Source organism: Aythya fuligula, chromosome Z (genome assembly GCF_009819795.1).
Source record: "Aythya fuligula isolate bAytFul2 chromosome Z, bAytFul2.pri, whole genome shotgun sequence".
Lineage (NCBI taxonomy): Eukaryota > Metazoa > Chordata > Aves > Anseriformes > Anatidae > Aythya > Aythya fuligula.
Window position 1 is genome coordinate 69,673,091 of NC_045593.1, and position 288,358 is coordinate 69,961,448.

Consider the following 288,358-nt stretch of genomic DNA (forward strand, 5'->3'; position numbering starts at 1 on the left):
TGTCTACCATTGGTGTAGAGGAACTGTAAGTAGAGATGAGCAGAGCTGATGCCCCCTCGTTCACTGTTAGAAATGAAGTCTCAACTCTGAATTTAGTAACATAAAAGAATATTTATAAAACGCAAGTAAACAGTGCTGGGCGCACGGGGAGTCTCTGCTCTACCAACACGCACACACAAACATCAAACATTCTAAATACACAGAACATTGCTTTACATACTAAACGCAAGTATGCCTATACATACGTACAATCAGGAAAGGTAACAAACAATCCTTTAAATTCCATGACTTACTAAACTCGAGTACACCTACACATATGTACAATCAGAAAAGGTAACAAACAATCCTCCAAGTTCCACAACTCAACAGTCTCCATTTTCCACTCCTTTTCTTGATTACATACAACTCTCCATTTTCCATTCCCTTTGAACAATATGTCTCACTTTAAGTTGTTCAGCAACTCAGTCTTCAGGCCTTATGTATCCCGTTCTTCCTGGATCGAAGAAAAGCATATCTATCTCCTTTTAAAGGCCAATGAGGCCTGGGTCAAAAGGCACGTTCAGATCAACAGGGGGTGAAACAGCAAAAGCCTTCAATGGCTGTAGCAGCAGAGGGGCCGATGACGTAGCAGTCAGATCAGTAAAGGAGCCCGCAGCTCCCTCACTGTCTGGCAAACTGCACGTTTCTGACTGTGGTCCCACATGGCTCGTTAAGGCCTCAGAGGCTGCTCGCCAGGTGCCGAGCAATCCCACTGCAACCTTGTCATTTTTAGTTGCAGAGTCTCTCACCTCGACCTCAATTTAGTCCCATATTTCAGGCTCATAAACTGTCAGATTGGTAAGAAGGAGAATAAGCTGTAAGGTTGCCAGGACAGTCTTTGTTCCTAAGGACGTCCGATTCCCCCTAACGCGCAACTGCTGACCAGCGAGGGGCAGTTGTGTGTGCGGCTGCGCTTCTCTCAGCTTGAGCTTCTTCCCAGCTCCGGTGCGCCCATTTGCAGCGACTTTCTGGACGAGCTTCTCGGAGCTGTTTGCTGAGTTTGGCCGAAGCAATTTCATGAGGCGATCAATGTGCCTGTTCCCATCCTGGTCTGTGTCCTGCTAGCCTGTTCCTTTTCATTCCTTCTTGCTACTTCTCTGTTGATGCCATAACTTCATCATGTTGCCTTTTTCATCTTGAGGACAAGCTCCCCTCTTATACCCTTCTCCCCACAGCAGTTCTTTTCAAAACAACTTTTCATTGGTCAAACAGCTTTGAATGTAACAGCAACAGCAAACACCCAGCAACATCCATGCCTTAATGGCTGGAGAACAAGAAACCCAAGACTGCATGGAGTCTCCTGAATCACCCTTCTTTGTTCCCGCTAAACTCTTTTACATTCCTGATGGCCTCATCATTAAGAGTCTAATGTTATCTCAACCATGGGGCTTTCCAACCCCCATGGCCACACTCCCAAATCTCCCCCTTCTTTATTAATATCAACCATTTTCTCGACATGAATTACCACTCCATATATAACATTCACCATGCAGGGAGAAGAAGAGGTCACACTTCTTGATGCTAGGCTGGCCCTGCGTTGGTCCCTTAGAGCAGGGGATGCGGGAACTGCAGGGAGGCACTGGAGCAAAGCCCCAGTACCTAGCATTGCCTCTTGGGTGTGCTGCAACAGCAGCCTGTCAGAGCTGGCCCTCCAAGCATGTGCTGCACTGACTTCAATGTGTCTACAGTTTGCTTGTACTGGAGAACCCAGAACAACACACAAGACCCCACCAGAGTAATGATCTCGTTGCAACCATGGACACGTGGTGGGATAGCTCACATGACTGGCATGCTGTCTTGGGAGGCTACGTGCTTTTTAGAAAAGACTGGCCAGGAAGACGAGGTGGTGGAGTTACTCTTTATGTGAGTGAGCAACTAAAATGCATGGAGCTCTGCCTAGGAGTGGATGAAGAGTGATTTGAGAGCTTATGGGTAATGATTAAAGGACAGGCTACCGTGGCTGATACTGTTGTGGGTGTTTGCTACAGGCCACCTGATCAGGAAGAGGAAGTAGATGAAGCCTTCTTCAGACAGCTGGAAGTAACCCCTCAATCATAAGCCCTGGTTCCCATGGGGGACTTCAAACACCCTGTGGTCTCTGCTGCAAAGACCACACAGCCTGGCACAATCAGTCCAGGAGGTTCCAGGTGTGAAGGTCAGGGGCAGCCTTGGCTGCAGTGACCATGATATTGTGGAGCTCAGGTTCTTGCGAGGGGGAAGCAGGGCAGAAAGTATGATTGTGACTCTGGACTTCATGGGAGCAAACTCTGGCTTCTTCAGGGATCTGCTTGGAAGAATCCCATGGGTTAGGGCCCTAGAAGAAGAAGGGATGGGGGGGGCTAGGAGGGGTATGGGTCCAAACAGGTGGTCAATGTTCAACTGGGCAGCTGAGATCTCCCAAATTGATCTCTCACTCCTCCTCCTCAAAGAGAAAGGGGACAAAATGTGATGTAAAGGACTCAAAGGTAGAGATAAGGTCAGGTAGATCACTCAATGATTATCTCAATGGGCAAAACGGGCTCAGTGAGATTAGAGAAATTTATTGCCTATTATTAACAAGTAAGAACAGTGAGAAACAAAGAAAAGAAACTACAAACTTCTTCCCCCCAGCCACCCTCCTCTACCTCCTCCTCCTGAACAGTGCAGGGGAACAAGGAATGGGGGCTGTAGTCAGTCACTAATGCTTCGGCTCCGCAGCTCCTTCTTGGTCCCTCTCTGCCCCTGTTCCACGTGGGGTCTCTCCCAGGGATGCCGTCCTTCCCCAACTGAGCCTGCGAGGGCTGCCCACAGGCAGCAGCTCTTCAAGCACTGCTCCCACACGGCTCCGTCCCACGGGGTCCATCCATCCCCCAGGAGCAAACTGCTCCAGCACGGGTCCCCCACGGGTGGGCGGCAGCTCCCCCCAGACCCCCTGCTCCTGCGTGGGCTCCTCTCCACGGGCTGGGGCCTGCTCCTGCGGGGGCTCTCCATGGGCCGCAGCCTCCTCCAGGCCACATCCACCTGCTCCACCGGGGGCTCCTCCACCCATGGGGGGGCTGCAGTGTGGAGATCTGCTCCATGTGGGACCCATGGGCTGCCCCTGATGGACCCCATGGTACGGAGCCATGTGGGAGTAGTGCCTGAAGAGCTGCTGTCTGTGGGCAGCCCCCGCAGGCTCAGTTCGGGAAGGACGGCATCCTGTGGGCAGAGAGTGACCATGAAAGAGCGGTGGAGACAAAGTGCTATAGACTGACCACAACCCCCATGCCCCCATGCCCTTGTGCTGCCTGGGGGGAGGAGGTGGAAGAGGGTGGATGGGGCAAAGGTGTTTTTGGTTTCTTTCCTTTGTTTCTCATTTCTCTAGCTTGTTAGTAATAGGCAGTAAATCTTATTGTCTCCCTACTCTGAGTCTGTTTTGCCCATCATGATAATTGTTGAGCAATCTCCCTGTCCTTATCTCAAACCTTGAACTCTTTGTGTAGTATTTTCTCCCCCTTTTCTCTTTGAGAAGGGGGAGTGAGAGAGTGGCCTTGGTGGAACTCGGCTGCCTACCCAAGTAAAACCACCACAGATGTCAAGGACAACAAGAAGGGTTTCTTCAAATACATCAGTAGAAAAAGGAAGACTGGGGAAAATGTCAGCCAGCTGCTGAATGGGGTGGGTGCCCTGGCAACAAAGGATATGGAATAGGCAGAGTTGCTGAATGCCTTTTTTGCTTCAGTCTTTACTGACAAGACCGGCCCTCAGGAAACAGCTTTGCATTTTCCCTTCAGAAATCCAGACTAACTACTCCTGAGCACTTTCTGGCCCTCACTTTGTTTGGAAATGCTCTGCAGGAGGATTTTCTCCAGTACCTTTCCAGGGACTAAGGGAGGCTGACCTGCCTATAGTTCTCCACATCCTCCTTCTTGCCCTTTTTGAAGACAGGATTGGTATCTGCTTGTCAGGACCCCTTCCTAAGTCACCACCACCTCCTTTCCCAGCCCCTCCTTCCCCACTACTTTTCTAGCTGCAAGCACTCCCTGCCAGCTTGGACAGCCTTTTAGCAAAGTTACTTTGGCCTCCTCTACTCAAATGGATCCTCTCTCTTCTAAACACCTGTAGACTTTCAGCCAGGCTCCCATTATTTGTGGAAAGTAAATAATAATAATAATAATAATAAAAATATGTATTTAACAAAGACTCTGCTTTGTCATAACTTGTGAGCACATCAGGGCAGGTCGGGAGGTGGGAAAATGGCCTGGGAGGGTTTCAAAACTGGTGTTTCCAGAGGAGCCAGGGAAACTTGGTGTTGCAAGAGCTTGGTCATTTCAAATCCTTTCCTTGGGGTGGATGGCCAGCTTGAAAACAGTGCACGGCGCGCCTGAGAATGTGTCAAGGCCTGCGGCTTAAGTAACTGTATCCTCCTGGCTGCCTGTAGCCGGAGAGCATCTGACCATACCTCTGGCACCCCCAGCACCAGCTGGAAGGAGCTGGGCAGCAACTGGGGACGTGCCTTGGGCATTGGGGTAGTTCTCCTGGCTTGGGGCAGGCCTGGGCAGGGAGGAAGATGGGTGGCAGGGCTGGCACAGTCTGTGGGCCAGGCCCAGGCACAGATGAGGGAGGGGTGGGCATGCTTTGCCCAGCCTGGGTGCCAGATCCCTAGTGCTGGACCAAGGCAGGGTGGTCGTGGTCAAGGACTGCATGACCTGTGGGTCAGACTGGGTGTTGCTTCAGCAGGGAGGAGTGTTGGGGAAGAACTGGGCTTTGCACAACATGTGAAGACTGATTAGGCCTGGTGCAAGAGGGACCAGTCTGCATTGTGTGACAGCCATGTCATCTGGTGGTGGGGGAACAGGGAAGAAGGCAGGATCATTCAAGGAAAGGCCAGACCCTGGCTCCTCAGCTAGGCTGGGCTCATCAGGCTCAGGAGTGTGGCAGGAAGCACAGGAAGAGGAGGTGGGCTCCAAGGTGGCCTTGGCTACAGGAGCCACCTGCACTGGGGCAGCACAAGGGAGTGCAGGAGGGACTGTCAGCAGAGGAGCTTCTTCTCACATCTACATCCCCTGGCAGCACCTCCTGGCTGTGATCAAACTGAGGATGGCCGTAGCCTCAACAGGGACTGCTGCAGCTGTGCCAAGGGAGCTCTGCCATCGCTGCCAGCCTGAAGCAACTTGCACACACCAGCAGGATGCCACATGCCCAGAGGTCTTGCTGTGGGCAGTGAAGGGAGGCCTTTGCCACCCCCAGGCAGGAGAGGCATGTGCCACACATGGTGCTTGGTGTGTAGGCGCCTGACTAGACACATTGGAGCTGCTCAGTCAGAACAGGAAGAAGGCAGGCTTCCAGGACACATGAGGGAGCCATAGTCCTCTGGCACACTACAGGTGGCCACACCATAACTGTGTGGATCCCAAAGCTTTGCCAGGCTGCAATGGGAAGTGAGATTATTTGGGAGCAGAGCCCCTTCACATCATGGCCCGTCTGGAGAGCCTGCCCTGCTGTGGCTGTCAGCCTGACCCTGCCCTGGAGGCTGAGGACTGCCAAGCTGAGGACTTTGGGATCCTGGCTGACATTTCGCCTAGGGTCTGGATGCTTGACCTCTGCACTTTGGTATGAAATGGAAGAAGAGGGTATCTGTCTTCCTGCCTAGGTAGAAAGACATACTGGACTCTGCCTAGCCTGTGGGCAGGTTTTCTAATGCATTGTGGTTGAACAAGGACCTGTGGAAATAGAGGGGAAGCTGCTTTGAGTGCAGAAGCCATCCATACTGTGCCAACACAGATACCTGCAGAGAAGCAGTGTTTTATGGCCTCCCCTTCTCCTTCCTGGGACTGATGGTGGGACCGTTCAGGGAGCCAGAGTCCCCAGGAGTCCTGAAACAGGCCAGCCTGCAAGCACGTGTATCCCAAAGACCCTTTATACAACCTTTATACCTCCTGGCTGGCCTGTATCTGTGGGTGTGAAGGACAGATTCAGCCAGTGTGCCCTCTCCTGCATGGCCTCTCGGAGCTCGCTCAGCTGCAGGAGAGCAGGCAGAGGCAAGGCAGCACTATGGGCATGGTGTCAGCTCTCAGGCTTTCTCTCCCCTGCTTTTTGCAGGACCTGAGGAGAGGTCCGCAAAGGCCATCATGTTTGCCAGGCACTCCTGAGAGCATGTTCTGCAGCCACTGCTCAAGGGAACAGTATTTGCTTTGCAAATCTCCTGTATGTGTCATGTCAGAGGGGACATTGGATACCATCTGTTTGCAAATTTGCCACTATCTCTGCCATTGCTTTTCATCTGCAGGTGCCTTCAGATGTTTGTACTGTTAATTGCGGTCTGCTTGTCTCCTCTGGGCTGGATTTCCCAAACAGAAGTCTGGCACTTCTAAAGGACCAAAATGCAGCCTCGTATAGAGGTTCTCCTTTGCAGCCAGTTGCCTTACGCTTTGCTGCAGGTGGCTAACAGGACTGGAGTCCCTGAAGCACCAGTTTGTTTTGCGAAATATGGGCCCTGGAGATTTTTCTGACTGTCTTCCTTTGCCAAGAGCGTTTGTGTGTGGTGGGTGGTTGTTTCTAATCTAGTTTGTAGCAGCTTTAGTTTTCGGGAACTTTGGAGGTCAGTCAAAACTCTCTTAGGTGACTGAAGCAATAGATAGAAGTTAATTGTCTGCCTAACGTTTTGCAGATATCACACAAATCTGTGAGTGCACTTCTACTCTTAAGTAGAAACTTGTTGTTTCTACAACTTCTACTTGTGGTTGCTTATTGGAAACCTTTCTGTACGTACATCCGCTGTTAGATGTGGTCATTTGTCATAGAATCCATGCTCAGGTCCAAAAGCATGAGAACTTTAATTAAACACTTGTTTGAAAATACACATTGCAGCCTTTTCAGTTTGGTTAATCGAACATTTTTAAAGAAATGCTGAGAGTTTGGGAGTCAATGAGGACCAGATCATTCCTATTTGACTATTGAGACGGTGACAGATCCTTACTTGTCGTTGTAGTAGCTATGAGTGCCCTCAGCTGACATTGAATGCAAAACCCCGCCGTCCAATACTTTATTGATTTCTCCAGCCCTCTTTCTTTACTTGCTTGTCTTCTTTGTGTATAGGCCTTAAGGCTCTTCTTGTTCCGGTCAGGTAGTTTAATTACGGAAAAGTCGCAGTAAACATTAATAGGAGTTTGTTCCGTTCTTCTGCAGTGGTTTCTCCACAAATAAGTGCAGCTTTGCCGTAGCCCAGAAGGGGGGGGCGTTGTTTCATGTATAGTGAGTGCTAGCAGGTAGCTGAGAGAACATCGTCAGATTTGTGTGGAAGATGAAAAAGGGCTTATCTAATGATACTAAAAAGATGAGCTGCGAAGACAGATTTATTTATAGAGATTTTAACAAACGACTGAAGACTGGATCACAAGAAATCGAATGTGTCTTTGTGTTTAGTGTAGTTTTACATTGATGATTTGTATAAAAATACGTAGTTGAAATTGAGTTGTGTTTATCATAAAGCAGGGCCACCTGAGATCCTTCTTGGTTTCTGGAATGTCAACTGAATTGTGTTAATTAGGTTACTTTGGTACCATAGCTGATTTTCTATTAATTTCTTGTGCAATTATGGTCACACAGCATAGGTGTAGGGTGGCTATACAGGACATGTGAGAGCTGCCACAGACAGATCGAAGGAGAATGGGGGCTTGCCACTGGGGCACCTGCAGCATGCTATGGTTCTCTCTCATCTCCCCCAGCACAGCACCTTCTGCATTACTCAGTTTGAGTGCTGTGCCACTTTTTTTTTGCAGTTAAGGTGGTCATTGCAGAAGACCATCCCTGCCATATCTTGAGGATCAACACGACAACATTTTGGGCAGGAAGAAACTTTGGGCAGGAAGAAACCAAACCAACTAACGTTTAACGAGAGCAAGCGTGGAGTCATGCACCTGGGAAGGAACAACTGCATGTATCAGTACAGGCTGGGGGACGACCTGCTGGAGAGGAGCTCTGAGGAGAAGGACCTGGGGGTCCTGGTGGACGACAGGTTGGCCATGAGCCAGCAGTGTGCTCTGGTGGCCAAGAGGGCCAATGGGATCCTGGTGTGCATTAAAAGGAGCGTGGCCAGCAGGTCAAGGGAGGTGATCCTCCCCCCCTACTCTGCCCTGGTCAGGCCTCACCTGGAGTACTGTGTCCAGTTCTGGGCTCCCCGGTACAAAAAAGACAGGGATCTTCTGGACAGAGTACCTGGGGGAGTACCTGTTTTCCTGATGCGATGCACACAGTTGGAACAGGTAGGAACCGCTGCCTTGGGTAATCATGGGCTTTGTGTGTGGAAGAGGACTGTGGTCAGGGCCCAGGAGGGCAAGGAGAGGGGGTGGGCTTGCATGGTTTCCCCATGCAAGCGGGTATTCTGCTTTGGGTGCGGGAGCCGTACTGTGGGTCACCATGGATGTCAGAAGAGGAGTGGTGTCTGACAGCCTGCCCTTCTCCTTTGCAGGACTGCTGGTGGGACTGGTCAGGAAGCCAGAGTCCCCAGCAGCCCTCTGGGAGGCCAGGCTGTTTGGGGAGCAGAGCCTCTTCAGCCCCTGGCCCATCTTTAGAGCCTTCCCCACTGTGGCTGGACAGTCCAACCTTGCCTTTGGGGCCACTGCAAGGTTGATGCTATTGTGTCCCTGTTCTGCTTCTCTCCTGGGGTCTGGGTGCTTGGCCTCTCTACTTTGGTAGCCTCTGCCAGAGCAATGTCTCCAGAGTGGCCTCTCACAGCTTGCTGAGCCGGAGCTTAGACTGCGTCAAGGCTGCACAATGGGCATGGCAGCATTTCCCATGCCTCCTTTTTCTTGGCTTTTCCCAGGGCCTAAGGAAACTTCCATGCAAGCTCTTTTATTTCCCAAGCTCTTCAGAGAACGCTGCAAAGGTTGCAGTGAAGGAACCATGCCAAACCAAGCAGATGCCCCAACATATGTGGATACATATTTCAGTCAGGGAACTGGAGATGCTTTTCATGGGGTGTTGACAAGCCTGTTCAACCAGGCCAGATCTCACCTGCAAATAAACCCAAGTTATACCCATGCAATACTCGTCACTGTCCTTTTGTTGGTGGAAGGAAGGGGAGCCTGGTGGAGGAAGGGTCATTTGGGGAACAGAGCCCCTTCACCACAGGACCCAGCTGGAGATCCTGCCCCACTGTGGCTGGACTACCTGCCTATGCCTTGGGGGCCACTTAAAGCTCTTTGAGCTCCTGGCTGTTCTTTCTCATGGGTCCAGATGCTTGACCTCTGCACTGGGGCAGGCTCCACTAGATCACCTTCTCCTGCATAGCGAGGCTCAACGATGGGCAAAGATTACCCTCATGCCCTCTGTATATCACCTTTTCTTATGGCCAGAGAAGAGATCCATGAAGGCCATCAGGTTTCTCAGGCTCTCCAGAGAGCATGTTCTGCTCTCTGTTCCAAAGGAAGTTCCATGGAGATTTGTGAAGCAAGGCTTGCAGTGAAGCAACCAACCCAAAACCAAGCGGACACCCCAACATATATGGATATATTCTTCTGCCAGGTAACTGGATATGCCTGTCACGAGAGTGTTGAGAAGACTTCCCCAACCAGGCCAGCTCCCAACTGCAAATAAAGGTGAGTTGTGCCTACACAATATTCCTTACCATTTTGTTCACCACCTCGTTCGTCTGTACCATTGGTGTGCTCAAGGAGTTCTGAGAATGGCTAAATATAATGTCCTCTCGTTAGCCCTGCAGGGCAAAGAGGAGGTCACTCTTCTTTTTTGCCCTGGGCTGGCACCCTGTTGCTACCTGGGAGCTGGGTATCTGTGAGTTAGTGTTTTCCTCAGGAGCATTTCAGAGTAGGCTTTCTCAGCCTGTGCTGGACTCACTGCAGTACGTCCAGAATTTGTTGAATGTGGGATGCCTGGAAGTGGACCCTGCACTCTGCATGCAGCCTCACCAGTGCTGAGGAGAGAGGAAGGATGACCTCCCTTGACAGGCTGGCAGTGCTCAGAAAGATCTGTTGACCTACTTTATTCAAATGGATTTTTTTATTCTTCCAAGAGCCTGTAGATCTTCAAAGAGACCTCCATGGCCACAGAAATCACAGGTGTGCTATCAACACTGGTTGCACAAAAAGCTGTTAACTCGGAGAATTTACTGAGCCCTCCTCAGGCCCTTTCCCCCTACCATTAGGATGGGGAAGACCACAATGTAGGCACCCATAACCTTGACTGCTGCCTGTAGAATCCTGCAGTCACCTCTGATACTTCCCAGATTAGTCCTGATAGCATTGTCGGTGCCTCCATGGAAAAGCACCTGCAAGTAGTAGCTGGAGGGTCGGATAAGCATTGGTAGCCTCAACATCCTGAATGTAAGCCCCATGCAAGCAGAGACCTCCCTATGTGACAAATGAGATTTTGATGGTAAGTGTCTTCCATTCCTTGTACTAGGCGGCAGTCTGCTACCAATATCACCTCTTCCTTCAAGTGGTCTTGAATGGCTCCCATGACCCCACAAATTCTCCTTCATTGGCTCTGGTGAGCCGGGGACCTAGCTCACGTGGCCAGAGCCACCACACTTAAAATCACACTCCTCTTAATGTCATGGAAGTGACTTTGGATGTTCCTGTCAGCAAGAAAAGCGCTCCCAAATAAGCTTGTAGCATAGAAGTTGAGGAGCAATGTTTCTGAATTACTTTTTTTTTCAGAATCCACATGCATCTAATGACAGTACACCCAGGCCCCCTGCTCCTGCGTGGGCTCCTCTCCATGGGCTGCAGCTCTGACCCGGGGCCTGCTCCTGCGGGGGCTCTCCATGGGCCGCAGCCTCCTCCAGGCCACATCCACCTGCTCCACCAGGGGCTCCTCCACCCATGGGGGGGGCTGCAGCATGGAGATCTGCTCCATGTGGGACCCATGGGCTGCAGGGGGACAGCCTGCTCCACCAGGGGCCTCTCCCTGCACAGGCCGCAGGGGAACTGCTGCTGCCTGCCTGGAGCACCTCCTGCCCTCCTGCTGCACTGCCCGTGGGGGCTGCAGGGCTGGCTTTCATTCCACACTCTCCCAGCTGCTGTGGTGTAGCAGTTCTTTTCCCTTTCTTAAATATGCTCTCAGACAGGCGCAAACAACATCACTTGTTGGCTTGGCTCTGGCCAGCAGCAGGTCCCTTTTGGAGCAGCTGGAGCTGGCTCTGCTCTGACACGGGGCAGCTGCTGGGCTCTGCTCACATAGGCCAGCCTTGCAGCCCGCTACTGGTGGGCCTTGCCACACAAGCCTGATACATGTTTGAGAGGATTAGAGCCCTAGCTAGAATTAGTATAACTTTTCTTGACTTTAATAGGAGAGAGCTTGGGCCTTCATTGTCTGTATTTTAGTCTGCCTGCTACATGCTTGTAGCAGGATTCAGTGGATTCACTTCATGCCTTACTCTTTCATTGAGTTCTGTCTTAAGGAAAAGAAGCATTTCCTTGCTGGCAGTAAGATGTGGTCCTTCTTTGTGAAGCTTTGCAAGTCTCCAGAAAATAGGAGGATTGGCTGGAGAAATTGAGAAAAGCCACTATGAAAATCACTGGATGCAGTCAATGGAAGTGCCAGGAATACAGGATGGAGAAAATCTGAATTTTGATTTCATGACTAATTGGAAAGGAGCAAAAATAGAAATAGGCTGTGACTCATCTGCCACTGTACCCCCAGGATCCATTTTTGACCTAGGATTCCTGCATAGGTCAAAAGACATGTTGGAGCCTGTCCAGTCTGTGGGCAGGTTTTCTACTACACCGTGATCAAGTTTCACAGAATAACAAATGAAAATTTCCAGTACTGAAGAAAGACTGTGCTTTGCTGGATCATAGTTTTTAGTGTTGGACTTGGATTTACAGCTTTCACTCTCCTCAGGTCTAGGTGAGACTCCTCAGATTCTCACTATTTCCTGTTAATGTGGCACTTTTATTTCACAGAGGGGTTTCTTCTTCATGGCCTTTCACCAGTCTCTCTTGAGGGACTTTTTGGTCAGGTGTAACACTTGCTGCAGTCCTTACCACAGCCCACGCTGGCATTCAGTGCCCTTCGTGTTCTGCAGAGCAAGAGGAGCATGCTGCCATGTCGTGGCAGCATCAACCCTTCAGGCCCTCTTGCTGGCTTGGGGCTGAGTAGGCAAGGTGGCCAAGGGGGCTTGGTTGCAGGCAGTTCCAGCTGGCTCCTGACCACACCGTGGGGCTGCACTCCAGATGTCAGGGGAGCCACTGCTGCCAGGCCAGCTCCAAGTAAAGGGGAGCAGCTCCTCCTGCCAACAGGGCCAGCCAGCGGGGATGGGTGGAGGTGCAGCCATGAGGCATGGTTGGGTATTTGTCCTGGCAGCAGGCACCTGCAGCACACAATGGCTTCTCCCACTTGGAAAGAGAGATGCGCAATGTCCTCAGGGGTGCCTGTACTTCTGGTACAGACAAAAGGGACCCAGTTGGAGGTGGGTAGGAAGTACTGACTTGAGTAAGAGACAGGTGTGGAGAGGAAGAGTGTGGTCAGGGCTGGGATGGGAACCAGATCCAGGCTACTACGCAAATAGAGGGGGTGCTGCTTTGGGTGCAGAAGCAGTCCATACTGTGCCAGCACAGATGCCTACAGAAGAGTGGTATTTGATGGCCTCATCTTCTTGTTTGTAGGACTGATGGTGGGCCTGGTAGGGAGCCGGTATCCCCAGAAGCCTCGAGGGAGGCCAGCCCGTAAGCATGTGTATCCCAAAGCCCTGATATACAATCAGGGGGGAGGAAGGGCTATTTTGGGAAGCTGAACCCTCGGCTCCTTGGCCCATCTGGAGAACTTGCCCTGCTGTGGCTGGACAACCTGCCAGGGCCTTGTGGGCCTCTGCAGCACTGAGCCTTGGACCCCTGGCTGGCCTGTATCTGTGAGTGTGAAGGATAGACTCAGCCAGTGTGCCCTCTCCTGCATGGCCTCTCGGAGCTCGCTCAGCTGCAGGAGAGCAGGCAGAGGCAAGGCAGCACTATGGGCATGGTGTCAGCTCTCAGGCTTTCTCTCCCCTGCTTTTTGCAGGACCTGAGGAGAGGTCCACGAAGGCCACCGTGTTTGCCGGGCACTCCTGAGAGCATGTTCTGCAGCCACTGCTCAAGGGAACAGGTATTTGCTTTGCAAATCTCCTGTATGTGTCATGTCAGAGGGGACATTGGATACCATCTGTTTGCAAATTTGCCACTATCTCTGCCATTGCTTTTCGTCTGCAGGTGCCTTCAGATGTTTGTACTGTTAATTGCGGTCTGCTTGTCTCCTCTGGGCTGGATTTCCCAAACAGAAGTCTGGCACTTCTAAAAGACCAAAATGCAGCCTCATATAGAGGTTCTCCTTTGCAGCCAGTTGCCTTACGCTTTGCTGCAGGTGGCTAACAGGACTGGAGTCCCTGAAGCACCAGTTTGTTTTGCGAAATATGGGCCCTGGAGATTTTTCTGACTGTCTTCCTTTGCCAAGAGCGTTTGTGTGTGGTGGGTGGTTGTTTCTAATCTAGTTTGTAGCAGCTTTAGTTTTCGGGAACTTTGGAGGTCAGTCAAAACTCTCTTAGGTGACTGAAGCAATAGATAGAAGTTAATTGTCTGCCTAACGTTTTGCAGATATCACACAAATCTGTGAGTGCACTTCTACTCTTAAGTAGAAACTTGTTGTTTCTACAACTTCTACTTGTGGTTGCTTATTGGAAACCTTTCTGTACGTACATCCGCTGTTAGACGTGGTCATTTGTCATAGAATCCATGCTCAGGTCCAAAAGCATGAGAACTTTAATTAAACACTTGTTTGAAAATACACATTGCAGCCTTTTCAGTTTGGTTAATCGAACATTTTTAAAGAAATGCTGAGAGTTTGGGAGTCAATGAGGACCAGATCATTCCTATTTGACTATTGAGACGGTGACAGATCCTTACTTGTCGTTGTAGTAGCTATGAGTGCCCTCAGCTGACATTGAATGCAAAACCCCGCCGTCCAATACTTTATTGATTTCTCCAGCCCTCTTTCTTTACTTGCTTGTCTTCTTTGTGTATAGGCCTTAAGGCTCTTCTTGTTCCGGTCAGGTAGTTTAATTACGGAAAAGTCGCAGTAAACTTTAATAGGAGTTTGTTCCGTTCTTCTGCAGTGGTTTCTCCAGAAATAAGTGCAGCTTTGCCGTAGCCCAGAAGGGGGGGGCGTTGTTTCATGTATAGTGAGTGCTAGCAGGTAGCTGAGAGAACATCGTCAGATTTGTGTGGAAGATGAAAAAGGGCTTATCTAATGATACTAAAAGATGAGCTGTGAAGACAGATTTATTTATAGAGATTTTAACAAACGACTGAAGACTGGATCACAAGAAATCGAATGTGTCTTTGTGTTTAGTGTAGTTTTACATTGATGATTTGTATAAAAATACGTAGTTGAAATTGAGTTGTGTTTATCATAAAGCAGGGCCACCTGAGATCCTTCTTGGTTTCTGGAATGTCAACTGAATTGTGTTAATTAGGTTACTTTGGTACCATAGCTGATTTTCTATTAATTTCTTGTGCAATTATGGTCACACAGCATAGGTGTAGGGTGGCTATACAGGACATGTGAGAGCTGCCACAGACAGATCGAAGGAGAATGGGGGCTTGCCACTGGGGCACCTGCAGCATGCTATGGTTCTCTCTCATCTCCCCCAGCACAGCACCTTCTGCATTACTCAGTTTGAGTGCTGTGCCACTTTTTTTTTGCAGTTAAGGTGGTCATTGCAGAAGACCATCCCTGCCATATCTTGAGGATCAACACGACAACATTTTGGGCAGGAAGAAACTTTGGGCAGGAAGAAACCAAACCAACTAACGTTTAACGAGAGCAAGCGTGGAGTCATGCACCTGGGAAGGAACAACTGCATGTATCAGTACAGGCTGGGGGACGACCTGCTGGAGAGGAGCTCTGAGGAGAAGGACCTGGGGGTCCTGGTGGACGACAGGTTGGCCATGAGCCAGCAGTGTGCTCTGGTGGCCAAGAGGGCCAATGGGATCCTGGTGTGCATTAAAAGGAGCGTGGCCAGCAGGTCAAGGGAGGTGATCCTCCCCCCCTACTCTGCCCTGGTCAGGCCTCACCTGGAGTACTGTGTCCAGTTCTGGGCTCCCCGGTACAAAAAAGACAGGGATCTTCTGGACAGAGTACCTGGGGGAGTACCTGTTTTCCTGATGCGATGCACACAGTTGGAACAGGTAGGAACCGCTGCCTTGGGTAATCATGGGCTTTGTGTGTGGAAGAGGACTGTGGTCAGGGCCCAGGAGGGCAAGGAGAGGGGGTGGGCTTGCATGGTTTCCCCATGCAAGCGGGTATTCTGCTTTGGGTGCGGGAGCCGTACTGTGGGTCACCATGGATGTCAGAAGAGGAGTGGTGTCTGACAGCCTGCCCTTCTCCTTTGCAGGACTGCTGGTGGGACTGGTCAGGAAGCCAGAGTCCCCAGCAGCCCTCTGGGAGGCCAGGCTGTTTGGGGAGCAGAGCCTCTTCAGCCCCTGGCCCATCTTTAGAGCCTTCCCCACTGTGGCTGGACAGTCCAACCTTGCCTTTGGGGCCACTGCAAGGTTGATGCTATTGTGTCCCTGTTCTGCTTCTCTCCTGGGGTCTGGGTGCTTGGCCTCTCTACTTTGGTAGCCTCTGCCAGAGCAATGTCTCCAGAGTGGCCTCTCACAGCTTGCTGAGCCGGAGCTTAGACTGCGTCAAGGCTGCACAATGGGCATGGCAGCATTTCCCATGCCTCCTTTTTCTTGGCTTTTCCCAGGGCCTAAGGAAACTTCCATGCAAGCTCTTTTATTTCCCAAGCTCTTCAGAGAACGCTGCAAAGGTTGCAGTGAAGGAACCATGCCAAACCAAGCAGATGCCCCAACATATGTGGATACATATTTCAGTCAGGGAACTGGAGATGCTTTTCATGGGGTGTTGACAAGCCTGTTCAACCAGGCCAGATCTCACCTGCAAATAAACCCAAGTTATACCCATGCAATACTCGTCACTGTCCTTTTGTTGGTGGAAGGAAGGGGAGCCTGGTGGAGGAAGGGTCATTTGGGGAACAGAGCCCCTTCACCACAGGACCCAGCTGGAGATCCTGCCCCACTGTGGCTGGACTACCTGCCTATGCCTTGGGGGCCACTTAAAGCTCTTTGAGCTCCTGGCTGTTCTTTCTCATGGGTCCAGATGCTTGACCTCTGCACTGGGGCAGGCTCCACTAGATCACCTTCTCCTGCATAGCGAGGCTCAACGATGGGCAAAGATTACCCTCATGCCCTCTGTATATCACCTTTTCTTATGGCCAGAGAAGAGATCCATGAAGGCCATCAGGTTTCTCAGGCTCTCCAGAGAGCATGTTCTGCTCTCTGTTCCAAAGGAAGTTCCATGGAGATTTGTGAAGCAAGGCTTGCAGTGAAGCAACCAACCCAAAACCAAGCGGACACCCCAACATATATGGATATATTCTTCTGCCAGGTAACTGGATATGCCTGTCACGAGAGTGTTGAGAAGACTTCCCCAACCAGGCCAGCTCCCAACTGCAAATAAAGGTGAGTTGTGCCTACACAATATTCCTTACCATTTTGTTCACCACCTCGTTCGTCTGTACCATTGGTGTGCTCAAGGAGTTCTGAGAATGGCTAAATATAATGTCCTCTCGTTAGCCCTGCAGGGCAAAGAGGAGGTCACTCTTCTTTTTTGCCCTGGGCTGGCACCCTGTTGCTACCTGGGAGCTGGGTATCTGTGAGTTAGTGTTTTCCTCAGGAGCATTTCAGAGTAGGCTTTCTCAGCCTGTGCTGGACTCACTGCAGTACGTCCAGAATTTGTTGAATGTGGGATGCCTGGAAGTGGACCCTGCACTCTGCATGCAGCCTCACCAGTGCTGAGGAGAGAGGAAGGATGACCTCCCTTGACAGGCTGGCAGTGCTCAGAAAGATCTGTTGACCTACTTTATTCAAATGGATTTTTTTATTCTTCCAAGAGCCTGTAGATCTTCAAAGAGACCTCCATGGCCACAGAAATCACAGGTGTGCTATCAACACTGGTTGCACAAAAAGCTGTTAACTCGGAGAATTTACTGAGCCCTCCTCAGGCCCTTTCCCCCTACCATTAGGATGGGGAAGACCACAATGTAGGCACCCATAACCTTGACTGCTGCCTGTAGAATCCTGCAGTCACCTCTGATACTTCCCAGATTAGTCCTGATAGCATTGTCGGTGCCTCCATGGAAAAGCACCTGCAAGTAGTAGCTGGAGGGTCGGATAAGCATTGGTAGCCTCAACATCCTGAATGTAAGCCCCATGCAAGCAGAGACCTCCCTATGTGACAAATGAGATTTTGATGGTAAGTGTCTTCCATTCCTTGTACTAGGCGGCAGTCTGCTACCAATATCACCTCTTCCTTCAAGTGGTCTTGAATGGCTCCCATGACCCCACAAATTCTCCTTCATTGGCTCTGGTGAGCCGGGGACCTAGCTCACGTGGCCAGAGCCACCACACTTAAAATCACACTCCTCTTAATGTCATGGAAGTGACTTTGGATGTTCCTGTCAGCAAGAAAAGCGCTCCCAAATAAGCTTGTAGCATAGAAGTTGAGGAGCAATGTTTCTGAATTACTTTTTTTTTCAGAATCCACATGCATCTAATGACAGTACACCCAGGCCCCCTGCTCCTGCGTGGGCTCCTCTCCATGGGCTGCAGCTCTGACCCGGGGCCTGCTCCTGCGGGGGCTCTCCATGGGCCGCAGCCTCCTCCAGGCCACATCCACCTGCTCCACCAGGGGCTCCTCCACCCATGGGGGGGGCTGCAGCATGGAGATCTGCTCCATGTGGGACCCATGGGCTGCAGGGGGACAGCCTGCTCCACCAGGGGCCTCTCCCTGCACAGGCCGCAGGGGAACTGCTGCTGTGTGCCTGGAGCACCTCCTGCCCTCCTGCTGCACTGCCCGTGGGGGCTGCAGGGCTGGCTCTCATTCCACACTCTCCCAGCTGCTGTGGTGTAGCAGTTCTTTTCCCTTTCTTAAATATGCTCTCAGACAGGTGCAAACAACATCACTTGTTGGCTTGGCTCTGGCCAGCAGCAGGTCCCTTTTGGAGCAGCTGGAGCTGGCTCTGCTCTGACACGGGGCAGCTGCTGGGCTCTGCTCACATAGGCCAGCCTTGCAGCCCGCTACTGGTGGGCCTTGCCACACAAGCCTGTTACATGTTTGAGAGGATCAGAGCCCTAGCTAGAATTAGTATAACTTTTCTTGACTTTAATAGGAGAGAGCTTGGGCCTTCATTGTCTGTATTTTAGTCTGCCTGCTACATGCTTGTAGCAGGATTCAGTGGATTCACTTCATGCCTTACTCTTTCATTGAGTTCTGTCTTAAGGAAAAGAAGCATTTCCTTGCTGGCAGTAAGATGTGGTCCTTCTTTGTGAAGCTTTGCAAGTCTCCAGAAAATAGGAGGATTGGCTGGAGAAATTGAGAAAAGCCACTATGAAAATCACTGGATGCAGTCAATGGAAGTGCCAGGAATACAGGATGGAGAAAATCTGAATTTTGATTTCATGACTAATTGGAAAGGAGCAAAAATAGAAATAGGCTGTGACTCATCTGCCACTGTACCCCCAGGATCCATTTTTGACCTAGGATTCCTGCGTAGGTCAAAAGACATGTTGGAGCCTGTCCAGTCTGTGGGCAGGTTTTCTACTACACCGTGATCAAATTTCACAGAATAACAAATGAAAATTTCCAGTACTGAAGAAAGACTGTGCTTTGCTGGATCATAGTTTTTAGTGTTGGACTTGGATTTACAGCTTTCACTCTCCTCAGGTCTAGGTGAGACTCCTCAGATTCTCACTATTTCCTGTTAATGTGGCACTTTTATTTCACAGAGGGGTTTCTTCTTCATGGCCTTTCACCAGTCTCTCTTGAGGGACTTTTTGGTCAGGTGTAACACTTGCTGCAGTCCTTACCACAGCCCACGCTGGCATTCAGTGCCCTTCGTGTTCTGCAGAGCAAGAGGAGCATGCTGCCATGTCGTGGCAGCATCAACCCTTCAGGCCCTCTTGCTGGCTTGGGGCTGAGTAGGCAAGGTGGCCAAGGGGGCTTGGTTGCAGGCAGTTCCAGCTGGCTCCTGACCACACCGTGGGGCTGCACTCCAGATGTCAGGGGAGCCACTGCTGCCAGGCCAGCTCCAAGTAAAGGGGAGCAGCTCCTCCTGCCAACAGGGCCAGCCAGCGGGGATGGGTGGAGGTGCAGCCATGAGGCATGGTTGGGTATTTGTCCTGGCAGCAGGCACCTGCAGCACACAATGGCTTCTCCCACTTGGAAAGAGAGATGCGCAATGTCCTCAGGGGTGCCTGTACTTCTGGTACAGACAAAAGGGACCCAGTTGGAGGTGGGTAGGAAGTACTGACTTGAGTAAGAGACAGGTGTGGAGAGGAAGAGTGTGGTCAGGGCTGGGATGGGAACCAGATCCAGGCTACTACGCAAATAGAGGGGGTGCTGCTTTGGGTGCAGAAGCAGTCCATACTGTGCCAGCACAGATGCCTACAGAAGAGTGGTATTTGATGGCCTCATCTTCTTGTTTGTAGGACTGATGGTGGGCCTGGTAGGGAGCCGGTATCCCCAGAAGCCTCGAGGGAGGCCAGCCCGTAAGCATGTGTATCCCAAAGCCCTGATATACAATCAGGGGGGAGGAAGGGCTATTTTGGGAAGCTGAACCCTCGGCTCCTTGGCCCATCTGGAGAACTTGCCCTGCTGTGGCTGGACAACCTGCCAGGGCCTTGTGGGCCTCTGCAGCACTGAGCCTTGGACCCCTGGCTGGCCTGTATCTGTGAGTGTGAAGGATAGACTCAGCCAGTGTGCCCTCTCCTGCATGGCCTCTCGGAGCTCGCTCAGCTGCAGGAGAGCAGGCAGAGGCAAGGCAGCACTATGGGCATGGCTTTCTCTCCCCTGCTTTTTGCAGGACCTGAGGAGAGGTCCGCAAAGGCCATCATGTTTGCCAGGCACTCCTGAGAGCATGTTCTGCAGCCACTGCTCAAGGGAACAGGTATTTGCTTTGCAAATCTCCTGTATGTGTCATGTCAGAGGGGACATTGGATACCATCTGTTTGCAAATTTGCCACTATCTCTGCCATTGCTTTTCATCTGCAGGTGCCTTCAGATGTTTGTACTGTTAATTGCGGTCTGCTTGTCTCCTCTGGGCTGGATTTCCCAAACAGAAGTCTGGCACTTCTAAAAGACCAAAATGCAGCCTCGTATAGAGGTTCTCCTTTGCAGCCAGTTGCCTTACGCTTTGCTGCAGGTGGCTAACAGGACTGGAGTCCCTGCAGCACCAGTTTGTTTTGCGAAATATGGGCCCTGGAGATTTTTCTGACTGTCTTCCTTTGCCAAGAGCGTTTGTGTGTGGTGGGTGGTTGTTTCTAATCTAGTTTGTAGCAGCTTTAGTTTTCGGGAACTTTGGAGGTCAGTCAAAACTCTCTTAGGTGACTGAAGCAATAGATAGAAGTTAATTGTCTGCCTAACGTTTTGCAGATATCACACAAATCTGTGAGTGCACTTCTACTCTTAAGTAGAAACTTGTTGTTTCTACAACTTCTACTTGTGGTTGCTTATTGGAAACCTTTCTGTACGTACATCCACTGTTAGATGTGGTCATTTGTCATAGAATCCATGCTCAGGTCCAAAAGCATGAGAACTTTAATTAAACACTTGTTTGAAAATACACATTGCAGCCTTTTCAGTTTGGTTAATCGAACATTTTTAAAGAAATGCTGAGAGTTTGGGAGTCAATGAGGACCAGATCATTCCATTTGACTATTGAGACGGTGACAGATCCTTACTTGTCGTTGTAGTAGCTATGAGTGCCCTCAGCTGACATTGAATGCAAAACCCCGCCGTCCAATACTTTATTGATTTCTCCAGCCCTCTTTCTTTACTTGCTTGTCTTCTTTGTGTATAGGCCTTAAGGCTCTTCTTGTTCCGGTCAGGTAGTTTAGTTACGGAAAAGTCGCAGTAAACATTAATAGGAGTTTGTTCCGTTCTTCTGCAGTGGTTTCTCCACAAATCAGTGCAGCTTTGCCGTAGCCCAGAAGGGGGGGGCGTTGTTTCATGTATAGTGAGTGCTAGCAGGTAGCTGAGAGAACATCGTCAGATTTGTGTGGAAGATGAAAAAGGGCTTATCTAATGATACTAAAAAAATGAGCTGTGAAGACAGATTTATTTATAGAGATTTTAACAAACGACTGAAGACTGGATCACAAGAAATCGAATGTGTCTTTGTGTTTAGTGTAGTTTTACATTGATGATTTGTATAAAAATACGTAGTTGAAATTGAGTTGTGTTTATCATAAAGCAGGGCCACCTGAGATCCTTCTTGGTTTCTGGAATGTCAACTGAATTGTGTTAATTAGGTTACTTTGGTACCATAGCTGGTATTAATGTGATTTTCTATTCAGTGCATTTGAATTTCTGTGAAACAATAAGTGCATGTATAACTAATGAATTTTTGTTTTTGCAGCTTTTTGCTGTAAGCCATTGCCAGGAATAAAAAAGGAGGTGTGTTCTCACAGGGATTCTTTCAAGTGAACACTGTGGTTCTCTGGATTTTGGCTTTATAAATGTCTGAATTTCTTTAAGAATAGCTCACTGTGAGTGAATTTCTTTACTATTATTATTCAGTCATGAGTATGTGCTGAGAAAATTTAGCGTTTTTTTCTTTTGTTGCTTTTATTTGTCTTTGGAGAAAGGGCTTCTTTCTCATACCTGTTTGGTGATCATTGTTTGTTTCCATCTCTCACTCTGCTGTTTTTATCCTCTATACTGAACATGAAATGACGTATATGCATTGTGACATTCTCTGTGCTTTCCTGTCATTGTGCATAAAAACATGCAAATGACTGCCAAGTTGCAAGTGAAGGCTTAGCATGAAACAATCTAACTACTATCAGTTTGTGTGAAGTTTGGGAGTGGGCATATAGACTGAGGTTGAGAAACGGAATGAAAAGTATTTTACCTGTTTTCAAGACAAAGTGTGGGCAGTATGTCCTAAGTATGGTGTTCCTACTACTACCACATACAAGAAAGCAATTTTGCTGAACTGCTAACACTGATGCTAGAATGTGAGATTAGATTTGAAAAGAGAACCAAGGGCTACCATGAACCTGCAATTAATGGCTTGTCAGTTAAATCACTCCATTATCCTCATTGCTGCTGCTAACCAGTAAGGCAGTATATTCAGACCAATAAAACCAGCCTTGTGGCTCTGTCTTAAGTCCAAATGATTTTATTGTCAGACGTTAGCAGCTGTTTTGTGTGGTCTTCTCTACTTTCTCCCTTATTCATCACCAGTTCACCTTACTGACAAAAGCTAAAACTGATGAAACATTAACAAGTGCGGTTATCTGGGAGATGTTCCTGTACAATCACTTCTGGTTAACACCAATGGGCTGACTAGTTTCTTGGGCGACTCCAGATAAAAACAGTGGGAGAAGTTTCCAGCCACCTTAAACCAGCACTGCAGTTTGCAGTGGAGCTGTACCAGTTCTTACAGTCTGTGGCTGGGAAGAAATATGTTTGGTCACTTGAAATGAGTTTGTTGTCTTTCTGTGTTCTCTTAGTAGCTTTTTTTTATCATTTTAATCTCTCTTTTTCTTTTTTTTCTTCCTCTTATTCAGCAATTCTTGTGTCTTCCCATTCATTTTGTGAAACTTATTTTCCTTAAAGACAGTGGTACAATGGCAACCCACCATAATGGGTTGCTTGATACAATGGCTAGCCAACTGTAGTGGTTTGCCATGTGAACCATCAAAAAATGATGTTAAAATTTGAAATCCTGACTGTTAATGATTGACAGTGATATTCCAAATAGAAACAATGCAGCTTAGTTTGCAGGTAACAACTTAGTTTGCAAGTAAGATGGTTAGAATTTGGCAGTTTAAAGTCGCTCATCTTTTGTGATAAACTAAGCAGATAGTACTCCAGATGATACCTTGAGGCTATATTATAATCTTTCTCCAAACATTACTTGTATTAGCATTTACAGCGGTAATTTGCCATAATGTGAAATGCTTTATAAAAGAAGTATTAAAGATTTTAGCTATGCAAGCAAACAAATGTATTTCAATCTTTAAAACCAAAACAACAAGAACAAAACCAAAGAAGTAGGTCTGATCTGAAACTCACTAGGGGAGAATAAGTACGGTTGAGTCAGGTGTCACTTCCTTATTAGCTTTTTCTGAGCTGCAGAAAATGTACAGAGCAGAACTGAAAAGGACTAGTGGGGTCACCAGTCATCCCTCTGCCTGAGGCAGGATTAACTGCATCCGTGCCATTCCTTGCAGATGTTTTCTAGCCTACTAAGAACTTCTGGTGACGGAAATGTGTCTTCTCCTCAGGCGATCTGTGCTGATCTGTTTGTGTCTTTATCTTCAGTAGGCTTTGCACTAATGTGTTACCTGGCTCTTCCTTTTTGTAGTTTGAAGCTGTTACTTTTTGTTGGATTGTTGCAGGTGAATTATTGAAAAAAGTTGTTGTCCTGAGGTTAACCACAGGAGCTTATTATTGAATGGCTGACAGATGTCAAATACTCTGCTATTTACTACAAGACTAATAATTAGGCTAGCTTGATGTGTACAAAATAGTGCTTTAGCTTGACATACATAAATGTATGCATGCACATACAAGTGTTGCTTACATTGCTGTGAGCATGAGATGCTAGGTAAGGTATCTCTCAACCTTGAGGTGTCCCTTTTCAAGGGGAGATTGCTGCTGTGTAGCCTGCTGCCTTGCAGGGGAGCTCAGTGGGCTTCAGTGAATGCAAGTAGTTACAGCATAAAGTTATAAAGTTGTTGTCTTGTAGTCAAACTTTTTTTTTTTTTTTTTTTGTGAGTAGTTTTTCAGCTATACCAACTCTACATAGGAATTCAGGTCCTTGACTCTGTACAATTTTACAATATTAGCATCCAGTTAGGCCTGCTTATCAGCAAAACCTGAGCCAGAGTGCTGCCAGCATGAGAGAGTGCATCTGCCACACCTATTTTATCCTGTTTTGTGAAACTGAACAAGGCTTTATGCCTTCTTGAAGACCACTAAGTTCTTTGTACGTGAAACTAGCCTTAGTTCTTTCACCTCTTCCTCACTGCAGTAATCTACTCAATGATCCCCAAATGGTCCATTGCGACACAAATCCCAAAGGACAAGGATGAATTCACTTCACCTTGGCTATTGTACTGTTTCTGTATCCCTCTATGATGCTTGCTTTCCTACAGAAAAGAATTAAATCTTCAATATATTTATTCTCATTCTGACCTTCCTTCTTGTAGAAATGATAAATGCTTTCCTATTTGTCTTTTTCTACTATAGAACTACAAACATACAAAAATATTGGGGAAATAACAGAGAGAAAGTGCTTGCAGAAAGTGAAGGTAGGAAAGAAAAAAACGAGATTAAGCCTTCCTTTTCAGTTCTAAAATACTGAGACCCAAAGGACACTAACACAAAAAGTCTGTGATGAACTTTTTGTCCTGTGATGTCCTCTCATTACACTGAGGTGCCTATTGGATCATGTTTTAGCTAACTATGAGTCACTGGGCTCATTGTGAAAGAACCTGGGTAGGTTTTTTGGACTGGGTCATGTAGGAGATCAGTTTAGATGATTTAACAGTCCATTCAGACTTAAAAACATTGAATTAGGAAATGATCAGTGAGAATGAAGATTGTTAACAATACCAAGGGCAAGTAATGTGAAATGGAGGCTAAAAAGGAACATAGAAGATGAAGCATACTCTGTATGAACAGGGAACACAGCTTCTAAAAAGGAAAAAAGGAACAATGTTTTAAAGATGTGCTGGATCTGGATGAAATACTGCCACATAATTAAAAACTCTATGGGCTGGGCTCTTAAGCTATCCATAACTCATATATTACTGTGTGTATATATGTATTGGTACATGTATACACATGTGCATATAAAGTAGTTGGGGTGAATTTGTTTTGATTTAAATTATTTAAAAGAGATACCTGGCGGACCATGAAAATTGGGTTGTCTACAGCCCATGACAGAAAGACGACACGGTGCATTCCACACTACCGAGTGTGGTGATAATGGTGAGCTATTTTCTACCCAGTTGTAGTTTTCATAAAGCATATATATATATATATATATATATATATATATATATATATATATTTAATTTAAACAAAACAAAACAAAAAATCCTCATCCCACTGTGTCATCTTCGTATTTCAAAGAAAAGCCAGATTTTAGGTTTGGGAACAGAGAAAGCAGAAGTTGTGCAACTCATTGCAAAGAGAATCTATAAACTTTCTTGGTTAGGGTGTAAGAGTCACTTCACTTGTGCTCTGCTCGTTAATGTGCAGGACCATTCTTTCTATTGGCATAGGACAGAATATTTCAACTGAGCTGTCAGATGAAAGCACAAAGATCTTTTCCAAAAATGAGAATACCAGACAGCTTTGATAGAGCTTGATTTTACTTCTGACCTTTGAATTGGGGATGTGGAGGAAAGGCATGAGGGAACGATTTTGGTGGCAATACGTCTCTATTAAACATGTTCAATGTTCTGGGTCAAAAAGAGTGTCCATCAATATTGCAAGATTGCTCAGTGGAGCAGCTGCGGTGGTCCAGCATATGCAGGTTACAAACCATTGCCACATATTAGCCACCTGGGGATGATTGGAAATGCCTGCTATTATCTGCCTAAGGCAGCAATTTGTAGGAGCCATGGTGCATTATGATGGATTAGCTCTGCAGCTGAAGATGTCATGACCCATTTCTCTGCATCTTCTTTGGAATAACATTGCAAAGCTGCGGCTTTTATTGTTGCAGTTTTGGGGGCAGGAATCTAATTTGTAATGATGCTGTAGGACAGAAGGGATGAAATGCTTAAATAGCCACTATGCCTGAAAACTTGCACTTCTGTGCTTGACTGCTATCACACTTACCTGCTTCAGGGCACTCCTTATTCAGGAATTGCTTGCATACTTCTGTGAACTCAGGAGCTGAGCCATTAACACCAACACTGGACTTGTTTTCTAGGATACTTTTCCAAGTACCCTAGAAAATATCCTAGAAAAATATCCTAGAAAAAGTATCCTTGCGCATCTGCCCTCTCACTTCCATGTGTCCATCTCCGACTTTCCATGCTCTTGCTCACCTTGTCAATTGCCATCAGACTTAAGCTACTCTAGTAGTCCAGAAGAGATCAGCAAATCTGGGCTCTGTGCCTGACAAGATGATTGAGCAGATCCTCCCAGAAACTATGCGGAGGCCCATGGAAAACAAGGAGGTGATTGGTGACAACCAGCATAGCTTCACTGAGGACAGATTGTTCCTGACAAATCCAGTGGCCTTCTATGATGGGGTTCCAGCATTGGTGGACAGGGGAAGGGCATCTGACATCATCTGCCTGGACCTATCACTGTCCTACCTGATATCCTTGTCTCTAGTTTGGAGAAACATGGATTTGATGGCTGGACCCATCACTGGGTAAGGAATTGTCTGGATGGTCTTACTCAGAAACAGAAACCTGTTTGTTGGGTTGACTTCCCAGACTATTGATGCCTGTTTGTTGATCTGTCACTCGCCCAGATGCTCAAGGAAATGACTACAGCAGACCTTTTCAGTAAAAATCTTTTGAGTTGGCTTAATTGCGTGTAAGAGATGAGGAAAAAAGCAATCTAAAACATCAAATAGGGGGTTGCTAAACTTGCTTTATTTGGGTCAGGTGGCTGAGCTTTTTCTACAGCAGTGTAGAACAAAGGTGGATGCTCTCTCAGTCTCACAAACTCCAGCTTCTGATCATCTGGCAGGTTTCGTCCTAGTCCCAGCACACACAGAAATGATGATTTCTGCTTTCTGGATTAGATGCCCCTTTAACTCCTGTCACTGGTATTTGAATCCAAGTTTGAACACCAGTTAGTGTGCATTGCTTTCCAGTACAGGAAGGCAACTTCTTGGCTGTGCTATCTCGTAGCACCTCTACTCACTCACTCGTGCTGACACTGGCACGAGTGAATGCATGTCTTCAGCCCTTACTGATCTCTGTAGCCATGGATACCTGGTCGCATGCAAAACCATCAGCATTAGCAACAGGACAGGTTATTTCAGCGGAGACGGCTGGCATGGGTACAGGGAACTTGCTGTCTGGATGATTCTGTAAGAGTCTGCATGACATTGTTTCCCCCATAAGACACAGAAAACTCTTTTAAAAACTGCATATTCCCCGCGACAGGAAGATAGATCTTTTGTGGAAATGCTCTTTGAAACGAGAAGCATAAGCTACAATTAAAACTATTTATGCAACCCCATTCAGTTACCACCTTACAGTACTCTTTCACAAACCATTTTAGAGGCTAATGGTTGAAAGACATACAAAGTGCAATATGGATACCAGCCAAAGACGTCCATTAGTTGCTCCTGAGTGCTCCACAATTAATTGGAGTTGTGGGGCTGGGATGGGAGGTTCACCGGAGTCTGATCCATGCATTAGGCAGGCATATTATGCAGGGGCTGGGAGATGAATGTTGTGCTTGGGAAGCAGAGGGATGGCTCCTACAGCACGTACAAGCAGACAGGGTACAGGAGAAAACATTTTGTCACTGAAAAGAGGCAGATCTAGCAGCAGCCTTCCTTAGTGGAGGCTAAACTGGAAACATGCTGTTTATGAAAGTCAGAGGCAGGTAGCCCCAGAGAGACGGAATCAGCACAGTTGGATGGAAAAGCAGCCCTTCTTTAGCTTTTTCTTCTTGTTTGAACAGTTAGTGCCTGGAACAAGTCTGTTTAACAATCTCCTGGTGAATAGTGCTCTTTACCAGACTCACAGCTGCACAAACGGAAGAAGGGAATGGTTAAAAGAAGCAAGGCAACTAAAAATTCAGCGAACCTGCATCTGCTGAGCACTGAAGAGAGTGTCAGCTCCTTGATTTATGGAGTGGCTGAGAAACTCATCCCCTTTGCTGAGAAAGGGGAAAGGAAGATACGTTATTGTGTTATATAGGTTTATCATTACTTTTTTGTCTGATAACTTGACATCCAATGTGCCGCTGAGGGCTGGAAAGTCTCAGAGAACAACAATTGAACATTTTACAGAGATCTTGTAGTGGACCAGCAGAGCAATGGGAATTTCCACTAGAAAAAAAATGGAAAAGAGGTTACCTGCCAGGGTTTTAATTCAGAGCCTGTCACCCAGGATGATGGTGGTTTGCATACTAACTATGGAAGAGGTACCACGTAAGGGACAGCAATCAGTGCAGGCTTGTGAAATGCAAGTGGAAGGCAGGCAAACTCATGGGAGAAAAGAGTAGGAGTAATCCTAAGAGTGAAAAACAAGAAAGTTTGTTAAAAATGTTCTTTAAAAAGCACAGAATTCTCAAAAGATCTTTGAATAAAGTGCCAAGGCACTTTGACAGGGAGAAGAGGGGATGCTGGTAGCCCCTGTCATTGCTCTGAAGGAACACCAGAGCAGGGGACTTGTGTGAAAGCTAGGGCTGAAGGGAAAGGACTCAAGAAAGGGCTGCAAATGTCTTCTCCTTGGGATCTATAAAAGAGACAGCACCCGAACAAGCTGGGACTTACATCCAGGAGCTCTAGTTGTGCTGGTGATTTTCAGACTGCGTTGAGGGGATAGACGTGAAGTGGGAAAAGCAAAATGTCTGCAAGAGCAGGCCCGTAGTGCTTGCCACGGTGTACAGATGGGTGAGGTACGTAAGGTGATTGTCAGGCTCAGAGGATTAAGAAAAATACTGTGTATTTAGTACATTGTTATCTGGAAAATTATGTAAGTATTCTGCAGATAAATCAGTCTCCTGCCTGTGGGAAGAGACCTTACATGACTCTCCTGAGGGTTTATTCTGGAGCACTGGCAGGCTGTTTGCTGGGGTGGAATCAAGTGAATGAAACGGTAGGATCGTGCCATACTACTGCTCTTTGCTCCGTTAACCCAATGGATATATGACACTGGGACATCTTCCTGCAGAGACTGCCAGCTACGGAATTAACAGGGGAACCGTGCGCTTCCAAAAGACGAGGCTTTTGCCTTGGGTAGGAAAAAGCTAGTTTCTGGCAATGGTGAAGTCTGTGCGCATGGTGCAGGGATCCCTGATACTGCTTCCTAAGGTTCTTAAGAAATTCGTGAAGGGTGCCATTTAGATGGATCAATTTCAGCCCCGATCTGAGTTTCACAAGTCGAGAAGCTTCTTTTCCTTACCTCAAAGGAAGTTAGTGACGACAAAGACACTGTTGGTGTTCAGCAATCACAGTACAGCACAGATCTGCAAAAACCCATGAAAAGATCCAGGCAGCACTAATTGGCTTTTGTTATTTCTTTAGAACACCTTCTGTGGCATTATTCCTGTGGCCTCATTTCAGCTGCATGGCAGGCATTCATCATTAGCGCATCTTTGCCTGCTAAATCAGTTTTTTCTTAATATTTTGAAAAGACCTAATTTATTGTCCTAGGGATGCCTCTGGAGAAGTTTTGGCAATTCAAGAGCTGCTTCAGATTTTGTGACCCTCAGCTGGCAGCAGCAGTTGAAGAGGTGGGAGAAGAGGCAGCATTATCTTCCACCTGTTTGCTGGGGCCATGGATGGATGTATTATGGGAAATTGAAACAAAAATGACAATGGTACAAACCTGAACAGAGACAATTTCATATACAAGAAAACAGTCTTCTTTTTTTTTCTTTTTTCTTTTTTTTAAAACTATATCTGCTCATAGGCCTTTCTCATATCCTCCCAAAGATGAAAAAAAAAAAAAAGGGGCAAAAAGGCTGATCCCTTTTTCTTCTTTGTCCATGCAGGATAGCTCCATACCTTTTCCTGCTTCCATGTGAATGGTTCAGTTCATCTTGGGCCAAGATATGGATGCAGCCTGAAGTATGACGGGAAGATATTCTGTAAAGATAAGCTTGAACAAAGACGAATTAAGGAACAGTCACCCTCTTCTCTCCTTTCCAGACTCATAAAAAAATTTTGAACAAGGTACCCAGTGCTGTCATTCAGGGGTGCACAGGATTTAGGGATATCCCTTTGAAAAACAAATGTGAGCAGTAGTGAAGGTTGGCTACTGCTATTTTTATCTTCTGTTCAACCATTTCCTGTTTTCCTCTCTCTTTTTTAACCACCACAAAGACAGAATCACTTAACATTTTGTACTTGCTGATTAATGGCTGCATTCAAAGGCAAGTGTGGAAGGTCATTACAAGGGAGTTGGGGGATCTGGGATCTGGCATTGTGCTCCTAGGAATATGCAGTGTAATATTATCCTGTAGATGGAATTACATTATTATATGGTTTCAGCTTTGTATCTCAAGCTGTCTACTTATAAATTGGAGCAATAAATATGTGCTTGCTGTGCTTACCTGAACAAAATATCTTACAACAAAAATTCAGGGACCAACATGTACAGAAATTTATTTTATAAGGCTTTTACTGAAAAAAAAAAATCCTTTCAGGCAAACCTGAAACTATTCATCATCTCAGCCTTGCTGATTAGTTTATCAGCCCATCAGAGTGTGACTAGATAATGACATAAAACCTTGTTTTGAACAGTTTGCTGTTCCAGCTTACTACGCTCCTTACAAGGAGACACAGAAGAGAACACTGGGTGATAACCTAGTGGGAGTGCTTTAAGAGTGTCCTGCTGTGAAGGCAATGCTCTATTAAATCACACAACCTGATACTATAGCTGCGAGTCACTTCAGAAAGCTTGGCCTTTTATGATTAACATGTTTTACAGAGAAAAGTGTGATTACAGGCAAAAGCAGTTAAAATACTTGTTGCAGTAGGTAATATGGCTGAGTATCTGGGCTCCTGAGTGCTTTTGTATAGAAGTGAAGACTGCTCCACATGCTTATGCCTATGTTCCTACCTATGAGCCACTCCCTGTATCTCTGATCATAAAGTGTTTACTCCAAGTGTTCCCCCAGCGATTTCAAACAAACAAAGGCAACTGGTAAAGTGGTGGCTGCCCAGGACTGTCTTGGGGGAAGGCTCTCATAAAGGCTGACAATAGATGGGGTCAATACATTGTTTGAGAAAGTTGTAGCTAGTGGCTTCATTCATCATCGTGACAGCAGTACTGACAGCTCTCTGCAGTGGTTCATCTGCGAAATGAAGGATCAGCAGTGAGGGCTAGCTGGCAGGAGATCCAGAACTTTTGAAGCCTGCCTTCTCTGTCGTGCTTTACTCATGCTGTGTAATGGCAGGGTTTGGACCTTGGCATCCTGACCAGTGATAATTTGCCTAAATCTACACTTTTTTTTTTTTCTTTTTTCCTTTTCCCATGCATGCAGTAGCAAAGACAGTGGCAGAAGGGGAGAAGAGACCTGTTCGGGTAGGCCTGGCTTCTCAGAGCTGTTCAAAGTTACTGCATTTACAGGCACGCAGAGGAGTTATCTAGGACAGAAGGAAAGGTCAGAGTTCTTTGTGAGTTGCTTCTGGGATAAAATTGACCCAAATGCTTATGACCCGAAATTATTTTAAAGCTTTAAGTCAGCCTATGAGCTATATGCACAGAGGCAAATTAATGATGACATAAATCTAATGGCTTGTGTAGCTCAAGAGCAAGTGAAGTTATAAGGCTATGACAACAGCAGATGTGTTCAGAGAGGAGGTGAAGCAGACTTTAAAATTTGGCAAAGATAGGTTGAATAAAAATAATATGTGGTGAACATGAGTGAAATGTTCCTTGACAGCACCCTGAGACTTGGCTTTTTCTTCTTTATTGCTGTGAAGCTGATAGGAGACTTGTTAAGGCAGAGCAGTAGCAGCATCTAAAGCTGCGTTTTAGTTAAGGGTCAGTGTCAGTGCTTTCATTATAAAACTTGTTCCTCCAGAGAATATAGTACTGCAATAAAAACACTCACTCTGGCCTGAAAGGTGCTGCATGACAGTTTGGTCCGGGAACACAAACAGAGCAGTGAAACAGCCCAGCTGAATGTCTCCTGAAGTCAAGGGCAAGGCTTTGGTCTGCTTTTTGATCAGGCCCCATGTACGCTGCTTGGCTGTGAGATGAATTAACAATGCTGAATTTCCGTCGTCAGCAGAGCATGAACAGTGAAAGTGCGTGTTTCTCTGCAGCAGCTACTGATGGAGCACTCTAGTTTTATAAGATGCATATTAAATGAGGACACTGCTGACATGACACGGATCTTGGTCAGTTAATAATTTCACCCTCCTCTTTCCTCAAAATACACACCTATGGTGTGGTCAGGGACCTGTCAGCACAGCTGCAGTTCTCGGGCATGGATCACACCTTGCTTGTGTCCTTCGCTGCTAAAATGAGGAAATCTAAGGTCTGACTTAGGGTGTAAGTCTGTGTACTACTTCTGATGTCTGTGCAAAGAGAAAGTGTCAAAGGTGATGTGAAGGTATATGGCCCCATATTTGGCACCTCAGTCCAGTGGCTGACGAGATGGGGAGCAGGGACTTTCATATGGTCACACAGGAGTTTTTGGTAAGGCTGTGAACAGCCATCATTCTGCTGAGGTCCTTGCCACATCAGGTCCATCATGGTTTCTTACAGGGGAGTGCAGCTGGGACAGGTCTGGGTACCCTGTGGAGGAAGTTTTCTTCCGTAATTTGAGGCTTGGGCATCACACATATTCAGTGTATGGACGTCAGAGAGGGTATTCACAGCTTCCTGTGAATAAAGGTACTCTAACAACGTGTGAAAGGTACTTCAACTCAAGGAAAGATTCTTGTAAGGCAAGGACATGTGGGGGTGCTTCAGTCAATCAAAGCTTCCTTACAAAGTGCAGTCAGGGACTCTAAAGCAATGGCTTTGAACTGTTTTTCAGTTTGTAGATGCTTGAAGTGTGTGGAGATAGGAGATGCAGACAACCGTATACTGAATTCGAGCCAACAGATAACAGCTTGCTTCTCTTAATTACCTTTTTCAGATGCATTAGGTATAGTCTGTGGGCCTCAAAGGGTGTGCAGATCACAGACAGAAAATCAGCTCCTTGAAATGCGTATTTTAAAAGGAGTGAATTATTCTTGTGTGTCATAATACCCAATTTATGCTAAAGCTTAATCAGGGTGAAGCAAATGTCAGCATTAGCTCTCTTCCTAATAAATGAAGCATACAAAGAATTACCTGGTTGCAAAGATCTGCATTGTCTTAGAATCGGAGTCTAGTTTTTCTGTTTTATAAGAGCAAGAATTCATGTGTGAGTGGTCCTCGACAGGGTGACAAGTACCCTGTCCTGGTGCGGGTGCAGAAGAGCTGCTCGACGCCACTGAGCTGGCAACCTCGGCCAGGAGAGGCGCTGGAGGAAAGGCTCCTCTCCTCACATTTTGTTGTTTCATTTGAAACTAACGCTGTGTAACAGGGCTTTGGAAACAACAACAGAGGCTGGGTTACCCTGTGAAACTCCCTGAGCTGAACTGACATGGAGTTCAACCTGCCATCTCCTGTGTCAGAAGCGGCTGCTCGCGCTCGATCGAGAGTGAGGTACGGTGTGTCACGCTGCCGTGTGAAGCTTCTTCATGCTTTGGCATGTGGGAAGATTAGTTCTGCTGGCCGTTTCATCCTTTTCCTGGATCTAACAACGCTTGTTTCTATGACAACCAATTTGGCAGCAGGGGTGTATTTTCATTCATTTGGATTGCATGGTGTGTTTTTTCAAACTGAGTTCTGGGACTTCAGGGGAAAAAAAAGTTCAGTCTGAAGCATTTTAAGTTAGGACATTCAAGTTTATAACCTAAAATGAGAAAATATCTCCATGAAATTAAGCATTTTAGTTGTAAGCTCATTTTCAACCATTATGTCTTGGTACTTTTAGAGCTACTGACGATTTGGGTATTTTAAAGTGACAGATGCATTTTGTGGCATTAGATTCATATAGTTCTGTTACATCTTTGCATAAAAACAATGCTACTTTGTGTCTTGCATTTTTATTTCCAGAAGATACACATTTCCAGAAGACACTCTCTGAGTAAATCTGGTAGTTGGAGGTTTGCTTATTGCTTCCTCATGGTACTGTTAGAATGGGAAAGAGCAATTACCAAATTAATACTGTTTATACACTCATTTGTCTAAACTGGTCACCTAAACCTGACCTGATAAAGTCCTCTGACATTTTCTAAAATATGCTCTTTGTCCTTTAGTATGTTCAGGATTCCTCCAATGTCCAGAAAAGCTGGGAGTAGGACACTATGCACTATTGGGAAACCTTAAGACCACACTTACCTTCTAAATACACTGCTATGACTGTTATGTGTTGGCATTATGCGTACCTTCTTGCTGGGATCAGAGTTCTGTCATCGGCACAACTGGAAACTCAACAGAAATACAGAATCTCTGAAGAGAAGAATCTGACCCAGTACTGTGAATTTGAGCACCTTCCACAGAGAACTGAGAGTCATGGAGCTGAAATTTGTGTTTTTCTTCTCTAAATGAAGTCATTGAGCCAGATGAGAGCCCAAAGTATACTACCTTAGAAGCACTCTTAGAAGTAAACCATCTGGTCAGTGCCTAAAAACTAGTGCATTTTGACATTTGGTGCAATCAAACTCAAAGTCTATTCATTATTTCAAAACAAAACATTTACTTCTTCACACAAAGGTTATATACTCAATGCCATGTAAAGACTTGCAATGCAATTAATAGAGATTTGGCCAATGTAGAGTTACTTGTGACTGGACATATGGACTTCATGACTTTTCTGGTATGTCCTCATGACACAAAAAGCAACACAGTATACATCAAAAGCATGCTTATCAGTGGCATCAGCTTCTTGCATCTTACCTTCTAGTCATTGTGCACTAAGTTCTATAAGCTGTAAAATGTGGCAGCGATATATAAAACAGGCTAAAATTGTATCTTGAAAATGTTAAGATTTCAGGAATAGGGAACTGAGAAATCGTGAAGAAACCAGAAGCCTAGCTGCACATAGAACCCAAATCCATTATTTGTAAGCATGCTTTGATCTTGAATCAGAAACCCACTACTAAACACACTGTTCTCTCAGCAGCACCACTATAAACAATGTGTATTCATTAACTTGTCCTCATATGAAAACTTTTGGGAACTGTTTTTAACAGTTCAGTACATGGAGAAAGACTCTTTGCCAGAAGCCTTGAAAGAAAATCCCGTGTAGAGATGCACTATGCCCATCTATACCGTATCCCCACCAACTTGAAGCCACAGAGTTGGACCCACCCGACACATCATGGGGTTTTTTTGATGTCTGCCAGCACCACTGGGAAAGCAGGTGTGTCCCAGCTTTGCAAAGCTTGTAGGTCCTCACCCATGCTCCATATCAACTCTGCATAGGGCTGAGGGGGTCAGCAGGACTCACAATGCTGCACTGGGGAGCCACAATTTTCAAATTCCTTGGAAAACAGTGAGTGCTGGGGTTTAATGCAGGGGCTAAAGCCACTGACCCCTTTTGGGGAATCCTTATGTGCTCTTGGGAGTGCCAGTGCAGGGACACTTCCCTAAGCTATCCTGAGGAGAATCCTGTTGTGCTTACCAGAGAGGTGAGAGAGAAGTGTCAATATTCACATTCACATTTTTGAGAATGCCTGAAATAACCTCTGCATTATAGTAACTTGCATAAAAATGTAGGGAGACAGCTCTTTTGATACGATGGTATTTGTGAGAAGTGCTTTAGCTTATATGCCTTTGCATTTGCTGCTACAGCATTGGTACAATCCACATACGCAAAAAGTTATTTTGGTTCCTGCGCATATTACAATACACAGTTAGTGTGTTTATGACCAAATGATATTTCACTGGAAAATGCTATTTCATGGTAAGGCAAGGAAGGAAAAAAGACTGGGAAATACTGCCTCTTAACGACATTGCAGTAAGAATGCAAATATTAAACACATGAAATAGGAAACTCATGTATGTCCCTCATCTATCTCATTTAGAGCTATCTAGCATGAAAAATTCAGACAGAGCACATTGCTCTGCCTAGTATTTTTCCAAGTTTGGCCCATCAATGACATGTGTACTTGAACTGGAAAGCCTAAGAATCTGTTTATAAAATACTATATTTTGACACATTTCTGTGTTTGTGAAAGATTCTGAGTGATCTTTTTCCATCTGGTAAAGAAACTCTCGTTCCAAAATTGCTGTTGCCACAGGATAGAATTGTTATGCAGGGGTCAATCCTATTGCATGCCTTTATTTACTTTCGGGATGATTTTCAGTTGCTGTAGGCTTAAGCCTTTGGGACATGAAAAGTAATACAGTGGGTGTTTATGAGGACTACTGGACAATAAATTATACATCCCCAAAGGTCTGTCCAAGGAGACAGTATCTGAACATGACTACTCAAATGCATTGGGTTTATGTGGCAAGGTTTTGGTAGCAGGGAGCTGCAGGGGTGGCCTCTGTGAGCAGAGCCCAGCAGCTGCCCCATGTCAGAGCAGCGCCAGCTCCAGCTGCTCCCAAAGGGACCCACCTCTGGCCATCACTGAGCTAATAAGCAATGTATGCATATCTGTGAGAGCAGATTTAAGAAAGGGGGGAAAAATGCTGGGAAACAGCAGCTGGGAGAGGGGGGTGCAGCTCCCAGCCCTGCAGCCCCCATGGGCAGTGCAGCAGGAGGGCAGGAGGTGCTGCAGGCAGGCAGCAGCAGTTCCCTTGCAGCCTGTGCAGGGAGAGGCCCGTGGTGGAGCAGGCTGTCCCCCTGCAGCCCATGGGTCCCACATGGAGCAGATCTCCACGCTGCAGCCCCCCCATGGGTGGAGGAGCCCCCGGTGGAGCAGGTGGATGTGGCCTGGAGGAGGCTGCGGCCCATGGAGAGCCCCCGCAGGAGCAGGCCCCGGGCCAGAGCTGCAGCCCGTGGAGAGGAGCCCACGCAGGAGCAGGGGGTCTGGGGGGAGCTGCCCCCACCCGTGGGGGACCCGTGCTGGAGCAGTTTGCTCCTGGGGGATGGATGGATGGACCCCGTGGGACGGAGCCGTGTGGGAGCAGTGCTTGAAGAGCTGCTGCCTGTGGGCAGCCCCCCAGGCTCAGTTCAGGAAGGACGGCATGCCTGGGAGGGACCCCATGGGGAGCAGGGGCAGAGAGGGACCAAGAAGGAGTGGTGGAGACAAAGCATCTGCGGCTGACCACAGCCCCCATTTCCCTGAACTGTTTGGGAGGAGGAGGTAGAGGAGGGTGAATGGTGGGGAAGGTATTTTTCATTTTCTTTTAGTTTTTCTCACTGCTCTAGTCTGATAGTGATAGGCAATAAATTACAATAATCTCCCTATGCTGAGTCTGTTTTGCCCATGATGGTAACAGGTTAGTGTCCTCCCTGTCTCTATCACAACCCTTGAGCCTTTTTCTGTTTATTTTCTCCCTCTGTTCCTTTGTGGAGAGGGAGTGAGAGAGCAGTTGTGGTGGAGTTTAGCAAACCATCAGCATGAAATCACCGCGTCAAAAAGTGAATAAATTTTTCTTTTCATGGAATAGTCCAAACCATGGACTGGAACTCTGAAGTGCTGGATAAAGGTTTGAGAGATTTGGAGTCAGTTTGCCATGTGTCTATGCCAGTTCCATCTCCATGAGTGTACACTACAGACGTATTTGACAGGATTGTATGGCTTTAGCCTGCTGTCACCTGAATAAGGGGAAGACACCTCTGTACTACCATAATGGCAGCAATAAGAAATTGAATGCTGCTGTGTCCTCTGTCAGAGCATTTTCTGTATGCATACACCTCCATTTCCTCTTGGAGCTATTCATCTTGACACAGGGTCTTGCCATGTAGATACCTTGGTGACTGCAAAGAGCAGAGTACCATTTATAACCTTCCCTAAAACAGATGCTGTACTTTCCACTGCTTTATATTAGAAGCTTCTGCAGCTGCACATTTCAGGGATGCAGAAAGCTGGTTGTGTTCACAGTATTTCTTTTGATGTTAGGCAACTCAGGATAAGATAAAATTGTGAACGCTCCTTGGGTTATAACTTGAATTTACAATCTTGACAGCTCTGTTCAGGCACAGTGCCAAAAAGCTCTCTGTACATTTAAACAACGATAGGACGAAGTGATATTGTCTCCTAAGGGACAATAGGAAACAACTTGGCCTTTCAAAAATGTTACATTGATGTGCGTTCCTAGGAACATCAAGTCTAAGTATGGCAATCTCCTGGTAAAGTATCTCCAGGGATCTCAATTGAAAGAAAGCTATGATATGATAAAACTGCTGGATAGAATGAAAATAAGGAAAAAGAATGGAAATGGGAAAGCTGATTCTGTATAAATAAACCTTAAATCTACAGAAGTAATTTCTCCATAGGAAAGGGGATTCTTTGTTCATTAAATAATAGTTTGTAGGGGCACTTCTGTGGTAATTGTTGCATGATAAAATTGCATGATGGACTCTCAGTATAATCTAAAACTCTGCATTGTCAGATAATACCAATGAGTTTGTCATTCTCTATTTTTATAGTAATCAATTCTCTTCCATCTTGGGTGAAATGATTATCAAAATCCAATCTTGTAAGTCATACTTCTGCCTCAACAGTGAAACACTAACAGAGAAAAATGTGGGCTGAACAGGGTGAACGATTTAAATGAAGAGAGGCCCAGATAACCCTGAGGTGCTATCCTGTTATCCGTGGTGCTCAGTGCTGTCTTTACCTTAGTCTTCCCTGATGGTCCCCCTAGAGAAAGGGTTCAAGGAGAAGGAGAACAACCAGAAAGAGGGTGGGGGTTGAGTCAGGGGTTACCTGTACAAACGTGATGCATTCAAAGCCATGGGACTCCAGGGGCTGCACCCAAAGCTGCCGAGAGAGTTGGCCAGTGGCTGTGTAATGCCACCCTCAAGCATCTTTGAAAGGCCGTGGAAACTGGGGGAGGTCCCCAGCAACTGGAGAAAGGACCATATCACATCTGTCCTCAGAAAGGAGAAGAATGATGATTAGGAGGACTTCAGGTCAGCCAGTCTCACATTCATCCCTGTGACTATCATGGAGCATAGCCCTGGGCACATGAGGGAGAAGAAGGTGATCAAGACAATCAGCAAGGCAGACAAAGGACAAATTGAGTCCAAACCATATAATTACCTTGTATGATCAATCAGGTTTATGGACAAGTGGTGAGCAGGGGATGCCATTTACATTGATTTCAGCAAGGCTTCCAACACACCCCGCAGTGTCTTTGATTCTGAGCCAGATGTTAGGGTCTGGGTTGGTAACCCATCCTGTGGGTGAATTACCTGGCTGGGTGGTTGGGCTCAGGGCTGGTGGCTACTGGTTTGGATCTGCCTGGAGGCCAGTTCCCCATGGGATGCCACAGGTGCTGCCCTGGGGCCTGTTTAACATCTCCAGAGGTCACAAAGGGAGCTCTGTCAGACTTGCAGGTGAATCCAAGGTTGTGGGGCCGGGGTTGGTTCAGCTTGGAGTGGAGGGAGCTTCAGGGTATTATGAGAGGCACAGGGACAATACAGAGCCTGACTGCGCTTAAGAAACTGCTTTTGTTTTTCAAAGACAATAAACAAACCCTAGAGGAGCTGCCCAGAGGGGTGTGGGGTTTCAACCTTGGGGGTTTCAAGCCTGGAGCTGAGATCATGTTCTGTGCAGCTGGTGGGAAAGGGGTTTCATGGGGCCCCTGCCTCCCACAGTATCTCTGGGAAGCAACTCAGTGTAAATTTGTGAAGCAGAGAACAATAGACCATTGTTTTTTAAAGTGTAATTGAAGGTTTCACATAAGCACCGTCCCGATTAAGCAGTAGATAGAATTTTCACAGTCTTTGCTTTACTATAACATTTTATCATTTTAGACAATAAATGGGATGAATCAAATCTGCTATCAAAACGCTGTGACTTTGCAGTAGCGAAGACAAGGGCAGCCTGCTCCCATATCCTCACAGCTAGCTGTGGTCAGGTGGTGAGGTCTCTGCCTAGACTCATTTACACCTCTGCAAAGCCACTGTAAAAGTGTTATCATCCTGATTGCTTAGTGTTTTGAATCTACTCTGAGTGGAAATTACTACTTAAAACTGGAGTCCCACTCTGTTCGCTGGCAACTGTGAAATTTTAGCAATTTCCAGACAAAAGAAAAAAACTTGACAATTTTATTTACTTGCTTGACTATAAAGCTGGAGGAAGTATGGGTGTATAACCCTTTATGTTTCTATCTGAAACTAGTCCCTCCACCCCTTTCAGACTTTGCTGAAGGTGCCATAACCATTACTCTGATTTCTGAGTCATTTCCATGGTTTTATTTTCATGTTGATTTTGTGTATGAGCTATCAGTCTTGTCATAACATACATGACAGGGCTGTATATGGCTGTGTTTAGACAGAGACTTGTCTATACCGTGAGGTGTATCAGTTTGGGTATACCTGGGAGCAGTACCTATTGTGCTAAGGAGCAAACAGAGGCCAGATTGATTTGCTATGGCAATAGCAAGGAATCTGATACCTGCAGGCCTAGCTGAAGGCTCATGTTTCACCCAGCAGGCTTTGGAAGACTGCATTGTTTTTTCATTTTTTGCCTTAGAATAATGTGATAAATGACCTCTTGTCGTGCTTTGTAGTCTCTCTTTGCTCCATTTATTTGTTGCCATCATGCTCCCATGAATATTTCATCATTATTTCTACGAAACATCACCCAGCAGGTTACATGCACGTTAGTGTTTGAGAAAGCAGAATCTGTCAGTACCCAGCTTTTGAAGAGGTTTTCCATTTATTCATAGCAGAGGGGTGGGAAGGGTCACAGGAAGCTTACTGACTTAATGAAGGGATAGAGGAGAAGGTAGTGAAAGAAAATGGAGAGAACTGATCGTTCTGCAAGCTGTTGTAGGCGAAGTAACACAGACATGCACGCATCCTTTTTTCCTGATTACTGTAATTGTGACACTGTGCTGTGTCTTTACAAACACTCAGGAAAGACACTGCGGATTCATTGACTTCACTGCCCGTGCCCAAAAGGAATAAGGATTATGGAAAGAATCAGCAGCAGGCCTTGTGCATACAGCTCATTCAAGCTGGCCAGAAGCATTGTGCATGGTGGGGCAGAGCAGATCTTCTGGAGAGAGAGAGAAATGTGGCTTGGATAAGGATCTTGATGAGATCTGTGCTGTATCATTCTGGGAGAGGTCACTTGCATGTACTTCTTATACCTCAGGGACTGACTGCAGAGTTTGGCCCTGAACAATTCCTAGGTCTGCTATTTCCCAGCTCTCATGCTCCCTAGGTGGTCTGGGGGATGAATATTAAAGTGCATTACTGAAAAACAAAATTTTTTTTAGTTCAGCCCTATATGTTTTTCAAAATACTTCGTATGCTGTAGAGGTTATGCATATTTCTATATTCTGTGGCTATAAACTCTTTAGCTCATGCTAAAACAACTCAGATATAAAGTGGAAAGAAAGGGTAGAACATATTATAAGGGATTGCAAAAGGAAGATTTTAGCTTTGGACAGAATAGTCAATAGCTTTTTTAAATTTTTTTTTCCCAAGAAGTTGCTGGTTGGTCACATTAGCCCAAAGTGACATGCTAGGAACTCTAGTTCTTCTTAAGTGCAGGAGGTTTTTTTTGCAAGCTTATTTGGGATGAGACCTGGTTCTTCCCAGTCCTGGTGCTTATATCCCATTTCCTATTCCTAACTCACCAGGTGGCATGTTCTCACACATTTCTCCTGGATTAGAGCCAGCCTCAGTGACTGCACCTCAGCTTGCCAGTCCCTCTGTCAGGCCTATGGAGTATGCATCTTCTCAATTTGCAAAGTAACCACAGGAAAACCTCCAATTGCATGAACATAAACAGGTACACAACCTCACAACCCCCCTGTGTATAAAAGTCAAACCATGTGCACTGTTCTGTCTACAGCACAACCCTCTCCTGCAGTCAGGGAAAGTAAAGACTGCACACAGTTTCTCAGCGCAATTCAAATAGAAGTTGATCTAGGGAAGCAAATGCCACTTTTAGAAATGGTTCATGTCTCCTGTGACAAAGGCTCTCCTTCCCAGGTTAGCATTGACAAAAAACATTTGTCCCTACTTCGCTCTGGTGCAGCTGACACCACCTCGGGTGAGAATGCTGCTGGCTTGTTGCCAGTACAGGCTTTCATTACATGCATGCTCTTATGAAATAAATTGCTAAGGTTCACAAAATACCGCTATTCAGCAGTACCCTTCATGATTAATGAGTAATTCCTCACAGTGGGGCCCATGATAACGGAAGAGAGCTGCTTTCTCACCCAGTTTTCACGGAGCTTTGTCTTACATCAACCAGTGAATAGCAAAGAACCCTCCAGATGCACTTATTACACTCTCCAATTTTCCCTGGTTTTGAGAAGTTGTCTCAGATGTCAGTGTTTTGCCCTTCAGCCGTGATGAACAGCATTTTATTAATACTATAGAACCCCACTGTTTATATTGCCATATTATGTCCAGCACCTTATTTGCTGCATCTTGGAAATACAAGAAGAAAATGATTATAATAATTTAGTTGAGTTCCCTCTTTATTTCTGGTGCTTTCCATCTACAGTGCATTAATTTACTTGCTGCCTATCAGCAGGAAGCAAATTCTGAACCTTCACAGAAATGCATCAAAACACCTGGGATCTATAACCTCTGCTGAGGAAAGATCTGAAATTTGTTGCCAACTCCCTAACAGGCCTATTTGTGGGTTAGGTAGAGATAATGAAAAGAGCAGATTCATATATCCATTCTTCAAGATCAAACCTAGGACCAGGGAGCGATTTATGGTTTATTGCACAACAGTGGAAACCAGTACCTGCATCCAGGAAAACAGATCCTTGAATGAACTAAATCCGAGTGTCCCCTATGGCATGTAAGTGCGTATTTTAGACAGTTTCTAACACAGGATTCATAACCGGTAGTGTTAAATGGAGCATCAGAGAGCACGGAAAAATTTAATCTGTACCTCAACTTCATCACTTTTCGTAGAATCAGAGAATCTTTTGTGTTGGAAGGGACCTTAAAGACCATCCAGTTGCAACCCCCCTGCCATGGACAGGGACACCTCCCACCAGACCATACTGCTCAGAGCCTCATCCAGCCTGGCCTTAAGGATGGTCCACAGGGATGGCACATCCACTTCCAGGGATGGGGCACCCACAGTTTCTCTGGGCAACCTGGTCCAGTGCCTCACCACCCTCACCGTAAAGAGTTTCTTCCTTAGATCTAATCTAAATCTTCCCTCTTTTAGTTTAAAGCCATTGCTCCTTGCCCTATCACTGCACTCCCTGACACAGAGTCCCCCCCACACCTTTCCTGTAGGCCCCTTTAGGTACTGGAATGATGCTGTAAGGTTTCCCTGGAGCCTTCATTTCTCCAGGCTGAACAACCCTAACTCTCTCGAGCTGTCTTCACAGGAGACGTGCTCCAGCCCGTAACCTCTCAAGCCTGTCAGGGTCCCTCTGGATTGCATCCCTTCCCTCTACAGCATCAGCTACACAACACCCCTAGAACTGAAAAACCATTGACTTGCATGTTGTCCATTTAGTCAGGTGGACGACTCTTATTTTAACCTTTCAAATTCCTGGGGACAATTTGATACCAATCTACTCACCTGCACCTCCAGGAGCAGCTTGGCTTGAATTGCTGTGGCAATCCTCCTCATCCCTGGCTTTTGGAGACTGGCTGCTTTAGGGACACTGCAGCATGTTTAAAATGGGGTGGTCTCCTCATCGTCTGATCTCCAGTTTTTTTTATAGGGAAGCAGGGAATAAGATTTGGAATGGTTCCTGGAATGCTTAGGAAGGAGATGGTGTAAGGGACTGCAGCTGTGCAGCTGAGAGAGGAGATAAATAAGACGAAGTAGAAATAACACAGGAAAAGGTGCAAGCATATTTCCCTATTTTCCTCCAAAGGGAATCTAGATATATGGGATGCTCCGTGGAGGCGGACACAACATATTTGAAATGAGCAGAAAGATACAGTTTATTTTTGAATGATAACTCTAAATTATAGCTCATGAATTCAAGGAGCTCTCAAAAGGTTAGTGGTTTTTGTTTACGCTTCATGGACAGAGCATTGGCAGCTGCTCTGTCGAAATACTTGAAGTGTAGAAAGTGAGTTAAAGGTTAACCAGACGGAGTTTAAAAACCTTCTTTTAATGGCAAATTATTTTATCACAGTGTATGTTAGATGTTTGTTCATTAACATTCATCTGAAATCTACAGTGGTGAGCAGGATACACGTCTAAACAGGCCCGAGGTCACAGCCAGGATAACAACTTCTATAAAATTGTCCTTTTGATAAGTTTGCTGGTCCTGAGACTGCAAGATGAGCATTTTCTCTTTTTAACTGTCCGTTTTTAATTTCTGGATAAAAGAAGCACTTTAGAAACTCACTTGCACAGCAAAATGAAATGCATTTATCTTGTGCCTGTTCTCTCCACTGCTCCTACCGAGGAAGAGGACTGAGTAATTCTGCGGCGGAGCAATACCACTGGAAATACATTTCTCAGACAGAAGCCCTGCATTTCTCAAGTCATCATAGAAATACATGACAATAACACGATGTCAACAACACCTTCATGTTTGACATTTGGTAAGGCCATTGTCCCTGCTGTTTCTACATTGCTATTATCTGCCTTTATTAGCAAAAAAAGAAAAAGTCAGACACACAGGTTACAGGTGCTATAGCACAAAGATTCAAAAGAAAAATGCTATAGAGCCATGTCAAGGCTAACAAGGCTTCTCTTGTTCCCAGATTCCCAGCAGAATTAGACATCCCAGATGGCAGATGCTGGTTTGAACATTGGCTATAAATTAGCCTCTATTCAAACAGCATCTGAAGACCATACTGCATCTCTGAACTAAAACACATTTTGGAGTTGTAAGATCCTTTTTTTGCTCTGCTTTCTGTTTACCTTTTTGTTTTGGGATCTGCCTTGGGTAAATACAATCTCTTGAGCTTTCTGAACTGATGGCAGGGAAAGAGAATACTGTATAAAGTATCCAACCCAGAGGAAGGATGATTGTGGTTGGGTCCCTTTTATGGCCACTTTGGACTTCTTTGGGACAGCCTTGCTTCCCCTAAACACAGGCCTGACTGAAGGGGTTAAGCCTCTACCTGGCAAGTCCTGTCTCCCTCCTGCCCAGCCCCTGGTTTGAACCCCAGCCCAACAAATCCTCCTCACAGCCTTGTTCCTGGAATCATGTATAGGAAAAAAAATAAATGAACACAAAGTCCAAAGCCCCGAAATATAGAGACCAAGTTGTTCTCTCTGAAAAAGCATATAAGCCCAGTAGGAGGGAAAGAAGAGACTTTATGCAGCTTGATTGATTTCTCCTCTGAATTGTAACATTACTGAATGTCTTTCATTACAGAAGTATTTTGCAGAATACAGGTTCGTGTCATACTTCAAAAGGGCTTCTCTGCATGCGTCTCTGTACCGTTTGTCTATTTATATTTTGGTGGAGATAATTACCCTGGCACTAATGTGAGCAGTTGGAGAGGAATTGGAAGGATAAGGAGAGTGAAAGGGGTGAACTCATAAGTATTACTGTAAATCTTGAGGAAAGACTGCTGAAATGGAGGTAGGCATGAAAGAAGAACTCACATTGTACAGGCAGTTCATGTCAACATGTTCAGCAAAGTGCTGGATCCCTGTGGATTTCAGCTGATTCTCTTCCCTTTGTGAAACTTGTTCCTGAGCCACCTCCTCGGGAAGAATCCATGGGATGCTCTGGGAAATGCTTGTGGCATCGCTGTTCCCCTCTCACTCAGTCCCAATGGCACATGTTCACTAATCATTTCTGCGTTGAGGCAAAACCCACTCATGAAAGAGGACAGACACTTGTCCACTTCAAAAGATGGACTTTTTACCAAGCCTTCACTTCAGAAGTCATTGATTATACCATAGGGGTTTACAAAAGCACCCTGTGTATTTTCTGTGCACATTTTTTTTCCTTTTTGTGTTTTTTTTTTTTTTTTTTTTTTTTTAATGAAATATGTTTATAATGAAATTTTAGATGGTGAAGTGAAAGAGTAAAGAGGAAGGAAGTGAATAGGAGCAAAATCAGAATTCCTGACAGGTAATAAGGGATGGGACACTTCCCAAGATCTCTGAGTTACCTGAAAAGACTGCTGTCTCCAGCGCTCTTGAAGAAACAGAATGATGCAGGATCCAGCAAATAAAATTGTTGTAACTCCATAACTGCATCTTTCACAACTTTGGTTTCACACTGAGCCCTGCTGGACTTGGCAGGAAGCCCAGCAACAAATGTCTTGCACCACATTGACATATAGTGTGGTGAAAACCAGGACAGAAGTGTAATTTTGCAGCAGGCATACAAAATAATTTTTTGTGAACTCATTTTCTGCAATCCAGAGGACTATATTTTGGAAGCAGGAATAGAGCTGCTCTGACACCTGTGAGCACAAATGACTTTGGATGAAGGTCGGTGCTGGGCTGCAGCATTCTGTGTCCAAGCCCCGTACAGAGAATCCTGTATGCAGGGACTGCTGATAAGCAGCCCTAGCAGGCAAAGGGATTTCTGCAAATAACTCCTCCCTACCTTGTTCTTTTCTTGGATTGCAGATCGCCTCCTGGTGATTTTAAGGACAGTGTCCTCGTAGGAAGACATACTGATTATGGACAACTGGTACTTCTTACTGGTGAGTGCTTTGGTGACACCTGGCAGTAACAGAGCACTTGTGCAGAGACACTGCGGCCACTGTACAGTGGGAATGACCACCTGCGTTCATTCTGGTAGTAGGCACTCCATTTTCAAGATTATCAGGAGCCTGCATAATCATGTGGGCAGTTGCACTGAACTGTGTGTTTTTGCATCTGTTAGTACTTCATCTGCACAGATCCAAGGTGGCTTAAGTTTGCCTTGTCACGCTGCAGTCACACCAGGAGGACAAGGCAGAATTTATGCTCCTTTGCATTAGAAAGTTTGTCTCTTGGCTCAGGAAGCAGACCGGACAATTCAAAGCAGATTGGCCATGGCCACAGACCAGCATAAGCTAGTGCTGCCTCTAGAAAACACAATTTTGCCTGTGGTGTCTTGTTCCCTCTCTTCCCTTATGACAGTGGAAGCAATTGAATGGTTGCTTGGTGAGTCTCCCCAGTGCGGCATCCCAGACTACACATCTTTTTGACTTTTGGGGAGTTTTACTCCAGACTTCCCTGAATCTGTGGTGCAAAAAATGCTTGTGTTGTCATGTGGAAGTGAGGGGTTGAAGTGCTATCAATCCATACAGCCATTGTTAGGGGAAGGGTAGGCATAAGACTGTTTGTGGCAGTGGTAAAGGACATTGCCCACTTGAAACAAGGGCAGGATTCTGGCTCGGGTTCATTCTTCAGTTCTGCCATGAGCTGCATTACCTGGGAACAGTGGCTTCTGTGATACAGGGATGGGGATGCTTTCTCTTTTTCTTGTAAGTATGCAGTTCAGGTTTTGAGATTCAGAGGGCAGAAGCTGCCTCCTGTGAGGTATTTGTACACAAAGCAATCTGATCTAGGCTGGGCTTTTGCAGGCTCCCATAAAGCAAAGAGCAGCAGCTAATAAAAAAGAGGGGAGGGGAAGAGGAGAGCTGCGTTAGTATAGCTGTCTGCACTGCAGTCATGCTGGGTCTGTGGAAAGATCATTTGTGTAGGCACATGCACTTTTGCTTTAGGAACTGGTGGTTTTCCCACTACCAGTCAGGAAACAAAGGTGTGCCATATGACCAATGACTGTGTGTGCAAAGAAGACAGCAAGAAGTTTGCCTAAGAAGCATCCAGAGAGAAGTGGTTTGATAAAACACACACTGGGTGCACCCAGGAACCTAGCCACTGGTTCACAGACAGCTCACAAGCAGATGTGTATTGCATTAATGGGCCACCAATAATTGCTCATTTCTTTCCAGTACAGGAAAGTGATTCCGAAAAGCTTTGTGTACCATGCACAGGATCTAGACTGCCCAATCTGTAAGGACTGGGTCACCATCTTCACCACACAGGCTGCCAGCAAACTTCTCCCATTCCTGAGCAGTTTTCCACTGTGGAAATAATTCTAACATCACATCAGGTCTCATAAGCTCATGAAATCTGTTGTTTAAAAAAGTCTGAATTCATGAAGTAATGAAAACACGAAGGATTGGGAAAAGAGGAGCCCTTGGTAATTGCTTATTTATTCAGTTTTAATGTGATAGTTCAGGCCACAAATAGGAGAAAGCAAAACTAAACTTATCTGTACTACTGTTGGTGCATAAATAATGACATTATACTTGAGAATAATTGAGACCTGAAGGGAAAGGGTGAGAGAGGGAGAGAAAGAGATGTGATAGGAAAAGTGACACTGAAAAAAAATCTTGAATAAGATTGACAAGCAATAACGTTTAATTATTTTAAGGGAAAAGTGAGAAATGACTTTAATACCATTTTAAAAGAAAAAAAGAAACGAAGCTGGTTTACACAGATCAATCTCTTCAGGCAGGAATTTTACCTGCTAAAAGCTGGGAATTTGAACTGGCGATTGTTGTGGCTTCCAGCAAAAGCCTGATTTTGAAAAAGCTGAATTAATGTTCTTTCTCAGTTGTTAATTTGATTTTACTGCTGGTGAGCTGGCAAAATGTACGAGTTGCTCTGCTGTGGTGTTCTGCAAAACAGCTATGTGTCTGCCAGGGACTCATAGAGCCCACAAGCACAGAATGGATGTAGAGAGGTCTGCCTGTGCTTGGGCGTCAGGTCCTATGCAAGCCCTGTTCTTTGCATCCACGAGAAGGGGTAAATTAATTAATCTGCAGCCTCCACATCTCACGAGCTGCTCAGGTGGAGCAGAAGCCTGGGTGAGGGACAAGCAGTCAAGTGAGTGATCCGTGTAAGCATGGTCTGTATAAGTGTGGTCTCTGTAAGTATTCCCACTGCATTTCTTGTGAGTGGGGCATGCAGAACCCACCCTGAACTTCAGAGGTGGGGGGAAACTGGATGCAGGTTTGATCAGTCTCAGGCTAATGTTGGATTACCAGCACCAGCTTCCTGCAGTGTCCCTTCTGCAGGTGTGCCCAGCCTCGAGAAGCATTGCCTCTCATGGAGCAGGTCAACATCCAGGCTGGAGATGTGCTGCAGACCGCGGGCTGTCATGTACCACTGCCTGCCTACGGCGCTGTGAAGGCCAATCCACCACATCCCGCAGGTTTATTGGTTCCTGAGACATCTGTTTTCCACCAGGGTGAATGAGATAAAGCTGCCAGTGCATCTCCAAGCAAGGCTGTCCTGGTGTTAAACAGGGAGGAGGGCAGTGCAGTCGGGTAGTGCTGCCTGTGCCCTGCCCCCCGGCTGGAGGAGATGCTCCCACTTACTGCTGCTCACCTCCAGGCTCAGCTGGCAGGGATCAGAAGCAAGCACAGTGTTTTGGCTTGATGCTTGTTTGCTTTGCGCTGTCATAAACATATTTTGACCTTTAACATGACAGCAGTGTGCCTGCTTACAGGGGGCCAGTGACACAGAAGTGCTGTTATTTATGTCAGCCATAAATCGAAATGAATACTGTATAAAGGCAGCCTTTTGGTCATTACTGCTCTCATCTTCAAATCCTCTCTTCACATAACTCACATCCACCCCTTAGGCACCCTGGCAGGCAAATCTTATGTTGTGTGTGGCAGTCCTCAGCAGGGTACCGGGATGAGCAGGCATTTCAGCATCTTTTCTTCCATGATGACCCGTGAGCTGGTGACACCAACACAAACAGAGGCATACTCGTTGCAGCAGGAGTGACAAAAAAAGGAAAAATATCCAGAAAGGTGTGTGGCTCAGCAGGCGCCCATCCCTTCTTGCTCCGTTGCTTGATGCATTTTGTGGCGATAGATGCCAATAAGACTGCTAGGAGTTGCTGCAGAGGGGAAGAACTGACAGGGTGGTAAATAAGATGGGAGAAAGCATATGAGGTTTGTGTAAGTCCTGCAATGACTTCATCACAGCAAGTCTGTGAAGACAGCATCAGAGGGTCTAACAAACCAGAAACCAGGGTTTCTGCAGCCTGGACTGAAGAAGCAAACCCTGCAAATGGCATTGAGTTGAGTCTTGCATGGACTGGAAGGAAGAGACTATGTGACAGGAAAGTTAAATAAACCAGTGCTGCCAATGCCAATGGGGTATTGCTGTCATGTCGGGCTGATGCTTGAACCCCTTGCTGTCTAAGAGAAGCTGGCTTCAGCAGGCTGTCTTCTTGCACAAGTGTACAGCACATAGAAACATGAGCTTGGAAATATATTTTAGCTTCTGCTGCGAAGGGCTGAGAGATGCAACCCCTACTAACAGGCTACATGCTGCCAGAGAACTTCTCAAGAAAAGGAATTACAAACCAGGTAACCAAAATCCTGCCCACTTAATCTCAGAAAGTGGTAATTTCTTCCCAGCTAGTACCGTTAGGAAAGGACCACATGCTCTTAGCCAGCCTTTGGGCTAGGGATGAGCAGCATGGTCAGAGGCCCACGGCCCCAGCTACATTCACGAGGGCTGGCCTGCAGCTCCAGACATGCAGGGACTGATGGAGGAGCTGCTGGTGGTGCGTGGCCTAAATTGTGGTCTATGCTTGTGAAATGAAAGCTCATGGTGCTGCTCTCTTGCCTATCAGCATCAGTCAGTGAATGCTGAGAACAGCACCGTGGGGACCAAACGAAAGGAGAAGCCCTTCACCATTTAAGGGCCTGATGATAACAGATCTCAAGCTGTGCAGGAATTTTACATGACCTAAAAGTCCAGGCAATGACCTCCCTCAGAGCAGAGCAATTTCCTTGTTTGTTTTCACTCCTGCAGTTTTGTTATATCAGGTAAGTCCTCATGAAATCTGCAGACTCTCTTGACCTTCAGGTCTTTTGTTAGGGCAGAGGTGGTGAGGAACAGGTGAAGACTGTCTTTTGACTGGCACAGGACAGGTGTAGAAGTGGACTTCAGTAAAACAACTGGAAATCAGGAAGGATCGATTACTGCACAAAACCATCTTGTTTGCTTGTTTGTTTTCCAGCTGTTAGAAGGCAGTTAAGGACACAGTACAACTATCCCCATATATCTTTTTTCTTTTTTTTTTTTTTTCTTTTTTTCTTTTTTCGCCCCCAATCTATTTGTGCTTTGATTTCCTGTGAAGCCTTCCTAAGAAAGTAGTCTCTTCTGGTCTGGTTATTGCCTTTGTTCACCGCTTGCGTTTCTCCTACATACCCTGAGGCCACTTCTGATCATTGCTTTTCACTTTCAAGTGATAGCTGTGGTGCAGAGGGCAGAGCTGATAAGTCACAATCTCTAGCATCACTCTCCAAACATGACCACGGTAATCCACTGCAGACAGCACCACTTGGCATCTAAACAAGCACTAGCATCTCAGGCAGCACGGGCAGGGTCCGTAGATGACGTTTCAGTTGCTGAAACCAAGGACTCAGTGTCCATCATATGCATGTCTGGATCTGATGTTTTTGTGCACAAAGCTGCTAAATATAGTCTGTTCCAGCTTTTCCTCCATGACATATATGGCAAGGGAAACAGCAGAGGCTTGCTTTTAGTGAGAGGTTACTGACTTTGAGTAAGATTATTTCCTCAGGTTACATGGATGTTCGCAGAGGCATTTGAGTTGCACCTGGACTGAACACACAGAATCAAGAAGTAGATTTCCCTGTTTCATTTTGCTGTATCTACAGTAGCCCTCTGTGGTGAGTATAAAAGTACTCCTGGTAAATACCTAGGAGTAGAAATAATCTTCTTGATTGACAGATGCTGTTGTTTAACTAGGCGCGATGATATATACAGAATAATTTTAGCCCATGCACTAGAACAAACGTACACATTCCTGATTCATTTCAGAACTAGACTTAATGAGACAGTCCTTTGCAGTCTTCATTCTCAGAATCAATTTAGTTGTCTCTGTACTCCAATTAATCTCAAAATCATTACTCTCACTCACAAAACTCCCTCCAGGCTAGCAGTGCCAAAGTCTTCCAGTTCCAGGGGATTTTCTGCTGAGATTGTTGCTAGGTGGTAAGAAGAAGCAAGCACAGGCCTCAACACAGTGTGTTTCCCCTCTGTAAGGAAGAAAAGTTTGCCACAAGAGAATTTAGACCAAGTTATTTTGGTTTCAGATTTTTTTTTTTCTGTAGTTGCAGGATACGTTAAGGGACCAAGGATGTCTTTCTGAAAATTAAGAGATGGGAAACTTGGAAATAGCCAGCCTCTGGACCATTATTCAAATAGTACTTCTTTTTGATCTTTTGAATACCAAGGCAAATCTGGGGAAATGGCTAAATATTCAAATGGCTCAGTGAGGTTATAAGCAACTTGTTCTATAGATTGAACTCCTATTTAGACCCCAGGGATCCTGACCCATGTGAAAAGTCTCCTTTTCTCTGTTTGACCTTTTCTAAATAAAAGATTTTGCCACTTGTGCTCAGCTCAGTTCTACAGTTTACAAAAGTTTAAAGTATCTCCTCACTTCCAGTGTCTTCACTGTTTTCTCCCCTGAGTCTGATAAGCTGGTCCAAGATGCCTGATATCTCTGATTTCCAGAGACCCAGGCCTCCTGAGGAGCAGGGCTGTGAGGAACAGAGGAATCCCCTCTGGAGATGTTGTGCATCAGGACACACTGAGTGAGTAACAGTCTCTGCAACCCCCCCCTGCTCTGATTTCTGATGGATTTGGCTGCCTGCCATGGCTCAGGGCCATCTCTGAGGTTGGATTTTTCTCCTGATCTTCTGAAAAGAGCTATGTGGAAAAAAGCAGGGAGAAGCTGTGCTGGGGGTTTCCCTCCTCTTTGCCTGGGACATGCATTTAAGCTCAGGCCCTTGCCTGCAGTGCCTGCCTCTGCTGTGCTGCATACAGCCTTGCCTGTGCCTGGCCCTACTGATCTGGACCCTGACTTTCCCTTGGGCTTTCCCTTGGCCTGGTTCATCATTATGGACATGCGTGGTGATCTGTCCTACTGTCTGGTCCTCATTTATCATTCTTGGGCTTGCTCTTTTCTTTTTCCTCAGCTCCCGTAGGGCTGCACAGGGATGGAGAGAAGGCAATACCATACTTCGTACTTAAGGAACAGACTCCATGTTGCTGTAAAGCCATTTCCTGCTATGCATGGGGAGCTGACAGGGAGCTTTTGGGTCAGGATTAATGGAAGGACAGGGACAAGTGACATTATAGTGGCACCCTACTACAGACCACCTGATCAGGGAGACCAAGTAGATGAGACCCTCTACAGACAGATAGAAGCAGCCTCAAGTTCACAAGCCCTGTTCTTCATGGGGGACTTCAACCACCCTGATATCTGTATCAGCACAGCAGGGAACAGTCAATCCAGGAGGTTCCTGGAATGCACTGATGATAACTTCCTTCTCCAAGTAATAGAGGAGCCAACAAGGAGAGGTGCTATGCTGGACCTTGTTCTCACCAGCAAGGAGGGGCTGGTGGGGAAGCTCAAGGTCAGCCTTGGCTGGAGTGACCATAAGATGGTATAATTTAGGATCCAGAGGGCAGAGAAGAGGCAGAACAGCAAGCTCTGTAACCTGGACTTGAGGAGAGGAGACTTTGGCCTCTTCAGGGACCTGCTAGGTAGAGTACCATGGGACAAAGGCCTGGAGGGGAGAGGGGCTGAAGAAAGATGGGTAATATTCAATGATCACCTGTGCCAGGCTCAGGAGTGATGCATCCCAACAAAGAGGAAGTCAGGCAAAAACACCAGGAGGCATGCATAGAGGAACAAGGAGCCCCTGGACAAACTCAGACAGGAAAAGGAGGCCTACAGAGGGTGGAAGCAAGGACAAATAGCCTGGGAGGAATACAGAGACTTTGTATGAGCAGCCAGGGATCGGGTGAGGAAAGCCAAAGCCCTGTTAAAATTAAATCTGGTCAGAGATATCAAGGACAAAAAGAAAGACTTTTATAGATGCATTGGTGATAAAAGGAAGACTTAGGGAAAGTGTGGGCCTTCTCTGGAAAGAAATGTGAGACCAGTTCACCTGGGATGTGGAGAAGGCTGAGGTACCCAATGACTTTTTTGGCTCAGTCTTCACTGGCAAGAGCTCTAGCCACATAGCCCAGGCCCCAGAAGCAAAAGGCAGGGTCTGGGTGACTGAAAAGCTGCCTACTGTAGGACAAGATCAACTTTGAGGAACCTGAAGGTGCAGATGAGATGCATCTGCAGGTCCTGAGGGAACTGGTGGGTGTAAATGCTAAGCTACTTTCCATCATACTCGAGCAGCTGTGGCAGTCGGGTGAAGTTCCCGCTGACTGGAAGAGGGGAAACATAACCCCTCTTTTAAAAAGGGGAAAGAGGAAGACCTGGGGAACTACAGGCCAGTCAGTCTCATCTGTGTGTCTGGCAAGATGATGGAGCAGCTCCTCCCAGAAACTATGCTAAGGCCCATGGAAAATAAGGAGGTGATCGGTGACAGGCAACATGGCTTCACTAAGGGCAGATCGTGCCTGACAAATCTGGTGGCCTTCTATGATGGGGTTCCAGCATTGGTGGATAGGGGAAGAGCAACTGACATCATCTGCCTGGAGCTATGCAAAGCATTTGACACTGTCCTGCATGATATCCTTGTCTCTACATTGGAGAGACATGTATTTGACAGATGGACCTCCTGGTGGGTAAGGAATTGTCTGGATGGTCTTAGTCAAAGAGTTGTGGTCAATGTCTCAATGTCCAGGCGGAGTAACAAGCATTCCTTTTATGTCCTTTAGGAGCCATCAGTTATTAGGAAGCAATCCTTTGCCTTGGCTTCATACTTACTTCATCTTCCATAAATACTATGTCACTTTGCTGTTCATTGATGGTTTTCACTTGGGTAAAATACGTTGGAGATGCCTGTTACTGCTGGCCTAACACAAAAAGAGAGGGATCTATTAGGCAACACAGCCTTCTAACCATCCTGCTCGTGTGTGTATTGCAATCTTTTGCCCCTGGGTCATCTGGGCTGTGGGGTTATCAGGAGCAACATCCTGGTGGTTGTGACAAAAACAGTAAAAAAATTCCTTCAATTTTGTTGCTGGGAGTGGTGTCTGGGGAGCTGTGTTTCTTCTGGTAGGCACACATACATTGCTACCCATTTTTCTTTCACACCTTCCTCAATATTTTTGGCACAAGTATCTTACAAGCTTATATTCTGTATAACCAAGTGGTTATCTGCAGTGCTCAGGGATATTTTAGTGATGGATACAGATTTCAAATGTATTTTTTAGTGGCCCCCAAGGGAAAGGGCCTAAGAAAAACACCATTTAAGGTCTTCCCTAAATCTTGCTGAAATTGGCTCCGCCAAAACTTTTATTGACTTCCAATGATACTCTAATTCCTTTCCAGAATCTACAAGAGCTGCTTCCCTAAGAAGTAAATAAGGACAGGTGAATGCTGCTATTCACAGGACAGGATGGGTAACGTTGAATATCCTTATAACTCTATCCACATGCAAGGTAAAGAAAAAATGATCAGAAAAATGCCCCATGTTTTCAGAGACAGAAAGTGGCTAAAGTTCTCTCCTCAAATGACCTCAGCCAAAGTTAAATTATTTTTAGGCACACAGTTGTTTGAACAGAACAAAACAGGGAAACAAAAATCAATGATGAGCTTGTTCTGCATCATGTTCTTTAGGAAAATACATCATACCAGTCTAAGTATCTTTAAGAGGGATCTAAGAAATCTCCAAAAAAATGGTCTTTTCAAAAAGATGAAATAGGTAAATATTATTGGTGAGTATAATTATACACTCATAGCCTGCAAGTAGGTCAGAGTCTTTACAAGATTAATATTGACGTTCTTGTTCCTTCTCCTCCACTGCTGAACAACCTTAGTATTGCAGCTTTTAACCCATCTTTCCACTCCATTGGTTACCAGCAATCTGGCTGAAAAGCATGGGTGGAGAAGGAAAGGGCAAGTGTGAGTAAAAAGGCTCGTGGAGCTTTGTTCACATCTATGCTGTTTTTCAGCAATTACAGCCTTAGCTGATGCAGTTAGTATGCATGTGGTTGTTTGCTTAAGAAAAAAAAAAAAAAAAAAGCAACACACCACAGATTTCTAATGAGAGCTAAAATCTTTCTACTTGTCTGTAGTATAAACAGATCAAGCCTTCTCAGAATTCTAACACTTACAGCACTTCTGTTCACAAAATCATTATGAGGAAGACTCAATAAAATACACTTGAGTGATAAGGTGTTATTCTGTTCTTTCACAGTTGCACAGCAAATATTTCCAAGGTTAAGACTGTAGTCTGTAGTCTGGGCTGAATTCTTGGCAATATGACTGAAGACCTGTGTGGCCTGCAGGAAATCTGGGTTCAGTCCTGATGTCTGGGATCCTCTATGAAGGGTTGTCAAGCATTATCAAGAATATTTGTGTTGTGTCTAGACCTGTCTTTGGTGCTGATGTTGGTGCACCCAGTTGTTAAGCAGGCTTTCTGGTAGGTTGTAGCAGTGTTGATCTACAACCGTAAGAGAAGTTTGCAGGGAGAAATGTTGTCATTTGTTAGACTGACTCATGTAATTGGAAAAATCATGTAAACCTACAGATGAAGTACCCTTTATTCAATGCTGAGATGAGCATGGAACATTTCGAACCAGAGACTGGAAAAAGTCATTTTAGATTTAACAATGTTAGTTGGATGAGTGGAAGGCAGTTACAGCCACTAAAAGAAAATTTGTAGTTATGGAAGGAAGAGGTTACCAGCTCCTAGAGGGAGGAGAGGAAGAGAAAGTAAACATTTGGCAGAGGATCATACCTTTCCTTCTGCTAATTCACCTGCTGGTTAATTCTGGGGTGACATTTACTTTTACATTTCTTATTTTTTTCCATCCGTAAAATAAAAATAGTAAGAATGTGGTAAAGTACTGCAAATTAAAAAAGATACAGAAGAGCATTTTTTTTTTCTTCAGAAATTTATTCATTATTGAAATTACAGATTCCGTTATGCAAATCTAGAAATGATGAGTAATGTCCTCCTCTAACATGGAGAACTCAATCATTTTTGTCGTGAAAAAACATGCCCTAGTGTTGAGTTGCAAACAAGTTTTTATACTGTTTTGTTAAATTTGAAGAAAATAGGGTTTACATGCTCATGTTGCTGAATGAACTTGTATGAACCTGTGTGGCTGAGCACTATCTTAAGAGTTTTTGGTTAACTTGTAGGTGTAATGATTTTAAAAATATCCATCTTTAATAATAAATAAAACAGATCAAAACTCTTCTGTTCCTCTTCAGTTTACTTATATGTTTGTAACCGAAGACACTGAATTCCTACAAGTTTTATGGAAGTAGATTAGTTTGGTAGATGAAAAGATGCCATCAATCCCCTCGTGGAAGGAAAAAAAGGGATAAAATTTGAACTCAGCCTCTATTACCCATCAGAGTACATGCACTGGAAACACACATGGGGCAATTACGCAAGCTATTGGGGACCTCATTCCTCAGTGACGGTTTCTCCATGCTAGAGAGACTCTGCTGCTTAATGAAGGGTAAACTTCATTCAGAGCATTTCCTTGGTATATTTCAGATAAAAGTCAGCCATCCAGAACAATCAGATTCACTGGAAATCAGTCCCTGGGTTGTTCACAGAACTGATGTTACTTTTGCATATGTCCAGATGATTTTCAGAATAGCTGGTGCTCAGTGGGAGGTGCTCCCTGTCATTAAGGGGTTTGCAGAGGGTGGTGTGGAGGTGCTGGAAGTCAAAGGCAAGGCTTGTGTGGGCGTCTCATCACTCACCTTTCCCCTGTTTATGCTATGTCTTTTTCAGACAGGGCTGTGCTGGATGCCTGCCAGCTCTGCTTAGCCATGAAAAGTCCTGGCATCAGCACACAGCATTATGCATCCCAAACGACTCAGCCCTCCTACTCTCACTGATAATTCCCAATCACTGCTCTGGGTATGAGTTCTGGAGGACCGATCCCAACCTTTGCTCCCATTGCTTCAGACCGCATCTCCACAGCTTGGAGAGAGCATTTCGCCCCACATTCACTATCGTGCATATAATGCAGATGATTGCTGACTCCTTACGATGTGAACAAGATTATTCCAGGGTAATTAGATCTGGAGAGAGCAAAACCAGTTTTCTACAGCAACCTGGCAATTTCTCAGTGTTCCTACATGGATTTTGGATTGTACACTATTATGCTGTTATTTACCTGGCCAAAAACCGGGAGGGCAGTATAATTACATTGATTCAAGACTACATTATAGGAAATGGGGATAACTCCAGTGTGACAAATCATCTCCAGAGCCAGACAAGCACATAAGAGCTATTGCATCCTGTAACAATTTCAATAAGAAAAAAATTCACTATTTCATTCTAGGTAGCTTGATAATGTATAGTTGCTGCTCAGGACAACCTCTAAACTGTGCTTACATAGACGAGATCCTATTAAAAGCCATGATGGTCATGAAGATATGCTGAGATGTCTAACATAAAATGCTGTTTAATAAAGATAAGTATACAAAACATGCCTATTCTGAAAGAAAAGTTGCTTTATCTGTGAGAATTAAGACCAGAGATTTATCATCCTTGTATTACTTGGAGGAGAGTTTATGTTACTTGCACTTCATCTTTCTGCTTGGAGAAACAGCTAGAGCAAATTCTGTTAATCCTGACACTCGAGATAACTCTCTGGATTGTAACAGAGTGGCTGAAGGGGAAAAAGATGGATTTACATTATCATACCAAATCCTCATGTCATGTGATGACTCCCTGCTTCTTCGAGTGATGGGGGATAGAAGCACTTTCCTGAGAGGTGAAACATTTGTCATATGCAGGTTTGATCACAAAACTCTGTAAAAGCCATATAAACCTTGAAAGGATGGGAGGCATTTATTTTTCATATATGAAGAGCCACAGCAGCCATGTAACCCGGCTGAAGTGGTGCTACCTGACCTTACACTCAGGAACACTTTAAAGTAAAATGTTATGTGCTACTGGAGACAAGTAAATTCTAGGAGATTCAGTGGCTCTCTTACAGTTAAACCTTACAGTTTTAGGCAGGATTTCAAAATAATGGTTATCGGAAGTGAGTGTGTTTGTTGACATGGGAGCTGTTGGGTGTCTGAGCAATTCAGAAATGTGAGCTGAGGTAGGAGCCTAATGTGGGTATAAATATCTAACTGCAAGTGTATCAGGTAAAATGTGAACCATGCTTAGCTGCATCAAGGAGGAAGAAAAGGGGGGGAAGAAAAAATACCACCTTCACTTTTGATTTTTGGCTTTAGACTATTTCATGTTAGATTATTCAGTCCTCTGAGGGAGCCTCAGAGACTATATCTAGCCCATTACATTTTATGCCTTTTTTTTTTTTTTTTTTCTCTTCTCCTGTCTAACAAGACTTGCAATGCTATGTCATCCAGGGATTTCTCTCTATTATGATGTGACAGATTAGGCTATATATTGTGAAGCATACGCTAAAATTTCTTCCACATTGACAGTCGCCATGACACGTTTTGAACCTGAGCTGTAATTAAATTTTAACTTGGTTTCATTGTTAAACAGTTGTGGAAGCCGCTAAATAAGACTGATTGGGAGAGTGTAAATACCTGAGCTAAGCAACAGAGTTATAAGGTTAACCATATAAAATATTGCAGAAAACATAATCTGTTAGGGCAAGAAGAACACATAGAAATTGCTGCATTTCCACCAATCCTAAATGTTAAAGAATAACTGAAAGTTAAAAAATGTATATTGGAAGATTGGGCAGTGTTAGAGATAATGCGTATACAAAGCGTTGAAAGAAGGTAATAGTTTGATTCTCTTCTAAGGGGAATGCATCTTCGGGTGCTGCCTGTACCACAGCACTTGCTGCAGATGGGTTTAGGCAGACTAATATGTGGGTGGTGGCCCTGGTGCAGTGCGCTGAATCTCTTGTTACTCTTGGTGTAGCAGACATCAGATTTACTTATGTGTGGGTAGCCTGTTGGGTGAATTCAGGAACACATTTAAGAGGAAAACACATATGGGCATGGGTCATTAGGGTATATATGACTTTGACTCTAGAGAGAATCTTGCAGTTCTGTTAGAGAAAGAAAGGGAGAGAGAAAGAGAGAAAAAGAGAAAAAGAGAAGGAGAGAAGGAGAGAAGGAGAGAAGGAGAGAAGGAGAGAAGGAGAGAAGGAGAGGAAGAGAACTGCTTTATTTTAAGGTTAATTCTTTCTTTTTCTTGGAAATTATTGGTAGGTATACAGTTTGAACCATTGCTTTGTTATTGGGGATAGCTGTCCTGGACCATGCTGAATTACTGAATATGATTCACTTGCTGCTTTTAAGGCACCTTTTCCCTAAAGGAACTTTCTTAAGATAAGTCCTGTAATACTTGCTCCCATTTTCTCTCACTTCTGCTGATGGAATTCTCTGTCTTCATTTGTTCTTTCTAAAAGGATTCATTTAATCCTGATAATCTCCTTTTAATTTTTAAGCTGCATTGCATTTTTATTTTCTGGACGTGGCAAAGCTATCATCACCTGCAATTAATTTATTCCTCCAGGTGGCTTTGCATATTATCTGCCAAAGATCATGTCAAAAGGCTCCAGAAACTTTTACAATTAACAGTTGTAGCTGTTTAGCAAGTGGCTATCATTAGTAGCCTCTGTGTTCAGCTTACTTAATTGGTTACAACCAATTACCAGTAGGTTGTTCTCTTCTGTGCAATTTGTCATGGAGTCAAACAGCTTTTCCCTCACCCATTTAAAAGTCTAATGTGGATTGTTGTGCTTGATTGATTAATAGCTGCCTGGTATTAAGGTATTAATCTGCAGCAGGCACTTGGTCTTGGATTCATGAGCAGGGTTTCTGCAAGGCTGGGTATCCCAGGGTTGGTGTGACTCACTTCACATGCAGATCAGAGGGTGAGGCTCAATGTGATGTACAGAGGCACCGATGGTAGAGGCATCTTTTCCCCTTGAACCACATAGATTTATGATAAAGCTGAGACCTTTGTTGTCCTCTGCTTTTGCCATAAAAATGACTTTAAAACTGCTCATTAAAATGTGCTATGACAGGAGCCCCACTTTTTTCCTGGGCAGATTGGAAAGATCAGACTCAACAGATCTGGGCAGGGGATGTAAAGAGAGCAGACTGATGCCTACATGCTGTGCTCCTCCATGCTTCAGACAGCCCGTCAGACAGAGGAGCAAAAGGGGACGTCATTTTCCTCTCTAATATCTTCTGAGCCTCATCAGAAATTTCTCTGCTGGCTTGAGAAGGCTGTTATGACCACATAAGCCTCTTCCCAACAATGACTATTGGACCTCCCAGATTTATTTCTTGTAGGAAGCCTGAAATTGAAGTTGAAATTGCTTTAAGAGGATGACATGCTTGCCTGAAGATGCCTAGTTCCTATCTGCCCATTTGGATTACTGAACAAGCCTTCTACCATCCTGTGAAACACTCATTTCTTCACAAAGCTGAATTTTTACTGGTTTGAGTTTAACCAAGTATTTACCATGTAAACCTAGAAAATCATTTCCTTGTGACAGAAAATTGCTGTGCAGCTATTTGGTGGGACTCTGTGATCTGGAAGTCTCTTTTTTTCCAGGGAATGCTGCACAGTAATGAATACCAAATAGAATTTATTGAGTGCAGGTAAATTTTTAATGGGTAGCATTTGTGTGCTGAACATATGTTGAAATGAATGCATAATTAAAAAAAATTTGTTTATGAAGGTTCACCTGAGATTTCAACAGTAGCAATTTAAACTGAACATTGCTGTTCTTGATGTGTGCCAATTTGTCAAGTTTTCTGAACACAGAGTAAGAACAGCAAGGGAAACTTGCTATTCCTGCAGAATACTAGTTGTATTAACCTGCACTAGAGCCAATCAATCTTTAAAGCAAAATGAAGATAATTATTCTCTCTCTGGATACTGAAATAAAATTTTTAGCAAATTCTACTTGGTTTAAAAAAAAAAAAAAAGGAAGCTGCCATTGTTTTCTGCCCATTTTTCTGTCATTCACACTAATGCTATGAGAAGACTGGAATCAAATAATGGCAATAGTCTTTTCATGTGTCATGCTCATAGAAATACTAGATGACACTGAAGTATGTGCATTTCCTAGTGAAAGAGGCTCAGTACTTGACTAAAAAGACAGAGAGACATTGCTACTTTACATGAGATGGCTTTCCAAATCCCAGATTGTTAACATATATGTGGCCTCATAAATCGTGTCTTTGTGTTTCCCAGCACCTTATTTACATGGTATCTGCCTTGGCTCAACTATTCATTACAAAAGTAATTTTTACATCATACCCTGGATGCAGTGCATGTGCAAACTATCCATGAAGCAAGTGGTGATATTTTAAACTAATTATTGAGCCAAGCAACCAAGTAAAACATGAACATATCTTTCTGGAGACTGAAATCATGGTATGGATTGTGGTTAAATTATCCTTTTTCACCCATTTAGTTTTAAAACAAAAATAGTTCACTGAAAGCATTCATTAAGTCTATTTTAGTCTCACTTTGGAGCAGTTTTGAATGCTGAATCTGAACTGAGATCAGCACTTTCTATGCTCTGGAAGTGCAGTAACAGCAGCAATTACTCCATGCCGTATATGATTTAAGCTTCTGGGTTTCTGGAGTTATTCTTTATCAGGATAGCTGCCTCTACATGTAATGATGCTTGCCTATATTTTCCCAAGTGGTATTTTTCAGACACATTTACTGATAACTCTAAATCTGTCCTATATGAATTAATTAAGATGGTGTTTGTGTTTCCATCTCCCTCAGGGAATAACATAAATGAACTGTATTATGCTTAAAGCATTATCATTGAGTTGTCTTGAAAATCTCAGTTTGAGAATGTGAATATAGTAAATTCTAGTCAAGAAATGGAATAAATTTTTAATCCTTTTACTACTAAATATATGCTGCATTTTTAAAAGAACTGCTTGAAAATCTCTCAATGTAACAGGAAAGAGTAAAACATTAGAGAGAAAGTGTATCATATTCTCTATAGACATGTGTGTCTTTAAATTTTAGGCTACATAGGTAAGCACACCAAAAATCATGGAATCTGAAAACTGCTGTTGGGTATATGGATTAACTTTTCACTTTGTACTATGGTGCAAAGCCAGATTCTCCCATGGGGTCCTGGTTACCTGCAAAAATGTGTGCTAATGGCATGTAAAGGCTCCACCTGAAATAGAAAGCATGAAGCAGCACAGAAGCTGAAAATTCCTGTAATGTTAGCCAGATGTAGTTATGAGATCCTTCATACTTTAGTTTTTTCATTTTCTGTCCAGAGTGTAGGCTTCTGAGATCTTCATTTCTGTGCATCTTTCAGCCGCTTAGCACTCAGTTAAAACAAAATGGATAATGATTTATTGAAAGAGGCTGAAGCACTGCCATTCTTAGTCCAGCATTATACAAAGTGTTGTTTTCTTACTACATTCAGTATAGTGATTTTAAAAGCCCAGTAGCCTTGATATTGTGACTGAATCAACCGTTTATGGATTTGCAAATATGCTGTCAATCATTATCAAGTGATCAGTAATATAAGCCTCTTCAATTGCACTCTTTTTCATCCCAGCACGCTCAAATGCTTCATCTGTGGCTGGGTATACTGTTGATTCTAAAGAGAAAAAAAAATGAGACAGCGAGTGACTGGAAACTGTTTCCTAGGTAAACTGGGATTACTCAGGTTGCCATTCAGCCATCCTGAGGGTGCAGGCATTAGAAGGTCCTGCTCGTGTACTGCATCTGTCAGCCTCTTCTGACGTTCTAGGATTGGTAAGGTTTGCAAATCAAAAGGCACTTTAAACATCTGGGTTAGGGTGGCCTGCCTAGATGCATCAGCAATTTACCAGCAAAACCTAGTTTTCTTGTCTCAGGCTCTGATTATTTAGCTGTGTTCCAAAAAAAGGGCATGTAATTATCTGTTTATTTGTAAGACCTAGGTTGTCCCCCCCTTTTCCCTTCCCTCCCACCCCATATATATATTGATGCAGAAATGCACTCATATTTCTCCTTTTGATTTTGTTTCTAAAATAAATCAGTTGCTTTTAAAAATCTGAATACCTGTATGACAGGCAACATCTTAGTCTGACCCAAATTCACTGTTGTTTTGGAGCTGCTTTGCTGGAACAAGACGAACAAATGTCAATTCTCATTTTCTGTTTTTATGGGAATAGACCAGAGTGAACATATTTCTACCAATAAGATACGGAGGGCGATGTGAAATGTTACATGCAAATTAGGTTGAGATGATGTTTCTATCGGGGGAAATAAAAGCTCTTCCCTGAAATTCCCTCATCATTCCTTTCATTTTCTGCATATAAGCTGTATGTAAAGCTGTCAGGCTGATAATTAGGCAGATTATAGGGACCTTCTCATAAGAAAACTAACGCAATTTCCAGAGAGAATTTCAAATGAAGATGCCCACAAGGAAGGCAGAAGTCTGAGCTCGTTTTCTTTTATTGAGACTGATTCATAAATACCCAGGTTTTCCCTTGTCTCCCCTTGACTGCAGCAAGAGGATTTAGAGGAGGACTTTGTTGCAATCAATAGGTCTCTGAAAAATACTTGGCTTCCAGATAGTAGCATATTTTAATGCAATTTCATTTCTTTGAAAATATTGCTGCTAGCTCTGGCAAAATTGTGCAAGCTGTCTGCATATTGCATGATTTTCATGCGAAGTCATGAACTGGTGAAAGCTTATGCCAAAATCAGCATGGATTTGTGAAGCTTTTCAGAAATCTTTCCCAAGAGGGAATTTGTGGGGGAAGCCAATTATAAACTAGGTTTCATAATTTGTCACAGAATCTCCATGCAGAGTTCTACAGAGAAATAAAAGAATTCATCGCTTTTCAGGACATGGCAAGGCACTACAAAAGTGTGTGATCACCAGCCTTTGTTGTTTTGAAAGAAACAAATAGCATTCATTAAACAGTGAAGAGTGTGCTCAGGAAAGGTAAATATAATAATCTAAATAGATTGCAGGCACGTCTCAAAGTGATCAGGGGAAAAGTTTTGTGAAGGTGTAGTCAACAAGGAATAAACAGATGGCAATATGTACGCGCTCAACTAATTCTTGTGGTGAGAATTATGTAGCTGTAACCCATAAACATTTGACATTTTGCCTGTGTACATGTGTGTGTACGTGCATGTGAGCTCCTACGGGGAGTACCAGGCAGCCCTGCTCCAGCCTGGGCCCAGGGCCTGCCAGGGAACGCCTGGGATCTGGTGGCCGGCCTGGCCTGGCCTGGCTGGGCCCAGGTGGGCTGGGATGCACATTGCAGCCCTGGCTACTCTTAGCAGCTATTAAATCATGTCTGCCAAAGTTTGTATCTCACATGGATGACACGTTTTGAGCCAGCGAAGTGCTTCACAGTGTGACTGTGAGGCACTTCAGGAAGTCTGAGGGTACATGCTGCTGTCCGTGTACACACAGTCTAAGGTTACTCTCTTATCATAAATGAGGGGACAGGCGTTTGGGGTCTAGGTCTCCACTGATGCTGGGTGGCTGCTCAGAGACACTGGCAAACCCTAGAGGAATAAAAAACAGCTGAGGCTGAAGTCCTGAGGAGGAACATCCATCCCTCAGTTATGCTGTATTCATGGAAATCGAATTGATTGAGCAACCTGTCCACTGGAGGTTGGAGCAAGATGATCTTTAAGGTCCCTTCCAACCCCAACCATTCTGTGATTCTATGACAGATGATTAATTGAGGAATACAAATAATTTCATTCACCTCATCTGCTTCTCTTGCCCATCTGATCCCTGAATTCTCATTTTACTTCTGCAAGTACTTCTGCTGATTCTTTTCACCCTGTTTATCTCTGACTGCATGTCTGATAACTGCATTTAGTCCACCACCTCCTCTCCTGGAGGGGAACCTGAAAATGAAAAGATTATGTTTCCAAACACTGGTTCCTCTGAGCAGGCTGGAAACATCTCTGGTGCTGAGTGGCAGATTGCCATTTGTGTTTAGAATGTTGCAATTAAATCTTTTAAGGGTGATTATGGAAAATGAGAAATCATTTCCTAATAACACTGCTTGGAGCCATTGCTGGAGGTACAGTATATTCTCCTATGTGTATTCATGATATCAAGCATGCCATGAATCATGCTGTTTTTAAAGTTTAGTTAAGCTTCAAACAAAATATCTAGTGACACGATGGATTCTCCATTTCTGTGTTGCTTGAAGGGTTAATCTCAGACCTGTCTGCAAAGCGTGTGGTGGTCCACATGAAAGCTTTGGATTAGTGGTAGGGATCAGTGCAAGAAACAGTGTAATCCAGAGGGTAGAAAGATATATATATATTTTTTCTTCTTTAACGTGATGTAAATCCATGCATTTCACAGGTGATTTCTATTCGTATTGATCATTTGCATTTTGAAGATTGGTTCAATTACCTCCACTATTAATGACCATGTTTCAGTTTCTGACAACTGAGCCAACAGAGATAGGATGTATAAAGTAATGCAGTCATAATTTTATGTAGCATTTTCATTATTAAGGTATTTGGTTTGGTGGTTCTTGTATATAATAAAGTAGAATTTAATATCCACCCACAGCAGGGAAAAACTTCATATTTTTATATCTGCACTGCTGCAAGTATATGACACCTCCACCCCACCCCACTCTTTAATTCTGTTATCTTAATAGCCAAATAGGAAAGCACTCTAGGAATAGTAATCCTATAAGCTTATGGTGGTAAAGTGCTATTTTTTATATTACAGCTATACTACCCTTTCTAGATATTTTTATCCATTCAGCTGCTGAGGAATCTTGCTGCTTTACCACACGTTTTCAAAGAACCGCCCCCGATTTCCTGGAAATCTGTATCAGTAATAATCTGCTGGTGTTACTGATATGCATGACCCACCATGGGACACTTAACAGTGCAGTGGGTGGAGTAGGTGTGCTGCCAACAGGTCACAGGTCTGCATGTGCACTGACTGAGGCAATGGAGAAGTTAGCATTGACATCGTTGAGAGAATATGCTGAAGTCATGGTTATGCTGTTTTGTTTGAGACCATTGCTACAAGAGATAGGACATAATTAGGGAACCTTGTGGTAAGCTGCACAAGACCTCTCCAAGGTTCTGGTGCTGCAAAAATTGCAAAAAGATAAAAAATGTGCGTGGGTCTTTCCTTTGCAGTGTTGGGTGCCCATGGGGTACGGGTACAAAGCATACAGGGTGGTGTCTGTAGCTCCTGGCTAGTGTGCTGTGCACAGTGGTCACTAGAGACACGTGCCTGCCCCTCCATCGGCTGATGGACTGAACCTGCTTCTCTCCCTTTTTCTATTCTGTCTTCAAATCTGACTTAGCAGGGTCAGACTGGGACTCCTGCTGTAAATGCTGTCTTCCACACAGCTTCTCCAGCCCGCTCCACTCTGCCCATCAAGGTCTGTCTCCTTTGTGGTAAACAACCTTCAAGATAATCATCAGTCAGACCTCATTAATGAAAGGGGATAAGGGGGCTCTGAGGATAACTAATCTATCAGCACGCTGCTTGCTGGTGAATTCCCAGCTGCTGGCTGCGTGCAAGTTTTCCCCCAACAACTAAGCCGACCAAACTCAGCATCCACAGCTGTGTCTAAGTAATTTGTTTTGTATGTAGCAGCACTGTGTGCCAGGTGGGGAAGGAGAAAAAAAATAATTTTTTTCCCCTGCCAGATAGTTTGGGAGGAACAAGAGAAGAGTTCTTACCTGCAAAATCTCTTGCTGTTTTAAATAATTAAAACTGTTCTTTTCCCACGCAGGTTTACCTCCTCGCCTTTCATGTGTGCCTGGGACTGGGAACCCCCCTGCGCTCTGCAGCGGGTAATTATCCTGCCGTGCTCAGCAAAAGTTCTGATGAGTGGCAATCAGATGGAAACAAGGAATGATTACAAATGACAGTGTAGGCTAAATGCGGTAGAGATGAGAAGTCTTTAGAAATCTGAAACAATAAAAGTGATCACTCAGTAAACACAAGTGACACAATTAATTAGTAATCATTATGTTTATTTTACTTGTCTGGGATGGTCTTCAAGATCTAAATAATTTGTTTCATTTTAAATATTTCATTTACTTGTATGACTTCACACAATTTTTCCCTTCTGATGTGCTTTCTTATCATATCATTGCAGAGAACTGCCTTCACTCTCCCCCATCCTCTTCCTGCTTGCTTTTGCATAATTTTAAAGACATACTTGCTATTGCTACTTAGAGCAGTTCTTCAATGTATTCAGACCATGTTTGACTCCATAAAGAGTTTCTTTTGCCTCTGTGATTTAAGAGAGCCTGAACTTGTAACAGAATATCATATACATATATATAAAATTAAGATGGGAAACTGTAGGGAGAAAGCTCTTTGAACTGTCATGCTAATGTAATTTTATTTTTAAAGCACATTTGGATACCCAGTGCTCATCACTTTAATGCATTAGCTTTGCATTTGTCACTCCAGACTCGGAAACGGAGGTGTGGGTGGAAGCTGTTGCACGCTTGGTGTCACAGCGGTCTCGCTCTGGAGTCGGCAGATGTAGAAGCCAGATCTAGAGCTGACTCCAGCACCGCACGCTCAGATGAGAAGGGAGTTGCTGCTTCCAGCTCCCACTCTCAGCTGCTTAATTCAAAAGAGCTGTCAGGTTCAAAGGTGCATGCAAACCTGTAATGGGTGTAAATGGAGGTAGCCTTTAACTGGCAACATCTGCCACATGATCAGTAAGAGCAGTGGGGAAGGGGGTAAGCACAGGTCAAACAGAATCATCATGATGCACTCTGAGCATATTCTCAGCTACAAGAAGGGCATGCAGGTGCATGTCTGCATTTCCTCTCTGTGCATCTCAAAGATGGATCATATTGCCAGTCATTGTAGCAATACTCTTCCGAGCTCTAAAGAGGGAGGAGACTCTCAGACTTATTTTTCAAAGCATGTCTGGCTGTTGCCAGGATGGAGACAGCCTTGGAAGAGCAAGAGGCTTAAAAGCAGTGGAGTTCTGCCTGTTTCTGGCTTCCCTGTGTTCTAACACTGCCCCTGAAGCTAGGCTGGTGAAGCCTGCTGGCAACATGAGGATAAGAACAGAACAGATTTGCCTGGGGGAGCAGGGGTTGCCCTGTGGGTTGCTTGGGAGTCCTGTGACATGTTCCCAGAGGTGTTGCAGAAGTAATTATAGTAACATCATTGGTGCTGAAGACTACATGGGGTTTTTCTTTTGTTATCTTTACATCGTTTGCATACCTTAATTCAAGCACTGATTTTAGGTTTCTGCATTTTAACATATGCTTGGCACCACTTCTTTGCTCAATTTTCTATAACAAAATACTTGATGTACCAGGTACAAAGTTTGAAAAGGAGTAGAGGCTAAAAAAGTACACAGACAGCAGTGGGATTTCTCTCATTTGAGAAAAGTCATGTGCCAGAACCCTACTGCAAATTCCCCTAGGTGTCTCATTTACTCCAAAACACTTATGCTTTGTGAGATCTAATCTTCAAGAATGAAAGTTAGGTGTCCTTGACAAGTTCACTTAAAATTTTAAATCTGGATACCATGATGCTGTTATCACATTTCCACTTCACTTGTGTAAGAATTTTCCTAGTATAATTATCCAGCTTATCATTCTGGAGAGCTGTAAGATTGCTTTTAGCAATTATTCGTAAATCTATACCTAATTCTGTTATCTATTTCAGTTTAAAAACATTCATATTTCAGTGCATTTCCATTAATTTCAAAGAGTTTTGGCTCTCTGTCTCCAATAATTCCTGATTCACACAGCCTGAAAAATCAGCCTAGGCTCTGCAACAATGCAATGGAAAATCAAAAGTCAGTAGCACTCTCATTGTCTCCATCAAGAGTATATAGCAAAACTTTAAAACATGTTGCTGTCATAGAAGATGAGGGACAAATTTGGCTTGCAGTTTTAAGATTAAATCTCCATTCTGTCAGCACTGTTATGTAAGTCACACTTCCTGTTCCCATTTCTTCCCAGTGATATGAAGAGGCAAAAGGCTATTAAACATCATCATTTCTTCTTTAATAAAGGAGAAGGAAAAAAGCCTCATGAATTCAAAGCTACTTTTTGTGTTAGGTTTGAAATCAGACCTTGGCATATTGACCATGCTTTGATAATTGTAAATAGTCTGAAGGAAACTGAGGAAAAGACAATCTGTAGAGGATACCTGCGTAGTACATTTTATGTGCTCTTTTTGCAGGATGAAGAACAGCACTTAAAAGATGGCCATATTCCCTCAGCAGTTCCATAACCTGCTTTTTTGAAGCAGCTGCCTCAAGGAACTAGGTCCATGACCAGTGCAGTCAAAATCCATATGAAGGATCTGCTCTTTCCTTTTTTCCTTTTCCTTCTCTCATTCCCTTCTTCCCCCCCTTCCTTTTTCCCTCCCTTTCTCCCTAACTCCCTCCTTCCTTTCTCTTTTTCTCTTTCTCTTTCTCTTTCTCCCTCTCATGCTTTTTTTTTTTTTTTTTTTTTTCTCCCCACTTTTACAGTGAATAATCTAGTTGGCTGGTAGGAAGCCTTATGAAGGGCTAATTCAAGGATAAAGCAAGAGTGTTTATATTTATCCTGTGTTTGGTCACAAGAGATTCTCTTTCATTTCATTTGAAATCATAAAACATAGTTAGCTTATACACCATAAATAATGTTAGCTTTCAAAAAATCTATGAAAGAATGGCAGTGTGTCTTTGCTGAGGGCAATTTAAAACCCCTTGTGTGAGCTGATCAAATTAAATAAAGCTTCTGTGCTGTCAAGGTTCAAAATCTACTGATGTGCCAACATTCATTCTTCAGCTCTGTATTTAGCTTTCCAGGCAGACAAGGTCAGCCGTGCCTGATTGATCTGGCTTCTGTCTTGTAGGAAGACCAGGCGGTTGTTTCTGTAAGAAAGAGGGTGTTTCCCCCCATTTTCCTCCTAGAATGGAGCAGCAGATCTGGTCTCACTCCACCAGGTGGCATTCTTTAACCAGGGAAAAAAATCACTTTTTTTTTTTTTTTTTTTTAAACTATCTGTTCACCTTGGTGGAGAGGGGGAAGCAGGCTTGGCTCATAGGTTATTATTATTATTATTATTATTATTTCTTTCTGGTTTAAAGAAATGTTTTTACTTTAACAGGCTCCCATCCATCTTCTGGCATGATTTGTGATGTTTAAAAAATAAATCAATAAGATAGCATTTGCTGTCAGCTATTGAGTAACTGACAGGTGCCACAAAGGGAAGGAAAAATGGGCTGGAATATACAATCCATCCCTGCATCTCACTGAATAAAGGCAGAGTCAGTGCCCCTAAACAAACAAATAAGTGTGCTGGCTCCACTCAAAAGAGAGAAGATGTTTCCAAGCTGCTAGTGCTGCATAACGGAGCCTCTGTTCTGGCTGTCCCAAAGCCACATGAATCCTCGCCTCTGACTCTCGGGGATGAGCTGCTGTGACGTATATTTCTGCCACCACAACCTGTCAGCAGTGTCTGGATGATGCATGGAGCAGAGGACAACTGCACTGGCTCTGTCCAAGCTAAATTATATCTTCAGTCCAGAGGGTTTCGGAGATCCTGGGAGTTGAGTTGAAGTCTGCTCCTCCTACCTTCTACCCCCCCCAAAAAAAAATCCAAACCAAGTAGTTGGCTACTTTGATTCAGATATGAAGATTTCCCCACCACAATGTGTACCCCAGTCCCATTCCCAGTCCAGTATTTTGGGGCACTAAGCATCAACCACCTCCTCCACGGAAACATATCCTGGCAGGGAAGGGTCAGGTGCACCCACACCACTGCTGACCCTTTGAAAAACCATGCTGGAAGGATCAAGTGTCTGATGGATTGATGCCTCTGCCCTTGGCAAGGCCCTGGAAACACAGACTCTTTCTCTCTGGGGCAGGGAAGGCTCCTGTGGCAGGAGAGAAATGCTGTGGGCAGTCTGCAGTCACAGGGCTAGAAAGCCTGGTGTGTAAAAGCCAAGCTCCTAGTTCCTTTCGTTTTTGATGTTTTTCCCAGCATTTCCCTCCTCCTGGCCACGGGGCCATCCCCACTTTTTACCTGGGATCTGGGTGAGGGTTGTGAAGGGTCTGCTGTGCCCATTCCTGCCAAGCTGAAAACATCACATAAGACTATGAAAAGTGGGGACAATCAAACACTCATTATCTCATTTTCAGACCTAATGATTGGAGAAAAGCAGTTCCCATTTTATTTTATTTATTTATTTATTTTTCTGGAGGTTGCTTCTAAGTAATCTATTAGCCTTCCATTATGAACACCTATATGAATTTGAAAATAGCTTTACCTCTGCTTTTATTCCTATTTCTTAGCTCTTCTTAAAAATAAACTTCTGAGAGCTAAATGAGTGCCATAGACTTTCATAGAATTATGGCAGATTAGCCTGAGGGAAATCTGTGCAACAAACGCAATTATATGGCAAATTGAATGTAGTCAAAACTCAGGAGCCTCAGTTCTGAGACTGAAAAATAAATATATACATTTCAGCTATTTTTGCTGGTTTGTGTTTTCATTTCTTTTTATTTTATTTTTCTCAGCATCAAGGGAGGTTGGAAACCTTTGTTCTCCCCAAACCAGAAAGTTATTCTGCTGTTATCACACGACTCCAAGAACTGGGGGTTTACAAAAGGCTCCCGAGTGATAACACTGTAAAGCCCGAAGAGCTGCCTCAGCGCAGGCTGCGGTGAAGTGGTGCGGCTGGGTAATACAGGTGACAGGCTGTGGGTGTCTGTCAGCAGAGCCGTGCCCTGAGGACTTACCTCATGCTTCATTTCTCTCAGGGAGAGGATTATGGGCTTTGGAGTTCTGCACTGTGCTTTGAGGGTGTTTATATATAGGTGTGTGTGTGTGTGTGTGTATATATATATATATATTTTATATATATATATATATATTTTTTTCTCCTTTGGGATAAACGCTGCAAAATCCTGCAGTGCCTCTGCCAGAGCCTCAGGCATGCCCAGGGAAGTGGTGAGTGCCCTCTGTGACTCCAGCATCCCTGCCTCACAGCCTCCTCGCTCTGGAAATGCACAATGTTTCCCCAGATTCCTGGCCATCAGCATGGTTCACCTCACCTTGTGCAGGCTTCTGCGTTAGGTGAGCTGCTGAAAGCATCCCCCCTGGGAGCAGCAGCTCCTGCTGGTGAAGCCAGGCAGTGACTGCCTGGTGTCTCCTGAGGGACACGGGCACCTGGTGCCCTACCCAGGCTGTTCACAACGGAGAAGGAGTGTGCCAGGCTGGCACGCATAGCAGTGTAAGGATGGCGAGGTGATTTCACCCTGAGCTTCACTCTTCGGCTGCTACTGGGAAGTGTGACTGTGGTGGTGGTGCAGTCGTGAGAAGATTTCCTTTCTTCCTACTTTGGCTGGGGGCTTCAGCTCTCAATTTTGCTTTGGTTTCCCAAGTCAAAGTTAAATGAGAGTTGACTTGGTTTTGTGATAGAATGCAAGGGAGCAGACCGATCTGCTGGTTTTGGCACAAGACTAATAAAACCAGGCCAGTTTCCCCAGCCAGACAAGAATTTTTCATTTGTTTTGTTTCATCCAGTAAATTTTCATAATAAAAAGTGGATGCTCAGGAAAATCTTGAATTTATTCATGTCTTTTAACTCATCTCACTTAGCTTTAATTTTCGTATTGGTCTAACATGTGAAACTGTTCCCTCTGAATTTCTCCTCTTGGTTTATGGTTCAATTGTTGGATGCACAAGCCAAAATAAAATCTGATCCCTTTTCCATATTCAAGGTAGCTCTGCTGTGACAAAACTTTTTTTTTAGTGACAAAACTAAACCATAATAAACCAAAGCAAACAAAACTTTTTGCTGCTAAGAAAATTCTGTAATAAAACTTCAACTAAAGGTAAAGTATTTCACATCTGCATAACAACTTTTCAAGGGCAGGAATGGATTTTAAAGTCATGCATCTCAGAAAGAAAAATGCTTTCAGTTCCTCTCTGAACAATGCTTTCCTCAATGGTGTTCTGCAGTCTGTAGGATTTGTTTAAGCACTAATCCGTCAAACACAGAGAGAGCTGAGATCACTGATCTGAGTCATTTGCGGAGAGGAGACAACCTTTATACCCTAAGCCAATCTGAGCCTGCATTGAGGGAACTGTTTGCATCAGAGGCATAGGGGCTGGTGGGAGGCTGAAGCAAGATGCGGGTTCATATCTATAAACCATGAGAAAAATCTTACTGAGCATGATGCAGATGCACCAAGTGCGTACCCACAGGTGTATCAGCATATAGATCAGGAATATTCCTGAACTGCAAATACTTGGATGTGGCAGATTTTCTGAGGTACTGCTGGGGGGACTTGCCTTGTCCACATTCTGTTTTGGGCTTCAGCCGTGCTAGAGGCAGGATCCTGAACTGAATGGACATTCAATCTGCATTGTATGGCTGCTCTGGTGTTACTTAGGTTCATATTTTTTCTTTGCTGTTATGTATTGATGATATTAAGCTCTCTTGTTATACCTAATAAGATAAAAAAACCTTTTTCCTCTATGCAAGCTTCTGTTGAATCCTCCTCAAATAAATGTTGTGTTTTATTGTTACTGTCTCTCTCTGCAACAGCTAAAATAAATCAGAAACCCCATCTTAATGCCTGAAGAGACAGGAACATTTAATTTATAGCAATTTCCTTTTCTTTTCATGGTTTCTACTAAACAGAACATGCTGGGTCTCAACCTGCATTTGCATTTATGCTAAATTACAAGCAGAACAATCAATACAAGTCTCAGCTCATGCTGCCCACAGCTGAACAGCAGCAAGGAAAGCAAACTGCCAGGGAAATCTTTCCCACCCAGCCAGCTTGTTAGTACACAGCGGCGTTCAGCCATCCATTTATTTATCGCAGTAGCCTTGGAGTGCCTTCCAAGTGTTGTGGAGAGGAAAAGAGAGGCTCATCCTCTCAGCTGTCACAAGACACCCCCAGACAGCTCTGGTGGGACAGGCAGAGAGGGGGAATGGGCAGGATTTCTTCCCTGAAAACCCAAAGGGGAGCAGGCAGGGCCTCATTTCAGCCTGCAGTGCTCCTGAAGTGGGACCTCCATGGGGGTGGCCATCATGCGCACCCGGTCCCTAAGGCCAACCTCTTTCTTCCCCTAGGACTTTGTGTACACCCTCTTTCCTGTCTCTTCCATGCAATTCCCTGTCCCATCCGTTCTCCTCCCTATTTGTTTCCCTCTCTTCTGCATTACTTGGCAGCCTGAGATCAGCCTGAGGTGCTAGAGACTTCTGGTGGAGACTGCAGCCTCCACGGGCAGCCTTAACCCAGGTGCTAACTGCTCCTTCATGCTGTAAAGTGCTTTAAAGCCTGATGGAAACTTCCTTGGGGGAAAACCTACAGGCTTTTTTGTATCCTTTTGCTTTAGCACAGTGCAATTCCAGGCCTAGACTGACAGGCGAGATCTCCCTGAGCACGGGCATGCCTTGTGCTGTCCCAGCACCTCCCCATCCAAGCGGGTCAAGCTGTGGGAGCAGGCTGGCATGCTGTTGAGCCTGCAGGTGACCTACCAGGTCCCACCAGCACAGCACAGGCAGGGAGGGGTTTGCTTCCTCCACCCCCAGACTTGCATGGAGCTCGAAACAAGGAGAGCATCTCTGTGATCCTGCAGTCAGCAGCTGCACCCTGCAGGGATGCAGCAACCGCCTGAATTAACAGGATTAATGTGGCTCCAGGGGTCTCCCTCAGCTAATCAGGAGATGCTGGTCCTAATGAATGAAGAACTGAGGAGAGAGTTGGTAACGTTAAAGGCAGCAAGTGTCCCCTTTATTGTAGTTAAAATGTTAATGATTAAAATGTAACTCTGTGGGATGCAGCTAGCTCTCAAGCTGATTCTTCAATAGGAAACACTGGCCCGTGAAGTGTCAACTTCAAATGTTATGGAAATCGCCATCCAGGACTTTCATATTTTTTTGTCAAGGGTTGTACTATTATTAACTCAGGTGTGGAGGGCTGGGGCTCCAGCTCTTGTCTCCATGCAGCTTCAACTAAGGAGACTGTTCCACAGCTCAGAAACAAGAAGGTTCGACAGAAATGCAATAAACTAATAATTTCCCCTCCATAAACTGATGCTTATAATCCTGGCTGTGATTCTCTGTTATGCCTTCTCTGGTGCAGAGGACTTGATTCCCTACTGCGATGAAATAAAATGAACCAAACAATTGTCAAAACAATTCAAAGCGCTCTGTGCCTTCAGGCAGAGGAATCAGCTCTACAGCCTGCTTTGCCTTTTAGCTCCTCAAACTGCTGAAGAAACAGGTGCAGGAAAAATGATAGACTGGCTAATATTATTTTGTTAAATTCAAGTGCTGTGTTTGTTTTATCAGGAACACAACATAGCATGCAATACCACCTTCTGTCCTGGCAGGTCCCCCACATTAAAAGAATAAATCAAAATCTGTGGCTACCTGTAAGCTATTGGTTAGCATGCAGATGAGCATTGCATTATGAATATGCATGAAACATCATATGAAAGACACACAAAAATTAGCAGCTGTGAAGAATGGGCCCTTGGTCCCTGTTCTGTCATGTTGTTAGGCTGGAGAAGCTGTTGGCGAAATCAATGCTCATTGCACTAAGGATGCAGCGCAGCTTCCACATGGCATGAGCTTGGGGCACTTCTGTGCTCTGATGGTGCAAAGAACTATTTTTTCTTTGATGTCTCATTAATTGGTCTTACTGTCTGCTTGGGAGGCAAAACCAACAGTCCCTCGTAGCGTACCTTGACACACCATGTAGCTAACCAGGCAGGGCCCTTGGTCAAAGTTAGAACCGTAACAACTTCATGGCTGCCAAGTTTGGTGCTGCTTGCTCCTCTGCTGTGAAATCAATCTACAATGGGAAGGAGGGAAAACAAATTGGGGTGATATTCTGACTGTTACTTTTTTTACCAGCTCAAATATAAGCATTTGACCTCACTGCTGAACCTTTCTTTCTCTGAGCTTTTGTTGCAACTCACTGCAGTTTTGGCTTTTCTGCTGCCTAGAAAAGTAGGAGCCTCCGCAGGAACTGGGGCATCTGTGCTCTGTGAAAGAGAGATCCATCTGTCTGATAGCGGCTGAAGTATACACGATGACAAGCAGCAGTCACAGGATCAATGAGACTTCTTTCTTTCGCGTAGAAAGTCTTTCTTATTGTAGGTGCTCACAGAACTCTGACAACAGCTAATCCCCATGCACCTTCCCCCACAAATCCTGAAAATCTACATGTGAAAAAAAAATGTTCACATTTCCACTTTAATTTTGAAAAATGGAAAGAATACGATGGCCAAGAATATGCTTTGTGTTTGAGCAGAGAAGAAAATATTAACCATACTGTCCTTGGCAAGGCCTACTGTCTCCACCTCCTGTCCTGTATTTCTAGGGTTTCTTTTACCCATTATCTTTGTTATGGTAATTAAGTTCTAACTTCTACTTTCTCTCTTTCCCTCTCTCCTATTTAATTAACTTGGTGGATGTTGTCTTTTGTCTCATGGTTACAATGAACAAGGCTCCTGTGAAAACTAACATTTTTGAAAACACTTTTAATTGAAATGGCATGAATTCAAAGATTGTCAGCCAGTTCTAGTCATTTTGTCACATGAAAGTTGCTCTGGAGACTCTTCCCCCAACACACAATGTTAAAAAAAAAAAAAAAAAAAAAAAGAAAGCTAGCTTTTAGGTTAGACAGTAACTGCTATGAACTGAAAAATAAAAATAACATATGGGAGATTTAAAAATAATTAAATATTTTCTAAATGTAGACAGTTGCACTTAAGTAGCTGCACTCAAGCCTGGACTCACTCTAATTTCTGGTAATTGTCCTCTGTCTAAGGTAGAGAATAAGCCACAGATGCAGATGCTGCCTTTAAAGATTGACTCTGGACACCTGTGCGTGGTGTGGTAAAGACATCTCCATTCTTCATCTCACTGTGTGATGAAGTCCTTCTCCCAGGTAGCATGATCACAGGGGGTGAAATGCTCAGTGTGCTTCCTTCGGTGTGCACTGCTAAAGCAGGTGGGATCGACCATGAGAGAGGTCCTGGGTGAACCTCCTCAAATGGAGCCTTCCGTTTGTGCTTGGCTGGTGCTAACACACTTGCTTTCACAGTGTTTGCTAAAGGCAGGTACAGCTTCCCCAGTCTGCATCATTTCCCCTTTCCAGATCATGAACCGGCAATATGAGCAGCTCTAGGCAGATCTCTCGGGGTGCAAGGGGTCTGATTCATGAGGGGTCTGATCTTTGCACCTCGAGCAGTCATTTTTTTCCAAGTGCAAAACTGAGCGTGAAACCCTCTCATTATAACTGACTAGCATTTATAAACCTCCTGGGTCCTGGCGCCGATACCTATGTAATAGAATAATAACAGAGATCATGGCCTTAGTCCATACTTCATTATCACAGTCACTCCCATTCTTAAAAAGCGTAGCATCATGAATATACATAGTGATTTTTATCATACAAAAATCCACGGTATTTTTCCGCTGCGGGGACCCTTTGTAGTTAGTCTAAGATCTGCTCCAGCCTTGTTTTTACTGCAGACATGTGGATATGACTTGATTTGATTCACTAATAGTCATGCCGATTATAAAGAAAAAGGCATTTAATTACAGTGCCTGCAGCTTGTAAGACCTGATTCAAAGCCCACCAAAGTTAAAGGATGCTTTAAAGCAGAATGAAAAGAGTTTGAAGGACACTGAGGAATCCAGAGTAAGATGTGACTAGTGAATGTCATGTACGTCTTCGAAAACAGGAAAAAATATCTATAAAACAGTGCTTGAGGTTTAAAACTGCTTTCTATTCTGTTTTATTTTATGGGTTTCCCTTTCCTCAGCACTGTTTTTCTATTACAATACTTGGTCTTTAGATCTGAAATGCTAGCACTTTGAACTTATTCAAAAGCTGGAATGGGCACAAATGTTCTGCAGTGGGTATCGGTAGATATCATGAACTTCTGAATTAAAAGAAGTTGATTTTAGTGACTGAAAATATAATTTCACGTATATTCTAACTGAGTTACGTTGGCTCAGTAGTGGAACACAGTGCATATTTAAGCTCTGCCCTACTGCAAATTCTGTTCATGTTTTAAGCTTTATCCAGGTTAAGATTTACATTTATCATATTTCAATAATACAGTACAACAATACAGCAGATTAAAATGTCTCATAAGCCATTGCACTTTGCTCTTTTCAGCAAATCACCAAGATGTTAGCGAGCATGTACCAACATAGCCCCTGTGAAATCAGTGGCAGAAGAGCATTTTATAGAAACTGAACACTACTAGCTCACACCTGTGAGATGTAACAAGGCTGGACATGCTTCTCAGCTGCCCCTTGCCTTCTGTAACCATTTAAACTAAGGAAAAATGAACACAGCATTTCTGCAAGCTGCTGCTCTTCTGGCTTGGTAGCACATTTATTTCTTCCTGCCAAATTTTAACTCCTTTTCTTTTTTTAACTCCTGTTAGGAGACTTAAAGGGTGAAAGGGGGCTTTAAGTAGATTAGCTTTGGCAACAAAGCACTGTCATCTCAGTCAGTTTTCCAAATCTTTCTTCTGACCTATAGGTAAACAGGATAATAATGTCTAAAATGTCACTTTACAGGTGTGGGAATTCTTACTTTTGATGAATACTCTTGGGCCAGTCACCTGTAATTAGGATAAGTAAGTGTGCGAAGAGCTGGGCAGTATAACTGTGGAAATATTGGTTTCAGTCAAGAGATTGGCTTGGTTCCCTGAAATGCTACATCTACTGTTGAAGCAGTTTTAGGGAAAGCATGTCTGATTGATATTGTGTTTGCCCAGCAAGGGAGCCACAAGAGGAAGAGTCTTCATGTTTTCCATGTTAGAAGTCTGCCCAGTTTTTTCCTGAGAGGAAGATGTAGCTTGGCTTTGTAGGCAAGAGGTCTCTGGTGACCCTTCAACTAATTAATGTGAGCGTTGTTAATGCAACATTATCAATGATCGTGACATTTATTGAATCATGCACTGTATTAGTTTATTGCTAATTTGAAGTATAGAATTCATGAAATAACCCGTTTCTTTTAAACCACGTGCCACTTCTTAATGCAACAAGAGTAGGCAACCAAGAACATTGCACCTTGGAGCACGGACATCAGGGTCTATGGTTTAAGGTCCACAAGGGTAGAAAGCACCTGATTTAATGACAATTTTAAACAACTAAAATTAGTTTTATTTTATTTTTTACCTCCATGTTACTAATATCAGACAAGTTCCTATTACTTAAGAAGACTGAACCCTAGCAAAGATTCATTAAACAAGCTTGTGCTCCAGCTCAGACAATGTAAGCTTACATTTTGCTTTGTGCAATGCACTTTTGCACACCATTGCAAAAAGCCTGAAAGACTTCCATATTTAATACCTGTTTTTCCCATGAGCTTCCTTTGCTCCGAGTGGGGAAGGTGAGCTTCTAAAAACAGGTGACAACATCTACCATCCTTCATCATATCCATATCTAGTGTACTCTCCTGGGAGTGTTAGGACACACTTCCTGAAGCTAAAGATGCTACATTTCTGTTCAGAGAGCTTCCCATGTTCTTGTACAAGTTATCTGCATTTCCAAGTGTTCCTGAAGTAGTTCTGCTACTTTCACATATAAAGCTTGAGTGATTGTACTGTGTTCAGTTCCTGCAACTTAGACCACGGCAGAGAGATTATGAATTATCACTTGCTAAAGAAAAACTGAAGTTAGCTATTTTATATAGAAAACTAAGGTAAAATTTAGTTTATATTTGGTTGCCACTATCTTTTAGACAATCTGTCTCATGGGTATTTGAACACTTTGCATTTGGCTGTCATTGTGGTCCTGTTCCTCAAAGTGTTAAAGTATGTACTTAGTATGTGTGAGATAATAGTGCCTTAAGCTTTCACTTCAAACCACTAACTTATGGTAATTTTTTCCTATGCTGCCAAGGATAGGACAGACTTCAGTGAGCTGCGGTGAGTTGAGTATCAATGGAGCTGTGTTTCTCAGAGCTGTGCATGTTCCTGGAGGAGCTCTTTTTTTGGATGTGGGAGCACAGGGATGTTGTGCCTAGCCTGCTTTCAGCAAAAGAGCATCTGATCATGGTCTGGACCTCTAGCCATTTTGACAGGTGTGACTGCAGCTCAGACAATCTGGCCATGGAGGTATCAGGGCTGTGAAATTAGATTCCACCTATTGATTGAGATCATTCTGAACGCCATCAGCAGTGTTAGGATAAATGACTTTTCTAATACTGTGAAGAAAGGGGAGAAACATTGCTCTCAAATATTTAATAGCTATTGATGTTTTCCAATGTTCATATCATTGACTCACAGAACAGATTGTCAAGAAAGAAGAAACATTTAAAAAGAGACATTAGCCTCAATGCAATGAACAGCTATCTGAGAAGTGCAGAAGTGTTACACTATAACACCCCACCTATTATCCGCTACAAGAGACATATGAAAGGTATGAAAATACTGCAGTGCAGTTTGCCTCAGATGTTGAGGTGGTTCTCTTCGTATAGAATTTGAGTGAAATTACAAGGATTATTGTACCTTTAGCTGTAGTTAATCAAAGCTCTGAAGCTCGTTTATAATAGTTCTGGGACTACCTTCTTTGGGAGCAGCTTGTGTCTGGTAAGTAGTTTTGACTGAATTTAACTAGTGTTCAGGTTTGTAATAAAAATAAGAAAATTTTCTCTCTTGGCTGCACATCAAAATGCTTTTTAAACGTACGAATGTTGCACCATGTCCTAGTATGTGAGCTTTAAGAGGTAGACCAGGCTGGAATGTTTAAGAGAGAAATGGAGTAGGATAAACAACAAAATTGGATAATTGCAATCCAGGGAAATAAGTTCCCTGTAAAACGAGACCTGCATTCAGTCAGGCAAAGCAAACAACATCTTCATACAAAGCCCTGGTGTCAGGTATGAGCTGGTGATAGAAAGCCGAAAATCTGTGTCCTGTTTCCTGAGCTGGACTGCTGCAGTGCAGCAGCTATGCAGAAGTATGTCCTTGGTGCAAGCGCATGCACACCTTTGTCCTTGTGCAGACAAGTCCTGTGACATTTTATTTTTTTTTTCCTGCCAGTTTTTTCACTTGCTTAAAATGTTAGGATGAGCATGTAGGAGTGTGGAGGGTAAGGAAAAGCTGTGTTATTCACACTTGCCTTTCCACAGATCTAGGTTTGCAGTAATCAACAGGAATTTTTTAAACACGCTTTTCAACATTGTCTGTTCATGGAAGAAATGACAGACAGGCTTAATCACTGAAAGGGAAAATGGAGAGGTGTGAGGAACTGTGTGGTGTGTATGTAGACAAGTCGGTTCGCTGATGATACTGTATGGCTGAGATGCTGGGATGCAGGGTTTGCATCTCTGGAGAGGAAATCTGAAGGTCTGAAGTGTGAGGGGAAAAAGGCCACCGTGAACGGCCACTAACTGACCCCAGCACCATCAGAAGCAGGATGATAACGATAATGATGAGGCTTACCTCCCCCTCCCTGTATAACATCAAAGTGCCCTCAAGCCCTCATGTTCTGATGGTCACTGCTACCACTGCTAGTAGCAAGATATGGCCTTTAATGACAGCAGGAGTGAGAAAGAAACAGACATTGCTGCCTGATAGCTGTACCTGAGGATGAAGGGAATTTTTGCTGTTTTTTTTTTTTTTTTTTTTTTTTTTTTTTTTTTTTTTTTTTCCCAACCCTTTCCTACACACAGCCCACTGCACGCTAGGCTCGTTTGGAAACATGCTCTGATGCTGAATATAGAGGGTGCGAAAATCTGGCCCTGTGCTCTCTGTCATCTGTGCAGAAAGAAGATTTTTTTCAAGTGCTTGGTTACTACACAGGCCATTCAGCAGTGCTGGGCTGATTCAGGTACTCTGGGTTAGGCAACATGGGAAAAAGTTCTTGACCGGGCTCTTCTTCTGCTTCCTCTGAAGAGGAGCAGCTGCAATGGTGATGCCCCTTACTTCTTACCTGCTGGCATATGCTGGGATGTTAAACTGGTCTAAATGCAGATCAAGCCCCACAGAGTGAAGACAGCTTCAGAATGTTCTGGGTGAATGTGTAGGGACACGAGCTGTTTGCTCAGGCAAAGCACTCACGGCTCTCAGCCTATGGACTCTCCTTCAGACAGACTGGAATGGGAATTTGCATGAGTAGAAACAGCTGGATCAAGCTCTCTGTAAGTAATTAACACACAGGAGAGACAGTTGTGCTTGCACTTTATCAAGCCTCTTGGTAAGATTATGTACTCCAGATAATTAATCATTACATTTCCCTATACGCATAATTACATCCACTTTCTTGCTCTCCCACCTCCACACATATAAACAATTCATATGCATGTATTTACAGAGTAATTACAGAGTGCGTATGCTGTGATTAAAGGCAATATAAACTGTGTTACCCTAATTAGAAGAGAAAAAACAACAAAAAAACAAATACCCCAAACAAATGAAAGCACAAGCAGGAAATAGCAAAACTTCTTTAACTGAATCCAAAAACCTTTCTTTCCGGAACATTAAAAAGAAGAAAAGGAACTCAAACAATCTATGCTACGTGCCTGGCACAAAAACTAAGAATGCCAGCCAGCCCAGCAGGTCTCCTGTTTGTAAATTATTTAATATATGGGACATAAATCAGAAAGCAATGTTTCTTGAGACAAGATGAAAGAAATTCCGCATCTCAAAGTTAGAGCACATTCTGCACCATTTGGGCTCTCCCACTGGGTAAGAGAAGCTCCCATAGACCGAGCTTCAGTGGAAAATACCTGCATCCCACATGGGGTGAGTGAGGGCATGTTTGCCTTTGAAATGCCTTGCTGGCTTTGTTTACACAAGGTGGTCTGGAGAGGCTTTTGCACAAGCAGCAGCACTGCTCCCTCCTTCTTAAGCTTCGCATCACCCTGCAATGTTTTGACATATGAGCCATGTGTTTTGTATGGCAGGCTGCTCTGATAATTTCCTTCAGAGATTTTTGGCTCAGTGCTCTCCAGACTACTGGCAAATTAAGTAATTCTGTGGGATGGGAGAGTAGGATCAAACAGAGTAATTCTGTGTTTCCTTCTGTTTTCTTCTTGTGATTCATCTTTTTGTTTGGGCTTCATGAGACAGCATAGTAAGAGTAGTCAACAAAGAGAAGAAAGGTGACATTGAAAGGGCACATTTCCTAGATTTGTTTCATCTGGCACCAAATTGCTTAGCAAGTTGCTGTTTCATTTTTGCCAGCTAAGGTGAGACCAGCCTTGCAGCTTTAGACTGGCAAACACTGCTAAGAGACAATATCCTTCTTTACATATGAGTGGCCATACACTGATGATTGTCTGCAGTTTTTAATTGTTACTGGGGCAACCAAGAGAGCCTGTACCTGCTTATGTACCCCAACATGGCCCATGGGGTTCCAGCAGAAAGGGCTATTGCTTTCATAGCTCTGCAATATCTTAATCCTGTAAGGTCTGCTAGAAGAGGTCCTGAGCATCAGCTTTAGGAGTGGGTCTGAGCTGCCTTCTGCTACAAGTGGGTCTCTCGGGTCCATCGCCTGCATGGATGTCAATGGTTTTTTCCTCTGCAGTTCATTCAGGGAGACCCTGCTTCTTGTATTGGGCAGGCTCTGGATATGTCTTGTATTGTCTTGTGCTTTGAGATGCTTCATGATTTAATATCTGCAAAAAATTTGGTGTGCTTCATGAGAATCTTAATACTGAGAAAAGAAATCAGGAAAAGTGGGAAATGACAGTGGAGGGACAGATATACAAAACTCTAGGGACACTGAGGATGTGTATGTCCTGGCAAAAGACTGATGGAGAATAGAGGGAAGATACTAAACAGAGAAAGTACAGGAATTAAGATAAAAAGAAAGATGCTGGTGACAGAGGAGAAGGAGTGGTCCTGAGCTTCTGTAATGCACTTACTGGTAGAAATTAGACAGAAACTCAGAGTCCAGGCATCCCTGTAGTGCAGAACAAATTGGAGACCAACAGTCTGGCATCTTGCAGTTGGCTGACAGAGACGGTGGAGCCCGCTATGGGGAGATGCCCGTGTTGTTATCAGTGTGCCTGTGTACTAGTCCTCCAGACTTCCATCCTGCTTGTGACACTGCTGGGGTCCTGTGCAGGGCTCCAGTATATGACCATGAGATTAAATCCCATTTTGTCCTGCTTGCCAGAATAGTGTGGGGCTGTTGGCAGAAAGTTAGCGGTGAGTAAATGGCCTTATTCTGGCATTTACTTTTGCCTCTGCAGCCTTCCAAGATATGTTAATATAGGCATTGCAACACAATTTCCTGGTTGATTAAGAACACAAAATTGTCTTTTTTCCTGGTCACCTGAAATTTGGAGCCTGGCTTGAGCTTCCCACAGACCACACAGCTTTAGATCATCTCAGTGCCAAATCTAACCCTTCTGTATCTGGGCTGAGTAACCAGTAGAAGGTGTCTTAATTAATAAAGAAGACATGAAATGGGAACAGCATGAGGTGGCTTTAAATTTAGCTGCCTTTGAGGCGAAATGCTGTGTTATTTAAAGCTGAACATGCTGATGCCATTTGGCCCAGCGGTACAGAAAGAAAAGGTGGACAATTGAAACTATGTCTGGAATGGAAACTCTGTCCTGTTCGAGCTGGAGAGGCAGTACAATGCCATTACCTTGAGTGTAGTTTCGCCAGGACACAAACCTGCACTTACAAAAAGCACTTGAAGATCTTTAATTATCACAGCAGGTTGGGACCTCAGTTTTAAATCTCATCGGGAAAGCATTTGCCCTCTGACATCAGGCTGAGTCACTGGCTCTGGTAAGAGCTTGGAGGAAAGAGCAAGTGTGCCGTTTGTCAGACCATGGGGCCTCTTCTTGCAGAGATGGTTCGTCCGGAGGGAGGCAGGTGTGACTCGTGATTAGTGCTCTGCATTACCTGAAAGCAAATATGCCAGTCAGATAGGTTTGTAATGCTTCCAAAGTGTTTGATAATTATTTGTTCTTCAAGATTATACACATCAGGCATTGCACGTGTTGTTCTCTCTGTCTTTTCTCTGCCAAGTATGGATTTATTTACAGTGCAGATTTCTACTTGACAAATGAGGTAATTCCTCAAGTGAGATAATTTGCTTTCTTTGGTGCACAGGGGCAGTTGTCCATGCTTGCATACCAATGCCCTGTGTAACAAGTTCGTTACGAGTGAATTAGAAAGGAAGCAAGACCTTTCACAATATCAGGAATGAATGTCACGCACAGCTGATGTTGCGTGAGTTTTGTGCAGGGAGCATGATATTTTACCAAGAGGGCAATGGAGTGGCAAAGGCCCAGGCTTCTTTCAGTGCATTCAGCATGAGCTTTGCTGGGGGAATAGTGCAGGCTTGTGCCCAGCAGACTCGATATGCCAGGAGAGCAAAGGCCCCAGGCGTAAGCCTGGGCCAATGATAGATGGCTTGTGCTCAGTTGTCCTCGTGGCCTAAATTACACATGCATTTCTCACAAGTGTGCGTACTAACCAGGAATTATTTCAGCTGTAGACAAAGCAATTAAGCTAATTTTCTCGCTGTGTACAGTGTGCCAGCAGCTGGCAAATGGTTTGCAGGAGGGCTCCTAAAAGTGCTAGCATTAGCCAAATTATTGTCACGGATAATCAGAGATAAGTTTCCTCACATTGCCAGTGAAATGCACAGTTCAGTTAGGCTTTGGGAGGGAGGAACTCATTGCAGCAAGAAATGCTTTTCTTCTTATAAGGCTCCTACAATGAAACAGTTTTCCTTTGATTGGTGAGTGACTTCCTTATCAGTGTTGTATCTGGCATCTGGAAATAATAGCTAAAATTTATTTTATTGTTAGCAGTGGGCTAATCCCTTCTGCAGCTGGAAAATACAATTTGTTCACTACTTTGTCACATAAGCTGCACAGCTAATGTTGAATTAAAAAGGCTGCTCTGTTGCTCTAGCAGCCAAAAAGTCCATCATGTTTATAAGTCTAATGCTAGAAGACTGCAGGTGAAAACATCCCTTTTAAACACACCTTTTACCCTGCTTCCCACCAGGATTTCCAGTCCACAAGGATCAGATCCCATATGACAAACAGCACTTGGCTGATCCCAAGTGAAACAAAGCAGAGGGGAAGGACCAAGGTGAGAAACTCCTGTGCAAGGCACAGCTGCTTGGTAAGTTCTGTGTGTGCTGTGCTGTTAGGTCTGAAAGGCACTACTGTGGAAAAGAAAGAGTTTGGTGGGTTTAGCAGCATAAAGTCTTGGTCAATTAACTCTGAATGTGCCTGGGGTGAGTGGACACCTTAATGGTGGCAATCGTGGTGCTGATATTAGGCTCTGTGAGAAAACAGCTGGAGCCTTTTGCAAGCTCTGAAAAAGACGGCAAAAGCTCCTGAAGCCTCTCCGGTGAGCAGAATACCCTGCTTGAGGACATGTGGGGCAGCAGAAATGCAATTGTCATCATTTCCTTGTTAGGCACTCACTTACAGGGCGTAGTGCCGCATCCAGGCCTCAGCCCGAGCAGCAAAGGGTTTGTGCCTGGTGCTGGGTGGTGGTAGCGAGGTTTGCAGGCCTGGGCACTACGATGGCAGAGCAGAGAGCTCCTTGTTGGGCTTTTGGTGGTGTGGCACGTTGTGTGTTTCAGGGGTAGCTCGCCCATTGCATTGCCTCCTCCTCTCCCATGGCATTGGGCATTTGGACAGTGAGAGCCCACGGAAGAAGGCTGCATACATTACTACTTTAAAGTCAGGCAGGGAGAGATCATAAAACACAAGCTCAAAAACTTAAGGTTTAAGGCTGTGCCTGCGAGGGCAAGATAACATTGATAGAATAGGATTTTCACATTGTTTCAAAGGACTTATCCAGGAATTTACGCACAGGGGCAGGCTCATCTCTGTTGCAGTGCCATTGATCTCAGTGGCGCTGCTATATGGTAATGGTTGCCTGGACTCCTTGAAATGGATTTGGGGAGGAAAATAAAAATGCCACCAGGTCCAACAAGTGTACCTTCAGTTGCAACACTGCATTTGAAAAGGTCTGTTTGTCATACCAGCCCTTTAGTTTTCTTATGGCTTTTTTGATCTTCAAAGGACTTTACGGGTATTGATTAATCTCAGAGCAGACCTGTAAGGTAGATGCAGTGAGTAAATATCACCTCTGCCTCAGAGGCTGGGAAATTGAAACAGAGGAGTTTTGGCCACACAAGAAGCTGAATTAGCCCACGTGAGCACCTGGCTATTCACCCCAGCCTCAGACCTCTCGATCATTCCTCTGTCAAATAAATGAAGTATTGTCCTACATTCTGCTCTTCACTACCCTAGCAAGCACTTCTTTTGAATTAATGTCTGATCCTGTGGGACACTGAACTCAATATCAATCCATTTTTTTTATAGAAAAAAAACCTCGCTGGAGTTATCCCAGAGAAACTGGCTAGAGTTGTATGAGCAAGCTTGCATTGCTCCTTCCTTTTATACTCACAAGGAGAAGGGGCATGGGAGAGCACATCTGCAATCAAATAGAAGCTGGTAGGGCTTAGATGGGTTGCCATTTAAAAACCTCACTGGCCAGCACTGTCTTTACCAGATATAAAATCAAACTGACTGTACTAAAGTGTGAAATATGCACTGGATGACCTATGTCTACACATTTCACCCTGAACTGTGCAAGTACTAATGTAATAGATAATGAGAAACGCACTGCAGTTCATGTGGGATTGTGGTAAAGAACCAGAGAAAAATTTGCAGACAGCTGGTTTTAGCTGAGAAGCAGTTTTGCAGTGAGCTAAACTAGTTATGAAGTGTCATGGAATTAAACAAAATTATTTTATGTGTATGAAGGTGGGGGGATTGAGGAGGTAGGAGAGCAGGAGAAGGAAAAGGAGTAGAAAAGTCAGCATTCAGTTTTCCTATTCCAGAAGAGTTGTTTGCTTTAAAACATAGCTGGATTTTATCTGAAAGAGGAAAAATCAGTCAAAATGCTTGATCTGTGGCATTTTGGTTGTCTCCTGGAGAACTACTTCATAGCTGTTAGCCTTTCTGGTAAAGACAGAAGGGCAGACATTAGGTCACTTTGCTTTGAAAGTCATAAGATGTTACAGAATGGACAACTCGATGATGCCAGGGGTTATCTTCCAAGCAGCATTTTTTGCTGGTAGCTCACCAACAAAGTATTGCAAAGTTTCTGCTTGTGCTCCAGGGAACAACAGTTCAAAGGTAGCTGGCATTTAAAAATGATGTTTCTTAACCTGAGGCACCTTGCAAATATTTTCAATTTCATCCTGCACCTAAATTAATGCTTAGAGACAGCCAGTGCAAATATTCCCTTTGACTTCTCGGTTCAAGACTTAGATGAGCAGTTTTCATTTGTTGAGACTGAGTGCTCTTCTGCAGCCTATATACCACGTTATGTGCTTTTCAGGGATCTGGGGATAATTATGAAGCTAAAGTATTATTTGAAACTAATTTCAAACAAACAAAAAATAATTATTGTAAATACAGAATGCTCTGATGGTGGTGTAGAGATCTCTATTTTTAAGGGGTATTAAGGACAACCCTTCTCTATATTCCATGCAAGACTTTGAAGTCAGATCCACTGAAAACATAGGTTTAAGCTACAAGTAATTCTATAACAGTGTTTTCTGGTTTTATAATCCACAATAGTCTGTGGGGTTTTGACCATATTTACAGTAACTGAATACATTTGTTGGCATATTGTACATCCAACTGTATTTAAAGTTGGCAATGTAATCCATTCCTTCATTCACATATGGTGATAAGATCTGTGAATTTTATAATCATATTGCCAGTAATCACAATTATGAAAGTTATTCTCAGAAATAACCATGTAAGGCAGAAATAATTTCCTGTTGTTAACTGAATTGCAACAGGATCTGTTTCACTAAAGTTGAAAAACAATAATTAAATACCTTTTCCTAACATTAGTTTCTCTGAATCTCCCTGCTTTCTCTCTCCCCCCTCCCCTTCTCTTTTTGGGAAGTGATAAATGAAAATGTATTAATACATTTAATACAAATAAATGCACTGGAACAGGCTGCCCAGGGAAGTGGTGGAGTCACCATCCCTGGAAGTCTTCAAAAGACTTTTAGATGTAGAGCTTAGGGATATGGTTTAGTGGGGACTGCTAGCGTTAGGTCAGAGGTTGGACTCGATGATCTTGAGGTCTCTTCCAACCTAGAAATTCTGTGTGATTCTGTGTAATATATGCAGAAACAGGTGTTTTATTAAAGGTATTAGGTATGGAGAGTAGAGTTGAATGCTAGACCAGAGGAATGCCCATGACAAAGTATAACCTCAGTATAAAGAAGTCCATTCATTCTGGAATGAATGCTGTGAGGAAGAAGAAGAAAAAAAAAAGAATGAAAAAAAAAAAGAATTTTCCTTCAGGGAAAAAAATCTTAATAATGTTAAAGAGGCCATGAATTAAAATGACCTTTCAGATTATGAAAGGGAAGAAATTACTCAGAGAACTGCTTAAAGAAGATGGTGAGGATATCTTAGTAAAACTGAATTAAAGGTGGGTTTTTTAGTGGCCATCTTCCTGTTTCATAACACAGAGTAAGAGATATGTGTATCTTCAAAAACAGTGTTGAATATTTGAATCAGAGCACACTATTTGGCTCTCTTCCAAGGGCTTGTTGAATTAGAGGGTGGCTATGAAGTAAATACCATCTTTTATTTTTGGCAGGGCTGATATTTGATTCATCTAGGGTCTCTGAAAGAGACAGTGCCAAAGTGAAACAAACAAACAACAAAAAACAAAAATACCTTGCTGTAACCATTTGAAGGCAATCTGGAAAGTGTAAATATGCAGCGTTTTTAAATAACCTTTCAGCATGATTGAACAACCTCTGATGTTCCGGCCCTCTTCAGGGCAGTGTCACTCACATCCTTTACCTGATATTGTATGAATTGCCCATGCAGGAAATTTAAGTGGGGAGAGACATTAGCAAACCACTAGACCAGGGCTGCAGAGAGGAACGGAGGGGTGAAGAAGCCCTGTATCTCCAGAAGCTTACAGGAGATCCTCCAGCGAACCTCTTGCTTTTTCAATGTGACCCCTCCTGGCAATCTGGCAATACTTCCTTTTTTTTTTTTTTTTTTTTTTTTTCTTTCGTTCCCCAGGCAGTGGCTGTACTTGTGAGCCTGAACTGTCAAGGTTAAGAATACCCTGCTGGAACTCTCAGAAAGAACATAACCCCAACTCCCCAGCGATCAAACCAACAGAAATCCCGTGTTAGCACAGAACACTCTTTCTCTCAGATGTGCATTTTCTTCTTCCTGCTGGGACTCATTTCAGAGTCTAACACTAGTTTAAAGAAAAGACGAAATAGGAAAAATACCCTTTTCCCTCTTTCATCTCAGGAACACATTGTAACAATTGTAATCCAAGCTGCACCAATTTTGAAAGGATCTTTCTCTCCATGTTCCGTCTACAACTCCTGATCTTTGGTCCCAGATGAAAACTGATGCTGTGCTCAGTACTTTGTTGCTAAGTGACCCACACAAAATGTCTGTGCTGGTTTTCCTTCTCTTCAGTGTTTGACCATGATCAAGAAAACCAGGCAGTTAGAAGATGTATTTCATTCACATGCAAAATTTTTCTAAAAGCATAAGATGATTTTTTTTTTTTTTTCACTTTTAGGTCCAGGAATGAAATAATTTCCACTATTATAATCTCCAGCTTCTGGACAGAGAATTCAGGAGAGTGGGAGCCTAGCTGCAAAGTGGGAGTAATATGTGGCAAAGGGAAGCAGAACCTAAATACTGACTCAGCGAGCTTTTTGTTATCCTTACCCCCAGAGGTCTAGCTCAATTTTAGTAGAAAGACAAGATCATAAAACTGGGAGGATAGTCAAAGCCCTAATTTCCTTTTCTCGAGGGACTGCTGCTTGATGGATGGCTGCTGAATTTGCCTGTGAATGCCCTCATTTTTTAAAAAAAAGCCTTGCACCAGGAATAGCTACTGAGGCAAGGGAGCTAAGTCAGCTTAACTAATGATTTAATGAATTGGTCCAAGGCAGAAAGACTGGGTGATGAAATCAACCCATAGCATATAATCACGTATTTTTCTTTAAAGTGGCCTTGACCTTCTTCCTTAAGAATTTCACCTGAGGGGGAATATCGGCTGACATGCCATGGATGAGGTTTAATTCTGTATTGCGGTATGCTGATCAGGAGCACTGCTGTGTGACCATCACAGGCTTCCTGCCGACCCCAGCGGGAGACAAGTCTGCGGTTCAGCAGGGGAGAGTTACTGAGTGCAGGCTGCAGGTCTTTGCTCATGTTGTTTGAAGGAGGGAGCACTCTGACAGTGCCTCAGGTGCCAAAGAGGCAGCGAAATGGAGCTGGCGTGGCAGAGGGGCAGCAGCCCGCAGGCACGCTTGTAGCCAGGAGATGATGTGTGCTCACAGCCTTAAATTATGCTGAACAGCCGTGCCTCTGCCAAGCCAGCTGTAAGCAGTGCTATGCTCCAGGAGGACCTGAGGATTAAAGGATCATCTGCAATGCAGATCAGATTGTCTTTCACGGAACCAGAGAAGTCACAGGTGAAGTAGGAGCAAATGCAAGGTCCAGTGGTCAATGGGACTTTTCTGTGGTCTATATAAGAGAAACAGAACTGATACCTGGGTTAATTCCCTAAGCAAATTTATCATTACTATTCCCACACCCCCCCTCCCCATTTTATTAAAAAAGGCAGTGAAGCAAAGCACTGCCAAAATGCATTGTATTACCAGAACATTGTCACAGCATTGCCTTATAATGGGAATTGACATCTGAGCCAAAGCACTGTGATTTTCTTCAATAATACATTGCCATAAGTACTTCTCCCTGAGGAGGAGCTGCATCCCCATGATCCCATGACAAAGGAGAGAGTCTGGCACATAGACAGTGTCATCCTGTCTCTGAATCACATGGACCCCTTTAACTAGCAGTAAAGAAAATACTATATTTATATATATATATATATATATAAAATCTGGATTTATTTGTTTTCCTTCTTTTTAGGTGTGGGGTACAGCTGTGCAGACTGTAGGCAACAACCACTTGCTCTGATGTGGCATCCCAAGCAGCAGGGAAATGGAGCATGGCCACAAGCACACAACTTCTCTCCTTCACGCAGAGCTTTGTCTTGTGCATGGGGAGCACCAGTGTGTGTCTGTCCTGTCGTGAATCACTGGCTCACGACGCCGGTCAGGCACAAGCACTGCAGAACAGCTTGGGTGAGTGATTGATTCACGGCTGATGCATTTCACTGCTGATTCCCTGCCCTGTCAGATTCAGTTGTGTTGCCCAAGGACTCCCAAACACCAGAGTGAAGGAGAGGTAACTTTTCAGATGTAAAGTTTTATTTCCACACCACCTTTAATGATGCTGTCTGGCAGCACGTAAGCACCCCAACTGCACGGTGATGACTGTAGATTATGATGAGCCAGTTAATATCCAACAGGAGCAGGTGTCTTAGTGCTGACATCCCTGTGAGGACTGGAGATAGAGGCAGCACTTTGGGGTGGGAGGTCTGGTATCCATTCATGTCCCAGAAAAAGCTTGCAGGTGATTTTGGCAGTCAACAGTCTAAAAAGAAAACTCTTTCCTGTCGAAAAGCCATTTCTGGGAAGTATAGAAAGAGTTTTTTTTTTTTTTTTTTTTTTTAATTTTTATTTTTTCCCTAGTTTTATGCCCACAAGTTCACCAGAGGGGTTTGAAGTTGTACATAACCCAGTGAAAATGGAGCCGTGACCCTTACCAGAAACAGAGACAAGATAACAGCCCTGTGCTCAGAGGGAAACATTTTTTTTACATGCTTCTCCCAACAAGAGTTAGCAACAGTTTCTAGAAAAATGGGAAGGCAGTGTTTTTTATATCAGCACAGTGTGCTTCCTTACATATCAGTTCTGTTTTATATTTAAATTGAAATATATATATATATATTTATTATGATATCAGACATTTCCTCATAAACATTAACAAATCTTATTTATAACTTTCTCATTATATTTTTTTGAAACGTACCCTTATATGTCTGAACCAACTCGTATGATTTTTCTGCTCTACCAGCTAGATCCAACAAAAACCATGATAAAGGTATGGAAATACTGTGAAGTGAATATGGGTGTTCTTGTAGTGACTAAGGCCTTAATGGAAAGCCTACAGGAGATCCTGCACAAATGATATTTTTAAATTCTCTTTGGCAGGTCTGAGAAATTTGGACAAACTTTGCAAGTCCCTTGCATTCATCCAGCCTGTATTTGAGATGTGTTCATAGTTCTTTAGCTTATAGTAAAAAAATAGAAGGAAAAGTCTGTTCTGAACTACTAGAAAATTAGACTAGAATCAAGTTTGTATGGTGAGAACCAGCCTGCCAGAGTATTAATGACCTATTTTCCAAAGAAATCAATGAAAGTGAAGTAACTACATATCACCAACGTTCTGGGTATTAGATTTTGTCTTATAGTGCCTTGTACTAATTCTAACACAGGTGTGGAACATCTAATTCTTTTCAGAGAGAAACAGGCTGATCTTGGGCTAATTTTCATTGCAGCGTAAGCGACAGCAATAAACAAGGGAAAAAAACAACACAACAATTCATTACTGATCGATTTATTTACAGACATACCAAGTCCAGGGTTGGTAAACAGTGGCAAAAGTATACGATATGTCAAATACAAAGTTCAGCTCCTGGCAAAGTGCAAGAGAGATTTCAGCTTTCAGTTGATGTTTCAAACACATAGATACATAAATAAAGATAAAAAAAAAAAAGGCAAAAAAAAAAAACACAACACCTGCTGATTCCCATATTTCAGATTCAGGCTATTTAACAAAGCAGTTGTTGTAATTAAAAGAATATTACACACACATGTATATACATGTATAAATCATTGTGTTTTCTCTCTCAGATTGTTTGCATAATCTCCTCTGCAAGCAGAACTGTGGCACTCATGGGAGGGGGCTGGGAGGGGGCTGGGTCAAATGCCCAGCATGAGTAGGTGTTTGTTTGGTCTAGGTCGCTGAAGGACAGCTATGTGGTGATGCTCCACTGTGGTGCTGCTGAGTATGAATTGAGGGCACCACACATGGCAGCAGGGACTGGGAGGTGGGAAGGGGACCGGGCAGTTGTAACACTGCTTTCTTCTGTTTCAGCAGCAGGAGAAAGGCCGTGGGATGGGAACAGTTGTTTGCATCCCCTCTAGAGGTCCTCCATTCCCAGTGCAGGCTCCAGAGGTACCTTACCTGAAGAGTAGAGGAGCTCCTCCACTATGCAGGAGAGGAGGGTGACTGGATGATAAGCTGCCACAGCAATGCTCCATAGCATGGGGACTGTTATCCTGGAAAGCTCCGACAGAAGTCCTTTACTGCTGCTGGGTGTTTACTTGGCAGGAGGCTGTGGAGCAATCTGTTAAGCAATCACTGCTGTGCATATATGCAATACAAATACTGAGCATTCATAGTGCTGCCTGTGATGCCAGATGTTCACAGCTCTTCTCTTAACTTTTCAGTAAGGGTTTCCCACGCTGTGCAACTGTTTATGGACTTTGCTCACTTGGTGGTTGGTGACTCCTGCTGTGCAGAACTTCTGCTAGGGTCTGTATAGGCATCAGGAAAACAGCAGTGTCTTGAGGCTAGCAAATATCCTCCTGGTGCTTACACTGAGAGAGAAAAAGTTAAATAAATAAATAAAAACAAACCAGACCCTTTCAAAAAAAAAAAAAAATTAATCAGTAAAAAATCTGAGATTCTGTGGAATTAAAAGGAATTATTTTATAAGGGAGCAAAAAAAAAAAAAAAAAAAAACAAACAAACAAACAAAAAAAAAAAAAAAAAAAAAAAAAACACAACACTGTGGCACTGCCTGTGACTGAGAACAGGGATTCTGACTCTCCTGGCACAGGGTTTGCTTTGTGCAGAGCAGCATGGATGCTGCTTCAGTGTTGTTTCTGCAGCTTCCCACCCACCAAGTTGCTTCTGCTGGGTCGTGGACCTCTTTTGCCTTGTCAGACCTCGAGAAATCCCAAAGGGGGGTGAGCTGGGGAGGCTGACGTTGTTTTTGTAGGAACTGCAGCCAACATGAAGCCTTACTGCTTACTGCATTCTGCTGGATGTCAGATTTGTGTCAGCTTCAAAGGCAGCTTTAGCTGGAATGGAGTGTCCAGCTGGTGGGAAAGACTGTGGGAGGGTGTGGGTGTGAGCCATTTGTGCTGCATTCGTAATTAGCTGAACAAATTTTCCGGTGTTAATTAAGCCTGTGAATCTGTTTGTGTGGCAGGAAGTGACAGCCATTCCCACTCCATGCTGGGGTTAGAAAAGTGGGGAGGGAAGGGGACCAGGTCATGGGCCTGCTGAAGGGAGGGCCTTGATTTAACCCAGACTGTTCTTCCATGGTTTTCTGCACTTATTATGCTATTCATTTGCATATATATGTATCTATCTATCTAGCTATATATACACACACTTTTTTTCTGGCAGTTTTGAAAACCCAGCCTGGGATATGAAATTCAAGCCTGGTAGAATGTGTCCTGCGTTACATGTGCCTTCTCATGGGACATCATATCAGGAATGGATAGATTACAAATACGATGCCAAACCAAAGCTGGGCTGATCCTTTTTTAACAGCTAGAATCATCACAAAATCATAGAACATCTGAGTTGGAAGGCACCCACAAGGATCATAGAGTCCAACTCCTGGGTCCCCAAAGAACCACCCAAAAAATTAGACCATTATGTCTGAGAGTGTTGTCCACATGATTCTTGAACTCCAACAGACTTGATGCTGTGACCACTGCCCTGGGCAGCCTGTCCCAGTGCCCGACCACCCTCTGGGTGCAGACCCTTTCCCTAACCCCCAGCCTGGCCCTCCCCTGTCCCAGCTCCATGCTGTCCCCTCGGGTCTTGTCTCTGTCCCCAGAGAGCAGAGCTCAGCGCCTGCCCCTCTGCTCCCCTCCTGAGGGAGCTGCAGGCCGCCATGAGACCTCCCCTCAGCCTCTCTGCTCTGGGCTGAACAAACCAAGGGATCCCCGCTGCTCCTCATACGTCTTCCCCTCCAGACCTTTTACCACCTTTGTTGTCTTTCTTTGGATACTCTAATGGTTTTTTATCTTATACCGTGGTGCCCAGAACTGCACAAAGTAATCAAGGTGAGGCCGCACCAGCACAGAGCAGAGCGGGACAATCACTTACTTCCCTTGCCCGACTAGCAATGCTGTTCTTGATGCACCCCAGGTTACATTTGGCTCTCTTGGCTGCCAAGGCACGCACTGGTGGATCATGTTGAGCTTGCTATCAACCAAAACCCTCAGATATCTCTCTCCGGGCTGCTCTCCAGCACCTTGTCCCTCAGTCTGTATGTATAGCCAGGGTTGCCCCTTCCCACGTGCTGAATCCAGCACTTGCTCTTGTTAACTCCACATGGCTGGTGACTGCCCAGCTCTCTAATTTGTTCAGATCCCTCTCTACCCTAAACTGAGTCAACAGCTCCACCCAATTTGGTATTGTCTGTGAACAAAAAACTTTCAAGTCCTTCATCCAAATAAAGGACAATTCAACAATTTTCATTGGTTTTAAATCATTGAAGAGGACAGGTCCTATAGTGGAGCCCTGGGGAACCCCACTAGTGACAGGTTGCCAGCCTGATGTAACCCCATTTACACGAACCCTCTGGGCCTGACCTGTCAGCCAATTGTTCACCCATCTTTTTATTCTTTTATCTAACTGTATTCTGGTCATTTTGTCTAGAAGGGTACTGTGAGAGACAGTATTGAAAGATTTATGAAATCCAGAAAGTTTACATTGACTGGCTTCCTATGGCCAATTAGCTGGGTGATCTTTTAGTAGAGGGAGATTCAGTTTGTTAGACATGACTTTCCCCTAGTGAACTCATGTTGGCTCTGATCAGGTGTTTTTCAATAACTCCCAAAATAATCTTCCCCATAATTTTATCAGGCATAAATTTATCAGTTCTCTGGCTTCCACAGATTATATTTATTTAATATCTAGAACATTTTGTCAATATTGTGAATTTGATTTTAAATAGCTTTGTACAATCTGATGGCAAAGTTTTAATATGAGAATATTCTTCTATCTCTACATCTTGAGTGTTTAACAAATAAATTCTGTTCTTAGTAAATAAATATGTATCTCAGCAATTCAGGGCAGTTTGGGCTTGTCAAAGGTATCCTGAGTCAAATAAAAGGCCTAGAATGTAATGGAGCTGGGAATGTCCCAGTTGTGTGCTACAAAACTGTGCAGAATTCAAATCATCAGCTTTTATGAAAACTCTGGGGATCATTAGCACTTATGACATTGTAAGACAGGATTAACTCTGTTGCAGCCAGTCAGATCTCATCGAGATAAAATGGATGTATTGGGCCATATACACAGACAGACAACAGAACTTGGCTTGAGATGACATTGTTATTGCTTGCTTAGTTTCATCTCCGGTCAGTAAAGACTGCTCATTCTTATTAAGGCAAGAACTCATATTTCTCATGGCCTGTAAACAAATAAGTCTGCTTGCTGTGTACACTGTTATATGAGAGATGTTATGGCAGCTACCTATCATATTTCTGCAGTCCTGCTATTCCTGGTCAAGAATAGTGTTTATTACAGCTGTACCTGCAACAAACCTCAACCCTCTCATGTGTTGTAATGAGTGAAGCAGATCTGGAGCCAGTGGAAAAAGGTGAAAACAGTGTCCTTGTGTTCCCATAGCACCTCATCTCCTGCTTGTTGCAGGTGTTAATGGCACAGGGAAGGAGGTAGAATGGAAGCACACCTCGAAAGGCAGCTGAGAGACCTAAACACATCTGGAAACACTTATCCATTCTCCTTCTTCCTTTTCTTACTTCTCCCCCCATATGCTCCAATAAAACATTTATTTTCTGCCTGCAGTGAGTACTGTCAGCCAGAGAACTGCAGGAAAATCGGTAATTGCCTGGTTAAATTGTCTGAAGCCAGAGTCATGGTGCAGTGCTGTCCCAGAGATTGTCTGGAGGCATTAAATAAAAGGGAAATATAAGAATAATATACTTCCTTCTGCTTACAAGATATAAAATAGCTGAAGACTCCGGCTTTCAGGAGCAGAAGTCAAACAAGCCTAGCTTAGCGTAGAAAGCTCGTTATTTAGGGTAAAGGGATTTAGTTTAAAGTTCCAGAGGTTGTGATGGTTTTGCTCTCTGATCCCTTAATCTTCTTCCAAAGGATGTTGGAATGAGCTACCTTTCAGGAGGAACTCTTGCAGAATGCTGGAAATGAGATTTCCTTTCAGAGATGCAGTACCCCAATTTAGCAGAACAACAAATATCTTTGTAGTAATGGGCGTTGTGCTGAACTTTAATGTCAGATTCAGAGTTCATTCCTGATGTTTCTGTTATTCAGCTTGAGCTGTGGCTGGCTGCTCTGTTCTTTTGCCCCTTCCCTCCCCCCCCCCCCCCCCTTTTTTTTCTTGTATATTAATTTTTAATTAAGGAAAATCTCAAGGAGTAAATCAGTCCAAATTCATAATTGGAACTGATATCATGCTTTTCAATGGCGAAGGGACTAAAACAGACTTTTATGTTAGCTTATGTAACTGCAATAGAGGAAACTTCAAGAGTTGATACTTGGACATCATTTAGTATAAAGGACTGCATCCAGCTTCAAGGATAGAGGTTTGTCAATGCTGTCTTTGTAAACATTGGGACTTTGCTTTGGTATTGAAAAGGGCAGATCGTTTTGATATTTGACAATTAGATGTCAAGCTGAGAAAAAGTACTGATTGCTAAATGAACATTTCTTTACTTATTTATTTAAGAGGAAGCCTATGATTGAGAGAAAGAGAATTAAGTTCACTTTTGCTTTTGCTGAGATCCTTCCATTGTTCCTATAGATACTGAAGGCACTTAATTTAGGGACAGCCAAGGACATAGCTATCAGTACCCAGTGGAACATTTTGTCATTGGAGAAACAAGGTAAAATTCCACCATGGACAGCCCTGTAGAGCAAGGAAACCTAAGAAGTTCCCCTATAAAGTACTAACTGTAATTTTCAATGATACTTAGAGGCTGAGATAATATTCCCATTTTCTCCTGTACAACTGAACCTCATTCCTTCCTGTTATATAGTTTATACAAAAAATAGTAAAAAAAAAAAAGTCCTCCCTGGAACTGACACTTCAATTAAGAAAAAAAAAAACACAACACAGAACAAAATAGGAAGAGCCATAAATCTGAAATTCAAATACCTCAGCCTGCCAGGAAATGTGATCGGCTGCATACAAGGGTTGCATCTGCTCTGCTTTATTCCCACCGACAGCAGGCTGCCCACAGAGACTGCACCACCTCCCACTCCTCCTCTTGTTAAGTTGCTGAAATGCTGCCCAAATCCAGCAACACAAAATTGTCACTAACACACTTTTTCAGTGGGGCCCTGTTACCCACTTCAGAATGGATATTTGTTGCTTCCTGGTTCGGTGTTGCAAGGCATTTGAGGCAGTGGCTTTGGCTGTTTTAACTAGTTTGTTGACTGGCCAGTGCATTCTCAAGGCAGTTGGCAGCACCATCACAGACCTCTGCTGTGGTTTGATCCATCCCATCCCTGTGATGAATGAAGATGAGAAAGGAATTAAAGAACTCCTGTCTGGGAAAGAAAATAGCTCCTGTTTCTAGGGGGCTTGTTTTCATTGGTTCTGAAAAATCTATTACTTCTCTCTTTTAAGTAATTCCTCTGTAGAGATGCTATTTTAATAAAGCTCTGCAAAATGGCTGCAGCTAGAGGGAAAAGCATGTATGTGATGGTGGCTTCAAAGGGATATGCTTTTATTATGAGCCTTCCCTGCTCTCCCTCTGATTTCATTTTCTTTTGTGCTCTGTCTCACCCTTGGTTTGTTTCTAAATTTATTGTCTCCCCCTTCTCCCCAATGGAAAAGAGATGTAATGCAGCATCCAATTTATTTGGAAACCCATTGTCTCGAGGGAAATCTGAGCACAAATATCTTGATACTTTATACCAGAGCTTGTTCTGTGGAGGAAGGTGAACGTACTGTGCATGTGGGATGTAACTCTTCCCATGTGGAGTGTATCCGACAGGCTGCAAGGTTTGTTCTCCTCTTGTAACTGCCTTCTTTAATAAAGTTAATACCTGTCTGTGGTGAGGATTGGGTGTATCTTTCAAAGGAGGCCCCACTGTGCAGCTGTGAGTCAGACAACGAACAACTGTGAAAGACATCATCCTTGGCAGCTGGCTGGAGTGGGAGTGAGCCATAAACCCAATGTGAGGCTGATCCTCTATGTGTTGCGCACGGTGGGACTGCAGGATCTTGGGTTACTGTGGTCCTATGGCTTGCCTTGCTGGCTTGGTTTGTTGCTGTTGGCTCATGAGCTTTTCATGTGTAACCAACTGTTCAAAGCAACTGGGGTGAGAGTGGAGGGAGAAGCAATGGCAAAATCCCATCTGCTGCTCTGTGTCTCCTTATGGTTCTCTCCTGGTGCCCACTTCTGAATGTGGAGGGCCTGGAGAGCAGTGGGTGCAGCAGGACTTAGCGTCCCTGCTGGAGTTTCTGGTCCTCTGACACCCTGCACAGATCCCCACCAGATCTTATGGGGTCCCTGCCTCATTCCCCTGGTATCCATGAAGCTGAGACCAATCTCTCCCTTGGCCAGAAACCCATCCCCACTGGGGAGGATGTTGGAAGCCTTTAATCTATGGTGGGGAGTGATGGGAGGGATTAGCTGCAGGGAAATTCTGTTTTGCTGAGCATTTTGAGTTGAGCATCCAGGAGAAATCAAAATGACAGCATTTGCTCTGCCCACGTGGAGGGCTCTTAGCCATTTCTTTTGCTGCCTGCAGGGAGAAAGAGGCTGTGGAAAGAGAGCCAAAAAATCTGGTCTGGTTCTCCTGCTGATCTTCCATTCTCCCTTAAGGGAGAGAGGATTTCACAGATATTAGAAAAAAACAAAATCCCTTCCCAAATTGTGAGAGAAGTGGGAATGACAACGTTTATCCTTGTGAAACAACTGCCAGGCTTAACTGCTGTCTGCAGTCAGCATGCCACACCTGCTGAGCCCTGTGCTGCCCATTTCCAGGAGGTCCCAGGGCAGGCTGAGGGGCAGGACACAGCCGAGGGAAGCAAATGCACCTTGCACACAGCTGGAGCTGTTTAGTGAGCTGATTATTGTGGTATGCTGATGTGCTGCAAAGGCCTGATGTGCCTAGGCACACAAGCGTTAAGGCAGAATGGCGTGGAATTGACAGTTCTATATATTTACTTGCATCTTGATCAGCCCCCTATTTTTTCTCCCCTTTGCTTTCTATTTTTATATGCATAGTTCATTCTTGAGAAGTAGCCTCTTCAATGCAAATAAAAATCTAAATCAGAGACAACAGGCTGCTTTGTGTGAATCTGTAATTCAAATTGCTGCTAGGGCATGGAAATGTCACGGGTTCTTTTTGACAGACTGCATCTGCTTTGTGTTAGTCCTATCAAGATCCATCTATCCATAAAACAGGTCTCCCTCCACTGCTGGAGGAATGCAACAAAGGCTGACAAAAATAAGGGAAGGGTCATCTGCAGAAGTGTTCTTTAAGGGATTTGGGATTTCTGCTTGCTTTCTAACCAACTAACATGAGATGTTTCGGAGAAGTGGTGGTTGGTAGGAGTTTTCAGTGCACATTGTTGGGACCAGCACTTAATAACCATGCATCAGGTTCCCTATAAATAGGATTGGGATAAACATCCTCCACAGTGCCTCCCAGAAGTTGCAAAAAAAAAAAAAAAAGGCTTAGTTTCTGAGATTTTAATATATATATTATATGAAAGCTTCATATTTTTCTTTTCCAACCAGGAATATCAGCCTGTTCACACATGCAGTAGGTCAGAAATAACTCAGGATGTAACACTGTGCCATCCCCACATGTCTATGCAATATACAGGCTGGGCAGGAAAATTTTAGGGATAGGCAATCCAGTGAGAGGTAGAGGTTCACCGAGAAGGTGGCTTTTGGATGATGATGGCAGGAGCCTGAGGAAGAGACTCCGGGAGGTAAAGTGAATGGTGTACAGGTCAGAGGTTTAATGGTGAAGGTAGTTAATAAGAGATCAGTCATGGAGCTGCTCTGGTAGAAAAGATGTTGTGGATTTGTCCCATATAACAACATGTCATTTGAGTCTGGTGTTATAAAGCTTGGAAATGTAAGCATGTTTTCATTCTCCAGAAAAATCTGGGCCTTCTCATCTTCCCCTGTTATCTGTTTCTTTTCTCCAGAAGAAAACCACCTCACAGCATCCTCAGGCATCCCTTTCTTGTGACAGAAAGTGTTTGTGTCAGTGTACATGTGTATGGGACAGTAATCTGTAGATAACTGACTTTGGAAAGTCATACGAAACAAGCTGAATTCTTTGTCCATTCGTAGTTGCTATTATTCAGTATGTTCTCCAAGAAATCCATAAAGAGGCCTTTTCCTAGTTTCCAATTTAGTAATCTGTGTCCTACAAAAGAAATAAAGCAGAACTAGACATTCTTTACAGCAATTTATGCCCTGAGAAATATTCATGACAAAATATATTGAGCAGACATACAAACATCTGTCTTCTTTCTTACATTTGTCTATTGTGTAAAAATACATAATTATCACTGTTTCTTTCCCCTCCCCTTCTTTCTAATTTTCAGCATGTATTCATACATAAATGAATGTATATGCTTTTAAATAATATATATATATGCATATATATATATATATATATATATATATATATTTCCTAGGCATCCTTCTATTCTCCTTCTGTAAGCATCCTTCCATGTTTTCCTCTCAGGTAATTAGGAATTTTCCCTAAGCTTTCACCACTTTTTCACAGAACGATATCTCTGTTCCAGAGCTGCTTCTTTCGGTCAAGATAAGCCAAGTCCTTTGCAGGGCTCCAGGTCTCTGCTGGCCTGGCTCACCTGAGCTGGTCTGGGAGGCATTCATGTTATCCTATCAGGAGGCACACTTTGGTTTGCAAAGCTGTATCCACAGGGACACGTCTTCATGGATTTTGAACCCTGAGCCTTCACACTTTTCTCTCTTTCACAAGTCTGTTTTCTTATTAGCATTCTGCGTTATGCTCAGCATTATTCTTTGCTAAACCCATCAAGGTGCCCCACTGGGAAGAGAAGAAAACTACATGGGCATCAGCTACTCCTGTAACAGGACCTCAGTGCCAATTTAAAGATAATTACCTTCATACAGATGCATACAAATAAATTCGGAAGCAGTTTGTTGAAATTTCTATGTCCAACTTCTCAGAATCACTTCAATGCATTAGAGCCAGTGTAATCAATTTTCCTGTGCAGATTGTCTGCATGTTTTTTAGCACCAGGTTGTTATCTTATTATTTTGCATTTGTAACTGCTATTCAACATAAAACTCATTCAGAGTGATCTCAACTGCCTTTAGGAAATCAGCTATATGCCCCTTTTTATTTATATATTTTGGTGAAAGCGCATAGAAGGTCAGCATTCTTTTTCCTTAGCTGCCTGAGAGCACAGACGTTTTCCTCTTTAGCTATGAACGTGGCGTCTCTTAAAAATATACATAGACCTAATTAAATTATGCTTCCCTTAGGCTATTCAGACAATGCAAAATGAATATTAATCCCCTTTCTCCATCTTCAGCCCGCCTACCCAGTCTAATCAAACAGTTATTTTGCTCTAACACCAGGTTTGTATTCTCTCAACAAGATACATGTACGTCCTAACACCCTGGGAGTCATTAAAGCTTCTTGCAAAATGCAAAAATGTGAAGCCCTCCTTCTAATGTTTTTTAATTATCTCCTGTGCCATCTGATCTTGCCCAACATTTAGCTCTATCAAAGCTCCAAACCCAGATTAAACTGGATGATCCTGCTTCCCTTCACAGTCGTAGTCACATGGCGATTGTTGTCTCCCATTGACTTTGTATTTTAATTGGTATCTTGTTATTAACAACTGAGAGTGCAACACACTGAAAGCAATATAACTGGATGACTAATATTTATTCATGCAAGAGGGGGAAGGAAAACAACTTAATCCCCAGACTTCCTGGCATTCCTTTTATCTCACAGTTTCTAATGTTTTTTTACCAAAAGGATATAGAAATTAGCCTCTAAAAGGAGAATAGTTTTGGATATCTGAATCTGTAAACTTCACTTTCTTTCTTTGGTTTTATTTAGAAGCCCCTTTTAAAAATAAGACTAGGAAAATGAGGTTAAAAAAATATGCCAGAGTCTTGGGTTTTTGCAGATTGTATTTTCATTAAGTTAAATACTTCTTAGTAGTCCTGGAGAAAAGGAAACCAATTTCTTTGTCTTAGCAAGTGCCAAAGGCTTCTATGTGCAGACAACCACCACTTGGTTTCACTTTTAAGAACCATACACATTGAAAAAATCATTAGCATACTTGCAATACATTTCTACAGAAATGGTGGTGTCTGCAGAAAGATCGTTATTAATAATCATGAACATCATTAATCAAGAAATTTATCAAACAATGTATATGTAAGTTAGTGGTCCTATCTGACCCTAATGATTTCATGCTGAACCTAGAAGACCTCCTTATTGTACTGAATTTCTACTTGACTAGGTATAAACTATGCTGTGGGTGAGGGCACCCTCCTCTGTAACACTTCAAGAAAATAGTAGCATCAGTAATACACTAGGGAAAATTCATTCATTTTGAATAGCCATAGTTTTTCATCTCATGTAAACAATTATAATGAGTTCTTTGTCTTTATATTTGTACATTCTTCCATCTGTCATCCCCCAGTAAATTTGCAGAATTTTTAATCTAAGTTCATAGACACCGACTGGTATCAAAGAAAACAAATTCCTGCCAAATGAAGGGGAATAGGCCAACAGCACATGCTCCACTGAGAAAGGGCACAGGTAAACTCTATCCTTATGGGGGAAACTGTATGAAAGAAGTATGTAAATGCACAAAAAGCCTGAAGCAGAGATTTCATCTGAAGGCCCAACAGCCAGATGGAAATCCACAGGTTTAGTCAGGACCTCTACTCAACAAACCATTCATAGGTCTGCTGAGGACTGGTACAAGCCCTGAGGGAGCCTTGCTTTGGCCCTGTGTGTGGAAGGCACCCAGCAATAAAGGATGCACCTGCCTATCTGTGTCTCTTTGCTTTAAGCACTCAGCTTCCCCATTCTGCTCTGCTTTGTGTGATGAATCTGGAATACAAATAGAAATCTTGGACTCTGTGGCTGCCTTTGAGAGGTGGTGCATTAAATGGCACACCAGAGGCAGCCATGAAGCTACACCATGCCAGAGGGAGACAACAGCAGTGGGGCAGCAGGGAAAGTCAGGAGCTGTTTCCAGAAGCTGCCCATTATTAACAGAAGTGCTACTGCAGAATTGTATTTGAGAATGAGAGCATCTGAGGTGGGAACCAGAAGGATTCTGCCCACATGGCTGCGAGGCCAGAGGTTACAGGTTACTGTCAGAAGATATGAGCCAATAAAAAGTTTAGTGTTAGCTGAGATTGTTTTTGCCTTCTTGCAAGCTTTTTGTTTCCTAGAGGTCTGTCTAGGAATATGAGGTGAGCTTTCTCCCGGTATTCATTGTGTATATCTCTCCTTGCACTTTTTTTTCTTCAGAGCTTATTTATTTATTTATTTATTTTTATTTTAACTCTCTCCTCTCTTTCTTCCTTCCTCTTCCTTGGATGTGTTCTTCCTTGGAAAGCTGACCCTGCTTTGAGAGGGGGATAAACCAGACACCTTCCAGAGTTCCTTTCCCACCCACCTTGTTGGATGGCTCTGTTATTTTGTGTTGAAAGACTTTTTGCTGTTCTGAGGTCAGAAATTGGCTGGAAACATTGGAAAGAAAGCTAGGAGAAGTGGAAATGGCCACTGAGCACCAGACAGCTGCTCATGCTAGTGCAGCGTGCTGAGAGTTTTTCATGTAGACATAAAGTAGAGGACAGTTTTCTGGCAGTGATAGGAAAGGTATGTCCTACCTGAAATAATAACTTTTTCCAGGTGGGGGAGAGCTCTTGGGAAGAGTATGTAGTGAGAGCCCCAAAACACGAGCCACATCATGGTTAATCTCATGTGCATCTTGGGACTTCTCAACAGATGATGGAGGCCAGGCTGCAACCAAGTAACATGGGAGATGGCCACCACACTTGAGATCAATATCGGTAAATTCTCGGCTTTTCCCACAGCATCCAGACTAGAAATGTCACAGAGCTGTTTGTGACCAAAGGAGGCTTCTTTTTACTCTGCAGATAGTGGGACAACTGCTGTTTCCATAAGAGAAAATTGGGGTTAAAGCAATTGAGAACAGGAGAAAAGTGTTATGAGTGAGCAGCAGGAGGGATTGTGTCTGCAGTGTCACATAAATGGTGGTAATGCCAGTTATAAAGAATTTACCAACTCCTTATAAGCTATTGGAAATTTGTCGTAGGGATCCCAGGGGGACTGTAAAGCAAAGGGACTCTTACCCTTGCTTATATTAAAACATGCACTAAAATCCATATTGGATGGAGTCCCTCGGGAAGGCCTTAATAATGGGTTGCAAAGCACATATTAAAAAAAAATAAAATAAATAAAAACCAGTCATTACTTTTGGAACATAAAAGGATAGAAGTAGAAAAAGGAGACCTAGACATCTGGACTTATGCACACATGCTAACAGACATCACAATGCAGATTTCTGAGGTTTTATTATTTTCTTCATGAATTTTATTAAAACTCATTGGCACATTTCAGCATTGCCACTGACAGGGACTGATAGTTACATTTCTGTGTTGAACACTACCTTTCAAACAGCAACTTCATTGGTTTAAAAACATAGAAACTTCTTTCTTTCTTTTCCATGCTAGTGTAATTAGCAGTGTATGAATCAGGTTGCTGACTGTATTCTCTTAAGAGAAGCTATGGAATATTTCACTGGGAACAGAACCAGACCTGGCATCTGTGAAATTTTCCCTGCATCCCACTGCAATGATTTTCCTCCCAGCAACTAATTCAGGGAAAAATTGTTCCTGCACAGAAAGCTAATGCTTTCTTACTGATGTCATTGATACATACAGGAAGGTTCTCTGAGGCACCAACAAGAGTTTTATTTTGAAAACAATAAGAAAAAAACCCATCCCTTGATCTTAAGAAAATGCTGCAATCTGAAATTTCACAGTTATGGTGCAGAACATTGCAGCCAAAATCTCCCCATTCATTCTAGCTGTACAAAAGACTGGAAAACAGGACATAATCTCCCTGACTCACAAGTAACCCAATTGAGCCCTTGCAGCCCCATCAGGGTGTGAGGACATCTAGAAGGCAAACAGATAGTTCTCTGCTGTACTCTGGCATATGAACAGGCACTGAAGAAATGATCAGAAGGAGTGATGAAATGGAGGAGCAGTTGGGTGGCGCACAGTGGATTAGCTGCCAGCCTAGGTGGCACATCCCTGCAGCTGGAGCTGTCACCCAGAGCTGCTGCCTCTCCTCGGCTGTGCTCAGTGACACCAGTCCTAGCTGGGGCTGGGCTGTGGAGGTTGGGCTCCCCAGTTCCATGTGAAGACATAATGCCCTCCTGTGCATTAAGCCCATACAGACGGCAGGTGGTACTCTATAGACGCCATCCGTTGTGCCTTCCCTTCCCATCTCCCCATAAATCTGCTGACAATTCATACTAATATACTATCGAGGTAAACGGAAAAGAGAAAAATACATCAGATTACTTTATAATAATAATAAAAAAGTATTTTCAGGCTGCAGCAAACAAACTCATGGATGGCACTGCAGTTGCAAGCACTTTTGCCTGCTCACTTGTAAGGGCACCCTGGAGACTGCAGAGTGCTTTCCACAAGTAGTTGAACATATGCCTGCTCAGACCTGGGCTCCTGCAAGGAAGGGAGGGAGAAAGGAGGAGAAACAGGGAAGTCTAAGTCTCAAACTGCTTAATCGCTAGTCTTTGGTAGTGTGTGTGTGTGTGTGTCTGTGTGTGTGTGTGTGTGTAAATCCACAAAACCATCAGAATTTATCTGCCTCAGTCCATTTTTTTTTTTTTTGGGCAACGTGTAAGACAGAGATGAATCTCATCTTAAATTTTACATTCAGGCATGTGATATGTCAGGATCTGTGCCTTGAGCCCTGGCCTTGGTTGATCCCTGATGTACTGGGGACCATCCTCATGGTGGGCAGAGGCCTTGGAGGTGGGTGCCAGCCATCCTGAAGCACACTGTGGAGTCTGAGATGGAGTGAGCCTGCCTGCTTACTTGCAGCCACAGTTTGCCATCCCAGTATGAATCACGGCCAGGCTGGTGAGTCTGGTTTGGAAAAGCACTGCTACTAAGTCTTTCTGCTCATGCACAGACCTGGCTGAACTGAGGCAGGGGATGATCCTGTGCACAGCTCTGAGGGGCAGTAGCCCTTGGTGTGTAGAAGTGCTGAGCAGCTAGGCAGAAACTGCCTTACCTGGGACAGCTGTGCCAGGAGCAGCACATCTGGCTGTGGCTATCAGCTCTTCCAGGGGTGGCTCAGAACCTCTTAGGGAAGCCTTGTCATTCTGACAGCAGCTTCTGCTATGCAGAAAGCTAGGACTGTGCTTTTTATCCAGCTTGTTAAAAAAAAAAAAAAAAAAAAAGGACAAAAACACACACTCCTGCTCTTTCATTGATGTGTTCTCACCTGCTCCTTTCCCTGCCCGGGAGTGTGTGTCAGTGACTGGGTGGATATGAGGAGAAACCTCATTGTATCGGCAGGAGTGGTGACATGGAGTCTTTCTGAAGGGGCAGAATCATGTTTGTTGATGCCAAGTTTGTCCTTTCCAGCTACAAAATAAATCAATCTCATGCTGTGTAGCTGTTGAGGTGAGACACTTCATTGTAATACATGAATGCAACTTTATATATGAAAATAGCATACCTTGAAAATCAATTTCATGCCAAAATGGGGTGTTGATCATTTTTACCTATTATATTTGTACTTAAGGCACTAAAGGCCAAACCGCACTATGTAATTTGGCAGACATCGGTCTACTGCATGTGCATATAGCCAGTTAATTATACATTGTAGTTTGCAATGCTAAATGTACTGTTCAGGTCACGTAAGTGCTGATAGCCTTTGTAACAGGCTGCAGGATGGCATTTGTATTACAAGATTAAGATTAATCCACAAAATTAAGACAGGTTCACAACTGCGGCAATTGGTTTTGAAATGATTTATGGAGAACGTATTATGTCATTTCCCCTGGTAATGATATTGTACCTCCTTCCTTTATACTGCATAAAACATTTCAGGGCAGGGTGTGTGAAGGGGGTTGTACCATTACTGTGTAGCATATCTTCAACAGGAGTGAGAAACTAATGGTGAAACTAATAGGCCCATGGTTGTCGAGCTGGGAAGCTGTCTTGCATGCAAGAAGAAAAGGAGCCCATATGTGGCATTCTTGACTAAGAGGACAAGTCTGAACATTTAACCCTTCACTGCTTTATCAGCAGTTCGCTATCTCTTCAAACTTTGCTCTCTGCTCCTTAAAAGGAGTTAAAAGCATATACTTTAGAAGTATATGCCGTCCGTCACTGCAGTGCCTTCTACCTTCTTGCCTGCAGGTATTCATCATTTTACAAAGCTAGAAGCCTCAAACTAATGACTTTGGAATATTAATGTGAGAAAACTCCAGAGACCTCCTTGGAATTAAACGAGTTCTCCAGGATGATCAATCTGCAGGTTTCTATTTCCGTCTGTTCTTATTCTCTGTGGTGAATTTCATTTGGCCCTGGTGACTTACCTTTCTATGATTACTGTGTGTACTTTGCCAAGCGTGAGGTTGTTTAGGAAGCCTGGCTGTGCTGCTAATACTTGAAGGCGTGGTAGTGTGCAACAGCAGCATACCTGGTTGTGCCTCTCACTCTATTCCTCATCACTCTGACCTCCTTCCTACAGTGACTTTGTTCCTTTTAAGAGTTGGAAAATTGTTTTTCTGTCTCTTCCCTATTACTAGATAACTTGCTGATGGCCTGAGAGAATTGATGTGCAGTTTCTCTGGGTAAATCAAAGCCAATGCTGTTTATAAAACCCAGAGATCCCACAGAGCATGAAATCCTCCTTCTCCATTGCTTTGTGAATGTCATCTGCGAGCCTGGTGCTGAGTTTCACAAACAGTACTGCACTTGGGGAAATGTTTTTTTCTTTTTTTTTTTTTTTTTTCTTCTTGTTTTTCTTTATGCCTATTAGGATGGAAGACACTTTGAAAGCAGACAAAGCTTTGATACACTTTATGATGAGCTTTACTGTACAGTCGCATATGGCCCCGTTCCTGCACAGGCAAGATCATAGCAGGTCTTCTTTCAGCCCCTGAAAATTTAAGAACCTGATTTTGCACCTAGTCATCGTTATCCTCTTTCTGATCCCTCCAAGTAGTTTAATAAACTCTCAACATCAGAGTCTCTCACCTTAAAAAATATTGCACTGGAACACAAAAGACACAGAGCTGGTAAGCAAAAAGTAGTGGGCAACTGTGTCTTTTTCCTCTAGCCAGAAAACCCATGACAAGGTCCTAGACAGCTCCTCTGTCAGCTCACATTGTTGTTTTAAGCCAGAATGCTTGGTGCCTCCTTGACTGCTGCTCTGTCTCTTGCTTCAGGGGGTTAAACTCTGAAGCAGACATTGCAAATAAAGACTTAGTGGTACAGAGTAGATGACCTTCCTAAACCTAGGTGTAACACTTGTAGGTCAGGGCTGAGACATGATAGCAAGTCCTGCAGTAAATACAGCATGGTCTTGTAGCTATCATCTGTGGCTACAGGCATTTGGATACTCATCTCCTGCATGTGAATTAATCAGTACCTTTCATGATTACAAAATTATCTCTTTAAGTACTGGGATGCTTCTAGCCTAAAAAGGTTTGGAATCTCAATTCCTGTTTTCTTTTACTTTATCCAGCCTATATCAGTAAATAAACCTCACAACAACAGCATCCCTCCTGCCCCTTGTCCTTTCTCCTACCACAGTCCTGTTCCTTCTGGGAGTACAAACTCCCTGTGGGCTTCTCTCTAAGCTCCTCCAGGGAGCTTGTTGGAGTCAACCACAAGTGACATATTTTGCCTGATTTGTTCTGTTTCCCAGCATAATGGCTCGGGCTACAGTGTGTTAAAAGCTGAAAGGAAGCTGGGCAGAAGTAGAGGGAAGTCAGAATTAAGAGGATTATGAAGTTCACTGGCTTTCTGAAATGAAATTGGCAGGTTGGTATGTTTCCTGACAAAATTGCAATACATTACTTAAGTCATAGCAGACTTCTGCAGCTTTCAAATGTTCCTTATTAACTGTTTGCTTAGGTCTAAATTTAACTCTCTGGTCTGTCATGCTCTGCATGCCTTCAGAAAGTGTCAGTCACTGTAACACTGATGGTGGTACCAGTATGCTCTTGAGCAGTGACTCTGTGTGGGTTGCATTAGTACCGATGATATCCTTAAGGACAGGGCAGAGCTGAAAGGTAGAACATAAACACAATACATCAACTGCAAAAGGCACCTGGAGTACTTCATGTCATCTACTTCATAGACTCCCTTCACGAGCAGAAGGATACTTAGAGAATTAATGTAGGTCTGAGCCATCCTGTGAGATCCATTGCTGGCTTCTTGTTTGACCCTGGGCAGGTCACAAAGCTCATTACCAAGTTATGGGACATTTGCCTGTCCACAGTAATTTCCTGTCTGTGAATGTGAGTCAATTCGAGCAAGATTGATTTTTCTCCACTAAGGGCTAGTTGAAACTAAAAGGCCTCCTGGTTTCCACACACTTAAAGCAAACACTCGACTTGTGATTACCATGGAATAGCAGAAGCACGTTCAGGCGCTGGAGTCCTTAATCTGCCTGCTCACCCAACAGTAAGAAAACGATAACAGCATTGCACCTTAAAAATGTGTTGTGGGATGATGGGGAAGAAGGCAATTTACAGTTAATTTTACGTGCATAAATATGTAAGAATGCCATATGCAACCCACATAACAATTTCTCTCCTGTGCCCTATTTCACATAGTGACTGCTACCTGGGGTTCTGGTCTAATTTACCTGGAGAGGAATTTTCTTCCTAAATTCACAGTGGTTCACACAATCACTGAATGGGAAGGAGTTTGAATAGCAAAGTGGCCAAACCTGCTGTTGAAAAGACTACTGCAGGTAGCTCGAGACAGTTGGGCAACATGACAGTAAATTACATTCATTGTTGATGGCTGCAAGGGAATACAAATCGGATGGAACAAATTAATCTCCTTATATACATCAATGGCTTCTGAATTAGTTGTCACCTCCTAGGGAAAAAATAAACTATGGTCTGCATTGTGGAAGCTCAATGAAGATGTCTGCTCAATTTGCAGCATCAGTCAGAAATTAATAAGATGCTGAGCAGCTTTAAACTGAGGCTAGGGAATGCTGCAGCAGAGATATTCTGTCAATGGGGCCCTTCTGCTTTGGGTGCAGCCCTGTTTTTATTCCCTCTCATTGACCTCCTTAAAAACCAAAAAATCGAACTCCTTAGCAGAAATCAAAGAGGGATCCCTGGATGTAGATGTGGACATGGACATGGTTTAGTGGTGGGCTTTGTAGTTTTAGGTTGATGGTTAGACTTGATGGTCTTCAGGGCCTTTTCCAACTTAAATGGTTGTAGGATTCTATGACTCTACATAGAGTAATAAAAACAATCAGAATTGTTTGTAGGCTCAAAGAAACAGTTGTGCAGGGGCCATTTCTTCACAACCAGTCTATGAAGGACCTGCAGCTCCAGTCTGCAGCCAGCTTTGCAGTGACACCACCTCCCTGTGACTGTGAGCAGCAAAATAGACTGACTCATGGCTGAGGTGCACAGGTATGCCCTCATGCAGCCTCATCAGCTATGTGAGGCCAGCTTGTCTAGGGGATAATATCTGAGAAAAGGGGTGCCAAAAACAAGATGTTATTTATTTATTTATTTATTTATTTATTTATTTATTTATTTATTTATTTTTGGTAAATGCTTGTTTCTATCTGTTTGCATTTATTTGTTATGCTGTTCTTGTTTTATGGAAGCATGCAGTGACCACTGGTTAAGTGAGGAACTAGCTTGTTCCTTGCGATAGCAATAATAATACAACTGTGTATTGTGTTGTAATGTAACAATACAACTGTGTATTGTGTTGTAATGTAATGTTTCTTTTCCTCTGAAGCAGCATTCTTTGGTTCTTACAGGGTTTAGGATGCTAGCGAGAGGCATTTTGACAATTCATATCTTCTTATGGTTCTGTGTACAGCAACTTAATTACAGTCCTTTTGGGAAACCTACAGACTTTGATACTAGATGATTTCTCCCTGTGTTCAGTCTTCAGCTATTTCCTGGCTGTCAATCAAAAGGATAGATTAATCTTATATATGTATTTTTTTTTTTTCTGTTTCATTTTATTTAAACACAGAGAACATAAGGTATCAGGTAAGAAATAATATGAAACTTAAAATTTAAAGGTTGAAATATTCCCACACTGGATTAAAGATTACAATGTAATACCAGCAGAATGGCAAGCTAGGAAGGGGGAAAGTTAACGGACTGTGAAATTAAATTTTGCTGTTAGAGAGTGCTCAATCTATTACTGACAGCTCTTGATTGCAGAAATAATTGTCCATTTCTAAAGGTGTTCCGTTGCTTTCTACTGAATAGATCAGGTCCCTGGAAGTATCCATTTAAGGCTGCCAGATTGAGTCACTTTTTTAGCTATTGAAGACTATTGGCATAACAAGTTAAGATGGTTGGTTTTCATGGATTTTTAGTTAACATAGTCGAAGGAGGAGAGCAGCTTTGCTGGCTGACATAGTTTGAGTGGGTTATGCTAAATAAACCCTGAATTTCCTGTCTGATATGAAAAGGTCTGAATACTCTGAAATCCATGGAATTTTAGTATGCTTGGCCAGCACTTTTCAGGGAGGAGGTTGTGGCCTTTTTCTTAAAGTCATAGAAATGGTGGTGGGAAGGAACTGTAGAATAGCCTTCTTCTCAAAGCCAGACTGGTGCCGTCATGATGCCTGTGTCTTTAGCTGAGCCTTCAAAGCCTCCATCTCTGTGTTACATATTCTAGTGCTGCACTGATTGTTGATACTCTTTTTTTTTTTTTTTTACAAAAAAAAAAAAAAGTGGACTTTGTAATTTTACTCTTCTTTAGCTCATTTAGTGTATGCAGAACCACTTCCTCTCCTTAAGTATCGACCTGTCTAGTTCAATTGCTTCTCTTTAGATATGATACCTGTTCATTGAGCCTGCATTATTGTCACATTATGCACCAGTACTTTTCAATAAGACTTTTGGGTTCATAGATAACATAGAAATCAGGCACCTGTTTATTATGAAGCTGGTACCTGGACCATGGCCTTCACTTCTGTGTCTGTGGTTTGTGGAAAATACAGACACAAAAACCACAAAAGCCCTGCTCCCTATGGAGATCCACCATGATGCTGACTCATAGCAGGCAAAAAGGCAAAAAGTAAACTTGTCTCTTCATTTCACTGCAATCTCTAGCTTACCTTGACCAAGCCACAGAGGTTTGTTCGCATCCTTTGAACTGATCTGACCACTGAAAGAGCCCAGGAAGATGTCTGTGGTACAATGTGATTGTAGGGAGATATCTAAGAGGCTGCTCTGGGCTGATCTTTTGGGACAGGTTTTGCCCCTTCCAGAGGAGATTGTGCTTCAGGACTACAGTCCTTTTCCACTGCTGTATTAGCAGCCTGAGACAGAGAGAAAAAAACAAGCCCATGCTCTGCAGAGCTGCCATGCTGTCTCTTTCCTGCTGGCTGTTGAAAGGGAGACTTTGTAGTCCTCTCCTTTTTGCATTGCTTTCTCCTGGTTTCACACCAGATGTATGTAGCCCCTCTGTCCACTCTGACAGTCTCTTTCCTCCCACCCTCTCCATCTTTCTGCTGCTTCCTCATCCTCCCAAGGCCCTGGCTGTGACCACATCACTTAATTGGTGCAAGGCACAAAACCTGGGCAATTAACATGAGCTGGAAACCAGCAAAGCAGGCAAGGAGGTGCATTTCTTCTGCACCCTCCTGGCACCTGCCCGAGGACAGCAACCCGCAGCTGTGTCAGAAAGGGCTGTGGCAGATGCAGCGTGCTTGGGTGCACTCCAGGAAGGCAGGGAGGGGAGCAGTGGGGAGTGAGGGGAAGTGCTGCAGCTGTATTTACTGTAGCTTGCTCTCAGTATTAGTTTTATGACTTGAAATTACAGGGCAATACCGCTGTGAGGAAGAGCTGTCTGAAAAGCAAAGTGGGGATCTTTTCAAAAACAGCTAACAGCAGGGGATGTTCATTGCTCTGTGCCTCTGTGTGTTTGCTCTGAAGAGGAATTAGATATGCTGAACCTCTCAGACTTAGCGATGCGGTTGCATTTTTAATAATAATAATTTTATACATCCAAACACACCCACCCACACATATATACAAAGTTATACATACATAAATATACATGCATCTAAAGCTTTGCTTCTGCTCTTGAGAGTGACAGACACCAGAGTGACAGCGATGCGGAAAGGCATGTGAAGGCCGGAGGGCAAAGTTCCCTGCAATTAAGCTGTGCTAACAGTGCTGTCACCTCTCCTTTCCTCCAGCTCCCCCATTAGATTTTTATAGCTTTTCTGCTTGAGAACTCAATTACAATCGTACCTCCTGGTGGAGGGTGACTCCGGTTAGGTCTGACAAGAGCAGGTCTTGGGGAGGAGACCGCAAGGCGCCTCACAGGGGCAAGGTTTCTCTCCTCCTCAGGTGTACTAGTACATTGCTGCATGTTAGTGTTTGGTGATATTGGTGTGTCACTGTCGTGCTCTGCATCTGGAATGCCCGTGGCCTCGTCCCCCCTGGAAGCAGCCATGCCCAGCCCAGTCCCTGTGTGCCTCCCTGAGGTCTGCAGGCTGGCTCAGAGGCATCTCTGGCATTTCAGTAGTGCCAGCCCTGGTGAGACGCTGAGAAACAACACAGGTTCAGGTTGCACAGCCCAAACAGAAGAGGACAGCATTACATTCACCATGGCCATGGCACCTTTCCATTGGCCTCTGCCAGGAAGACAGAAAAATGCATGCCATGTGGAAAACAGGTCGGCAGACAGACATCTTAGTCTAAACTTCCACGTCTAAAAACATTTCTTGTGGAGGTTCAAAAGGGTGATTTTTCCCTATCAAAAATTTAAGGTGACTTTGTGTCCAAATACAGTCTTGCAGCATTAGCTTCAGATGATAAAATATTGTCGATCCTTGCACTTTTGAATACGTATTTGTGGAACAAAGTAGTAATTTCATGAATAGATCTTGTCTTCCATCTGGATTTTCTCCGATGTGGTACAGGGAGGTAAGTCCAAACATAAAACTATCTGAGATATTGAAACATTTCCCCAATATCCTTGCAAGGATTCTATGGAGAACTCTACAGATTCACCTCTGTACTGCTGTCTTTATTACATATTGAAACTATGGCACTACCACTACTGGCTCCAGTGATAAAGATCTGGACAAACAGCCAGGTTTGGCTCTGCCAAACAGATTATTTATTTACTTATTTACAATATTGCATTCTTTTTCCATTGGACAGAGCATCTTGTAGTTTTTGAATATCTCTGTTTCTAGACTTGAATATCTGAAAAAGGGCATGAGTTTCAGAAATCACTTTAAAACCAGGATCTTATGATAAAAAGGACACATCTTCATTCTCTTCTTATGGGCAGAAAAGTGAGAGACACGAGGTGGGTGAACTGTCCTCTTTAGAGTGCTCTCAGTGGCAGTAAAATGTTTGGGACTCATCTCTCCCATGTTACAGTATTATTTTATATTATCATTAAGCCTTCCACAGGGAGGGTTGATGCAGTCCTTACCCCTCTCTTTTGTTGGACAGAATTGTTCTTTGGAAAATGGTATATGGTGAAAGCTCAGTAAGGGAGCACAAGAGAGGCACTTGCAAGAAACAGAAGTAGAAGAAAGTCAAGAGCCAGTGTTTGGGCTACATGGAGGGATGCACTTAACATAAAAGTTATGGAGAATTTTTTGCTTTCCTCATTAAAATACCAAAGAAGGAGATTTTTACGCAAGAATATGCTCTAAGAAGTTAGGCTGTTTGTCCCGGCAGGTTTTGATATATTTACATTTTATTTTCTTATAATTATTTTATTTTATTTTTTCCCCAGCAATGAGTTGTCTTACATTGAGAGGTGGAACCATCTGGCACACACCCAGGGTTTTACAGCAGGGCACAGTCTCAGCATGAGCCATCTCCGCACAGTAAATTGCAGACTTGTCTCCCCGGGACTCTAGGCAGGCCTGGGTAGGATGGTGTGCCTAAGACAAGCGTGAAATGGAACAGCTTGCAACTTTCCACTCATTCCTCTCCTTACGAGAAACAATTTCATTCTGGAACAATGAAAGTCAAGAGGAAAACAAACATGAAAAATACACAGTGTCAAAGTCAAGCACTCAGCAATGTCAATACTCTCAAGCTGCAGTGATCCTGGTACTCTTCTGATTTGTTTTATGTCACTGGATTTCTACTGATTTTCATGTCATTAACCCTGATTTATAGCACTTGGGTAGGGACAGAGAATGGCGTTATTAGTTTGTAATATCAGGCTGCTCAGTGCATTCTCACTTGTAATTATGTTTTTAGAAGCAAGTTAAAGTTTCCTATTATATCCACAGCAAGATCTATTTAAGAGATAGCAATTGCACATCCCAAGACAATTTATACCACTGAGGAGTGAATCAGGTTAAGAAAAAAATTAGAGAAGATCTCTATCTTTCTTCTTCCCTTACAGCTTCCAGAGAGGCTATTTTTCAGGTTGTAGCAATGCAGAGTGCTTGCTTATTTTGTTTACGCTTACCAAAATTCCTTTCTTTTGGTCAGCAGTGCAATGCTGAAATGTGGTGCCTTGGGGCCTGATGTCCCACCTGCCTCTCAGAAACACAGTGGACCTATTCTTACCTGTTTTACGGGTAAGATTTTCATTTTTTTCCATTGGAACCCTGCATCAGAGCAGAAGCAAATGAAGCAGAAAGTGTGAGTTTGTGTATTATTATTATTATTATTATTATTTTTGGCACAAGCTTGCATCTTATGAGAATTCCTGCTGACAGAGGATCAGGTGTAAAGTGCGGCCTGATGTTCCCTATACCTGATAAATCTGTGTTGGAAAGGCTGTTCCACATGATCTTGAAAGTAACCTGATCTCACCAAAACTCCAAATAACTAGTTTATTGATGGGAAAAAACAGTTATGATGTTTCTCTGATAACTTTTCAAGATTTTATTTATTTATTTATTTATTTATTTATTTTTCTGGAGAAATAAATTTAGAAAGTTAATGCTATTTGGTGTCTTTTTCCATTTTTTCCCATGATTAATCTTTTTCACTGCACCTTCTATTTTGTAGGAAATTCTTAAGCCTTTTTTGGAAGTTATATATAATGAAATTGTAGCTTGGAAGTATTGTATTGGAACAATCCATGTAATTCCTAATGCATCTTGTAGAATAAATTCTTTTCAGTTTATTTCATCTGTTAAAGCCAGGAAGTTGCTGAGTGCATTACAACCTTTGCTGCATTGTCCAAATACTCTTGAACTGCATTGGCAACAATGTCAAAAAACATATTTTTTTCCTAAAAGCAAAGGGACATGGCGAGAAGAGGTTTCATAGATGAGGGTAGCTTTTCCAAAGGCTCCAGGTACTGAAATATCACTATGTAACCTAAGAGTCTGACATAGTCCAGGGGACAATTTGTTTTTCTCTCTGATCATGCAGTAATGCTGAATGTAACTTATGAGTCTAGGAAAGTTTCTGTATCATGTAAAACTGCAGAGATTAATTCCCAGGTCAAGCAACATATGGCAAAAGGGTGCTCCTCTTGCTAGAGAAATTCACCTAACCTGTGTTCTCTGTGCCCCTACCAGGAAGGACAGTCTCTGCTTTGGTGACAAGGGCTGTCTGAACAGCACGACCCATCTCTGCCCGTCCCAGAGTATGCAGGGCTTGCAGACGTCTGCATGCACAGCCTGGCTGTAGCACAGTGGTGGCTGGTGGTGTCAGAGGGTCTGCAACCCTGTGCCAGCCTCCTTGGCTCCTGCAGATGTGCTGTGTAAGGGCTGGGTATGGGACCCATGGCTGGCTTGTACTGTTAACTTTGTAGAAACATCACAGGATCAACCAGGAAGGCTTTTCTCTGCTGCAGTTCTTAATATTCAAAAGAAAACTGATGATTAGCGGATCCTTTTTTTTTTTTGATGTTCACTCATGGGATACATATCAGCTCACAACAGGGACTATCTTCATGTGCTTTTATCCCTTGGTTGATGCTCAAGGGATTTAAATCTGAATCTGTCTACATATAAAAGCAAGAAGGCAGAGAGACTGTGAGAGTCCCCAGCTCCCACCACAGATGGCTGATAATTAGTGCACTGCTTCCATCTCCTTCACAGCACAGCAAAGATAGTTTTCTAGTGACAAAGTGATGACTTTTAGCTGCTTTGCACCTCAGTAACATTCTTGCAAAAATGTGGAAATGCTTACCTCTGAACAGGTGGAAGTTTATTTTCACTTGTTTTCTCTGGGTCAAATATTACATGTCCTTCACCTTTACTGAATGGGAAATTTTGTCTGAGTGGGAACTGCAGGCTTGTGGGAATGGAGTGTAGCTGCCAAAACCTTTCAGACATGAAAAGCATAATAGATCTTGAAAGGAAATATATATTCTGTTAGAAGGCATAGATGGCTGCACCATCATCCCATTACAGTTTCTGGTTTAACCCCCTACTCCTCACAGAGATGCCTGCTATCAGTATGGCATCACATTCTGCCATAGAGTCTCTTTATTCAGCTGGTTCAGCCTGGTGGCTCCAGATCTGCATGGAGAGTCTGTCCTAGAACCACCGTCCTCATCCAGATGTGCATGGAGAGTCTGTCTTTCCACAGCCCAGCAGTGTACTCACAAGCAATGTAGGGTGTGCCATCTCCTAATGAACAAACTCTGTGGTTGGCAGTTAGCAATTCTCCTTTTTTTTCCCTCCATCCTCCCAAGACCTTCCAAACAAATGAAATTTTTCAAACAAAGACTCTAGAGCTTAAATAATTTTGTCAATAACGCTCTAAATTTTCCAAGAAGGCAGGTCATGGGACCTCATTGCATGGAGCCCTATTTTTCTTTGTAATGCTAACCTCAGCGACTTCCTTCACCTGCCTCTTATTTACAACTCCCTTCATTTTAGGCATAATATGAAGTAACTGATTTTCTTCTTCACATCCTGTATCATGCTTAAGCTCCGGGGAGAAGGGGTCCTTCTATTGCCTGCATCTCTAATGCATTATGAAGTTACAGCCAGATCATGCAGGATGTCTATAGCAATCTAAGACTTTGATCACTTCTTAAGCCAGCATCTGGCTGTTGGGAAATTCTCCCTTTCCTCACTGGCTGCTGCAGCTCAGTCAGAGAAGTTAAACAAAACAGTGCAACCACTACAACAAAAACAATCTTATGAATGCTTGACTCAGAAAGTGTGCTGGAGAATTATCCAGACATTTCCACAACTATAAATAAAATCTGATGTTTGCTGAGATAGATTAACTTTAGTAAGTGTCCATGGGACAGATTCTGACTTCATTTCTATCGGGAAATCAACTAACGCCAAGTGAGATTAAACCTTGTCTCCACATATGCCCTGAGCCAAGATGAGATCAAAAATATTCAGACTGCTCTTCCTCTGGGACCTATGAATGAATCTTGCAATGGCAACAATGCAGATGTATACTGGTGCTGTGTTCTGCACAGACAATGCCAGACAAAGTCTGACCTTGTCCTGAGCAGCCCTGGATGTGACCTTGTTTCCAAAAACTGGTCTGTGTTGCCTGTCTTTGTCCTTTGGCTTTGATTTTAATGCATCTCTTCAACAGCTGTATGCCAAATATGAAAGCAAACTCATTCTGAGGGTCAAGTTACACATTTTGACCCCACACTTTTGTTGAGTGGGTACAAGGTGAGATTAGGTTTCCCAGATGAAATCACTACTGCCATAACAATTTCCTGCCATTTGCTATAATCAAATGCACTGTTTTCTTCCTTTCACTCTTTTATTGTTTGTGACAAGTGCCACTAATGTCAATGCAGAGGCTCCTTTTTATTGACTTAATATTGTTCTAAAGTCCCTCTAACTCATTCTTTTCTCATTTATAAAACCTTTCTGGTATGAATACAACATAAGGAGTACAGTCCATGTCATTAACTTTTAGAACCGAAGGTCTCTGTGCAGTTCAGAGAGAAGTTAGTGATTTCACAGAGTATATTCCCAGATATTATTCCATTTGCTTCCATGAACTTATGTTGATTTACATCAAACTATTGAGTAGAAACAAGATACAGGTGATTACTCTGGTAAAAGGAATGACTGTGAATAATGAGAAAAGTTTAGCTCTCTCCACCTATAAAGCAGCTTGCTGATAGTCTAAAGGCTTTTTTTTTTTTTTTTTTTTTTTTCTTCTCCTTTGTTCACGCATCTAAAATTGTTCAGCTCGTCTTATTTTGGTTTGATAATGTGTCTGGCCACTTTTTTTTTTTCGTAAATTACCACGTGCTAAAAATATGTATGTGTGGGAAAAACTATTTAAGTTGGGCTGAATTCACCGAATGTTGTCAAAACAAGAACTAGACAACAAAAGCAGTGCTTGGAAAAGACTGGGGGACTAATTTCTAAAGTGTTCAGATTTTTGGTGATTTTAATGAGGCAGTGGGCTGAAGCAAGAGAACTACTGGAGAAGATATTTTCTCAGTGTGAGTGTGCGTGGCTGTTGTTTTTCCAGATCAGTCAGTGTTTAGAAATCCACCTCCAGGTGGATTTCCACGTAGATCCATGGTGACAGTATTCTTTTGGAAGCTTGAAAGCACTGGTTCAGATCATATTCTGTGAGCAGAGCAAACACTGAGCTTGTTGGATATAAAAAGACGTTTCACTGGCTTTGAGCTCTTTTGGACACATGAAGAAAAAGCGTCATCTTGAAAGTTTTCTTTTTCTTTTATTTATTTATTTTTTAAATTTTATTGTTGTACTTGGTTATTTTTAATGTTTCTAGAAAATGAAATAAAAAAGCTCATTTGCATACACATTATGAGTGAGGGTGATTACCTGATAGTATGAAAGTGATGTCTGTGCTGTCAGTACAGTTTAGGAACAAAAAATGAATATTCACCAACATAGACATTAGATACCCCCACTCTTTAACTAAGAAATCCCGTAAGACACCTCTTGTGTATCTTTACCATTGACAACTTATACTTACTGCATTGGACAGAAACTAAATACATTAAAATCATGATAAGATCTCTCAGTGTCCCTCTCCATCTCTCTCAGTTTAGGGACCTGTCTGTTTCTGAAGACATCACATGTGCTTGTGAATGAGCATCCTGAAGCTCCCCTCCTCCATGCAGTCTCATGCAGATCATTTCAGGCTGGCCCCAAATCTTTTTGCTGTGCAGTCACTCTGCTCACTGGTCTAACATGGCTCTTGGAAAAGAGCTCGTTCATTTCCTGCTGGATCCGAGCCTCTGCAGAGTGAGCTCTCCACTCGTTGCATCAGGAGGCATGATCAGAGCAGCTTTCAAGCTGACAGCAGAGGTTTTTGTCTTCTCTTAGTGCCTCACAGAAGAGTTGCAATGCCTCCTCATTTTCCTTACATACCTGCTCCTCAAGGTCTATCCAGCCTGTGTGCCTCCAGCATACAAAGTCTGAGACTGAAGTGCAGTTCTCCTGTCAGACCTCTCAGGGGCATAGTCCCACCATTAAGACCTCTACTCTGTATTTAAATTTTTCTTCTGTAATAGAAGGAAAGGTAAGAGTCACCTTTAGCTGACTTGAAAGGAACAGATGAAAACTGGCTCAGTTTTAAAAAAACTGTAATTGTGACATCCTGCATGGAAAGCTCCACTTGCAAAGACGAATGTTTCATTAATTTTTAAGGATGTGAAACTGTACTGGAACATTAACTAGAGCATTTGCTATCTAGCCCACACACTAAAACCACGCGACAGTCATATTATTTTATTCTGTTATAATAGTTATCAGAAAGCTAGCTAAATTTAAAATGGTGAAATTTCAAAGTGGGGATTTTATTCTTATGAATGATTACTTTGAAGAAATTACTAGTTTTCCTACTGAAAAATTATTATGAACTCTACCTCAAAAAACCTTGAATAATGTAAATCTCAATCTAAAATGCTGTCTGAGAGAGATAGGGCAAATTCTATTATTCATAAAGAGCGTGCCACCCCTGGAAATTAATTATCTCTAAATCCTATTTTTCTCTATTGCTATTCAATACCCTGGTAGCAGACAAACAGCACCCAGAGGCTTTATCTGACCATTGTATCAAAGCAGTGATGTTCCCTCTCCTTCCTTAAAACAAGTTTCTCAGATGATATTGGAAATAACAAGAGGAAGGAAGACTGATTGCCTTCTCTGTTACTTAAGGTCTTCAGTAGTTATTCATGTTACTCCAAAAAAGGCTTTAATTTGCCTGGCCTGAGGGAAATTTCTATATAAAGCAGGAAACAGTGAAAAATGAGCATTATTTGTAAAGTTGGCTTCATTTTATAGGGAATAGGAAATACTGGAGAAAAAAAAAAAACAAAACTTTTTTTTTTTCTTTAATTGGCAAAAAAAAGGCATGAGATGTTTTCAGTTTGTAGTGAACGTATCTGGTTTCACTAAAAACAATTTTCCTGGACTTAGCCTGTAGCTTTCTTTTTTTCAGTTGAATCAACACCTCAGAAAATAACTGTTATTAATTTACCCAAACAAAACATCTAGGTAAAATAGCGCCTTGCAAATGTTATGAGTGGTGAGAGTTTGCACCTAAGTAAGGGACTCTGTGTGAAGGGTCATATTCATGTTGTAAAGAACAAAGACTTATATTTGGTGTAAAGTGCAGAGGGAAAGGCTTTTGGCAAAAAATGTTAACCCCCAAAGGGTCCAGAATGCAGACTAGAATTGATATATCAGGAGAAAAGGTCATTGAAAAATCAGAAAAAAAAACAAAATCAAAATCAATCAAAAAGCTTTGTACTTTCCAGTTGGAAAATTTCTATTTTAAAGCAAAACTTGTATGTTTTTGATTGTGGTATTCGGTACTTAAGTCCTAAAAGCAAAGAATCACACAGCATTCCCATGAGGATATGTAAAGTAGGAGAGAAACAGCATATTTCTAAAAGAGACAGTTTTTATTCTGGTGTGTATAGCACTTTGGGTTCATGATATACACCAATATATTGGTTGCTGCTGAGACCCAAGGAAAGGATTAACTCATTCTGTTAAGTGTAAAGAACAAAAACCAAACCAAACCAAACAAACAAAGAACAATGACAAAATACAAAGCAAAACAAAACAACTCAGATGCCATTCAACTCCAGGATTGAAGAATCCAGGTGGGACACACTGCATGTTGTAATCATGTTATGAGAATAAGAAATATCTCTGGAGCAAGATGAGAGGAGAATGGGCTTCATGTGTGCTGAGGAATGGTAGTGGAAGTGTTCTGTTGAAACTTATATTTGAGAGTGTTTTTCACATTTGAAAAGATGACAGAAGTGACACCAGCTTCTCTGCCATATGAGGAAATTTGCTTTCAAGCAATCTGTAGTATTCTCAGCACAATGTAAAATATTTTGTGACGGATGCTGCATTCCCTGAATATATTCAGTTGTTTAATTGTGCCATTGTGTGTTATTCTCTTTTGTCATTACAAACAGACAGTACACAAATAATATTAGACCTTCGCCCAAATCTTGAAGTTTAATTCTGTTTATCCTTTTAGCAAATAGAGGAGTCCAGGCTGTGTAGAAGAAGAGAGTAAAGCTGCAGTGCAGGAAGAGATGGAATATACTTAAGAAATGTATAACACTACTTCCACCAAATCGTATTTTTCTGCCTTCCTGTTACTTTCTCCATATTACATATACATTATCCTTTTGCAAGAAGAATATTCTGGTAGAAATCTGCAATCCTTTCTTACTGAAACAGAAGTCTTGTGAGAAATCTTTGTTGCTGAAACACATTTTCTGGTTGGCTTACGATATTATAAATTTTTCTGACCTCTAGTATAAGCATTGCAAATTCTCCTAAATAGATTCTGCCACTGAAAAGTTGCTAAGCAACTAATCCTGTCTGATCTATTGTAGTTCAAGTAAATGAAACAGACAGATAAAAGGGAGTTTATAAACCTAATGGGTTGTAAAAAATAAGCAAACATAAACCCATAAACAAATAGATATATAATGTATTTTATCTCAAAATGAATAATTCTACAAGAAAAACAACAGCAACAAAAAATAAATAAAAAAACATAACAGAAGAAGTACTTGAAGGGACATTAAGAAGAAACAAAAGCAAAAAGGGTCAGTGGTGCCATTTCACAGGCCTAGTTTGGCTGTCACCTGTTTACTACTTGGAGATTTTAACGGTGACTTACGTGTACTTTTTGTTGGGTATTTTACCTTGGATGATCTAATATGTCACATTTAAGTAGTAAAAAAGAAGCTGTAAATCATCTTTCAGAAGATATGTGTTTTTTTTTTTTTTTTAATGTAACTTTTCCTCTGGATTCAGGGGAGAGCTGTTCTTCCACATATGGCTTCCTGTTATAGCTCACATTATCCTGTTGTTGCAGTCTGCTTTTCTGAGGTGGGTAGTTAAAAACAAAAGAAGAAGCTGGAGCTTCTTGCTGAGACTCAGGGGAGGCACTGCTGACCCAGGGTAGCCCCCCAGGCACCAATCACCTTTACAACCATAGAGTTTTTCCTGTCAGAAGTAAGCTGTGAATGGCTTTTGTCACCACAATTGACTGGGAGGGTTTCTTTTTCCATTCTCTTTTGTCTCCCAGGGAACTGACTTGTCTTTTATTTCTAGGCCAGGGCTCTGACAGCTTCAGTGGCTTCCACAGGTTTTTTCTGGTCACCCCTGCCTGGAATTTTGAGGCTTGAGTTTCTGTGATTTGTATTCACCTCTGTAAGGTTGTCCTTGTCATAGGTCCCTAATGATCCCTTGGATGCCTTCACCTCTACAAGACAATGTACTTTCTTCCCTTCCATAGAATCATAGAACTATTTAAGTTGGAAAAGACCCATAAGATCAAAAAGTTCAACCATCACCTAACACTACCAAGTCCAGAACTAAACCACATTCTTCAGTGCCACAGGACTTCAGCACAAAATTAGTGTCAAAAATTTAATGCATGCTTTTATGGAGGAGGGAGATGATTTTATTATCCAAAATCTTTAAGGAGTTTGATTTTATCCCTCAGGCTCTCACACTCACAGGTGCCAAGATGTATATATTCAGTTTGTCTGGCAGGAGTACTCGTGCGAAACTGGAAGAGGAGGGATGATGGCTGCATCTCTTAGGTGCCTCTTGGCTGGTAACAACAAGACAATTTTTGGTAAAATCTCTTATATCCCATAGGAGCCATCAGTTGCAATGAGGTAATTCTTTGGCTTGGTTTTTGCTTATTTCACCTTTCATAAATCTTGGGTCAGGTTGCTGTCTATTGACTCTTCTCCATTGTTGGAAATATATATGCTTGAGACACATGTCTGTGGCATTTTCCCATTGTTCCAAGATTAAAAAAAAAGAGGTATAAAAGAGATGTAGAGATGTACATAATATGTTGCATCCTTCTAGCTGTCTTGTAGGTATGAGGATTACAGAATCTTCTGCTAATGGGTTTTCTGGGCTGTAGGGCCACCAAAAGCACTGGCCTGGCAGCAACAACATTCATACTAACTCTAATACTACATATTGTTACTAATTTCTGCACTGATTTATGAACAATTATGAACAATTCTTTGCTGATAGCCTGTAAGCCTGAGAGGCATCTTTGAGATGAGACACTAATAGTTTGAAAATAGAAAGTAAGTCTTCTCAATAATACTGCCTAGTTGAATATTTGTATGCTGCAACACTACAGCCGAGGTCTTTAAAGTCATTACTAGAAAGACAAAGAAAACTTTAAAGTGAAAACAGTGATTGTAAAAAAAGTTAATGAAATACAAAAAAAGCAGCAGCTTTTTTTCCACCATTCCCAGTAAAAGGTTGGTACTTTTAAGAGCCAACCCAAAGCTAAGACATTTCCACTGACTTGTTTGGCCCAAACCTCTGATTTATTTTAGTGTAAAAGCTACCTTATCCGAAGAGAAGGCCAATGTATAGCTGAAAATTAAATAGGCACTTCAATACACACTCTTTTCTCATTATTATTCACTTGAAGAACAACTTCTGGTCCAGCTTTGTTAAGCTGTTGACAGAGAAATCAGTCACTCCTCAGAAATAAAGGAATGGAAATGAGTTATTTCTATTTTCTCCTGGTGTTTATGTGAGCTTCCCCTTAAGCACTTACCAGAATGAAAGCTTTTCATATAACACTTTAATTCTGTACACCTTTTCCCTGGGACTGAGAAAATAAAATAGTAGTGGCACTTAATGAAAGGAAAAAAGGAAGCACTGGAGAGGAAACACTCCAGGAACACATAAGACTCATGATTTACTGAATACAGTCAGCATAATGATTAGACCTTTTTAATGACTGCTGTTGTATGTGAATGCTAATCATGGAAATTCCAGGTGTTCATCTGGAAGGCTGATTGTCTCACGGAATGGGGAGGAGAAATAAAGATTTGAAAAGCTAGCTCTTCCCCAGGCATTTTTGCAAACAGGTTTTCTCTCAGCATTCCAGATTTTGTCCCCCTCTGTCTTTTTAAGGAGATCTTGGGAGTGAAAAGCCTGACTGAGACTCAGATTTATGTGAAATTCTTCTCTTTTGCAGATGTTCTGCAATGCCTTAAAGAATCTTTTCAGTCTGCCTGGTATTCCACTTACCAAATAGGTACAACACTCTCTGGGCAATTCAGTTTGCCACCACTACAAGGAAGAACATGTTACTATTATGATAAAAAATCTAATCACAGCCGACACCTCCAGGTCCTGTCTTACATAATATACTTTAAGGATCACAGAGAGGAAACAGGACCTGCTGGGGAAGCATCTGGGCGAGGCTCTGTAGGAAGCAAAAACACATAGTAGGGATGGTATGGTTGATTTACACAGCATCCCTCATTCTAAGTTTGCAAAACAGTGCCACTCTACTCCTTACTAGCAGCGCTCACAAGGTTTGTTCTTCCTGTATGGGAGAGACCACAGGCTGTTTGAAAAGTGATCTGTGGAAAACAAATGGGCTGCACACATACGCAGATTTCCCTTTGCTTTTCTCTCCCATTGTCTAGCTCTTCTTTTCTCTCTTTTCATGATCTCTGCTGTGTGTTAGTTATTTTCTTAGACCCACTTAACCTACAGCTACTGGAAAGTGCCTAGTCTGTCCTTGCAGTAAAGTACATCATATTTTCTGTTAGTCTTTACATTAGCAAGCTACATTTATCACAGGTAAGTTGTCTTTCCTTCCTTCCTTCCTTCCTTCCTTCCTTCCTTCCTTCCTTCCTTCCTTCCTTCCTTCCTTCCTTCCTTCCTTCCTTCCTTCCTTCCTTCCTTCCTTCCTTCCTTCCTTCCTCTGTCTCTGTCTTTTTTCTCTTTTTCTTCCCCCCTCACCTTCTTCTGTTTTTCTTTCATGAAGACCACCACATTTTTGCAGAGTCCAGATTCATTTTGCTGTGACAAATAGGAGATATCACTGACAAACTTTCATTCTGCTAGCACACCACTATTTAATAACTACAGTTCTTGACTAAAAGACTTGCACAGGATTTCTGCTCATTGGGCAACACTCACATTTTGCTTGGAAAACTGCATATTTAAAATAATATACTAAATTAATAAACCATAATATAAATATATATATAAATAATATAAATAAATAAATATATATATATATAAATAATATAAATATATATAAATATATCTATAAATAGTATACTAAAATAATAAACCATATAGTGGTTTCTATGCATCTTTTCTTTGATGTATGCACTGTATGTGGATTGTTACTGTGTGATGTTTTTTGGCTCACAAAGCTGAAGTTGATCTGCAGGAGAAGTAAATTTTGAATTTTCATTTCCCCTGCCAGGGTAAAAATTACCTTAGGAAATAGGAACTGTCATTCAGTGCAAATACTTCAAGGAATCTTGCCTTGGCTATAGACCTTACTCTAACACAGCCAAATGGACAGTGTCGTAGTTATGTCTCCCCTCTCATTTCAGATGCCACTTTATATCTTCTGATGCTGGAATTACATGCACACTTGTTTTTCTCTAAAGTGACCCATGACCATTTGCTGCTTGGTTACGTAAGCAGTTATTTGATTTTTTTTTTTATTCTATTCTTTATAATATACTCCTCAAACCCTAATGTGAAGATAGATTTTATTTTTTCTCACTTCTGTTTTTAAGGATGTTTATCACTGTAGTGTCTGAGAACCTTAAACATAAGCCTGCACATATTTCTGTGAATTAAAAAGAGTATTTATACCTGCTCCACTGGTGGAAGCATGATTTTCAGAGGACTAATAAAAGTAAAATGTTTGGTTATATGAGGTGGTTCACCACCATATGCCACATGAAGATGTCAAAGGCCAGTTCTCGTTGCCTCCAGCTGCAGCTCTTGAGGGCTCAGCTCTTCTGCATTTCCACTTGCTCAGTGGCACTTGAAAATGGTGTCATGCACTTAGTGATCTGTAAAAACTTGAAGCAACCTGTCTTTTATTGCATGGTAACTCTGAGGTAAATACCAGAGCTGCGTTCTTCAGGGCATTGTTTAGTAGTCTAAATGAGGAAACCTCCCTTTACACCTACAGTCATCCTTCTTGTTGCACAGTCCTCATCTATCAGCCAAGCAGCTCTGAACACTGAGGTACCAAATTAAGCCTTTCCAGCTGACCTTATTCTGACTCTAATTTCTGTACAGTTGATTTTCAGTCTTAAGCTATCCTCCCTGTTGTTCTCTATTTCACACCTTTTTCCCCATTCAGATCCATTGTCCAAATTATGTCACAAAAGACAGAATTCAAATAAAAGTTGAAATCTGATTGGACTGTGACCAAATTCCTTGAGAAAAATGGGCTCCTCTTTCTTCAGGCTGGTAACAGCAAAGCTGTCCAGATAACATCCAGTTGTAAACAACACCAGTTTTGTTTCTGAATCACATTACATATCAACATTACACCAAACATGCCCACTTAATGACTTAAAATAAATTAGTTTATATAGATTTGAAGATCATCTTTCTTCAGCTGAACACAGGATGTTAGACTTAATCTTCCAAGACTGATTTCATTTCTCAAAATCACATGCTGAGTAGTTCTCTCTTGTTGTGAAGTAATTAATATTTTTCTGATGAGACACGTTTTTTCCCTCTGCTTTATGATTCTGCTTTGAGAACACTAATTTGACCACCCAGTTATGTTGTTGTTTATTCATTTATTTATTTTTAATAATAATTAAACCCATTAAGAAAATGGGTGCCACAGAGAAATTTTCGTGTCATGGCATTAATTTGTATGTTAACTTTTTCAGTTTGTCATTGCAACTGTTGTGTTGTGATCATGCTCTGTAGCACTTTTCTATCTTAACAAAGTATAAAATGCACCTGTTTAATTGAATTTCAAAGCATATTTCTATTCTGACCTGATAATACTAGGTACTTAAGAGGAAACTGGAAGTTGTTTGAGATAGTTCATCTGAGTGACATTGGCATTGCCCTTTATATGAATATATTACATATATATATAGTTATATTTAGTATTTTTTATTTTTTCATAGATAGTTATATTACCATATATATTTAGTACAATATGTTGAATTTAATTCTAAGATCTCAGTCACTTATAAGCAATGTATTTTTAAATAGACTTTCTTGATCCCACTGAATGAGAAAGTTAACTACATCATGCAGGGTTTCCCAAGACATTGCACCTCAGTATGAAAGTGGAGAGAAGTCCCTTGCTCCTGGCTGCACCAGAGGAAAACATACATGGCTCATCTCTTTTGCTCCTTACCTGGAGATTTGGCACTGAACAAAGATGAACCTTTGTTTTGGCCTAATAAGGCAGATCTTCCATCTTGGGTTTATAGCCTCATCCTAAATTATTTACTTTCTGGGCAAATAATTTATGCTTCTCTCTTCATCTTATTTGATGCAAATAAAGATGTTGTTTAAACATAGTCTCTCTCTCTCTTTTTTTTTTTTTTTTTCTACTACTGAAACATCACTAGCTTCTAGCAAAATCTGGAGAATGGCTCCCCTTTTTTATGATTCATTCTGCTGCTAACTATGCCATATGGTTATTTATCTCATCACAAATGCTAGCATCTAAGAAGTATTTCTCTTTCTTGACAAAAGAGTTAATACATGTGTCTAATTACATTTCATAATGTATTTCCATGAGACTTCTCCCATGCAGAAAGAAACTACTTGTCACGGCTGATAGATTAGATGTGTTCTTTGGTTAGTTATTAAAGTTCCTGGTACTTATTCTGCTTCTTCTGCACTATTTTCAGCATCTAACTTCTGACAAAAATTTATGTTGTTCCCGAATTTCTCATTAAAAATAATGTTTGAAAAGAACAACAGCATATGTATGTACATCTGGTCAGAAATATTTCCATATAAGAAGTACTGAACTGAAAGTTGTCTGGGTGGTTCAGTAATTCTTTAGGAAGTCTACAATAGCAATAGTATTAGCAATTATAGTTATAATAATAGTGAAAAGTAGCAATATTTGTGATAATAATAACAACAGCAGGTATACAATAGTGTACATATTCTTCTGCCTAGGAGAGCAAACAAACATACACACAACATGCACATAGCCAAAAATACAAAGATTTCAGTTCTTTTCTCTGTCATTTTATCCATGGGATCTTTAAGTCAGGGAAAAAGGCTGAGCTGACTATGGTCAGTGAGGTTTTTGTCATTAACTTAGGTGGGGCAAAGATTCCCTCTGGATCTTTTAAGCATTTTTTTCCAATGTTTTTATGTGCTTTTTGAGACTAATATCCCATTTCAGATTTGGGATAGGAGCTTAGGTCCCCCTAAAAGCTTGAAAGCTTGTCAGAGTTCATAAGTTATTTCTGTCTACTGGCTTATTTTATAGACTATTTAGGATGAAAATAAAATAAAGTAATAATTATTAAATTGGAGGGGTGTGCCAGATAATTGATATAAGTAAATGCACATTTTTCCTCTCCTACTTGGCAGAATTTTCATCTGTGGTTTGCAGCTGTGAGACTGCTGTGATGTGAACTAAGCTCTGTGCTCTCACAAGAATTTGTAGCAACTACTTCACTACAGCATAAAAGCACTGGAAATAGACACGGTAGAAACTAATGTGTTGAGGAGTTGCACAGTTTCTGGTATCTTCTGTGTGGTTTTTCATACAGCCCTAGACACTAAGACAGTTGGATATAATTTCATCCTTGTCTTGCTTCTGTATAAGCTAATTAGGAAGCTCATTATTTATTTGGCACAAATTTAGCTTAACAAATCAATTTAACAGGGCACAAGAGACAAAGTAATTTAAAAAGAAAGTCAGAATCAAGATGAAACAGCAAGATGGAATCTTTTAGTTTCTAATAACACCCTAGCATCCGAGTGGCTTGGTGGGCTTTGGTGGCATTTCTAGAACACATGGGTCAGCACAGTGCTCCCAGGGAAGGGCATGCTTTGCTGACTAATGTTGCATGTATTCTCTTCCAGGTGGCATCACCTCTCATCTGGTCTCTCCCATATCATCTCACTACACAAGGTCTACCACTGTAAGCCAGACAGGCAATCTCAAAGAGGAAATGTCTCCAAAATACATCAAATACTTATGTTGATCAAATAGTTAAGAACTATGGCTAAAGAAGATTTCCAGCTGAGCTCACTGACAACAGGTATTCTAGCAATCCCTGTACAAACTGGCCTAGAAATGGATTTGCTGGAATGATGTGAGGCCCTGTAAACCAGACAACCTCTCTAGCACTATTTTTTGCATGATCATGAAATGTATCACTTTAAGTTAGAAAGAAAGATTGAGATAAAACATTGGTTTTTATTTTTATTTCTATTCCTTTATATAGCTTTAAAACTAATGATTAGCCTAGGTCAAAATGTTCAGTTAGATTAAACATCTTTAAAGTCAACAGGACTACATTAATTTATAGAGGGGGGAAACTGGGGCTTCATCTGGCTGTTTTACAGTTTCACACAGTTTCTGTCCACCATGGATCTAACTGCACTCACTTGTTTTGTGAGAACTGGGGATGGTAGTAGCACACATTTTCCAGCCAGTGTGGAAACTGGAAGGTCTCCTTGTCTATTCAGGGTGTAAAGGAGTCGTAAATATTTGAACAGTTTCCAGCATGATCTCAATCACTTTTCCAACTGCTTTGATTTGTATCATAAAAGAGACAGTGAGACTTGTTATAATGACATTGCACTTGAGGGTCATAACAAACGCTCTGCTTGTGCACAAATCCCAAACAATTACAGATGTTTTCTTCTTGGCTGCCTGAAGAGTTGAAGATTGCTGTGTTGTGTGGTGTATTGGTTTTATGTGGCAAGGTTTTGGTAGTGGGGGCTGAAGGTATGGACTCTGTGAGAAGAGCCCAGCAGCTGCCCCATGTTAGATAAGGGCCAGTTTCAGCTGGCTCCAAAAGGGGCCATGGCTGGCCAGAACCAAGCCAGTGAGTGATGTTGTTTGTGCTTCTGGGAGTGCAGAGTGAAGGAAGGGAAAGAAGTGCTGGGCAACAGTAGCTGGGAGAGAGGGGTGAGGGCCAGCCCTGCATCCCCCACGGGCAGTGCAGCAGGAGGGCAGGAGGTGCTGCAGGCAGGCAGCAGCAGTTCCCCTGAGGGCTGTGCAGGGAGAGGCCCCTGGTGGAGCAGGCTGTCCCCCTGCAGCCCATGGGTCCCACATGGAGCAGATCTCCATGCTGCAGCCCCCCCATGGGTGGAGGAGCCCCCGGTGGAGCAGGTGGATGTGGCCTGGAGGAGGCTGCGGCCCATGGAGAGCCCCCGCAGGAGCAGGCCCCGGGCTGGAGCTGCAGGCCGTGGAGAGGAGCCCACGCAGGAGCAGGGGGTCTGGGGGGAGCTGCCGCCCGCCTGTGGGGACCCGTGCTGGAGCAGTTTGCTCCTGGGGGATGGATGGACCCCATGGGACGGAGCCGTGTGGTAGCAGCTTGAGGAGCTGCTGCCTGTGGGCAGCCACTGCAGGCTCAATTTGGGAAGGATGGCATCCAGTTGGATGGACCCCATGGGGAGCAGGGGCAGGGAGTGATGGTGAAGGAGTGGTGGAGACAAAGCATCGGGGGCTGACTGCAGCCCCCATTCCCATTCCTCTGCACTGCCTGGGGGGGATGAGGTAGAAGAAAGTGGATGGGGGGAAGGTGTATTTAGTTTCTCACTGCTTTAGCTTGTTAGTAATAGGTAATAAATTTTATTAATGTCCCAGTGTTGAGTCTGTTTTGCCCATGGCAATAATTGGTGGGTGAGCTCCCCGACTTTATCTCAGCCCTTGAGCCCTTGCCATTGTATTTTATTCCTGTTTCCCTGTGAGAAGGGGAAGTGAGACAGAGGCTATGGTGGAGGTCAGCTGCCCAGCAGGGTAAATCCACCACATGTGGAAACAAAGTTGTCTGATGTTCTTTTCTCCCACTTCCCTGATCAAGACCCAAAAATGATCCCTGGGCCAGATCCAGAGCTGTTGCAAGAGCAGAGAAGACGTATGGAGGTTTACAGCACAGCCATATTGACAAATCTCAGTCTGGGGACAGGTGAATATTAAACAGAAACATCACAAATGATTGCTGCTCAGTGCCGTATTGTGGTGGCATTATTTTTGCATTGCCGTCTGTAGATGGAAACATACCCATTATTGAGGATTTCATGTGCTTAAGTCAGTAAAGAAGTGTGCAGAGGCATGATTGTCTTTTTCAGCAGAAAACTCTGACTTTAGTGTTGGAAACTCCTGCTTTCTGAAGCTGACCAGAAACCTGTTGTGTCATGTGTATCTTGCAAGTGTAAAGAATAAAATAAAGTTAAACAGTCTTTGGCATTCGTGATGGTTTATATTTCACAAGTGGCAAAAATGTGATGAGAAGTCATATTCTTATCCAGTTACCAGAGTTGCTTGCTTGCAATTCAGTAAAAACATACAGATACAGGAGAATAAAGGATGATTCTTAGCTGGAATATTGAGTATCCATGTGTTTAAGTTGTGGGATTTGAAATAGATGCCTTTCTTCTTTCATTTAGAAGTGTGAAGTGTGAGAAAGGTTTTCAACCAGTCTTTACACATGGAATAGTCTGGTCCTGGCCAGGTTATCTGCACAATTTAGAGCAGTTTCTTGACTGCTTAAGGTTAGAGAACTTTACAAGCTCTCACAGTGTGAGGATAACAGAAAGGCATTGCTTAGCTTCTGTCTTCTTTTCCCATAAGGAAGAAAGAGAAAAGCATTGTTTAAGTGGTATATTACTGTGCGTTGAGGCATTATTTCTATAATTTTTCTATGATTTCTAAGGACCGTTTTTACCAGCTTCTCTCTCTCTCTCTCTCTTTTTTTTTTTTTAATGCTTCAGTTCCAGGTTGGAAAGAAGAGGCTTCAAGATAGGTGGGAAATAAAGTGATAAAACAGAAAAATACAAATATTTTACCTGAGTGCTCCTTCCTCTCAAAATTACATTATCTTTGTCTTGTAATAGTACACACACTTTTCTTGTTGGAGAGTACTTACACTGGATTGTAAAAAGGTACATAAAGACCAAAAGACACTTCCAGATATAATAGTGTGCTGTAAATGGCTAAGAGATTTCACCTCAATCTCTCCATTAGCTTTTATGTTTGTGCATTTAAAGAGAAAAGTAGGGTCTGGAGACTGCTGTCTTTGTTGCAAATAGTTAAAAGTTTTATAATTTCTCACTTTGACTTTTGCTGATCTGCCCAGGAAACTGAAAGATGAGAAGTCTTGTTGGACAACAAGGAAGGAGTCACACTGGCTGTATGAGTCAACAGTGAGCCAGCATTATGACTTTGCTGTAATGGCAGTGGCTAATGGTGTGGCTGCAGTAGGCAGAGTATTCCCAGCAGGTGGAGGTAGGTAATCCTTGCCCTTTGCTGAGCAGTAGTGAGGCCACAACTTGAGTGTTGGGTCCAATTCTAGGTTTTCCAGTGCACAACAGACATGGACATATTGAAGAGAGGATATTGACAGGCCAGAAAGATGATGACGGCATGAGATCCTTTTCTTCTGAGAGGTAGGGCTGAGAGAGCTGAGACTGTTCAGGCTGGAAAAGAGGAGGCTCCGGGGGAATCTCATCAATGTCTATTAATACCTGAAGGGAGGATGCAAAGAAGATGGAGACAGACTCTTTTCAGTGGCACCCAGTTACAGGACAGGAGGTAATGGACACAAACTGGATTAGAAAATGTTCCCTCTGAACATCAAGAAGCACTTCTGTGCTGTGTGGGTGATGGGCCACTGACACAGGTTGGCTAGAGAGGTTGTGGAGTCTCTCTCCTTGAAGATTTTCCAAAGGCACCTGGAAATCTTGCTGGGCAATGTGCTCTGGGTGTCACTTGAGCAGGGGGGTTGACCAGATGACTGTCAGAAGTTCCTTCCAACCTCATCCATTCTGTGACTGTGGAAGTGGAAAAAGCTCCTCAGGCAATGTTTTGGTTACAAGTAACATTCAGGTACCTTTAATGCCGATAGCTGGAAATCTTAAATAAGCTGTAGTGGTTATGAATGACAAGATTTAGACTCTCAGATCCTCCAGCATGTATGTGCATGTGTTTGGAGCACCAAAAGGAAAGGGACATGACTGTCTTTTCATGCATAACCCCTTGTTATCTCAGCTATATGGTATCACCTCCTGTCAGCAGCGTACATAGGTATTTGATGACCATTATGTATGATTTCAAACAAGGGAGGAGTCTTAATATATAATAAAAAATCCAAAACCATTCAAAGTTGGTGCTGTCACACTTGTCAAAACCCAGAAAAATTGAGAGAGGAGATATATTTATACCAAGATACCCATCCAAAACAATTTCATCTTGTTCACCATGGCCAAAGGGGAAAGTATAATCCTTACTCTGCTCAGTAATGTAGAATATTTATCAGCTCATAGAACGGCCTCAGCCAAGGATCTTTTTGTTACTCCAAAAACTGATGATTGATGAGTGCATGATCACTTTTGATACTGATGTTACAACAGCAAGCATTCAGTGAAATACCTCATTTTGATTTGAGATCTTCTAAGCATTTTGAAAATACATGTATGCTATTTGTGCATCACAGAGGCATATTTTGAAAAAAAAAAAAAAAAAAAGAGAGAAATTGCCACATTTCAAAAATAAGGAAAGCAACAAGCACAGAAGTGAATAATAGCCCAAACCAGAGTGTTACAGGGACATTGTAGGGCTCATACAAGTTCCCTCTGCATTGCTTCTTTCCTCTGATTGCTAGCTTGTGCAGCTCCTCAGCCCAAGGACACCTTTTACCACAGCCCTGAATCATTGTGAGAGACTGAGGACCTGTGTGTTGATAGCAGTGTAATCTAGGAACATATGCAGCACTTGTGGGCACATGCTCAGCTTTCTTTCTTGACAATAATTTTTTGTCATGGTGTTGGATCAAGTCCTACCTGTGTCCTTACAACTTTCTACCTGAGACATTTTTTGGTACAGTGACTTGCCAGTTAAAATTTCACAGAATCACAGAATCACAGAATCACAGAATTTCTAGGTTGGAAGAGACCTCAAGATCATCGAGTCCAACCTCTGACCTAACGCTAACAGTCCCCACTAAACCATATCCCTAAGCTCTACATCTAAACGTCTTTTGAAGACTTCCAGGGATGGTGACTCCACCACTTCCCTGGGCAGCCTGTTCCAATGCCTCACAACCCTTTCAGTAAAGAAGTTCTTCCTAACGTCTAACCTAAAACTCCCCTGGTACAACTTTAGCCCATTCCCCCTCATCCTGTCACCAGGCACGTGGGAGAACAGACCAACCCCCACCTTGCTATAGCCTCATTTAAGGTATCTTTAAAGAGCAATAAGGTTCCCCTGAGCCTCCTCTTCTCCAGGCTGAACAAGCCCAGCTCCCTCAGCTGCTCCTCGTAGGACTTGTTCTCCAGGCCCCTCACCAGCTTTGTCGCCCTTCTCTGCACCCGCTCAAGCACCTCGATGTCCTTCTTGTAGCGAGGGGCCCAAAACTGAACACAGTACTCAAGGTGCGGCCTCACCAGAGCCGAGTACAGGGGGATGATCACCTCCCTAGCCCTGCTGGTCACACTGTTTCTGATACTGGCGGGAGAGATCCAAGTTATTCCTTCATGCTTCTAAGTGAGAGAAAGAGAACAATGATGGTATTTCTTCAAGATTTATCCACTAAAAATATACATGGGTTTGAATAAGCAAACAACCTTTGCTGCATGAAGGCCTTTCTCAGTGACTTAAATCAGAAACAAACACCAATGATCTAGATGATGTAAAACCATGCCAAAATATTACCTCCAAAAAGAGTATTAATTTTTGTGCTGATTGAATTTTGTGGTAAAATTCCCAGTGGCTTTTGTGGGAAGAGAGTTTTTTCCTAAAAAAAAAAAAAAAAACCACCAAAAAACTTTACAAGAGGCTAGGCTCTTAGTAAACTTCATGTAGAATTTCAGGATCCCACTTAAATTGTGTATGAGTGTGTCTGAACTGCCAAATCAGCACCTTATTTCAGCTACGTAGGAGTTTGTCTGAATTGCCAAATCAGCACCTTGATAAGGATATACAAGAACTGTAGCTGAAATAACAAGACCTGACACACTTCCATATCCTCCTTGGGGCAGAGAAGCAGACTGATCAAATTGCTAAATATTTCAGCTCCCCTCCAGTAAAATTTCCTGGCAAACCACGACATCAGATTTCTGTGCAGATGTTCATCGGGTAAACAAACACAGAGCTGCACTCCCAATCCACTCTTTAGCAAACTGGCTGGAATAGTAGCCCTCCTGCAATATAAGACCATCAGTCTTAATTACACAGATGCCTTGATATTCTTTCCCTTTCTGAATATGCTAGGACACTGCCAGGCTACCCAAGTAAGTATCTACGCTGATAAATGATGCAGAGTAAGCCCCATTAAAAAGCTACTAGCAATTACAACATTTTTCAGAAGTGCTTCGAATATCACAGTGTTAATAATATTGAACTGGGACAACTATCCATGAACAAAATGTCACTGTAATTTTAGGTTCACCAAGCGCTTTAACTGCTTGAACATACAACCAAAGCTTTTCAGGGAGAATTATTCTACCTTTGGCTCCCTGAGGAAGAGAGAAAGCTATGCAGTAGACTTGTTTGCTTTGCAGTTCTCAGCAGGTATGACATATGTGTCCACCAGATTTTCCCACTGCAAGCAGGCATAAAATAAGACACTTGCTGTTCACAAATAGAATTCCAATTTTTGATATTCTGTTGAAAGAGAATGAGCGTGTCCAAACTAACACCTGTTGTCTGTCATTTTCCTCATTTTTTTTTTTCCCCTAAAGTTCTTTGACAAATTAGACCTGATTTAAGAAATGTTACTTGAAAGACTGTCTCAGCAGAAAGTACTACTCCCTCTGGACAGGAAGGCTTCCTTGCTTTCCTTTTACCGTACTTTAACAAATTCCTCATCTAAACTGAAGCATAACTTTCTTCTCTGAGGTATGGTAATACAGCCACCACTGCTAAAAAAAAAATAAAAAAAATGAAAAATGCAAAACTACAACAAACTTTCTTTCCCTTACTATTTTTTTTTTTTTTTTTGGTCAGTCTAATCTTTATTTTCATGGCAAATCTACAGACCAACTAAAGATTCGCTAAAGTGCAGTGCATTTTTATCTGCATTGTACTGTCACAGATATAACTCAACATCCATAGCAGAGAACATTTAGGCTTCTGGAAAGAAAACTTAAAATACTTCATTACAAAATCTTCTAAACTTGTAGTAACTTCATTAAAATTATGCCAAGTAGTAACAAGCAAAACATTTCCTCCAAGACCAAGCAAAAAATAATATCATTCAAATCAGCTGATACTAGTACTACTGAGTAGTTACAGAATTGGAAAGAATAACTTCTTTACTGAAAGGGTTGTTAAGCATTGGAATGGGCTGCCCAGGGAAGTGGTTGAGTCACCAACCCTGGAGGTCTTTAAAAGACATTTAGATTTAGAGCTTAATGACATGGTTTAGTGGAGGACTTGGTAGTGTTAGGTCAGAGATTGGACTAGGTGATCTGGGAGGTCTCTTCCAACCTAGATGATTCTGTGATTTTGTGATTCTGTGTCTTCTAAATCTTGGTCCTGGCTCATGTCACTCTAAAAGGTACCACAATGTTTTAATTTTTTGAAGTTCTGCTGGAGCGTGGTGAGCAGGGGAGCATAGACAAGACTACTTTTTTGTTGTTCCTAGAAGCAATCTTTTTGAATACTCTAGTCATAATTGCAGAAAGACTATAATTTATGTGACATTTATGTTAATGTTATTATTCAGAATGTTCAAGAACAAAAGGGAAACAGGTTGGATTAATTTTTAAAAAGGCATTTATGCTATAGGAAACAATATGGGTTTTAGGCACTTCCTTGTGGAAAAAGAAGAAAAGCGTCCCTCCAGTTTACAGAGGAACAAGTGAAATATTACGGTGCAATATGTATACAGAGGTCATATATTACAGAGTAACGGGTAATATATTACAATATATTACTCACGTTATTGAGCTATTAATATTACAATATATTACTCAGATAATTGTATAGTTTATGAAGTGAAACCTAAGGATACATATCCCTTACTATTGAGATTATTGTGGGAGGCTGCTAAAATACTTTATGCTGATTTTGCTGAAGTAACAGCAGAAAAATCGGTGGCTGGAATCAAAAACAAAACAAAACAAAACAAAACAAAAAAAATGGATTAAGAAAGGACCTTAAGGAAATTGAAATTGGCCTGTCAGAAAAACAAAGTCATTTAGCAGCACAGGAAGAAATTTCAGAAAAGTAGCATGACACAGAAAAACGTGGCAAATGGAAAAGAAAAGGACACATCATAAGAACAAGTGAAAGGATTTAAATGTATAATGCAGCAGGATTTCAAAGGAAAAAAGACAGACCCTAAAGGGGTCAGATAGTAGCAAATATGAAGTAAAAATCCTGCAAAAGCTGATCATTATGCAAAAATTAAAAATAGCTACTCTATCTGTGGAAAGACATAAAGCTTTAGATTGGGAGCCATCGGGGAAAGTTGATTTTGGGGATGATATGTATCAAAGGAGAAAGAAGCAGGAGTGGGACTGAGAACGGCTACCCCAGGGGAAGGCAGTGCTGAAAACTGCCTTTGCCATTCAGAGAAAGAAACAACCCCAGGGGATGCAAAACAAATCACTGCAAATCTCCAGCCTTTGAAAGAAAGCATGTCTGGGGATCAGAGCAGTGCACCACACAACCTTGCACCATGCCCTGAAAATGCAGTTGGAGTCAACCCTGGGTGCTGTGCTCAAAAGTCAACATCAGCAGTCTTCCTTCAAACCATGCATGCTGCATGGTGATGGAAGATGTGTTTCTAGAACTTCTGGCAGCTGATACCAATTTCAGATTTTAGCAGCCTATATGTAATTATTGCCTAGGTGAGATATTTCTGGTGACTCATAACCCGGTAGAAGCCCCTGAGCAAGTTCTTCCTTGCCTGGCATCTCACCCTGTGGCTATCCTTCTGGAAATGTGGTGACAAATCTACAGCATGTGCTGAGATCAGCCGTATCCTTCATCTGGTACTTCTCAGAAGGGTGCACCAGATACTTCTCAGTGCGTGGGCGCACTTCAGCAAAATGCACCCAGAAAGCATTATGTTCCAGAAGCCTCTTATACTGCACTCTCAGCCAGCATTTCTGCATGTGGAAAATCTTGGGCAGGAATGGGACGTATTTATGCAGTCAGTGTTACAGTGGCAAAGGATCCTGATATACACACATATATATATTTCCTGTGGAATTCTTTTGATGATGTTGTCAATGTAAGCTTTCCAAGTGAAATCAAACATCCAGAACTTTCTGGTTGCTACAGATCAATCTATACTTATTTTTTATTTTCTTACTAACTTAGTTACATCTGTCAGAGTAAGATTTCTGAATTTAGGCTTTAACTAAATGAATATAAATGCAGTTTTAAAAAATTATCTAAATCCCATATTTCTATGAAATGATTGCTTGATTAGCTCACTTTTTTGTTTTGTTTTGTTTTGTTTTTAATGTTGGGATTCTGTGCAGCAAGTTACGCTGACTATTAGATTTTGATGGAGGCTGATTTTTGTAAAAAAAGTTCATTTAGCAAGATACAGGAACTTAATTTAAAAACAAACAAACACACAGAAACAGAAAAATTAAGGTAATAGATGCTACTTCTTACTTAGAAAGTCTGTGCATGATAACCCACACTGCTGAGTTGGGGTAGTGAATACAGATGTAAATGAACTAAGCTCTTCAGTATCAGCTGCATCTGTGATGGGCAGTTTTCATGGTAGGAGGCCATTGAGTTCAAACTGCAATACACCATAAGGTATCAATAGAGAAAATAATTTTCTTTACTTTTTGTATCCCAAATTCCAGAGGTTGCATCAGATTAGTTCACATTTTCTACAGGCTAATCGTGTCTGCTTCATCTTCCATCACAGCAGAAAAACAACGGCAATAACAACAACAAATCCTTACATCTAGAGCTTAGGGATATGGTTTAGTGGGGACTGCTAGCGTTAGGTCAGAGGTTGGACTTGATGATCTTGAGGTCTCTTCCAACCTAGAAATTCTGTGATTCTGTGATCTGCTGCTACATTTCCTTCCTGGCTACTCTACTGTAACCTCCCTGAAACCAATGAGGGCCCAGTGAAGGCCAGGCTGGTAAAAAAGTGACAAAGAAGAGGTCAGAAGGTAATCAAAAGGCTTTGGATAGGCCAATTTTATTTCCATTATGATAGTGAGCATTGCAATGCTCATAATAATGATAATAATAATATATATATATATATATATTTCATAGAAAAGAAGTACAGTACATGCTACCTGGAATCTCTGGAAAAGATTTCTGGTTTAAACCAAAATATGCAAGGACTGTAGCACAGGTATCCCTCTGCTTTTTCTGTTGATCACTCTGTCTACATCTCATTTACAAAATGACAGAAGGTTTAGAGAGCATCAGTCAGAAGGATGGTCTTGCCAATTAGCGGTTTTTAACATCTTCCTCACAGATGCTACCCACCTTGCAGGAGCTTCAAAGAAGGATTTTCTTAACATGGGCAAATTCTGAGACAAAGTAGATTTGAAGAAAGTCCTCCAGGTTTTCGCAGCTCTTCTTTACATGTTCCCTCATTACTTTACTAAAAGTTTACTTGCTTGTTTAAATTCTATTTCTACCCCAATTTCTGTTTTGTCATGCAGTAAATCACAGGCTGGTATAACAGTTGGAAATATCCCATTTTCCTTCATCTCTGGATTCGGGTGACAATGCTCTATTTATGACTTCACTCCCCTTTCCTTCTTGGCCACCTGAATCCCCTTTCATTTTCAGATTCACTCTTTTTAAGTCTTTCCCTCATGTACTTTTGTGAGCTTTTAAACATGTTAACAGAGACTCAGGTTGAGTGTGCAAGAAGCAGAAGCAGATGTTTTGCTGGATACATGGCAATTGTGGATGACTGGCAACGGAGCTCAGAAATGGCATCTCTTTAAAGAACATAAACCCCTAAACACTGATGAGAAGAGAAACTGCAATGCCATAAGTACTGAAATCACATGGGAGCAGCAGGTTTCCTTCTCTGTGAGTTTACTTGATGCTTGGTCTTATCACAAATACACATTGTGCAGGCTGGGTCTGGGATATCACACGCATCTGTGAAACACAGTAGGACATGCTTGTTGATGTGTGGCCCACAGAGGGGACTTGGAACAGTGGTTTTGCCTGTGATTGCACGTTTTTCACCTCAGAAACAGGAAGAATTACTGGAGAGAATTGGAGCCGGTTTCAGGTAGCTGGCAATCTTTGGGGTTCCTATTGTGTTAAATGCTGTGTGCACTTATAGCAAGACACAGATTCCAAAAACATATGAACCTGACCACAGGACACCACTGAAAAGGTCACTCTTTTTAATAATAGAGGTACAATAACAGATAACAGAATTGAAGTACCTTGCCTGAGTACCTGCCACTCTAGGGATAAATGCTCCATCTCGCATTCAGGAATCTTATCAGCACATAAACCACCTTGAAAAGGATATTCCTTCTATGAAGAATTTGGGGAAGAGACAGTGCTGCTCTCCTTGAGAGATTTGGAGGAGGAGGAGTTTCTTCTCCTGAAAAAGTAATTATGAATCCATAAAAAATTATGCAGCATTGTTTTTGCCCATTTTTCTCCAATGTGTATTCAACAATATTAGTTTGCAAAGGGAGATTAGGGGGTGGGGAGGAAGAGACCTCTCTCACCTAACAATATACAACCAAGTGAGAACAGGTCTCGAAAGACCTGCTCTACAGTCTGATCAGATTAACATCCCTTTGTAAGTATTGAGGGTTTATTTGCATGAATAGTACCTAGATTGTTTTTTATTTTTATTTTTGGTAAATTATTATATGAATATTTTTGGTTTTTATTTCAGTTGTTTTTCGTACAGGTAAGATAGCAAGATGTGGATATCAAAAATTCTGTGTCCACGTTAGCAAATACTGAGACCTGCCTGTGGGAAGAAAGAATAAAATGATGCTGTATAACAGGGGAAAATTGCCCAGCTCAAAACACTAACCTAGAATTGCAGTTCTGCACTTATATATTAACAATCTGTAATTAACCAGCAACCCAGTAAACTGTGAAATGAAGATACATAGCAGAAATGCAACAGATAAACAGACATAAAACACTGAGAAACACCTGCAGATTTGTAAATAGCCTTCTGTAACAAATTCCAGGAAGTCTAATCCCACCTGTGCACACAGGTACTGGCACGCATGCTCCCCTCCCAGGCCCTGGGAGTCACAAACTGCCTTTCACTCCCCCTTGTGTGGGTCTCCAGAGGTGCTCAGCAAGGGTGGGATGTGGGAGCACTCTGCCCTGGATATGCAAAAGTTTGGTCTACAGCTTTGATGTAGACCTCCAGGAACCAATTCCAGGTCCATAAGGTTAAAATTAAAATCAAGATTAACATGTTCCCACTCCAGAGTAGGCAATAATGAATGTGAGACTTGCTGTTTTTAAAAAATGGACCCTCACTACTCTTCTATTTTGTGGATGGCCCCTTTCTATGTTTCTGCACTGTGCATTGTACAGCATGGGAAGATTAGATTAGATCCTTCAAGCTGTGTGGTTTGATACTTATAATTTCAGATCAGTGAGGCAAGTGAGGCTGGGAGGTCTCTGATTACATTGTTGGCCCCTTTCTTTATGAAGATGTGTCTCCCACTGAAAGTATGGGGTGAGATTACCTAATTGTGGTGGTCCCTTCAGGTTTTGCAACTCATGAATCCCTGCTCTATGCTTTTACTGAACTTTGCAGGAATGAAAAATGGAGAGAAATGCAGACAAACAAAGAGAGAAAGAATTTGGTTTTCTCAGTTTTTCTCATTGCTTTTTCAGTTCAGGAGTGGAATTGCTTCATCAAGGAATTACTGGAGCGTAATCATCCTAATTTCTCCTCATTATTTGGGAAAGCAGAACAGCAGTGTGATTGGACTGAGGAATGAGATGGCAATCTGCCTGGGTTAATAACAAGCAAGTCTTCTTCAGTCTCTGCTTCTCCATTCTGCTCTTTCTATGGCATACAGTCCTTTACTTGTTTCAGTTCTCCACCCCATTTGATTAGGTGCCAAGAAATCCTGCATGCCAACTCTGCCATCAGGCTAGCAACATTAAGTGGATGCTCAAGGCTGTCTTTTAACATACTGTGCAGGTAACTAAGTGGCTATACCATATTTCTTAGGCAGCCTTCTCCATTGTTAATGTGAGCTGAATCTTGATTTGCAGAGTACACATCCAGCATGCTATTTTCTCCAGATGCAAGGAAATTATTCTTGTTTTGGTGTAAGACACTGCTGTAAAATATATAATGCTAACCTGCACTGTGAATCCCTTTTAATGATAAGGGTAAAAGAATCTTAAGAAAACAAAACTTGAAAACAAAAAGGTAGAAAAAAGCCTGTGTCCAAGAAGAATAGTGTTTTTTTTTTTTTTTTTTTTTTTTTTCTCCAAAAGAAGTATTTAGGACAGATAAGCACAATATATAGAAAAGAGGAATAGGATATATATATATATACACACACACATGTATATTATGAAAACTGCATTAATAGAAGTAGACTTTGGTGCATGTATGTACAGTTAATGTGAAATACAACCTCTGCTTTTTTCCTGTCTGGGAATCACTGTTCTGCTTTGCAAGGTGACATCAGTAAAAAATGATGTACAAACAGTAATACAGTAATTTGAAAATGTGAATTCTGGCAGATGTTTTGAGCATAAGGCAAATGAATGTGAATGGCTCTGTCATTTGTGGCACAGACCTTGTTCATCATTTGATACTGTCATCACTGAGCAGTGTGGTGAACGCACCTACATCACGTTTGCTTCAGAAAGAGGTCTGGGTTGTCTTTTTGATAAAAAATAAAAAGTTTCAGCAAAGCGTTCAACTGAAATAATTTAGATGATTAAGGGGAGAAAATATCATGGTGTGACAGAAGTTAAATATACTCAAATCAATGGACTCCAAGTATCAATCATGTTAAATTATGACTAAGCAGCATCTGCTTAAGGTCTCCCTTTGTACCACTTTTGTGATTTTGTGAGTAAGAAAATCTGTGCTTCCATTTAACATTGTAGATAGATGAAATCTGAGAACTTCCTTCTATAGTTTGTCTCTTGCAAAATATATTAGAAGACATGGTGATGCTTAATTCAATTTCATGTCAAAATCATATTGAAAATTACAGAATTTTAATGTTTTTCCCAAGTAATCTGAGGGTATAATTTAGGTGAATATCTACGAAGACACAAAAGCACTTTGCTACTTCATAGCTGGACCTGAGACTCCAACAGGTATCTCTTAACTGGGAAAGCTTTGACAATTCTACAAAGAATTTAATCAGTTTGCTGAGGTATAGCAAAAACAACTTAATTTGGAAAAAATCAGTTGATTAAATTTTAAGGTTATTAAATTACTTGCAGGAATTAATAGTACCCTTTACAGAAATTATGACAACATTTCAGATGAAGGCATGAAACATGATGGAAGCAGTCCATTCTGCATCAGCTGAAATGCACTAGCATTTGCTAGTGCACTAGCATGTGTCTCTGGTATAACATGTTGTCACACATCAGTCTGACTGATGTAGAGAAAAAGGAATTAAACTTTTTTTGCCAAAGTCCTCTGGTAATGACAACCAACTATTTCTCCATCACTCTCTCAGACTTGTACACAGCTCTGCTCAGCTCACAGAAAGAATTTGTGGCCTTGTTTACATTAGAGATCCATTCCTTAATATCTTCTTGAAGCGTTAATAGATGAGTAAAAGGTGTTGTAAATAAAGCCGGTCAATTTATTGTGCTATGGTTGAACTATTTTTCCAGCTCCACTTGTAAATACTGCAGCTTCAGAGGTCTCTGCTGCAGCTTCTTGGCAAATATATGTCCCTTAATTAATATGTGCATGGTCTATCACCGATTACCTGTGTGGACTGAGAAATAGGAAGAAAACAAAGTCATGTCTCATCAGACTTAATGGTCAGTACAGCCTAGCTGCATGGCAGGTACACCAGACAAAGCATTATTTGACTTTGTGTTATGTGAAATTGCCACTAATTCATACATATTCATTATAACTCTGAGAATAGCATTGCAACCGAGCTAGCCTCCAGTATTGTATGCCTTCAGACCACAGGCAAATTCCCTAAGTAAATTGGCTTATATATATATGACTCCCAATATTATATTTGCTCTGGGCTCTGAAAGATTACCTGTTGACCAGTACATTGTAACTGCAGGAGATTCATCACAATGCATAGCTAATTGTTCTTCAGAATATTTCTGGGGATGTCCCTAAGGCAGGACTATGGGAGTGAAGGGTGGTTGCGGGTGAAAGCAGGATACATGAAGTTGAAAATGAACTTGGAGACAATGGCAAGGTCTGTCTCAATTTCTGCCCCACTAGATGAAGTTGGAGGTATTCCATCCATCTCCAGTAGGAAATTCACCATCACTGATATAATTAAATAAAACTGTGCTTGTCAGGTTTGGGGTTGGATGCACCAGTAGCTTGCTTTTGTCCTGAGCTGGGGTCAGCACCCAGACAGATGCATGGTCCAGGGTGTGCACAACTCAGGTTGTTGATCCAAGATCTGTGCCATGATGCTTTAAGTTACTGGACTGCCAAGTGTGAAGGCAGCTGATGAGAGGAGGTGAAAGCACCGTGCTGTTGCTAAAAGGTCATAGGAAAAGTTACAGGCCGTAGACGTGGTAACAGCACAACATACAACGAGTCCCTGGTTTAGCATTGTGATTTCTGTATGCATCTCTGAAATGTCCCTGCTGGTCTCAGTGATATACCTAATTTTTCACCATATATTATCATTGTGCTTTCTCAATTTGCTTCTCATTAAAGACTCTGATCTAAAAGGTAAAAATAATGACAGATTTATAGGTAATTGAGCTTGGTCTTTAAGATGCTTACATTAGTCAAAGTGACCTGAATTTATAGCTTGCTCAAACCCTAATGTTATTTTTCCTAAGATTTTCTAAGTCCTAAGTTCTAAGTCCTTCATCTTGGAATTGGAGAGACGGTCTTTGTGGCAGGAGAATATTAGCTGTTCCCCAGCATGGGGAGCTGGAGGGATCGGTGGGCAGGGTAATTGTGGAGGTGGTGATTTAGAGAGGTTTGCTCTCACTGTCCTGGTTGCCTTTTGCTTGCAGGGTACCCATGCTTTCCTGTGGCAGTTAGAGCTAGCAATAATGCCCACAAAACTCCATCTCATGATGCTGTTAGCAGAGCAAAGTACGTGTTATACAGATAGCAACACTTCTCCCACCTGCCTTCGAAAGCTATGGGTGGCTGGTGATGGAAATGGGGTGTTCTTAGTGAGAATGGATTGATGGTCACAAAAAACTATGCAGGAAAGATGCTAAGGAAAGAGAGTGAGAACAAGGACCTCTGGCCCTGCATTGATGCAGAGAACATATGAAGAGGTGGGTAGTTGTCTTTCACCTTATACGTGAGTGGCTTTTCTAAAAAAAAAAGGCCATTAGAGGTTGCAATATCAGAAAAGACACAAATCAAATCACTAAAATGGCATATTATAAAGAAAATAAAGTTCCAGGTGGCAAGGGATCTTGCTTGTAGTTTGTCGTTCCTGAAGTTTTGTGTTTGCTCAAGTTTTGCAGACAGTCTTCCTTTAATTCGTACTTGTGTAGATTCCCCTGCATCCAGTCTCTTGTCTGGGTTACTGAGCTTCCATCCCACATTTCTGGTTCATATCACCCTGCAGACATTACAAGGACTGAGGTAATTGACACTGTTTACATCTTCTCCTTGATTAGCATTGAAATCATTGTGCCAGTGGGATTACTTATTTAAATGAGTTAGGTAGGAGATATCTGTAATTTGAAACCAGCCACCCTCATTTTAAAAGTATTTGTTTTTTTATATGGCAGGTGCTGATGCTTTTACTGCATATTTCAGATGTCAGAACAAGAAAACTTCCTTTCTTTTCTTCTTTGACTCACTTTGGAAACACTCTGCTTAGAGTAGGCTATGTGGTGTCACTTCCATTATATTTCCTTTTTATGCAGCTTTTTCTATTTGTCATCCCAAAATAATTAAAAAAACCCAACAACAAATAACAAGAAAATGTGACTGCAAATCTTGGAAGGCTGGATGCTCTGGATTACCTATTGTTACTTGATTACGTGTTGTTATTTTCATTGCCATTACTGACATTATACTATTTTCAGTGTGTGCTTAGTGAACTGTAAATATAGGAAAGAAAAGTATAAAAAAAGGACAAACAACACGGAATATGAGCTAATATATGGGCCAGAAGAACTTTTATTTTATATATTTTTTAAGTGATTATACTTTAAATTAATAGTTCCTTTAATTTCCAACCACACATTTAACAAAGCAAAGCTTACTAAAGATGTCAATATTTGCAGTTATTCAAATGCAAGTAAAACCCAGGCTAAGCAGTCTGCATAGATATGAATTTATTCTTTCATTTGAGAAAGAGTGAAAATTAAATACAAAAGCAAGCACCTATCTCCACCTGTTAATCTATTCACAAAAATATTATCTACTACATGAATATTAATTTCTTATATCCCTACTGATAGACTTATGGTTTAATATTGTTCAGGCATTAATTGTCTTTCACGTTTTTCCAGATTTTTGTTTCCCCCCCAGCAGTTTGGGTCACTTACTAGTTTAGTATCTAAAATAGTAATATATATAAAATAAAATTAGTTTAAATTTACCTGCTGTTAGGGGATTTAAATAAATATGTGCAGGCTAGGTTTTATTTTGATCTCCTAGGCTTTTGCACCATTCCAACTCCAGCAATTAAATGGTGTTTCTTGATGATTCACTTTTGTTGTAACTGAGCTCCGAACCATCTCTTTTGCCTTGTATAGACAGCCCTGGAAAGCTGTCTCCCCCTTTTTCTTGAGGCTTTAAAATGGAGTTATGCAGTCAACTGCATTGATAAATGAGGTTTTTTAGGGTTTTCTTTTTCTTACATAGAAGACCGCTGGGAAGAGACCTCCCTTTATAATGGTTCATGCGGTAGGATTACTGAGCATGAAAAGTAAATTCTAACTTATTAATGTGGATAACAGCTAGCTCTCTCATGCACAAAATCTGCAGGGAAGGTTTATGAGTTTGTTTGTACACGTCTGTTTAAGATACATGTTTCTGTCTGCAGAGAGATCAGAGAGCATTCAAAGCTTTCAGGTGCATTTCACTTGAAAATAGGGGCAGTTCAGCCAAGCACTGGAACTGACCTCTTCTGTTGTAAAGTGTGTACGAGCTCCTGCAGAAGTTGAGGCAGAATCAGTTCTGTGTCAGAAGAGAGAAACAGGGAAATCTCATTTTTATCTCTTAAGATTATTATTATTATTATTATTGTCTTTTTCAATATCGTTGTACCCTCTGCTCTTGTTTTCAGAAAATCTGATTTATTTTTGTTCCTCCCCCCTTCCACAAACAGGAAAAAAAAACAAAAGGGAGAGAAAGAAAAGAGTGAGATTCCTTGAAATTCTCCAGGGAAACACTGTTGGAAAAAAAGCTCTTGAGGTCCTCTAAACATGTTATCTTGAATTACATCATAATACATAATGCAGTTATAAAACACCCTTGAAACGAAAGGCCATTCCTAATGGAAATCTGTCAGTAAATTAAGGTTGAAATTAACTGTTTAGATATCTCTAGTTTTCCCTCAATGTATTAAAAAATCAATAAAAAATTATGTTAAAACATCTTGATTTTTTCCCCTACAATCTGGCAATTCCAGGTTTTGATTTCTAATGCTACTTTAAACCCATTAAACTATTTACCTACTAGCCGAGAAAAAAAATAGATATTCATTGTTTTAAATAACTGATGGTTTTCAAATTTATTTATATATTTATTTTATAGAATATTACTTTGGGGCTAGGGATCTTAGCAGGGACACTTGTCTTCCAGCTGTGAACTTTCTGGCAGGATTCCAGTTTGTTTCCACTTTTCACCTGCCTGTTTTTCTGTAATCTACTCTCCCAGAAGCACTTGTCAGTGCAAGGACATGACTAAAAAAAGAGTAAGTCTGATTTAATGTGCTGGTTTTGCCTGCTTGGTTATCTCCATGTCGTCAGGTCCCTGTTCGTGTTTCTCTCTGGGTCCAGGCTTTTTCATTTATCAAAGCTCATTTCATTGCCTTCTGTTCCTGCTGTTTTCATCTCTATGGCAGTTCAATGTTTTGTTCAACTGACTTCTACTCTTAACTGCAACCTGCATACTTGTCCAGAGCAACACCGTGAAACAAAGGTGTGGATCACTATGTCTGAGATCTACTTATTTGTAAGAATAATATTGTTTTATTAGCAATTTAACAACTAGCCACTAGCAAACATACCTGCATAACTCCTTTAAAGAACAATATTAAAATACTATGACTCTAAGCCCACAATTGCTCCTTATGTGGAAAATGACTTCTGTAATCATATCCTCAAAATACTGAAAGTGTATTTAATTAAAACTATGCACTCCTACCTGGGAAGTTGTAAAACAATTTTCTAGAAACAAAGCAGGTTAATCAGCTGAAGGTGACTAATATGAAAATAGAAAGCATGTGTGTTCATTAGGATTTATATTTATTCCAGAGCTTATAAGTTTAAGGAGATGTTATGAATTTCAGCAGTGTTTGTTATCACGTTGGTTAGGGTGATGGACTCTTTCATAGCTCTAGTGCAATTTTTCAGTATTTTTGAGGCTTATCAAAAGCATTTGGCAAAGTGGCACTTGTAAGGGGCTGCCACTTGGCAAAACCCATGCAAACAGCCAGAGCAGGGAAAACCTTGGATATTGGAATGGGAGGATGCTTGCTCTGATTACAGCTGCAATGCATACAGAGGATTTTGGTTCCTATTTCCTCACAGTCCTTCCTATCTACCTCCTGGCATTTTGCACTGCTTTTGTCTGTGAACATGGCAAGGGAAGGGGCTGAGAAACCAGCAAGCACAAATCTTGGAAGGTTCATGGTCTGAGCAGCCCCCTTCCCTCCTCTGCACTGCAGACTTTGTCTGCAGCAACTGTGTGTCACTCAGCTCCCCTCCCCTTGAATCCTGCCTTGTCTGTAGACTGGAGCTCTTATCAGGTGCTTGCAATTGCTTTCTGATGTATTCTGCTTGCTGACAGGCCTGTAAATAGAAATTTGTTTCTAAAGTGAATCAAGAGCTGGTGGAATTCGTCAGCATGACACATGGAGAAACAGCATCTGCCTGTTGCCTGTGCTTCTGGTGTAGCACTGACAGTATGTACATGTGCCCTGCTCCAGGCATCCTGCCTTCCTCCAGGCCTCTGTGGACTGCTGCTAAATGGTGAACAGCCTCCCATCTGCACTTGTGCCAGGGGAGGCCTACCTGGCTTCCAGCAGCGCAACATTGCAGTGGCCACCTCATTTTGAATTCCATGGCCCATGTGTTTGGGATTTTGGACTAGACTAGACACCGATGGAAATTTCTCTTACTTAAATTTCACATGAATGCTGAAATTAGTGTGATGGGATTCTGTGAGAGAGGTTTTTGCCTAAGTACAGACTATCTAAAATGGCAGTTATCTCCCAAGGTCATGACTTTCTTCTTCTTCTGCTTCTTATCCCCCAGGATTTCTCTGTCGCCACACCCACAAATGCATACAGAGAGAGAAGAAAGGTGCTCGGCAGTGCAAGGCAATGCCTGTGGGTCTCCGTCCTTGCCTGACTCACCCCTGCACCGATTAGCACTGAGTTCAGTGAGTATGTGGTGGTGGGGAGCAAGCACCTGGGCAAAGCCTGACAGCTTTATTTCAGATGGAAAATCATGGCAGCCCTGCACATTCAGGCATTTTGTTCTCTGCAAAAGCAAGAGCACAATTACCTCTGAGATTACGGAGGTATTTTCAGTTTGGTCCTGAGTGCCTGCAGTTCTTACGGTGCCTATCAAAGAAACTGAAATGATTTGTATGTTGTGGACAGCCCAAAAACAGATATTGGAATTTTGGAGAGCAAAGATGGGTATATTAGTTAATGCTTTTTCTCCTTGAGTATTTTGGCACAGTTTATCCTGATTCAGCAGCTATGCTCTGCATCACTGTCTGGTCTGCAGGTAGCAACATTTAGCAGTTTGTGTAAATCTACCCACTTTGTCCTCCAAACCCTTTTCTCACTGTTGATCTCTCATCTTCACACTGAATCTGATTCTTGTGTGTCTGCTGAAAATGGGACTACTCACATGGCTTGTTGTATACGGGCAAGGATCCTTATGCAGAACTAGCACTCAGCAGGAGTCACAGGATCACAAAGAATGGCCAAGGCTGGAAGGGACCTCTGGAGATCATCCAGTCCAATCCCCTGCTGAGCAGGATCACCTAGAGCACATTGCACAGGATAGCATCCAGTTGAGTTTTGAAAGTCCAGAGGAGACTCCACAACCTCTATGGGCAACCTGTTCCAGTGCTCTGTCACCCTCACAGCAAAGAAATGCCTTTTCATATTCAGAATGAACATCCTGTGCTTGCTTTGTCCTGGAGCACAGTTCTGCTCAAAGATGCTGAAGAAGGCAACTAGGTTACAATAACCTCATCTGTCGAAGTGCTGCAGGAGAAAGCAAAATGCTTCTGCACTGCTGGGATAATTTTCTTAGTCCCAGTTAGACTTCAACATTATGGGAACCTCAAGAAGGTTTCTGAAATACTTTTTGGTGCCCAGTAGTTGGGCTTGAAACTTGGGATTTGATGGGTACATTAAATTCTGAAAAAAAAGTAAGCAACTCCTACCAAGGTAAAGCCAGGCTGTGCTGCTTGTCTGTGCCTTGAAGTTAGCAGAGGCACTTCTGGATGTGGAATGCATTCACACTCTCTTCCTTATATGTGGTTGCATTACCAGTTCAAATACATTTTCATTTGTTTGCTTTTGTTTTACATTTAGATGCTCCTATGAGTTTAAACCTAATAGACCCTTTCCATGTCAGTGACAGTATCTATATTTAAAAACAAAATGCCTCTTGAAGGCAATTGTTTGGTGGAGGGATTCTAGGTAGAAATAGAGAATAGAAACAAATTGCAAATACCTTTGGTTTTGTTTTCTTTGTTTCTCTAAAAAGCGGCATTTCATCTGAATGGAAGTGCATAAAAATCCTATTAAAATTGGTTCCACTTGTTTGAAATGTGCTGTAAGACTAATTCTGACAAAGTTGACATTTTATATGCTCCCATCATGACATAGGAAAGATAATAAAAGTAAATTCTTTACTATAGTAACTATAAAACCTGATATGAGATGACTGTTACAATTGATATAGATATACTTAATACTGTGCCAGTAAAAATAGAAAAGGATTGTATCAAGTACTCCCTTAACATTTACCTGGCTACACTTTCAGTTGCCTTGTAGGCTGAGAACATTCTTTGCTAATATCTTCCTGGGTGGAAAAGTAGAACTTTTAATTGTTTGTCAGATTAGCCCCAAATGAATGTTTTCATTGATCTTTTTTCTCTTTCTTTTCCAGTCAATGAACTGAAAACAAAGTAAGTTAGTCACCAGAAGCACATACAGCCTACTAGCCTTCATCTTTGCAGATGAGTTCATGGAGCATGAACTCTATAAATCTCATTCTTTCAGGTGAGCTCCCATCACAGGTCTGAAGAGGTCTGACAGCTGCATGCAGCAAGGTAATCCTGTGCTGTCATATTAAATGAAACTGCTGAATCTGTCTCAGGCCAGACCAAACATTTCAGATTCCATAACTGCATGCTCAACACATTATAAGTGTTATAATGCTTTTTTTTTTTTTTTTTTTCTTTTCTTTTTTTTTTTTTTTTAATCCAAAATTGTTGCTTAAGTGAGCAGGTTAACCAAAACTTTTCTGCATGTTATCATTACCCTAGAGATAACAAAATAGGTAAAATTTTGTATATACAGGTTCCCTTTAGCTTAATTTTTAGTAGCTAGCTACAAGAAACATAACACAGAACAAACACATCTGCTGAAACAGCCTCAATAGCAAAGTGACATTGAGACTTGACTTGCACATCAACAGTGAGATCTAGGTTTCCTGTTCTAATAAATCCCGATGATTTAGGCTGGAGTTTTTGGACATCAAAGAACATGCAGAGGCCTACATCACAGAGAAACAGAATAGCCAAAGGCTATGTTTGCAAAATCACGTAAGTACTTAGCACCTTGAGGTTAACTGACATTAAGATTTATCCCCCCAAAAAAGAAAAACAAAAGAAAACATTGTCATGGATACTGTATGTAGAATGTATAATATCAACATCCAAGAAGGATTTCTACATTTTTATTGACAGGTGGGTACTTTATGAGTGTGCTCCTAGATTCACAGTGTAGGACACAAATAGAAAGTTTCATGTGAGTCACCTACAGCATTGCCATGGTTTGCAGGTGATGCTGTGTAGAATACTGGCCCTGAAGGGGAACAGCCAAATTTTACTTGAAAGCCTTTTCTTGAGAAAAAAAGAAAGAAACATCCTACATGGATTTTTTGTTATTTATTTATTTATTTATTTTTCCTGAGTTGATTCAGAAGAGAAGAAACTTTATGCTTTGGAAGCTCTGACAAGTGTAAGGTTCTTGTCAGGTCTTTATACAGTTTACTAACTTCCAGATAATGTATGCAGACACTTCTGACTTCCTCCCTGAAGAGTAATCTATTAGTTATTTTAATGAGGTAACAATTAAAGAGCATCTATTTAGTGTTAAAGTCTTTTTATAACTTCTGAAAGGGCCAGAAATCTTACATACAGTGTGAAACACAGATGGGAGCACTGCATTCACATTAAAGACATTGTAGCTAGTGATGGTTGAAAACAATAAAAACAAAACCAAAAAATGCTCACAAAACAGTTTAAATGTCAAGATTACAAGAATTTCAGTCTTCTGTCCTTTCATTTTTTGAAGTTCTTAAAAAGTGCCTATTCCTCCAACTTATTTTTATTACCAACTGCAATAAAATGAAAGCTACCAAGAGAACATAGGTTTCCTTTTCATTTTAATTTCCTTTTTTCTTTTTTTCTTTTTTTTCCTATTCAATGTCTTTCAAAATTTTCTCCAGCGCCTGAAGTTCCTATGTGATGGAAAAACAGAAAGTACTTTTGGTTGTTGTTATTTTTTCTTATTTTTATTTTTTTTATTTATTTTTTTTTTTTCTGTATTCATGTCAGTTTTAAGATATTTTATAACAATTCCAGACTGGCAAACAAAAAGAATGTTGGAAAAAAAGGAAAAAAGACAGAAAAAAAAAGAAAAAAGGAAAAGAAAAAAAGAAAAGAAAAAAAGGTTTTAGTCTTTTTACTGTGCTCATTTCAGAAAAGGAAACTTTTGACATTTGATTTTCAATATTTTCAATACCAGTGAAAATCTGGAATGTGAAAAGCAATAGCAAATAAAAGTCCTGGAAACAATTGATGTGTTTCTTCAATTATAAAAAAGGACACATTTCTTCAGGCAAAGAGAAGCAGGGGAAAACATCTGCCTCGCTTTAGCTGGAACACTTGCACAATGGTAAATCAGTTCTTGTGAAGAGTACATTTTCACCATGAATAGGAGGTGGCAATCACATCTCCTCTGCTTGCTTCAAGCTTTCCATGAAAGACATCAGCCTCATGCAAGGTGACATCATCTGACCTTGGTTACTGTGGCAACTGGTTGTGCACTGCACAGGCTGTAGGATCTGGGTCCAACCAGGCTTGATCATCATATTTTGCATTCGGACTGTCAGAGTGATCTTGTAGTATGGCATATCTCATACGATAACATTGTTTTACTCTCAAAGAGCCAATAGACTTCTCAACAGTTTTTTTTTTTTTTTTTTTTTTTAAATAGCATTGGTACCCAGTCATTCTGCTGGTTGTGTTTTGACTACCCATCATAGCTTGAATGATGAGATTCTTCTTTGCTGATTGAGAAGATTCAAAAGTGTCCTCTACCCCTGCCTCCTTTATTTTTTTTAAATAATAATAAATAATAATCCCATGGGTGACTGTGACCAAGGCACCTTAGCCATGCTTCTTATAAATTACAGTGACCTTTGAAATGGATGTGCTTTAATCTGACAAGATCTTCAAAAAATGTTCTAAACTCTCAAACCAAATGTCTTCAAAAGTGCTCTAACTTCACCAGCAAGCTTAAGATAACAGGAATTTCATGTGAGCATGGGGTACAAGGGAAATGCCAGCTGTTTTTCTGAGGCAACTTTAGGGCTTTTCTCTGTTACTTTGACAATGTATGCAGTGGCTGAGGGTCTGGCTTTGAGATCCCTTCTCATTTTACATGGCATTTGTGTGAAACTTAGATAGGCTTGTCTAATAGTGCCCTGATCCCGTGGCTGCCTCTTGGTTTCTTTTTGTTCACACAAGTCTGAATGGACAAACTGGTCATCTTGATTTGATCATCACAGTACAAGTTCAGATGTCCTCACCTGAGGACATCATCAGTCTGTATTACAGCTTGTGTCTTTTAAAACAAGTCTAGTCACCTGCCTACACTGCATCTGCACAACCACAATGCTGACTTGATGTCTCTTGGTCCCACCCTAAGCCTGTGTACAACAAACCTCCGTGGCCTTCCTGGCTCATCCGAACCATCCAATATCAGTCATGGTTTGCTAGAACAATGAATTCAAAGAGCACACAGTTGGCATTTTATTTACTTGAAGGATTATACTTTCAGCCACGAACCAGAAAGTAGTTTCTCTAAGATGTATCATCTGTTACACCCACATTTGAATTTCAGTACTCATCAGTTCATAAGCAGAAACAACTTCAGAGAAAGCAGGGACGATATTTATCATACTACACTCTTTACCACTAGAAAGGAAACAGAGGAGCTTTCCTATTCTGCCTTGCCTACAGTCTCAGTCACATTACAGTCTCTTGATGCATACGTCCACTCACTGCTTTTGCCAAGACTCTGGCTGCATATTCAGGCAAATTACTTTTATTTGTGGCAAAAACACAGTGCTAAATGGGTGTCAGTGAGGTCCTTTAGGTACCTCAGTGCTCAGTTGTATCTTTTGTCTCACCTGCCTCACAAAACAGCGAACACCTTGAGCACAAGCTCTCTTTTACAGAGTGCATAGGCCTATGTTGCCTAGCTCAGAGTATGGTGTTTTAGATGGCCCTGCCAACATCAGTCTTTGCAGGGGAGATTTGCTCTTGTAGGATGTCCCTGGGCACCAGCTGTTCTCCCTTGGATATTGGCTCTGGGTAGATGTCCAGTGCTGGTGTTTCAAGTTCCTGTGGATCCTCCTGTCTGCCTGGCCTGACACCAAATCCCTCATTTAGGAAGCAGTGGAGGCACCAGGGGGTGGGTGAGAGCCTGCGGTGGCACAGACGCCCCATTCAGAAGAACTGCTTCACCCTTCTTGCTTCTTCTGGCCTCCATGGCCATAAGGAAGAAATTAAAAAAAAAACTTGCAGTGGTCCAAAGAGCCAGATTCAAGTAAATAGGAAATTATATATTGGGGGCTATTTAGAAGGATAAGAGCCTCTAGGCTTCAATAACCATTGAAATTCTGTCCTCTGTATGCAGAGAGGGATGGCAGTTACCCTGGCTGAAACGAACAAGAGGTGCAGTAAAATTCTCCTGTAGGCAGTTTGAGCCTTTCTAATGTATTTCAGAGATTGCAGAATAAGCTACAAGTAAATAGTGTTGTAACTCAGATCTTAATATCTCATTAAGTTTTATAAGCACGGGGGAAAGCAGCAAGAAGAGGCAGGTTTGCATGCTTTTTCCACAAAGATTGCAAACTAGAAATAATCAGCTGTTACTCCTCAGTGTTTTCTGATATGTTTTCTTCTGCACTGTGGAAGCATTCAGTTGGTGCACTTTTTCTGTACACACAGATGTGAGCAGAAATCTTTTCTGTTTGCCCCTTCTCAAGGCAGGGTGGATTAGAAAAGACACTCTAAGATCAGGAGAGATCCTGGAGAACGGGGGACAGGGTGCTTGCAGACTCCAAAGAGGAGCTGCAGGAAGACACACATCCTAAAACAGCTTTGAAAAAAGCGTTTGGTTATGATTTAAGAAGTTAAGCACTGCATATTAATTACTGCTAATGACAAGATTAAAAATAATAAAAGCAGTTTATCTTATTCCAAAATGATTAGCCTCAATGACATGTTTGAACAGCACATAAAAAGACATCTTAATGGGGATCAGCCCAACATCTGTGTATGCATAGCGTGTATAGCAACAATAGCTCCTTATAAAACATTAGCCAGATGTGGACTCTTCAGATTTTGTAAGACTTTTCAGGGCTTTGAGGCATCTGAACAGCAATTAACTCTGATCTTCTGCAAGGTCTGAAGGTGCTCCCTTTTCTGAAAATGACTATCATTTCTCAGTATTCTCCCCTGTGCATGCCTATCACGTTAGGCCTGTTCTGCATCTTGAGAAAGAAAGCAGAGATGTTATGGGACTTTATTAGGATGATTAGGGAGCTGCTGATGTCCTTGGGATCTTCATTCCTGGCACCTGTGGCAAGTTTTGTGCAGGTTTCCCATCTTATTTCACTCTTCTGTGTCACGTTTGAGATATAATTCTTTTCTGCTGGCTGATAAGTGACGTTGATTCCCTCTGTGTTTGCTGTGAAGTCATTTAGCCTGTGTGTAATTCAGTTTCTTGACACATAAGGAAAAGTTAATACAGTTCTTACTGTTGATTGTATTCAGTCATTACAGCACTCAGTCAAATCACTGGTGATGCAAACTGAGGGCATGCAAATGCAAAATGGTAGGGATTTCTCATCCAGGTGTCCTGAGTAATTGAAGCTATCTACACAGAAATCTTGCTGAGTAAAAAAGGGCAAAATATTATTAACATCATTATGCCCCTCATAAAATCTAATGAGTGGTAAACGTACTGGGAAGGATAATGAGTCTGGGTGTGTGTTACCTACAGAGATTCTTGATTGAATAGCTCCACTTAAACTATTCTTTCCTTAATGACTCTGACTTGTACATTTTTTGCCATTTTGGCTAGTGCTGTAGGATTTAGAGTTGGATTACCTCTGTCATTTCGGTAGCCCAAGTGATCTGACCTAGCACTGCTGACCATCACCTTGACTGTTTCTTTAAATATAGCTCTTTAATACACAAACATTGTAATTCAACAGGTTCAGCCTCTTTCCAGCCGTGCTTCCTCTTCAAATGAAATTGCCTTCAATAACATCAGAGTCAATGACCTCTCAACGTGAAGCTTGGCACCATCCCTACTGATTTCTGCAGGCTATGCTAAGCAAGCAGTGACACGTGAATAGCTGGTGGAAAACAGACTTTATGCTGATGGAGTCTCATCAGCATTGATCCCTTGCAAGCTGATTGTGGGTGGAGACGTCATCTGTTACACCTGTACAAGTGGGGTGGAGGCCTTTCAAAAAAAAAAAAAAAAGATGCTGGTGGTGAGGCTGCTGGTGGTGAGGCTGCTAGGGGGCTAAGCACAATGAAGAGAGTTAGGATGGTGATTTTGTCTCTGTGGCACTACGAGGACTCCTGGCTCAGGAGTTTTTCTCGCTCTCTGCTGATGGTCCTTGGTTTTCTCTTCTTGGGCTGTGCAGCAGCTCTGGCCTTTGGTGGATTTTTTGTGATCCTGTTGTGCAAGAGCTACCAGGACTTCTTTCAGGAGACTTTCTTATCTCTCCCTGGCTGGCTGGCTGTTGTAGCTGCACTTGTCCTGCTGCCTACGGGTATTTTGGCTGTTTCTATTTCTACAAAGAGCTCCCGCTATCAGCAAGGGGCTTTCATGCACTTGCTGCTTATCCTTCTTTGTCTTCAAGTGTCTTCAGCAGTTTTGGCACATCTCTATTCTATTCGGATGGCAACTGACCTGAAGAGCACGATGGGTCACCTATTCTATCAGTATAATGGGACGCACTCCCAGGCTCCTGGCAGCAGTGCTGTGGATGTGGTCCAGAAAAGGCTGCAGTGCTGTGGGGTCCAAAATTACACGGACTGGCTAAAGACAGCATTTGCTTCTTGGCATCTTCTGGCTGAAAACGCTCGTGTCCCTGAGAGCTGTTGTAAGGAGAAGTATTCTGTTTGCAAGGGTGAATTACACCAGCTGGAACAGCTTTTTCAAGAGGGCTGTTTAAGGAAGCTGGAGGACCGGTTGCATTTTGCCATGCTCTACTTGTTTTGTTGCTGTGCTGTGCTAATTGTTGTAGAGCTGTTGGCTGGTGCCAGCAATGGCATCCTCATGAGGCATCAGCCTTTCCACAACCTCCGAATTCTGGAGTCATCTACCTTCTGATCACTTTGTGGATTCTGGCAGCACAGCTGAACCTGCTGAAGGCTTTCTTGCTTCTGTTCTGTGTGGTAGTTGCATTGAAAAAAAACTTTTAAAATATATATTTGCATATAAACGTGATTGATCATTGTGTCTTTTTTTTTTTTTTTTTTCTTGAATGTTACACTACAAAATCAGTTTTCCTCCAATTATTGTTCTACGTCTGATCAGTTTTGTTACTGGAGGTCTCAGCAGTGTGAGGAGGAGGCTGGTGGTGTGTGTCTTCAACTTGTGTGGAAACCACTCTGAGTGAGAGGAGTAGGTAGAGGCATGGCTTGCTCAGGAACATGGGAGGATGTTGTGAGGTCTTGACTTTTAGAATAAGTTTTACTCTGTAAGAATCTTGAAGTGCAATTAAAAAGTAGGCTCTTCAGACTCTTCTTCCTTTTGAAGTTTTATTTAACCCTTTCATTTTTCTTAAAGAAACCCTTCAGATAAAGATCAGTTTTTCTTTTTCCCAAGCACTTTAAAAAAAAAAAAACACTTTTTTTTAGAGAAAGTAAATAGTATTTTCTAAAGTGGCACAATGGTGCAATCTAAACAGAGAAGATATGGTTGACAGCAGCAAAGTAAATAGTAAGAAGACATACAGCAGGAGGTATAGTTATCTCAGTAGTTGCAGAGGAGCTGGGTTTACGTGTTCTGAAATTAATGATGAGAAGGAACAGTTGTATGTTATGCCAGTGGAATGCATGAGTTCTTCTGTCATGAAAAGTTATGTGTGGGTCTTTGGTATGTTTAAATGACAGAAGCGATAGGTTAGTTTTCTTAGGTATTCTTATTTGTCCTACCTTTTTACTAAAACCTATTTTTGCCTGGCTCTGTGGGTGTATCTCTGTTCTGCGTGTGGTGAGAGAGGCTCAGTGCCAGTGTGGGGGCTGTCTAGTTCTTGTCTGTGTGAGTGCTGCTGGTGTTCAGGGAGGTGCTGGTAAAGGCTCTGTGCTGGTCTATGCAGGGTGTAGCTGTGCATGCTTGTACGTGTGTGTCTGGGAAACACTTGGGGATATGGCAGCAGCACAAGCTGCATACATTGTTGTATGTGGGTAACCTACAGGGCCTATAGCAGTACCCTGATAGACTTTACCAGGCTAGGAAACAGGGAAGCTTCTGGGTCCTGAAAACCACTGGATTGGGAAACTCTACTAACACTTTCAGTAACATCTAAATCATTATTTTTAAATACTATAACAAATGGTAGGTGCTTTCTGGCAAATGTTGCACCCCAAATCACCAGATAATGGTTTTAATGAATGGGGAAAAAAGAAAAATAATCAGGACATAGGTTGGTTCTTTCAGGGTTATTAATAACTATGTGGAAACTGAATGTTGAAATATACTGGGGGGCTACTTCATATTAGAAAACAACTGTGATACTTTGATTCTATTTATTTATTTATTTATTTATTTTAGTAAAACAAAGTAGCTATTTCATTAACAATGAGCAGTTCTTCCCAGAAAGGAATCTTCAAAAGCAAGAGTTGAACAGATGTGTAACATAATTGGGAAAAACACTTCTTTCAGTTTGCTTGACATTGGATGCATACGTCAGTTAAGCCACATCCATTCATCTAGTTAAGTAATGCAGTTATGTTTTTATGGATTGTGGTACCCTGGCACAAGTGTTCTGATATGCAAAGGTATTGCTATGATGTTAGAGACATAATAAAATTGAAGTGACAGCAACTGGTGCAGTAAGAAATTGAGTTTCAGGAAAGGATGGTGGAAGAGTAGAGTGAATATGATGTCCTTTCCCCACCTGCCTTCCTTAAGGGGGATATTCTTCTCAGATCAGTTCTTATCACTTACAACCTCCTCCTTGCCAAATTTTGAACTTACAGAATTGGAAATGCCCATTTTCACTAGCAAGTGGGGAAAAAAAAAAACAATTTCAAGGTGGTTAGAGAGAATTTCTAATGCAGATGTCCTCACCTCCTCTCCAGTCTGCTAAAAGGCCTGATCATTCATGGCTCCTATTCTTAATGTACTAAGAAAGGCAAAATTTTGTCTTAGTTATGGTTTAGTGGGGGTGGGGTGGAAAATCTCTGGGAATTAACCAGAGATTAAGAAAGAGCTTTTTAAGGATCAATTTTGTTTTTCTGTGTGCTTGATGTCCCTAGATTTTTCCTACATTAGCAGATGTCCCTCAGGAAGATCAGATTTGGTGGTACAAACAAAAGGACAAAAGGGAGTCTGTGAAGATGCATGAGACAGGTGTATTATGGAAATGGTTATTTGTGGAGGGTCACAAGGAAAAACAATGGATTTATTAACACTTTCTGCTTGTGGTATCATAGGCACTTTCATTCTGAGTAGTTGCTTCTGTATAGGAGTAACTTTTTTAAAAAAATAAATGATATTTTAATCAATTGTATTGTATTTCTGTGCTGTAAGGTACATAAGTCCTCGGGTACTATAGTGCAATATATACATTGCATGCTTCATTCTGAAAGAATCTCCAGATGTTTTTCATAATCTGTGTAAATGAGCATCTGTGCAGGCAGCAGGTGACTTACACTTGATACTTCCAGAAATTGTATCGTGGGTTTGAAGGGAAGAAACTGATGTTCAATGCAAAGCTGGAAATATATCCTGTGATTACTCTTGTACTGAGTACACCTAAGCCTGTATATTCCATGTGTGAGTTGATTTCATTGTGGTGTCTGTCTTCTTAAAAGGTAACAGTCAGAAAGTCAAAATTAATGCTTATAGGTAAGTCATCACTGCAGTCCTTCACCGACCTTTTTCCAGTATGCCTCTCTTGGACTGAACCACTGAACTTGGCAGAGAGAACTGGCCGCAGCTTTACAACATGGCTTTTTTGAAATTGATTGCTGCTTTCTGACTCCTTCACATTTCCAGATGGTGAGCATATTGAAATTATACCATTTCTTTGTGTTTCTGTCTGCATGTTGGTCTTTCTGTCTTCCTTTCAATGCCCTCTTTCCTCCACCACACATTGTTTTCCTTATGCTGAATGTTGGCTTGTTTTAACTCTGGGCAGAACATATTCCAGCTTCTGGAATGATGAGTGGTCTTCCTCATGTCTATTGTCTTTTTTGGCTTAAAATTAATTTATGTATTGCAAACAGAGAGCTCTGTCCTTTGCTAGAATGTGCGTGAAGACTCAAGTCCCACCTGCCTTTCAAAGGTATTATTGCTTAAAATTACCCTTTAATTAAAAACAGAAGTTATAGATTTGATAGTCTGGTTTGGTTTTTGGTTTGGTTTTGTTTGCTTTTGCCTGTTGAGTGAACCAGGAGGTCATAGTGTTATGCCACATGTTTTTTCTTAGAAGTCAAGCTGGATGTTCCCCACTAGTTAGAAGAGATTATCTGCAACAGCTAAGTGCCTGTCCCTGCCCTCCCAAACCTGGGGTATTTTCTATAGAACAACACCAACAGTCAGGCCTTTGCCAATATCTGGCAGCTGTTACTTCAAACACCAAGAAGAAATCCTATTGTCTATGACTGTCTCTTGAGCCAAATGGCTCTTTCAAAGCAGTGGAACATTTTCTGAGCACATGTCTGAGAGCGAGAATGTTGCCAAGTTGACATTTATTTGGTGACTGAAGCATTCAAGATGAAAGACGGTGTCATCTATTGTTAATATTTTTAGGTGTCAGAAATCAGTTTTTATTCTGAAGGCTCCCCCTGCCCCCCTTTTCTTTTTTTATTGAACAACAAAAAAATGAGCTTTCTGTTACTGCTTTCTCTGTACAGTACCTCACTGTGGAAACATAACCTAGTTTTCCACCTAGATATGCAGTTTTAGTGAAGAGCAGAAAGTTCCTACACTGAGTTGAATTATGTCACTGTTGCGCTGATAAACCACTGTACTGGATTTAGCTGCCGTAGAGTTTGTTTTCTTCATAGTAGCTTGTATGGTGTTATATTTTCTATTAGTGATGAACTGTTTTGATAACACACTGATGTTTTAGTTGTTGCACAGCCGTGCTCACACAGAGCCAAGGACTTCTCAGTTTCTCACACTGGGGGTGCACCAGGAGCTGGGAGGGGACACAGCCAGGACAGCTGGCCCAAATGGACCACAGGGATGTCCCCTACTGTGGGGTGTCATGGTTGCCAATGCAATGTGGGGAGGAGCTTACCAGGGCTGCTGCTAACTGGGGACTGGCTGGGTGTTGGACTGTTCTTGGTAAGCAATAGCTTTCTATATTCCTTATTTGTTTGTTTATTTATTACTAATTAAACTGTCTTTATCTCAACATGAGTTCTCACACTTCTATCTTTCTGATTCTCCTCACCCTGCTGCAGGGAGTGAGTGGCTGCATGGTGCTGAGCTGCCTCATGGGGTTAAAACACAATCACGGAAGTTAATTTTGTAATGATAAGTGAATGTGCATTTGCAGTTTCACACCTTAAGCTGCAGAAAGATGATTGCACTCACCTGGCACAAAATTTGTGTGAAGTCAGCACTAAATCCAGGTGGGGATGCTGGAAAAGAAGGATGCATGAGAGAAACAAGTCAACATGAAGCACATTATTATTGTTAACAGAGCTAAGTGAACGGTATGGTTTTTCTTTTTGAAGAATTATGTTGTTGGTTTCAAAAAAAAAAAAAAAAAAAAAAAAAGATTTAATCTTTTTCTTAATGCATGAAAGATGAAGGCAGAAGGTTGGCTGAGGATGAATCTAGGAGAAAAATAAGAGGTCGTTAAACCAACCTATTCATTTATTCCTTTCAGTTTTTGTCACTGTTCTATATGTTTCTCAAGTAAGAATATTTCCCCAAATTACCTGTGTGTGTTTCAGAGGGAATATTTGAATATACTGTATGTAATTTGTGTATAGGTATGCATAATTACAGATTGTCTACAAATATTATTGTAGAATCTTCCATGTCAGTAAGTGAAAAGATTGACATTCAGCCTGTAGCAATAGGTAAATAATTGTAGTACTTCAGAGTGCTTTGGTGACCTACCTAGACTTGGATTAAAAAGATGAAAATGGCTACTACATGAGTTATGATCTCATTCAAAAAAAATATTTCTATTTCAAGAAGCTTCAAATGGTAGCTGTAGACTACTGGACATATTCAAGATACTTGCATATAGGAAATCTCTCATCTGTCTATTCGTTCTGAGTCATGTCAGTTAGTGTCTTATAATAATTCATTAGAAGCAGTCATCGTGTTTTTTAATTGAACTTCAAATTGTTAATATCTTACCATGATTTCTGCATTACTTTCTACAAAGATTCACTAGAACTCAGCTTTGTTCATAAAGGTAGGAGGATTGGAGGCTTGCAACTACATTAATGAAATGAGTTTTGAAGCTTTTTTTGGTTTACAGTCTAAAAAAAAAAAGTAATCTCTGAGAAAATTCCTTTCAAAGAATCATGAACTCAGTAAGCCCTTTAAACAATGCAACCTTTTAATCCATCCCTTCAGGCTTTTTGCTCTGTTGTCTTTAAAAGGCCATTTCAGACATAAACAGGTACCAGGAGCCTAAGATTACTATTTACTAGATCCTCAGGCAAACCATAACTAATTTCTGGCTAGTAGAACTGAGATTAGGATTTCTGTGCATGGGAAAGATGCATTGGGGGTGAAGAAAAAGGTAGCTCTTCCCAAACATTTCTGATTTTGAGTTTCTCATCTGCTTCCTTTGGACTAGGTCTATCCATGTAGAAAGCTGTATTAGGACATTTAGGAAAGTGTGTCTACGTGCAGAACCTCCAAGTAGAGAAATTCTTCACCTTTAAACTTACAAAGCTTAAGCAGATTAGACTGAATGCATCCTCAGATCTTCATGTAGCAAGAGAATTGTTTGTCCATGTACAAGGCTAACTTGCACCTACATAGAGGTGCATATAATTTTAATTTACAGTGGAGTAATGTCACTAGATAGTTCAGGACAGCTTCATCCCTCCATCTTCTCAGCTTCCTGTGTGATCACAAGCTGTTCACCCAAAAACTTGGTTATACTGAGTTGGTCAACTTTGAAATCTCACCTGCTGAAATCCTGTAGTGAATTCGAGATATTTTCAGAAATCTTCCTGGGATTTTCTACATTTCTTTGTTTAGAACTGACACCTAAATGCTTCCCTGCATACTTTGAGAAGAAGATGGGGAAATCCATTGTGTTATCTGGACTCATTGACTTCACCAGAAACTGAAGTATATCGAGAGTTTCTGGGGTTTAGATTCTCACCTTTTAAATAATTCTTTCAAAACATTCAGCCTGCAGGGCTGGGCTAAGTTCCTCCCTGCACAGTGGAATTACACTGGATAATAAAAAAGCTGAGAGGAGAAATGAGACTCAACACTTAAATCTTGCAATACCAGCCTGGAAGATGACAAAAAGCGGCCTATTTTGTGATCTAAGAAGTACAGAGAATGAGCTGAACTACTTATTCAATTATGTCAAATGATCTGCATTCATTTATTAAATGATGTAAAGTGAAATTAAATTAGAGCAAGTAAGTGATTACATTATGTAAAGCAATTTTTTAAACTGGGTAATGTGATCACCCTTCATTTATTACATTAAGTTCAGAATATTGGATATTGGTGCTGTTATTAAATTCATGAACATGCTTAAAATGATGGACTAGTTAAAACAGTTCATGGCTGTTCACTGTTCTAGTGAAATGGCTTTTCATATTTCTTCTCCAGTATTGGCTATTGATACAGTGTTACTATCACTTTCACAGTGAAAACCAAGGTTTTAATGTATTTTTAGAGCAACTGTTTATAGATAAAATATTGTAAACTTTACCTGCAGACATTGCTTGTAAGGGGCTGAAAACTAGCAGATAAAATACATGACCAGCAGTTTAACTGGCAGGGAGGGAGGAGAGGAGAACTGGGTCTTAAAACTGCATACTTATTAGAAATATACTAACATCTTATGGAAAGGTGTTTAATTTTTGAGACTGGATTTTCTACTTTTTAAATGGATGGGATGAAATCATTTGCTTGATCACTAGACTGGAAATTTTCTGCACTGTTGTAAGGAAGAATAAATCTATGCAACCCAGTTGTCTACACACGTTTTGTAATTGTGTACTGTTTTGCTACCCTGTTTTCTTGTGTTCGTACTGGACTTAGAATCATTTTCTTTTCTTCCTATCTCTTTGGATTGCTCTGCCTTCCAATCAACTGTTCATGTTGTAGAATTGGGTTGGAGGTAATGAAAAATATTAGAAATAAGATCCATTATTAAATCAGCTTATTTCCTCACAGTACTTAAAGGGAGAATATTTCTCTAAGGACTCAAATACCAATTTCTTGTTGAAATTCAGGTATCCTTGTTGCCAGGACATTTTAATGTCTTAGAGGATGTATTCTCAGTGAACCAGGTGCAGAACTCCATAGAGTTTTCTAATGAATCTAATTGTGCAATTTAAGACTAAAGAAATAAAATGTGAGATGCTCAGTATTTGCGGAGTTGTGTGGGAGAAAACACCATTTCAAACAGTAAGTTACTGCAGAAGTGGCACAAAATTTCACACATATGGAAAATAAAGCTGATTTAAGTATGTCTGGAAGAGTTATTTGTACTACTTGGAATATTTTCCTTGGCTGATAGAAGTTAGAAACTGGCTATTTATTTATTGGCCAGGATTTTGATTCAGGAATGAGCTGGAATGTCTGTTTGAATGGCCTCTGTGACTTAAAGACAAGCTTCTTTTCTTTCCAGGGCAGTTTGATCTGGATGAAAAATAGTCCAAATATTCATTGAAGTTGAAGAGACCACATGAAGATAAGAAATCGAACAGCAGATGCAAGAGGACTGTTAATTGTTGGGTTCTAATTGAGAAAATACTAAGAGAAATGTGAGATAGAATAAAATAGTGACAAATATGCAGAGTGAAACACAAAAATAGGAGGAACATTTTTATCTCTGCTTCAGTAGTAGTACAGTTAATTACAGTTAAAGTGAAAATGAAATGTTAAATGCGGAATGGTATTGCTGTAAGAGCTGCTGAAATAGAATTGAATCATTGGGGTTGGAAAAGACCCTTGAGATGACCAACAATCCAACCAACAATCTGCCCTACCATTGCTAAGCTATGTCTCTAAGCACCATGTCCACACATCTTTTAAATATCTCCAGGGGTGGTGACTCCACCACCTCCCTGGCCTGCCTGTGCCAATGCTAATGCCTAACCACGTTCCTAATTCTTCCTAACATCCAATCTAAACCTGCCCTGGTCCAGCCTGGGACAGTTTCATTTTGTCTTGTCACCTGAGAAAAGAGACTGACACCCATCTCTCTGTAACCTCCTTTAAGATAGCTGAAGAGAGCTATGAGGCTTCCTCTCAGCCTCCTTTTTTCCATACTTAGATAACCTGTCTCCCTCAGCTGCTCCTTAAATTTCTAGCCACAGGCTGACTCTGATTTAGCATGGTTTGAGTTTATTATCTTTCCAAGGAAATTTTGTTTTAAGGCTTTAAAATGATGAGGTTCAACATTTATGTAGGAAAGTATATGTAAATAATCTTTTATATATAACAATCTGCATTTTTCTTATGTATTTTGTCAAATAAATCAACATGTGGCAGATAATCTGTAAGTGGAAGTGCAAAGTGTTTGTAAGCACCTTGTTTAGCTTTGTATTAAACCACAGGAAAAAAAAATAGAACAATGTACACTCAGCAGGAAAAAATATTGAAATGAAAACTCGGTTTATATAGTGTATGTGAACAATGACAATGAAAAATGATGGCTATTAAAGAAATGTATCTTAATGGTTTCAATAGTTAGATGCCTCTTTTTCATGCAAATTTATAGCCATTATTATCTCCTGGCATAACCAGAGAATCAGAATAGACTTTCAGCAATTGATGACCCTAACTTATTGCTATGAACTTGTGCAATATAAAATTAATTAATTTATGGAAATATTTGCACTGCCTTGTATAAATGGGAGAAAATCAGGAAAATAAAGGCATCACTACCATCTGAGCTAATAAGGTCTTCTATAACATCACATTGTCCTGAGTGAAAGATTGTGTCATTAATCTCAGCAACCGGAAAACGCCTATGATGGCATAGGAAGACGCCTATGATGGCCTGAAGGACTACTCCAGATGCAGTGGAAAAGATTTTAAGGTAGGAATGGGTCAAAGCAATTCCTACACTTGTGCAGTGAGGGCCAAGAAAGTCCAGGCCTTGCTGAAATTGCTTCTGCCTAATTTTTCCCTTTTTAGCATGTAACTAGTATGTGGTCAGGATGTTCTGAGCTTCAACATCTACCTGTTCTCTGGTGGCATATGCATATGGTTATGACTGCTTGGGGGGAAGGGTGGTTTCCATCCTTCACTTTATTAAGAGCTTTTGGAATTGTTATTTTTAATTTTTAATTTTTTTTTTATTCTTATGTGAAGTCAGCTTGAATTTATCAGAGCTTCAAAATGAAAGGAAGGAGTCATGTGGATCTAAATAGAAGCAAAACTGGTTTCATTACCAATAATACATGCTATAAAACCTTTTAGACTGAGGAAGACCAGAAGGCATTTTTTCTACCCAGATATCTCAGGTACCTGAAGAAAACATCTATTGGCAATATACTCCTAGGCTGATAAAAGACAATGCTGAAGGGTTGGCATACTTTCATCATTGTACCCATTTGGTACAATGTCCCTGTCCTTTAATCATATGATTAACACACAATTGGTTTTAAGTCTGGGGCACAGTGGCTCTCTGTCAATTGCTGATGGTGCTGCATGTCCTGTCAGACCAGCTGCTAGATTCAGCACACAGTTGCAGAAATATGACTCCTGATGCCATGCAATAGATCAGTAGTTGATTAGACTGACAGCAGCAAAACGAAGCACTAGGTTCTACTTTATGTGTTTTATTCGGGGAGGAGAAGAAAGGAATTTTGTATATTTCTTCATTAAAATGGACTTTTCATCCTGCATTAGGCAAAACTCCAGGGAAACAACCTTTCCCCACCCTTAATTAATCCAGAGAGTGAACATGAGAATGACTAGACAGATGGGATATAATTTGAGTATGGAAAAATTGTCATCATCCCTCTTTAATTAGTGTTATAGGATAGCTCTCTTCAGATATAAGTAGATATGACAAAGATGTGTTTCACATATTCAAGAGGGTAATTAAACTGCCACATGCTCAAACCAATATACATACAGACCTGATTAAAAAACTGAATTCAAGAAAACAATGATGGATGAGCTTTTAATGCACATGGGTATTAGAGAATCAGAGAAGGGAGGGCTGTGAAAAGAATTGTTTCAGTTCATGGCTGTGAAGACAAAAAAAGGGGGGGGAGGAAATATATTAAATTTATAAGAGGGAAAGGCTATAAGGAGGAACTGGGGACACAGGAGGATAAATTCATGCTATAGAGTTTAAAATAATGCTTTCATTACAAAGAGAGATGAGAGCAGGCAGACTGTACTAGTCATCAAACGAAAACATACCTCTCTGAGTAGCTATGCAGTATGTGCCATACAGACTGCTTTTTCACCTCCAGATCATATGGCTGCACCTTGAGATCAGGGTGGTAGGTTAGGAATGTATATTTCTGGAGCTGAATTTAACTTTTGCACAAAGGCAGTGCTACAGCAGGGATGAAAACTAATTTTATCATTTGTTTCTGCCTTACTGCTTGACAGTGTTTTGACCCAGCTTGTTTCACCACACTAGAAATATGTATATGTCCTTCTTATGTAAACGGCAAAGTTTTTGCTGACCAAACTCTCAATGTAGCCTGCTTTCCTCTGGCAAGCTCTTGGTGGACTCCTGGGAAGAGGACCTGATCAGGAGAAGGAGCCTGCAGGACTTCTGCAGGCAGGCTGCATGCCCAGGGGACACTGCTCACCTGCAGGTCTATCATCATGTGCAAACTCTGGCCCTGGGGCTGCTCTGTCCATAAGACTAACCTTGAAATTGTTTGGCATTCAGTTTCCATGTTCTCTCACTGTCTTTGCAGAATGACTGTTGTGACTCCAAGTCACAGAAAAGCTGCCTAATTGCACTGAAATGACATCGAAATAGCATATTGCTACAACACTGGAAAGGTCTTGGGATGAGCTTGGTAGGCAAGTGAGGTAAGGGAAAGGAATGCTTAAATATATTGCTATTTCCTGACAAAATATTGCAGAAGTCTTTTTTACATGTAAGAAAGACAAAAGAAAAACTTACATACCAGTTCTACTGCCACCAAAAGACAGTATGCCAAACTGTGTCTACTTAAAATGGTATCTCCATTTGCCCGTGTGTTATGTGGGAAGTGATACTGCTGTTGCCTTATCTGTGGGCTGTAACAGGAACTGAAGCAAAAAGTAAAGTATTTGCATCTCCAAAGAGGCTTCCTCATCCAGCTCTATTGGTATTTTCAGCTTCAAATCAGTTTTGCTCCTATTGTGAATCTCGTCTCATCTTGGCACTTCACATTTTTTTTTTTTACTTCTTTTTAGGTGAATACTACTCACTAGAAGATAAATGATGCTTCCAGACAGATACTTAGGCTTACTTTTGGCTGTGTACCTACATCCTTGGTAGAGTGGCACAGCTAATACACGACTTTGATGTTTTTTTCCTTCATGACATTCTACTTTGTTGTAAGATTGTACCGTCAGGAAACAGCTCTTAGGTTCATTTATTTTAGCTTGGTCACCTCCAAATGAGATACATAGTTGCATTTTGACAGCACAAATGGCTTGGCACTTAATATATCTCGAACTCTATCCATCCAACTGAAATCAGTACCCATTACAGCTTGGAGCCTGGTTTAAATAACTAAAGTAGTATAGAAGATCCTTGAAACCTGCATCAAATAGAAATTTCAACTCTAGCCACTCAGCCAGCAGATTTGCCCTTTTATTTATTTCCTGCCACTTTCATTATGATTTATTGTTCTCTATATAAATAATCCCTGTACTGTACCCGTAGAGTCATTTCATTTTTAGGAGATAGAAATCATTCATTTCCTGCCAATGAAGGCTCATAAAACAATATATTGACAATTACAGACAGCTGAGCTGGTGATTATGAGATTAATTATTGTTGTGAGTGCTGGTGTTTAGCAGCTTCAGACTTCTAGCTCTGGTACAACGGGCATTTGCTGTGGGCAGCAGGCATCTGTGAGAAGAGCACCACAGTGGCGGGTGGATGGGAGGTCAGCACCACCCTGCAGGTCTGTGCTAAGGACTCGCAGCCCTCATCCAACTTGACAGTATCACAGTGTGCTTGGTCTGGGATTTGCAGCTGATGGCTTCCTGACAGCTGATGCTTTGTGAAAGGAGCTCCAGTACAGTCTGGGTTAAGCAGCGTCTCTGAAAGGGAGTCTCTGTGTTTTATGGGCAGGTGGGAGGCTATTTTCACTTCTCTTCATGGTAGGTTATTCAGGATATCTCATAACTAGCGGTGACAGTTTGGCTTTCCCTTCAGCCATCATGAGAATTTAAGGTTGCAACAACTGTCATAAGAAAATACTGTGCCGAAAAACCAGGCAGTCTCTCAGATATTTTGGACCACATGCTGGTCTGTGATGACACTAAAAACACTCTGTAAAGGAATTAGAGGAAAAAACAGCGAAGTAGCAAAAGAACCTGAACAATTTGCAATCTTTCTGAAGAGACAAAGCTTTCTAAAGTTGTTACAGCTGAACTTCCTGGGGTTCATATAGCTAAAATATTGGAGCCCCAACAGTCCCGGATGCATAGACAATTTTTTCTTTAAATGTTTGAAGCTAATTTGGCTCATTTTAATGGAGAAATATTAGGAATCAGTATTTGCAGTTGTTTAGCTGATCTGTACGGGATGTGGCAGGCCTGAGCAGAAAAACAACTGCAAGTAGCTGCAGCCATGAATCTCTGCAGTCTTGGAGTGAGCACAGCCAGGTTTGCCAGAAAGAAAAAAGCACCTGTAGTTGTGATATCCATTCCAGAGACTAACTTTCTGGTCATCCTGAAAGCAGTTTCAGTGAGCACAGTGAACACTATTCCAAAAGCCAAAGTAGCGAAAATTTAAGTGCAAGTTTTCCTATTTCTTATCAAATAAGAGAGCTGTTTAAGATTTCTGCTTTTCAATACCCATGAACTCCTTGCTCTCACAGCAGCGGTGGGTGTTCAAGACAGGGGAGAACCTGCAGACAGTTCATGTTTTGCTGCAGAGGAGGTGACACTGAGCACAGCCATGTGGCCACACTGTGGGGCAACCCAAAGAGACATGTCTCAGACACTCCTTTAGATGTGCACCATGCTGCTGGAAAGAATGGCTGAGAAAAGGCTGCAGTACATGGAGTACTTGGTGGCAGGGGACCCAGCCAAAGACACAATAGGCGTGGATGTTGCCCAAATTATTCACTGAGCTGACTGACCCAGTGGAGACTTGCCTCTGGGGCTGAGTTATGTTGTGTGCCCAGTACACCATCATAGCATGCAGACCCATCAGTGCCCTGCGACGGATAGCTTCCCAGAGCTGCAGTTTGAGAGAATTGTGCACAGAAGTCATACTGTCCTGGTGAAATCCCAAGATACTCCATGTATGAGGGCACCTCAGGGAAAATTAGGTTGGCTTGTCAACATATGGCAACTGCCCAATTGTACGTGACTGAGTGGAAACTTAGTGTTTAAGGAAATTGAAATCTAGAATACTTCATCAAAACTGGCAGGCTGGTGCCTCAAATTGTATTTTGTTTCTGTGGGTATCAGAGCATAAAGTCAGTATTGTTATATTTAACATTCCTAATGGCTGAAAAGTTCATTATGAATGATCTTAATGCAACCTTTAAAATGCTGTAAATGTCATAGTTTTTACCATTTCTTTTCTTTAACCTATATAATTGCCAACTAAAGCATTATGAGCCATTTAGGTGCTTATTACATTTTGCTAAGGCTGGCATTTGATTTATCAAAAACTAATTATGAAGGGATTTTGCTGGGGAGCCAAAGCACACGATCTCTGGGGTGGCTGCCAGAGAAATGGTTTAGCGAGCGTGAGATGCCGCAGACAGTTCCAGGAGCTCTACCTTGGTCACTGGTTTCATGTGGACTGGAAGAGATTTGTGTCTGACATTTTAAACATGCAATGCAAGACGAGTAATAGTGTTCAATGCAAATTAACAGTGAAGAGCACATCCCTCTCTCCTGCTCCCTTTTTTGAGTGCCATAGAGGTGCCCATGCAAATGCATTCCTGTTAGCAGCACTGAGGAAGAGATCTGCGAAGTTTCATATGGCTAAACTTCCTTTCTTTCTGGAGTGTTTGGGTACTGCATAAAGCTGCAAAAGTCTTTTGCTGTCCCACTGACAGGCAATGTTTACACATGCACTCTTACGTGAAGTCCCACACTAAGCTGTGTTAAAGTGATTCAACTACAATGGGAGGAAACTGCCAAAGTTCAGCCTCTGCGGCCATTCTGCCATTCTGCACCTGTCGTTTTGCTCATCAGCACAGCAGTGGTATTTGTCAGATAATACCTTCTGCAATCTTTAAGAATTCATGCAACTGTGGAGGTTTTTTTTTCTTTTTCACATTCTTTCTTTATAGCTGAAACCTCACTTTTGAAACTAAAATCTGGCCTATTTTAAAAAAATGTGTTTTCAGATACTACAACTAGTTGGTTTTTTTTTTTTTTTTTTTTTTTTTTTTTTTTTTTTTTCCCATCTAAAAATATTTTCCCACTGGCAGGTGAAAATTTCATATGACCCATGGGAAAATGACAACCAAGTCCCAGTTATTTGCATGGTCTCTTGGTTTGTCTCCTTCAAATTCTTTTTGGATTTCCTGAGCCTTTGCTGCACTGCATAAGCATGTGGCTTAGGATGCCATAACTGGGGATAGTGCATACCAAAAAAAATGACCTTTTATTTAATTTTTAATTTTTCTTTTTTGAAAGGTGCTTTACCTTCAGGAAGACATTTGCTTGAAATTTCTCCACTTTAGTTTCTGTCCTTTAAAGCTACAGTTCATTTTTATATGTGAATACATTATATGTAAGCCAGAAATACCCTTATTAAGTACAAAGTTGTATTCCCAAAGTTGGGACAGTCATAACAGAAGGGTTTTTAGGGAGAGAGTGGGAAGAAATTTCCCTTTAAAATGTATAATCTTATTCAAAAACATCTCAGTAAAGTGTTTTATAGTTTCCCTCCCCATCCCAGGCTATATCTGGCCAGGATTACACATCATTCCAAACTGAAGAAGAATAAACTTGCTCTGTGAGATCCCCCTGTTTCCATGTTACTCTTTCCAAACCAAGCAGCAATAGTTTGCCTACCTTCATTTCCAGAGGCATCTGAAAAGGGTTTTTTCTTTGAACGACTGCCTCTTAAGCTAATGAAAGAAACAGTAATAAACTATATTTTCTCATCTGGAAGGACAATGCTGGAAACGTTGCAGGAGAGCGAATTAAAATGTGACAGATTTTGGTTATGATTTACCTGGGGTCTGCTGAAGTGAAAGTGCACAAAGAGTAAGTGCTCCTTGCTCTGAGATGTTCAGGATTTAGCACTGGCAAGACTGGAGAGAGGGGACAGCTTTGCAGGTATACGTAAAGGAGGGGGACCAGAAACCTGTGACAGCTGGGCATCACTCTGCTTCCTCCTCTGTGCTTCCTGTGCCACCCACACCAATCTTCACATCCATCCACATGGGTGGCTAAGGGTGGAAAAGGGGAATAACTACAGCAGCCAGCAGGATGCCCCCAAATAATAATGAATGCTGTTGGATCTACAGATAGGAGGTGAAATGTATTATACTTTAATGCCCTATCTGAAGTCATGAAGCAGAATATCTTGTCATTATCTTCATAATCTCATTCTTTGTAAAGAAGAATAATCCAAAAATGAGTAGAAGTATTTTGTTGCATTCAAGCACCATTTTACAAAGTACTTGGCATAGATTTCACTTTCAGTTAAATGTGAATGGAAGAGCTTACTTAAATTGAGTAGTACTTGTCACTGATTTACAAGTGCTGAAGTCTTTCTGAGCTGATTAACGGTATTATTTCATTTTTGGTCATTTGAAGGAACCCTGTTAATAAAGGATATTATCATGGACTGTAAACATTTCAGAGGAAGTGGGAGTATTTATTCACTTTAAAATCAGTTCCCTCGCCTGATAAATTGAGAGTAATTATACTGCATGACAGACTTAGCCAGTGTATCTCTGTGCTCTGTTGAAGTAGTTTACAGGCCAGCTGAAGTTTGATTATCATGGAAGAGGATATATGAACTACAGTACATGAACTACTGCAAAGAGGCAGTGTGGAGAGTTTTTTTTTGGTAGGAAAAAAAGGTGTTTTGAGAGAAAAAGGGATTTTTTTTTTTTTTTTCCAATTTATAATTTGTGTTGTATACATTTCCCTACTGAAAGGAAAAACAATATCGTAAAAGCATCTTAACTCTCAACTGAATCATTGAACCCTAGTTCTGATCAATGCCATGGAAACCAGGACTGTCACAGCACCAGCAAACAGCAGAGCTTCAGCAGAATCCACTGTACGCTGCATAATGTATAGCTTTTTACCATCTTGTTGATTTTGGCACCAAAGTTCTTTACATAAAATCAGAATTTAGTACTTATGGACATTAGGACAGTGTTAACAACAGTCTAACCTTTAAACCTTTGCTAAACTACTTAGGTTTACAGAAGCTTGTTTCAGGAGCTCATCAGTGGGAGCTAATCCAGTGCTGTCCAAATGTGTGTCCCAGTGGTGATGGCTATCACTTGTACACTGCAGTGTGGTTGCTCCCACTGGTATGGGATGCCAGAACACAGAGAACTTTAGCTGAATGAAAGCTGTAGGTTTTCAGCACCTAATGGGCTGAAGACTGGTCAGTCTGGGATAAAACTACCCGTGGTCAGACTGGTTGCCCACCGTGTTGCTGGATGGCAGGCCCAGTCTTGCAGCTATTGGTCATGACTGCACCCCTGTGCTTTTTTCAGGGATGATACATAAACATTAATATTGCTTAAGGGATGGTGTAAATGAACACATTCCTCTATTCTCCATGCTGGTAAGAGTAGGAAATCAACATCAACATGGTGAGTGAATTATGGGAGGTGGTGCTGCATCTCTGCAGTGCAGCATCTGCAAGATGTGAGCTGTGCTGGGATCTCAGCTGAACAGGGTTAAGACCTGCACTGAACATTTCCATCAGATCCTTCTCATTGAAAAATGGTATTCAGCTTAATAAAACATTTCTGAATAAGTTAAGACTTTAAAATTATTTATTAATTATATTTGTTATTAAAAAGCATTAAAAAAATGCATTTTCCATTAAGAACTTCAATTAAGTGAAAACAGGATAAAACTTCAAGCTTTTCTCCAGTTCTTGTAGCTGGGTCATGACAGCTGTATGTTTGGCTGGCGCTTCTCTACAACATGATTTAATAGATAGATGGAGCAGCCTGCACCCCACTATGGACTGTCAGCTTGCAGGGACATTACAGAGGGTCTCAACCCTCTGGGGACACCAGTGGAACAGTATAGAGGGGTGTCTAGAAGTTTGTAGGTGCATCTTAGCATTAGTACCTAGACTTGTTGGTATTGATATTGAATGTATAGTTCACTGGGTGCTGGCCACATGTGTGCTTCTAACAAATGACTGCTTCAAATTAAACTGTGTGAATTGATCAGCTTTTCCCAGTGAAAACATGCATGTATATATTGGAGAAATATAATTTCTGATTTTACTTATTTACGCCAGCTAATCATATAAAATCCATAGTAATTTCCTCACTACAAACCTAGTACCTCTACCTAAAAAGTCCCTATTTCCAAGTGTATCTGTACCTGTATCTCTTCTGTCTGTTTCTCCACCTGTTCTGCCACGTGCTTCTAATAAATAGGTGACTGGAATTAAACATGCTAAACCCTATCCATAGTAATAGTTAGAGAGAAAATCTATTTATTCTATGTTCATAACACAACATTCCACTACCCTTCATTGATGCTGTCTCCCCTTGTTAGAGCAGACCCACAGGTCCCCACCTGGCTACTGTCAGGCACTGCCCCACATCCCTGGGAGTGGGTGCAGGGCTGACGTGTCACATGAGGGCTCTGGGATAAAACTGGTTTGAACCCACATGGACCGATAGCGTACAGACCTTTACTGCAAGTGTAATATTGTTTCCTATGCTCTGTTTCCTACTAGAAACTCTTCTCTTTGAAAATCCTCATTTGTGCACCTACCGCCTTTCTGAGAGATGTATACTTACCACACAGGAGAGAAAAGAGACTAGTAAGTGCTGTGCAGCCAAATGCACCCATAAGCAACCCTGAATGCAATTGATTATTTCAAATTTGTTGTGGTTCTTTTCACTTCACCTAACACTGGTGAGATGTCTCTTGATAAATGGAAGCTGTCTGTCTGTTTCTTTTGCCTAGGAAAGAAGGCAATAATCCCATTTGTTATTTTCTGCTTTGTTTACTGCAAATAGTTATTTAAGCAACAGCAATGAGCAGAAACAATGGCTTTCCTTGACTTGTAGAGTTAGACAGCATTGGTTTTCTACTGCCTTTGGCAAAGCTGAAGTAGTAAGTGGAACAGATTCGAATGCTCAAATGTTACGCTTGTGTGCAGCCAGCCTGGATGCCACTGTGGAAAGCTTATGGTGCATTTAACTGCGACATTGCTTCACTTGCCTGCTTCTTTTGTTTGTTGGAATGGCTGGATGAAGAGTGTGTCTGGATTTTGATGGCAGATGAAAGAAATTACTGAAAGCCTCACAGCAAACGCATGGGGAATTTGTTTTAAATTCTAAGGAAAGCCAGCAAATCCGAACCGGTACACCTCATTAATCAAAACAGGAATTTAGAAATCTTAGTACATTCATTGTTTATCTTGCAGCCTACATTAAAAAGATTCCAGTGTACATCTCTGTGGCATGCTTTCTGTGAGATATGCTGTCCATCAGTGGCCCCTCTCAGCCTTTGCTCACAGTAGAACTAACTTTTTACCATCGGATACTTTCCTTGCAGGCTAACAGCTTTTGCTTGATGCGCTTGAAATATATGGATGTAGCACAGAAGTTTTTGCTGACTTTATGTACACAAGCTGGCACATAGATTACTATCCTGGTGGCTCTCCTAAGTGCAATATAGACTTCTACCATGGGCAACAGGGAAAGTAAGTGTTGGGACCCTCCAGTCTGTGTCTGGACCCTATAGACAATAATTTATGGCCATGGGACTGTTGTGATCAGCGCCCATTTCAGAACTTCTGTGCTCTGAAACAAAGCTTGTGTGTTGCAGTGCAGCAGGGAACAGCACCAGCTCTGGACTCTGTTCTTCCTGGCCTTTTCCCACTCAGTATAGTTTAATGAGTCTTTTTATTGCCTTCTGTGTTCATCTGATCAGACTCAAACCCTCAGCTTATAACTCTAAAATATCTATTTGCCCGAACTGTACTCTACAGAGAGTTATTCTTATGTGGTGGCTATGAAAACTGATGACAGTGCTTGTGACCTCTCAGTGCAATTGCAATACAAGAGATTCAATTAAATCTGGAGCTCATTAGCTTAAGTCATCAGCTCAAATGGTCCCAGGTTAGTGGTCTTAAGCTTGTGACTTTCTGATTATTCTTTGGTGCCCAATGAGTTTTACACTCTTGTTACAGCTCCTGAATTTTCCTATACCAAAATACCATCACAGTGGAAACAACCACGGAAACAACAGTGAGCTGAGAGCTCTGCCATCCTCTAATTTTTTTCCTGGATCTCAAATGCTGTTACTTGCATTGTGCTTTTCTGACTGGGGACTAATGCACATGATGAGTGAATGACTGGCTGACCAATGCTTTTGAAATGGGTTGCTGAAAGGTAAAGGAATGCACAGAAGCTTGCCTTGCTACTCCTTTCTTTGGTGATCACGAGACCTTTCTGGTCAGGCTATAAAACGTTTCTCTTTAGAAGACAGAAAATCTGCACTTCCTAGTATCAAAACTAAGCAAATCCTTTTTACAGTCTTCAAAAAAATAATAATTAAAAAGAAAAATTAAAAAAAGAGAGAAATGTTTTCCCCAAATGTTCTTTGAATTATGTGCCTCACACTTTGGTTTAGTGTCTTCCTAAGGCTTTGATAGATGTCTAGACAGCAAAACTTACTCAGGAACTTTGAATCCTTTTACCAGTTTCTCTATCTCTAGAACCACTACATTTTTTTTTTTTTTTTTTTTTTTTTTTTTTTTTTTTTTGTCTGTTACTTATACAAGAAGCCCCTACTTGTCAAATATGTGTTTCCTCACTGGTAGTTACCACAGTGAACTTTCTCCTGTTTGACTACATCTATTCTTCCTGGGTGCAGGAACTATAAATTTAATGCCAAAATCATCTGTCAGTTTACTGCATTCCATTTCTGTTCCCTCCACACTTGAGACTCATGCATAAATATACTGAAATACTCCAATGGACTCTTGTCATTGCTTATCACGTTACCCATTTAATTGAATTTTTTGAAGAGAAAAGTTACTCTACTGGGATGGAGTTAGCTAAAATTGGTGAAAGTGCATTGAAATGAACCCGAGAAGTTACGTTGTCTCTCCAAGACTTAAAGAGCAAGTGTCTTACCTTGATTCACATATCGAATCCTGCAGTTAGCAACTGGAGCACTTGCTGATTAAATAAACATTAAATGCTGCAGTATATGACTTCATGAATATTCTCTGAGCATCAGTGGGGGTGGGGAGGGAAAGAAATTTAACGCTGATCAGAGTTAGTAGCACATTTGCGTCATGGGTGGTCATAAATATAGTTGACTGAATTATTCATTGCAAACAACATTCATGAAGGAGCTGGCTCCTTTTCCTCTGGTCCTAGTGATTCACAGGCTTTGCCCACGTGAACAGTGTCTGTTGAGCCCCATTAACTTCATGAGGGAAGAGCATTAATTTCTGCAAATGTGTTTTACTATTGCTATGTATTTGCCAACTAGCAGAGGTTATTTTATGGGCAATTCACAAACCGTTTACTTTGACTGTCTCCCATTTAGCATTCAATGGGTGTACTTGGTCAATCTAAATGGATGACTAGAATCTTTTGAAGGCAAATAAATTTGATTCAGAACTTAAATTTTATAAAACAAGATGTTTTTATTGTAAAACTGAGGAGTGGAAAAAAGTTAATCATATTATAAAATATGTCTCAAAGCCAATAGCTGTTTTATCAACAATGTTTGTACCCCTTCTGTAGTGTTTGAACTCATACATAACAGCACTGAGAAACTGGAAATGAAAGCCAAGAAGAAAAAGTGAGATTTGTCAGGTTTTGACAGTTTTGCTTTTGTGGGGCTAGCTGAAAGCTGCTGTTCTGCAGATGAGATACAATTTCAGTCAGTTAGTGTAGTGAATGGAGCTGATCAAATTACTTTTTATGGAACAATGTTCTTGTCAAAAGTCCATAGTTTTTTTTAGAAAGAGGTAATTTTGAATGCTTCTCCTTTTACATTAAGAAACATAGAACTGCTGATTATGACTGAACTCTTTCAATTTTGAAACCTAAAAATCTTCCCATTAACTCTACTTCTATTTCACATCTCTTACTTTTTTTTTTTTTTTTTTTCAGTACTACCTTTGCATGATGGATAATTAAAAAATATTTTTCCATATTCTACCTTTTTCCTCCCCTTTTTTCCCTTGTTGACTTATGGACAAGCCTGTATTTTGAAATTATCTGGTGACAGTTCACAGTTAAAAAAGGAGGAGAAACTCAGGCCTTTATAAAAATCGTTGCACAAGGAATGAGCAGTGGTCTGTGTAAGCCAGCATTGTGTGGTCAGGAAAAGGAAAAAGTCAGAGAGTTTTTGGAGCCTATTATCTTGGCGTTGTGTGTCCACAGTTATTGTATTAAAGATCATAGAATCACAGAATCATAGAATATCCTGAGTTGGAAGGGACCCATAAGGATCATCGAGTCCAACACGTGGCACCACACAGGTCTACCCAAAATTTTAGACCATGTGACTAAGTGCACAGCCCAAATGCTTCTTAAACTCTGACAGACTTGGTGCAGTGACTTCACCAGGGAGCCTGTTCCAGTGTGCAACCACCCTCCCGGTGAAGAACCTCTTCCTGATGTCTAGCCCAAACCTCCCCTGCCTCAGCTTGACACCTTTCCCGTGGGTCCTATCACTGGTGATTACAGAGAATAGGTTGGCGTGGCCCCTCCACTCCCCCTCACGAGGAAGTTGTAGACCACGATGAGGTCCCCCCTCAGCCCCCTCTTTTCCAGGTTGAATAGGCCAAGTGACCTCAGCCACTCCGCATACATCTTCCCCTCTAGTGCCTTCACCATCTTTGTTGCCCTCTTCTGCACTCTCCTTACATCCTTTTTGTACTGTGGTGCCCAGAACTGCACACAGTACTTGAGGTGAGGCCGCACTGATGCAGAGTAGAGAGGGACAATCACCTCCCTTGACCGACTAGTGGTGCTGTGCTTGATGCACCCCAGGATACAGTTGGATGTTAAAGAATACATGTCCATCTTGCTTTCTTTTTTAGTATCCATTTATGGGGCCTGTTTATGAAACTGTCAGCCCCTCCTTCCTCCCCTTTTGAACTTGGAAACACTACCTCCACAAACACCTTTTGACATTGATTTCTAAAAGTTTGTATCCCCTGTAGAAAGTAGCATTTGCATCTATTTTAAACCAAGCTTCTGCTACCATTGAACATCTTTTATTTATTTATTTATTTATTTATTTTGGTCAGGGGGGTGGGGTGTCAGGGAGATAGGAAACAGTTCCTCTTTTTCCACCTGTTGACCTTTTGATTTTGGAAACCTTAGTGTCATCCCTGTCAGTTTTCTCTGTAAAGCAAATGTTGTCAGACTTTTAAGGTGTTCACTGGAAGAGACAGCCATTCTTTTCTTTTGTCAGTATTTAAGCACAGTACTGAAGTTATGGTTATTCCAAGGGATAATAGCAGAAATATTACCCTCTGCCTTGTTCTCAGTATCTGTTCTCTTAAAGTCCATTATTCTGTTGGTTTTATTTGTCTGCCACTGCACACTGAAGCTAGAAATTTGAAGAACTTGCATCATTAACTTCAAAATCTATTTTGAGATGTGGTACCGTGAGCCATGTGTGTTGCACCTCTTGTTTTTTCCCTTGTTTTTTATATAAAATTTACACCTGTCTTTTGGGTGAAAAATTTTTATGGAATAATTCTCTTAATAACACAATAGATTATCTACTATTTCTTGCAATACTGTACTTTCATAAGATATCCAATAAAAATGATTAGGTAGTTTAAGTTAAGAAGATTAATGTATTTTTTTTTTTTTTTAACCCCATCAATACTTGCAAATTTTATTGCTAGTAAGTTTTGTCAAGGTCCAAAGAAAAGAGTCTTGAAGATAGTTGTGCTGGTAGCTAATAAATGTGATAGGCCAATTGTAAAGACCAACTCAGAAAACTGTGAATATGCTTTATCATCTGTACGAGAACAAAGTGACTGATGTGACTGAGATGCTGTTTACAAGTATCTTGGCCAATTGTAATTAAAAATGTGAAGTGGGGAGATAAGACAAAGCACTGAATGTCTAAAATATTCACAGAATCATAGACTCATAGGCTCATAGAATTGTAGAATGGCTTGAGTTGGAAGGGACATTAAAGATCATCCATTTCCAACCCCCCTAGATCAGGTTGCCCAAAGCCCTACCCAGCCAGGCCTTGAACACTTTCAGGGATGAAGATCCACACCTTCCCTGGGCAACCTGGTTCAGTGTCTCACCACCTTCTGAGTGAAGAATTTCTTCCTAATGCCTAATCTAAATCTACCCTCTTTTCATTTAAATTCATTACCTCTTGTTCTGTCACTAAATTCCCTGATACAGAGCACACAGGTAAATACCCAGCTATACCACAGCTGCAACTATCAGTCAAATCTGAACTGCATCCTTATACCAGAGTTACAGCTTCAATCACACAAATACAGTTCCCCATGCCTTGAGATTCATTCCAAAAAGTGCCTTCCTTTGCCCCTGGTAACAACAGTTGTCATGGATTACTAAAAAGAAAATAAAAGTTATGTTTTTACCTTAAACAAGTTTCAACAGATGATAAAACTCTTGTAAGGCAGGTATTGCAATTGGAACAATAATCATGACACGAATGGAGAATGAGATCTCATAGTATCATAGAATGGCTTGGGCTGGAAGGGATCTTAAAAATTACCTAACTCTAACCCCCTGCCATTTACAGAAACACCACACACTAAATCAGGTTGACCAGGGCCCCATCCAACCTGGCCTTGAACACTTTCAGGGATGGGGCATCCAACGGTTCTCTGGGCAACCTGTTCCAGTGCCTCACCACCCTCTGATTAAAAAATTTCCTCTTAACCTCTAATCTAAATCTTCCCTCCTTTAGTTTAAAACTGTTCCCTCTTGTCCTATTATTGCCTGTTTGCATAGAGCCCCTCCCCATCTTTCCTGTAGGCCTCCTTTAGATACTGGAAAGCTGCTATAAGGTCTTCTCAGAGCCTTCTTTTCTGGAGGCTGAACAATGCCAACTTCCTTAGTCTTCATAGGAGAGGTACTCCAGCCCTTTGGTCACCTTCATTGCCCTCCTCTGGATGTTCTCTGTCCATGTCCTCCTTGTGCTGGGGGCCCTAGAGCTGAATGCAGCACTCCAGGTGGGGTCTCGTGAGAGCAGAGCAGAGGGGCAGAATCACCTCCCTCGACCTGCTGGCCGTGCTGTTTTTGATGCAGCTCAGGGTACAGTACAGTTGGCTTTCTGGGCTACAAGTGCACATTTCTGGCTTGTGCTGAGCTTCTCATCAGCCAACATTCCAGGTGCTTCTCCTCAGGGCCACTCTCAATCCATCCTCTGCCCAGCCTGTATTTGTGCTTGGGATTGCCCTAACCCTGGAACATGACTTTGCACTTGGCCTCTAGATTATATTAATATGATACAAACTGATATGATATAAACTGATAACTATCAGAGGTAGTGTAGTTCCTGTAAGCATAGATTTTGACTAGATTTTTGCCCTTCCTAAAGCATCATTTTATTTAACTTTGCCTAAGACAGAGGAGCTGGTAATATACCCTGTAAAAACTAATTTCACATGTCTTCCAAAACTGCAATACTTAGCCTACAAGACTAAGTCATACTCAGACTGAAATGTTCGTGCATAGCTAGATATTTGTTATTAAATTTGAACAAGTAAACTCTTAGGATGATTTATTTTGTGTTTGCAGTTACCCTTTTTTAGCCAAGGAAGCATCTGCTGAGAAGCAAAGAAAAGTGAGTGGAATTTTAGTTTTAACATCCTTTTACTGAACTTATATTTTTCCCCACCAACATCTCTTGTCAATGTATATCATGTTCCCTTTGCTGAGTGATGGGCAGACATAGAGCCGAACTGGTAGACTGTCAAATTAAACAGAAACTTCACAGAGGGAACCCAGAAGACTTATTTGTTTCACTGCAAATGAGAATTTAATGTTTTGGGAGTGGAGCTGTTCGTTTAGGTGATGTTTATTTGCTTTAAAACATTTGGTGTGTAGAATAAGAGAAACAGTTCTGTAAGGCCATATAATTTCACAGTATTTGCAAATGGTTCATTGGCCACTATCTAGAAGTATTATCCATTGAGGAGAGATTGACAGTTCATTAATTTGAAACAGTTATAATTTAGCAGAACTGATTGTTTTCTGAAGTGCACAAAGGGCTGTTGATTAATTATGTTTCTATGGTTACATTCTGTTTTAGCAAGGACAAGAGCACAGGAATTAGTAAGAATGTTATAAAGCGACTTCACAATTAGACATCTGGACTTGCATATCCTGAGACTAAGCTAAACCCAGTTCTTAACTATACAGATGCTCAGAGACTGATATTGTAGTTTGTAATGTAAGAGGATGTTAGGTAGTCTTGGCTTTCCTTGTCAGGCATCAGAAATACCATTTTTCTTTTTGCTACTGCAATGATGAGAGGTTATTTACCTCTACTTTCTACAACAGTATATAGCAGGTTTGGAAATGTGGTCTTAACCATGGTTAATATGCTGCTGATGCATAGAAGTTTTAACAACACCTGCTGAATTTATTCCTCCATCAGCCAACCAAAGATAATTTTTAGAGTGCTATACAAGAGTAGGGTTGGAGAAACATTGCAGCCACATGTCTAGTGGTGGCAGCCTCCTGGGAGAGTCACACACTGCACCTGGATGGTGTGATGCTTTATTTGCTATGCTTGGGAGGTAATGGACATGTTATAGGATTCTACTCTAATATTTAACTTCTCTGATTTGCATATGTCTGAATTTTCACTGGCTTTACATCTGTGCAGATCTGGTACTGCTGACATCTAGGAAAGGCACGGTGTACAGTAGAAATTACCAGGATTTAATTTGGACACTTATGGAAGGCAGCAAGGATTAATTGAAGAGTTGCAAAAATTAATTGGAAGATTATTATTGGAGTAAGGATTTCTTTTAAACAGGGTATGTTATTGTACAGAAAGTCTGGATATTTGAAAGCTGAATACAACAAAAAATGATGAATATAAGAAGAAGATAGAAAGGGCTTATTGAAGACTCATCAGAGCAGAGTTCTTGATGGCTCTGATAATGACTCATGGTCTGTCTGAAGTATCTAACTACAAAACAGATATTACTCCAGACTGCCGATGTCCTGGAGGAGGCAATAAATGTTTGCCCAGAGTAAACACCAGTGGACAATGAGAGGTCTTGGCTGGGTACTATAGGAGCTACTCTGCTAGAAGTAGCAGTGTTATAATTTAAATTTAATTTGGACTTAAATTCAAAATCCCTAGTCTATATTACTACCACATTCTTAAGGGGTTTTGTTATAGGTTCTCTAACTGCAGTAACCAGGCTCAGTTTTTAATCCTCTCAAGTGCTTTTATAGAACTTGAGTATTCTCCAGCTTCGCACTTTCCCTTAAGCACTATCATCTTCCAATGAGTAAGTTGATCTTCTTATCCTGGGTGTGATATTCTCCATTAATATTTTTCCCTGTTGAAAGGGGATCAAACCCTAAATGTGATACTATCTCAAAGTTGGAATCTAATTAACTTCCCAACATTGTGCATGTCCTTCGTTTTTCATACAGTAATTCTTTATTTTTTTAATGATGAGTCTCAGAAAGTCTGCAAGCCTCACCGCATTAAGCAAACACTGTATGCCAATTCTTATCAAATTTAAATGAGATCTTAATCTACAGATATATTTTCATGAGTTTGGATTCTTATCTTTTATTATTGTTATTGACTTGACAGAAAGCTGTCTTTGAAAGAAGCTAGAAACCCAAAATACACTGATGTGTATCTGGTAGGCTATTATTGGTTACTTCATTTGAGATGACATAATAGTACCTAAACCAAAATCCAGCCAAGCATATATACTCGGGTCACATCTCTAAGAATTGAGAGGAAGCTACATGAAATATGTTTCAGAAGACAATGAGAATTAATTATTTAACTAATGTAGATGTTTCTGAAAACTTGAGTCATTGCCAATCTGCATCTGATCTTCTGTTCCTTTGGCTGTCTTACTGTATAGAGATGATCTTTATTGCTGAGTGTTCTGTGCTTGATTAAGGAAATGTCGTTGGAAAACAATGAAGGCAGCACCTTGTTACCACTTCAACAGAACTGAATGAAGGAATTTTAATTCTAACACATGCTATGAATAATTCTGTCTTTGGTTCTTTAAAGACTCTTCATCTTGCCAAAACTATTGGTAGACAGCCCTGTGTTCTGGGTTGATCTTTACTGAGCAAAAGCAGGTAATCTCTAGGAGTCTTGCTCTTGACTTGTCCTGTTTAGTCCTCAGACTGGCCTGAAACCTAACCATAAATAGGAATTTTATGCAAGTCCAGGCCAGGACTCCCCACTGCCTCTGGGATGGTCTTCACATTAGAGGAACAGGACTGGGGTAACTATAGCCACTTCTGGTCAATCTACAAAAAGATTTGTGGAAGGTGTGTATTTCTTACCTTTTCTTTCCACACTCACTTCTTACCCGTCCTTGCAAGCTAAATGGCCCAATTCTTTACTTTCCTCCTTGAAATTGTTTTGATTTATACAAAGCTCTCTCAAGTAACTCCTGTAGATACGTCTGTGTAAAAAATCTGGATGTCTAATGCTTAGATAGTTTAGAAATTACTTTGATATTTGCTTGTCCTTATAACTCACTGAAGCATGAGTACTAAAGACCCAACAACTTGAGTCTATTTTATTTACAGTCCCCTGAATCTATGAAACCAACTTTTTACAGATGTGCTCAGGAAGTGGAGCTCCTGTTGTTTGTCAGAAATAGAGATACTCCAGATTATCTTTCCATTTTACTGTCATTATTCTTCCAAGAGACAATTTTTGCTAAATTAATGCATCTTGTACTATAATGTAGAACTGGCAGAATCTCTGCTTTAAAGCAGAACACTGTCTACTGTAACTAATGCAGGTTTGAATTTGTTTGAGCAACACTTTCACTTAGCTATGCTAAGCAGAAAATTATGAGTGTATTACATAAAAAAGAGGCTATTCCTTAATTGCACAGAAGGAATATCAGGTTTAATAACCTTAGAAAGAATTATGGTATTAATAAAAATTTTGTGTTAGGAAATTACTTTTACATCTTAACACATTATGAGTAAACTTCGAGCTTTTAGGGGGAGGGATGTAGATTTTGGGAGAAAATAAAACTGGACTTTAATAATTGAAATATTTAAGAATTTGCAGTTTGACTGGTAATTGTTCCTGATTCTTTTTTTTTTTTTTTTTGTTTGTTTGTTTGTTTGTCTTCTAGAGTTGCTGTCACTATCATAAATGTGTCCAACTTCTTGGGCAATCTGTGTAATGTTTTTATCAGTTAGGCTCACAATGAGGTCAACTGTTCTTGATAAGGAGTTTCTCAAAAGTAAATCTGTTAGAAACTGAAAATGTAAATTTTTTATTACAGAGCAGGTAATATTAGAAAGTATTGGTAAAACAGACACAAAGCAAGGAAATATTAGTATTTTATTTTCAGCTTAAGGAGTACACGTTATGTGGAGGTCGTGGTTTATTTGCAAAAGGCAGGTTGTGTTTGTTTACCTCTGTCATTACAAATGCAGATGTATATTGCTAAGGCAGTCCTGAAATAAGAATATCCTTATCTTCTTCCATCTGTACACTTTTACTGAAATCTGCAAATCTGTAGGAGGAGGAATTGCTGGACTGCTCTTACACTTTTTGCACAGAATAAAATTAGAATCATGGAATATCTTGAGTTGGAAGGGACCCACAAAGATCATAGAAGTCCAATTCCTGCCTCCACACAAGACCACCCAAAAATCAGGCCATATATCTGAGCGCGTTGATCCAAATGCATCTTGAACTCCAGCAGCTCAATGCTGTAACCACTGCCCTGGGGAGCCTATCCCAGTGCCCGACCACGCTCCGGGTGCAGAACTTTTCCCTAACACGCAGCCTGACCTTCCCCTGTCCCAGATCCATGCCTTTCCCTCGAGTTCTGTCACTGTCCCCAGAGAGCAGAGCTCAGTGCCTGCCCCTCCGCTCCCCTTGTGAGGGAGCTGCAGGCCACCATGAGGCCTCCCCTCAGCCTGCTCTGCTCGGGGCTGAACAGACCAAGGGACTTCATACTCTCCTCTTATGTCTTCCTCTCCAGACCATTCACCAACTTCATAACCCTTTGGACACTAACAGTTTTGCATTCTCATCTCACATTGTGCATCAAAAACTATGCACACTATTCAACGTGAGGCCACAGAGCACAAGAGGGAAAATCCCTTCCCTTGACCAGCTACCAATGCTGTACTTGATGCATACCAGGATGCAGTTGGCCCTCCTGTCTACCAGGGTATACTGTTGACTCATGGCTGACTTTTCATCAACCACAATCCCCAGATCCCTTTCTGCAGGGCTGCTCTCCAGCCTCTTGTTCCCCAGACTGCTCTTGTTAAACTTCATGTAGTTGGTGATTTCCTAGACTTCTAATTTGTCAAGATCTCTTTGCAATGCCTCTCTGCCCTCAAGAGACTCAACAGCTCTTCCAAGTTCAGTGTCATCCTCAAACTTAATGTGCATTCAAGTTGGGCATCCAGATCATTCATATCAGTATACATTTCCTTATACATGGAAGGTAACTGGCCCTAAAATGAAGCCTTGGGGAGCCCCACTGACTCAATACTAAATAATACTGAAAGCAGACTACTGCACTAACTGAACTTCTAGCCAGATGCATAATGATAGCTTTTATGTTTTGTTTTGTTTCGATCGTTTTCATCACTTAATCTGTTACAGTTGGAGCTGCTGGTTACTTACTCGAAATGTGAAAGATTGATTTCTAGTTCCTTTATTCCAACAGGAATCGTAATATCGTTACCTCTTCCCACATCAGGTTTGTCTTTCCTAGATGAGATGAATCTGATCCCTCAGTTTCCCTGCAGTTCGAGTCCCATGTCATCATTTATTTCTGGATTCTCTCCAGCTTTTAAGGGGCCAAAACCATAGACAGCATTCCATCCAGTGCTTTTGCAGTGCTCTGTATGGTGTATCCCATGCTCTGCAGTGTATGTATCTCCCATGCCTTCCAGATAGTACTGCTTATTTTACTTTTTCTGACTGACAGCTGCTCTTCTTGTAGCAAGATCATTAACTTAGGATCAGTTTGCCTGCCAATATAAACTTTTTTTTTTTCTTTCTTTTTTTTTTTTTTTTTTTCCAGTATTATTGTATACCTATAGATTTCCCTTTCATTTTACACGTTGGATTGCCTTCTTCTGTTTGAGACTTTCCACTTGGCATATGAAATTTTTTTGTATTCTATGTATCAGCTCTGAAACTCGTCAAACTTCCTAAAATTGCACAGTGTTTTAAAGTGGCAAATCACTGAAATCTTAAAAAAAGATTGAATATGTCCAGGGAACCCCAATGCGATGCCTCTTGTATAACCTTTCATATAAATAAATAAATATTGTGCTATTTCTACTAAAATCATGCTTAGAGGTTTGAAGTGGTTATGAAACTTTCTCTAGTGTCTCAGTACCACCTGATAGAATTAGGACTTTTACCTCGTTGATGGGCCTGACCAACATGAACCAACATGACTTACCTGCTGCTTGTTTTCCACATATTTCTATGGCTTTGTTGTCAATTAACTCCACAATTCTCAGTAAATGTGGATAATTTTATGATCAGATAATAATTTTTTTTTTTTAACTTAATTGGACTTGGCTCAACATCCTTTGTTTACTTTTATTTACTTTTACTGTGTTAAAATCAATTTTGAAATTCGTTCCATTTTCAAAGCTCTGTTTACAAGGCACTTAATATTTCAGATTTTTCACTTTCAGCGTTTATTTGGTCTCTTTCCCCATAATTAGTGAGTCTTTACTTCCCTTTAACTCTTTTCTGCTTCTGTAAATGCAGTAGAATATCCTTGTCCAGTTATAACTCATACCACCCATTTGAATTATTCCTAATCATACATGCTTGCCCGCACTATTCTTTTATCTTCTTCTGCTAGCTTTTTATTTATTTTTTTTTCTTTGCTTACTTTTTGATTTTCAGAGTTCGATGTCTTTACAAATTGGTCATAGTTGTGTCTTGCCATATTCTCATCTTTCTTGACTCAGTTTGTAACTAAGGCTTTTTTGAGGAAAATATTGGTATTCTTTATTGCTGGCAAGCTGCAATCTTTTAATCAAAGAAGTCAAAATACTGCAGTTGAAAATTCATTTTATGTTATCACTGATTAGACATATTACAGGTGTGAGCTGAGGGGTAAGATGCAATGAGGTAGGAGAGCAGGGAGTGACAGCATGCACTGGGAAGGGGTTCTGCTGCATCAGGGTTGCTGCAGAGGCCCAAAACACTGGGGGATGCCTAAAATGCTGTGTAAGGGATATGAAGGGAGAGCAAGTCCTGGGCTTCATGTGACATACAGAGAAAGAGCATGGGTCCCCAGCCATAGTTTTTTCTGCAGGTATGGCCATGGCAATGTCAAATACCTCGTAAACTGCATCTCAGCCCCAGCAGCTCAGAAAAGAAATGTCTTTCAGAGAAGCTAGCAGATCTGTAAAGCAGAGTGTGTTCTCTGCCCCTTCCTGGGGTCTACAGTGACTGAGTACACTGTAAAGCCACTATCAAATTAGAAAAAAAAAAAAAAAAAGTCACCCCCTCTATGTTTCTTTACGTCATGGTAGAGATTTTTGTTTGTTGGTTTGTTTTTTTTTCCTGATGAATCAAGCTATGACCTCAGTCCCCTGAGGTTCAGGACTGGCTAATGAGGATTTGTGGGTTATCCAGATGCTGCTGCAACACAAATAATAAGTGGACATATTTGCCTTGGAGCAACTACACAAAGCCCATGAAATGAAGAAAGCCCTATGTGACCTCTGATGTTTGAATGACCTCAGAAGGAAGCCCTAAAGGCTTGCCTTTGGGAAGCATAATTTCCTTGCAGAATACATGTAAGTAGGACAATTTTAGGAGTAGACCTACCTAGTGAAGACTAACACTGCCAGTCTTCACTTTGGCTGCTATAAACCATGGAGGTTCATGTACAATAAAAAAAAAAAGGAATGTTTTAATACAATTTACTAGTCAAATTTGAGGAAAAAATCAAACTCATAAAGGGAATGAGTTTGAGAACACTCTTGCCAAAGTCCAATCTATGTTGCAGGCTGTAATGTTTCTTGTTGAAATGTTTAGCAGTGTTATTGAAGTAGGGAATAGGAATGAAGAATAATTTGAAAAAATAAGAAGACAGAAGTTTAATCCGTTAATCATGGAACATTCCTTCCTACCAAGCAGATTTGACTGGAGTGCATTTCAGTAAATCTTGCGTCTGAGGTATAATACTTCTTGTCTCTTATATCTTTTTACAAACATGATGGCATAAAGCTCTAAAGTACAACATTTTCAAAAAGGCTCATAGTTCGTCAGTTCCGGAAAATGTGTTTTGTATATTTGAAATGTCCCATTCTTTCATTTTTTTTTTTTTAACCTTGTACTGAAATGTGTTCTCTTGCCAAAATGCAAGAAACTGTTCAGATGGAATAGGAAGGAAGGGCAGAATCGTGGAAGGACAATCCATTTTCATTATACCTTATTATGCATTTGTGCTTTATGAGTGATTGTTGTTATACTTGAATAATGTTCTTACAGCACACGTATAGCAGAAGCATACTTATTGTTGTGTTCCTCTCTCATGCAAGACAGAATATGTGTTTTTCAGTGGTAATGGGCATTCTGTGGAGGCATATACACTAGGATAAAAGTAACACTCAAAAAGTCAGGTCTGAGAAGTGCAATTCTGGATTCTCTTCACAATGGGAGCTTCTAGAGAATTCTTATAAGGACTGTGCCTAGGAGTGCATTCCACATTAAAGAAATCAAATTGTCTGCTGCAAACTATGAGTTGATGTTTGGTTCTGCAATTCTGTAAAGTTACAGATCATTTGGATTGAGCTGTTCCAGTCTGATCTCTTGCAGATATATTAGGGAGACCCACAACTAAAACATAGGGCAAAACATTAGAAAGCTGAACAAATGCAGCAGTACTTTGTCACGGAAATCCAAGGGTGTATTAGAAAGTGGCAAATGACAGCTCCATGACGTGCAGAAATAATATAACCGACTTTTTTTTTTTTTTTTTTTTTTTTGGGTAGTAAATACAGATGATATCATCTAAAACAGGACAACTTTAACAGCAACAACTGAAATTCAGGTTACCTTATTAGATCTTCTGGCTTGCAGAGACCATGATGAATGAACAGCAGATGATTCATGACACTAGAAGTGTCTCAAGCCTCTTTGCAGTCTTGATGGAAGTTTGAGCGTAGAAGACCATAAGAAATGTTTGAAAAGCCAGAACACTGAAGGCATACAGCACAGTACTTGTCCTACAAACCTGAAAAATGTTCTGAGTCTTCAAGTTTTCCATGAGCTCTTCTCTCACTGTGAAGGTATTGTGATGCCTCAGGCTGTAACTGAGTATTTTGAAGTGTCACTTTATGCTGTTCATTAAGTATCTTGTATCAAAACTTCAAAGATCTTCAAATTCTTGTGGTTTTGGGGTCACTCAGAGGTTGAGCGATTAAGACATCTGTACCTTAGTGACAACAGTTTGTATTTTCCCAGCTCAACTAGTATAAATACAGATCAGTCAGTTCAAGACTTCTTCAATCAGAAAGTCCCCCAAAAACTTCCTAGTTTGTTGATTTCCATGTTCTGTCTGAAAGACACCACACTTGTAGGTCTGGTGTAATCTGCCATTAGATTTTACTTTTCTGGTACAAACACATGCAAACATTCAGTCTCAGGATGCTGGAAGGCACTTCTGTCTAACACTTTAATTTGGTTATTGTAAACTGGTAAGGCATTATTCTCATATTTTGTCTTGCAGCATAAGTTATGCCCAACATTATAGCTTCTATTGCATGTAAAACAAACAATATTAATTTACATGATTACTTATACTTTTCATTCATATAGCTGCTGAAAAAAAAAAAACATACACACAACTGAAAACAAGAAAGCTGAGACCAGGCTGCTACTACTGAAATAAGTAATGTAGAATATAGAGTAGTATGAGCTTTGCATGTGTAAGCTGTATAGCACTTATGAGCATTATTATGTTGAGATATTTCATCTCAACTACTTTTTATAGAAGAGAAAGTTCCAAAAAAGTATATGGAAATGACTGTGTAAGCTATACAAGCCTCCCCACCACTGCCTACCAAATACACAATGCAGAAACAAAATCTGTCTGATTTTATAGCAGTGGAGGAATTTGCACTTCTATTTTTGCATGATGGTTCTTCAGCTTAAGGGGAAATTCTTACTGTACTAGAAAATGAGCAACCTTCTGTGGCAGAGAGGACTGCTCTGTAGTTCACCTGCCTGCCAGAGAGGATTAACACACTGTGCACATGGGTTGATGCTCAAGGGTTTTGGTGAGTTAAAACCCATTTGAAGCATGTCCTCCCTGTGAACCCTTACATTTTTGCATTCCCACACTCCTGGGGGTGGACCTTTTAATGGGCTACTGAGGCTAACATCAGTTTAGACAAAGATTTCATAAACAGGCAGATAACCTGAATGAACTCTGCTAGGGAGGGTACTTTCAAAAAGTATTTCTTGTTAAACAATTGATTTTCTCCAGGGTTTCCTAGCGGACCATAAAAATTGATAAAATCTTCTTGCTGATTCAAAGGGAAAAAAGTGAGGCACAGAGACAGAACAAAAAACAAACAACAACAACAACAAAAAAACCATCACCACCACCAACAAAAAACAACCCACCAACCACCACCTAAATTGGTAATTAAAGCATTGTTCTCTCAAATAAAGGGAATCAGTAAATATTTCCAACAGCTCCCATCTAATCTGAAAAAGAAATATTGAGAGATTTTCAGTATAAACATATTGAAGATATGCTAGGGGAAATATTCTACAGTATGAATAACTCTTAAAGAGAAACATTTGTAAGATACTCTTGATAACGAGGTAGTGGAAATAACACTTCGACACTTAGAAATTATTAGGAAACTGCTTATAAAAACAGATTTGTGCCTTATAACTATGGAAAAGAATTTCTGTTCTGTAAACTCTTTTGCTTGTTTTTTGAAAATATTGAGTTTTGGCACCCACGTTATCTAAAGTTTCATAGTTTTTTTATACATAACAAACAAATTTGCTCTGTATTTGTGCTAAGTTTTTTGTTTGTTCTCTGTGGCTGTTCTCAACATTTTTCTTGTATTTTTGTAGATATTAAGCCTTCTTCTTCCAGGACACCTTTTAATATACAGTCTTGTCTAAAGCTTCCAGGACAATATTAATTCCATCACCCTCATGAACTTGAAAATTGGCTGTTTTAAAGAACTTGCCATATGCTCAAACTTTTCTAGTATATTGGATTAATCTCTTTTTGATTCTTTGTTTTTCAAAGGGGTGGGGTGGGTTTAAGGAAGAGCAGAAATGGTCATAGTATTATCCCAGTGCAGATGTTTCTGTTGTAGGGTTATTTTTTGCCTGCAAATCACATAAAATACAAATAACTATCACCTCCAGAACAGAAACATTTTAAAATGAAAAAGACTAGAGTTGGACTCTAGGCATGAGGCATTATCAGAATAGAAAATTAAAAAAAACAAACAAACAAAAAAACAAACAAACATTAAAAGGGGAGGGAAGGGGAAAAGGCAACAACAGTTTTTCCGACGTAAGGCACTCATGAATCTTTCACTGTGTTTTAAAAATGCTAAGGTACCTGCAAAAGACCTAGGAAAAATTAAATGGGATTCTTCCCAAATTTCTGAGTCTTACTATGTTCAGCAGATTTTTTTTCTTTAATGGCATAAAAATTTAAAGTTCTCTTGTATAAAGAGACACATTTAGATTACCACTACAACAGTATGCATATACGTGTTAGCCAATATTGATCTACCATGGTAATTGACAGTACTGTCATACTTCTTAAGCAAGCATGGATCACATTCCTTAACAAACAGAACCAATAAATTGGCTTTGTTATATTTTTAAATAGATATGTTATATATCTGTTGTAAATAGATTTATAATTTCCCTAGGGAAAAGGAAGTGTAGTGAAACCTGTAATTTTTCACAGAAATGGGCACAGTGATCTATAATTACACTTCCACCCTTCAGTAATATCTTTTGTCTCAAACCTTCTCAATGAACTGAAAGACTATCACATGATTTTTTTTTTTTTATTTTTCTATAGGAATTATTTTATTTTACCAAAACCACAGTAAAATTATTGCCTTCAAAGCAGAAATGTGTGAAGAATAGTAACTTATGATTATACAATACATCATGAAAAAAATATAATGAATAGTTGAACTGATTATTAAGTTAGCAGCCCATTGTCGACAAATTAACTAGCAGAAATATATGCAGATGCTTTCAATCCTCTAACATGTTCTGGTGGTTTTATTCAGCTGGGCAGCAGAACTCCATCACAACCACTTTCTTACCCCTCCTCTTCAAAGGGAAAGGGGGATAAAATATGATGGAAAGGGCTCAAGGACTGAGATAAGGATGGGGAGATCACTCACCAGTTATCGTCATGGGCAAAACAGACTCAGCATAGGGAGATTAATAAGATTTATTACCTATTACTAACAAGATAGAGCAGTGAGAAACAAACAAAAAAACAAACCACAACTAAAAACACCTCCTCCCTAACGCACCTTCTTCTATATCAACCCTCTGAGCAGCGCAGGGGAAAGGGAAGGGGGGGTTGCAGTCAGACCCCAACGTTTCGTCTCTGCCGCTCCTTCTCGGTCCCTCTCTGCCCCTGTTCCACGTGGGGTCCCTCCCAGGGATGCCGTCCTTCCCCAACTGAGCCTGCGGGGGCTGCCCACAGGCAGCAGCTGCTCCCACACGGCTCCGTCCCACGGGGTCCATCCATCCCCCATGCTCCAGCACGGGTCCCCCACGGGTGGGCGGCAGCTCCCCCCAGACCCCCTGCTCCTGCGTGGGCTCCTCTCCACGGGCTGCAGCTCCGGCCCGGGGCCTGCTCCTGCGGGGGCTCTCCATGGGCCGCAGCCTCCTCCAGGCCACATCCACCTGCTCCACCGGGGGCTCCTCCACCCATGGGGGGGCTGCAGCGTGGAGATCTGCTCCATGTGGGACCCATGGGCTGTAGGGGGACAGCCTGCTCCACCAGGAGCCTCTCCCTGCCCAGCCCGCAGGGGAACTGCTGCTGCCTGCCTGGAGCACCTCCTGCCCTCCTGCTGCACTGCCCTTTGGGGCTGCAGGGCTTTTCCTCAGTCCTTTCTCTTGAAACTGCTGTGGTGCAGCCGTTTTTTTTTTTTTTTTTTTTTTTTTTTTTTTATTCCTTTCTTAACTCTACTCTCCCAGAGGCGCAAACAGCATTGCTTATGGTTCAGCTCTGGCCAGTGGCAGGTCCTTCAGGAACCAGATGAAATTGGCCCTTATTCAACATGGGGCAATTTCTATATTTTTCTCACAGAGGCCACCTCTACAGTCCCTCTGCTACCAAAACCTTGCCATGTCAACCCAATACACACATTCATAGTGCCTGCATTCATCTGTGCATCCATGAATCAGTCAGTGCTTTGATTTTAATGCCACTACACAATGTCTGAGTTTTAATATGGAAAGGAGAGGCATCTTAGAAGTAGTCTCTCTGCAGAGTAGAAAACCTGTTTCACTAACACAGGTTAACAAATGATGGTAGGAAGGAGAAATGAATGTGCAACCAAGAGCTGTACCTCCCTCAACACCCAACATACAGTATTTTGTCTGGACAATTTTGTCTTTAGACTTATAGTTGTTGGATCCCTGTCTTTGGGTGACTTAAAAAAAAATCACATTTACAGAATAAGTCATGTAAAGATAAATAGGATATGCAGGTTATAGAACAGAACAGCTTTGCTACCAATATTGCTTTGAGGGTCTATAAATAAAAAAATCTATTGGTTTAATAATATGTGGTTTTATGTTCATAATACTATGTTTTAAAAGACTTTTTTTTTTTTTTTTTTTTTTTTTTTTTTTCCTCTTTTAGAAGATTTAAGGGAATGCTTAAAATACATTTCCATCTTGAAAAGGGCATTAGATACACATTTCCCTGTTGCATGTTCCAGTGCAACATCTCTGTCCCATTTCTTTGCTACTATTCATTTTGAATGAGTTTGAACTCGTAATCTGTATCATTGAGGCATACTGATTTTTTATGAATTCCTTTTCCGTATTCATAGAATCATAGAATCATTCAGGTTGGAAAAATTGGCAAATATCTACAGACAGAAGAGAAGAAATAAGGGCTGCAGGGTTAAGGATTTTTTTTTTTAGGAAATCTTTACGAGTACGTGTATAACTCTGAAGGGGGCTACCATATTGGATGGTTCTGCTGTCTAATCAGTGTATTGTTTTTCTTCATATTTACAGACTCTTTCTCTTATGAATTTTCTTTTCTTACAATTATAATGCATAGTTACCAGTGAGATTTATTCAGACACTATGTTATTTCCATTTCATAATATTTCATTAAACTTTATTTGTGTGTCATTAAACTCACACCCTCTCCACTCCTGCACTGTAGTTATCTTGTCATCATAAATCCTCTGTTAATAGGATTTTATTTCTGAACTAACAATAAAAAGTAATGGAAAAATGAAAATTTTGTAACAAATGATTGTAAAGTACAGAAATTGAGCCAGCGGGCTGGAAAAATGAGATAAGTATTTTTCATCACTTACAGAGCAATATATTAACAATTTATGAGCTATCACTTCAAATAATCTAATTGGATTGGTGGAATCTGGACAATAAGTCTGAAATACTGTCTCTAAGGGCATATCTCCTATGTTGTTTTTTTATTCTCACCACGTTTCAGATTCTGTCATAACAATGGAGAAGGAGGGATGAGTTGGAAAGAATTGGTCTTAGTTACTTTTTAAATTTAATTAAAGCTTTTAAAGGGATGCTACTTACCTTGCATAGCCAAACTGGAACTTCTTGAATGTTTCCAATTCATATCAGACTGCACTTATTTATCTTAATTTTTATTTCATATATTTTCTTACTTGAAAAAAGTTTTTTTTTTTTCTTTTCTTTTTTTCTTTCAGACGCTTTCCAGAAGAGATGTAAAATTGCTATGTCACCATTCTTTATATACTTATATAAAATATGACATTCAAAAAGATATTAGAATCTTGTATCTACTTATTCTAGAATTGTGTTGGACAAAGTGTAGAAGATGATGTTTTACAATCAACACTCTTTCAACATGTTGCTGTTACAGTACACCAACCTTTCAAGCAAGAAAAGCTTTTTTCTATTTAATGATTTTTAATTTATTTAATTAAAACTGAACCTGGATTTCCTCCTGAAAGATAAGTTTTAAATAATTAGAATTTCTTGTGCTCTGAAGACAGATCACTGGGAAAAAAAAATGTCTTAGGTTATCTCTGAATTCAGACTTAGATACGCAGTTGAGCTTTTTTTCCTCATCCATTCTGTAATATGACAGAAGAATTGCAAAATTTTATGTTATACACTTCACAATGCACAAATAGGGAAACAAGCAAAATAAACCGGGGGAAAAAAAAAAAAAAAAAGAGATAATAATGGCTCACCTGGAATTTAGCCTAAATTTTATTTAGCAATAAGTGCACATCCTCATGGCAACACTACACAAGGTCCAATCATGCTTCTCAAATAAATGCAAGAAATAATAATCGGGAAAGAGAAAGAGTCTCCCACAGTTTATAAATAAGGGTCCAGAGAGACCTGTGTAGAGAAATCTCATATTCATTAATTTACTTTCTTTTTAAGTTGTTACACTAATATTTTTCTCCAAGATAAACCCATATTAACTTTGGTTGTGTACAAAAAGGTAATGAAGTTATTTAATGAAAATATGTTTCTGCAATGTATTGTGAAGTCATACAGGGAGTTACTTTTCTTTTTGGATTCTGTCAGGTCTCATTAGGATGTCATCACCTTTCTCTGTGTAAAAAGAGTAAGACCACGAAGGCTAGTTTGCAGCAGCAATTGCTACCCTGCACGTCTGAAGAACTTTGCCTTTCTAAGATGCTCTCTTTTCTAGTTCCCAATGTCACTACAATTTTTCACGTGATCTTGGATGCTCATGAACTGAACTGGTGACATCTGGAGAAGGAAACACATTTCTGACAAGACTGAATGAAAGGACAAAGTTGTTGAGGTGCCATGTAACAAGTGTGATATAATAAGTATTGACAAATCTATCTGGTGAGCTGTGATGGTTGTGGAAACACCAAATACAGAGAGCAGCTGGATAGACTGGCAAAGGCAGAAAGCTGGTATCTTTATATACAGACTTAGGTAACACCCAATAATTATCTTACTTCTAATCCTTTTTGCTTTGTGGGTTCAGGAAGGTCTTGGAACTTTGTGCTCTCTTTCATTATGCATGTTAATGGATTTAATTGTAAGCCACATAACTATTCTGTGGTAAAATCATTAACTCTTTCAAGTGCACATTGACTACATTATCTGGCATGAAAGACAGAAAAACTAAAAGCACTGTGAGCAACAGAGAAGTGGTGTTATCTTCTGTGACTTTAATTTACTAGAGGCTGTGCTACATTCTGTCACTCTTCAGTCAGGAACCTGATGTAGAAATACAACATTTAGATTCTAATTGTATTTTCATCTCTTGGGGCACTTGCATAAAGCAGTATCTGTTAATTTCTAGAAGGCAATGTAATTTAAATCCCAATTAGCCTTACTCTTAGTCTGGACTGAGTAATAGGCAGGCTTTGTGGTGGTTCGTTTCATGGGGATGATTTTTTTTTGCTGTAAATTGGTTATTTTGTGGGTACTGAGTATTGAAATGACCTTTGGCAGTGGTTGCACCCTAAGCAGCCATTTGTAGATCCTGTGGTTTTCTATTAACTGTATTTTCTGTCTGTTTGATCCACCTGAGAATCTCCAGGGGTGAGTAGAAAAGTGGCTATTCTGAGGAATGTGTGCTTGTTAGAAATTTTCTGGTTCTGCAATTTGTTGTGTGGTTTCAGGCAGTTTATGTGTGCCCCTGTTTCTTTGTGTTGCTCTGAGCATTCATAGTCAGTTTATTTTACCATAATTAAGAGATTTAGTAGGGATGCAATGTGAGAAAATGGCCAGTTTGCTGCTGATGGGCTGGGGTTGCTAATGAGCATTTATTTCTCAGTTTAGAAGACAGCTGTGTTGACAGGACCTTAAGAGTGCTGTTGACAAATGGCTGTAGAAGAGGCAAGACCATCAAAAGTGGCACTGGAATGTTTTCAGCTCAGCTTTTTCATCATTTCGTTGTATCACAAGACTATCATAGTACTTCCTCCTCCCATCAGAAATTCAAATTAATTCCCTATGCCTACAGAACAAAATTGAGAAAAACAAAACAAAACACACACAGTGTATTTGATTTGCTCATTTGGTCACAGGGATTAAAGGTGATTGTGATTATGCAACAGGCATGAGTTTATCAGGTTTTGTGGATGCATGTGTCCTCTTGGGGAGGTAATGTTTTTCCTCAGGTGCAGTATGTCCCAGAAATGGCAGGTAATGCACAACTTCAATCAACCCTACATTTTAGCATTATATTCTCACTGCAAGGGATTCTACACAAGTGCAGCACAGTGCACTGAATGAATTAGGCTGGACAATATCACATTTTATTGGTAAATGTTATCCCTTTAAATGTGTATACCCATTTTTCTAGCTGGCTATATCAGGCACTGAGAGCAGATATGATAATTAAAAAGCCCAAACAAGAAGTTCAAAACCACACAAATTGGAAGAAGATGTTAGTAACTCCTTTTACAGGTGTAGATATAAAACTGTGGAACTTCTGAAATGTCATGTCTCTAGGATGAAAGCATTTTTCTAGCAGCAAACTCTGTAAAAGCTGTGGCAGAATGACTGTAGAATAGTAATAATAATAAAAAAAAAATAAAAGTAAAGAACTTACCACCTACAGTGGAAAACACAAGGAACCTGCATTTAAATTCAAACTCCCAATCAGCAGCTATAAACATGGGGAAAAGAAGATGCATCTTACTGATGCTGTCAGAGTGTCATGGACAGAGAGCTCAGAGATCTCAAAGTATGTGAAGCAGCTTGAGCAATGAATTGCCCATTTTAAATGCAAAGTATATTCCTGCTGTACAAGCAGCGCCAAGGAATGAAACTAAATGTATGTGAGAAATTGGAATTGAGGTTTTCCACTCTACATGTGTTGTTATGATGCTCTAGGTAATAAAGTGTCCCAGCTTGCCATTATTTCAGCATTTTCGGTCTGTTAGAAGTGGTGTAAAATGAAGTAATAGATATCAGGGAGAGGAAATAAGTGCACACTTCTCGTGGTTGATTATTTTTTCACTTTCTTTGAAGACTGGCTCCTTTTCAAACAGGTAATGGTAGCTTTATACAAACAGGATCGTTCTTTGTGTCGAGCATGGTGTATGTGAGGCAATAAATTGCACAATAACACTTCTTTGGCTTTGATGGGCAAAACAATTGTAATGTCCTCTGCTTTTAGCTGTCAGCATTTCATCACTTTGCAATAGCCATAGGAGGCCATGTACTTGGGTCTATCTCTGTAATAGCACCAGAAGTCTGAGCAGGGGATAAAAGTGAGTTTTATTATACAGTATCCCTTTGCATGGTTTCTGAGCAGCTTGAGCTACCTTTGTGCAGTTCAAAAGACATCCTGAAAAGCAAGTTGCCAATGCAGTTGGGCCTTTTAGCAAAACCGCTTATCACTTTAACTTATTATGTCTGTACTGTCAACATTTTTTGAAGGTGTCGAAACAGAATATTAGGCAGCTACCTATTAAAAAACAAACAATGCTGATACCATGTTTTATGAGACAAATTATTGGGGTCATAAGCACAAGATATTCTGCACAGGTATACTTTCTTCTTGTAGTTGGTGACAAATATAATAGATGAACTTGTGCAACCTTATCTTCTTTCCAGGAACATCAGCACCTGTACTTTCATTTTTCCACTACTCTGAACATTAGGTACAGATCTCATAGCTGAGGGTGACTATCAGATCAACTTGCCTACTGATCCTGAAGTGTTTCTATACCTGGAACTTACCTAGGTGCTCTCCTTAGCACTGCTGTGCCTTAAAATGTAGGAGCACAACTAAAATCTGATCTAATGGATGAGGCTTCATTTTCTATATTACACAGAATATCTGATATGGAAGATCTCATAGATGCCTTCTGGACCTAAACTTTAGAAACCTGCGTTTGTCTCTATTTTCCCATATCCACTAGCATTCTTAATAATCCTTCAGGGCCTGGCTGGCTTGTTGTAGCTACCAGGTTTGTATTTTCAGAGGGAATTTTGCAGTACTGCTCAACTGATGGCCGACAGAAGTTTTCCATGCACCTAGGAGCACAAGTCAGAAGGCAAGTGTGCATCTTCATGTAATTCAAGGGCAGTTTGAATAGTTTTGTAAGATTTCTGCTTTTGTAGAGCTGAAAGGAAATATTTTCACAGATTGCAAAAATATATCAATGTGCAAATATGTGTTCACATGAATTTAAATTCATGATTCAATAAAGAACTGAGCATCTCCTTCCTGGAGGGATGAATAGCATTATGGAGACAATGCACTTGGCCACCTGCAAAAATCATCTGGCAGTATGTGAAGATTCAGTACAGTCACACAACTAAAATACTTCCTTTAAAAATTATTATTTGTTATTGTTGAGAATGAACAGGAGTGGGTTGGAAAATCATTACCAGTGCAGATCCTGGGTGTTCAATGGTTATTTTAAAAGTTCACTACTTCCTGTGTAATTTACATCTTTAGTACAGCAGCCAAATTAATTCTCATAGCCTGGGAGACTTTCAGCACTGCACAATGCTGATAAAATATCCACCTCATCATAAGAGTAAACAGAAGTATGAAGAAGTAAAGCCTTGAAATTTATCACCATGAAAGAAAAGCACAGAAGTTGTCTTAATAACACCATATATTGTGAGTCCTGTATTGAGATATAATGTGGTGATGCTGGAGCATAGAAATTGCATGATATAGGATACAAGTTTAGAGAGAGCCAGCTTTCCACACTTACTAAGTAACGCAGAAATGTTTCAGAGCATATGAAACTTTGGCAGAACAGGTTTCTGGAAATGCTTCTGACTGTTTAATAGCAAAGCAGGGTGTGTCTCTCCCTTTTTGCCCTGGAACCTCATTCTGTATACATTTCAGTGAGACTCAGATCTGTGATTCATGCTTTAAGCACTGGGGAATAAACTGTCTCTATTACATTCTGTTAAGGCATTAGTACCTTATTCAACTTTGGCAACTGTGTGGCTGAAAAAGTTCAACTTTTGTTTTCAGTCTTTGAAAAAAAAAAAAAGAAAAAAAAAAAGAAAAAAAAAGAAAAAAAAAAGGAAAAAAGTACAAGCACTCGTGTTTTGAATGTTAAAAGCAGTTATCTGTGTAGTGTTTGGAAATTGACAGGCATTTTGGCTGGTAATTTCATATGCTCAAGTGAGAATATTTTCTTGCAATTTTAACCCAATATAAAAGTGTCTCATGGAATTGTTCAGCTAGCCCATTACTGCAGTATTCTGCCAGTATTTTCAAAATGTGGATAGAAATATCCTGCAGACCATTAGTTTGCAACTTATATTACTGTGTTACATTACTTTGCAACTTATATTACTGTCGAGCTTTACCTTTGGCGGTTTAAAAATCTTGATCCCAGCAGAAAATGTCCATTGATTCATAAGGAATCAATGTCTCTCTTCTAATTCCCACCTGTGTTCAATAGCAGGCTTACGTTCATTCCAGCAATGACCAGGCACAAGACTTGGGCATGGTGGCCTTTTGTTTTGTGAGTTGGTCAGGCTCCTGTGTGTTGGTTCCTTCCCAGTCATGCATAAGTATTTTTTCAGCTTGGTCTCCGCTTATGAAACTCCTGGCATCTTTTGAGTCCTACTCCCTTTTCATCGAGGATGAGGAGAAGGAGGAGAACTGTTTCAAGTTCACTGGCTATGAAAACTATTTAGGTGTTCACCACAAACCTAGTGCAAAAAAGCCATGGCCGGTGTTTTTTTCCTGTTTTATTTGTACAGGAAAGACATGTTTTCATGTTTTTTGCTCTCATGGATGTTTTTTTCTTCTCTCTTTTCAATTTCTGGAACTTTGAACAAGGAATATATGCTAGGTCCACTGCCTGCAGCTGCCAGTGGAGTGTGCCAATCCTCATGGCATTTATAAGTACGGTGAATGAGCTTTGTTAGCTCTCTAACGCCTATCCCTGGAGGAGATGTTCCACTAATCTAACATTAAATTAGAACTTGAACTCTAGCTACTACATAACCAAAGTTAATTTGGGAAAATAATTTAATTACAGTGCTGGGTTACACATGAGCAATAAGTAATGCATTATGAATATTATATAAATTTTATCTACAGAAAAAAGCCAACAACTGTTGAATTGTAAAACTTATTTACCAAACATCTGAAGTAGATGTAGTTAAAATAATAAAAAAAAAGACAAGGCAATTAAATTATTTAATTCAAGAGACAGAATAGAGACAATAAGGCCATAGTTAGTTCTGAGGCAGAGGGAATGGGACAACTAGCAACACCACCACAAACCTGCATCATTTTTTATCTAACTGAAAAGGACTTCAATATAGAGAAAATAAAAGTGAGACTTAATCTAAGATCGTTGCTTCAGGTAGTATAGGGGAAACTTAGTATACTGGATGGTGGAGGGGAACTACTGATGGTGAAGAAGCAGTGATGACTTTTGCGCCGGAGAACCCAAACCATGCTACACTTTAATGCAACTCATTGCACTGTCAGATATGTGCTAGAAAATCCTCACAATGAAGTGTTGTGTTTACATTTTCCCAAATATTTACTTTTTTTTTTTTTTTTTTTTTTTTTTTTTTTTTTCCCATCTGTATTTCTATTTTCTTCCCTTTATTTTTTTCAATGCTCAGTTTTTAGTGTTACTTACTGTATTTGCATTTTTATCTTAATCTTGACACTGGGTGCTATAATTACAGTTCTGCTAAGGTTGAAAGCATGAGGTCTGCACAGCACTAAGATGCTTAGAATGAGATTTTTATGGTGCTGAGAGTCTCCAGATGGGGTTTTACAGTATTTGAGTTCAGCTAATGCAATCAGACTGTCTGGGGGTGATATCAAAAGAGGAGGAAACAATTAGGGTACAGCCCTGGACTTCGAAACATATCATGAACTGGACCGGACCAGCTGAGAGACCCTATGGAGACAGTTATGTACAGCATTCTGGAGAGAAAAAAAAATATATTATTTTTTATTATTATTTCTATTTTTTATTTTGTGGAGGGGAGAATTAGCATGAGCATGTGAGACTACTTGTATGAGTTGTTTATCGAATTCAGCTGCTTGAGGGAGTAATAAGCCATCATCCATCACCATTTGGTTTGTTTTTCATTATTTTTTTTTCCTGAGATTTTCTTATAAAGTTATAGGTAAAAGCCTATGTTTATACAAAATTGGATGCACCACAATATTACACTGACATAAACTTAATGATAATTATAAAGTGAGGGCTGATCATTTAAGCAGCAACACGTTTGGCAAACAGCTAGCCATCTTGTCATAGTGAAAAGTGTTACCAGCATCATTAATTGCTTTTCACCTCCCCTGTGCTTCCAACAAAATATCTTCTCACTTCACCTTTCATTTAGATATAATTATTTGAAACTTTGAAATGTGAGTACAAGGAGCCTAAATGTTAAAAATGTTAATAATTCATACTATTCCTACTATATTCTTAACTAAAAGTGTGCTTTTAATGGAAATCCTGGTCAACTTTTCCAGAAGCATTTGTATGACTTTGAATTCTAAGAGCTGTTTGAAAATATTCCTCAATCTGTTTCCATGAAAAATCCATTGGAATTAAGTTCCTAAGTAATTTACAACCATTTGTTTATCTGTCTCTGTCTATCTATCATCTATCTACGTGTGCATTATCTTGTACGGTCTTGAGGAGGGAGAATTGCTGGAGGTGAAATATTCCCAGCTGTAAATCACTGCCATATATATCTATATCAAAAACCTACTCTGAATGCAGAGCCAGATTCATTAAAGAGAAGGAAGAGGCAGCAGGTGTTGAAACACACTTTTGTCTACTTTTGTGTTGCTTATTTCTGAATGTAATTTTTTTTTTTTTTTTTTTTTTTAATCCATTTGTTTGGGATTATCTAAAAGAAAAGAAATTAGAAGTGATGTGTTAATAGCCTGTAAACACCTAATCTGTAAACATTTGCACAAACAATGGTGCTGTGTTGTTATACCAGATGGGAAAAATCCTTTTCTTGTCTTTGTGTTGACACTGTGTTTTAGAACAATGAAACTACATTCAATAAAAGCACATAAAACAAAACACAGGCTTTCAAATAAGGTTTGTCAAGAATATGGCATTATATGCATGGCCTTGATTAGAACATTGAATTAAAGTGAATCTAGTTTTTAAAATAGATAATGCAAGTCCTTAATATCCTGGGAGGAAGAAAAAAAGATTTTATTCAGCTGAGCAAGCACTCCTTCTGAAGCAGGAACATGAGTGAAATGTTTAATGTAGTAAAAAGATAAAAGGTCACCTGGTTGAAGTGTATTCTTGAACATAACCATTCATGGTGGAGGAGGATGATTTATGGAACTGACTGTTGCAAATAACAGAAATCTTGTGCAAGTGGTTATAATTACATTCATTTTCTGCCTCTTTGATAATTTTTTAAAAGTGATCTTTGTTAACAATTCCTGTTGACTTCAGAAACCATACCTTCATTGTAGTTTCTCTAACCTGGTATTCTTGAACAGATTGTAAAGGTTGGCTTCAGAACGCAGGACCCATTTTCTAAAACAGTACAATCTATAATATAAAGATCAGATTGCAGCAAATCAGGGGTATATTCATTACTTCAGTCAAGTAATGTTACCTGAGGGAGACAAAAAACTGTGCTTAACTTTATATTAGCTTAGGGATACAGATTAGTGGGGACTGTTAGTGTTAGGTCAGAGGTTGGACTTGATGATCTTGAGGTCTCTTCCAACCTAGAAATTCTGTGATTCTGTGATATTCAACTATATATACTAGTTCAACAACTAGTATATATGAAAGTATATATATATAAATAACTTGTAACTTATATCAAGGCTTGCACCCTTTTTTTCACTCTTGCTCCTGTTTTCCACCAGTAGAAGCAAACTTCACAAACAAAGCTGGAAAAAAAAAACCAAAACAAACAACAACAACAACACTGAACTTTTCTGCAAGCATCTCTCTCTCCCTGTGTCTTCCCCAGTTCTGTTTCTTGAAAGAAAATGTGAATATGTACATTTCAACTTTTCTAATATTAAATTGGATCAAAATGAAATTTTTTTTTTTTTTTTCATGTCTTGCTCCATGAAGAGGTGGGAAATTAATAAACGCTATTTTGGGAGTGGTATAAAGTAATATTTCATAAGATTAAACTGTGTTTTCAACAGCATATCACCCACATAAACTTAGAAGCACCTTTAGGAGACCACTGCCAGCTATATTTACTTCTTGGGTTAGGTGATTCCTTGATGAATTAAATGGTGCTTGCTTTTTTTCAGCTGTGTGCATTATTTTTCTAAATTGTTCATATTTTAGTTCCTTTTTTCCCAATAAAAAAGGAAAATTTATATGGAAACACAAATCAAATATGTTTTTCTCAATACCAGTTGAGAATCCTATATCTTATTTTGTAAATCTGAACTATTAAAAAAAAAAAAAATTAAGTTTTATATTACATGAAAGGCTAAAAGGGAACAGGTTGATTTCTATTAAGGTATCAGAGAGCACACCCATTAGTCACCCATGAACCATTCCCTTGACAGTAAGTGTAATTACAAAGGCATAATTTGAAAAAAGAGCATGCAGACCTTTCTGTAGGTGCACCAAACACTTCAGTGTTTTAAGACTGAGCTCTTCTCTGGACTTGTTTTATTGAGAGATCCTAGTCTTACCATGTGACAGAGTTCACAGCTGCACATGGTGATACTGACTACCTAGTCCTACAACAGCACAGCCACATGGTTGTGCTGTTGACTGGTGGGTATAGGAGCTGACTTTCTGTTGTTGTGCCACAGCCCTGGCTGTAGTGCAACAACACCTGGGAACCCAGCCACTAGCAATGGTATATGGGTGCTTGGAGCAGCGGGACCAAAACGGATTTTCAAGTATTTGTCAGTTATTAATGAATGCGGTGGGTCAAATTTGGTGAATAGGCTGCACCGATGGGCTGAGGTCAACTGCATGAAGTTTAACAAGGCCAAGTGCCGGGTCCTGCACCTGGGGCGCAATAACCCCAAGCAGAGCTACAGACTGGGAGAGGAATGGTTGGAAAGCTGCCAGGCAGAGAAGGACCTGGGAGTGATGGTTGATAGTCGGCTGAATATGAGCCAGCAGTGTGCTCAGGTGGCCAAGAAGGCCAACGGCATCCTGGCTTGTATTAGGAACAGTGTGACCAGCAGGGCTAGGGAGGTGATCGTCCCCCTGTACTCAGCTCTGGTGAGGCTGCACCTCGAGTACTGTGTTCAGTTTTGGGCCCCTCGCTACAAGAAGGACATCGAGGTGCTTGAGCGGGTGCAGAGAAGGGCGACGAAGCTGGTGAGGGGCCTGGAGAACAAGTCCTACGAGGAGCGGCTGAGGGAGCTGGGCTTGTTCAGCCTGGAGAAGAGGAGGCTCAGGGGTGACCTTATCGCTCTTTTTAGGTACCTCAAGGGAGGCTGTAGCGAGGTGGGGGTTGGCCTGTTCTCCCACGTGCCTGGTGACAGGACGAGGGGGAATGGGTTTAAGTTGAGCCAGGGGAGTTTTAGGTTAGATGTTAGGAAGAACTTCTTCACTGAAAGGGTTGTGAGGCACTGGAACAGGCTGCCCAGGGAAGTGGTGGAGTCACCATCCCTGGAAGTCTTCAAAAGACGTTTAGATGTAGAGCTTAGGGATATGGTTTAGTGGAGGGCTGTTAGCGTTAGGTTGGAGGTTGGACTCGATGACCTTGAGGTCTCTTCCAACCTAGGAAATTCTGTGATTCTGTGATTCTGTAATTGCCAAGTGCCTACCATGCCACTTCCCCTACTCACCAAGATTAGGAGAAAATATGTATATATATATTTATATATAAATTTTATATTTATATATAAATTTATATAATATTAATGGACTGGGATAAGGACAGAGAGATCACTCACCACTTACCATCAGGGCAAAAATCTTGCCTTGGGATGATTTCAGTTATTGACAGTTCATAATAAAGAGCCCTCACTACTGTCCTTCCCAAACTGAGCCTGCAGGAGCTGCCCACAGGCAGCAGCTCTTCAAGCACTGCTCCCACACGGCTCCGTCCCACGGGGTCCATCCATCCCCCATGCTCCAGCACGGATCCCCCACGGGTGGGCGGCAGCTCCCCCCAGACCCCCTGCTCCTGCATGGGCTCCTCTCCACGGGCTGCAGCTCCAGCCCGGGGCCTGCTCCTGCGGGGGCTCTCCATGGGCCGCAGCCTCCTCCAGGCCACATCCACCTGCTCCATGGGGGGCTCCTCCACCCATGGGGGGGCTGCAGCGTGGAGATCTGCTCCATGTGGGACCCATGGGCTGCAGGGGGACAGCCTGCTCCACCAGGGGCCTCTCCCTGCACAGGCCGCAGGGAAACTGTTGCTGCATGCCTGCATCACCTCCTGCTGCACTCACCTGGGTGCAGCAGGGCTGGCTCTCACCCCTCTCTCCCAGATGCTGTTGCCCAGCATTTTTCCCCCCTTTCTTAAATCTGCTCTCACAGATATGCATACATTGCTTATTAGTGATGGCCAGAGGTGGGTCCCTTTGGGAGCAGCTGGAGCTGGCTCTACTCTGACATGGGCCAGCTGCTGGGCTCTGCTCACAGAAGCCACCCCTGTAGCTCCCTTCTACCAAAGCCTTGCCATGTAAACCCAGCAGAATGAAGATTGTGCTCCCACATCTGTGTATTTATGAAACTGCTACCTATTACAAAGAAAGGGCAAGTGTGCCTGTCTGTCTCAGAAATCTAGCTTGATTAGTTCTTACATACAACGGATATTATCGAATAATTCAATTGGACATGTGTAATTAAAAAAGAGAAACTGAGTAATAGCATGTGCTGGAATTATTTACAAAAAGGTAGGGAGATCTGTTCCCAGGAAAAAAAAAAATGCAGGCCTAATTTGATTATTTGAGTTATGAAAACAGGCAAAATAATAATTAAGGCAAGGATGACTAGGTAGATCTACTATGCTTCCCCAAGCCAGAAGCAGAATGCTAATCAGTTTTCAGAAATTAACAAACTCTCTCCTGCATTGCAGGCTACCCACCTGATAATCTCAGTCTCTTATGTGGCACACTGGTTTGCATAATTACTGTTAATGAAGGAGTCCCTGGTGCAATGGCTTGCTTTGTGAATGGTTCTGTCTAGATATCATAAAACTTTCTGGAAAATGAATTTGGCTGATGACCTGCCTCAAAGACAGATGACAGATGCACATTAATCTGATTTGTGTCTAAGGAGGTAGAGTTAAAAAAAAAAACGTCACTAGCTCCTGAATTAGCTTTTCAGACAAAGTCAAGTCCCATGGCAGAGCTCATTGCCAGAGGTTGTTGAGTTAAAGTTTTGTTGCTAGTCTGCAACAAATTGCACAATAAATGTGCAATTTCTGTTTCATGGATTGGAAACAGGGAGAAGCAACAGCATACCCTGTACTCTCTAGGAAAAATTACCTGCTTTGGTCAATATCTACAAGTTGTGATATAGCTGCTATTTGGGGCTGAGTAAGACACCTGAGATATGAAAAAAATAACCATGATCTCCCTAACCACAAGAAGACTGCATTGATTCCAGGGACTCTCATGGTGATGGCGTTCCTATTAAGAAATGCTGCAAGCAGTGTATTGAGCACTCTGATTCCTTTGGTATAGGAAATATTTTGCCACCATGTAGGCAGTTGTCTGAGTGGGAAGACACAGCTTTCTACATTACTTCCACCCCCTAAACTGAAGTAATTCACAGTGAGAGGGTTGCAGTAACAAAGTTATCTGTCGGGACTGAACTCGAGCAATGACAGTCAAAGCTCTGAATTTGGAAGAAATGTTACCAAAGGCAGGAAAAGAAATGCATGTCATTAAAAAATTATTCCTCACAGTCACTGTCTAGCTTGTAGTTCATTAAATACCTTTTTTTCATTTTAGTCAGTCATTCAGTCTAACAAATCAGTAGACAGGATTCCAGCTTTTATTCTGTGTGTTTCTGATGAGGGGATGTAGGAAACATCTAATGGTATATTCTCCTGTTATTTCCTACCAATCCGTCTTAATAGCTTTCCAGAACTAGAAATGAAGTAAGCTTGTCTTTTGTCACCCATGACTGTGTGTAACTCTGGGTGCTGGCATCAGGCAGCTGGAGGCAAAGAGAAAATATATCCTACAGAATTGAAGTGAGGAAGATATGGAAAATCTTCTTCCCACGGTGGCTCCTCTTTTACCATTTTTCAATGTCTTTGAATGAAGATTTAATGCCTCTTGTATTCTATGCAGTAATCTGACACTGAGCAGGATGTTTGTCAGGCAATTGGATTTGTAGGCTCTGTGCCTGTGTGCATAATCCAGAAGCCTTTTACATATGGATGGATATGGACTGTCAGGACAGATGAAAGAGGGGGTGACATCACATCTGTTCTGGAAGAAATAGGAGCTTTTCCTCCTTCCTGTGTCACGGAGGTTCTACTTTGCACTTAGCTTTCTTGTTTAAAGTTTAGAAACTATATTTATGCTGTATAGTCTAGTTTTAAACTAAATGTTCTACAGTTTGTATAGCAATATTTTTCATGAGCTAAGTGTAAAATGCCCTACAAAGCTTAGAAAAAGGTATCTTATTGCATCGGTATTTTGCAAGCATTTGATCATGGTTTAGTGGAGAACGTCTATTTTCTCCCACAACACAAAGCACATCACCCTCATTGAAGTCCAGCTGGAGGTGAATATTAGGAATAGGTGTTGAGGGTAAAGCCTCACTATTTAGCGTTGGTTTTGCAGCTAAAAACTTAGTGGGATCATAACTGATGTATTCTCATGTGTGATTCCATAGGTAGCAGTAACTAACCAGGTTTGAACTCAGAGTATATTTCTCACAAATAAGCTCCATCTTCAACTAGGGAGGGAATGAATGCTATTAGGGTAATTAGTGAATCCGAGAAATGAGTGGGAAATTACAAGAACTTAAAAAATGCACCACAAAGAAACTAAATGACAAATTAACCATCAGTTTAATCATGCAGTACAGCGAGTACATAACAGGTGAAACAATTTTGACGTGATATGGCAAATTCCTGTGCTACAGTGAAATACATGCAGGAAACATATGCAATTGCTTGTTGCATAGACACAGAATCAAGTACAAAAATGGTAAGTACTGTATGTAAAACAAAGACTGTTTCTTTTTAGACAAACACTACTAGAAAAAAAACCTTCCATGGCATGAGTCTTGGTTAACTATTCCATTGTCCTTGACTCAGAAAAAGTGTACAGGCGCCTCCTAATAGGAATTATTGCATACACATAACTCCAAATGCAAAAGAACCCAGTCATGGTATTGGATACCTCTTTTGTTAACTTGATGTATAGAATAATAACAAATTATGTTACAGGACAGCTAAAACAGAATATACAATGAAACAGAATGTATAGTACAGATTGTATAATTTCTGTAACTGAAATTGTCTTTATATGTGTATTGGATAATATTGTATGATCATATTAGCAAAAAAGGTAAAAAAATAATGCTGGGTTCTGGCTACTTGGCACCCCAGCTGTTTGTTTTTAAACTTTGCTTATGGAATGTTCCAGCAGATATCTCATTTTCTTATTATCACATACTGCTTTTTATATTTATTATGGTAAATAGTATACTTAAGCTTTCTAAAAGATTTATGCTTAAATGGTAGATAGCAGGCATCTTTTAACATTGCAGATGATCAGCTGGTATGTGACAGCAATTTAGCAATTCACTTCTCTTGATACACCTTTGTATGCCCTACTAATGCAGAAATGAGATATATAGGTAGAATGAATTCAAAACAGCAAGATTCAGAAAAAAAGGTTATTTTTTATTCCTTCTTTTTTCACTTTTTTTTTTTTTTATTATAAAGGTATTTTATTTTATTTTATTTTATTTTATTTTATTTTATTTTATTTTATTTTATTTTATTTTATTTTATTTATTTCATTTCATTTCATTTTTTTTTGGTTGCTTTTTTATAAACTTAAATCTGAACACACCTTCTTTATCTTCCTTATATTTTTCCAGCACTAGCTGCTGCATCCGTATCTCTAGTGCCAAATAGCTAAGAAAGAGCTTGACAGCCAACCGAGGCTTTGAAGAAACTTTTTGCATATCATGTCAATGGAGATGGAAGAAAAAGGAGAGTGAGAAAAAAGCACCTTTCAATGCTTCTCTGCAAAGTCAATGGAAACCCCTATGGTTTCTGAGCGTTTCACAGATACAGAACAGCATGCTAAACGTGGGGAGCCTCTCCTGAATCTCATTGCTCTTGGCTTCAACGGTGCCAAGTGAGTCTTCTTTTCTTGTGTGTGTATATTAGAGCAATAAAAAGTAAAAGGTTGTGAAAGCATCTGCTGTGCCTGACTGTTTTTGTCAGAAATCTTCCATGTGGATGCTTGTTGTCTTTTGCTGTATTTCTATTACTCTCCTCTGACCTTTAAAGATCTTCTGAATGCAGTTGAATAATACTGGTGCTAGCTGATAAGCAGACGACAGACAGAGAAATCCTACCCTGCAGTGTGCAAGTCATCACCACTGTTTAACCTGGCCTAGTTACAGTATCTACAGTATCTGTTTTTTTTTTTTTTTTTCTTTTTCTAAATAATTTAATTTAATTTAATTTAATTCAATGCTTTTCATCTTTTTAATACCATTCACCAAAGATTGGTTACAAATCTGCTGCAAAAGCCTTAAGAAAACCTGGAACTGCTTGCTGGACAGAAAATTGTCTGGATAGCCAGTCCCGAAGTGTCTTTGTGAATGGCGTTAGTTCTGGTTGGTGGCCAGTCACAAATGATGCTTCCCAGGGCTCAGTACTGTGCCAATTTTGTTTGATATCTCTGTCAGTTTTATTGATGAAAGGATTGAGTGCACCCTCAGTGAATTTGCAGATGGCACCAAGTTGGGTAGGAGTGTTGATCTGTTTGAGGGTACAATAGCTCTGCAGAGTGAAATGGATAAGCTGCACTGATGGGTTACACCCAGTTGTATGGCATCCATCAGGGCTAAATTCTGGCTCTTGCACTTAGTTTGTAACCACCTGCTGGGGAAGTGGATGAATATTTGGAGCTGGGTATGCTTCTCCAGGATATGATCTTTTACCATTCATTTACAAAATTAGCATATGAAACTAATAGACAAATTACTTATCGAGCTGAGCTGTTTTTATGAAACTGCTGAAATTTGAATGGGGTTGGCTGTAGTTCCCTCTCTTGTCTGCTCTTAGAACGCCTAGAATGAAAACTCACCGTTATCCTTCCTATGCAGAGGTTGACACTGTGATAAGCAAGACTTTTCATTTTGCTATTCTGTCCTTTCTGTTCTCATCTTAAATGACTGACCATTGCCTGTATTTTGCTGGGCATCACTACACTGCTGTTGTACAGCTGGTGAAGACAATTATTTGGAGTATTGTACCCTTATAGGAAGTCTATGCCAGTTTGTAGTGAGTATGATGCAGGCAACCTTTAACTGATGCACATTAGGTTTTGACATGCTTCCTCAGTACATGGTGCAATGAGATTTATTAATGAGGAAAACAAATTCACCCTTCATCTGCTAACCTGCCAATGACAGGAGTAATAGACATTTTGGCTTTAGTTTTATTCCTTTGTTTGTCATATACCCATGGGCCTAGCATCACTTCCTTTCTGTTCAATGGAAGGTCTTCTACCTCTGAAATATTGAGTGCCTTACCTACACTTTCTCTCCTTTTGTTCCTTATCAACTCTCAGGAGAAACAGAAAACAGTTAGTGAAAGCCAACTGACAATTTGGGGCACTTAACTTGTTCACAGGAGTGCACTTTTTAGTTTCTGAAAGAGTTTCTGAACTTTGGATGTTTTCAGTGTTGGTAGGTAGTGATGAAGGGGGAAGAAAAACAATCTGTGTTTCTTTTTTGAAATTAGTATGTTAATACTGCTTTCAGAAAACACTGAGACAAAATATACTTGGAATGCCTATCTTTCTATCTCTACCTAACTTCAGCCAGTATGTGCTTCAAATTAGGATAGAGAAAAAGGGGAAGAGGGAGAGGAAGAAGAGAGTTCTAGACTAGCCCCAAATGATTTTGCTTTTGGATTATCTGGGGCAGGCTCAGGAAGTAAAGTTCCACAGCCTGGTTTTGCACAGGAAGGAGGGCAGTCTGGGCCATGTTGATTTCTGCAATAGCATGGCAGAATCTTTGGAGAGCTTGACTGCAGCTTGAACTGCAAAGTCTCATGCAAGTGCTGTCATTACAAGACCTTGCTTTCTCTTTCCTTGTGCTGCCTGGCTCCTATCTTTCTTCCCACCACAGCTCCAGTGCAGAAACCTCAATGGGTAATCCTGCATAGCCCATCTGAAGAGGAATGCTTTGGTGGCTTTGCAGGAAGCTGAAGGCCAGGTGAGCAGCGTGGGGTGCCCATCCCTTGATGAATTTTCAAAGCTTTCTCTCTCAGACTTTGTGGTCTGCAGAGGTCTGACAAGCAGTTTTGATTGGACCCTTGTTTCCCTACATTCAACGCATCCCCATGTTGAAAATCTTGCTGAAAAGGAAAAACTTGCTCGTAATAAAATGCTTGGGAAAATGATTGCTGTTAAACACCTAGGAGGGAGAAATTCATTCTGCCACCATACATAAAACCACATCACCTGCTGTACTGCTTCTGAAATCCTTGAGCTATTTTTGCTGCATAGAAGGAGAAATGAAAGGTAATATAAAATGTAGCACACACTGATTAGTAAATTGATGTCTCAGCACCACTGAGACTGGATCAATATCTGAGTCCACGGATAGGCTGGTTGCTTTATGAGTGCTTAAAAAATAGAAAAAATACAGTATGGAAAATATCAGAGTGGGTGGGGTAAAAGACAGTCCTTCTGCTGCTTTGTGCTATACCCATCTGAAATTAACCAGGGTAGTACACAGTATCCACCAGGAAATCTTAAGAATTACTACTGGTTTTGCCTTTTTTTTTTTTTTCTTTTTAAATGACTCTTACGTGCTTTGCCATCAGAGTAGTTTAGTTCAGAGAAATAACTTTATTTTACTAACAAATTCCAAGCCTTAGTTTTCATAACAGCTTCTGATCTCAGTTTAGCACCTTCTATTTTGTCTTTCTCCTACTTCAGATACTTTCCTGTTTTTTTTTTTTTTTTAATTAATTAATTAATTTATTTTTTGTCTATTTTTGATTTATTTTGTATTATGCCTTTTAAGAAAGGGAGCCAAGGCTCAGCAAGGTTTGAAACAGTCCATATCAGTGGTCTGAAGCTGGTAGCATAAAAGAAGATTGTTCACATTTCTTGTAATGCCCTTCTCACCAAATAAACATCAGTTAAGAAATCTTGAAAATTCCACAGGTGAGCTGAGAAAATACAAATACAAAAGAAGAGCAGTACCATTACTCCTTGGTGGATGTTAGTTGAAGGTGGGGCTGCTGGCAGTGGGTAGGTCATAGTCTAGACTTTCCTCAGAGCAACCCTTTTCCCCTTCCTACTAGAAATGGTTACTTGTGCCAGCAGTCTTATTGTGATGCAGTCATAAATAAATAATTACTTCCCTTGACTGTAAACCTGAGGTGCTTTTGAATAATTCTACAACCTCTCAACTGAGAAGACAGAGACTCGTGAAGAATGGGGAGATCTGACTGCTGCAGTTTGTAGCCATACTTAGATTCTTTGCTACTAGAATCTAGCATACTAGATTCTTTGCACTGTGTTGGGGGCTCTTGAAAGGGAACAGATAGTTGGTACCATGGTTGATGGGAAAGCCTTTTTCTTGGCATAACCCCTGAATACAATTGTACTGCAATATGTAGAACATATTGCTCTACAGTATGTTGGATTTAGATGCCAGCAACAGTGAATGAAGCATGAGAGAAATTTTCAACCAAATAAACAAACTTAGTATTACCAACAAAGCAGAAAACTCTACGGACTCAAATCAAGCTGGATAGCATGAGCTTTTATGTGAACAAAATTTCAGAGGACCTCTTTAATAGGATACTACCTCATGTTTTAGGCTTACAAGGGCTTAAAGAATTTCACTGTAAGTATATCTGTACCAGTCTGATCATATGAATTACTTCAAACCAATGGCTGCTTTTGAATCTTTCTTCCCAGACCACTACCTTTTCTCCTTTGATACAGATGTCAGAAAGGCTGTGTCTTGTGCAAGGGAAAGTTGAATGAATTTGCTTAGCTCATCAGTTTGAAGTTCATAAGAAATGAAGCAATTATCAGCCTGAATAAATTGTGAAATACAGTTCAAAGAACCCATAAGAATTACTAATGTCCTTTTGAAGAATAGTTGATGATAAAACCCTTCTGTTATGAAAGAACAAACAAACACATGAAACCCCCAAACATGAAAATCAACAATATTATTTGAAAATTGAAAATAACCAGTCTGCTAGAATTAGGAAAATAGGTTTTCCCTTCAAAGTCTACTTGCTTCTAGTGTGAAAGTGTTATACTGGAAGAAGCAGCTGTCTGTTTAAAGTAACAGCTTGCCAATGGCATTGGCTAAAGCCCTCATACTAGTAAACCAACAGATTTCACTTGTATGAAGGCAGCCTGGCAGAAGAGAAACTATAGTGTTAGTTGGCGTCAGAGAGGAGGACCTGCATGTGTGTTATCAGTGGTACACAGTCTGTGAAAAGTTATGCCCTTAAGCTTGTCTCCTTCCCTTTATTAGTAATGGGTTAAGTCTAGAATAACTGGAACAATTCCTACCCTCCAATCCATATTTAATGGAAACAGATCCCATCCCCTTCCCCCTCAAGATACATATGTATATGTAATATCTCTTTCTCTGGGCAAATGTTGAATGGCTTTGAGGACATTCTTGGCTTCAAAGGATGGAATTTATCTTGCCAAATCTCAAATGGCTGCATGCAGTCCTCTATAGCACAGATGCAAGTTGTACTGTATGTCTTACTAGTGACACGTGACCCATGCAGTGAAGATTCATCACATGCTAATGTGGTATTTCTAATACCGTGGAATTGTCCAATTCTCTTCATTACTTGTAAAAGAAGACAATCCAGGCAAATGTACATGTCAATATTGTAAATACCTAAAGCTAGAGGAGATGTATTAGCTTTGGACTGTTTGCAACAGACTCATATTGACTGTACAACTCCTTTCTGCATTTTATTCTCAATCACTCAGCCAGAGTATCCCTATTTCTACTTCCTGAGAAAGCGGATCTAATTCCCTAGATCATTGTTTGCTTTCCCTTAACCCTTCTACCCCCTAGCAGTCTTGTGAAGAAGTTTTTTTGTCTTGCCCATTCCTTCAGTGACAGAGTAAACATTAATTTTGTTCCTTATCACTTAGCTCCTTCTTTCCTTTATAACAGTTATCATGGTAACATCACCTAGTTTCTGGGTATTGATGTTCTTTGGAATACAGTTTCTAATGGTGATGAAAGAAAAAGAGGAGAAATTTACAGCATAGGCAGGTGGATAGCAGAGAATGGGGAAAAAGACCCTGGTGGAGTTTGTGATCTCAGGGAATATGGCTTGGCAAGGAACAAAGTCATGACTCTGATATTCCGTAGAGCAAACTTTCAGCTGTTTAAAGACCTAGTGGATGAGATCCCCTGGAACACACACCATCCTTAGGAACAAAGTTGCTGAACAGACCTAGCAACCCTATAAGAATGTTTTCTTAGAGCCCAAGAACAACTCTCCGTCTCCCTGCATAAGAAATCAAGTGTTGGGGGCAGACAACCAGTGTTAAGGACAGGGAGATCATTCACCAGTTATTGTCACAGGCAAAACAGACTCAGTATAGGGAAATAAATATAATTTTTTACCTATTACTAATGAATATAATTTATTAGCTACTAATAACACGCTATAAGGGTGAGAAACTAAAAATAAACTAAAAAAACCTTCCCCCTATCCACCCTCTTCCACTTCCTCCTCCCAAACAGTACAGGGGAATACAGGGAATGGGGGCTGTGGTCTGTTCCCAGTGCTTCATCTCCACTGCTCTTCTCAGTCACTCTCTGCCCCTGCTCCACGTGTGGTCCCTCCCAGGGATGCCATCGTTCCCAAACTGAGCCTGTGGGGGCTGCCCACAGGCAGCAGCTCCTCAAGCTGCTCCCACACGGCTCCGTCCCACAGGGTCCATCCATCCCCCAGGAGCAAACTGCTCCAGCACGGGTCCCCCATGGGCAGCAGCTTTCTCCAGACCCCCTGCTCCTGTGTGGGCTCCTGTCCATGGGCTGCAGCTCTGGCCTGGGGCCTGCTCCTGTGGGGGCTCTCCATGGGCCGCAGCCTCCTCCAGGCCACATCCACCTGCTCCACCGGGGGCTCCTCCACCCATGGGGGGGCTGCAGCGTGGAGATCTGCTCCATGTGGGACCCATGGGCTGCAGGGGGACAGCCTGCTCCACCAGGAGCCTCTCCCTGCCCAGCCCTCAGGGGAACTGCTGCTGCCTGCCTGCAGCACCTCCTGCCTTCCTGCTGCACTGCCCATGGGTGCTGCAGGTGTGGGTGCTGCACCCCTCTCTCCCAGCTGCTGTTGCCCAGCACTTCTTTCCCTTCCTTAACTCTGCTCTCCCAGAGGCCAAGCCAGTAATGCATCCCTTTTGGAGCAGCTGGAGCTGGCTCTGCTCTGACATGGATCATCTTCTGGACCCTTCCAGATGTGGACAGAGGCCATCCCTGCAGCTCCCTGGGATTTTCTTTTTAGAAATCCATGACAACTGTTTTTACAAAGTGAAAAGGAAAGCACATTTTGGAATAATCCTCAAGGATTTTATCAGGGGGATTGTCAGTATCTGTGGGATTGAAGCTGCAACTGTGTTACAAGGTTGCAGTTCAGATTTGAGTGATAGTTGTAGCTGTGGTATAGCTGGGTAACTGCCTGTGTACCTGTCCCATGCAGTTAGTACTCATAGCCTTTTTTTTTTTTTTTTTTTTTTTTTTTTTTTTTTTTCTGCATAAATCACACAATGGTTTGGTTTGAGATGATGGGTCAATGTGAGGCAGTGGTTGAACTCACAGCCACCTTCACAGTAGAGCAGCTGACCATTTGGTAAAGGAGCTTGTGAGAAGGACTCCAAGCAGTCCTGGATACTCCCTTGTAGGGAGCCCTGCTGTGCAGAGGCTTACCAAGAGTAACTTTTCTTGTGCTGAGATGTGTTAGTTAACCCCCTAGATGGGAAATCTGTAGTAATCTCAGAAGGGATGCCCCCAGACTATTCCTGCAGTGGAAGAACGCTCTGAACAAGCCATAATCAAATTTTAAATACTCAGTAGGAACTGGTTTTCTTATGCAGAAGAAGATCAATAAGACGGTCTTCTATAGCAGCAAGAGAAAAAGATTATGCATATTCTGAAGCAATTGCATAGGACTCATAGGTGAGCTGGGTCATGATAACTGCCTAGAACTACACTTCCATTTCCAGTTCCGGCACATCTTGTTCAATTCTGTTGAAGATACCATCACATGGATGCTTGCAATAGTCTCTTCTCAATGTCTGGACAGTGAATGACCAATGTATTTGAGAGCTTCAGCTCACCACATAACATTATCTTATACAAAATACCCCAATTTGTTTGTTAGTTTTTTTTTTTTTTTTTTTTTTTTTTTTTTTTTTGGACAGGTGTTCCATCTGTTTGCATCCATCTAACACAGGAGAGGTGAAATAAGCTCCAGTCTGGCACTGTATCCTTGGAAAAGTCAGTGTAAAAGATGATCCAATAAGAAAGTGCTAAAGCTCTTTTTATTTTGCCATTTGAGATCATTTGAATAGGTGGCAAAATTGTGACCTCAACAGATGAAGAATTAAACATATGTTAAGGTGTTTTCATAGAAGCCAATATCATTCTTTGCTTTTTCACATTTATCTTTGTGACTCTGAGCATGCTTATGTATATCTTGGATAGTGGGGGCTGGATAAGTATCATCAATACAAAAGTACTTCTGAAAGGAGATGATTATTTATACTTGAGGACTCCTCACTCTCAGACAAAAACAAAATTGAGTCTAGTAACTGGAAGAAGTTCAAACTAGGAATGAAAGAACTTTTTTGGGGGGTTTTGGACTGTCTCAAGTGGTACAAATAATTAACCAACCAAAATAAGTTTATGTGGATTTTTTTTTCAACTATGAAAAGATAAGGAATAAAGTTTATTCGAATAATAGCTCAAACTACCACTTATTTAAGTATTTAATGAAAGACATCTTTCAATGTAGGATTTTCCTAAAACCCATGTTTTTAACTGGAATAAACTTCCAACTATTTTGAAAATAATATTGTTAAAAAGCCAGCTAGAAAGTCACAAAAATGTCAGTTTTTCTGGATGTAGCAAAAAGACCATTTAAATCCAATTTTGTACTTACATATGTTCAACACTTCTGGTTAGGCCTAGGTATTAAGAAACACAACCACTTTTCCAGTGGTACTCTGTGAAGCATTACTTCAGAACTATTCTTATGCAAATTTCAGCTTTTAAAATTTAGGAAGAGGAACTACTGAGTATGAATCTTGATAAGACATGGAAGCATTCATCTTTGTTCTAAAAAATAGCATAAGCCACTAATGGTACTTAATTGAAATATAAAAAACAACATAAATTGTTTGTTTATTCTAGCATAAGCAAAGTCATTCAAAACATGTGGCTTAGAACATAAGTTATATGCACAGAAATAGGATTATTACTGTATGAAAGTAGATTTGGGGCATTTGCCAAACTAAATGGTCTGGCTTATATAAATGCTGACAAAAGAACAATGTTCACAAGTATTTGCCTATTATTAATAAATACAGGACATCCTGCTCACTCTAATTCGTGCAAAAAATGTAGAAAGAATATAGATGAGTGTGGAATATGGAAAATGCACACTGTGTTGAAGCTCATCAGTTAACTTCATACACAAAGTAAAAGAGGAGAAAAGAATGAGTTTTGCATGTTAAATACTTTCAGTTGAAAACATATATATATGTATTTTTCTTTCAGGAAATTAATACAGGCTTTGTTTAGAGTGTAGCATGCATGAAATTCTTCTGGCATCCAGAAGACATTAGCCAACAGTTAATAAATCAAATAGTAAAAAAAAAAATGCACATAAGGAATTACATTCTGGAAGTAGACTGCAAACCAGTGAAGGGGCTATATGCCTGTGGAAAGGCAAGGCTGTGTGAGGCCATTGTAATGTTAGGTGCGTGGGAGTTTTCTCTCCCTGTTTTGTACAAAAATAAAGTTTTCTTGAAGGAAGAGATGAAAGCGTGCATCTTAATTTACTTCTAATTTCTGGGCCTGAAAGCTTGAAACAAATTAGTGGTGAGGTATGTTTCCTTAGATTGAAATTTGCTCAACAGGAAGGAAATTTTTGAAAGTCAAAATGGCTTTCTGCATTATCTCAGTCATATGTTTTGTTTCTCTTTGGCTTTCTGCACTATAGTGTTATGTGTGGAGGGCCAAGTTCTCAGAGACTGGACTTGAATTCCGGAGAGATGCAGAGGAAAGGAGCGACAGACTGCGAACTGTCATATTCTGCATCAGACTGGCTTTGCTGAGAAGGCTTCAATCCAACTATTATAAGGAGTTTTGGGGGGCCTGATTTTCATTTATGCTAAATCAACTTTCATTATTCCAGCAGGCAGGGAGTACTTGAGGGAGTACAAGTGTATATATGCCCAGTTTAAAACCTCAGAATTTGCAGGAGCTTTTTAAAATGATATATCAATAATTTGAGAATCTGTCCTTTGGTATATAACTGCTAATTGAACCTGGGGTGTTTTGCTTTAATTGGTAGCAAAAGCAAAACAACCTACACTTTCTGCTTGCAAGTGTTCATGAATGTTCAAACAGTAGGATCATAGGGTGTCTGATATTGCTATCCTGTACAAAAATAACCCATCTTTCATTCTGTTATATGCAAAAACATGCAAACAGAAGATCTTCTGGTGTTTGGGGCAACTAAAGATGCCCCAAACTGCACTGTCCTCCTTATTGTGCTTGAGCTTGTGGTAAGATGACTGCTAGATACTACGAGGGGACAGTGATCATTGTTAATCTGGACAGATTTATTTATAGTTGCTTCACCTTGTAAAAACATGTTATGAATATAATGTTGTAATCTGAAAAGTAGATTTCATCTTCTGTACTAGATGATTCATAATTGTTGAGTAATTAACAATAATGCAATTAATCCCTTGTGTCTATCCCCTTTTTCTTTGCCCAGCCTCTTCAGTGACAGGTTCGCTCTTGGCCAATGTGGTTAGCAACAAAGAAGAAAGCTAAGTATTTAGGACTTTTTTCCTCTGCTCTGAAGCCTCTGAGGTCTATGAATATGCCTTGATTCTGTCTTATTGAAGGTTGTCAGTATTGTGGGGCTGGAAAACAGCACAGCAGAGTCCTGAACCCTTCCAGACTATGTATTATGATGTGGGTGTTTTTTACTCAGTCCTGCTGCAGTTTTATGTGTTTTTCTTTGAAACAATACCATGCACACTTCTCAGCCAGTTCTCAAACTTAATTCTGCTCTTTTGTGTAAAACTGGCTATGCAGATTACTAGCAGTTTTCTCTGTGAAAAAAGGCACAACAATGACCCACCCTTCTGGAATATTTCTGGTTTTGTTTAATTTTGTTTTCAAAGCTCTGTGTGAGAAAAAGGCTGCTGGAAACTCTGGGCATTAAGAAAGCACCTGGAACTTTTCCAACTTTTCCAACCTTTTTCATTTTTTTTTCTATATTTCCCTCCTCCTTTCACTGATAACTGCAAAGTACATAAAGCATATTTTCTTTCCAAGGTGGCTATTTTCTTTTATTGAGCTGCATATTTTTGTCAAAGATATTGAAATGAAATGCTGAGTTTCACAAAGATACTGCGGAGTACTATAAAACTTTCTGTGGACCAAGGTAATACTGTGTTGTATTTGTCACTGAAGAGCTGAATTATTATTATTCCAGTCAAATCCTTTAAACCAGTGTGCTGATTTCCCCCCTGTAAAAGTAGTTTAATATTTCCTTTGTCGGAGCTGGTTAGAACTTGAGTAATTAGTTTCAGGAATTCTCTCTTATGCAATTGTACAACTCCTACCGTTATCAATCTTAGTTCAAATTGCTTCATGTTATAACAAAATTCAGTATGAATTAGAATATATTTCACATACATATTGAAAAGAACATTTGTAAGCCTTTAGAACCACAGCAGTACATTCTGTATTAGAATTTAGAGCTGTCCGTATATTTAGATATTCCATTAACAGAAAATATATTTTTGGTAAATAATTTTCAAAAAAAGCTTTTAATTTACTTTTCATTGAAGTTTATGCAACTAGAAACAAAATATTTTATCTTAGTTTTTATAATCCACAAAAATAAAAAATCATGTCAGTGTTAAAAATAAAGCTGTCATCCCAAATAAACACAAAAATAGTATAAAAGGGTCTCACCTAGAAATTCTCCAGACATATTACAAGTTCAACATGAGTTTTTCAAATATTTCGATTATTTTGTATTCCATGCTTTACAGAGAGAAAGATTTTAATTCAGTATTTTAATTCAAATATTTCAACATCATCTGATCAAATGTGGTAAGATCAGAAATTCAATATTCTGTTGAATGTTAACATTGTAATATGTGTAAGAGTAACAGCTTCTTAATTTAAGTTGGAAATAAAAAGCATACATGGTTTGTCCGACATATGCAAAATGCTAAGGTAGAAACCAGCTTCCATAATTAATCTTTGATAGCAGTCAGGGATCAGCATGCTGACAACACTGCTGAAAACCCCAAAATGAAGGAAATCAGGATGCACAGTTCAGTGCAGAACCTAGGAGAATCACTGTGACACTGTAGGTGGGTGGGAATTCTGACCTTGGTCTTGCCAGTGTCCAAGCTGCTTTTCAGTCCATCAGTCTTTACCACAGATGACTTTTCCTGAAGGCACCTGATAATTAGTAGTGCCAAAAGCAATTGTCAAACATAGTGTGAGCAAATACAGGGAAATGAGAAAACACCCCAAGTACTCTATACTTCTTTTCTCCGTGAGTGCATGTGTGTTTGTAGACATATCTGTTCATCACCTTGTCTTTATGTGAGGTAATTGAAAGGTTAGGGGTGTAGGTGTTTTGTCCTAACCCCTCTTGAAATATTACTTTTAGAAAATGATTGTCTCAAACAAAAAAAGTCTGTATTTGACACTTTAAAATATAGCATAAAGAGTTAATGCATTCAATTTTCCTTAAGAAGAGAAATAGCTAATCTTTTGGTTTTAAGCTGGAATTAGCAAGACCATGCAGTAACCTCTCCCTTTGTCTCCTGAATATCAGACTCTGGGTATAGCAGTAGTAAGTTAACAGGAAGAAAAGTAATTTAGAATGTGTAAAAAAATTGCAGCTATTTTTCCAAACATTTGAACAACCTTACATAGATTGACTTCAGCTTCTTAAAATGCATTGCCATAGACTTGGTGAGCTACAGCTTGTTTTTGTGTCTTATTTGCTCTTCAAAGCATGCTTTGTGGTGTTTGCTGTTTTGTGATGAGCTGTTGCATGCAGGTCTGTGGTGCTAAACCCTATAAGCTTTGCTTGATGGATTATAGTTTGTAAACAATTCCCCCCCCAGAAGTCCATTTGGTTTGACTAAAGATAAGAGATCAGTGTGTCGGAGTATATTTTCTGCTAAGATGTGTTGCTATTTAATTAAATCTTTTTCATTTCTTTCACATGTGAAATATGAGCTCCCTGATATTAAAAAGGGGATAGAGCAGAGAGAGAGAGACAGAATCCTCCTGTAATTATAGGGCATAAACCCTGTCAGAGGAAAGATATAGACCTCTCATTATATCGCTTTTTCTTTCCTGCTTACCTATCTTTTTGCAGTTCTTTTTTCTGTCTTGCTGATAGCTGCTAAATTTAATGGACAAATTTTTCTATCTGTGTAGTATTCAAGCAAAATCTGGGTCCCAGAAGAGGGGTTTAAATGATTCAGGAGGCATGTCATGTTGAGCAAGTTCAAACGGGTAAAGCATCTTGAAGAAGTTCAAGGTAAGCATACAGGATTCAAGATCACAGGTGGGATAAGGTAGTCAATGCACGCATAGTAAAGCTAATGCATTAGTCTTGCCGGACAGATGAAGGTCAATCACACAACATCTGGTGTACAACCTACTGTGAGCCGGCAGCTGGGAACTAAGTGTGCAGGCTTTAGGATGTGGGCTCTAATTGTGTCAGACATCCTTCTGAGCTAGTTTGAACACCACTTTATTGAACTCCATCTTGCTCAGCCTCCCAAACCTTTCTTCCAAGAGGAAGGGGAGGGACTTTGGAATCTCGTTGGCCTTTGCTTTAATCTAACTTGGACAGGAATGTACACATTTGATTCATTTTAGTACAACTCACTTTTCGTTCCTTTTGAAGTAGGTGCTGGCAAAACAGATATGTGTGGGTAGGAAGGCTGTGAGAACAGAGGATAGGTGAGGTAAGAAGAAGGGGAGTATTACTCTTAAATTAGAATTGATTATACCATGCTTTGCATTGCACTGTTTTATAAAGTTGTGGATGAAGGAAAAGAGTACCTCTGAAGTACATTTTTCTTCAAGGGGAATAAAAAATTGTAAGCTATTTATTTTCTGCTTTTTAACATCTGTTTATAATGGGAAATATAAATTCATAATATATAAATTTACATTGTAAATAGCATTTTTTTAATGCTTTTGCACAATTCAGTCTTTTTCCATGCTTTCATATAACCCTACAGTAACCCCTAGAAAGACTATATACGATTGTTTTCTGAAATGTTGTCTAAGCTTAAAGAACTAGGGAAGTGATTATCCCTCTGTACTTGACACTAGTGAGACCACAGCTGTGTTCAGTTTTGGCCCCCTCAGTACAAGAAAGATATTGAGCTGCTGGAACACATTCAGAAAAGAACTATTAAACTGATGAAGGGACTAAAAAACAAGATGTGTGAAGAGCTGCTGAGGGAATTGGGGTTGTTTAGTCTGGAGAAGAGGCAGCCGAGAGGGCTAAAACTACCTGAAAGGAGGTTGCAGCAAGGAGGGTGTTTGTCTCTTTTCTCATGTGACAAGTGGCAGGACATGAAAAAACTGACTCTGGTGGCACCAGTGGAGGTTTAGGATTAGGAAGAATTTCTTCATAAAAAGGGTGGTTAGGCATTGGAACAGGGTAACAGGGAGGTGGTGGAGTTGTCATCCCTGGAGGTATTTAATTGACATGTGGATGTGGCAATTAGGGATGTGGTTTAGTTGTGGACTTGTATTATGTGTTATGTGTTGATGATTGGACTTTTCCAACCTAAATAATTCTATAATCCCATGATTCTGACTATGTACTAATTAAGTTTAGACTTCAAGAAATATAAATCTGGCATTGTGTGTGCCTGCAGTACTCTAAGGTACGAACCCATTTATGCACCTCTTGCCATTTGTCTTAGCAGCCTGTACATTAGCTTCTTATTTATTTATTTATTTTAAAAATTAGATTTACCAGAGATCTGAGGACTTGAGAATTAAGAACCTCGCTGGAATAAATTAGAAGGTTGTCAGGGTCATATTGAACATAGCAATTAATAGGTGTCTGGTCTAGAGTAGCGGTGAATAACATACCTGTTTTCAGTAGTAGGAGGCTGTGCTCTGTGGAGCAGATCTCTTCCAGTCATCCACAAAGGGCTGGGCTGTATGACTTCCAGCAGCTGTTCACAAACTGTCTCAGTCTGCCATTCCATGAAGCACAACTCCATGACCGTCCCTCCCTAATGTGAAAGGTTACATCCTGCTGCGTGCCACCACCACAAAGCATGCTATATTCTCACACTGTCATTCAAAACTGGAAACTTTTGTAAAACATAGTAAATGCATGATGATATTGATTTCATCTGCATTGTCACAGTGCTTAGAGATCTCCTATGAAATAAAGATTTCCACTATGCTTATTGCTGGCTGTAAACTGTGCTTATGTTGTGAACAGGACTGAGAAGTAAATGTAGAGGAAACTATGTAAAAAAGGAAAGATTTGATTTGGAGAGGTTTATCCATCTGTCCAAGGCACAGAAGAGTCTCTAGTAGCACTTCCAACCTGAAATCTTGTTTCTACTTGTGGTGGACATATTCTAAGCCCTACAGAAGAAGTTGATTTTAAACCCTAACTGGCTAAAACCGGATTTCTTTCCTACCAATATATCAGCAATTTCCCAGTGCTACAAATATAGCACAAATATGTATATACATAGATATAGACACGTTTAGTTATTACAAATAACATTTAAGGAGCCAAAACTGTCCTGCTCATAGAATGGAAAATATTTTGTAATCTAAACCTTGTATCTTGTCAGACATTATATTTTCAGAAACATTTGTAAGTGATAAGAAATTTTCTAAATTCATTGTTTTTATTTGTTTGTCTCTGCCATTCTGATGCTGAGACATTAGATTGCCATCTTTTTCTGACCTGTTCTTTAAGATCTTTTTCTCTTGTCCTGTCATTCTCTGACATTTGTAAAAGTGAAACTCTATGTCTATACCTGTGATTATACATAAAAAAGGAATCATGGCCTGTCAAGACAATGACCATCTCTTTTCCTTATCACATATATCCTAAAAGATTTTGCGGCCATATTTCAAATATTAATTTATTTACTATATTTAAATAATATTTTTATAAATATTATTTATTTTTATAAATATATTTATTATATTTAAATAATATTTTGCACTTGGTGCTTTTCAATTGTGCTCCTTAAAGCACTTTGGAGGTATGTAGAAAATCATACTACCTGCTGTATAACATCTGAGACAAATGGGTTGGAAAAAATTTTGACAAAGTGGGGGAAAAATGCCGAGGATTTTTTTCAGTAGCAGAAGGGACTTGATAGAGTAGGATTCAGAAATGTACCAGCTATTTTTGACAGAGAAATTCAGGCAGCAGTTTTGAAGTGGTGAGTGATGAGCACATGATCCTGGTGCTTTCCTCTCTTGTCCCTTTCCTTGACTTGTCACTTGTGTGCACCTTCACTCCCAAAGACAAGAAACTGATGCTTCCTGACCTTTCCCAACTCCTCTGTAATATCTGGGTTGTTGATTTGAGGTAGGAAGGTCAAGCACCTGTCCTGCAGCTTGAACTGCAGTTGCAGTCAATATGAAGTGGTTTTAGCACAGAGAGGGGCATTTCACTGTCCTTTGTGAATCAAAAATAAGTCATTTTTTTTCCCCTGCTTTCTCTGATTCCATCTAACAGCTAAGGCTTTAACTATGCATTGACAATAGCTTTGGGAGTGTGTTGGCACAGTTTTGAGTGATTAGTCATCAAGTAAACACAAGAGCTATGTGGTACTGACCTACCATGCATCATGTGTGCAAAAGATTGCTCAACTCCATATACAAATATAATCTGTAGAAAATCAGAGACTACAAGAGTAACTGGGTATAAAACAGAGCTGGCTAGTATATGACTTTACAGATTTATTCATATATCTTAACTGTCTGAAGCAGAGGTCAGGGCAGACTCCAAACTGCATATCTGAAAATAATGGAATAATGGAACCAGCTTGGTCTGCTGCATATCTTCTGCTGGTGAGAGACTTTATAGGCAGACAGGGCCCTTGAGATCTCATCTAGGCTTTTGTCTTACTGGTTTTAATGCAGGTGATGACCTTGAAAAAACTTAAAGGACACAGACTGCAAAGACAAATATATTTTAAAACATCTTCCTCTATAAACACTTACACAAATATATAAATAACATTTTTAATATCAGAAAGTCTTCTGTGCATTTTGCCCCTCTCACAGGGTTCTGGTTAATAATACCGTATAAATGCAAGACTGTTGTTCTCTTATTGGTATTGAAAGCATGTTATTGCTTTCTCTCCCTGGATTTTTTTTTCTTTTCTTTTCTTTTTTTTTTTTTTTTCTTCTTTTTTTTCAGTGTGTTAATTACAGTAAATTAGAATAATTAGAATGAAATTATATGAACCTTACAATTCCCTATGGCCTTTATGCTGCTTTTAGAATGATAACGAATGATAATATATATCATCAATATCTTACTACCTTGTTACTATCTTCTTACTACTTTCCAGTTCCTAATTTTGCTCTAGATAGAAGCCTGTGCATTCAGTATTAGGAACTATATCATGTAATATATAAATGTAAATGTAAATGTAAAATTTCAGCAGAGCAAAGAAAGTTAATTAAGCTTTTGGTGAACCATATTGCAGATAAAACCTAGTGATGGGCAATTTCCTAATAATGGGTATCTATGTTAACATAAAATGAAATAGGATTCAGTAAAACATCCCACACTTACCTAAATGTACAACTTCCTACTTGCAGAATAATACAATACGATAAAATAAAACAAAATGGAGTGTACTTAAACTATAATGACCATATAAAAGAATGACACACTCCAAGGTTTGTAACAGGATCTGATCTTATTCCTCTTCAATTTTTTATTTTCATTTTTTATTTAAATTAAAAGTATATATACAATACCACACTAGCAGTAATATTTCTTTAGCAGGTTCATCACTGGATCACTATAGTAGCTGAATGCCCTCCAATGTTAGGTAACGTGACTAACAATCTGTCACCTGAGATTAATTTTCTCCCTCATCCTCTTCTGAAGGAGAGTAATTGTGTTTATAGAACTGTTATATCTGTAAGGGTTCCTACCTCACAGTCTCTATTACTACACACATTTTTCTGCATGTTTATATTACAAGATTTGTGTCAGTAATGTGCATTTTGCTACTGGAGCAGAACATGGAAGGTCATGTGGTAGCTCCGCTTCTATTTATAGATGCTATTGAGGGAAATAGCTTACTTGCTGGCTTGGTCTTTTATCCCTGACTCAAAGGAAGCTGTTTCACAGCAAAAGGTCCCCCAACATCATAATATGATCACTCTCATGCCCAAGAGGGACATAGCTGATGTAAAAAGAAAATATGGAAGGGAACTCTAATAGACTTTTATAACAGACTAAGGGAGAAGAAAGAAACCCATGAAGATATTTATCTCCCCAAGGTGTCCACGAAGACAATCTACTTCAGAGATGATCCCAAAAAACTAAAGAAATATGTCTGTTCCAAGGAAACCACAAAGGAGCCACCGAGTCCAAAGACCTTCTGTCCTCTATTTCGGACACTGTGAAGACAAATAGCTGCACGAGGACTCTACTGAACTTATTGTATGCTGGCCATTCAGCTATGGTCACATAAAAATTTGAGTCCAAGTGGAAAAAGCTCAGAAATGGAAAAAAAAATTCCAAAATTTAGTTACAGCCTTGTGGGAAAAGATGGAAACCAGGAAAAATATATTTTAATTATATAAATATGAATTAAGAATAATATACAAGTTTTTCTTTCCACTCACTCTCAGAAACACAATAGCCAAAATATTACCAGAGATAATCTGTGATGGTGTGCTTAAATCTAGTTATGTGAAATGTATTAACTTCTGGAAATTATTGTACTTTGTTCTTAATTCTTTGCAATCTTGATAAATATTTGTTAATCCAGTTGCCATCAAATTATACTGGAAAGATCATGAACTTTATGTACAATCTAGCTGCAAAGCAGAAAGAGTATAATGGATATTCAAGGCTAAAAAATCATTTTTTTCCACTACATGTTAGATAGATGTGAGAGAAGGCTGTCTTTTCACTTTGTGAAATATTGCTTTGAATGTGCTCAGCTCAAAGCAGAAAAACATTTCAATTGGAAGGTGGGTGTAGGTTAACAATGGAGTTGGTTCCTGACCTGATGCCCTGAAAAGTATTGTCTCTAACATGGCATTTTCAAAGCCATGAGAAAAGTTACAGTCCCTGTATAGGAACAAGGAGCTGTAGGTTGGGTTTATGTTTTTGAATAACTGCCTGGCATAGTTAAATTTCAGATAGTAAATGCTTTTGTGGCAGGGTATCCAAGAAAGGAGAATGGCAAAGGTTGGTCTACTCTGAATTTTATCAGTGACTATTTGAGCCAGGATTCTGAGACATTTGTGTTAACTGCTCTCAGGGCTCTTGTCAGTCAGGAGCTAATAAGGGGATGTAGAGCTGTCTTGTCCTCGAAGGAGATATCTCAATATGCTAGCTCAAATCAACTTTGGGGCCATCTAAAGAGCATATGGATACTTTATGTACTATAGCAGATGGTAATTATGATTGGCATCACTCTTGCCCTTTAAACAGCATCAAAACAGTGACTGCTTTCCTTATTCCCAGTTCATTCAAAGAACATCTGTTCCAATAAAATATTCTGTCGCTTCAGTTACAGTAGCTACTTTTAACATTATAGTCTATCTTCTATTAGTCAAATGGTGTTATGACCCTTAAAGAAATGAGCTTCTAGACATAAAAATGCAATCTATACAATGATTGCTCTCATTTTAAATAAGCCTAATCTGACCAAGTATTTTCCCTCTCAGCCCTTAGTTCTGAGTACCTGAAGATGTGTCCCGGCATGGGAAGACTGCAGATGAGCTTATATTCCTTATTTCACTTTTGGCCCTTAATTTAAATGGACATATGGGTCCGAAGGAGGTACTGAATCATAGGACTCTTATTGTAAAATAGTTTTGGACCTAGTTTATGCTGACAAGATGATCTCAAAAAGCTTAAAAAATATAGAAAATAATACAAATTTCATGGATTTGGGCTACACAGGTGGATACAGCAGCATATTCATCCCCAGTTAACCAAGAGTGTTGAGGAGATGAACTCTCAGTTGTGCGAGTTTAGTACCTCTAATTTACCACCAAGATGCTAAGGTTGAGAATAGACTATAATTAACTATTGAATGAGCAGGACTACTACAGGAGGTATTCCAGAAGCAGTAGATTTGGAACTTGAATGCTGATGTTACACATTATTGTGTGTGTCTTACAAATAATACAATGTGATATAACATGCGTGGAGTCCACATCTTTTCTGGCACTTAAGCTTTTATCATTTAACCCATGAACTCCAATCAACTTTCTTCAGATAAACTTAATTCCATGCTATTTTGCTCAAGTCCTATTTCTGTATTTGATGTTTACAGTGACCCCTCTCACTGCAAGGAAAAAAATTCAGGAGAGGATGGGTACCTCTCCTGCATTGTTTTGTGAACTCAGTTGGGAAAAGACGTTAAAAGCCTAGCCATAGAAGATACAGCAGTCATCAATCTCATCTCTGTATCTGGCATGATCATGGAGCAGATCCTCCTAGAAACTATGCTAAGGCTGATGGAAAATAAGTAGGTGGTTGGTGACAGCCAACATGGTTTCACTAAGGGCAGATCATGCCTGACAAATCTGGTGGTCTTCCATGATGGGGTTACAGCACTGGTGGATAGGGGAAGAGCAACTGATGTTGTCTACCTGGACTTGTGTAAAGCATTTGACACTGATATCCTTGTCTCTAGATTGGAGAAACATGGATTTGACAATGGATCACTTGGTGGGTAAGGAATTGTCTGGATGAGACCATCCGTCTTACTCAAAGAGTTGCAGTCAATGGCTCAATGTCCAGGTGGAGATCAGTAACAAGTGGTGTTCCTCATGGGTCAGTACTGGGACCAAAGCTGTTTAATGTCTTTGTCAGTGACATGGGCAGTGAGAATCAGTGCACCATTAGCAGGTTTGCTGATGACACCAAACAGTGTGGTGTAGTTGACACACAGGAGGGGAGGGATGTCATCCAGGGGGACCTGGACAGGCCTGAGAGGTGGGCCTGTGTGAACCTCATGGAGTTCAAGGCCATGTGCAAGGTCCTGCACCCAAGTCAAGGCAATCTGAAGCATGAACACAGGCTGTATTTAGAGCAGCCCCAAGGAGAAGGACTTGGGCGTGTTGGTTGGTGAACATGAACCAGCAATGTGTGCTTACAGCCCAGAAAGCCAACCATAATCTGGGCTGTATCAAAAGCAGCATGGCCAGCAGGTGGAGGGAGGTGATTCTCTCCCTCTGCTCTGCTTTTGTGAGACCCCACCTGGAGTGCTGCACCCAGCTCTAGGGCCCCCATCACAAGAAGGACGTGGAAGTATTTGAACAAGTCCAGAGGATGCCATGAGAATGATAAAGGGACTGGAGCACCTCTCGTGTGAAGGCTGAGGGAGTTGGGGTTGTTCAGACCAGAGAAGAGAAGGCCCCAGGGAGACCTTATAATATAAATATATAGGGCCCTCCTATATATTTAAATATATATACCAGTATATAAATATAAAGGGCCCTCCAGTACCTAAAGGGAACCTACAAGAAAGCAGGAGAGACTCTTTATCGGGGACTATAGTGATAGGACAAAGAGTAATGATTTTAAACAAACAAAAAAAAAAGGTAGATATAGATTATATATCAGTAGAAATCCCGTGTAGGCTGGATACCAAAGCCTGGGCTGACTTTGGCAATGGACACATGAATCACACTGGGCTGAGAGATAATTGATGCAGGAACAAAGCCCATACAGTAAAAAACCTACATGTACAGAAGTGTGCATCTGCCCAGAAAAACTATCCAGCAAGTGCTTGTGACGTGGTAAGGGAAGCTGTTATCCATGTTGCTACCTGACACTTTGTTTTTGTCTCTATTTCCAAGCTGCCCTCTGCAACCTTCAGCGTATGTAACGATCAGTGTTGTGAGTAACTCTGTATTGCCAGAAACATTGGTGTTCCTGACCAATTATGTCTCATAATCTGTTTCGATCCTTAGCCAGTCCTGTTTTGAGACACCCTACTGTGCAGTGTTTGTAAACCTTGAGTAGGTCTATAAGTATTGATGTCTGCTCAGCTGTAAGAATTACTTGGGCTCTGCTCTTTCCTGAGCTCCTGATTTTGTCCTCTGACAGATGAAAAGAAGAGCAGAATTTAAAAATGAGTTCTATTTTGCTGCAGAAAACAATATGCCATGGAGGGACATTATCAGTTCTGATTTGTGTGCTGGCTGCCTGGAGTGTGATTGATCACTAGCAAATCAAGGTATCATCCCTTTGTTCGCTCAGACGCAATGCCTAAGAAATCCTCATATTAAAGCCCCTGCGCCCCCAGCTCCTTTGCCCTCCCCCACAGCATTGTGCATAAGTGTTTATGATGAAAAGATGTAAGTGTAAGCAAATTCAGTTACCAAGCTGTAGGATAAGAAATGCAAAGACACTCTCTGACAAAAAAAAAAAAAAAAAAAAGAAAAAAAAGAACAGTATCATTTGTAAATGCTTCCCAGCCTTGTTTCTACAATGAGATTGCATTCCATTCCCTCTCTTTTACGAAGTCTGGCCCAAAAGATTTCTGCAGAGCACAGTCAGTCATAGGGATGAAGAATAACCAGTTGCTTTTTAATCAAATAATGGAATCTGCTTGCAGCAAGAGATAACCAGCCATTTTCCACAGCAGCGTCTGCAGCTGTTCCTCCAAATATGCTTATTTCTCTTCCTCTGTCAAGAACACAGGAGGAACAGCAACTAAAATAAGGAACAGGATCTGCCCACCCTCTCCCGTGTAAGTGGGCTTTTCAGGTTAAAGGAGAAGAGGAATGCAACTGCTAGATAAAAACTGTCCATCTGTTTCCTTTTAAATAGACACCCCCCAATTCTCAAGGTGCCAGAAATTCATTTAAATTTAAAATCAATTAAAATTCATGTGATTGAATATGGTATGGACAAAAAACATTGTCCATAGGCAGCCTTGTGTTCCTCAAATCTTCACAGTTTGTAAAAAAATATTTAGATTGGTCTCCTGAAGAAATGAAGCTTATGTGATCACCCAGCATTTGTAAAAGAATGTAAAAGAATGTGCACATGTATATATGTATATATATATATATGCATATATATATGTATATATATATGCATATATATATATATGCACCTCTGGCTAATATTTTTTTAAACTCACTGGTCAATTCTAAATAAATTAGAAAGAAGGGCTGGGGAAGCAGAATTATAATTTTTCCCACAACATAATGTGAGAATAAACAGTTGAAATAGACAAAGGACTCAGTTAACGTGAAGGAGAGATGACAGAGTAGTTTCTAGCCTTTTCTTACTATGCTCAATAATAGTGTGCAAGAAGGAATGTGCCTTGACTATGAATTCAATTTTTGGTGTTTGCAATTTCTTGGACAGCAAAGCACTGTTTTCAAAAATAAACTAGAATACCATTCTCAAGGGAATTTAAATATTTAAATAGGTCTAGAAGTCTAGACTCATGTCACTGGGGAGACCTTGGTCCACTGCTGCTTTTTTATTTACACAATACTCAGATGTACTTTATGGAGGGCCATTAACGTTTGCCTACAGCTGCTCAGACCTGGGAGCCAGCTTCAGGATGTTATGTCTTCCTCCCTTCCCATGCACTTGAGTTTCCTTCTTCAAGAGAATCTGTCAGAGGATGATGGTCCTACACCAGGTTGCCTTCAGGTACGGAGAAGACATGTGCCCTGGGGCTGGCTAAGGGCTGGGAATGGCACCACTTCATGCAATGTGTATCTGTCCCTTTGCGTAGATGCTGCCACAAGCTGCAGCTGCTATTGCAAAAAAAGGTCTCTTAATTTTTAATCTTAGTCTTAAATCTTAGGTAAGTCTGAGGCAGAGCTTTCTGCTTGACTGCAGGTATTTGTCTGTTTTTTATCCCTGGACCCTATTAAAGGCAGTGAATCTCCCATAAGCTATTAATTGTCTACCCTATAATGCATCTTCCTGAATGTCCACGTGAAATTTCATAGCATCAGTTAGCTCAGAATGGTCTTTAATCTTTGTATACTTTTGGGCAGAGAACACTGCTACTTACGTTCATTGTTTTATCTCTGTCTTTGTACTAGGTTTCATCCTTCACATATTAGTCTCAATTTTGAACATCTTTATTGATATAAATATTAATATTGCCATGGTTACAGTAGAGCTGGTCAGATTTTTTTTTTTTTTTTTAAATGAGCTAATTTTATGTAATGAATTTCTTTTCCCCCATTAAACCAGAGTATTTATTTTAGATCAACTATTGGCAGTTCAAGATATTTGGTACATTCAGTTTCTCTCTCTAACACTTTTGCACCAGCTTTTGCTCTCATAAATGTTGTGGAAATTGTGAAAACAGTCAGTGGTTTCTCAGTGGTCTGAAATGTGGATTACTCTGAGAAAGACCTGGAATGAGGCCTGAGAAGTCAGAATTTATTCTTACGTCTGGCTGCACTGGCTCTGCACCAATGTCCATGAGCCATCCCTGGGATGCAAGAGCCTGCAGTGTCTGCCTGTAGCATTGGAGTTGCAGCTCTTTCTTACTGAAAGCATGGAAGCTTCCAGGAAAGGCTGTTCTCCTGCTTGCCTTGAAGCAAAACCCAATAGTATTAAAAAACAAAAGCAAAAAGAATTCCCTTGACCAAAAAAATACCTTAGACTGAAACACATAATAAAATAAAACCAACTCAAGAGATGAAAAGCATTAAGCTCAGCAGTTGCAGTGCACATAGGAGGTAGGAAGAAGCAGTTTGGGTCAAGTGGAGTGCTCAGTTTGGAACAAGAAAGTGAGGATGATGATATATAAAACCTTACATTTTGTTGGTATGTTTCTAGATGTGAACAAAGTGCAACCAGTAAATACAGCCAGTGAGGGCTTGGACAGAGATGATGGAAACAATAAGACAGCACAATGTGTAACGACTGGAGAGGTTTTGATCCCCTATCCCTTGCTGTGTTCTCTGTTTCATAGCAACAAATTTTATGTTCTACCACCTAATAGTTTTTAGTTTTATATGGCTGATGCACACCAAAGAATGAAATGACATGCATATGTGAGTGACCCACAGGATTTCTCTCTGTCAGATTTTGCAGCAGGACCACTCTTCCACAGGACCATGTCTCTCTCATGCAGTTCCTCTTTGTCCCGTGCACCTTGTGCACTCAGGTCTGAGTAATTCTGTTCCCTTCAAGAGAATGATAAAAAAAGCAGAAACCTCATGTTTCCCAGCCTACTGCAATTTTCACCAGGAGAATAGAAAAGAGAAAAGCACAGCCTTACAGAAAGACAGCTCAGTCTTCTGCCCATGAGCACGGAATGGGCAGCCCCTGACAAACACTTGCCAGTGTTCATTTCCAGCATCCTAATTTGATGATTGTATGTTCAGGCAGGTTCTCTGTTTTATCATCATCCCTTGGGAAATATATCTCACTTATGTGCACCAGGTACCTTTCTTTAATCTCCATGTTTATGAAATTGGAGGCGAAGAGGAATTTTAAGAGTTTACGGTGCCTTTTTGTCAAGGGCTAATCTTTTTCATTCTCATTGGTCACTTGTTCCCATGGCTAACGTGAATGTCTAGAATGAGATTCTGCTCATAAAATCATTATTTGAGAAGACTCTGGGAAGATAGGAGGAGTATAAGGAGCCTCTCACCAATCTGGTGGCAATATATAAGCTCCTAATATGCTTGCATTTCTGCAAGCCAGGAAGAAAGGCATCTTATAACCTCATTTTCTTTGGAAAGGATAATTGAAAAAAAAAAGAAAGATAATTGCTGGAAACTGACCATATATGTTCATTCTGTACTCAACTTGGTCTTTTCCTAATTCCTACTTTTTTTTTTTTGTTTGTTTTTTTTTTTTTGTTTTTGTTTTGTTTTAGTAGCTAGGAATTCACTTTTCAGGAGATGAGACAAACTTTTGGAGCAAATTAACTCACAATTTATTTTGAATTTGATCAGTAACAGCACATGAAATGAAAAAGCATTTTTTTCTTAAAGTATGTTTTATCCTGTGTTGCTTTTCCTGAAAAGAGGTAAAACGTGGGGGGGATCAAAACACCATCTCCATTCCAACCTTTTTGAGAATTGTCTTACCGCTGTTTCACAGAGCTCCATGGTGATACATAGAAAGCAAATTATTACTTGGGAGTAAATTGTGACCTATGATTAAAAACAATACAAGACAAATCATCCTGTAGTACATATCAAGCTACACTCCTGTTTTGTGAAGTCATACACAGTCAGGTTGCTATTAAAGTTCTTTATGTCTGTAACTTTGTTTTTTACTCCTAAGTTCTCCATGAAAAACAAGCAAACAAACAAAAAGAATTGCTCGTTATCCAGTTCTTTGCCCATTCAAGCAAGGCTGTTTCTTGTGTTGAAAAGGCAGACATTGTTTTTGGATAAAGCACTCAAATAATGCTTCCCTGATTTTGAATTCTTACGTCTTATGCTACCTTCAGCAGAACTGAGAGTATGCTGTGGCTCTGTAAAACCAGGTTGGTTTTATTCAGAAATTTCCTTGACGATGTTTTAAGTCAAACCATAATGCTTTTAGTGTAACTTTATACACTCTACATTTCTCTGAGGAGCCATATTCATATTCTAATAACATGTGTAAATACATTTGTATTATTGTACCATAATTTCTCTTATACCAGCTGTAAATGATTTTTTTTTTTTTTGTACTTATAAAAATTGAGTCAGCGTAAGCACAGGGTAACATAGAGGAATACAAATCTCACAAATATCTAAATCTAAACATGTCATCATTTTTGTCATATTACTCACTTTGTCATTAATTATGCCTGGAACTGTTCTTTCTTCAGAAATGTGAGTCCCTACACTGATTTATAGCTTCTATAGGTGGTTAATCTTTACCTCCTTAGTACAACTTGACCATATATTTCAAAAGTTACTACCTTCTCCCCAGATTCCACAGAGGTGTCAGACTTTTCACTGTACAGTCAGCAGCTGAGAGCATGGAGAAAACTTCACCATAAATCTTTAAACTCTATTTTACATATTTTCTGCATCCCCCAAATGAACCCAAATGAATTATGTTATCCCAAGACTTTAAATGCAATGAATCTGACCAGCATTCTATCCAATATCTGAAACAGTACATTATCAGCTAACCAGAAATTGCAGACAATATTCTATTGGAAGCAGACCTCACCCCACTTTTTCCTAACCCACTGTAGTCTGGTGGTGATAATAAAACTTTTTTTTTTTTTTGTACCAGATATATTCAAAATACTTGAACAATAAAATATAAAATGTTTCAGTATTTGACTTATTTTTTTGGAAATGAATTTAAAGCATAAAAATTGACTTCATTTTTGAAGAAAAATGTAAGGTTTTGTCTTTCTATCCGACTCGAGTGCAAGTGTGTGTTGTTTCCTGTTTTGTCTTTCAAGACAGACTTTATTCTCCAAAGCTGGATTAATGGCTCTGAATACAACCTAATGAATGAGCTTTTCTGAAAGCATTTATCACCCCACTATCTGAAACCTTCACCAATATTAATTAATTTATCTATTATTTATGCATTGTATTGAGACCTCCAAAGGCTGAATGCAAATGCTAAAATCTCCTTTCTCCACTGTCTCCCATAATGACAAGTCTAGCCCCACAGGGGACTGAGAGATCAGATTGTAAAGCTGGGAGTCTTTATGTCTGCAGAGAGCATGAGAGACACAAAGATGAGTTACACAGTCCCTACTCCTCTGGTAAGTGATGACAAAGACTAGTGGTCTGGGCAGCAGAAGGGTCAGGAAATTGGGACACACATATGGAATCAAAAAAAAAAATAAATATCTCAGTGGGATAAGTACATGCTGGAAAAGGAGCACACTAGATTGTATTTAAGCTTGACAATTTTATACTTTAGTGTTTTCTCCTGATTAGAGTTGTTTGGGAGGGACAGAACTTCTCACAAGATCTGCACCTTCCCATCCAAAGAGACTCTTTCCCAGCTTTATACTGGAAGCACGTGAAAACCTCCCAAGATTGTTTTTGCCTTTTTGAATCTCTCTTGATGATTAACCAAGGAGATTCAAAGAATAAGAGACCAGACCTTTAGCAAATGAGATGCAGATGTTTACTTTACTCTTAGTTTGTGTTGAGCATATATCATGAAGAAAGCTAATGGCTCACTTGTTCTCACTTTAGTTACAAATTCTGTTCTGCACTGAAAACATCTTCCTTGCAGGTGTTCAATCAAAACGCCATATTTCTAGGAAAAAATTCCTTGGACAAAATGAGTTTTATAATTTCATTTCCTATGAAAAGATTGCCAAACATTTCCAGAACACCTCTACTGAAGAGGAGCTGAAGGTTTAAGTACCTGAATGTCACCTCCAGTCCATGAGTTTACTTTTTGTCCCAGAAGAAAAGGACAGAGGAAGCCTAAAATGAACAGACTACATAGATCCACTATAGTTGGACCCATCAGGCTGGTTTTTATATCCTGGCACACTGATGTAGTGCAACATTTGGACTTTTAGGAACTGAGCTTTCATTTTTTATGCTGTACTTTTGAATTCAATCATATTTTGACAATCAACTCTGATAGAAATACAAATACTTATCTTCAAACTTATACGCCATCAACTGCTTTTTTAACTTATTATTTTAAAATTCCTTTTTGCAACTGCATTTTAAAATTCATTCATGATACTGGGAAGTCTTCCTGGTTGGGAAGAAATTCCAAAATTGGGATTTCAAAAATATTAAAACAGTGCAGTTTATGTTTCCTCTGTCACTGGAGAACATTTTTAGTGCAATCATTACTTTTAGTGTAACCAGAATAATGCAGTCTTCACAGGTAAAGTGTAACTCAATGTTTTCACATTTGTTGTGCTCTAATCAGCACAGACACTCTTTCTAATCAACATAGATTCCCACTGAATATTACATATCGGTGCAAGAAAATTCATAAGCACACAAGGAGCTGTATGCTTATTATTGTATAGACTTCATCTGAAAGCAAAATAATATACATGTATATACATATACATATTTCCAAAAAAGTACGTGCTGGACTAGCCAGGAAAAACTCTCCAGGGTCTTTTCTCAGACTTTTAGAGATTAGATTTATTCCTGCCAGGTGAACAAAAGCAAGTATTAACAATTCATGGCACCTACCTTTATTTTTCTCAATAGCTCCTCTATTCATACTTAGCATGCAGAAGGTATATATTGTCTGAAGAGGAAAGCAGCCATCAGAGGGAAATATAATGTCATTCTATACAATTGTTCTTCTTCTAAATGGTGCTATTACAGGTGCTATTACACCTTCAGATTGTGGTATTTTGTGTTTGTGTTATCTGAGATCACTTCCTTCTCAAGACAGTTGTGATGTATTACAATGGTTATAGAAAATATTTTAATAAGGATAACGTTTTATAGGCAGCTTTGAGGATGGAGAAACAGTGCTAGGATTTTGTTCATTATAATGTCAGTTCTTTTGAATTCCTGACTGACCAATTATTACAGCTCCAATGGAGTGCTGAACAGGTGTCAGGGTACACCTTAAGAAGTTATGTCCCCATTTGGCTGAGGTCTGCTGTGGTGCCATGAGACTACACTGTCCCTTCACATCCAGTACTCAATTCTACAGTGAATCAAACTACTAAGTGAATCAAATTCAGGCCATAAATAAGCACAAATGACAGTCCAAAAATATGGTGTAGATTTACAGCTGCTATGGATTTAAGTAGTTTCTCTAAAGGCAAAGGAACAATAGCTATTCCTGTGAACAGAATATTGGATGTTATGTGCATCCTTTTCTTCTCAGGCTTATCTGTTTGGTTATGGCTTGGGAAGAAAAAAAAAAAAAAAAGGTTCTAAGCTTTAAAATTCTATATTTATTGCTTTTCAGAGAATATTTACATATATATATATTTGGTGGCAAATCTGAGAAAAGATCAGCAAATTCTCTTTTGCTTCAGTGTTTGCAAGAGAGTTATTCTTGCTCTTGTGTTAAAGAGATGAATCACGGTTCTCCTCCTCATCTGGTGGCTTTCCCAGTATACAGTAGATTCTTTAATAAACCCTTGAAGGGTACTTTTCTCATCGATTGATTTGATATATATTTTGCCACTCACATTTATCTGCATTTAAGGTTAAGACTTGGGGATATCTAAAAGTGGATTATCAACTCCCCAGCATATAATAGAAGTAAAATCTTTCCTGTCCTCCCACCATGGAATTGTTCCTCCATGGAACCAATTTTCTGTTGTGCTGCTGGGTCCCACTGAGCCACCTCTCCAGTCAGGAGTTTGTATAGAGATGGAAGTCAGGATGAGAGAAAAGATTCTGATCTAGTGACAGTGAGCCTAAACATGATGAGCACACTAACAAATGTTTTTATTATTGTGTTAAATGGGTCCAGCTTTGGGGAGCACACTGAAATCTGGGGAGAGAGCTGGCTAGTGTCATTGTGAGGCCACTCTCAATTATCTCTGAAAGTCATGGTAGTCAGAGTGGGTTCCAAAAGCTTGGTAGAGAGCAGGTATCACTCCTACCTTTAGGAAGGGGCTGTTGAGCATTTGTTTTTTTAAGAAGTCCTTTTGGAAATGACAGAGCACAATGCATGCTTGCGTATAGTAGCTTTCCTGAAAAGAGAATCCTGTCTGAGCATGGGAATGTCAAGCCTGTTTTTTGGCTGCTCCATCTCATGTTGGATTTATTACTGTATGCTATTGAATAAAGGCCTAAGATGAACTCTGCTGCAGCTCACTCCTTCCTTACCAAATACTCTTATATTCAACATATATACATACAGTGGAGAAAAATTTAGTCCATCCTCTCCAGCTGTGTGAAGCTTGCAAAGAATATCATTAGCTTGGTTAGTCGTCCTGAGTTCATATTGTGTGAAATGACATGTTTGTACTTCCACCTACTGAGATAAAATATCAAAATCTCCTCGGTAATTCTTGCAAAACAGAGTGGGTGTGCTTTTGATAAGCAACAATGAAATGTATTGCTTGTTACAGAAGGAATGGATAGCCATCATTTCTCATGTCATCTTCTGTTGTGGGAAACCATAACCTATAGATAGCAAACATTGCTAGAGCCTGCTCGCCAAAAAAACTTTTCAGTTGTGCTGCTTCAATCCTTATATAGATTTTTTTTACTGTCTGTTTCTTTGTTAGCAGTGCACTGCCAAACTACTTGTGTGAGATTAGCTTACACTGGCTATTTTGATGGCAGAAGTGACTGCTCATCCATTTTTGAAATGATTGTCCTAGACTGCTGCCAAAGAGGAGAAAAACTTGAAAGAATAAAAAGAAAGTCCTTCCTTTAGTCAGGCAGGAAATAAAGATAACAATGATAATAGGAAAGATGAGGACTGGAGAGAGACAGGTGAGGGAGGACTGAACAAAGGATTCGATGTTTGACTTCTTGGTGCTTCCTGCAGTCCTGTAACTGCTCAAGTGTGATTAAGTTGGTGCTGTTGTCCTGCCTGTTAACGCTTATTGTAGAAGGGTTTATTGTGGTGGATGGTTTATATTCTGTAAGCATTTAACCTGTGGGCCAAACTGAGAAACCAGGAGGAGGACGAGAACATACAGGCAGCAGAGGGGAAAGCAAAGGGCGTGACTGCTGGCACAGCTGCCAGGACACGAGTCAGTACAGACTACTGCTGCACCTCACGCAGTGTGGCAAGAACAGGAGAACAGAGCCCTGCACAAGCTCTGTGTTACTGAGTTGCTTGCTGAAGTCTGGCTTTCCACTAACATAATTGAGCCAAGAACCAAATTCTGAATATATATGTATATGTAATATAAGTATAAAATAAATGTATATATGAATATATATATACATACATATATGTATAACATAAATAAATATAGGAATAAAGAAACAACAAAGGCCAAGAAGTTCACTTGCATATCCTCCTGGTATTGGTTTCATGACTCTACGCTGCGGCTGAGCAGCAAGCAATCACCATTTGAGTTAGATTTAAGTCAGTTTAACACAGTCTCAGCAGCCTTGGCAGACCATGGGTGCAGAAGCACTGGGGCTGCTGGTAATCCTTTTTTTTTTTTTTTTTTTTTTTTTTTTTTTTTTTTTTTGTAGTCTTAACTATACACTATGTTCCTCTAGGAAAAATGTCTGGATCTGGAAAAGGCCATTGACAGGGAAAGGAGACAATGTCTTCCCAAGGAAACTTATTGTGCCAGTCCATACAAGTGGAATTTCCAAGGGTTACAGGCTGTGATAGACAGGAAGGTGGCTAGAGACAGACTGTGGAGTAGAGAGGTATTGACTAAGAAAAGAAAGGTCTCCCAGGGACCAGGGGAAGTGGGTGCTGTGCTCCAGCTCAAGCCTTCAATGAATCTACTGCAGAAGGAAGGATCTGCTTGCAAAGACAATGCTGTCAGAAGAGTTTTGTGTGGACACTGTATTCCTACACTCCATCCCAATCATTGTCCTTCTTTAAAAGGTGAAATTTCCTACTTTGTATTTTAACAAAGCCTGGCATACTAAAGTAAAATCACTTTTGTGCCTATGGGGAATTGTGCTGTAGGAGTAAATTCAGTTAGCCATGGTTGACCTGGGATCCTAGCATGATCCTAGATGATAGGACACACAAACTCAGAGTTTGTACTAAATTCTCAGTACATGTTATAATGCACCTTGTTTTGACATTGACTCAGATCAAATACTAAAGCACGTCCTGATTCACATGCAGCCTGAGTATCCTTTTTCATAGGAGCAGGTAGAATAGAGCAGCAATATGTTTCCATATTACATCTGGCACACAGGTAGGGCATGCTTCTGGACTTAGTCTCTGGGAAACACTCATGCATTCCCTAGTTTAGGTACAGCCAGTGCCTTCAGAAACATTTCCATCTCGAGCAGAGATGTCTACTGGGACACAAGTACTGTGTGCTTTGCAGTATGAGTACAAAGGCTCTGCTCTGGCATGGTGCCAGAAAACGTTTCTGCTTTATTTGGGATGGGGAGAGAAAGGGAAGATAACTCATTTCTGCAAGACAAAAGCTGCAGTATATCCTATTTCAACAGAAAAATTAACAAACACCTGCCCTCCTCCTCCCCCCAGAATTTTGCCATAGGTTTTATGGGTGAACTTGCTGCCTACAGCAGAAGAGAAGAGGAAACTGGTGTGGTAGCATGTGTAATACATAATGCATGTTTCCAACCAGAATATTTTCCTCTAGCACTAAGCAAAGAGATTGCACAAAAAAGGGGATCACTTTAATTATATTGTTTTGCTCTGTCCACCAAGAAATTATACTGAATTTAAAGAAAAACTGCCAGAAGGTGCTTTTTCAAAAAATAAAAAAAATAAAAAGAATAATCTTTTTCTTCTATACGGTTATCAAATAACTTTAATAGCCTTTTTTAAGTGTAATTCAGAAAGCTCATAGGAATAAGACATTTTCCTACTGCAAAACTCAATCTCTGCAAACCAGACCATGAAATAATACAGTTTTATTTACTGATGCCTTAGGAAAATGAGCACTTTAAAATCTTATTTTAAAAATGAAGCCTGCGTGCTTAGAAAAGATAAATTCAGGAGAAAAAACACCACAACAAAAAAACAACAAATAAACACAAGCGAATAAAGAAAACCTTTACCATCCAAATTTAAGAGAAAAGGAAGCCTATAAAATAACTTGTTAGTGCAGTACTGATGAAGGACAAAAATGAGACAGATGGCAGAAGGAAGACTGATTCAGTGATCTCATTTGAGGGAAAGGAGAAAAACCCTGTCACATGAAGACGGAGCAAACTGAGAAACCCCATTGCAGCCAAGGCCCTGCTGGGGGCCTACAGTGGTGCATAGCAGAGGTGTGACAAACGAATAACTTTGCCACCCTGGTACGTAAACCTTGGGCATATATGGTAAGAACCTACTTGTGCATAAAGGGAGATCAGCAGGGGAACTGAAGCTCAAATAAAGGGATTGTTTATTAATCAAATTAGGGAAATTAATCCAACCTGGACTGGATAATGATAGGGGAACTTCAGTGCACAGTGCCACTCTTACTGAAGTAATCCTTTCAATAAGGCCACACATGGCCAAAACTAGCTAAGAAATGGTACTAGGAATAGCAAATTTGGGTAGGGTAGTCAATGAGGAAAATGCAAGTAGGGGTGTGCTGTTGGGAGAAGCTTGGAGGGAGAAGGAGCATGCAAGGATGGCAAAAACATGAGTGAGAAATAGGAAATAACAGGGAATAAGTTTTAAAATGTGTTAGGGAAAAAAAAAAAAAAAAAAAGACAAATTGGATCCTTTACAGGCAAGAATGTGCTTGCCAGCAGTGGTGCTGACTTGTGTACTCCAGCCCACTGGGAAGCCAGAAGGACCCTTCTACTCTATGGACATAGCATCCTGACATGGCATGGAGGGAAACAGATTTGTACCTCCATACTTACAGCATTGTAATTCAGTAGTGCTCACATATGTGATTCATTATACTTAAAAGCTGTAATTAGCGGCTTTATAGTCAAGCATAATAGTCTGCATTATTATATAATTGTTATGATTGCTGAGATCATTTATTCTTTTGCTCCTCTACCAATTTCCTCGTGGTGTGCTCATTAATCAATAAACATCTTAATCAGTTGGCATCAGTTATGCATGAAGTCTCTGATCCAGTGGTAGAATGTGAAGCCTTGGCTAATGGCATGTTGGAAAGGATGTTGTCTTTCAGCAGCCCCTGAGGCTAAACGTGTATTACTCTGTGGATCAGATGTGTCTCACAAGGATACACATTTTCTGATGAGTACCAGAATCACTACGGTACCTCCTGCCTCCCTTCCTTGGTCTGTAACAAGCAAAACCTAATGCTTGGAGAAGGAAGACCAAGCCTTTGTCTCACTTGTCTCACTGTCTCACCTATAAAGAGAGTTGTACTGCTCTTAGAATGAAGACTTTTTTTTTTTTTTTTTTTTCCTGCCACAAGCGAACTTCAGTTAATGATGCATTTGGGAATGAAAGTTAGCTGTCATGCAAGGCAACACACAAACCAAACCCCAGTCACTTCTTGTTCCTCAGGCAACATTTTGCAGAATTTCTTTCAAGATCAGATGCTTTATTGTTCTAGGGACTCTTGTATCACCTGCTATAATGTTGATTGCCCTATGGACTTTCATAGTAGTGGTTGGAGAGAGAAACTAAGCTGGTGGGTACTGAACGACAGAACCACAGAATTGAAGGGGTTGGAAGGGACCTCGAAAGATCATTGGGTCCAACCCCCCTGCCAAAGCAGGTTCCTTAGAGCAGGCTGCCCTAAGGCAGCCTTAAGTAGTAGTACAACTACTGAAGTAATTGTGCTGACTTCACCTGGCTTTCCTTGTTTGTTTTAGCCAGGATGTGACTTGCTCTGCCTTTACATGCTTCCTTATGATCTTTACAGTCTCAGATATGCTCACCCTGAGTTGAAATTATTCCACAAACACAGATCTTTCCTCAAATATCATAGATTGTAAGCCATCCCACTTATGTGCCACGAAGTCCTAATAAATATATATCAGACTTTAAAATCTCCCACAGATGTCACTATGTCAGTGCAACCTACTCATTCTTCAGAAGCAGAAAATGAGAAACATCTCCAGTCTGAAACACCTACCCATCAAGAGATTTCCAATTGCTTGCTTTATTTTCGAGAGGGTTGCCAAACGGAGAAGTCCCACTTTAGGAGCAGGGATCCACACCTGAACAAAGCACTGGACATCCCAGAACAGCAAATGTCGAAGCTTATATTAAATGTTTGTCTTTTTTTTTTTTTCTTCCTCTGCTTTTAAGAAAGGTTTATTTTGCTTTGTTTTTAACAAAAGAAAATTAATTTTAAATCATCTTAATGACTTAGAAATTGTGGTTTATAAAGAGAATGGAGCATGGCACAATGATGAGTAAGAGAAGTTTAGGAGAATTACATGGATGAGAAGTGGAACTGTGCTTGATATAGGCTGTCTTCCCATAATTTCCTTCCTACCACATGTTCATGGGCTTGTATAGTGTTAGGATACCCAACCTGACACATCAGAAATCTTCTTTTAATGTTACTTACACTGAAATAAATACATAAATAAAAAAATATATATAATTATATAATATTATATATATATATATATGTATACACACATTGATGAATTGAATGGAAGCTTTTGCCTTATAAGTTCTTTTTATGTTTTATATGTAGTTAGATAAAACACACTTTACTTTGTAAAGTAATCTTAGTCAGCAGACTGACCTATCAGTAGCTCAGCAGTCTCAGCTAAGAACATGTGAACTCATACTTATGTTCTGTTTTACCCTTGGTACTTGGATTTTTCACGACCCCATTAAATCCATAAAGGCCAGGAAAAGAGAGGAGCTGTTAGGTATATTGTATTGGCTGATAACTTGCAGATGTTTGGGATCAAAGAGATCAAAACAACAAGCAGCTCAGGTAAACATGTTTATGGTCTGAAAGATTAAACTGTCAACTTGCAGTGTCAACATGAGGTTTTTATCATGTCTCTTTTTCATGTTGAGTGTTTTTTTTTTTTGTTTTGTTTTTGTTTTTCCCTCTGTATGCAGCCTCTAACTTTGACTTCAACACCTTATTCAGTGCAGATTTAGGTTTTGCCATCTGTTTGGAACCACCTTGTACCTGAAACCCCCAAATGGCAGGAACAAGCCTTGCTAAGAAATTTCATTTAAAATTTGGTCCAGTTGTCCAGAGTTCATCCAATTTTTATATATTTGAATTAATTTATAATTTATTATATATTATAATATTATATAATTTATATAATTATATAGTTGAATTTGGTCTTACAGGCCAGCTAATCACAGAAAGAGAGAAACTGAGTTTTTAGACACCTCAGATTCTTATAGTCATTATGAAAAACTTCATGTAATTCAACCACATCTCATTGTAAAGTTTTACAGACAAACGTTGTGCCAATTCTCTGACAAAGTTCATGGCAGGCTATCAGAAATATCTCACTGGGAGATGACTAAATTGAGAAAAAAGAATTTAAACTTAGTGTTTATGCACATCTCTTGTGGGGAATACAGCAGAAAGAACTAAATTGATATCCACAGTGCATTAGAGAGCTAATAATAAAATAGGCAGTTGGCACAAAGAGTGAAAAGTGAATATATGTGTATGTGAGGTGCTAATATGTATGTACTAATTCAAAGTGTCATGATGGTTAATTAGAGACTTACTAACTTCATTTGCTGTCTTTAGATAGCTAATAACCAGTGGCTAATGGAGAATATTCACGACTAGATTATATGTGCAGCATAAAATCATCACGAATCCAATCAGAAATTTTATAATTAAGCTCTGTAAAGTTTTGAATGTCTTTTCCCTATCTCTGCATAAAAAAAATAAAAAAAAATCAGATTTTCTGAAGAATAAAAAAATGCTCACATTTTGAAATATTTCTAAGAAAAACACTTGACATTCTTAAAAAATGTGTCTGTTTTTCACTCAGCTGTAAAGACAGATGTAATAAAAGTGTGGACTCTGCATAACAAGAACGACTCTTAATGAACAGCATTATGTGCATAGTGTGCTTTCAGTCTCTTCTATAATTTTCCAAATTCATATGCAAGTATTGGTAACATCAGGAGCTAGTTATTACTGGAGACCTCTCAGTTACTTGCTTCTACCAGGATGAAGACCACTTGCAGAATATGTACAGATTTGCTTTATATTTCCCTGTAATTACAAAATCATATACATTTTTTTTTTTCTTCAACACAGCAGAAGCAGATAACATCCTTGTCCTTTATCCTAAATGCTTGTCTAGAAAACAGCAAAGCATGCCTTCAAGAATTGGATTTGTTAGTGTAGCTTCATATCTTTCTTAGCTAAAATACATATGCCACAAAACTCAGAGCTTGGACAGTCTACATATAACCAATGAAATACTTTAACCTAGCATGACCTAGCTACCAGCTAATAATCTGCTACCAGCATTAGGCAGCTCTTCTGTTTGCAGCTGCCTTAAATGAGGCTATCTCTTAACAAGAGCATAAGTTTTGTTCCTCCCCTCACTTCCCCATTAAATATGAACGTCCAACACTCCCCACAAAACAAAACAAAACAAACAAAAAACCTCCTCTTCCCCCAGTAACTTCATTATTCCTACTTTTATCTTTGGAAAGATAAAGACAGGCAGACAATCTTGCCAAATAATATCTGGAGCAAAAAGCTCAGTCTACGCCAAATGGGAGCTGAGGGGCAGGTGTTGGTTGGTTGATTGGGTTAGCAGCAGAGCTGTATCAATCATCAGACCAAACCTGAGGCTAGTTTGTAGGCTGAACAAGTTGTCTGTGCTGACTTAGCAAAGGTAAGATTAATATACTGCTTCATATTCCCAGAACTGATAGTCACTTCTTTTCTCTATTTTGTCATCCATTTTCTTAATCCTTTAGAGCTTGCTGTTTTTTGTTTTGGTACATTTGTATGTGTGTGTGTGTTTCTTTTTTTCTTGATCCATAGAGATGTTGCAGCCCACTATTTTTCCACCTTTAATTTAAGAGAGGCTAAATTTCACCTATACTTGGAGGCCTCAATGATATCTAAACAACTCTTGGGAGCTCCAGCTGAGCAGTTAATCACCACAGTGCACTGGAAGGAGGTTTGGCCCCTCTGCTGCTCTGAAGAAAATGGCTGAGCGGTACAGACTAGTCCTTCCTCTCTTCTCTCATTGTGTGCTCAGACCTCCAGAGTCCTTTGATGTTGTGTTTTGAAAGCCCTGCACAGGAGCTACTGGACATATGCTGAAATTACTAAAGCTTCACTGTTCCGTGATAGTTAGTATCTTACTTTAGCTACAAACATGTAAAGAGGAATATTCCAGCAACTTTTTAGCTGAATAATATTACTTAGGTGCTTAGTTATTAGCGAAGACTTAAATTATCAAGACTGGATTTTTGGGAAGAAACTTGGAAGGCTTGGGAGGGCAGAGGTGAAATATAGGCAAGCAGGAAGTGAGGGTAAGGGTAAGCTCCTATGCAGTGGGAAGAGAGTAATTATCAAGCTCCAAGTCTGCCAAATTCAGGGATAGGCTTTAGGCCTGAACCTGTCTTAATGCAGCAGAGTGCTTGGATTCCACGTCTCTTTCACCTCACTGAATGAATATGTATTTATTGCTACAGAATGGATCAATCCCCAAATCTATTGGTCTAGGACTATGTATGGTGTTTAGGATCAACAGCAACCTGAAATTCCCACTAATGCAACTACCTCATGGGGCATTTGCTCGTGAGACCCTTATCCTCATCCTCTGAGGCAGCAAAGCACCTCTACAAGGATGAAATTAACAAAGATATTTAACTGCTAACAATTGATTCACAGTGGCTCTTACAGTAATCAAATGATATATTTTTGGCTTATGGTTGGCTCCCAGACTATCCAGTTGATTTCAAAGGGAGAAAGATCGCTAGGGTGGGATTTGTTGTAGAGTGCTAACCAGATAGCTGAAATCAATTAAGCAGCTTGTGTAGCTTACACCTGCTGCCTTATGTCAATACTGTACAAGGCTGTTTGTCCTAGTCATGATTGTTTGAATTTCTTTCTCTGTAAAAGCATGATTTCTGTGCTGAGGACCTTGGCTGATTAGATCAAACTAGTTCATAACTCTTGGAAATTTCCAGCCACTGTGGTTCAGCTTCTAAAGAAAACAAGTCTTAGTGTGGCCTTACCAGGTTAGGCTTTACTGGCCACCTTCACAACCCATCACATCCTGGACAAATTGTAATTGAGTAAATCCAGACAGTCTGGTTTGCAGGGTTAATGCGTAGGTGAGATAGCTGACCTACACCACCAGAAAGTTGCTGCCATGAAGAGAGGAGCTGTTCTTGTCTTTGTCTCCTAACCACAATCAATGGAATACATTTAACTTCCTCCTCTTTTTCTTTACCCTTCTTTACTTATTATTCCAGTTCCATTCCCATCATATGGCAGCAGAGATATTGTACCTTTATGGGGCAGTACTGGACTCAAAGACAGAGCAGGATCGTGAAGGGGAATGGACCTCTACCCTCAAAATGAGCATGGTCCCACTGCTGCCTTTACAGGAAAAAGTGTTACAGGAAAAATTGTTAAGACAGGCAAGATCTTGCTGCCTGGGATGTTTGGGACCCAGACCAACGCTACTGTGAGGCATTGCTCCTTGGCCTGGCAAACCCTTCCTCCAGCAGATGGCATTCCTAGCTCATTTCTCCCTGATACACACCAAAATAACATTAAGGATGCTTGTGCCCAGTTAAAGATTTCTTGGCTCTGATCAGTGTGCACGGCTGTGTTTTCCAGCTAAACACTAAAAATGTTAATCCAAGCATCAGTTTCTTATGAAATAATAAAGAAAAAAAGGCTATAAACTGCAGCTGTTTTGAGTTCTGGCTTTTTGTCTTGAAAGAAAAGCCTTGGGCTGCTACTGTTTTTATTTTCTTTCTGTTATGATGCCTGGCAAGTTTTTTTTAGGAAAATAAAAACAAGTCATGAAACTGATTTTTGTGTGCATGTGTGTTACTACAGAATATTGCCACTTTTTTTGTTTGTTTGTTTGTTTGTTTGTTTGTTTTGTTTTGTTTTGTTTTGTTCCCCCCACTCCTTTTTATCTAAGCTGAATCTTAATTCATATAACACATGGAGTTCCGAGAAAATTCACTGCCTATGAAAAGATGGGATAGATGGGACATTATCATAAGAACCAATATGAATAACATTAATAATAATAACAAAACCCAGACATTATGGTACATTTGCTCTATTTACTCTGACAGATAACAGCACAGTCCCTTCTGAGCTTCCCTCAAAGTTCACTGTTGTTGTATGTCTTTGAACACGCCCCATGCTGACTGCATTGCACATTCTAATTAAGATCTTGCAATACGCAAAGTGAATGTTACTACTTTTGTGGAACTTTGCTTTTTTATTCCAAAGTCTCTGGAAATTGAAAACAAAGGACCAGTTGTAGTTGGCTACAACTTCTAGCATATATGAAACTGTGCATTAAATATTCATCCCAAAATATTTTGTGCCATTTGTTACAGTTACTTTCTAATAAATATTAATTCAACCTCATGGTTTTAGGAACAAAATAAAAGCTTATCATAGACAAAATTCATGCACTCACAGAGGCAAAAATTCACAACCCTGTCAGATTCAAATTAAAAACACCAGAAAGGATAATTAAACCACAATAACTACTGTACCAAATGAATACAAAGTGGGAAAAATTATCCTGAGCTTTAATTCATCTACAATTTGCTGCACCTTATTTAAAGATACGAGTGTATGCAAAGCATGTTGCTAATTAGAAATGTTCTTATCTATGGTCTTTCAAAGTGTTTTAGTGCTTTTAAATACTGGACAAAATAAGTTTCTAGGTATGTTTACATGAAGGAGTAATACAGTTAGGGATAGATGTGCAGTGGTGTTGAAAATTGTGATTCTTTGGTGAAAGTAATAGCCAATTAAGGAAACTACTAACCTAATATAGGGACTTGCCATTGTCCAACATTGTTTCAAATCTATCCCTCTTTGGTACTGGCAGAGAACTGTTGGCAGCCATTGGCCATTTATGTGTTTTCTGTGAATTGAGCTGGCCTTAATTAAGTTTTTAACGCAGATGTCAGGGTTGCAGAGAACAGCAGAACAACTGGCAGTAGCCAGCAATTTCCTGGCAGGTGCCTCAGAGAAAGGGAAAACTTGGGGAGTCAGAAGTTAGGCTGCTAGTTTTGTACTTGAAGGAGATGGATGGGGCTCCTTATGCCTACTTGAGTTAACTGGGGGAAAGTTATTTCATATATCTTTGCTTCATTTCTTGACTTACAGCTCATTGATATTAAAAATTCATTTCTTGAAAAGGATTCATTGTTTATTTCTGGTCCAAGTCACTGTAATACACCTTGTGAGTACCCTATTGTGTCTAGATGAGAGAGTTTTCCCAGATCAGGAAGAAATTATGAATGTAGTTATTATAATTACATAAGGAAGAGAGGACATTGGTTTCTAAGACTTTTTTACAGCATTGACTTGGCAAACTCAGGACAGGTGCCCAAGTTCTTGACAAGATTGCACCATGTTATTTTACATCAGTTTCTATTTACCACTTTCCCTTAATAATAAATACAAATAAAGGGTAATGTAAACAGTTTGGAGGCTGGAGGGAATGCCTCAGTAATTTAGCTCTGGCCCAGATGTCATCACCAATACAGCTTTCAGCCAAAATAATTCACCTGTCTTCTTTTGTCATTCTCTGTCTTTCAAAAACGTAAAAATCCACTAAACGTTTTTTCAACTGGATATTAGTGGAATTACACTTACCAGTTTTCTATATGTTGCAGCCTATTAATCTTTAAGGCTCATCATAATCCTAATAGAGCCTGTGTTCTGGTTTTGGCTGGGACATAGTTAATTTTCTTCCTAGTAGATGGTATGGTGCTGTGTTTTGGATTTAGGATGAGAATAACATTGATAATGCACCAATGTTTTAGTTGTTGCAGAGCAGTGCTCACACAGAACCAAGGACTTTACTGCTTCTGGTGCTGCCCCACCAGCAAGGAAGCTGGGGGTGCACCAGGACCTGGGAGGGGACATAGCCAGGACAGCAGACCCAAGTGGACCACTGGGATGTCCTGTACTATGTGGTGTTGTGGTCACAAAGGCTGGGGAAGTTGGCCAGGGCTCGGTTGATGGTTCTTGGGATCTTGCTAGGTGTCAGTTGGCAGATAGTGAGCAATTTCATTGTACATCACTTGTTTTGTATAGTCTTTAATCATTTTGAGTATTAATATTTCCCCTCCTTTTCTGTCCGATTGAACTGACTTATCTCAACCCACATGTTTTACCTTTTTTCCTGATTCGCTTCCCCATCTCGCTGTAGGGTGGCAGGGGATAGTGAGCAAACAGCCGTGTGGTGCTTAGCTTCCTGCCAGGTTAAACCAGAACACCCTGGTAGAAGTTGTTAAAGGTCACGGTCATGTAACTGATGAATCTTCAGAGTTTTACTATTAACCTTAATTCACACAATATCCAAACTTTGCATAGTCACTTTATATGATTTTTATTTTATTTATTTATTAATTTATTTTCTTTTTATTTCCCTTGCTGGTAATTACATGCTAACAAAATACTAGTTTAGTTTGCAGGGTAGGAATGACTGTTGTGACAAATTGGGTGTAAGATGGACAATTGAACCTATAATGACTTAGGAAAATTGGGAGCAACTTCTCATATGCACCCTTCTGCCGTAGTTTCTGTGCTGCTTAAGAACAGTTTTTGCTGGTAATTTAGCATGTTCATTATGCAGAAAGAAAGGAAAGGCATTCTGAGGCCTGGTGAAAGCCTTTCAGAGAAGTTAGAAAGCTACTTGTCGTATGCCTTTTTATGTTATACACCTTATAGTTTTAAACTTCCTGCAGTTGCTGTCTTTTGCATTGCAAATATACACAATAGGTTTGATTCATACAATAATTGCAATGTTTAACTTTGGTGATTTTCTGTTTTTGCAATATTTAATTCTCCAAAAATGAGATTTGTGGAAGGCTGTCAGATGCCTTTTGGTGGTCATTACACTTGAGAACGAGAAGAGACAGCTGTATCCTGCAGTTCTGAGCTGCTTTTTGGTGTGAATAACTGGCCTACCTGTCATCGCTGTGTCCTCAGTCTAGACTTTTCCTCTCTCATCTACCTTGTTCACCATTCCATATAGTATTGCATTACAGTAGACTTTTCCCCCACAAGACAGAGACAACTTTGCAGTGTTTGCAGTAGCTGCACAGTCCCTGTTGGAATATTCTGATAATGATTCAAAGCTGATAGCAGCTGGGAGAGATTTCTCTTCCCTTTCTTCTCTGGGCAGCTCTTTCAAGACTAACAAGGTAGTACAGAAACTGTTGTTTGCTATATCTGCTGCTGATTTATTGCTTCGTATGTTTTTTCTCTTTTCAGTGTTTCATTTGCAGTCTGTAATTCTGATTTCTTCCCTGATCTTCCCCTTTAAGTTATCCTTATGGTAATCTGACTGGTAGTCTCTTATTTCCTCAGAATCTGATGCTGAGAGGTTTTTTAGTTGTATCCATTTGTAAACACTCTTCCTCCACTGCTTTTGATCAGTACATTTTTCTTCTGCTGTTAACACATGGAGTTTCACTCTTCCAACAACACTGTGCTTTCCTATCGTAGCCATGTTCACTTCAATTGGTATTTCCAGTGTAACTCTATTTATCTCTTCTTCCATTGACTCCTTGAATTATCTGCTTGTTTATACTTGTCTTCTCCTTTGCCTGATACTGCTTAAGCTCAGCATGAGGATTCCTCTTGTCACCACACTTTCTATCCAGTCTTTTGGCTGGGTCTTTTGGCTTATTTAATGCTTGCTCTGATTCTGTTGGTGTCCAGAGTTACTGCAGCAGTTTGAGTCATAGCAGCGCTGGACACTCTCCATTTTTCCTCATGTATCGCTCTCTGTTTTACATTTCTTTGCTCCAATTGATTCTTGACTCTATTCTTCTGGTATGGGGAGAAATCTCTGTGTACTCTACTGTTCTGAATTTTATGTTGCTTCTTTATTTATTTATTAATAGTTTATTTTCAGTTATATCCTTTTATTTTTGCTGCTTGATATTTCCTTGCATTTTAGGCAGATGACCACATTGGGAAAATCACACAACTGTGGTTCACATAAATAAGGATTTTGATATTGATATTTTTGATTTTTGATATTTTGATGTTGAATTCTGTGATTCTCAGTGTTTTTATAAGAGAAGAATACTTTTAGCTCTAAGGATTGAGTATAAAGCATGAGCCCAAAGTTTCTTAATTTCTACAATTAATGGTTCCCATCCATTGCCATTTGTTATGACTTTAGTTGCCATATCAGTTGTTAGCACAAGACTTACTTGTTACAAAAAGTTGTATTTTGGGGGCCTAACACTCCCATGACACATGAGTCTATGTGATTGTGAAAGTTTGTCCTCTCTTTGGACATAAAATAGCATAGTATTTATAATATTAGGATGAGGGGGAATGGGCTTAAGTTGAGCCAGGGGAGTTTTAGGTTAGATGTTAGGAAGAACTTCTTCACTGAAAGGGTTGTGAGGCATTGGAACAGGCTGCCCAGGGAAGTGGTGGAGTCACCATCCCTGGAAGTCTTCAAAAGACGCTTAGATGTAGAGCTTAGGGATATGGTTTAGTGGAGGGCTGTTAGCGTTAGGTTGGAGGTTGGACTCGATGACCTTGAGGTCTCTTCCAACCTAGAAAATTCTGTGAATTCTGTGAATTCTGTGAAATCTTGTGTTTATAGATTCACAAGTTCTCAATTGATGAGTGAATTTTTCCATAGCCTCTTAAAATAAGAGCTACTCCACAGTATGCTGTATGTCTGTGTATTTTTAAAGATTTATTTCTCAGGAAGGCCAAGCTGGGGAAAATTCCCCAAGAAAGCTGATGTTTCATCAGGGAGTTCTGAACATGTGGAGTTAAAGAAAATGAAAATGGTTTTGTGCCGGTTACTAGAACTTGTCAAAAACACAATAATCTTGTAAATGGGTGTGATAGTTTTACCCATCTGGGCAGCTGAGCTCCACCATAACCACTCTCTCACTCCCCCTCTTCAAAGGGAAAGGGGGAGAATATACAATGGAAAGGGTTCAAAGGTTGAGATAAGGACAGAGAGATTGTTCTTGGGCAAACCAGACTCAGCATAGGGAGAATAATATAATTTATTACCTATTACTTGCAAGCTAGTGCAGTGAGAAACTAAAAACAAAGTACAAACACCTTCCCCACCATCCAACTTCTTCTCATCATCCACCCTCCCCAAGGCAGTACAGGATAATGGGGAATGGGGGCTGCAGTCAGCCTATGATGCTTTGTATCCACTGCTTCTTCACAGTCACTCTCTGCCCCTGCTCCACACAGGATCCCTCCCACGGGATGCCGGCCTTCCTGAACTGAGCCTGCGGGGGCTGCCCACAGGCAGCAGCTCCTCAAGAACTGCTCCCACACAGCTCTGTATAACGGGGTCCATAAATCAGGAGCAAACTGCCCCAAGCATGGATCCCCCACGGTTGGCAGCTCCCCCAGGCTACCCTGATCCTGTGTGGGCTCCTCTCCATGGGCTGCAGCTCCTGGTGGCCAAGAAGGCCAATGGAATCCTGGTGTTCATTGAAAGGAACGTGGCCAGTGGGTCAAGGGAGATGATCCTCCCCCTCTACTCTGCCCTGGTCAGGCCTCACCTGGAGTACGGTGTCCAGTTCTGGACTCCCTGGTACAAAAGCAGATAGGGATCACCCAAAGAGAGTCCAGCGTAGGGCCACAAAGATGATATGCAGCCTGGAGCATCTCCTGTATGAGAAAAGGCAGAGGGACCTGGGCATGTTCAGCTTTCAGAAAAGAAGACTGAGGGGGGATCTTATCAATGTTTATAAATCCTTGAAGTGTGGGAGACACTGGAATATGGCCAACCTCTTTTCAGTGGTTTGTGGGGACAGGACAAGGGGCAATGGTGACAAAATGGAGCACAGGTATGTACATGTATGTACCAATATGCGAAAGAACTTCATGGTGAGGGTGACAGAGCACTGGATCAGGCTGCCTAGGGAGGTTGTGGAGTCTTTTTCTCTGGAGATATTCAAGACCCGTGTCTATGCCTACCTGGGGAACCTGCTCTAGGGAACCTGCTTAGGCAGGGGGGTTGGACACAATGACCTCTTGAGGTCCCTTCCAACCCCTACAGTCCTGTAATTCTGTGAAACCAACAGGGGTATGGACTGCAGCAATGTCTGCACTGTCAATAATAGAGCCTCTTTCAGTTACATTTTGTTATTTTCAGATGTGATGCTGCCAGCCGTGGGGTGCCCACCTAGTGCTGCTGTCGGGGTGGCCTCTTGTGGGGTTGGGGAGAAGCCTGGATGCTGCTGCTGGCCCTCCTCTTCGGGGCACGCTGGTGCCCCCCAGGCAAGCAGTCCCTGCCCTGGGCAGGGGGACCTGCTGCCACCTGCCCTGGCTCCTCTGGTGCCTCTTCCTCTTCTGTGGTGGCAGGGGCACGAATTCCCCCTGGAGAGGTGGCATGGCTGTGGGCGGCAGCGGGACTGTGCTCCTGGCCCCCTGCAGCATGGGTGTCCTGGCGGTCACACTGCTGGCGGATCCCTGTGCTGCACCGCTCCACAGTGGCAGTGATGAGCCGCACCATGAAAGGCAGGGTCCGGCTTTTGAGGCAAGGCTGCAGCGCCTGCACCAAGCCCTCGTTGTCGAGCCTGTAGAGGCACAGGCAGGAAGCCGATCACAGTGCTCAGGCCTGCAGCCACCTCCCACCACTCAGAGCTAGAGACCGTCTCCACCTCCTGCTGCAGCCATGGAAGCAGGGGCTCGATGTTTTCTGGGTGCTCACGGAAGAAGGCTGCCCAGACCTCAGGTGGGAATCTGAGCTCAGGAGGCCTGGGCACTGGCTCCACAGCCTCCTGCTCATCCTGCTGGTCCTCAGCCAAGTGCTCTGCGGACTCTGGGACAGCACATTCCAGGTAATCATTGTCTGACCTCACTGAGTACTTTACGGTGTTGATTGTCTCTCTGCAGAAGGTGCACCTTGGATTCGTCTTTACCCACCGCAGGGCACAGCCATAGCACATCTGGTGGAGACAGGGGGTCAGATAAGGCGACCTCATCCCGACTGTACCCACAGGCTGGGCAGGTCCAGTTTGATGGCACATCCATCACCACTGGGCTCCACAGTGGGCTGGGGAGAGCTGAGGTGAAAAAGCTGCTCCCCTGCCCTGGTGCTGCAATTGCCAAAGGCTGTCTGAATCTGCACAAGGAGAGAGGCCAAGGTCACTCACTGTGCGAGGAGCAGAGGCAGTGCCCCTCTGGCACCTCAGAAACAACCCCAACCCCATGGCTGTGCTGTCCCTGCCCCCCGTGTGCTGCCCCAGGGCACGTGTCCTGGCACAGCTCACCTGCACTTCTACGAGCGTGCCCCATGGGGCCCCAGCTGCCTGAGCCAGGCAGGGCCAGGGAAAGACGGGCAATGACTGTAGGGACGGGCACTGAGAGCAGCTGCTGGTGGCCCCAGAGCATGGCTCCACCAAATCCTCGCTCGGTGCTCCAAGCCCTGCACACACGCTCAGCAGGAGTCCAGCCACGAGCTAGGCTGACGTGGTCTCTGCTGGCGCGCCAAGATAAGCAGCGAGGGCTGCGAGGTCACAGCCCTTCGCTTAGTGATGTTGCCATGGGCCATCTGCCCAAAACAGTGCCTGCAGCACTTTTACCCAGATGTTACAAAGGCTTAAGATGGTGTTTTGATGTGTCTTTTTTCTTTTTTTTCTTTTTTTTTTTTCACCTTGGTTTGCCATTAAGTGGGTTGAAAATTGGTTGAACAAGCATGCTAAGAGAGTGGGGATCAGACACAGGATATCTCTTTGGAGGCCAGTAACTAGTAGTGACATAGAAATAAAAGGAATGATTGATATTCCAGAAGGCTGTCTTATCATTTCTCTGCCCCTGCTCCCTGTGGGGTCCCTCCCAGGGATGCCGTCCTTCCCGAACTGAGCCTGCGGGGGCTGCCCACAGGCAGCAGCTCTTCAAGCACTGCTCCCACACGGCTCCGTCCCACGGGGTCCATCCATCCCCCAGGAGCAAACTGCTCCAGCACGGGTCCCCCATGGGTGGGTGGCAGCTCCTCACAGACCCCCTGCTCCTGCGTGGGCTCCTCTCCATGGGCTGCAGCTCCGGCCCGGGGCCTGCACCTGCGGGGGGCTCTCCATGGGCTGCAGCCTCCTCCAGGCCACATCCACCTGCTCCATGGGGGGCTCCTCCACCCATGGGGGGGCTGCAGTGTGGAGATCTGCTCCATGTGGGACCCATGGGCTGCAGGGGGACAGCCTGCTCCACCAGGGGCCTCTCCCTGCACAGGCCACAGGGGAAATGCTGCTGTGTGCCTGCAGCACCTCCTGCCTTCCTGCTGCACTGCCCGTGGGGGCTGGAGGGCTGGCTCTCACCCTTCTCTCCCAGCTGCTGTTGCCCAGCAGTTTTTTTCCTCCTTTCTTAAATCTGCTCTTACAGCGGTGCGAACAACATCACTTACTAGCTCAGTGCTGGCCAGTGTCAGGTCCCTTTTGGAGCTGTCTGAAACTGGCTCTGCTCTGATATGGGGTAAGTTCTGGACTCTTCTCACAGAGGCCACCCCTGCAGCCCCCCTGTTACCAAATACTTGCCAAGTAAACTGAACACAAGGGGTTGCCTAGGCTTCCAGAGAGACCTTTAGAATCACAGTCACAGAGTGGTTGAGGCTGGAAGGGACTGGGTCACCCAGAGCACATTGCATGTGATCATATCCAGGCAGGTTTTGAGTATCTCCAGAGAAGGAGACTCCACAGCATCTCTGGGCAGCCTGTTCAGTGCTCTGTCACCCTCACAGTAAAGAAGTGTCCTCTCATATTCTGCTGGAACTTGTCTATTTCAGTATGTGCCTGTTACCTCTTGTCCTGTCACCAGGCACCTCTGTCTGGGCCCATCCTCTTGACATCCTCCCTTCAGATATTTATACATATTGATAAGATCTCTCAGTCTTCTCTTCTTCAAGCTAAACAGGCCCTGTTCTCAGCCTGTTGTCATATGATGGGTGTTTTGGTACCCTAAACATCCTAGTAGCCCTGTGCAGGGCTCTTCCATGTCTCTCTCATACTAGGGAACCCATAACAGAATGTTTTTTTTTTTTTTTTTTTCTTTTTCTCTTTGTTTAGTTCAACCTTTTCACACTCTTTTGTGTAGTCTGATTAATAACATACAGAAAAAATAACTAATGAATTTTGAACATCCTTGAATATTTTTTAATGTGTAAATCCTTTCTCTTTTTCTAAATAGACATGCTAGATAAATTGATTGCAGTCAGTGATATACAAATAGATTTCCCTCTATAGAAATATAACTTTGCTGTAAACTATGCTATTATATTAATTTGAAGTTTTATTTGCTCTATCATTTTTAATTTCTTTTTGAGATGTTTAGAATCTAAGTAATAGGAATAATAGTAAGAATAGTATTTACATTCTCTGCAACAGACAAATTTTCTGAGAATTAGCCACAGTACTTGCATTTGAAGCTGAGAAAGGGAAAATGGAGTCTTACAATTATTAGTTAAATTATTTATGTGGTTATAAATAAATAAATCAATAAAATATCTGCTCATTGGAGCAGTGCAGGATAAAAGAATTTCAGAAACAAAATGGATCTGTCATAACCATTTGGATGCTAATAGCCAAAAGCTTTTCCAGCTTCAGCTTACACATCTGCATTGAATGGTTGGCTGCTTTACTGTATCTGAGCATTTGGAACTCACCAAATAATTGAACAATACATGGAACTTCTGTAATTTTTAATTGCTAGCTAACTGTTATTTGCAGACTCATTTCAATTACTGGTATACATGTGGAAAAGAAATTGTATGACACGTATTTAAGCCACAGCTTCTTCTGCAAATCCATCCAAGTGTAACCTTCTGCTCTGGCAAAACGTACATCTCCTGTGGGTACTTTGGTGGCAAATGTGCTACTATTAATGACTTCATGAAAATGACTTGTAGAAAATTGAGAAATCTAGATAGAAGAAAATGAGAACAATATAGGAGACCTACAAGAACAACCAACCTTTTTTTTTTTTTTTTTTTTTTTTAACTTTAAATTGGGCTGTAGACTAAAGCTGGAGCCTTGAGAAAATGATGGTTAATCTGTGGTCCTCTCTATGGACTATAAGTAAAGTCATTGACAGACACTAATAGACAATTTTTTTAATTTGCATTAAGACTTTCTGTAAATGGATAGCCAGCAAGTCATGCTCATGTTGAATTCCTACCTTGGCATAGACACCAGTAAAACAGCAAATTCTGAGAAGAAAGCAAGAGCTGGAAAAATAGCACCTGCTTAGATATTCATGAGGCTGTGAGGAAGGAGTATTCCTACTATTATTCTGATAATGCTCAGATTCCCCTATGACTAAGCAAGTCAATATAAAGCTTGTTCTCCTTTTTTTACTGTCTACTATGGGTCATTTGCTGCAGGTCTCTCCATTCCATTATTCTAGTTCCTTTCTCTTCATTTTCCTTGAGTTTCTAGTTCCAGCCTCAGAAATGCATTCTCCCCAAAGGCTTTACTAGTTCTGTAGGAAATAATGTACTTTTAAAACAAACAAAAATCCCCAAGCGTGCTAATTTAGAAAAATAAATTGTAGGAAATTTTCTGTTGAGTTTTCTCTCCACTTGCAATCATCTTCCATTTTCCTCTGTTCTTTTACTGTCTTCTTCTTCTCCTTTTTTTTTTTTATTTATTTTATTTTATTTTTTTTTAATGAATGTCTTTTCCTAGGTTGCTTATACTTACATTGACTAGATAGCTGGGAATGTACAATGAAATTTATGCTGCGAAGAACAAATTCAGACAAACCATTTAAAAGGGGGTCGTAGTTAGCAGACAAAATTTCTAAGATACCAGGCCTAATGCTTCAGAGGCCTGTGATGTTCTCCTTCCATGGTGTATGTTCTGCTCCATGCTCACATCAGCATTTGCCATCTGTCAGACACAGAGCACCTGAAGAAGACTGTCTTCTTCAAAGTGAGGTATAAATTTTGTGAATATTAGTCCTTAAATGCATTCTTGTTAAATAATGTCCCATAACTTCTGTGTGAATAAAAATTAAAAAACAAGCCAGGCAGGAATTATGAGATTGTGTTAAAGCAAAATATTGTCTTTACCTGAGCTGTTTTTGTCGTTAGCAGGCTTGGCTGCAAATTTACACAGAAATACCACTACATTTTCTAGTTGTAAATCTTGCCAGTGGGTACAGGGGATTTTCAGATCCTGAAGAGCCACAAGAGCTAATTTTAAGGCCCAAGAAATTTATCCAAATAGGTATACATCTGTGAAGATACTTAGTGAGTGGGTATTCTGCTGTTTCTATCGATACTAGAAAGCAGTCTAACAGATTTTTTTATTTTTTTTTTCCTTCATAACTCATTTGGGCCAGAAGCAAAAGAAGAAAAACTTTCTAAAATGATTATTTTAATCAAAGGCAGCAGCAAGTCAGGGTTTGGTTGGCTGGGTTGGTTTGGATTAATGAAGTCTATTTATGCAGGACTCCTTTGTTCTCTGTACGATCCAAAAAACAGATCAGCTAGTGGTGCTTATTGCTGCATTGTTTTAAGTTTCTTCAAAAACTATCTCAAAACATACATACAAGAAAAAGACACAATGAGACCTTTGGAGGAACAGGCAGAGATTAAGCTGTTAGGTTTTCATTGCTTGCCTGAATAATTTACACAGAAGTTAAGAGCACCTGATTGTTGCTCAGCAACTTTGAAAATACAGCAGTTAATTAGATATTTCTGCATGTGCTTAGAGAACTGAATTTAGGCAGCCATTTATGAAAGACATTTGTTCATACTCCCTCCAGTTGAGTTTTCTGCATTTTTGGATGATAAACTGCTAATGTGTGATGGTCTTTATTGTGGGTGTTTTTCAACCTCTTGTTCAGATACGAAAAGCTAGTTCAAAACAATGGTTTTAGCTGCTTCCTGAAGCCTTACAGAACCCCTCAAGATAAATACTAAGCTGTGTCTTTTGTGAACATGCATTTATTTTCCTTTATAATTCTGATAACATTTAAATATCTCTTCTTAGAGTTTCAGCAGACGCTTGGAAATGCAATAGTAGATGAAATGAAACAAACTATAACATGGAAAACAGAATGAACATGTTGTTTCCAGCAGTTTTGTGATTCTTATGTCCTGGGATAAATCCTCATATCCATAACAGATTTGTTTTAGTTTGATAGTCTGTCTCTGTTAATGACTGGAACTAAATATTTTACAGGAAGTTTATGAAATTATAATGTGTAGGCACTCACAAATTCACCATCCATTTTAGAAATCTTTTGCTAATCTCTTCCTTTACCGGTAGGTCTCTGTAACTATGTGCACTTCTTTCAAACTTTCATTGAAGTAATGCAGGCAGGGGTCAGGTGCTTGCTGAAGGGACTTACCTTTTTACCTTCAAAATTCCTGTTTACTTTGAAGGAATCTTCAGTCTACGATCATAGGCACGTCTTGCTGAAACTTTTATCAGGAAATAAGTTTGGGTTTCCTTATGTGAATGTTCAAGGTGGCCACACAGATTCATAGTAGCTGATGGGTAGGGAGGTAAAATCAAAATAAATTTGTGTAATTAGGGGAAAAAAGTATTTTCAGTCAGAGTTTGTGCATCAGAGTTTGCTGTGGTAGTCTGTTAAAGATATATAAATCTACCTTATCAGGAAAGGAAAATTTTTACCATTCAGGGCCTTAATTAGGGTACAAAACCAAAATCCAAATAAACAGTGATACTTTTTTTCACTGTGACCCTGGATGCTGTTGCTTATCCGCAGCAGAATTTTCGAAAGTGTATATTATATGTTAAGCATCACAAAATTTTCTTTCATCTTTATCTCTTTTTGTATTGACATCAGAGACATCAGAGTTTCTCTGTTATCTGCTACTGCTTTTCTGTTTTTTTCTCTCTCTTTTTTTCTTTCTTTTTTTTTTCCTCATCCCCTCTTAACATAGGGACTCAGTTTGTGGTTTAGAGACTACACAACTCTCTCTTGGAGACATGAATTTAAAACATCTTTCCAAGTGCTTCTACTTGTCTGAATCAGAATACATTTAAGACAATTTTTGTAACCTTAAATTCTCCCACATAGGAAACCTGTGCTTCTTTTCCAGCTACCTGACTTTGCTGCCAGTGAAGGGCACAGTGCCTGCACCTCCTCCTAGAGCACTGACAAGTTTTGAGAGACCAATAACTATGTGATGTTTGATTGGGATACTCAAGTGAGCAGCTTTGCCTTTGTCTTTGTCTTTGGGATATGGTGTTTGTGGAGGAGAATTGTGACTCTGAAGACTGTTGCAGAGTGTGCCTCCTCATAATTTCTTCTTTGTTTACGTTTACAATTTTTACAGTGTGATATAGGAACAAAGTTTTATGGTCTTTTAGTGAGTAATTATGAGAGTCACACTGCAAAGGGAAATTGCATATCTTCCTTATGAAGAATTGGGAGGCTAGGGTTGTTTCTGCCTGGGATGGCTGAAGCTTTGCCCACTCCCTCACAGGGTGCAGAATCAGGGCATGGGATGCAGCAATAACACAGGACATTTTAAAAATTAAGCCTTGATACAGGCAATTCCTATTCTGGCAATATGGAGACCAGCATTTTTACAGATGCTCATGCTGTCATTCCCCTTGTATGACGGTCTCTGAAGTGGTCCACAGGGAATTCTTCAATATCCAGAAGGCACAGTCCCTTTTCTACCAGATGATCTTCGTGCTCTGAAGTCCTGGGTTGATTTTTCAGCAAATCCGGCTTTAGGATGCCAAAACCACATGAAACACACAGTAACAAAGGCTGACATAGCACAAACTGATACAGATTTATTTTCCCCCCTTCTCTTTTCTTCATCCCCCGTACCCTCTCTGAAGCCAAGAACAAAGCCCCATCACCCAAAGAAAAGCAACAAGAGCAACAGAAAGCTAGTTATCTATATTCCCAAAGGCTTTCTGCCAGATCAGCTTTCACCTGTCCTGTTGTATCCAGAAAAACTCCATACTGGATAATTTGTCAGAAAAGCAGTTTTGTATTCATGCCTGACCTGGATTAAATTATTGCTGAAAACACCACAGTTGTGCTGATCCAATATTAATGACTGTGAAGCCACAGCTTTGAGTAGTTTCTGCCATGCGTGCTCTCTCTCTTCTTTACATTTCAAGTCCAGCTGTGAAATTTCCTTATAGCCATGGCAACCTTTCCGTGGTGAGAGCACTGATAGCAAGCCAACCTCAGGATGACTGCATGGCATTAACCTCAGCTCTATGTAAATTTGGAATAGCCATGCTTGTGTCAATGGAGAAGTGTGGAATAAGCTAGTTGTACACAGCAAAACCTGAATGGCTCATGGTTCTGTACATAGATGTGATATAAGAAAATCCCACTGGTTGTATCCTACTGCTGGGAAATGGCTTATTAAAATTTCCGTGATTGGGTAGGACCCAAGAAAAAGTTGATCCCCAAAGTTGATCCCCCTTTTCAAGAAAAAGTTGATCCCCGAAGTAGAAAATACTGGGATGATATTATGAACATTAATTTTTAAAAAATCAACTTAAAGAAGTGAATCTTTGTATTTCACACACAGTATGAAGTGATGATGGATTAAATGATGTATTGTACCTGTGAAAACTGTGTTTCAGGATAAGGAGTACCTTATATTCCTCAATGTAGTCTGTCAATCTTTCATCATTAGGGTCACATGAACCTACTCTCCTACCTACTTTATGTCTTCAGCCACTGGTCTTCATCTTGCTCACTTCATTTTATTACCAGCAGCTTATCTGGATGTATCTCAACTGGGTGCAAAAAGATTGATAGAATGATACTGCAGTGATGGTTTTGCTGAGCCAGGAAAGAATAGTCAGGAGGTGAGAAATGTTTACTCTGGCTCAAAAAATACTGCCAACCATTGCTTCTGTCAACCTGCATCTCCCTCCAATCAGTTCATGTTTCCTGACAGCCTTGTCAATGTTGAACAGCAGCAATCACTAAAGGCCTTGTAACAGACTCAGCAGGATGGTTAAGTAAAGCAGAGTGCCTGTATTAAAACAACTGGAGAGTGCAAACAACAAACGTGGAAGTGTTGACAAAAAGCATGAAGTCAGGGTAGTTGTGGACAGCATTTGTTAACCAGTCTTTTTAAAGGAGGGACAGATGCAAGATGGCTGGAGTGGATCTAACAGCTTACCCACTGGAGCCTGCAGTCCCCTAGTAAGTATACTGGAATGAACAGCCAATAAAATTTGGTAGATAATCATTTCCTGCCAGTCAGTGATCTGAAATGTTTCAGTGAACAATCTGACGAACACTAAAACTGGTGGAAAGGAGCAGACAAACTGCTCAGCTGGGAGCAGCTGAGGAGAGGAAGTGAAACCTCCCTTTACTGGTGAACACCAACAAGCACTTCTGAAACTCTGACCAAAAGGACATCACATACAAGCTCTGCATGGATTAAGAAAGCCTACGGGAAGCTTAAACCACCTCAGGAGAATGTTAATTATGTAACTCAGGAAATAATGACAATAAGAAATAGTAAAAAAAGATCCCCAAACAAATAAAAACTTTCAACCATAAGTCACCACCAGCAAATCAGAAACACTGTGTGCAAAGCAATAGTCAGAAGTCTAGCTTTTAGCTGAGTTGAAGCTCTGAGAGAACAGTTTTTACAGAGAATAATATCTAATAAATCCTTCTTCCCCTATCCTGTCTGTCCTTCCTGATCTATCCTTAGGTGTTTCAAGGCCTAGTTTATGTAACTATTCTGTAAACTTCACCATGGAAAATATGATTCCAAAAACACCTCCCTTTTGGGAAGGTAACCTCTTGTGAAAACACCTCCTGTGATGGCTCACATATTATCTGAGAAAGTCTTATTTTCCAGCAATTACCAATATCCAGAAAGAAAAAAAAATATTGTCAATAATTACATAAAAATTTCCTTTCATGACCTTCACTATGATGACCTATGGTACTACTCTGATGATGTTTTTTTATTCTAAAACTTCCTTCAGTTATAGAGGATCAACTAGGGAAAGGTTTTATGGCAATAACAGCAGACCATGAATAACGGTTCTCTCTTGTTAAGGTTATTTATGTTTGGGACACATCTTTTCTTACTGCAGAATGCCTTGAAAACATCAGGTCATCGACTATTGTATAGGAGTCACCAGATACTGGTGACAGTCTCCAGACATGGACCAAGAACAGGATTTATTTGCAAATTGAAATATTGTTAAGTGAATCATGGAACATGGTGAATCACAGAAAGAAGGAACAGCAGTATTTGGTAAGGACCCCTGGAAGCTGTCTAAAACCAGATCCAGATAAAGATGGAGTGCACAGGACTATGCCCAGTTGCGTTCTGCATATCCAGGGGTTTCAATTCCAAGCCCCTCTGGATAAGCTGCTCCATTGTTTGGCAACTCTTGTGCTAAAAATGTTTTTCTCATTTATCTAGTGGAGTTTCCTGTGTCTCAGCTGTCTGTTGCCTTTTGTTGTGCATTCATGCACCTCCACCCTCTTTGTAATCTACCATCAGGTAATTGAAAATAGCATTTTCTCCCCTTCACCTTCCGTTTTCTAGGCTGAACCAGCTTATCCTTTGCCACCCAAATAGTTCATTCTTTATGTGCAGATCTGCATTCCCAAAGATTTATCTTTATTATTTATTTATTTAATGAAAAAAGTCTCTGTCTATGAGTTTTAGGGTTAAAGAATTCCTATACAGTCAAAACATCCTTAAATCTCTATGCTTCTAGTAAAGCAGGATTAAATTGCCTAAGAGTTTGTATAGAGTTTAGGATGATTATTTTTTTCTGAAGATAATTATAAGAAATTGATCTCAAATGTTGTTTCTAGCATTAATTCCACACCCCACCTCTTCCCTTCCCCCCCCCCCCCAATTTAAAGATCTATCAGTATCTAGTGGAAAAAGGTTCCTCTGAATCCAGCAGGGCTTCCTGAATCTCAACAGAGTGAGTCCCTGCTGAATTCTGACATCATCATCCAAACTGAAAGTTGAGGTATTCCTTCTATCTTAAAACAAAATTTCAGACTTGAAAATATCCTTTATAATCCAAAATGTAGACAGTTAGTAAAGTATCTATTACCTTTGCATTTTGAATGTTGTTCCAGTACCTATTACCTTTGCATTTTGTTGTTTTTTGAGTATTGGGCTTAATTGAAAGTGCTTGTTGCATAGACACAAATAAATGTGGATATACTCAGTGTATGTACGTTTTTGTCTTGAACAGATGGAGCAATACTCTACTCACATTATGTCATTAACATAAAAAGATTTAGCTGATGCATAAAGTCTTTTGTGCTTATGGTATGTAAGGAAGCTATTATTACACAGTAACTATAATAAGGTGACACAACTGGGGAGTATCATTTCTCCATATGGGAACAGTAGCTACTGCATTATGTAGATTTTAAAATGAGCTTAATTAGACCTCTGTAGAGGAGTGTTTGATTTTTACCTCAATTCAGTGTAATTTGCAGCAGCTCAAGAAAAAAAAAAAAAAAAAAGAGAAAGAAAAAACACCCCTCCCTCCAAAAAAAGCACCTTAAATTATCTGGCTTTAAACTTGTGTCAGAATATCTGAACTAGTGAATGAAAAACAGCCACAAGGTATGCATGTAAAAACTGAAGCAAATGTGACAAGGGAATAAAAATGTAGACATCTTTCTGCTTTTGAAGGACCTGGGAATTTAAAGGACAGTGTAAGTGGTCCTTAATCTTCCTTCACTGATGCTGTATCCAGGCATTAGACCTGGAATGTAAACAGGGAAGAAAATCCAGCCACTCTCAGGTGAATAGTTTCTTTAAAATTAAAATACCCAGGAAGATAGAACGTGCACGTGAGAGTCCCAGAGCCATATTAATAACCTCAGCAGAAATACATGCTACAAAGGCTGTTTTCATACATATATTTTCCAGACGTAGGAATTAATTAACAACATTTGCTCAAAGGGAGACAAAAGCTAAATTCAGACTACAAATCTGAAACTGAGAGTTTACAATCCACAACAGTTAAATGTTGTTTGGGTCTGCATATGTGTCTTTGGACTCCCTCAAGATAATATGTAATACCTACTAAGAAAACAAAAAAGGAACAGCATTTCTGCCTTTGTTACTCACTTCTTGAAATCAAAGCAATGAAATCTCACTTCTTGAAATCAAAGCAATGAAATAACAAATTTAAAGGAAGATTACTCCTGGGAACAGACTTTGCTAAACAGTTGGGGCAAAATAATGCAACAGACACAATAAAATACATGTGCTACTGTAACTCAGAAGGCAGAGTGAAACTAGAACAAGATCATTGTTATTCATAGGGTTCTTATATTTCTCTATATAAAAAGAATTAGAAGCTATTGAATTCATCTTTTTTATTATTATTTATTTTTTGCTTGTGAGTATGGAAAAGGGAAAAAAAGAAAAATGAAGAAAAAACAGCAAATCAGTATTTATTTTATTTTATTTTATTTTATTTTATTTTATTTTATTTTATTTTATTTTATTTTATTTTATTTTATTTTATTTATTTTATTTTGTTTATTATTTTTTTAATTTATTTTCTGGAGAATGCACCATGGTTCTATTATTTTATATAGTTGTTCAGCTAAAGATTATCCTGTCATTTCCAGGTGTTTATGTCTTATCAAATATCTTCACAGAACTTAATCAGGTTATCCTAAGGACAATTTTTAAAAAAAGCAAATAAAATAATCCTCTATTACTTTAAATGTCAGTGACCCTATTTATATTTCTATTGCAAAGTAAAGTTTTATGTGTGTTCTTGCTCCAGCTCCAAGAAGAAATGAAGTCAGCCCTCAGTATATGATATCCCCAGTGTATCTTTCCATCTAATCTAGCCAGAACGTGCACAGAATGGGAGCCTGGCTGTTTTCTGCGTCAGGTGAGTTCCATCCAACAGCACCGGTGTGACTGCTGGTGCTTTTCTAACTGCACAGTCATATCAGAAACACAGAAACAATTTGGCTGAAGGTTAATCTGTGTGGAATCAGACTGCTTGCAGGTATGTGCAGCTGCATATCCAGAGGGAGACAATACTGAGCTTTTGTGTTTGGACTTCTGGAAACCGGTGTTATGTTTCTCACCTGCCTTTCTTTCATGTGTCTGATGGAGTGGTGAGATATTTGTAAAATGAGTCCTGTTCTGGGAGAATCTTTCAGGCTGTCTTTTGCAGACAGTATGATAGTTTTAAAAATTCCTGTTTTAGGCATTTCTGTGTGAGGGACCTCTGTCAAGTCCCTCATTTACAATATATTTACAGGTGACATAGGGGAAAATTATAGGCAGGGCTACTGGAGGGGCAGCTACAACTGCAAGCACATGCTTCCTCTAGCATGATACATGACAAAAGTCTGCATGGAACACAACTTCACAGGTGGCATTAGTGTTTTTTTTTTTAATTTTTTTCATTTTTTTTTCTCCCAGACATTCACCAACCCTGCATGCTGCTCTCCTGGCCAATGCCTTGCTCATCAGCTGCCTTCTAAGGAAGGGTCTCTCTCTGGTGTGCTGCTGGCACTGGGCAGCAGACACTTCTGACCAGCACGTGTCCTCCCTTGTCAGCAAAGCTGTGGTTTCCTTCCCCATATGCTGCACAGGATAACCAAGGTAATATTATATACTCTGCTAAAGTCTCTCTAAGGCTCAGAGACAATGCATTGGTCTGATGATTGTCTGCAAATGGAAGTTATACCAAATTACTAAAGTCTGTGGGGCTCTGCTGATGTGTGCCAACTGGTAAGCTGGTGCGTGTTGCTGATGTTAGACAGTGACTCGACCACACAAACCTTAGCACACCTGCTGTGGGACGAAAAGCACTGTTGTGTGTACTACACAAAGTGCTAATTCTGCTGTACACTGCATCTGGACGTTTGCTAAAGAGTGTCTTTGTCCTGGCCATATTTGTGATGGATTCAGTGTTGTCTGTATGTTTACAACTGGCAAAAAGAGCATGAAGCCTGAACAGTGTGCTCTGGCAGCCCAGTAGAAGAGTGGTCATATGCTCCCACACTTCATTATTGTTGAAACACAGGGAGCTTGGCTGGAGCCCAGACCAGTAAAAAGGATGGGCTGGGGTGAAAGAAAGCTCAAAAACTTATAAGGCTGACTGTTCTAGCCTGAATCTAGGCCAAACTCAGTATAACTTAAAAATAATAACAAAAAATCATTATTATGATGTAGAAATTGTGCTTTGCTTAGCTTCTTTTCAGCCTTTCTTTCTGGGTTGATAACATAATGTTTAAAGACTTGTTTCACCACTGCCCAGCACTGCCTACCCTGACTTTTATTATTTAATCTAGGAAAGCAGTCTAATAGTGCTTTTCTAGTCAAACTCTGAAAGATTTTAGGTTTGATAATCAAATTTGCTTGAGAGATGTCTGCCTCTCCACTGCCCATAGACAGTCTAGAGCCATTTCTCTCCTAATTTAGTAAAGATTATTTTTCCTTTGTTACTTATTTATTTATTTTCTGAAATGCAAGTCAATCATGGTACTGCAGTACTCTAGTGAACGAAAAGAACTGAGATGACAGCAAAGAAAATGTGCAGCTCTAAAGACAAAAACTGGTATTTCAAGCTATGTGAGGATTTCAAAGTTCTTACATCACCAGCTGAACAGCCACCTCTAGAAACAGCAGAGAACAGGGTGTGCTGCTGCTGTGCTGGGCACCAGAGCCAACATGGGTAGCACTGGGATGCAGGAGGGTGGGTGCTGGGGCTTGGGAGCAAGGCTTCATCACCTGAACATCTCTCTTATTGATCTGAAACAACATCTGCAAGAGAGGGAGAAGAATACAGCAAGGAGTTCAGTAGAAAACATAATAAAACATTAAACTGTCCCCTGTTTCGAGTGCAGTGTGGTGGCTGGCATACAGCTGAGCAGTCTTTGCAGAAGAGTAAGTAGTGTTCTGGATGCTGCCTGCAATGGCTGGATAAAATATTTAAGCAAAGGCAACTCTTGAACAACATGTTTTAGGCTGATCAAAGTGTGTAGTAGAGAAGTGGAATAAAATAAAAAATTGCTGCCAAATGACTGCGGAACACTATATGCTTTATCAGAAGTGAGAAAATAACTCTAAATAAGACAATATATTAGAGAAAATATTCATTCTGTTTTGCAGTGATGGATTCACTGCTGGGTTTATCAGTTTTGTTCCCTCTGAGGAATTGCTCACAGACCATCATCAGGAGGCATTCTGTGAGCAATTGCTTTGCTTGCAAGGCATTTTTTTACCACAAGCACGGAAGTTCTGAGAGCTGAAACTGTGGCTGCAATGATCTTGGTGGCTAAACTTCCCTTGATTTCAATGGGACCAATGGCAGACAGGCAGGCACCTAGGGATGCCCTGCAGCAGAAGGACAACCATTTTGTGTACCATCTTGTCCCCATCCTAAGGTACAGGGTGCTTCGATGCAGCCCTACTGGTACACCCTGTTGTGAGCACTTCCTTCTCTTAATCCGTGCAAGAGAGGTCAGGATGCGAACATACATGTCATGTTACTTAAAATGACTAGAAGACTGAAAAGCCCCCTTAGAATGCGTAGCCTACGGGTTGCTTGTCTTAAACTGCACCAGCTCAGCACCCATGGCCAAGTGCATTTAAACATCCTTGTACCTTTAATGTTCATCTTAACAAGAGAAAGAAGTGAAACCTTTTATTCATAAACATTCAGCTTACACCTTGGTGATTCAATAACATCAGAAGCGGAAAAAATTCAGTCACTCATTACTGAGTCTTGAGTCAAAGTTGTCAGTGAGTTTTACATTGTCATTTTTAGTTTTTTTCCTCAAGATGAGCAGTGGATTTTACGTAATGGAAGAAGATTTTGCTTTGACATTTCATTGTAAATTTATCTGGAAACAAACAAACTCCCCAAAGCAGTTCTAGCTCCTTTGTTAGGAAATAAATAAATAAATAAATATATAAAATCATTATCAAATTAAGTTTTCCTGAGCCAAAATCAAGAAAGGTAGGATACACTTTACTTTCATATTTCTGAATTTCTGTTTTATTCATACTTGAAGGATTTTCTCTATATCTCTGATCAGATAAGGAGATTACTAGAATCACATACAGAGAATCTGATCTATCTGCACCACCAGCAGAGGCTCTGTCACAACTCTTTATATGCAGGTGATCACCTTTACACTAAATAACTTGACAAATACTTGTTAACCATAATATCAGAAGGATTTTAGAGGCCCTTCTTTGCTGGTATCCTACTCCCAGTGTGCCGAGACTATGGTATTTGACTAAGGATTTCTGTTTCAATTTCAATTTCCTTCACCTCACTGTTCATATATCATGCATTTTACCTGCTCCTATGTTTTCTTTCTTTCTTTCTTTCTTTCTTTCTTTCTTTCTTTCTTTCTTTCTTTCTTTCTTTCTTTCTTTCTTTCTTTCTTTCTTTCTTTCTTTCTTTCTTTCTTTCTTTCTTTCTTTCTTTCTTTCTTTCTCTTTCTTTCTTTCTTTTTCTTTCTTTCTTTCTTTCTTTCTTTCTTTCTTTCTTTCTTTCTTTCTTTCTTTCTTTCTTTCTTTCTTTCTTTCTTTCTTTCTTTCTTTCTTTCTTTCTTTCTTTCTTTCTTTCTTTTCTTCCTTCCTTCCTTCCTTCCTTCCTTCCTTCCTTCCTTCCTTCCTTCCTTCCTTCCTTCCTTCCTTCCTTCCTTCCTTCCTTCCTTCCTTCCTTCCTTCCTTCCTTCCTTCCTTCCTTCTTTCTTTCCGTCTTCCTCCCTCCCTCCCTCCCTCCCTCCCTCCCTTCCTCTTGTCCTCTCTTCCCTCCTTCCTTCCTCTCTTCCTCTCTTTCTCTCTCTCTCGTCCTCTCTCTTCCTTTCTCTTTCTCCTTCTCTTTCTCTCTTTCTTTTATTTCTCTCTCTCATTTTTTTGTCCTCTCCTGTCTTCTCCTCTTTTTCTTTTATTTATTTATTTATTTTTCTCATTCTGTCTTCTAGCATAAATCCTCATCATAACCCACACCCCCATGGTAGCTCATTTGTCTTTCTATCCAGCTACATCTGTCTCTACTTCCATCTTCCTCCTTTCTGGCTCTATATGGATGATCTGTTGAGAAACCCTCCACTCAATCAACAGGTGTTGTGTAAAGAGACTAATGTCCCCAGACTAAATACAGATTCCACTGGAGTTAATGAACAGTACTTAAAGCTCTTAAAAACTGGGATTTTCAGACACTATAACTATAAATACAATAACTCTGTAGTCTACAGAGTTTCTAAAATTTAAGAATTTTATTCTTACAGTTCATACATGTATCTGGTCATTTGCAGTGCATCTGACTCTTCTGACCCTAAGTGGAAAGCACTGCTCAGTTTCCACCCTTGGAGGCAAGTCTTCTAACACCCCATATTTTGCAAATAACTGGCGTAGGCTTAAGAAGTGAAAATAAATCTGGGAACACGAGGGCCTAAAGCTGACAATGGTCTTTCCAGAAGCAGAGCTTTATCTTTGCTTTTGCAGAATGATCAGTAATAGAAATCGCTGACATTCTCCCAGTGTGTCATCAATTGAATGAGAAGTCATTTACAGTGGTTAGAAGCTATCCTGATATGCCTAGAATTTATGTGAAAGTGTGCCCTTTGGTACTGGGAAGTGAATGGGGCAAAAAAGTAAGAATTCTGCCCATAAGTTGCTTAAATTAAGTTGGAAGCACATACTATATTTTCAGGGAATGGCTTTCCTATATTATTCTGCAAACTGATCAAACAGATTGAGTATTTCTGCAAGTACAGTATGAAGCAATGGTTTTGTCAGCAATCAGCCATAGCAGCTCATATAGGTCTCTTTTAGCTTTGCTACGTGTCCCCTTTGGTCATGGCAAGCTACATTATAATGCCTACCCCATCCATGGCAAGTTACTAAATTCATCGGTCAATATTATGTTCAGAACAAAAAAAATATTTTCTCATCCTGATCTCTAAAGGAAATTGCACCAAAAGACTACAGAGTGAATAAAAACTTCATTGAAACACTTTTCTCGGTGCCAGGTGGAAAATCAGAACAATACTTCAGTTTTGCTAGACAAAGGAAGAAAAATCTGGCACATTGCCATGCAAGATGAGTTTAGGATTTCCACCATACAATATATTTAATTATCAGTGCCAGCTTCACAAAATGCTGCCATCAGAAAGTGAATAGATTGCGGGCGTGTTGAACTGGAGTAGGTTTAAAATGTTGTGACTGCCTTAATGGCTACATATCCTGTAAAATGCATTAGTTTTCAAGAGGGTGATTATGGTTTGCTTTTTATGTACCATTATGTCTAATTTGTTTTATGCTCCAACAGAGAAAATTATTTTCCTCCTTCCAATTTGTATGACAAACACAAAAGAATAATCAAGTGAAAAATATATTGATTTAATATGATCATACTCGGCTTCCCTGTATAAGTACATACCACTCCTGAACTACATTAGTGACAATAATAACTGTATACTTTAAACACATGCAATTCCCTTTTATCTAAGGAGTAGATTTTTAAAATAAGTTAATCCCACAATTAAAGAAGTGAAAATGGAAGTTTTTAAGGAACAAAACCTAAGGTCATGCTGACTTTGGGTAACTCTTGGGTGCAGATTTCTTTTGATGATAAAAATTAGGACTTACCTTTGTTAACAGCACACAGAAATGCCCTCTGAATATTTTAGTAATAACAGTAAGCATAATAAAGATTATTTTCATTCTAGAAGAGAATTTTCAAATGTTTTGATATCCCTTGCTGCATGGTTACAGTAATACACTATTTGGACAGCACAATAACTTAGCAAAAAAGAGTTACAAATGCAGATCCTTATGTCCTCGGCCAGAGTATAGGCATAAGAAAAAATAATTTTATTTTTTCCAGACTAGGATATTCATCTCCCACCCTGAACCATTCCAGGCTCCTCAGCAATGACTTCTAGCTACTATAATATACATGCAGCTGCTGCTACTGAGCAGCCAGTCCAGAGCTGGAGCTCAACCCTCTTCGTTTGGTCAAAGAGTTTAAAAGTACTGTCCAGAGGACAAGCCAGCTCTGCAGTTGGCTGAAGGTAACAGTCATGTTACTAAAGATGGGCCAAGCACAGCACCTTGTGCTTGGCAGATGAACTTTGTGATTAAAATGCTCCTCTTTTTTATTTTATTTTATTTTATTTTATTTTATTTTATTTTATTTTATTTTATTTTATTTTATTTTATTTTATTTTATTTTATTTTATTTTATTTTTGGACAGAGGGAGGGATTGTGAAAGAAACATTCTCTGCTTTCAAGCTAAAAATTTGTGCAAATATTCACTCTATACAGAAAGTGTTTGGGTTCTTCAGAGAGTGATACATCTCACAGAAGACTTACAACAAATCTTATATAATTCTTAGACTTTTTAACAAAAATATTTCTACAGATCAAATATTTTTCTTTTTCAAAAATGGTGGGACAAGATATTAAATAATAATAAAAAAAAATGTTCTCTAACTCATAGCTTTGGAAAAAAAAGAAAAAAAATTAATAAACCCCACCATTTTAAGTGAATGTGTTTGCAACCTAAACTTTACTTTCCTCCATGCCTTTTGTAAAGCACCTCAATACGATCTTTTTTTCCCCCCTGCTTTTTACTGCTATGGAGAGAAGCATAACAGTAATACAGTGATCAGTTTGAGGTAATGATAGCTGAATTAGAGATGATCTTTGTGATTTGAATGTAATTTCTTTTGAAGAAGCTGCATCTGAGAAGCTACTTACTTCTGCCTTCAGTAACCTCTAGAATCAATTATTTAGTGTTTGAGATTGCTACAGACTAAGCTCACTGACTGCAGAAAAAACTCACAGCTTTAGTAAAACATGTTTTCACAGTTCACCATTTCATTTTGGATGTCTGCTCCTGGTCTGTGAAAAGAAGAAATTAGCATTCAGGGAAAGTAACAAAGTAATAGCCACAACAATTGTTGTGTTTTAAGTACAGTGGAAAATGTAGAGACCAAAAGAAAAAGGAAAGCAAAATAGTGCTATGAATCGGTGATTTTAGAACAAAGAAAAGAGAATCTGCATTTCTGTTCACAGCAATGCAAGGTCATGTACCAAGATAGCATTTGGCTGACGTGCAGGGAAAATATAGGTGTTTTAATGAGGCTAAGAAGCTGCCGAGTTCATCCTGAGACAACAGCACATGGAACTGACATCTGAGAAAGGAAAACAGGAATAAAGAGGCAAAAGTGGCAGGCAGAGGAAACAGCACCTGTATACACTGCAAAAAATACACATGAACAAAATGGATTTCCAGTCCACCTAATAGAAATCATCCTCTTGTTATCCCTCACTCATTTACCAAGCACCAGAGTGCCACAGGGAGGGGTGCCAATTCAACCTCAAAGAATGGGGTTCCTTGAAGAGGGGGATCGTACATATCTAGTTTCTCAAAGCGAGCTATAGTGACAGTTTCAGACTCTCAACCCCAATGTCTCCCACAGACCAAGAACCTGCTACAGGACACAAGCCATCAAAATCTTTTAAACTCATATTATCCTCTATATTTCTGATCATTATCAAAATACACAGGCTTTTGTTCTAAACTGAAAAGTTATCATTCAACTTACTCTACTGAAATCCATGGCATTGCACTTCTTTTTAATGAGAGGAGTCCATCTTTCAAGGTCTTTAATCTCTTCATATTTTATGCAATTGTTATTTTCTTCATGTAGGAAAAGTCAGTCAGTCAACTATTGGTCCTGCCAGTCCTTTAGGCAGTATAGAAGTGACACATCTGCTGGGTACACATGCTCACCATGAACAACCTTTGTTTTTGTGCAGATGGCCTGCCCCAAAACCACTGAAGCTGAGGGCATAAGCAGAAATAGCATATGTTATTCGGTATAACCAGATGGCATCTTTATCTCTTCCTTCTTCCTTCTTTAAAAATTAGGTGTGAGGGATACTGCAACATGGTTATGAAACTTTTTTTTTTTTTTTTTTTTAAAGTGGGGAAGTTCTAATCAAACTCTTCCACTATCATTACAAAAACAGTTTATACAGTATTACATATATATCATTTGAAATAATAACAGTATTCATTTTGCAATATCTTCTTTGATGTGCAGAGGAGACTGGGTTAGAGACTATATCTGTCTCACTATTCCAGTATTCTGAAACAAAGTAGATAGCTTACTGTTTTCATTTCCCCTTCTCATCCAACTTCTCAGCTAAGCTTCACACTGACCTTGATCAGGGAAGGGAGGATGAAGAAGTCTTACGGATTCTGGCAAGACTGAAACTGGCAAGAAGAAACCAGGTCACCTCTAAAGAGAAGCATTTCACTCTCATCCAAAAATATTTTAATTTCTACTGGCTAATTATTCTGTTTGACCCTGACAGCACATAAAGTCTCTCCTTTCATCAATGAAGGGAAAGGGTTCTTTGCCTAACAACATGGAAGGCATGTTGTTAGGCAAAGAACCAAATGCTATCACTAGCCTGACTTTCCCATGGGAGAATGTGAAAACAAAAAATTTGAAGCAAAACTGAATGAGATGGATGACCAGGATGCCTTCTTTAATCAGAAGTCTCTATTTGGTTTGTCTGTGGAAGTGATGATACCTTTCATTGGTTTAAAGTATTTTGACATTGTTGCAGAGGTATATATCAATAGAATGAAAACAATATTTGAATGTATGTATTTCTAGTGATTACTTGTCAAAGATTGAAGTGAGATCAAAATTAGACATTAGTGTGAATTTCTTCTCATTAGATTGCTTCTTCTTTTTAATGAGACTCAGAAATTGTAAGGTTCCTATTAACCCATTCTAATTAAAAGTTTTTAAAATTTTAATACTGTGATCTTCCTTGAATGCTGAAATAGAGTTCTAAAAGGCATTTTATTTTAACATGAAATTAAAGCATATTATATATATAAAAAATGAGCCTTTTTGGCACTGAATCCATAAAGATAAATGAAACCATTGGGGGAGGTTTCCCCTCAAAATTGAAAGAATGCATTATTTCTACTTTCTGAGAATATATAAATTGGAAGAAGTATGATTCCTTGTTTTTAAGTCCATTGAACAGTGTTGGTAACTTACGGAGTACAAATATGAATATATACAGAATATATTTCTATGCTACTAGTGAAACTACAGTCTCCCAACTCAATATTGAATATATTCTATGATGTTCTGGTTTCAGTTAGGACAGAGTTAATTTTCCTCCTAGTAGCTGGTAGGATGCTATGTTTTGGATTAGGATGAGAAGAGTGCTGATAACACGCTGATGTTTTAATTGTTGCAGAGCAGTGCTTACACTAAGCCAAGGACTTTTCACCTTCTTGCTCTGTCCTGCCAGTGGGCAGGCTGGGGGTGCAGCAGGAACTGGGAGGGGACAGACCCGGGACAGCTGATGACCCAAAATAGCCAAAGGGGTATTCCATACCATCTGACGTCTTGCTAAACAATATATAGGGGTGGCTAGCTGGGGTGGGAGTGCCGGCTGCTCGGGGATAAGCTGGGCATCAGTCAGCGTGTGGTGAGCAATTGCATTGGGCATCACTTGTTTTGTACACGTTATTATTATTATTTTCCTGTCTTAATAAACTGTCTTTATCTCAACTTACAGGCTTCACTTTCCCATTTCTCTCCCCCATCCCAGAGAGGGAGAAGGGAGGGTGAGCGAATGGCTGTGTGGTGTTTAGCTGCCGACCATGTTAAACCACAACATATGAGGCTAGGCTTTGATCTTGCAACATATCCAGAAGATTAACAGAAAAAGATCTAGTTAGGTGTGACAAAGATATCACTGTCTCTTACATAGGGGAAGTCTGTTGACAACTTGGTAATGGTGTTTTCTACTTTCACACTCATACTGTTGATCCAGAAAAAATCACCACCAACCTGATGCTAGGAAGAAGACACCATTGACAATGAATAATGGTGAAAGAAACCTTCCCCCAGATTGGAACTTGGACCTAATACCAAGAACAACCAGGAACTGCTAGGCCTGTGAATAAAATGATGCAAGAAGAGAAGAAATTTCCAGTGATAAAGTACAAATTAATTCAAAGTCCTTGTCCTGATGGGTTAAGTAGTAAAGCACTTTGAAAATGAATGGTTTCCCATGGATAATTCATTTGTAGCTGCTGAGCTAAAAGACAGAACAAACATGATGCTTGAGTGATAATGCAGGGCAGAAGGTGAGGAATACATTCTAAAAGTCTCAGTGATGGTAGTCAGGAATGAGCGGGCCAGGCTGGGCAAAATATGTGTTGCAAAACTCTTTGAACAGTTTCTTGTAGATATTCCACACATGGAAGGCCTTATGCATTATACAAAAATTTAGGGAGATTAACGCAATTCATTGCGTATCACTAGTAGACTAGAGCAGTGAGAAGAACTAAAAGGAAATGAAGAAAATCTTCCCCACCATCCAAGCTGCTCTACCTCCTCCTCCTGAGTACTGCAGGGGAATGAGGGCTGTGATCACCCCTGATGCTTCATCTCCACCAATCCTTCATGGTCCCTCTCTGCCCCTGCTCCACACAGGATCCCTCCCACGGGATGCCGTCCTTCCTGAACTGAGCCTGCGGGGGCTGCCCACAGGCAGCAGCTCCTCAAGAACTGCTCCCACACAGCTCTGTATAACGGGGTCCATAAATCAGGAGCAAACTGCCCCAAGCATGGATCCCCCACGGTTGGCAGCTCCCCCAGGCTACCCTGATCCTGTGTGGGCTCCTCTCCATGGGCTGCAGCTCCTGGTGGCCAAGAAGGCCAATGGAATCCTGGTGTTCATTGAAAGGAACGTGGCCAGTGGGTCAAGGGAGATGATCCTCCCCCTCTACTCTGCCCTGGTCAGGCCTCACCTGGAGTACTGTGTCCAGTTCTGGACTCCCTGGTACAAAAGCAGATAGGGATCACCCAAAGAGAGTCCAGCGTAGGGCCACAAAGATGATATGCAGCCTGGAGCATCTCCTGTATGAGAAAAGGCAGAGAGACCTGGGCATGTTCAGCTTTCAGAAAAGAAGACTGAGGGGGGATCTTATCAATGTTTATAAATCCTTGAAGTGTGGGAGACACTGGAATATGGCCAACCTCTTTTCAGTGGTTTGTGGGGACAGGACAAGGGGCAATGGTGACAAAATGGAGCACAGGTATGTACATGTATGTACCAATATGCGAAAGAACTTCATGGTGAGGGTGACAGAGCACTGGATCAGGCTGCCTAGGGAGGTTGTGGAGTCTTTTTCTCTGGAGATATTCAAGACCCGTGTCTATGCCTACCTGGGGAACCTGCTCTAGGGAACCTGCTTAGGCAGGGGGGTTGGACACAATGACCTCTTGAGGTCCCTTCCAACCCCTACAGTCCTGTAATTCTGTGAAACCAACAGGGGTATGGACTGCAGCAATGTCTGCATTGTCAATAATAGAGCCTCTTTCAGTTACATTTTGTTATTTTCAGATGTGATGCTGCCAGCCGTGGGGTGCCCACCTAGTGCTGCTGTCGGGGTGGCCTC

At 41.0% G+C, this 288,358-nt stretch overlaps 1 protein-coding gene across 1 annotated transcript; it reads left to right on the top strand.

The window, feature by feature from the left end:
- The first annotated feature begins 26,198 nt into the window (after window positions 1-26,198).
- Window positions 26,199-162,720, top strand: LOC116500972 (tetraspanin-36-like). Its single transcript, XM_032206332.1, has 2 exons — window positions 26,199-26,452; window positions 161,901-162,720. The coding sequence occupies exons 1-2, from the start codon at window positions 26,199-26,201 to the stop codon at window positions 162,718-162,720; spliced, it is 1,074 nt and encodes a 357-aa protein (XP_032062223.1).
- The last annotated feature ends 125,638 nt before the right edge of the window (window positions 162,721-288,358 follow it).

Excerpts from the sequence above, each read along its gene's own strand:
- LOC116500972 (XM_032206332.1), top strand. The coding sequence starts at position 26,199 with ATGATTGAGCAGATCCTCCCAGAAACTATGCGGAGGCCCATGGAAAAC. Across the intron at positions 26,453-161,900 it reads ATGGCTGGACCCATCACTGG|GGGGCTAAGCACAATGAAGA; the intron begins GTAAGGAATTGT and ends TGAGGCTGCTAG.